The 288,358-nt window shown below is 45.0% G+C and overlaps 4 protein-coding genes and 3 pseudogenes across 6 annotated transcripts; 3 read left to right on the top strand and 4 right to left on the bottom strand.

The window, feature by feature from the left end:
• Positions 1-2,050: 2,050 nt before the first annotated feature.
• On the top strand, positions 2,051-27,782 carry RADX (RPA1 related single stranded DNA binding protein, X-linked). Of its 2 annotated transcripts, XM_066640100.1 has the most exons (15): positions 2,051-3,330; positions 4,709-4,851; positions 5,385-5,577; positions 7,636-7,744; positions 8,199-8,290; positions 8,372-8,494; positions 9,791-9,895; positions 11,733-11,900; positions 13,422-13,582; positions 16,599-16,777; positions 18,420-18,485; positions 20,278-20,357; positions 22,323-22,622; positions 25,073-25,252; positions 26,311-27,782. In XM_066640100.1, the coding sequence occupies exons 1-15, from the start codon at positions 2,478-2,480 to the stop codon at positions 26,454-26,456; spliced, it is 2,898 nt and encodes a 965-aa protein (XP_066496197.1). In that variant the 5' UTR covers positions 2,051-2,477; the 3' UTR covers positions 26,457-27,782. The 2 variants fall into 2 exon arrangements, with proteins under 2 accessions (XP_066496197.1, XP_066496198.1); XM_066640101.1 differs by lacking the exon at positions 8,372-8,494.
• Positions 27,783-57,045: 29,263 nt separating this feature from the next.
• Positions 57,046-86,907, top strand: RNF128 (ring finger protein 128). Its single transcript, XM_066640047.1, has 7 exons — positions 57,046-57,514; positions 74,663-74,910; positions 80,809-80,880; positions 81,469-81,551; positions 83,341-83,437; positions 84,092-84,260; positions 85,480-86,907. The coding sequence occupies exons 1-7, from the start codon at positions 57,091-57,093 to the stop codon at positions 85,596-85,598; spliced, it is 1,212 nt and encodes a 403-aa protein (XP_066496144.1). The 5' UTR covers positions 57,046-57,090; the 3' UTR covers positions 85,599-86,907.
• LOC136663399 (5S ribosomal RNA) lies at positions 74,415-74,531 on the bottom strand (annotated as a pseudogene).
• A 5,101-nt stretch (positions 86,908-92,008) lies between the features above and the next one.
• Positions 92,009-92,128, bottom strand: LOC136663544 (5S ribosomal RNA; annotated as a pseudogene).
• A 1,195-nt stretch (positions 92,129-93,323) lies between these two features.
• Positions 93,324-144,724, top strand: TBC1D8B (TBC1 domain family member 8B). The gene is made up of 21 exons (XM_066640131.1): positions 93,324-93,507; positions 111,193-111,303; positions 114,895-115,013; positions 116,339-116,564; positions 119,240-119,480; positions 123,568-123,775; positions 125,429-125,596; positions 126,484-126,636; positions 127,364-127,514; positions 128,415-128,629; positions 130,141-130,258; positions 130,760-131,045; positions 131,646-131,775; positions 132,729-132,827; positions 133,111-133,179; positions 135,237-135,477; positions 137,917-137,982; positions 138,524-138,607; positions 139,622-139,678; positions 140,037-140,134; positions 140,710-144,724. The coding sequence occupies exons 1-21, from the start codon at positions 93,381-93,383 to the stop codon at positions 141,124-141,126; spliced, it is 3,384 nt and encodes a 1,127-aa protein (XP_066496228.1). The 5' UTR covers positions 93,324-93,380; the 3' UTR covers positions 141,127-144,724.
• On the bottom strand, positions 144,449-241,170 carry PASD1 (PAS domain containing repressor 1). Of its 2 annotated transcripts, XM_066640133.1 has the most exons (21): positions 241,065-241,170; positions 203,724-203,819; positions 198,180-198,236; positions 197,272-197,426; positions 194,457-194,548; positions 191,110-191,199; positions 188,002-188,122; positions 187,320-187,433; positions 183,564-183,682; positions 181,413-181,495; positions 172,743-172,849; positions 168,958-169,105; positions 168,167-168,248; positions 163,009-163,132; positions 161,879-161,988; positions 160,566-160,652; positions 157,782-157,940; positions 155,097-155,318; positions 154,399-154,610; positions 152,592-152,781; positions 144,449-151,619 (listed from the first exon to the last, which is right to left on the bottom strand). In XM_066640133.1, exons 3-21 carry the CDS (start codon positions 198,209-198,211, stop codon positions 151,440-151,442), a joined length of 2,427 nt encoding a protein of 808 aa, XP_066496230.1. In that variant the 5' UTR covers positions 198,212-198,236; positions 203,724-203,819; positions 241,065-241,170; the 3' UTR covers positions 144,449-151,439. The 2 variants fall into 2 exon arrangements, with proteins under 2 accessions (XP_066496230.1, XP_066496231.1); XM_066640134.1 differs by lacking the exons at positions 194,457-194,548; positions 197,272-197,426; positions 198,180-198,236; positions 203,724-203,819; positions 241,065-241,170 and having other exon boundaries at positions 188,002-188,118; positions 191,110-191,159.
• On the bottom strand, positions 186,148-186,267 carry LOC136663376 (5S ribosomal RNA; annotated as a pseudogene).
• Positions 241,171-288,358: the final 47,188 nt, after the last annotated feature.

Genomic DNA, 288,358 nt, shown 5'->3' with positions numbered 1-288,358 from the left:
ATAAAATTGCTCTGCAGTAAAATTGCTTCTCCGAGAAATATCGCAAGAATCAGTTTACAAGCTCAGATGCTGTACTTATACAACTGTATTTAAGTGAAACATGAACAAACCTACAATCTGTATCAAAGCACTCTTCTCTATGGATCCTGTAAACTAAGCCATAAATCAAGTTGCCACATAACCAAAGTGATAGATATCCTGGAGATATCCTCCCACCTTGGCCAAAGTGCTATTCCTGGTGCAAGCTACTTAGCAAAGCAACCACGTGTGCTTTGAGGTGAGCGCCTCAAAGAGGCTGGGTGAACAAAATCACTGAGAACACAATGGGAATAGAAGTAGTGAGGACAGCCGTGTGTTATGCAATGCAGGTGATGGTATCTTGCCTTGTGCTTGTGCTTGTGTTTGTGCTAATGCTTGTGCTAATAAGCGTGTGTGTGTGTCTAGCTGTGTGTGTGTAGCTGTGTGTCTCATAGAGCCAGGGTGATGTAGTGGTTTGGGAGGTGGATGATCCAGGTTCAAATCCCCCCTCAGCCACGAAGCTTCCTGGGTGACCTTGGTTCAGTCACTTTCTCTCAGCCTCGCCTACCTCACAGGCTTGTTGTGCAAACAAAGGGAGGGGAGCAACTGTGTCTACCACCCTGAGCTCTTTGGAGGAAGGGCAGTATAAAATTTGAAAAATATACACACACATCTATGTATCTGTGTGTATTATGTATATGTGTATATATATTTGTGTGTATTGTGTGTGTGTATCTATATATCTGTATGAATTACATATGTGTATTATATAGAGAAGTCCCTCCTGCCATTGTCAAAAGTCTTCCCCATAGGACCCCCATCACAGTCTGAGCCACCCTAAAGCTCTGCAGACTCTTCCCCTTTCTCCAGTCCTCCAAGCCTCAGAGCAGAAGAGTGGGGGATGCGCTCTAGGCTAGAGCGTCCCCCTGACTCTCTTGCCTCTTCCGGTAGGGAGGTCGCTTCAGCTGTGGTAACGGCCAGCGGCTTAGAGCCCCCGTCAGACCGAAGAGAGGACGCTGCGCCGCCCGTCCGACAGAGACCCGCCCCCTCCCCGCTTCGGAGTCCCCCTCAGAAGAGAAAACCCGCCTAAAGTGAAGCCCCGCCTCCACCGCGCGCCCATTGGCCAGCACCGCGGAGTTTTCGCCTTGTCCGGCACGTCAATCAATTGCGCCTGGCCCCGCCCCTTTTCTTCTGATTGGACGGTTCGAAACGGCGCGTCCGTTCCTTTCCTCGTCCTGCCCACTGTTAATGGCGGTGGCTGCTGTCGCCGTGGTGGGCAGCGGAAGCGCGACGTCCGCTCGCTGAGGGGTGGGGGGCGCCTCCTGGTCTCCCTTCCCGCCTTTCCCCGACCCTCATAGCGTCCTTCAGGACTTAGTCTTCGGGGGGCAGGAGTAAGGCAAGGCATTGTGGGAAACAGGGAGAGTGGGGGAGGGGCAGCTGTGGGGTGAGACCACCCAGGGTGGGGGAGGGGCAGGAGTGAGGGCCTAGCAGTGCATTGTGGGAAACAGGGAGAGTGGGGGAGGGGCAGCTGTGGGGTGAGACTACCCAGGGTGGGGGAGGGGCAGGAGTGAGGGCCTAGCAGTGCATTGTGGGAAACAGGGAGAGTGGGGGAGGGGCAGCTGTGGGGTGAGACCACCCAGGGTGGGGGAGGGGCAGTAATAAGGGCCCACCAGTGCATTGTGGGAAACAAGATTGGTAGGGGGAGGGGTAACTATGGAGGTTGAGACCACCCAGGTCTCAACCTCCGCAGGGGGGAAGGGCAGGAGTGAAGACCACAGCAGTGCAAGGCATTGTGGGAAACAATGCTAGTGGGAGAGGGGCAGCTGTGGGGTTGAGACCACCCAGGGTGGGGCAGGGGCAGCAGTGAGGGTGACAGCAGTGCAAGGCATTGTGAGAAACAGAGGAAGTGGGGGTGGGGTGTCTGTTGAGGGTGAGACCACCCAGGGAGGGGGAGGGGCAGGAATAAAGACCACAGCAGTGCATTGTGGGAAACAAGGGCAGTGGGGGTGAGGGGTATCTGTGGTGGGTGAGACTACCCACAGAGGGGCAGGAATAAGGGCCACAGTAGTGCAAGGCACTGTGGGAAACAAGGGAAGTGGGGCAGCTGTCAAGGGTGAGACCACCCATGGTGGGGGGGCATGAGTTAGGGCAAGGCATTGTGGGAAACAAGGATAGTGGGAGAGGGGCAGGTTTGGGAGTGAATCCACCCAGGATCGGGGAGGGGCAGGAGTGAAGGCCTAGCAGTGCATTGTGGGAAACAAGGGAAGTGGGGCGGCAACTGTGGAGGGTGAGACCACCCAGGCTGGGGGAGGGGCAGTAATAAGGGCCTAGTAGTGCATTGTGGGAAATAAGGCTAGTGAGGTGAGGTTAGCTGTGGAGGTTGAGGTCACCCATGCTGGGGGAGGGGCAGGAATAAGGGCCACAGCAGTGCAAGGCAATTGTGAGAAATAAGGGGGGTTATGGGAGACTGCCTAGGGGAGGATAGTGGTTCTACCAAGGACATGGGTGAGGGGGCTGCCATTGAGGTGGAGGGGCTGGGCAGGCCTGCAGGCAGGGTTACAGCATTGCTCAGTCAGCCAGTAAGTGCTGGGGAGGCTGAAAGGTCCAGAGGGGATGCAGGAAACAGGGACACTGAAGGGGAAGCAGGCACAGCAGGGGATAGTAGCAGCAAAGGTGTTGAGGGTGCAATGGGGTTCGTGGAGAACAGGAACAGCAGGGGTGCAGAAGCAGAAACAATGGGCGTTGTCAGTGATGCCGGTGGTGCTCCAACTCAGAACTCCTGGATCCAGAGGACGTTCGACCAAGTTCTCAAAGCTTCCCAATTGAGAGTCTCCCTTACAGATGCCCAGCCAGTCACTGTATTGCGGGTGGAGAGATACATGGAGGACAGTGCAGTGCTCAAGTCGCCTGCCAACAGCAGCAGTCATGCACCTTCTGCTCCTTTTCCTTTGTACTGCTATGATGTGACAATTACGGATGGCATATACCAGGAGAAGTGCCTCCTGGCCCATGAACTGAATCCCCTGGTGCACAAAAACGCTCTGTACTGTGGCTTGAGGGTGAAAATAACCCAGTGTTCATATATGTATCATGAGAAGAAACTGCGTTATGGCTTTCTGTGTATTGAACAGCTTGAAATAGTGGGCACATCAGATGTAGGTGATGATCCCCAAGAACAAAAGGAATACAGTCAAAAGCCCACCACACCCCTGAAAGGTGACAAGAAACATTACCTTCCTTTGTGGAATACTGAAGATCCCTATGGGGATGTTTGGGTAGAAAAGAAGTTGTCACAGGATGTTTGTGTCGATGGTAAGTTTTTGTACCACAAGGTAGAAACACGTGGAATAGTGGGTCATGGGCACTACGTGGGTCGTGAGCCAATTTTAGGTGGGTCCCCATTCATTTCAGTATTTTATTTTTAATAGACTGGATGCTACCCTGGTATGTGACTCTATTTGGGGAAATGTTACAGACCTGTACTTTTAACAAGCTACTAAGTATATGCTTTAAACAATGATAGTCAATTGGACTTACTCCTGGGTAAGGGTGGGTAGGATTGCAGCCTAGGACTGTTAAACATTTTCCTGCTTGATGATGTTACTTCTGGTCATGACATCACTTCTGGTGGATCCTGACAGATTCTCATTCTAAAAAGTGGATCTTGGTGCTAAAAGTTTGAGAACCACTGACGTGAAGGATGGTTGGCTGGGAACAGTTGTAGAGAAGTAAGCCATTTTAGGATCCACCACTGCTGTTGGTTGGATCAGGTGGCTCTTGGATTTCAGGATGAAGGTTGTTCATGTGTAATGCCAAATCATAAATGAGCACTGAGGAGCTTAGGAAGAGGAACTTTAGTCAAATATTGGTTTGCAAGATCATCATTTGCTTGTTCAGCAAACTATGGTCAGAAGGAGGGACTTGCTGCACATGAAGGGGAGGAAGGAGTGTGTGATCCTGAGGCTCCTCTGTTTATTCACATAAGCCTATAATACCTCATTGTCTGTTACTGTATATGTTGATATTATGTTGTCCTATATAAGGCCACGAACTTGAGAGGCAGTTTTTTTCTTTGGGGCGTTAGACCAGTGTTTCTCAATGTTTGTCCCCCACTGTACCATTTTGCACAGTCCACATATTGGAAATACCACCAGAAGTAACTGGTGATGATGTCATCACCAGTAACTTCGGGGTTTGGAGGCTAGATGTGACATGACAAACACCAGTAAGAGACTCAGGGTAGGTGGGTGGTTTTTTGAGTGCTCAAAAAGCATGCTTTGGAGCTCTGTGCACCAAGGCAAGTCTCCTACAGTTGTTTATCACATCATGTTGCTTGTCTCCTGCTGAGTGGCAGGTGTCCAGGGGTCTCAAGCATTCCACCAGACATTTCCTCAAGTACCGCTGGTGCTACCCATACCGCTGGTTGAAAAGCACTGCCTTAGGCACTTATAATGGATAATGAAAAAACATTTTTCTGAACTGAGCAGCTTCTGCATGTGTGCTTTGAGCTGGCATCAGAGCAATCAAATTGGCCATACGGATAGCTTACCTGGCTGGGCTGAGGTTGAGATCAGTCGTTTTTACTCCTAATCCTTCCAATGGCCGCATGTATTTTTTAGTGGTAGTAAACGGAGGTTATGAAATCAAACCTGCACAATATACGCTTTTTGTTTCTCGTTTCTTTTCCTAGAGTCCAAACTAACTTCTCTCTTTAATGTGGAGATGACCTGGAGGGCCAAAATAAACTTCCAACCCTTGCTTGTTAGAATCATGCATAAAGCAAGGTTACGTTATTATGGAAAACCGGACAAAAAAGTGGATATGCCATATCAGGTAGGAGATCTGCAGCTCTGACACAGTTCTAGAATTCGGAGCTTAACACATACTGTTGCATGTCTAATGCTGTAGGATGTGGGTGTTGCTGATGCGCCTTAATGCTTCATAAAATGTGGCAAGCATTTCTTTGACAGCCATAGCAACAAATCAGTATATAAATTTTTTGTTTCTGCAGTTCTATCCTACACCATCCTCATACTACTTTATAAAACCCTCTGTGTATTGTGCCCTCCCTCTCTTCACCCTGTCATTCTTAACTTGTACCCCAATCCTATACACATTGATTAGAAGACAAATCCTGTTTATTTCAATGAAACTTCAGAGTTTAGAATTGAGGCCTTATTTATAAGCCTTCTGAGTAAGGGAAGTATCATTTTTGTATGGCATCTTGCAAAGGTTGCACGCTAATGGGTAGAGATAGAAAAGTATGCAGTTGGAAAAGGCATTTAAAAGAGCGGTTCAATCATAAATACTTTCTCTCTTCTAGAGTGTTGTTCACAAGCTCAGGACATGTTCTTGATTCCTTTTAGGCCTATTTCGAAGTGGCTGATCATTCTGGCATGACGTCAATGGTTTTGTGGAATTCCTTGTGCCCTGAATGGTATAACCGTATGAAGGTTGGAACAGTGCTGCTGCTTGAGCAGTATACTATCAAACCAAGTTTCCTTTGTAAAACACAACCAACTCCTAGAGATTTGCACTTGAAAAGATTCTCATTAATAGGTTAAGTATTTCAGGTGGAAATTGGGGTTCAGTAACTGTGCAGAAGCAGAAAATATGCTTGTTTAGAAGTAGACAGTGTGACATATCTGTCTCAGTTTGGGTTGTCTGTATTAAGAAACACTGGTCAAAATACGAACTATGAACCATCTGGGCAGTGCAGAAGCAAGAGTTTTTCAGCGCTCTAGTTATCCTAGAGTAGAGAGAGAGGTCTTCACACCTTGCATGCTAGAGTCAAGGCAGATTCAAAACAGCTCCTTGTTTGGCCTAAGCTTGCTGCCCCTTTCATCAATAGCAGTACCAGATGTTTCAGTAGTAGTGACTGCTCCCATAGCTACACCTTTTGCCTTAAATAGGCAGACATCTTTGCTCTGCTTTCCTTAGGAAGCTTAGGATTACATGGTATCCTTAGCTCATCACCTTTTGCTGTAAACAGCACAATTAACTTTTATTTGTTTTTTTAATCGCCTCTTAGCATCTTATATATATATATATGTTGTGTGTGTGTGTGTGTGTAGGCAAGAAAGTGAAATATATAAAATGCATGTGTGCAAGAAAGTGAAATATTTTGTCAGACTAGGAAAGACGAAAACAGTTGATGATTCTAAGCCACTTTGACAGTAATTCTAATTATCTCTGTGAAGTAGCAGATTCAGATTTGTCTGTTATGAGGCTTTTTTTTTTTTACAAACAAACATATTGTCAGTCTACTGATGAAACCAAGGTTCTGTTTTCTACAAGTGCTAATGGGGTTCAAGAAATAATGGAGAGATTAAAACAGGGGGGAAGGGCCAGTTGAAATGAATAAGAATAGGTACAAATTAAATAGTGAGCATTTCTGATGAAAAGGCCGGGGGGGGGGCGTCACTCCTCCAGCATAAATAGAATGCTCATGTAGTTTTTAATATCAATAATCAGCTCAAATGCGTATTTTTTTAATTCAGTAAATAATTTTCTTTTACTGATCACTTTTAAAGTTCCTTGTGCTAGAACAATGCATAAACTGTTTTAAGTTCCCAGTGAAAGGGAGGAGTATATAATAAGGAACTCTCTTTGCATAACTGGATGGGTACTGATTTGCTTGTTTCCAGAGTAATTCTGTTAGTGAGAAGTTATGTCTGTTGGCACATTGTCTTTCAGAATATGGAAGTACAGTACAGTCTGTGCATAGCTCTTCATGTGTCTCATTCTGGGAAGATCCTTTTAGTAGGTGAAATATCATTAGTGGTAGTGACATTGACTTTTCAAGATACCCATCATAACTTTTTTCAACTCCGTGTAGCCTAATATTTAATTTTCCCTCTTATCCAGATGAAACATTGGTGAATTTATGGAAGTTTTGCAGTGTACTGGAAAGTTGTTTACAGGTGTGATCCATTATACTTGTGTAGGGAAGAAAAAATATTTTCAGAATCTTTTGAAGGTCTATTGCAGATAATTCACATCTAGCATTTTTGTGTCTTCTATGTGACAAAGCTCTTCAATTTGCAGGAGGGAAATTTTTGCCTGTGACAGAACTGCATTCTTCCCTTTAATTTAGTCTCTTGTAAGAAGTTGGCAGCCAGGATGATTGTTGCAATATGAAGGGAAACATCTAGAGACATAAAGGTTATGGGTGTCTCTCTCATGGAACAATACTTGTAAAAACGCCATCAAAAAATGAGGTGTATGTTCAGCCTGCCTAAGTGAACAGCCTTGAGTCTATGTAAAAGGTGGTTTATAAATACTGTAAGGAATAAATTGGTTTGAAATTTGTGAGCTTAGAGGGGCATTACTGAGTGACACAGACATCAGATTAGACTGAAGAGAAAGGACCAGGACAGGCAGATTACTTAGGAAAGCTCTTCTGGTAAGGAAATGCCATGTTTTCATTTGTGTGGTTTATGACTCTCTCTGTGCAAACAAAGTTGAGTTAAAGCAACTACGTATAATAAACGGGACACATTTGTTTCACATATAACTTCAGTCCTGCTTTCACTTTATTACTAATGTAGTAAACACCTCATCAGATCTAACCATAATTGTTAAAAATGCATTCTTATGTCAATAATTCTTTTCTAGAAATCACTTTGAACGCTCGAGACCCTCCAGCTAAAATTAACATTATTCCAGAGAATAAAGTTAAAGCAGAATGGAAATTGCCTGAAGTTAAATATCAGTTTATAACAAGGTTAGATTTTTTCTGTTCTTTTGTTTACAGAACTTTCTTAGCTTAGACAAAATTGAAACAACAATATAAGAAAGGTAAGGGGGAGACAGAAAGATGTGACAGGTAAAGGAGAAGAATAAAAAAGAGCAAATGAACCTGTAGGAAAAAACTGCCATTCAGCAGACATAAGTACATTTGTCCTTGTGGATGCATCACTAAGCCTTCATAAGGTAAGTGTGATTCTTGAAGTTAAGTGAAAAGTTTTCTTCTGTACTGTGTAATAGAAGATTTGCTTTGAATATTCAAATATGTCTTCCTGTACATCTCTCTCTTTTCAGTCTGTTTGTTTGTTAGATTTGTAATCTGCCTTTCTCCCCAAAGGGCACCCAAGGTGGCTAACACTTAAAATACATGCAAATATATAACTATAAAAATACAATAAAACAATAAAATAGATAAATCTGATCTGTTACAGGTCAGAAGTAGAAAGCTTATCAAACGGTGATTCCTGTGATGTTTTTGGACTTGTACGTTATGTAGGAAGGATCGAGCGCACAAGAAAAAAAGGTTATTTGAATTATTATAATACTTATAAACTAGTTCAAAACTATTTGGTTAAAAACAAATCAAAATTTCTGTTGTCTGCAGATCATAATGAAGATTTTTGGATCCATCGTTGGGTGCATGTTGTTGATGGAACCTCAGAGCAGCCTATCATACTGGAATTATTTGCAACTTCTCAGCCAGATATATTTGAACAAATTCACCCAAGTACTGATTTTAAAAATGTTTTAATTTTTTTAAATCTATAATAGGTCTTTTAAAAAAATCCTATCTTACATTTAAAGTACCATAGTATTGATGGATATCATTGTAGCTCCTTCTGCTGTCCCTTATAGAAAAGAGTAAATAGGTAATTGAAAGAAACCTGGGATTGTATATGCATGTACAAATGCAGTGAAATAAACATTTTTGTACCATCATTATGGTTTACACAGGTTCATGCCTTGTTTTTCTCCCTCTGTCCAGTAGGAAATAGTGTCCTGTGTGACACACGTTCAGTGTTTACAGGCTTGTTGCTTAGACCTTTGATGACGGGTTCATTGGTTTAGAGCAGTGATTTTCAATCTTTTTCATCTCATGGCACACTGACAAGGCACTAAAATGGTCAAGGCACACCACCAGGTTTTTGACAATTGACAAGGCACACCACGCTGCCAGTGGGTGCTCACATCTCCCATTGGCCCTATTAATAAATGACCTTCCCCCAAATTCCTGTGGCACACCTGTGGACCACTCGCAGCACACCAGTGTGCCATGGCACAGTGGTTGAAAATGGCTGGCTTCGAGTATAATTCAGGAAGTTATTTAAGGTGTGCAGCAGGGATTTGGAACACTCAAAGGACTTCGGACCTTTTTTAAACTTCAGCAGCATGTCAAATGCCTCTCAGAGTGAGTAGGCCTAAGAACAGTTTTGCAGGTCAGATGAAAGTGTCCATTTCATTCAACGTTGTGTTTCCCGCAGTTGTAAATCATGGAAATCCATGAACTGGACATGTAGGCAGTAGCCCTCCTGTACTGTTGCAACCAGAAACCAGTACAATGTAGTGAAATACTGCCTAGTTCTCACAACTCACAAATGAAGTGGTAATGTCTGGTACTACTTCAGACTGCAAGTAAGGACTTGAACAAATGCTTTAGCACTCCTCTCTCAAAAGATTTTTACGTATAGAAACCTCTGGTGTCAGGGAGAAGAATTGGGCTAGGCCAGTAAGTTGCATTACTTTTTGCAAAATTGTTTGAACACTGAAGAACTCTGGGAAGAAAGTTTTAGTTAAATGAAAATGGACTAGGAGGATTATAGAAGATTGCAAATTATAATGGGACAGTGTTCTTGCTCTTCCACTAATAGCTTTGTTTTCACTCAGTGCTTTTTAAATTGTTTCATTGGAGTTGAGGAATTGTGCCTAAAGTTTTATTTATGAACTCACATAAATAACCTGTAAAGTAAGTGAATGTAGTAAAGTCACATTTCAAAAAACGATGCTATCCTTTCTCCATCTCTAGTGACATACTTGGCATGTACGCAAATGAGGGTGATACAAGATAGTGAGAGTGACCCCCGTACAATTTATCTGACCACATCTAATGAAAGTCAAATATTTATTACAGGTAAATAACTTTTAAAACCTATCTTCCTAACTAATCCCTGCAAATCATAATAGCCACCTTTCCCTGCCGTTGAACTTTTGCGCGTCTCCTTTCACTCCTCTGCAATAGTCTTTGGTACTGAAACTGCCACCATCTGTCTCAATAAGTCTTAACTCTTCGTTGTTAGTCCCTTTTCTTAATGTGGAAATCCTTAACTACGTTAGCCATGTGTGTGTGTTGACTTTGCAGAATGGACCGATTAGTTTGGCAGATGTCAGTTTGTTTAAGTTTGTCAGTGAGCTATATGAGCTTGAGATCAGAATAGTCACAAACAGTGTTCCTGCTAAGGAATCTGCACTGCTGTACGAACACCTTTGCTTGGTATGTGGAAGCTCCTTGGCATTTGCGCTTACACTGCAGTGACATCAGATGTAATCGCCAGAGTTCCAGGAACACTGAGATGCATGGTGGTCACAAGTGGCTTTATTACTTCCATCGTATTAAGTACTGCCCTGAGTCCCAAGACTGTGATGGCTTTAAATACTAAAACTTTGTTGGCCTGTATTCAGCACTGATATCACATGAACAGTGTCTAGCTAGGCATTGTCTTAACACACACAGCTTGAAATAGCTGGCTCATGCCATGCCCGTCGTTCCTGCATGAAAGCACAACAACATACGTCCAGTGCAAAAGGGCTGATGCAGCTGGCAGTAACTTGGGTGTCCATAACAGAACTCTGTAATTTGCAAAACCAATGTATAGGCAGTGCATTGCCAGTTGTTTATATTCAGATGTATATTTCAATTCTGAATTTCTTTACACTGGGCTTGGGGGGAGGAGCAGGGGTCGGAATGTGCTTGATATGGTTAACCCCTTGATGTATTATTGGAGCCCTGGGATTCTCTGTTCTCCATTGGTATGAAATATACTTGAATAGTTTGAGAGTCTTGCACCCATGACAGCTTAGTGCACCACTTAAAATCATGGTTAGTGCTACGTTAAAGAGCTCAGTGAGCCACAGTGTCTCATGCTTCCTTCTCCCACACACATGATAGGAGCAAAAGCTTTTGATTTTGCTTGTATGCAAAGCTCAGTTATGTGGGAAAATGTGACATGTGCTAACTCTAGTTTGTTTAAAAAAAATACTTTGGATATAACCATCAAAAGCTTTTGTGATTGTCCTCTTGCTTTTGTCAACCTGAAAGATTGGTGGAGAAGAATTATGAGAGACTGCCTCTCTGAGGCCCATTCATGTAGGGCTGAACTATGTTTTGTTGTTGCATCAGAACAAAGCCACTGAGGCTATAGTCCTATCCACACGTTCCTGGGAGTAAGCCCATTGACTATAATGGGATTTACTTCTGAGTAGACACGCATAGGATTGGGCTCTGAGATTACAGTTCTGTGCCCGCTTCCCTGAGAGTCCCATTGCATTCAGTGGGACTTGCTTCCAGGTAAGTTATAGAATTGCATTGTAAGTTTGTAGTCTCTAGGGATCAGGCCAGGGTCAGTGAGGGGTTCTGTGAGGATTATTAAACCTCTGGGGAAGTAGTACATTACTACAGCTTGGCCTCGTGTGCCTGCATTGAGCTTCTCAGGAGTGTTAGAAATTGCTGCAATTCTTCCTTCTCTTTGCCTTGTCTCCTGAAGCCAAAACAATAGCATTCCCAATATCACTTACAAATGCCATGGTATTCTTCACAGAAGTCCCTGATAATGAGAACATATTTAACATTTTTGAATGGTTTTCAGCATAGTACCGCAGGGCATTGTGGCACAATCGTTTGTGAAAGTTACTGGTTTAATCTTTTAATTTTTTTATTATACTTCCTACAGCCTTCTTTTTTTTTTTAATAGGGTGGCACAAAGGCCAGCCGTATACAAAAGATTCCAAAGTGAAAAGCTTTATCCAATGGATTAAAACTCAGTCGGAAGCTTTGCATATGGAAAAAACTTCCATTGGTGGATATTATCCTTTTCCACCAGTTCCAGATACTTTTTTAAAGTATTGTAAAAGCGTTAAAGGTACTGTATTCCATTGTATAGTGTTGGATATGCTTGCCAGTTTTTCTGATAACCTTGTAAGCGAACAAAACATTTTAACATAGATCTGTGCAATCCAGCTCTTTATCTGAAGATAATGTATTCAAAGCCAAGATCCTGCGCAGCTGGGCTTCTAATTCCCCATGCACCCCAATAGCATCCTGGTGGCCCTTTTAAGAAGAGACTTGAAGCATACTAGGAAGAAGGATTGCAAGAAGTCCTCTATAGTGTTCCCTTAAATCCCTGTTCACACCTCTGAGGCATTTGGCACCCTTATTCCTCCCTCCAAGTCACACTTATTCCAAAATAGAAAGATGGAGATCTGTGCTATCCCCAAAGCTAAATCCAAACACAGGAGGGTGCTGCTTTGAAATTCATTCCACCTGGATTCATTCTCAGGGATCATCTAGAAATGGATGTGGCTGTATAGGGCTAGGAGTTATAGTGATGAGGCTACATATTCTTCATTGAGTCAACCAGACAGGTTAAAGATCCAGTTATGGCAAAGTTAATTAAAACAAGGGTAGCATGCAAAAAGGGTTAGAAGGGAAGTTATAAGCATATGCAATGGAGAGCCTTGGCACCGTTACTAAATGGCCTTTGTTATTTTGGTTTGCTGGTATTGCCATTCTGTCTCATTGGTCAAATGTGCCCAGCACCTTTACCTGCTTCTGGGCTGTGGGCAGGCATGTTCAGTCTGAATTCTAGCCACCTCCAATAGGAGGGACACTCAGAACTGGTGTCTTTAGGAATAAAATATCTTAATCCCTTAACAATAAACCAGTGATTTTCAATCTTTTTTAATCTTAGGGCACACTGACAAGGTGCTTAAATTATCACACCATCAGTTTTTTGACCATTGACAAGGCACACCATGCTGTTAGTGGGGGGCTCACATCCCCCAATGACCCTACTAATAAATGACCCTCCCCCAAACTCCCGTGGCACACCAGTGTTCCACAGCACAGTGGCTGAAAATGGCTGCAGTAGATCACGTTTTGGCAAAATCATATAGCACTCATTAGGTCATTATGGGACTGAGAAGAGGGAGATCTGGACATTTTCACCATTACATCCAGAGAGAGTCTTTGAACTGAGGGGTCTGATTTCTGACTCTAGTTTAAACTAATAGTAAGCAGTGTCATTTAGCTAAAGATCACAATTCCACTAAAAGTGCAAGCAGTAATCTGTATCCTAACAATGTAAAGGATGCAATTTTCACAGCAGCCTAAGGACAATCACAGTTAGCCCGAAAGTATATTATTGAAGTAAATGAGCATCAGCAATTAATGTATTATGGAAACAGCTATAATCTCCCTTTTGTTGATGTTCATGTGAACTATCCTGATAGCCTGCTTTTCTTAGATGTTTTGCAAATGAACCTTTAAAACAAGTAGCTTAGCATTACTTTCTTTTCCATCTGACTCCTATGAATCTCAAATTCATACATTTTTGGTGGTATTGTTTCTTTAAAACTAAGTTTCAGGGGATTGCTCTTTGCAGTTGAATCAGTTTTGACAACCATCAGTGAAATGAAGAAGGAGATTGAAAGCCTGCACTACAGGGAGCACAAACGCATTGCTATTCAGGGGATAATTAGTGCTATAAGATATGTCAGCTGTAGCATTACATCTCAAGATGCCTCAGGAGTGGAACCAATGCAGGTATGGTGCTTGAGAATTAATAGTATAGTACTTATGATACTGTGATCATAATTACAATTGAAATCTTCTGCATTTGAATTCAGAGAACCCACAGACATTGTTTCTTGATTAGCTCCCCCCTTATTTTGAGAACAAGTAGAGTTTGAAAGTCGTAGTTTAGGTTTTCAAAGTTTTAATGACTTGGTGTATTTTTTTTAAAGAGTGGCTGGCCTGATACGTTTAGAATCTTCAACTCTAAGTGAATAAAGCAATGGAAATAAACTGGGTTTGGAGAAACTGGAATTGTGAATTATGTAACTGATTTTTGTTTGTTTGCTTGTTTTATGTATTGTGAATACATGCAACTTGTGAATTATGTAACTGATTTTTGTTTTGTTTGCTTGTAAGATGCCACAGAATTTAAATTCTAGTTGAGTGTGAATTTCCTGTAAACTGAAGGCCTTGTGTGCATGTGTTATGTTGTGTGTTATGTTGAAGCTTCATGACTGGAAGTGCCAATGTAGTTTTCTTCTAAAATTACTTCAGGAAAAGGGGGTCCAGTCTTTCTCCCACTAAAATAGGAGTGCCCAAACTCCAGCCCTGGGGCCACTTGCGACCCTTGAAGACTCCCAGTCTGGCCCTCAGGGAGTCCCCAGTCTCCAGTGAACCTCTGACCCTCTAGAGACTTGCTGGAGCCCATGCTAGCCTGATGCAACTGCTCTCAGCGTGACGGCGAGCTGTGGGATGAGGGCTCCCTCCACTGCTTGCTGTTTCACATCTATGAAGCGGCAGCAAAGGAAAGGCTGGGCTTGCTTTACGCAAGACCTTTTATAGACCTTGAGCTATTGCAAGGCCATTCATATAAGTTCCTTCTCTAATATATTCATTTATGTAAATTTATTCAAATTTAAATATAAATTAATTGTTTTTTTCCCATTCCCCAACACAGAGAGATGATGTGGCCCTCCTGTCATAAGAACATAAGAACATAAGAACAGCCCCACTGGATCAGGCCATAGGCCCATCTAGTCCAGCTTCCTGTATCTCACAGCGGCCCACCAAATGCCCCAGGGAGCACACCAGATAACAAGAGACCTCATCCTGGTGCTCTCCCCTACATCTGGCATTCTGACTTAACCCATTCCTAAAATCAGGAGGTTGCGCATACACATCATGGCTTGTACCCCATAATGGATTTTTCCTCCAGAAACTCGTCCAATCCCCTTTTAAAGGCGTCTAGGCTAGACGCCAGCACCACATCCTGTGGCAAGGAGTTCCACAGACCGACCACGCGCTGAGTAAAGAAATATTTTCTTTTGTCTGTCCTAACCCGCCCAACACTCCATTTTAGTGGATGTCCCCTGGTTCTGGTATTATGTGAGAGTGTAAAGAGCATCTCCCTATCCACTCTGTCCATCCCCTGCATAATTTTGTATGTCTCAATCATGTCCCCCCTCAAGCGTCTCTTTTCTAGGCTGAAGAGGCCCAAACGCCGTAGCCTTTCCTCATAAGGAAGGTGCCCCAGCCCCGTAATCATCTTAGTTGCTCTCTTTTGCACCTTTTCCATTTCCACTATGTCTTTTTTGAGATGCGGCGACCAGAACTGGACACAATACTCCAGGTGTGGCCTTACCATAGATTTGTACAACGGCATTATAATACTAACCGTTTTGTTCTCAATACCCTTCCTAATGATCCCAAGCATAGAATTGGCCTTCTTCACTGCTGCCGCACATTGGGTCGACACTTTCATCGACCTGTCCACCACCACCCCAAGATCTCTCTCCTGATCTGTCACAGACAGCTCAGAACCCATCAGCCTATATCTAAAGTTTTGATTTTTTGCCCCAATGTGCATGACTTTACACTTACCGACATTGAAGCGCATCTGCCATTTTGCTGCCCATTCTGCCAGTCTGGAGAGATCCTTCTGGAGCTCCTCACAATCACTTCTGGTCTTTACCACTCGGAAAAGTTTGGTGTCATCTGCAAACTTAGCCACTTCACTGCTCAACCCTGTCTCCAGGTCATTTATGAAGAGGTTGAAAAGCACCGGTCCCAGGACAGATCCTTGGGGCACACCGCTTTTCACCTCTCTCCATTGTGAAAATTGCCCATTGACACCCACTCTCTGCTTCCTGGCCTCCAACCAGTTCTCAATCCATGAGAGGACCTGTCCTCTAATTCCCTGACTGTGGAGTTTTTTCAGTAGCCTTTGGTGAGGGACCGTGTCAAACGCCTTCTGAAAGTCCAGATATATAATGTCCATGGGTTCTCCCGCATCCACATGCCTGTTGACCTTTTCAAAGAATTCTATAAGGTTTGTGAGGCAAGACTTACCCTTACAGAAGCCATGCTGACTCTCCCTCAGCAAGGCCTGTTCGTCTATGTGTTTTGTGTCAAAAATGATATGGCCCTGCTCTAGAACAGGGTGTCCAAACATTTTGGCAGGAGGGCCACATCATCTCTCTGACACTGTGTCAGGGGCTGGGGGGAAAAAACAATTAATTTACATTTAAAATTTGAATAAATTTACATAAATGAATTTATTAGAGATGGAACTTATATGAATGTATGACGGTCTTGCAGTAACTCAAGGCCTACAAAAGGCCTTGCACAAAGCAAGGCCAACCTTTCCTTCTCTGCCACTGCTGCATCACAGATGTGAAACAGCAAGTAGTGGAGGGAGCCCTCATTCCACAGCTCAGGTGAGATGTCGAACAGTTGTCCTCATGCTGAGAGCAGTTGCATCGGGCCAGCATGGGCTCCAGCAAGTCTCTGGAGGGCCAGAGGCTCATTAGAGACTGGAAGCTCCCCGAGGGCCTGATTGAGAGCCCCTGAGGGCTGCAAGTGGCCCCTGGGCCAGGGTTTGGGCACCCCTGTTCTAGAGCAATGTGTAGTTTGGTCCTGACCCTTCTGGTTGTAGTATTTGGAGTTAAAGTTAGATTGTATTTTTTTTTTAATCACTTTGAATAATAGGTAACGGGAATATTAATTTGTTTTAGATGAAATATATCTCGCTGTTCAATTCCTACAGATCAGCAGAAAGCCACCATTCGAGAGTTCTGCATCGGAGAGTGATCCTGATAACAAAGGACGAAGCAAGTGTCAACGAACTGGAGACTCAAGTTCTATGATAAGTCCTCCATCGGGGCAGCAGGAGCAGCACACAGTAACCAGAAAGCTTCAAGCAAAACGAAAGATTGAGACTGTGGAGTAAGCTATTTCTACAAAATGGAATAGATTCCAATTAATTCTTCCATCCTGTTGGCATTGTGTCAATTTTAGGTTACAATCCTGCATCTGTTGAGTTCTGTCAAAAGAAGATTAAGCACATGGAGCATGAGAATTACACAGTTTTCAGATGAGTTGCTTCAATGCTTGAATTACACAGTAGCAAGAAGCCTTAGGCTGTCTTTTTTTGCATTGGCAATAGAAATCTGGGCAAGCCAGTTAGATAAGAATCACTTGGATATTGCTAAACGCATCCTGGTTAAAATGGAGTACTCAGATTGGGTAGGGTTAGATTCTTAGCATCAAGGCTACAGTCCCAGGGTGGCAGATAAGACAGATAATTAAGTATTAATTATTGCACATTGTGAGTTCATGTAGGCATTTAGTTCTTCCTAACAATGAATACATGTTGAGAAAGTAAAATGCAAGAATGCTGCACCACAATTTTTTGGTGCAAGAGTTTTGCTAAACTGCTTTTGGAATATTCTGGGGATGTATGTGAATATGCACAAAAATCCTCATATGCTTTTTCTAAGAGTATTACTTTGAAAACTCATAGAATTATTGAGGAGGAACAGATGGAACTTTGTATATCCAGCCTCTGTAATAAAGTACAGTGAAACTTTATTCAGCCAGGTCCACTAAAGAACAATTGTACTTAAGCTATTTCAGGTTTTTAACATAGATAGAATGGGTAACCTGGTTACATCTTTTCCATATCTGTTTGATGCCTACAAGGTAATATTCTGTTCTAGACAAATGTGGTCAGGTTGCCCAGGCTGTTGCGTCTATATCTAAGGTTGTTTCTCTGAGTTTTAAAAGGCTCCTGCTGAATTGCATGACTTCTAAGATCTGGGGGTGAGGGAGGGTAGAACTTCCAGTTCCTAAGCCAAGTGAATGAAGTGTCTTTGTGCCAGTTGTGGGAGCCTAGCACTTGATCCTGTGCTCTTCCATCACTGTTCTAGAGAGCACTAGATTGGACTGACAATTGGCTGCAAGTACTATGGGACTTTGGTTAATATGAAGTAGCTTGTAGGAAGTGCCTTGTGCTGAACTGGACCATTAGTCCATCTCTAGGTCAGTATTGTCAACACAGATTGGCAGTGGCTCTCCAAGGTATCAGCCAGGAATTTCGATCTGCCCTACCTGGACATGCCAAGGATTGAACCTCAGACCTTCTGCCACCGCATAGCGCAACACATTAGCATTTTGATGCAGGCACCCTTAGTTATAAGGGAGGGCACCAGGATGAGGCCTCTTGTTATCTGGTGTGCTCCCTGGGGCATTTGGTGGGCCGCTGTGACATACAGGAAGCTGGACTAGATGGGCCCTTGGCCTGATCCAGTGGGGCTGTTCTTATGTTCTTAACTACAATTCCCAGGAAGCCTTGCAGGTCTCTTGTTATCTGGTGTGCTCCCCGGGGCATTTGGTGGGCCGCTGTGAGATACAGGAAGCTGGACTAGATGGGCCTATGACCTGATCCAGTGGGGCTGTTCTTATGTTCATTCAAGAAACAATAGTCCAAAGTTTCTTCTGAATAAAGAAATCAAGTGTTCATTAGAAAATAAACGCTACCTATTAGATAAAATAACTTACTACTACTTATTTTACTACTTATTTTAAGGATAAGAAATCCTTCGGTGCCGTCTGAACATTCATATTTCACAAGATCTGCAGGCAAGAAAATAATGTAAGTATCAAGTTCTGTGTTCTCGGTGACTTCTCAGTTTCATTGGATGGTATTTTAAATTGTAACTTTCAAAGCTCATCTTCTAAATGCAACCTGAAGAAAAGATGGGGCAGGGGGGTGGGAATGTGATGGATTTTTTTTCTGCTTCCAAATGGCTTCAGTCTTTCAGTTCCAACTCTTTACAACTAAAGGCTGCTTTTGCCATTCAATCCTAAACCAATTTATTTGAAATCAGAGGTCTTTCACACATAAATTCTGTTTGCTATGTGAACACTGGTATTAAAGTGCTCTTTCCCACACCAGACATGTACATTGTAAACAGCAAAAATGCCCTTAAACACCTGTGTGCCTGTGCATAGGAATGATGACCTGTTCAGACTCCTTGATGCATATATGTAGATATTTAAGAGCACATGTGTTTCAGGTCCTATGACACATTAACTTAATATTCTTTAAACAAAATAAATTGGGTGAGACGAGAGCAAGAAAAAGAGATGGTGTGAAGCTTCTGTGAAAACACACTCTATGGGGTGATTGCACCCGTAATGTGTTTGAAGATATTCAGAGCCTTTCTGCTTCGAACATTACAATTTGTATTTAAACTGGCAGTGGATTAGATAATACGAAAAGTAATTCATCTTAATATGATCTGTCATTTTATGTAACGTTTACCCAGCTGTTCCATGGAGATAAAAACTGTTTAGCCAAAATAATTGGTTCCATTGCTGAATTTTAGAGTCATTTTAACATATGCAGCGTCAAATATAAAAGTAGCAAAAATAGGCATGTTAGACTACAGTTCATATCATGAAGCCAGAAGTACCGATAGAGTAGACTTGCCAGATGGCAGGGTTTGACCTAAGCAGTTCAGGTTTCTTCCCTTCTCTTCCTTCTGTTGAAGAACTTCAAGCAAGAAGTTACTTCTCAGGGTTGGAATTAACTGCATTGCAAAACCTAGCATAAAGTAGGTTATTCCATCATCCTTAGGTTTATATGCAGTGTATATTTTATAGTCTCTACAAATGGGAAACAAACAATCCCTTATCAGTTAATGTTCAGCAGTATTGTAAACTCTCTCTGTGTGTTTGTTACTGATAAACATTTCCAGAAGAAAATTGACATATTAAAAATAAACTATATAAATTGTAACACCTTAGATTGTCTTTCTGTTTAACCAGATGAATATGGTTGTTGTAAGCAAAAAAGATGAGGCTTGATGGATAGAAATTAACTGTAAAACATTTAATTCTTAATTAAATGTCTTTTATTAGTGCATGTCATGTTGCTGTCTGAAACTTTGAGACAGAATATGAAACAGATACAAACTTTTAACATGTTTATTTGTATATTAGGTAATTGATATACAGATTTATTCCATGCTGATTCTGCTGACCATTGTCTTAGATTTTATTTTTAAGTAGTCTAGTAACATTGTTTTCTTGAGCTGTATTCTCTATAATCCTTTGTGACTGTTGGGAAATGGTCATTCTCGTTGGAAAGAAAGATTATTAACAGTAGTAGTAATTATACTGCCTCAGAAAACCTCCAGACATGACCGGAAGACACTTCCAGTTGTGTCCAGAGGTCCTCTGATTCCCTGCCCCCACACCCCCGTGGATTTGATTATGCGTGGATATTGGTATCTGCAGGGGGTCTGGGAACGGATCTCCCGCAGATACCAAAGGCCAGTTGTGCATAATTTGAGATTTCTGTAAATGAGAATTTGTGACTTTTGATGACGTGACCAGAGAACCGTGACTCTGAGTGACAAAAGCATGTTTGTTTTTTGTAGGTTGCAGAAACATTTGCCAGAAAATTCCCCAGCAAGAAAGGAAAGTCAAGAAATGACAGAAGCAACAGAGCCCTGTAGAAGTACGTATCTTATTCTTGAAACTTGTCAGCCTGTCAGTGTTCTAAATTAGGATAGATAGCAGAGATCTTAGGACCAATGTGAAAAGAAAAGCAACGATCATAACTCCTAATATTTCATTTTTGTATTTGTTGTTTACATTGTAAAAAATTAAGGTCAATGGTTTTGTATGTGTTGGTTAGTAGTAGCAGTAATAAGTTATACATTACCTAGTGCTACTAATCCTTACCTGATTGTAATTGCATAAACTCCCCTTCCTTTCTGAGATGGACACACAGCCTCCACTCTTAGCTATGAGGAGCAAGGAGACTTCAGTCAATTGCGTGCGTGTGTGTAGGAAGTGATCTAATATGTGTTGGCCAGGCTCCCGCCTGGTCAATACCTTTTTATCATATGGCACCCTAGGATATTTCCCAGCCAAGACAGCTGACATAGAGCACAAAGAGATTTTTGCAAAAGCCATTTGCTGGTGCAGGGAAGAGAGGCTGCTTTCCAAAGCAGAAACTTTATTCTCAGAACCTAGGATATTCTCTGGGATGTCCTGTAGTAGAGGAATATTTTGTTTCGTACACTGTGACCAACCACTCTTACAAGTTTTGTCCACTTTGTCATACTGAAAATCAGATTTTCCCACTCTAGCTTTGGTCAGCGAACGATGCTCTCATGCAAAGCAAGTAACCTATGCTTTAAAGACAGTTGTGTCATTAAAACATACTGCGGTAACGAATTTCACTTGATTTATTGTGTACCTGCTAACAAGTAAATGTCACTGGGTGGCTCTGAATTCCAGCGTTTTGAGAACACACAATCTATACCGCACTGGTGAACCATCTGGCAGATATTGATTGTGCTATTGCAGTGTTGAGGAATGTTAGCGAACAATCTAATTGCTGAAGACGTCACACTGTTGTCAATATTCTTTTTTTATTTACAGCTTGCTACGTCAGTTTGACTAAATTGTTTGACTGAATTGAATTGTTTGACTGAATTGAATTGTTTGACTGAATTGAATTGTTTGACTGAATTGAATTGATTTATATCAAGGCAATTTTAGATCAAGTTTCCCATTGGTACTTCATATATTTTCTAAATGATGATGCATGCTAATTCCTTAATCTAACCAGTACAGCATGTTAATTTATAACTAAATAGATCATTTATGCAATCGAGGAGGCTGTGCTTATGCCCAGTGTGGCAACTTTTTCCCCCATTTCTGCTGTATTGCATATCTTGCCCCAGTCCTTCTCTCCACCTCTGAGAAATACAAAATAGCCAAGCATCCTTTACCTTTTGGTTATGTATCCCACGTGTCTTTGTTGTTTAGAAACAACTATGAACCCAAAACTTTCCAAAAGAAAGAGGTAGTAGTTTGTGTGTGGATTTTGTTATCATATGGTGGAAAGGGAATGTTTGTGTTTGCTTATAGAAAATATTCATTATTTATGAACTGGGCAAACTCCAGAGCTCAGGTAGAGAGGATAAAATGGGGAGTATACAAAATCTCCTAGTGGCACAGCCTGGAGTTGAGGACTAGAATGGCTCTCCAGCCCCCATTATAACAATATGGTAGATGAGCTATTATGCTGTATTATAATGCTTGACTTCAAAAACATTTTTCCATGTTTCTTTGCATAACAAACATCTTTAACCTAATGTTTTGATGGAGGGCTATTCTCTTTTAAGAGTCTGTAAGTGTAGGTTCAGCATGGTTGTATTAAGATTTAATTTTAACCAAGGTATTTTAAGTAAGAGAAACATGGTATTTATTAAATTTAGAACTCTAAACTAGTTTTTAAATCTTTATACAGTAATTGATTTTTAAAAATGATTATTTTAAAAATTCACCAACTGAAAATGTTGATAGATTTTTGTTTTTTCAAGTGTGGGTTTTTTCTGGTTTATTAGAAAATCAGAGTTTTTATTGAAGTAAACGGAGATTAACTAAGCCTTTAATATCTTCATATTAGCAGGCAACAAAGAAATGGCTGATGTGCCTGAAAGAGTTCAAGCAGAGAGGATGTGCCATAATTCCTGGGAAAGTGCTCTCTGGACAGCAGTAAAAGACAACTTAACACAACACTTGCGCTACAGCAGCATTTTCCCAAAAAGCTTTCCTTGTAAATTTGATTATATGCACAAAGAATTCCTTATGCAACAATGCAATCTTCAGGCAGCCAAATGCAAACCCAAAGAATGCACAGCAAGTGAAAAAACAAGTAACTTTGAAAATGCCTCTCCTGTTGAATACTACGAGGTCTCTATTCTTGGTAGGTAACCACGGGCACCACTTCCCCAAAACAAAGTTCAGCACCCCACTGGGAAGCGTTAACTGTGTCGAAACCTGAGTGTTACAAACAAATGAGTGTTGTTGCACAGTGCTCAGAGATGGTGAATGAGATACTCATGCTTGCTACTCCACAGTTATGATGAGTTATTTTTAGAGTAACTCTTGAGAGTTTGACTAGGATCCAAATTCCAAGAAGAACTTGATGTTTTTTAAGCAGTAGCCAACCTGTGTTATGTGGCAAATCACTCTTGAAACAGAGAGGAGTTAAAAAAGCAATCAGTGACCCTGAAACAAGTGGTCTCATATTAAAAGAAAAAGAGGGTAGGATCCTGTTTGGCGTGTACACCTTCTTAGACTTGCCTAAAGCACCTCTTTGAAATCTCAGCCTTAGAACTTCTGTCCAAAGTTTGTAGGGTTTACTGCTTGACTACATGATTAATGTCCTCAATATTTACAAGAAAATCGGCTTACTCTGCCCCGCTCTGCAGTTTACTGAGTTAATTTTAGATTTCAGATCCAGAATTGTAAAATAAAAAAAATCCTGCAGATCTGGTCAGAGAGAAAAATAAGTTTTAACAAGAAGAACAACTGCAAAATGTTACACACAGGAAAGATGACCCAAGTGTATATGTGGCTAGACAGCAGCACTTTTAAGAGAGATAGGTGGGCTATAATAGGGTATCAAACTGACAGTAAGCTAATAATGTGGATGTTTTGCCTCCCCCCCCCCCCAAAAAGCCAATCCTCTATTGGTCTATATTAGTAAGAGCATAGGTGCCAAGGCTTTAGAGAAATATTATCATAGTCAGCATTGGTAATACATAATCTGAAGAACTGTTTTTAGTGCTAGAAGGACATCCTTGATTATTTAATTGTTCAGGTGGGCTTTGTATCTGCAAGGAATCAATTCTCAGACCCTCCTGTTGGCATCCTTTATAGTCTCGGAAGACTATGGTATCGCGCTCTGAATGGTGGCTCTGGAACAGTGTCCTCTCCAGTATGCGAAGCCTGGGTAAAGTAGGTATGGAGGATAGGCTGTTACCCATGCAGCAAATCCCCCCTCTCCACGTCACTGAAATGGTCCAATGGAAAGGCAGAAGCCAATACGGTTGGTTCCAGCGGCGTCGCAGGAGTTGCCAGAACGTGACTGTGTTCAGCCATGAACTGCCTCAGGGACTCCGGCTCCTGATTTTGCCTCGAGGTTGACTCCTGAAGCCTTTTCCTTAACTGGATGTAGCCACAAGGCAGAGGAGGTTTGGGATCAGAGTTTTCCTTCTCTCAGATGAGCTGCCTTCCCAGGCTGACGAGCCCCATCTACCCGGTGGCTGTTTAGTCGCCTCTTACGACAAGTACAGCCAAACTGAGGGCCTATTCTTATCCCCAGCCCCCAGGGGACACAGACCCTCCACAGATACCAAAAGCCATGGATAATGAAATCCACTGTTTTGACCCCTTCAAACCCTCTGAAGGTGACGGGAGCTGAGCTCTGGTAACTTCCAAAAGGCTTTCCGAAACCCAGAAACCATGCGCATCTGCCTGCAGTCTCTGCGGGCTTCAGCGTGGCCAAGAAGGCCAGAAAAGCACTGCTTCTGGTTTCCAGACAGAAACCTGATGTGACATTTTTATGCCTTATAAGGTAGCCTGAGGCCTGAGGAAGCCCCTTCTGGGTCGGGATCTGTGTTGAGCGAAATCTGCAGTTGTAAAATCCATGGTTAAGCAGAATCAAAACCTGTGATTCTGTGGAACTTTTCTGGCCAGATGCAAGGGAGAGCATCAGGTTAACTCTTGTTAACTGGTGTGCTCCCTGGGGCATTTGGTGGGCCGCTGTGAGATACAGGAAGCTGGACTAGATGGACCTGTGGCCTGATCCAGTGGAGCGTTTCTTATGTTTCAAGGAACAAGAGGATAGGAAGTTGTCAGAGCAGCCTTTGTTATGGAGTGTCTCGTCTTGAAAGTGGGTGTCTTGAGAATATGGGCCATTGCAACCATTCAGACTGAGATTCTGGCATTAGCATTTTATAAGAAATGTTAGCCCTGCTAACTGGGCAAAGAGCCAAGTGGTGGTGCTCATGTGTTTCGTAGGGAGAAAGCCACTATTCCTATTCACTTGAGTTCTGTGCATTTTCTAGTGGCTGTTTGTTGGTGTATCTTCTGCATCATTTTAAGATTGTGATCCCTTTTGGGACAGAGAACCATTTATTTGCATTTTCTCTGTAATGTGTTTTATGAACTTCTTTTTTGCTGAAAAGAGGTGTATAACTATTCTTAATACTAATGAGTTTGAATGATCAGACTACCGAAGAGGGAGCATCTGGATTGGATGAGCATATATTGTAAAAGCCTTGTCTTAAAAGTAGTGCCAGAGCAAAAGAAGTCGAAGAAAGCTACATAACAACTGGTAATAACAAAGGATGCCTCTTTCTTGCACAGGTATAAATCATGACATTGCTATAGATGTTGCCTTCCTCCCTATATGTTGTGCTGGAGATTCCCATTTATTTCCACAAAAAGGCACATTAAACAATGCAGAGTCACCCTGCACAAGTGGTACCTCCTTTCAGCAGGAAACCATGAACAAAGATGGACTTTCTGAGATATTTTCACTTTCAGGTAAGAACATCTAGAGATTATGATGGTGGTGACCATGGCTAGCATCTCGTGTTCCAGCATAAGCAGGTGGAGTTGGAAGCAGAGATTTACCATTCCACCACCCTTTCTATAGGATTCTTTTATAAAATAATCTTTAATGTTATTGACTGGACATTTTAGAAAAAACAACCTGGTTGGGGGATTTGCTACCCAGGACTGCTTTTTTAGCTTTGTTTCAGTATTGGGCAATGAGCTACTTTGTATTAATTCACTGAAGATTTATATCAGTTCATCTCTTATCTAGATTAGGCTAAAATCCTAACCGCACTTTCCTGAACAAAATAGTCCCATTGAACAAAATAGGCTTACTTCTGAGTAGACCTGGTTAGGATTGCACCCTTAATTATCTTGTTAACAAACCGATTCTGTCTGAGGAACACCCCAGTCCAGGAGTTTGTTTGAAAAAGCCCATGTGCATATTTTCCCTGCAAGCCTTTGTTTGAGTGGTTGTGACTAAATAATGAAGTGGTTTTGGATATTTGCCCCAATAGTTGATGGAAAATTATTGCTTTTCACCTTAATAGTGGCAACAATTTTAATTCTGTCAATAATTTCTTCATCTTAGATTTTACGTCCAGGAACTAGAAGCCTACAAATCTGTCAGGGGTCATTAGGTGACGTACCATGCCCCAGACTGACAGAAGTGAAAGGGGGAAGGAACTATAGCTTAGTGAAGGAGTATCTGCTTAACGCAGAGTTTCTTGACTTCCACATTTCAAGCAAGAGTGCAATTTTTTATTTTTTCACCAACACAAAGGAAACACCATCTGGATGAGGTTATGGGGACCTATAGCCATTATTGTCCAGACTGTTAGCTGGGCTTTCTGTGAAAAGATGCTTGTGGAAATCATGCTGGCGAAAGGAGGATAGAAAGATTCTCTCCCATCCACATTCTAGATTATATTCATTCTGGGATATAGCCCACCATTTAACACCTTAATGTTTTTCACTGAGTCAAGTAGGTCCTTGAAAATGTATGTTTTTAACTTCTAATACAGTGATTTGTCTTTGCACCCCAGATGAAGTTTTAAAGGCAGCTGATGACCTGGAGAAACAACATGTCATCTGCATCCTGGATGTCTGTTGTTTGGGTGAAGATAATGTTGAAGTCTTTCTTAACAAGGTGTATAAAACAACAGAAGCAGATGTAACAGACCAAACATAGTTTAATAGTGACAGTAGACCTCATGTTATTAAAGTGAAGCAAGGAATAAACTTCAAGAGAGCCTCTGTCTCCTGCCGTTGTTTCAACAGAGAAACCTTGGAAAGGAAAGCTCCCAGACCTTCGAACCTGAAAGGGCAGATTATCTACAGAGGTTATATGTGACACGTTGCATTCTAACCTCAGTTTTGGAGTGCTACAAGAAATGATTTGGTGACTTTCATTTAACAAAAGGCTGCCAGCAAACAGACAGCAGTGAATATGTTGACCAGCCAAATCCTGTTTGTTTTGTCGCCTTTGTGCAAACTCTGTGCATATGCAGAGGGGAAAACTGGGGTTTTAGCTGCTGGTATCTGATTGCTAGGCATCTGCACGCAGTGATGTTCTTTGACTTTGTCATCACAATTGTGAACATCTTTTGGAAAAGAAAACAACTTCTATCCTCCTGGGTGTAAGACAAAGCTAGGACCTGTCAGAGCTCAGTTAATCATGGAAGTAAGCAGATCAAAATGAAAGGAGAAGATGGGAGTTAAGGAACATGTGGACCTTCAACATGTCTCATTGTCCCTACAGGCTGCATCTTGAAATAGCAAAAGAGCTGCCAAAATAGATTGCCTCGTTAATGCTAGGCACTAGCAGTTCAAGTGGGGTCAATATGGTGGGAAGGAATCAAGGGGAAGATCCTGCTTTTCCTGGTAGGTGACAGCCTTTACTTCCTTACGGATGTCTTCAGCACTCTTTGAGAAGCCAAGCTTTGAGAACCCTTACATTTCCCATTCTGAATCATGATTATGCTGTCAGCAGAACTTAATCAGGCACCTGCCCCTGCCCCCAAGATGCTGAACTTTGAGCAAATCATCACTCTTAAGTTTCAGATGAGAAGTAGTAACTGCATTTCTTGTAGTTGGTTCATAGTTAGTTTAGCATAGGCACGGGCAATTCTCCACCCACTCCCAATTTCTGTCTAGATTCTTGGAACTTCCCTGTGGCCTTACTTGTTAAGTGTCAGCAAGAACTGACATTTGAAGGAACATGAGGCACACCTCAACACTTGGCGTGGGTCAAAGTGGTAGGAGTGGTGTGACCTGCAAAGGGCCCCCATACAACTGCCATGCTGTATTGCAGCTAGTTCGTGTATGCAGCTAGTTTAGTTCTATTTGGGAACGGAGTGGTCAATCACACACTTTCTAAGTTATAGTCTAGCTTTGCTATTGTAATAACTTACTGAAGTATTGATTCAGTCTTTACAAAAGAGCAAAACTGTCCACATAATGTGATTTCTTTGTGTTTTTTTAATTTCCTGTACTATAAGTTTTAATAAAAATGCAACAGTGACTTGGTGTTGTTCCAATGAAAAAGGGTTCAGGGTTTGTGGTTTTTGTGCATTCGGTGCAGCTGCTCAGTTATAATAATCTCATCTGTTAAAGTGGAAAAATTAGACCACCGCTTCTCAAACTGTGGGCTGTGACCCACCAAGTTGGTCATTACCCGATGCTGAAGTGGGTTGCAAGTTGGGCTCACCCACCCACCCTTGCCTCTGTCTGGCTCCAAATTGGAGCCAAACAGACACAACCAGAGGCCACTTCCGGGTTGCAACCCACCTCCAGCAGCCATTCTGATTTCATGCTGGGCCTGGGATGGCCTCTAGATGCCTCATGGGCCTCAAAACACCTCCTGAAGTGACTTTTTTCAGTTTTGGTTTTACAAACACAACTTCTGGTTGCATCTGGAACCATTTCTGAGGCCTCTGGAGGCTGTCCCGGGCTTGCTGCGACATCAGGGCAGCTGCTGGGTCATGAAGCCAATCCTGGAGGATGAGGTGGATCATGGCCCTGGTAAGTTTGAGAACCACTGAATTAAACCATATATGAACTGTGCTGACTATCTAATGCAGCAAGGGCTTTCCTCTTGTTCATGGTGAAGGCGGCATAACCACCAGTAGTAGGGGGCCATAAGACTGAAGTACTTCTGCTTCCTGAAATCTATGCTGCCAGCAGCAGGAAGGAAAAGGTCTCCTTTCACTTGCCCCCTAGTGGCAATGCCTAACTTCATGGAGGCCTTGCAGGAGGTTTTACCTTTCTATACAGGATCAATTCTCAGTTGCATCGTCCTTACCTTACCTTCATGGGCTAGGTTACATCTACACGGAAGCTTATGCAGACACAATCCAGCCCTTGAGGGTGAAGAGAAGATGGTCCAACTTTGTTGGGCAGCTTGGGAAATTCACAGCTTGGAGTTAGTGGAAACAATGTGTCTGCATGCACAGAGACTCCTTGCCTTCATTTTTTCTTGGGCTCACAATCATGTCCTCTGCAAAACAAAACAGTATGCCACCGGAAGGGCAATGTTTTTTAATGGACAGGCAATGGGGAATGAACATATTTACAGCTACATAGTTCTGTATGAAGTCTTGCTCAAGATTTGGCCAGGAAGAAGGGGTGTGTTAAATCTTGCTGTTCCATGTCTCTGAGGCCTGCTCTTCCGGACATTGATCACTTATCACTATGCATCATATGTGGCGACTGGTGTCCCAGTCTCTGAAGGTGGCATCCTTATGGTGCTGCACAAGTTCCATATTGTAGGGAAACAGTAGTGAGTCCTTTGATATTGGTGGCTGTTGGTATCAGCAAAGGTGTAAGGGACAACAGACTGAGAAAGAAGTGGAGGCTCATTAGATTGACTGGAGAGGCTTTGTAGGTCTGATGTCTTGCTGGCTTCTTGTCTAGGATCAAGGTGAAACCAAGAGTCTAGCCCTTCCTTGATCGCCACCTTCATGTATTTTAAGTTTTAACTTATTGTTTTAAATGTGGTTTTATGTTATAAGCTGCTTTGGGTGCCTCGCTGGGATAAAAGTAAGATATAACTATAGTAAGTAAATAATTGGGAAAGGCATGTTATGAATGTATGTTGCCTTTAAACTGACACGATTTCATGTATTTTTGCTCTGGCATGTTGAAATCAACAGTAAGCTAAGTTCAGCTAAGTCCTAAGGCCTTGAAGTCCAGTAAGCTAAGCTGCCTTGTTAGAATGTATCTACTCACTGAAGAAATGTCTTGATGGCTCCACATCAGACCCCTTTGACATCCGAAGCGGAGTGAAACAGGGCTGTGTTCTTGCGCAGACCTTGTTTGGGATTTTCTTCACTGTCCTGCTGAAGCAGGCCTTTGGAACTGCAACAGAAGGCATCTATCTCTGGACCAGATCAGACGGAAAGCTCTTCAACCTCTCCAGACTGACAGCAAAGTCCAGTTGAAATGTCTGTGTGACTTCCTCTTTGCCGACGATGCAGCTGTCACCGCCCACTCTGCCAAAGATCTCCAGCAGCTCATGATTCGTTTTAGCAAGGCCTGCCAAGTTTGGACTGACAATCAGCCTGAAGAAAACACAGGTCATGGTTCAGGATGTGGACTCACCTCCCTGCATTACAATCTCTGTGCATGAACCGGAGGTTGTCCATGACTTTGTGTACCTTGGCTCAACAATCTCCGACACTCTTTCTCTCGATACTGAGCTAAACAAACACATCAGTAAAGCAGCTACCATGTTTTCCAGACTCACAAAGAGAGTCTGGTCCAACAAGAAGCTGACGGAACATACCAAGATCCAGGTCTGCAGAGCTTGCGTCCTGAGTACACTTCTGTACTGCAGCGAGTCATGGCTCACAACAGGAGAGGAAACTGAACGCTTTCCACATGCGCTGCCTCCAATGCATCCTCGACATCACCTGGCAGGACAAAGTTCCAAACAACACAGTCCTGGAACGTGCTGGAATCCCTAGCATGTATGCACTGCTGAAACAGACGCCTGCGCTGGCTCAGTCATGTCGTGAGAATGGATGATGGCCGGATCCCAAAGGATCTCCTCTATGGAGAACTCGTGCAGGGAAAGCGCCCTACAGGTAGACCACAGCTGCGATACAAGGACATCTGCAAGAAGGATCTGAAGGCCTTAGGAGTGGACCTCAACAGGTGGGAAACCCTGGCCTCTGAGCAGCCCGCTTGGAGGCAGGCTGTGCAGCATGGCCTTTCCCAATTTGAAGAGACACTTGGCCAACAGTCTGAGGCTAAGAGGCAAAGAAGGAAGGCCCATAGCCAGGGAGACAGACCAGGGACAGATTGCACTTGCTCCCAGTGTGGAAGGGATTGTCACTCCCAAATCGACCTTTTCAGCCACACTAGACGCTGTTCCAGAACCACCATTCAGAGCGCGATACCATAGTCTTTTTGAGACTGAAGGTTGCCAACTACTGAAGAAAGGTCATGATAGTGTGAGATGGACTCATTTTCACATAAAATCCAATTATATATCCAGTTTTTTCCATCAGAATTGGAAGATCAACTTGCCTGAGGTCAAACATAGAAGAACCTGGGACCTGTGCACCACCTGTCTCCTCTGAGAAAGCATTAAGCTGATGATGATGAGCATGTGAATTTGGTGATTTTAAAAATAATTTAACTAACCTGCCTCTTTCCATCTAACATCCCTAAAGAAAGTTCTTGTGCTTTTTAATCTCATTTCTTGCATGCATTTCCCTCCTGTTAAAATGTTTATGCCTGGAAGGCATATTCGGTTCATGTAAAATCTACTGCTGGTTTTAACTAAACAGGCGTGTCCAGGTACGAGGAATTCAGTTCTGGTCTTCTGTTTATCTTGCAACAGGACTTTGAAGTCCTTTTGCGTAGATTCCTGTTCACTCCCACCAATTCTGAGCAATGTGGGAGGACACCAGCCACAGGAACAAACACTTGAGCACGGAAGCCAGTTTGGAGAGCTGTCCAGAAAGAAGTGTTTGGCAGGAGTTCCTGAGCAAGCTCTTAGACTAGTGGCTGGCAGGAAGAGACTGAAGGTAGGTTCGGTAAAGCTAGTTCTTTCAGCTTTGCGTCTGGGCCCTTATTCAGATCATGCTTGGATTTGGGGCCAATGGAAGTGGGATGTCCTGGGTAGTCAAACAGATGCCATGTGACCAGTTTCACTGCTCCTGAAGCCCAATGTATTGTAAGGGAGGCCCCAAGTGCTGAAAAAGTGTTTTCATTATTAAAGTTCCAGTAGTGTCAATGCCCAAAGCGCTTTGAGCAAGTTCCTTCTCAAGACAGAATATTTATGGTTTTTTAAAGAAACTATCAAGATGTCATTGAGGTCAAATGATCCCTAACAATGTTTCTTAGTCTCATAGAGTAAACTTACTCTACACAGACTGGAAAGAGTTGTTAGGAGTATTTGACTTCTGTGACAGACAGATATGTTTCCTAGTTTTTTATTGAGCTATTTATCTTCAGCCCCTTAGGAAGAACTTGCTTAATTTTATTGAAGCCTTGCTTTAAAAAAAAATAAATAAAAGTTCAGTTTTGGGGGTTTCCCTCACTTTGGATGGGAGGTCTGCAGAAGTGCTGTATCTCCCCCCTCCCATGTTAAAATGCTAAATATTCATGTGGATGCAACTTCCTCATGTGGTGAGCTGCAAGAATTGCCATCTGAGGCTCAAGAGTAAAGGCTCTTAGGTGCTAGACTGGCCTTGCATACACAAACTGGCAACTAGATCCCACTAAAGATGAAAGTTCTATAAACTGCTTCCTGTTTGGCTTTGTCTGGACAACCAGGTGGTCTTGACTCTGACTCTTGGCTAGGTTTCTGATCCTCAAACTTGCCTCTTAGTCCCGATTCCTGCTTTGACACTGGGCTTCATTCCTGCCTTCTGACTTGATTCCATGTACCTGCTTTTTGACTTGCCTTCTTGTCCTGACTTCTGACTCTCACACAGTTGCTGCCCATGGCCCAGGCCTGATGATGACAGAGGGAGGGGAGGAACTAGGCCAGGGTGCACAAATGCAATTACATGTATTCATTTCACCTGTGGAAGACCTTAAAGCAATAAGCAAAAGTTTTCGTGGAAGAATTGGGCTTTGAAAGAGATTTGTAGGAAGGAAAGATATTGCACTGCATGTTAATATAACAGACTCTTGATGTTTGATACAGGCTGACTGGTAAAAAGGAGCAGATGTGTAGTTCTTCGTTTGGAAGGGACAAAAGTTTACTTTCCTGCCTTAATCTAAAGCCTTAATTCCTTAATTCCCTTTCCTTAGTCCTTATATCACAGTGAAGCTGGATAGTTTTAAACAGAATGTTTTAGGGCCCAATCCTATTCAACTTTCCAGCACAGGTGCAGCCTCAATGCAGCCTTGCTGGAAAGTTGAGTGTTTCCAGGGGACAAATGTTTTTTTGTCATTGTCAAAGGGGACATACCTTTTGGAGGCTTCTGTGACTGCCCCGCCACCATAGGATGCAGCACACACTCCATTGGCACGGCTGCACCAGCAGTGGGAAATTGGATAGGATTGGGCCCTTAATCTGCCTCTTTCTAATTGGTTGTTGTTTTTCTTTGGTTGGGACTGCTTGGTTTGAAGGTGGCTCCTGATTTTCTAAAGCAGTGGTTCTCACACATTTAGCACTGGGACACACTTTTTAGAATATTAAATACAAGTAAAGAAGGCCAATTCTATGCTTGGGATCATTAGAAAAGGTATTGAGAACAAAACGGCTAGTATTATAATGCCGTTGTACAAATCAATGGTAAGGCCACACCTGGAGTATTGTGTCCAGTTCTGGTCGCCGCATCTCAAAAAAGACATAGTGGAAATGGAAAAGGTGCAAAAGAGAGCGACTAAGATGATTACGGGGCTGGGGCACCTTCCTTATGAGGAAAGGCTACGGCGTTTGGGCCTCTTCAGCCTAGAAAAGAGGTGCCTGAGGGGGGACATGATTGAAACATACAAAATTATGCATGGGAAGGATAAAGTAGATAAGAGAGATTCTATTTACACTCTCACATAACACCAGAACCAGGGGACATCCACTAAAATTGAGTGTTGGGAGGGTTAGGACAGACAAAAGAAAATATTTCTTTACTCAGCGCGTGGTCGGTCTGTGGAACTCCTTGCCACAGGATGTGGTGCTGGCGTCTAGCCTAGACGCCTTTAAAAGGGGATTGGACGAGTTTCTGGAGGAAAAATCCATTACGGGGTACAAGCCATGATGTGTATGCACAACCTCCTGATTTTAGAAATGGGCTATGTCAGAAGGCCAGATGCAAGGGAGGGCACCAGGATGAGGTCTCTTGTTATCTGGTGTGCTCCCTGGGGCATTTGGTGGGCAGCTGTGAGATACAGGAAGCTGGACTAGATTGGGCCTATGGCCTGATCCAGTGGGGCTGTTCTTATGTTCAGCTGACAAGGGAGGGCACCATGATGCAGGTATCTTGTTATCTCCCTGGGGCATTTGGTGGGCCACTGTGAGATACAGGAAGCTGGACTAGATTGGGCCTATGGCCTGATCCAGTGGGGCTGTTCTACTGTTCTTACGCTGTTTGGAAGCAAAACACCAAGGTAGTGGTCCAAAAGTGCTAAAGCGTGAAGATTACATTTGTGTGCACTTTCCTTACGGCTTCAGCATCAGGCAGGCTTATTCCCTCTAGGTACATAAACTGAAATGGAGCTGATGCAACAGGATCTAATTATGCTGGGGAGGAGTGGTGTTGCTTACCTGCCTGGGATTGTAATTTCAGACTTCTTGGAGAAGCTACAGACTGATGGCGGCAATTGAGCGTACCTGTAAAGGCTTCAAATGTTGTGCTTAAATGACCAAGCGATGAAGGGGGGAAATAAATACAGCTTTGTCTGCCTCCTGATCCTCGCCGGCCTGTTGAGATCTGTGGTCTCTGTTCCAGTCAAAGCCAATGTGACTTTGTTTTATTCTAACACCTTGAACAACAGCACTGAGAGTGCCAAGTGCGAATGTGGCCTGTATGGACAGCAGTCTCCTGCAGCCGATGCGCGGGGCCTGGTAGTCCCCCCTAACAACACCAAACTCCAAGCCTGCAATTGGAACACGCAATTTGCTGCTGCTTCACTTCCATGGATCGCACTGATTGAAAGAGGCAATTGCACTTTTACGGAGAAGATCAATCGCGCAGCTGAGCAAGGTGCGGAAGCCGTTGTCGTCTTCAACTACCAATGGCGTGGCAATCACACAATCCCCATGTTGCATCCCGGTGAGTTTGTTATGATAGGCTGTGAAAAAATGGCAAGCATTTTGTTTAGGAAATTTATTATCTCTGCATCTGCAACAGTGTCTTGTCAACAAGCGACTCCCAAGTTAATGTGGGGGGAAAAATGCTCAGCGGGCAAATCAAAAGCAAAGTCATGACTTGAGGTTTTGACAGCTTCATCCCAAGCTAAATTTCATTGGTGGTTCCTCAATAGAAGACCCTAGTGCTGTGTGCCCTTCTGTTGTTCACCTTGCTCCCTCGGCTGAACCTGAGAGTGAACTTGCAGACTTATTGCCATGTTTAATCATTTATAGAGCACTTCTGCTACGCAGAGCCTTCGATTTGAGACATCCTTCCTCAAGAAAGTCCCTTTGAACTTAATGGAACTCTCTTCCAAGGAAACATTTATTTTAGGGGTGGTCAAACTTGCTTAATGTAATAGCCACATACAATAAACTTCAAATGTTTGAGACCTGCGATATTTAAGAAGCATTTACATTCTTAAATTGCCATGAACATTAAAGCTCAGGTTTTAATCCAGTGGACTCTCAGTTTATACCTGGTCAATAATAATATAAAATAAATAAATAAATTGTAAATAATTACGAAGCTTTAAAAACTTACTTTTTGTGTTAATTGTGGTGCAAACCTATTTCCATGAGCTGCACATTATATGTCAAAGAGCCACATGTAGCTCATGAGCTGCAGTTTGGCCACCCCTGCTATATTTACTTGGCACCAGGATGGAAATATTATGCGTTTCTAGCCTGTTGCTCCTTGCAACAGCACTGTGAGATATGGAGAGTTATGACTGAGAGATGACATATTGTCCAAGGCCTCCAGCACAGTTCCATTCCCCACCCCCACTGCAGCTCTGAAGGAAGGTAAATATCCTGGGGCAAGGTCCCAGCTGTGACCAAAGTGTGTCGATGGATTCATGTGGGGAGAGGCAGTTCTTCCAATATCCTGGTCGTGGGCCTGGTGCGTGTTTAGGTTATTGTTTACTTTGGCCACAGGTAGCGGCCCATGTTCATTTGGATCCTGCAAAGGACTGATTGTTTTTGATATAACAAAATTTTAAAAATAGAATGCCAAGATCGGGATTATCCTGTAATCATGAGTGCTAAAGAGTGTGTAGGTGAGAGAGAGAGAGAGAGAGAGAGAGAGAGAGAGAGAGAGAGTAAACCTATCTTCTGCTACACAGTTGCACAATGTCAGAACAGAGACCGGTTGGTCCAAATGTTGATTGAGACTCCAATTGCCAGTAAATTCAACACAATTTCAGCTAGAATTGGCAAGGTGTTAAGGACATAATGATTTGCTGTGTCAAAGTCCATCTTCTCCAGTTTTCTGGTACTCAAAGTGGCTGGTGTATAGATGCTCAGAATCTGGTTGTGAAGGTGATAATCCTTCGTGCTTGCCCCTAGCATCTTTGCAACATTCTGCAAAGAGGTTCTCTTTACCCATTGTGAAGAATTAGGGCCCGATCCTATCCAACTGTCCAGCACTGGTGCAGCCACAACGCAACCCCGAGATAAGGCAACAAATGTTGCTATACCTTGAGGAGGCCTTTGTGACTGCCTCCCCACCAGTGCACGCCCCATTGGCATGGTTGCGCCAGCACTGGGAAATTGGATAGGATTGGGCCCTCAGTCACCACTGAGAAGCCTGTTACCTGCAAATTTTGATTGTCTTTTTCCAAGCCATCTGTACGATGGCCATCACCCAGGATGGGCACAAGCGTGTGTTCGTGTGTGGCTATGGTTGCTTTGGGCTAATTAAAATCTTGCCATCCTCCCTGCCATAACACCCGAGATTTTGGGTCTTGTTTTATATGTTGAATAACCATATCAGTTCAACTTCTAAATGATCAAGAGCTGATCAGGATACTCGGTTTTCATGTTTAATGTCTGTCGCTTTTTTTTTTAAAACTTGCCCTGCTTTACAGCTTTGTCTGTCTGTGCTGTGGGCAGCTAATGGAGATTAGGTGGTTGTATATCTCACTCCAGTTGTATATCCTGGTACACAAGGGAAACTGCCCAGCAGATAAATGGCTAAGCTGCCTGAATGCACTGGATCAAAAAATATAGGCAGTGCCCTTCTTTCAGGACAGGTGTTCTTGGTATTTTGGCACACTGGGTATTTGCCTTGCTTGCATCTGTGGGTGGTCTGATTAGTTTTACAAAATGCATGCACTTTTAGAGGGTGAAGGAGATTCTTAATGTCTTCCCCTTGTACTGTTTTTCTGCTAAAAGTCAGCTTTCATACACACAACTGGTTTGCCTCTGCAAGGGAAAGCAGCTAGTCTAGAACAGTGGTTCTCAAACTTTTAGCACTGGGACCCACTTTTTAGAACGAGAATCTGTCCCACTAGAAGTGATGTCATGACCAGAAGTGACATCATCAAGCAGGAAAATTTTTAACAATCCTAGGCTGCAATCTTACCCAGGAGTAAGTCCCATTTACTATCATTGTTAAAAGCATATACAGAACAGCCTGTTAAAAGTACAGATCTGTAATATTCCCCCAAATGCAGTTACATCCCATGGTAGCATCAAGTCTGATACATTAGAAATAAAATATTGAAATGAATGGGGAACCACCTAGTGGGTCCCGACACACAGTTTGAGAAACACTGGTCTAGAAAAATGAAACAAGGGGAAAGAGGGACTATAAACGTACACACTTTTACGCATGCTAGTCTTCTGTTTGAGAATGCAGTGTCATGTGCAGTTTGGCCCCAAATTAACTATCTGAATTGTAACTGCTCTTCTGTGTTTTTAAATTAAGGTGGTCTTACTTAATGGTCCTAAATGACTCTGACAAATAGATGCATTTCTCAAGACTGTAGTTGCTGTTAGGCTTTTTGTAGGTTTGCAGAACGTTAGCCAATCGCTCAGTATGCACAAATCACATGTCTAGGTCTCTGAACAGTGCTTGTTATGATATTTTCTGAACTGGTTTTGCACCTTTTCCCCTTACTGGTCTGTTTGAAGAGCATGTATCATATACTTGCAGAAGCAGGCAGGCTGGAAATGAGGACAGGAGTATCTGAGACCTGCTAGGCTTTTACAAAGAGCTTCTGTGTGGAACAGTCGCTCATCTTGATTTCTATTCTAGAACAATGGTGCCCTCAAGTGTCCACACTTGATAGGTATGCAATCAAACCTAAATGAATAAACCTCGCATATGTCCACAGTGCTCAAATTATGCATGGGGTGTGTTCATGTGCACATGTACCAATTAGCTACTATTTTCAGAAATTTATAGGGGGCATAATTTGGATAAAATTTGGAGGAGTCAGGGTTGAGGCTTATGCATTTCCTTAAAGGCCTCCTATCTTCCCTCCCATAATTTGACTATGCATGTCCATAGCTGACTTCACAGCTAAGTCCCCTATTGAAAGCACATTTGATCATTAAACTCCTATAAGCGCTGTCCAGTGAAGGCAGTGTGGGAAAAGGTCCGAAAAAACAGGTTAATCTTTTTACTTGGGGCTTGTAGCATAGTGGTGGTAAGTAGAGCATTTGTATTACCTGCCAAAGTCAGGCAACTTCAGGTAGAGGACTGGGGAAGACCCCTCCCTGAAACCCCAGAGTTCTGCTGCCAATCAGTATAGACCAGTGTTTCTCAAACTGGGTCGGGACCCACTAGCTGGGTCGCTAGCCAGTTTCAGGTGGGTCACCATACATTTCAATATATTACTTTTAATATATTAGACTTGATGCTACCATGGTATGTGACTGCATTTGGGGAAATGTTACAGACCTGTAGTTTTAACAAGCTACTATGTATATTCTTTTAACAATGATAGTCAATGGAACTTACTCCTGCGTAAGTGTGGGTACGATTGCAGCCTAGGATTGTTAAAAATTTTCCTGCATGATGATGTCACTTCCAGTCATGACATCACTTCCAGTGAGTCCTGACAGATTCTCATTCTAAAAACTGGGTCCTGGTGCTAAATGTGTGAGAACCACTGGTATAGACTATAATCACCTGGATAGACCAAAGGTCTAACTCGGTAGACAGCAGCTCTGTTCATATCTCCTCCCTTTGCCCTGTCCCCTTGCATCTTGGCTTCTCCTCTTAATTTCCTAGACACAGTTACCTCTTTCCATCACACCCAACCAGATCACTCACATCATCATGCGCGGCTTGTTAAAATCCCAGAGGGTGAATTTTTCTGCCCATAGATTACCTGCTTGAACATCCCATCTCTCAGCCATTGTCTCTTGGGCATTCTACCATAGCCTTATACCAGTGGTTCTCAACCTTTAGGAGCTCAGGGACCACTAAGGCAAAATTCTGAGATGGTGGGGACCACATGCAACCCCCCCCACCCTCGCACACAAAAAAATACAATTAAATTTGTAATGCATTAGAAGATTATTTAATAATTAATGTGGTGGTTGTGCTTGCATTTGCTTCACTAGCTGTGAAAGTCTTGGGTTTACATGGAACACATAATAATTCCCCTCCAACGCAGAGGTTTTCACACCCACCCAATTCAATCCAGTCTCTTTTCCCGCACACCAGACCACATTACGCACAGCCCTTGCCTCTTTTAAGTGTGGAAAAGCACCTCAAAAAGGGAGAGGGTAAGCCAAAGGGGATTATAGACAAGTCATGCAGGGTAGTTAAATGAGCCAACAGAAAGCACACACATCCCTGCACAGTTCCTTTTGTTACACAGCCCTGGCCCTGCTCCCCCCACTTGTGAGTCCAGAGTCCTTAGGAAAGTGTTCAACACAATTTAGGCAGGCTGGTCCTGAAGGAGAAGCACCAGCTCAGAGAGACATCTCAGAATGGCTGCTGCATGTCTCAGGAAGAAAAGTCCTTTTGGTGTGCACTGCAAGGTCTTTGGGGGGGGGGAAGGCTCTCTTCACTTCCTGTTCTAATTGCTGTCATCCTCTAGCTGTGGACTACTTTGGCTGGAGCTAAGAGAGTGTGAGCAAGCCTATAGGTAGGCTGCAGACACAAAACAACAGCTGCCTACTCTGCCTTTAGTCTTTGACACTCCTTGCCCCAGGATGTGATGATGGTGTCTAGACTAGATGCCTTTAAAAGGGGATTGGAGAAATTTCTGGAGAAGTCTATCACAGCCACTGTGTGACTAACAGCCCCATTCTAGGCATGTCTACTCAGAAGTAAGTCCCATTATAGTCAATGGGGCTTACTCCAAGGTAAGCATGCATAGGACTGCAATCTGAGGAGATAGGGGAACTGGCCAAGTGTGGGGTGGGGGAGGGCTCCCCATGGACAAAGCTGCTGCTGCTCTCTGAGGAGGAAGAGTCAGGGGTTGTACCTGCTGTACTTGGCTACGGTGGTGCCTGATCTGCAACTTCTGGGATTGCTTCTCCCCAGGTGGGCAGAGGTGCTGCCTGTTTCCCTCTCCAAAAGGGGTCCCAAAACCTGGTTGCCTGGATCCCTTGCTCCACCCCTGGGAGTTAGAAGAGCACATCCAGAGGGCCCAGTCCTGCCAACTGGGAAGGAGGTACCAGGGTTGGGGGTTGAGCATACTGTTTCTCCCTTCTCCTGCTGCCACACTGCCTCCAACTCCCTTCCTCTGTGTTCCCTGGCCAGCTGGAGTCTGCACTCCCAGGGAAATCACATCCAGAGAAACCCACTCCCAGGGGAAACCCCTCCCCAGCCAGCCAGCCAGTGATGCCTTTGGGAGCCTGTTCTTTCTCCTCCTCCTCCTTATTACTCCCATTCCTCCCCTCCTCAGGCCTCCCCCACCTCCTCCTCCTCCAGAGGCGGCAGCCCCATCCCCCCCACCGAAGAGACTTCCCAGGCTGGCTGCAGTCCTGATTTGACTCCTGAAAAACCAGGCTGCGAGGGCTCACCTCAAGGCACAGGGTCAAGGAATAGAGGCAGTGGCGGAAGGGCACCTCTCCTCTGCATGCAGCTGAGCCAGGAGGCTGCACAAACGTGCACACCTTACAAGCTGCCTGGGCTTCACTTTTTCGCTTGTCTGGGCACTCACAGACAAGGAGGGAAGGAGGTGGAGGGAGGAGGCAGGAGGTGGAGAAAGGCTATGCTCTGATTGGCTCTGAGCTGCTCTGATTGGCTGCTGGTGCTGCAGAGGCTTTTTTTCTTCCTGGAAGGGCATTTTATTTTCACCAGAGAGGTCGCGGACCACCTGGGAGGGCACTGCGGACCACCAGTGGTCTGCGGACCGCAGGTTGGGAACCCTAGCCTTATACCATGGTAATGACACAGAGGTGGAACTGACAGCCGTAGGATGTTTCGTTGCTGAAGATTCTGAGTTAGTAAAATTGTTTCTTAACTACACCGGGGGTGCTAGAGGCTTGTAAGAATGCTATTTTTCCAGGCTTGTTCCTAATCCATTCTATTACTTGAGAACAACACCATAACCACTGCCTGATGAACTTTTGTTCAACTGAGAAAGCAAAACAAATCCTCCTTACCCAAATTCTGGGTGGATCTGTCACTTGAAGCCTTTTGAACCATGATTTCCCTAACATTTGTTCTAGAATGCAGTAGAATTAACATAAATTCAGACTATGAGTGTTAGATATGAACATTCCTTTCCTTAAAAACTGAGTCACTGTGACTGATTCTGACAGAGTCCTTAAAGGTTTGTGTACTTCGGCATAAACATTTGCAAGAAATGGCATAATTTGTCAGATCCTACTTTGTCCCTCATTATGCATCTGACAAAGGAAGCTCTTGTGGTTTAACTAGGAGAGTTTGTGTTCCAGGTTTCTCATGGAGCTCTCATAGTTGGAGGGCAGAAGCTTTTCACAGGCCACAATGAGTCAAAAAGTGGACCCCTTCTTCCTCCTCTGGCCTGGCATGATGGAGTCACAAAGAAGCCTTTGGGGAGGGGACATCGCTCAAAGAAAGAACGTGTGTTTTCACATGCAGAAAGTACCAGGTTCAACCCCTGGCATCTCTAGGTAGTGCTGGAACGGATCCTTGCCTGAAATCCTAGAGAGCTGCTTTCAGTCAGTGAGCTTGATGTTGTGAGCTATATTGAGGTTGATGTTCTTGTGATCTGACTTGGTATCAGACAGCTATGTAGATTTCTATATTTCCTTCCTCAGCAATATAAACCCGAAGCGTCTCATTTGCTCATATAACGGGGTGAGCACTATACGGAGCTAAACTGGACGTGGGGGGCGGGGATGTAGAAGTGCTCCGTGCCTTTCAAAGTTGCCGTTCTAGTGCCCAGGCAAGGGGAGGCTGAGGTGGAGTGTAGACATGTGCATTGGCAGTTTTCTAGGGTTTTAGACAGGGATGTAGAGATACCATTGGGGATTGAAACTCGGATTGGACATGCAAAGTAGGTACTCTACCACTACGGCAGTGATTCCCAAAGTGTGCTTTGACATGTCCCGGCAGCAAGACTGTGATGCAGTCCTACAAACTGTGGTGGGAAGTTCAGCTTGATGGGCAGAGCTCCTTGTGCACGATTTTTGCTTGCTTGAAAAAGCCCTTCTGCCTGCCCTGAGCCTTTTACCGTGATATGTAGGGTCACATCTGGTCTCCCAACCCAGAAGTAAGTAGGTTGCATTGTCAGGTCATTGCCCTGAAGCACTGTTGGATCAGTACCACTTCCTTCAGGGTGCTGAGGCATTGTGGCAGAGGTAAGCTTGGGAAGCACTGCACTATGACTTCATTCCAGCACAGCAAACTGTTGTGCTTCCAGTATAGCAGATGCACACATGGAAACCCGTGTCTGCTTGCAGAACTTTCTGGATCAGGTTGCCATTTCTCCTGAGGTTTATACCTAGAGACACAGCAGAGCTTGATAGCTCAGGGATGGTGTGTCATTAGTAGAGGAGTGGAGCTTAGTAGGGAGGAGTGTGGAGTTGAATGACAACAGGCAAGATAAAGCTGGTGGAGCCTGTTGCAGGAAAGGCAGAGTTGAAATCAAAAACTTAACACACACAGTACCATTCGTGCATCATTAAGAACCTAAGAAGAGCCCCGCTGGATCAGGCCAAGGCCCATCTAGTCCAGCTTCCTGTATCTCACAGTGGCCCACCAAATGCTTCAGGGAACACACTAGGAAACAGACACAACCTGCGTCCTGGTGCTCTCCCCTGCATCTGGCAATCAGAGGCAGTCTACTTCTACGTTGCACATACTTACCATGGCTTGTAACCTGTGATGAACTTTTCCTCCAGAAATTTGTCCAATCCCCTCTTAAAGGCATCTAGGCAAGATGCCATCACTACGTCCTGCAGCAAGGAGTTCCACAGATTAATTACATGCGGGATAAAAAAATTTTTCTTTTGTCTGTCCTAACTTTCCCAACACGTAACTTTAGTGGATGTCCCCTGGTTCTGATGTTATGTGAGAGGGAAAAGAGCATCTCACTGTCCACTCCATCCATCCCCTGCATAATTATGTATGTCTCAATCATGTCCCTCCTCAGGCGCCTCTTTTATAGACTGAGAAGCCCCAAACCCTGTAGCCCCCACCCATTGTGGGAGGTGCCATAAGAGAGGTGCCCCAGTCCATTGTTAATGTTTTTTGGGTGCCCCAGTCCAAATGTTAATTTTTACTGTACAACATTCTCTATGCGTCCCTCATCTCATTCTTTAGAATGATGATAAAGCACAGAGGTAGGTTAGGACAAAAATAGCTTGCTCTTTTTTGTTTTGGGACCCTAGCCTTGAGATTTTCCCACCTTCTCTAGAGAACCTAAGAAGGGAGGTTAAGCCCTGAAACTTTAGCTGAAACCTGGTAACCTTAGCAGAACATTTGTCCTCTTTCATATGCAACAGCCTGAGACATTCCAAGTAAAAACAGTCTGTGTGTTCTCAGTTCAGTGCATATGTAAGGTACTGCGGAGAGCTGGAACTGAATATTTGATGTCTCTTCGTCCTTTCTGTGTTATCGCAACCTCTTCTGTGATCTGCCCGTATAACTTTCTTGCTGCAGTGCAGACACTGAATGTTCAGGCAGCCTACCTCAGGTTTTATCTCTTACTTTGAAGACTGATGACAAACTTTGCCCTGGTGTCCTGCAACTTCTATTTCCTACATCTTCTCCTGTTTCTATTTTATCCTCCCTTAAAAAATATGTTCTAGATTATCAGTTATATCTATGGCAGTTGTTTCCTGAAGTACATATGCTGACCTCACCTTCCTCAGCAATCTCCACTGATTACATGGTCTCTCACCATAATAAGTACTAGCATCTTGTAATCTGTTTTTTCAAAGTGCAGTTTAACTTTGGTCCCATTTGAAAATAAAAACTGAACTATATGGTTGAGTCCATACACAGTCACGCCATGTAAAGCCAGCAGACTTTCATTTTCCTTGAGTCCTGGTATTGGAAAATGTGTCATCTGGGAAGCAGAATCCCTAACAGTGAAATTTTTTTAAAATCGGAATTGGAGTTAAGGAGCCAAGGGCGGGGGAGGGAGTCCCCCATCCGATCGATTGATGCGTATTTATTATGGTTTTCGCCAAGCAGAAGTTTTTTCCCCCCTTCCAGTACCTCCCTTGTTAGGTGTCCTGTTCCGTGGTTTCTCTGTAGGACACAACACACTGCCTTGAGCAATAGAATGATGGACCTCAGCTCCAACTACAGAAAGGCACATAACCTACATCACTATGTTCACTGCTTTTCTCGCCATGGCAAGTGTTCCATTACTGGTAAATGCAATGAGCCCTACCCCCTCTCTCCAGCTTGGAGCTGGAGAAAGGGTTTTATCCCTGCAGTTGCATTCCACTTCAGAGTCACTCAGAAATGTATTGCAACTATGGGGATACAGTTGTGGGGATACAAACAACACAGTCCTGGAACGAGCTGGAATCCCTAGCATGTATGCACTGCTGAAACAGAGATGCCTGCGTTGTCTCGGTCATGTCGTGAGAATGGATGATGGCCGGATCCCAAAGGATCTCCTCTATGGAGAACTCGTGCAAGGAAAGCGCCCTACAGGTAGACCACAGCTGCAATACAAGGACATCTGCAAGAGGGATCTGAAGGCCTTAGGAGTGGACCTCAACAGGTGGGAAACCCTGGCCTCTGAGCGGCCCGCTTGGAGGCAGGCTGTGCAGCATGGCCTTTCCCAGTTTGAAGAGACACTTGGCCAACAGTCTGAGGCAAAGAGGCAAAGAAGGAAGGCCCATAGCCAGGGAGACAGACCAGGGACAGACTGCACTTGCTCCCAGTGTGGAAGGGATTGTCACTCCCGAATGGGCCTTTTCAGCCACACTAGACGCTGTTCCGGAACCACCATTCAGAGCGCGATACCATAGTCTTTCGAGACTGAAGGCTGCCAACACAGAATAGTGTGGGGATAATCCCAACCCCGGATCCACGTTGGAGCTGGGACGTTTTTCACACTGTGTTTCAGAAATTCGTTCAATGCTTCAGACTATGAAAATGATCCCCAAGCTTGTCCTTGAGCTGTATTTTGGAGGCACAGAGCACAGAAACCTCTTCCCATTGGTTCCCAGCAACCACAAATATTTGATTGACTTTTAAAGCCAAAGTGCGTGGACACCTGCTATACCTATAACTAAATAAACAGCCTTCCATCTAAAGATAACTAGAGTTCCAAGGGTTCAAATGAGCCCCTGAGCTCTTTCTTTCCTTCACATCCACCCACATCCTTCATATGCACTTCACTTTCTTTCTCTCACTCAAGTGAGATTTATGCAAAACGCTCCTTAATTTTTTCCCCTGGCTCCCCACCCCATCTGAACACCCACAGTGAAGTTAGGCACCAAGGCCCTCTCCACTGACTGGACGTAGACCAAAGCCCTTGCACAAAAGAATTCTGTTCCGTCTAGTACTATCGACTCTAATAAAATAAATTTCATGTTCGGATGAAAAAGCAATCTGCTTCCCCAGAAATGCTTTATAGCTGGCAATTTACGGTTTGTTTTTCAAGCTCTCTTATCAGATTGTACTCAGCTTGGTTGGCACCGCTCTCAGATATGATTAAGTGCTTTTTTCTGTCTTTGCAAAGGATGCGTTAAGCCACAAGTCCCAGAATATTTTAGGATTTACATTCACCAGCAGCATCTCTGCTCTCAAGGCCTTCCAATTGGCAATGCTATGCGGGATGGCAAGAAATGTCCCCTTTTGGCTCAGTATAATTTCTCCAAGAGATTGGTGTGTTACTGGTCTCCTACTCGAACTTTGCCTTTTCTTTCCCAATACTTTTCTTTCTTTTCCCTGACTTTCCCGCAAAGCAGAATCCAACATGGTTTCTGACAGGTAACAATCAAGAATCCCACCTGTCCTTAGTCCTCTGACCAGTGATAGTGCCCAGAGTGTCCCTCCCTTTCCTTTTGAAGTCTAGACAACAGGTAGTTGGAGCTGTTTCTCTCTGGCAAGGAGGAGGGACGCAACCTGTGGCTATGTCAGTGTGTAAGCTAGTCCTTTCATTATGACGATCTTCTTGGGTAGGAGGGTTTGTAACATACCAGTGGCCCTTGGCCCCCTGGCTCATGCCAGAATGATTTCCTTCTACTTCTGTAGTCCCTGGGCAACAAATAACACTTTGGAAAGATTTCTGGCTGAAAAGGTCTGTAGGTAGGGTGTGGGACTTCAGCAAGCCCTCCTCATTTATTTTGATCCCTGCCAGCTCTTTCTCTTGCTATTGTCTCCAATATCCACCATCAACAACTCTGGCCTCAATCCCCTCTCCCTTGATAAAAGGGGGGAAAGCACAGAATTGCACATCCAAAATGATGCATGCAAATGTCAGAAATTGATGAATTTATTTCGTTCATTTGACCCCAGAACCTGGGGAATTTTTTGTGGGCAATTGCATTCATATCACATGTCTGCATGGAGATATTGCATGGTACAGATAGCTCAATATTGACATGTACGGACATGTTCTGCCTGTTTATAGATTTTCAGTTGCTTGGTGCTTCTGAGCTGGCCATTCTACTGTGTCATCTCCTTGATCATATGGAAGTTCAGATCTCCGGTCTTGTGTAATCAACTCCCCAAAGAGGGAAGAAAAGGGAGGGAAATAGGTTTTTCTGATTCAGTCCCTGCAAATGGAAACTTAGCCAGACGTGAGTAAAGACCCTGGTGAATCAGCATATCCAACTCTGTGAAATCCTAAGACCTCTGTGTCCTACAGGAGCCAAACATGTCTGGGCACATCCTCTCCTCCTTGCAGCAGATTTTGTATATTCATTTCACACCTCTGCAGAAATTCTTGTACAGTAATAGTTATTATTAAATATTACTAACTTGCATGCAGTGCTACCAATTTTACGTGGCACTTCTGCTTATAAACAGTAAGGATGGATCTCTGTCCCAAGGAGCTTACAGTGTAAAGGTTGCCAGTAGGGAAAAAGAGAAGGAGCAGAAACATAAAGAGCATCAAAGATGAATGCAAAGGCAGTCCAAGGTCCTCAGTCCACCTACTTAGCTCCACTGATTTGATGATTTATCAATGGAGTTTTAAGCCATTGCGGGGGTTCCTTTGTGAATGAAAGATGACATTGAAATGTTTCAGAAAAAAGGAAAACAGACAGTGGGGTTTACTTCTGAATAAACGTGTGTAGGCTTCATTGCAGACAAGGTTAATGGGTGTGGGGTTAAGCAAAGATTGTGTGAGCCAGAAATTTGCCAGTTCAAATCTCACCTCCTCTGCTTTCAATTCCCAGTCCCAGGATGGCTTTAGAAGTTGAGAAGCATAAATTCTTAAGACCCAAATGGAGATTCGTATCTGGTCCGTACAAAACCAAGTTCTAGATACCACGCATTGCACCAGTTTGATCTCTCCCATTGCCACGTGAGCAGGTGGTCATATGATACGTCTTGTTCCTCACTTCTAAGGCTTAAAGCTGGACTGGAAACAAACACACAACACAGAGAGAGAGAGAGAGAGAGAGAGAGCATGGCATTTTGTTTTGCAATCCTTCCGCCATACTAACAATGACAGCTCGCTAATACATAATATTCTGTTCCTGCCTTAAAAAGTCATCTGTATCTCTTTTGTGCAACATGGTCTATTCTACAAGGTTGTTCAAAGGATTACTGACATGTGGAGTGTTGTGAGTATTCAAGAGCACTGTTTAAATCTAAGTTATTTATTCTGAGTCTACAGATCCATTCCTTGCCTGCTCCCCCCCTTTTTTTGAAATAGGTGTGTTCTGCACCACTTTTGTACAAAGGAGAAGAAGCAATATGTGTTAATGAGAACCTTTACCCTGATGGCAGATTGAAGGAGGGGAGGGAGGAGTTTCTTCAGTTTAGAACATAGTGGCTCCACCTGAGCCTTCAAGAGGCTTCAGATACGGCTCTACCTGCCTTTCTTGTCTCTCTGTGCTCCCAAAATCTGAGAGGAAGGACTGGAACTCATTGGCAGAGCATTTGCGTTGCATGTGTAAGATCCCATGTTCAGTCTCTGGTATCTCCAGGTAGAGCTGTGAATGTTCACCTAGCAATTCCTGAAGAGTGACTGTGTAGATAACACTGATCCAATGGTTTGATCCAGTGTAACAGTGTAATCAGTGATCAGAAGTAAGCCCCATTTAGTATAATGGATCTCACTCCCAGGTAAGTGTAAACATCTTTTTCCTTGGAAACTTGCTTAAAAGATAACTGCCTGAGCTCATACCTTTCAGAGGAAAAAGTGTTTGCATTTTCCAAGTCTTTCAGGTCAATATACAGTTAGGATTACCTCCTAGATAGTAACTGACACTCCCCCAACCCACCAAGGAAAATTACACAAACCAAATTCTTTGTTGAACCTACTGAAATAGCAAACAAATCTAGCAACAAATTCTTTCATAGCATGTTTACTTTGGGGTATTGTCTCCCCATTTGTTCAGCTGGTTACAGGAAAAATAGATTCTTGTTTCCATTGTGAAACATGCCGCTGTTGTTTTTCCAGCATTTGTGCCATAAGAACCAGTACAGCCCTGCTGGATCAGGCCAAAGTTCCATCCTGTTTTCCATACTGGCCCACTAAGTTGCCTCTGAGAAGTAAAAAAAAAAAAAAAAAGAGAGACATTGTGTCTTTCACCATTTCTCTCCTGCAACTGGTGTTCAGAGACAAACTGCTGCTGAATTCAGAAATAATGCATAGCCATCTTGACTAGTAACCACTAAAAGACCTGTCCTCCACACATTTCTCTAACCCAGTGGTTCTCAGTAGTTTTAACACTGGGACCCACTTTTTAGAATGCGAATCTGTCAGGACCCACCGGAAGTGATGTCATGACTGGAAGCAGGATGTCAAGCAGGAAGATTTTTAAAAATCCTAGGCTGCAATCTTACTCACACTTACCCAGTAGTTAGTCCCATTTACTATTATTGTTAAAAGTATATGCATAGTCGCCTGTTAAAAGTATAGATCTGCAACATTTCCCCAAATGTAGTCACATACCACAGTAGCATCAAGTCTTATATATTAAAAATAAAATATTGAAATGAATGGGAACCCACCTGAAATTGGCTCGTGACCCACCTAGTGGGTCCCAACCCACAGTTTGAGATACACTGGTCTAACCCTCTTCTGAAGTCATCTAAACCTAGTGCCCATCGCCACATGTGCTGTGTGAAGGATACCTGTCTTTGGTCTGTCCTGAATTTTCCATTAATCATTTTCATTGTATAATTCCTGGTTATAGAGGTTCAGAGAGAGAGAGAGTGTGTGTAGAATAACTTATCTTAATTCACTAGCTCCATATCATGCATCATTTTATGTCTTCATGTCTCTCCTTAAATTGCCCTTTTTCTAAGCTCAAAGTCTCCAAATGTTGTAGCCTCACTTCCTAAGGAAGGTGTTCCAGTCCTCTGATCATTTTGGCTGCTCTCTTATCAACCTTTTCCAGCACTATAATACCCTCCTAGAGGTGTGGCAACCAGAACTGTACACGTTTTCCAAATTTGGCTGCAACATAGGAGCCTTGTAATATTAGCAATCTTCTTTTCAATCTTTGGTTTATTGGTTTATATTGTGTGTTGGTTTTATTTTTCCTTGTCATGCTTTTGGAGGGTGTAGGAGGGAGATCTTGTGTAACATCCTCATATTCATATCCATGCACTGATGATATGATGAATTTGTATATTCATTTTTGACAACAAAAAGAGTCAAAGCAAAATATCTGTCCCCTAACTCTGCATGTTCAATGGAAGTTGAGAAGGAGGGTCTATGTGCATACATCTATATTTGCATAGGCACTTCCATATGATTGGTAATAATAATAATACTACAGGTATTTCTATACCGCCTTTCTTGGTCCTCAGATTTCTCCTCAGACTTTATTCAAGGTGGTTTACATAGGCAGGCTAATTAAATCCCCGCAGGGGTTTTTACAATTTGAATGAAGGTTCTGTCTTTCAAGAAACCACAACATTCAGATGTTTCTTTCCGATCTGGCCGCACATTCTGGCCTCCATCCTCCCACGCTCAGAGCAGATGGAATAGCTCAGCTCAGCTTGCCAGCTGCTTCAAGGTCACACGGTGCCGGTGGCCTCAAACTGGCGACCTGCGGATGTTATCTTCAGGCAAACGGAGGCTCAACCCTCTAGACCAGACCTCCTGCCCAGAACAATTGGGTGTCCCAACTGCATGTATGGAGCCCACATGGGTACAGTCATGGTCCCCCTTCAGTTGAATACTTGGTGGTTGGGATCAGTGGACATGATCCCCTTTCCTCCATATATTTACTCACTGCATGGTTAAGGAAGGAAAAGAAATATACAGTCATCTGCTGTGTGTGAGCTTCCCAGAGGCTGGTGGGCCACTGTGGGAAACAGAATACTAGATTTAGATGACCCTTTGACCTGATCCAGCAGGGGTCCCTGATGCTCTAACCCACACTTTGCTTTCCCCCACACTTCCTCTTTTGCTCCATCTCCCTCTTCCTTTTCCAAGGGGTCTTACTGTCATATTGGTATTTATTCCTACCATCTACCTAACAAAACAGATGTTTTAAGAAGCACCATACCTTTCTTCCTAGTGGGTATATCCAAACCTGCTTTTAACCTCAGAAGTAAGTTATGCCATGAACACTGGCTCTTATAGAAATGAGAGAGGTCCAGCATGGCTCAGTGACTATTGCGTTGAGTTTGACCAAGCAAGGACCACATTCAGATTTCCATCCAGCTCACACAATGGTTGGAGAGTCCCTAGTCAAGTCAATGGACTTAACTTGCTTCACAAAGTTGAGGCAAGAAGAAACTAGGGATGAGCATAATAAACAACACATGGTGGTGTTGGCATCCTTCAGTCTCGGAAGACTATGGTATCGCGCTCTGAATAGTGGTCCTGGAACAGTGTCTTCTCCAGAGCGCGAAGCCTGGGTAAAGTAAATATGGAGGATAGACTTACCCATGCAGCAAATCCCTCCTCTCCATGTCACTGGAATGGTCCAATGGAAAGGCAGAAGCCAATACGGTTGGTTCCAGCGGTGTCGCAGGAGTTGCCAGAACGTGGCTGTGTTCAGCCATGAACTGCCTCAGGGGTTCCGGCTCTGGATTTTGCCTCGAGGTTGACTCCTGAAGCCTTTTCCATAACTAGATGTAGCCACAAGGCAGAGGAGGTTTGGGATCAGAGTTTTCCTTCTCTAAGATGAGCTGCCTTCCTAGGCTAACGAGTCCCATCTACCCAGTGGCTGTTTAGTCACCTCTTACGACAAGTACAGCCAAACTGAGGGCCTAAATAATGTACTCAGCATTTATTTATTTATTGTTTTAGCCTGCTTTTAATCAAGATTATCAAAGTAGCTTACAAATACAGTGGGGGAGAAAATAAAACCAAACTCTGAACAACAATATTAATGTTGATAGCAGCAGCATAAAACAATTGAAATTTAAAACAGCAGAATTTTTAAAAAGGCTTTTTGAATATTAACTTATTTTTTAAGTATTCAGCATCGTCTGAATGTGGAAAGAGAAGGAGCCTGTCTGATCTCTCTCTGGGGCAGTAGTTCCATAATTGTATTGCCATGAAAAAAAAAGTCTTGTTCCTGACACCTACTAACTGAACATCTGCTGACTTCTGCAGCTCATCTTAAGGCTTGGACAGGGTTTGCATTTGTGAAGGTGGTCCTCAAGTTAAACTGTCCCAGGCTGCTTAACAAATGACAAGGATAAATAGTTCATAACTAGTGCATGACGGATAGTTCCCACCTGCTTGCTTCACCAAATGCCCAGCTCCCTCTCTTATGCGTGACCTACTTAGTAAATGTATTTACATAAGTTGCTGGACACTTGAGGAAGTAAGCAGGTAGCTCTTCCATGACATCCTAAACTCAACCTGAACCTCTGTATAAGAAAGCAGGTCATGTCAATCACTTTTCCTTCTTTGCATTCCTTTAGAAGAAAGAAGCTTGATTTCCATTCATCAACCAGTCATGAGGGCAGCCTCATTATCAGTGCAGTAATTTAAATACAATACAAGGAGGAAGATCCATTGAAATACAATACATGGAGGAAGATCTGTTCAGGACTGTGCAGGATTTGAACTAGTCTAGGAGGTTGTGGTGTGGGTAGTGCATTATCTGCCAGCATATATAACTTCACTTTGAACTAAATGTTATCTGTTCCCTGCCTATTTTTCCAGTGTTGTGAATGGAGGTCATCTTCAACCTCATAAAACAATCAGAGCAAACTTTTCCAACCCCTTTTTCTTTTGAGAAGTCAGTAAGAATTTGGCCATTGTGGCCTCAATGTTGGAGGAAATTAAAAGTAGTTTCCTCTTTGGGGGGGAAGCAGTAGTAGCTTAAGCAGCGGACCCCCCTTTTGGGTATCACCCCAGGGAACCTCCCTCACTTGGCTGACTGCTATTCAATGAAAAAAGACAAAGGCAATTGCTTGTTAAAGTTGCAAAAAGAAGTTGTTTACTTACAGTTCCATTGGAGGCAGGCTGTGCAGCATGGCCTTTCCCAGTTTGAAGAGACACTTGGCCAACAGACTGAGGCAAAGAGGCAAAGAAGGAAGGCCCATAGCCAGGGAGACAGACCAGGGACAGACTGCACTTACTCCAGTGTGGAAGGGATTGTCACTCCCGAATTGGCCTTTTCCGCCACACTAGACGCTGTGCCAGAACCACCATTCAGAGCGCGATACCATAGTCTTTTGAGACTGAAGGTTGCCAACTAATGAACATTTACAGCATCTGATTAGGATCAGAGGTTTGGCTAACTTAGAGATAGCAAGGCCCTAGAGCTGCCTCGCCCTGTATGGACATATGCTCAAGGTGGCGTAGGCGGCAGAGCCCTGCTGCGTGCCATCTTAACAGGACAGTGGTCAGAAAGCAAGATAGAGAGTGCTCAGAGGAGAAGGGAAGGAAAAAGGGTTAGGGCCACACCCCACAAGGATCACAGAGAGAACAGGCACTAAGAAAGAGTAGACACTGGGCCATAGCTTGACCCCTTCTGGACAGCACCCTGCCCCCTCTGGACAGCAGATGGAGTTGTACCAACTCCAACACTCAATGAGTTAAATGTTTGCAATATATCTGAGTATAACTATAAAGACTGTAGTATGTATCAGTGCTGGCCAGCAGAGGTACAGGCTCTGCTACTTTTGTACTTGGGTATCAGCATTGCTGTCAAAGCTAGGCCATTGGTGAGGCTCATGAGCAGTCCAATCTTGAGCTGCCCGGTGCGTAGGGCTGCCACAGTGCCAAAATGGCTGCCACGGTATCCAGCGTGCAACCAGGCAGCCGCCGGCAGCTCCTCTGGGGAAGGGGACTTTTGTCCTGTTCCCCCTGGTAAGGGAAGCAGCCCCACAACGGGGCTACACAGGGCTCTGGAGCTGCCACAGAATTGGAGTGTCCCGTGTTGGACAGCTTAGTCCCACACAGGCCTCAGGATCGAGTGGAGCAGAGTTCCACCGGTCCCGCCTCCTTCCTTCCTGCCACGTCTCCTCCCTGCCCTCCCTCCACTCTGGAACACTTTCTCCCTGCCTCCCTCACCACTCACCTCTCCACCACCAGGTGGTCCAGGCGATTGCTGGCCGGTGGAACATGGGTCCAGCGCTGGGCCTGTGGTAAGGGCTGGCAAACGCACCTTATGGCATGTGTGTGACAGTGCATGTTGGCGGTGAGCTGGTGCAAAGGGCTCTGGATTGGGCCCTGAGTCATTCGTGTCAGGCAGCCAATTGGTGGGAGCGCCCAGCTTTTGTCTTGTATTTGCCTCCAGCCCTCCACCCTACTGCCTGGGTTCAAAAAGGGAGGGAGAACATCTCACTGTAGCCCACCACTCTCCTCTCCTCCACACTTCCTTTTCCAATCCAGCTAGTGGTTGGAAGGCAGGAAGCAAGTGAATGGACAGAAGTGGACAACCCCGCCAATCTGCTACTGAAGTCTGGCACAACAGCAGGTAATCACCATCACCGTTTGGTGTGCTCTCTCAAGTACCAGGATGTCTTGTTATGGATGCCTTGGTATGGTTTTAACGTTGCTATGTATTAAACGTATACATCTTCTACCACTTGGTAGTTGTCTGCTGGACTTAATCTGCAGTAACAGCTCTACCTCAGATTTCCAGACATATCTGGATTTGCCAATCACAGTTGCCTCCATCTCACCCAAAAAAACTTGTTGCACTTTCATTCCATTGAAATTAGGAGAACTAAAGTGAGCAGTGACTTAACTCCTGATTTCAAAAGCTTGAGAGGGGATATTCCAGCCTAGCTAACCTTGTGGTTTGAGAGGGCAATCTTGCCCAAATTTTTGCGAAGATTTTATTTATGTAGCATCATCTGTGTGCTTGACACTTTATGAAGAACGAAAGGAGAGATCCTTGCCCCAGTGACCTCACAGTAGACATGAGGAAGACAACAAGAAGGGGAGGGAAACAGAGGCAGGGGTTAAATTGTGGGAAAATGTGGCATTATTTCCTGTTTTCCGGGTGCCAGTGCAGGTGTAGTGCTGTAGATATTATCTGAAATTTCCAAAGCATTTCATGAAGAGTGCGTGCTATCAAATTGCTGTGTAACAATCACTGCAGTAATAACCCCTGTAATAACAGTGATTTTATTATTACAGTGAATCACTGTAATAATAAAATTGGGTTGGGCCGAGATGGTGATTTGTTCATAGCCACTTAGTGAGCGCAATGTATGGGCAGGGATTTGAGTCTCACCTGGCCACTCGGTCACACTGGTTCTCACACTTTAGTTAAGGGTTAAGCATACAAGCACACGACGTCCCAGGGATGGGTAGACACTAAGCAACACTGTGTCATTATGTACAGGCCCCGGCTGGCCTAGATATGTGGCAGAATCAGGGCTTGCCCGTCCCTGAGGTTGGACTGCAATGGTCACTTGGCCAGCAGACTAGGAAGAAATGCCTGCCTTTGCTGCTCCTTCTCCCAATTCGTACCCTGCTGTATGTCTGAATTGAGAGACCAGCATGAGGAGGAGATTTGGGAGTGGCAGCTGGTGCACCAGCAGGTGGCAGTATTTGGCACACCATCTCATGCCCCTGGAGATCTCTCCCCCCACCCCCGCAGAAGAGGCCTGGGGGCACAGCCTCTGAGAGGAATTTTATAAGGGGGTACAAAATTTCTTTTGGGCCCCTTTGAAAGGGGGAGGGGTATGAAACGGAGTGGGGGAGGGTGGTGATGGGCAAGCAGAATGGTGGCTGGGAGGGGCACAATAGGATGGGGGAAGGGTGAAGATAGCAGGAAAAGTCTTTGGAGCCCAGGTCTACTGATCCACGTGGCACTGGCAGCTGGATACAGTAATATGGAAAACCAAATACACTCTAAATCTCTCTAAAATCTTTTAAATATAGAAAATCATGCAGAAAATTAGCATATTTGAGCTCCCACTAGAATGGAAAGCATCCTGGGGACACCAAAACTTGCTTCTGCAGCAGCTGTAGCCCCTCAGCCATGTCCCTGAGCGCCTCAGCACTCCTTTGCGGTAAGCAGATCCACAAGCCAAAGAGCGACTGTAGCAGTCCAGCTTCCTCCCAGATTTGACACTGTTAAGGAGTGTCACGTGTGGTCCAGCATATGGCTTGCCTGTACCTGCAGCCCCAAGCTCCTCATAGTGTCCCCGGCATGCCGTGTGGGCAACAAGTCTGAGTAGATAGGAAAATGTCAGATCCCAGGAACTTTCTGGGCCCCTCCTTTGGCTCCTGGGCCCTCTTTCTGACCCTGGGCCCGGGTACAAACTGCCCCCCTCTCCTGGGCCCTGCCTGAGGGGACGGAATGGGCTGTTTGAGTTCAGGCTGCAGGTGGGAGGTCACATTCAGCGATGCTTTCCTAAGTCAAAAACAGACAGACAAAACCCTGCAGGGAGAAAGTCAGCAGCACAGCCTGATTTCCAGGGAGGTGCAGGCAGGAGTGCTGCTTCGGAGCAAAAGCCTGCAGGGAGAAAGTCAGCAGCACAGCCTGATTTCCAGGGAGGCGCAGGCAGGAGTGCTGCTTCGGAGCAAAAGCCTGCAGGGAGAAAGTCAGCAGCACAGTGGGCTCTTTCTTCCTCACGTGCTGCGGGGCAACGCCTGAAGCGCCTCCCGCGGGCTCTCCTGAACTGCTGCATGTGGCCAGAGGACGTTCTGTCTCTGCACATGCAGAGCAGGCTGAGTTAGGCGGCGCTTGGCTTACTCCAGTAGTGCTTGATGTACTTACTCTTGAGGAAACCAGCCCAGGCCTGGGCTGCAGCCTCTGCAGGTTTACTTAAAGAGTAAGTCTCATAAAAAGCAGTGGAGGAAAGCGGGTCAGGCTGTTAAGGCGGCAGCAGCCCGAACCTGCTCAGAACTGAGGCTGCAGTCCTGTCACACTTACCTGGGAGCAAGCCATGGACTGTGATGGGACTTCCTTCTGAGTAGGCACGCGTAGACTCGGGCTGAGTTCGAAGGGGGTCGCTCCCACCACTCTGCCCGTGCGGGTTTGCAAGGGAGGGGGAGGAGGTGCCAGCTCGCACGTGGCCGGGAGAAAGTGGAGGCGTGGCCTGAGCGACGCGTGGGCGTGGCTGCCACACAGGGCCTAGAGCAGGGAGTGGGCGTGGCTGACAGGGTCTGGGACAGGTGGGGCGTGGCCCGGGCGGTGCGTGGGCGGGGCTGCCACAGGGTCCGGGCCAGGGTGGGCGTGGCTTCCACCCAGGGTCTGAGCAGGGAGTGAGCGTGGCTGACAGGGTCTGGGCCAGGGTGGGCGTGGCTGCCACTCAGGGTCTGGAGCAGGGAGTGGGCGTGGCTGACAGGGTCTGGGACAGGTGGGGCGTGGCCCGGGCGGTGCGTGGGCGGGGCTGCCACAGGGTCCGGGCCGGGGTGGGCGTGGCTTCCACCCAGGGTCTGAGCAGGGAGCGAGCGTGGCTGACAGGGTCTGGGCCAGGGTGGGCGTGGCTGCCACTCAGGGTCTGGAGCAGGGAGTGGGCGTGGCCGAGAGGGTCTGGGTAGGTGGGCGTGGCCCGGGCTTTGCGTGGGCGGGGCTGCCACAGGGTCCGGGCCGGGTGGGCGTGGCTGCCACACTGGGTCTGGAGCAGGGAGTGGGCGTGGCCGACGGGGGCCTGGGGCAGGTGGGGCGTGGCCCGGGCGGCGCGTGGCGTGGGCGGGGCTGCCACGCGTGCGGTCCGGGGCGGGGCGGGGCCCGGGCGGCGCGGGCGCGGGGGCGGGGCCGCTGAAAAGGAGCGGGCGGCGGCAGCGGGCTTACAGCGCGACTCCTCGGCGCGATGCGGGTGGCGGCGGTAACGCTGGCGTGGCTGTGGGCGGCGCTGCTGGGCCCGGGCGGCTGCGGCGCGCAGACGGTGTGGACGGCGTGGCTGGAGGTCTCGGGGCGCGACCCGGCGACGAACGAGACGTTCTGGAGCGCGGGCGAGGGCGGCGTGTTCGGGCAGGACTCGCCGGTGCGGCGCTGCTCGGGGCCGGTGGCGGCGGCGGGGCCGGGCCGCGAGGGCCTCAACGCCTGCGGGCCCGCCACCAACTTCAGCGGCGCGCCGCCGCCCCCCGCGCGCTGGCTGGCCCTCGTGCAGCGCGGCGGCGGCTGCACCTTCGCCGACAAGATCCGCCTCGCCGCCGCGCGCGGGGCCACCGCCGTCGTCATCTTCAACCACGCCGGCGGCTCCGGCACCGACGTCCAGCCCATGACGCACCCCGGTGAGCGGCCGCGGGCCCCGGCACTGCCTGGGTCGCGTTCGTCTGTGGGACTCGCCGCCTCGGGATGAGGGGCGGGAGGGGGCTGGGGAGCGCTGCCTCACCCGGGCTGTGTGTGGAACGCCTTGCCACGGGAGGGAGGGAGGGGAACACTGACCCTCAGCCTGGTAGTAGGCCATGTCAGCCTGTGGAACTCCGTGCCACAGCATGTGGGGGTGGCACCTGGACCCAGTTTGCACCCACAACACTCACCCTGGCCCATGTTAGGCTGTGGAACTTGCCACAGGGTAGGGTGAATGGGGGAAGACGAGTCTGTGGAGTGCTGCCTCTCAGCTAGGCCATGTCAGCCTGTGGAACTCCCTGCCACAGGAGAGGGTGAGTGGGGGAAGAGGGGACTTTGGAGTGCTGCCTCTCAGCTGGGCCATGTTAGCCTGTGGAACTCCCTGCCACAGGAGAGGGTGAGTGGGGCAGGGGGCTGTGAAGCATTGACCCTCACCCTGGCACTGGGCTGTGTTAGTCTGCAGAACTCATTGCCATGGGATGCAGGGATGGCGCCTGGACCCGCTTTGCACCCTCGTCCTGGTGCTGGGCCACAGGATGTGGGCATGGCACCTGGACCCATGCTCTCTGTTACTGGGCCTTGTTAGTCTGCAGAACGCCCTGCCACAGGATGTAGGGATGGCTCCTTAAGGCTTGATCCCTTCCAAAGGGGGATGGACAGCTTGATGGAGGGAAAGTTCATCGTGGGTAACAAACCATATAAAGTCACACAGGGGATGGCTTGAGGGATGTTATTTCCCCCCTCGAACAACACCAGAACCAGGAGGCATGCTCTGAAATTGAGTGGCAGGAGAGAATGCAGACAAAAGAAGGTATCTCTTTACCCTGGGTGTAGTTGGTTTGTGGAACCCCTTGCCAAAGGATATGGTATCTCGCCTAGATGCTTTTCATAGGGGATTGGGCAGGCCTAACCTATAGTTGCCATTTAGCCAACATGTTACTGTCCTAAGCAAAGTTTAAGTCTCTTGAGGGTGTAAATCCTATACTCTTTACACACTCTTGAGGGTGTAAATCTTGAGGGTGTAAATCCTATAGAGCAGTGGTTCCCACACATTTAGCACCGGGACCCACTTTTTAGAATAAGAATCTGTCAGGACCCACCAGACAGATCATCAAGCAGGAACATTTTTAACAATCCTAGGCTGCAATGCTACCCACACTTACTCAGGAGTAAGTCCCATTGACTGTCATTGTTAAAAAAATATACATAGTTGCTTGATAAAAGAACAGGTCTGTAATATTTCCCCAAATGCAGTCACATTTTATGGTAGCATCAAGTCTAATATATTAAACTATTGAAATGAATGGGAACCCACCTGAAATTGGCTCACGACCCACCTAGTGGGTCCTAACCCACAGTTTGAGAAACACTGCTGTAGGGTCCTGCACACATGTTGCTGTGCAGTCCATGATGTCAGTGTTGTAAACAAAATGTGGCAATCCTGTTAAGTTCATGTGTGATTCATGCAGCACCAAGGCAGGCGGATTTATTTTCTCACACATACCTGCTTTATGTGGAGGGAGTGGTCTATAGGATCACAGAGACTTGGGCAAGACCCTGCAATCACCTGTGTATCCGTAAAGTAAGGTAACTCTTTGTTCTCTACATTAATTGAGTTGGAATAATTGTCAGTTCCTGCTTGACTACATTACAAAAGTGAATTATAATATTTAGCACCTATGCAAATACACCTTAAAAGTTCAGAGCTTTCCACAGTGTACCCATTTCATCCAGGGACCACATCAAAGGGGTTATCTTACACCTTTACCTTCCTTGAAAAAAATATTTTGAAGTGGTTTTTAATCATTACAGGTGTGTGTAAAGATTTTTTTTAAAGCATGCATTTCCAGTTATGCAGATGCTGTTTTCAATGGGAAGTGGTGGAAATATGAGATTTTGGGCCACAGTTGCAGACCCACTTTGTGGTTCTCTCTGACCAATGCTGTTGCCTTGAATTTTTTTAAGTAACCCACAGGACAGAGCAGTCTTATGTGTTTCTATGCTGTTGCTTGCTACAATGCAAGCATGAAAAGTAGAGAAATTTCCACTTAGGAAAAAAATTCAGGAATATAAGGAGTTAAGGTATGTTAGTAACCTTGCATAGTATTGTGTTCCTTTGAGAGAATATAGCAGAGCACTTGGGCTTTCTTTCCTCTGTAATGTGTCCCTGGTGGCTAAGGAACAATAATGTTTTCATCACTTAAAGATGCTGTTGTCCTTTGGGCATCATTAATCATGCGCTATGTATTTCTTTATTTTAAAAACCTGTGTTTCTTCTTGTGACCTCATGTGCATGGATTGTTGGTGTTCTTCAGTTTAAGCATGACCATAGGATGCATGCATTGCTCAGCCACACAACTGGAGTTCTTGTATCTCCTGCAGAGTTCTAATTATATTACTCTTTAGCAGGGGTGGGCAAGTGCTTTCAACTTTAGGGATCCTGGACCTTTAGCAATTGTATAGGAGAGGGAATTTTAACAGGTGCTAAAGGGAATTTGCTGTACCTGCTGAAATTCTGTCTCCTACACAATTTTTAAAGGTCCAGGAGCCCTAAATTTGAAAGTTTGCTCACACCTTTTTAGGGATGTATGAAAAACACGAAGGCTTTGGAGCTTCTGCAGGTCTGTCTGAACTGACTTTTCTGCATTCTTTCCTGACATTGTTTGCTGCTCCTCACTGACTAAATCATGTGCATCTCTGCGCATTGTACCACAACAAGTGCCTTGGCTAAGCTTGCCCATGGCAATGTGGGAAGAGTTTACCTTAGGACAAGAAATCCATTTTCTGACTGTGTGTTGATGAACCGTGCAGTGCTTGGAAGCTCATTAGGCGTTTACCAATGAAAAGATCAGTGAAGCAGATGAGTGACTTTGAAAGACAGCTTGCCCACAACTGGTGCTCTTAAATTAGTGCAGGGCAGTGATGAGGCTCAAAAAGCCTGGACAGTGTCCTGTGACTGGTGGTTACAGCCTTGAATTCATGATTGTGCACAGTTTCCAATAATCCTCTGTTATGTGCACAGGTTCCACGGAGAAAACATGCCAGGTCTCTTTGGGAGATGGTGGGGTGTATAACTTTGCAAAACCTTGCACCACCTGTGCTGACTAGTTTGCACTGTATTGCAAGCTACAGTCCTTGAAGAACTTCTTACTACTTCTCTCCCCGCTGAGAACTGGCACACCCTGGAATTATTTATCCATGCTTGTCTTGTTTTTGTGTGTGTTTTGTAACTTCTGTCCTATCTATCTTATCAAATTTTAGATAACATATAATAAAAATAAATTGATAATTAACTTCAAATAGCAAATGCAGTTTCTAAAAACAGCTGAGCAGTCTATGGATTACATGGTCAAGTACCTGTTCCGTCTACCAAGGGGGGTTTTGAGGGATTTGATTGTTTAAGGGTCCAATCCTATCCAATTTTCCAGTGCCAGTGAAGCTGTGCCAGTGGGGTATGCACTGCTTCTTGTGTTAGGGAGACAGAGGCCTCCTCAAGGTATGGGAACATTTGTTCCCATACCTTGAGGCTGCATTGCTGTAATGGTGCTGGAAAGTTGGATAGGATTGGGCCCCAAGTTGGGAAATAAAGCAGAGGGGTTCTGCCCTGCCTCCCCTGTTCATTGCATCTCTTCAACTGAAGAGGCCTTCATAGACTCCTTCTCCTAATATTAAGGGGGCTGAGTTTGTGTGCTAAACCCTGGCTCTCTAGAATAGATGAAAATGGCTGTACCCACACTAGGATCCTGAAAAAACCTCTGGATTCTTGACTGTAGCAGGGGTGTTCAAACTTTTTGGCAGAAGGGCCAAATCATCTCTCTGACACTGTGCAGGGAAAAAATTTACATTTAAAATTTGATAAATTTACGTAAATGAATATATTAGAGATGGAATTTACATGGATGAATGAAGGTCTTTCCAATAGCTCAAGGCCTTGCGCAAATCAAGGCTGGCCTTTCTTTTGCTGCTGCTGCTGCTGCTTCACAGATGTGAAATAGCAAGCAGTGGAGCGAGCCCCTGGCCCATAGCCCTTGCAAGAGGTCGAACAGTCACCCTCATGCTGAGAGCAGTTGCGTCGGGCCAGCACGGGCTCCATTAAGTCTCTGGAGGGCCAAAGACTCATTGGAGACTGGGGGCTCCCTGAGGGCCAGATTGGGAGTCCCCAAGGGCTGCAAATGGCCCCTGGGCTGGTGTTTGGGCACCCCTGGACTAGAGCAAGGACATCCTTTGACTTGAAGCAAAATATCAGGAAAGGGCTCATCTCTTAGCCAGGCAGTTTGCATATGCAGGGATAAATCTTGAAAAACTCTCTCCCCTCTTTAATTGACAGTTAATCATCCCAGGTCCTTCTCAGTTGGACCTAAGTTTTAGCAACCCTAGATATAATTTGTTTGAGTGTTCCAAACTGCGTAAGTTCTTGGGTGTGCTTTTGACCTGTTGGTCTTTGGCATCATAAGCTAAGATGCAATAATATTCTGTATACCTTTGGGGGAAATGGCAGTTCTGAGGACAGAAAGAAAAGAATGAGGAAGCTTTTAATGTATTTGCTGTTGGCCTTTTCTAGCTGTAATTTCCCATCTGCAGTTGATTAATGGGATATTGATGGTATTGTCCTTCTGGCGCTGAAGCCTCTGGTTTGTGGAACCGTTGTAGTGTCACAAAATGTACAGTTGCTCAGGGAACTTAGCCGTGTGTGCAGTCACACACAGCTTGTGTGTGAAGGGAGATCTGTGGCTTTGGATGGCCTGCATCATACAGAGGCAGACTTAGAATTTGGAAGCAGTCCTGGAATATGTGGTGGTTTTGTTTTATAAGCTGCTTTGGATTTTAACAAAAGTGGGGTTTGTATTAAGTAAAGGAGGTGTAGAGCTCCTTTAGCAAGGCAAGGATGCTAAGAGAAGAGATAGGTCTTTTAAACATACGCCATTTTGCTGTAGCTTTAAATTTAGCATTGTTTTCATTGAGGCTCTGGTTTTACTTAGAATTGGTTATATTGCAGGGTTGCTGTTGTGGGATCTGTGTGTGTAAGTTACAGTATCTTGATTATGGCTATAATAGGTTAGGAAGGCAGCCTATAAATATTTTAAATAAGGATTCAGAGTAAGAGTGAACTGAGATAGGTACCTGAAGAAAGGATAAGTGGAAAATGAGGTGCAAGGGTAGCTAGGAATCAGGGCAAGGATAGGTGGAAAAATGAGGTGCAAGGGCAGAGGAAGCTGGGAATTGGGGCAAGCAAAGGTTAACCGGGGATGACTCTTAAGGAACCTCAGGCTCTTAAAGTCAAAAAGGGAGGCAGGCAGGGAGGAGTACCAAGAAAGCAGGTCAGGAAATAAGGTATCTAAAGGAAGTGGGACACAGTAAGCAGCAGCCTGAAGAACAGGGACTTGTAGAAACAGTGGTTACATAGATGTGGAATTAAAGAAAGGGCTGGTACCAGGACTCTACACATTCATGTATGCTAGTCTGTCACTGAGCACCCATGCCTTGAGTTCTTTGTGTAAATTGCAGAAAGCACTGTCTTGGGTACAAGGAGAGAGAAATGCACTGCTCTGACTTACTAAAGCGCTGCATGAAATCAAGGTAGACTGAGAGCCCAATCCTATGCATGTCTACTCAGAAGTGAATCCCATTCTAATCAGTGAGATTTGCTCCCAGGTAAATATGGATAGGATTGCAGCCCTAACCTCTTGCAATGCGCGCAGAGAATCCGAGTGAGGAAAGGACTGATGACAAGAACAGCAGTGATTGGCAAAGCCAGGTTTTCTGAACCCCAAACCAAAGTTGTACAATATGAGCAGAAAGGAAGTGGGCCAAGAAGTGAGGTTTGAAGGGCTGAGGACTGAACCAGGGAGCCAAAGAAGAAGAAATAGGATTGCTGAGTTCCTTCAGGGAGTTCTGAAGGGAGTTCTGTTGAGATTGTGGTAGTTTGTGTAGTGCCATTTGAAAAAACGACTTCACTGTGCTGTGTACTTATGCAAAAAGTAAATAGCAAAGGCATGTTTAAATTTGTGCTTTGGGGCTTTCGTAATTGGGCAATAGAAGTGCCAAATGGTAGCTGTCCCAGGAACTGTACTAGTGTGACTGACTGATCTGCTTGAGTGTTAAAGTGAGAGAAAGAGTTTTCAAAAGGCAACTCTGGACATAACAGCCCTGAGGCCCTTGGTGTTCATTGGAGACCCAAGTTCTAGGTAGAGATACCAAGTGCAAGGTATTGTCGTTGTGAAGACTGTTGGGAAGGGGGAGGTAGGCAGAAAGGCAGGTGCATTCATGTGTAAAGGGAGCAATAACTTATCTTGCAGAACTGACTCAGTGCTAAGGTTTCCATACTGTAGCGTAAATAAAGTGCATTGCAGTAACTTGTACCTTTTCAGGTTATTTTTAAAGCATTTCCTCACTTACATTTAAGGCTCTCAAGGTGGCTAACAAATGTTGAAAAACAGTATGGTCAGTAGGAAAATAGCAGAGCACTACCATTAAAATAACAGCAGCACCCTGACCCCAAAAGTGTCAAGCTACAACATTAAGGGGAAAAGCTAAGATCTAATGATTTCTATATGGGGGGGGGGTTGAGTTGGAGGTGGCCAGCTGTCTTGCCCTGCTGCTGGGTTCTCACTGGCTGAGCATACCCTAAGGACATTTGCGTATGGGGCTGGAACTTGTTTGTCTGCTAAATGTAGAAGATAATGCCCTATGTCAACAGAAACCTGGCAATCCAGTCTCCTTAAGGTGACAGCTGCACTTGAGGACGTGCTGGAAAGGCATTGTATTGCCAATTGGTGGTGTTGCCAAAGCAGAAAGTACAGAACATAGAATTGCGTAGGACACCATTTCAACTGCTGTAACAGTTACTAAGGTTGCAGTCCTGTACCCAGCTGGGAGTAAGCCTCATTGAACATAGTGAGACTTGCTGCTGAGTAGACACGCATAGGATGGTTCTGTAACACTGTATATACTTCTTTTTAACAACAACAAAAAAAAAACCCCCACAAAGTGGTTGGCATTGTAAAATAAATGCTTCCTTGTCCCAAAAGAGTTCACAAAGAAGTAGAAACACCTTCAAACAACTGCTGGGACAAATGGGGTCAGTTGCTTTCCCAGTGCAAAATATGAGGAGCTCCACTTTAAGAATTGCTTCTTTGTCCTTGTTTGTTAGCAAGGTTGTTGCAAGCAGAGTGTGTAAAGCTTTGCTATTGGAATAAATTGTGCTTAAGTATTAGATTGCGGCTGCAGATCTTAATTTTTATCCAAGTTTTGGATTCTGTTTTAACTTTACATTTTCAGTGCTAGAGAACGACATGAGAGCATTGTGCAGAATAGGCAGGTAAGCTTGAAATCAGGCAGGAAACAAAGGAGCATTTCTTTTCAAATAAGGGCATTAAGCAGCTAATGTGTTTTGTGGCTCTTTAAAGATTAATGTGTTTATAAACCATGATCCAGGCATTGATTTAAAAACCTAGTAGCATGTAAACATGCAGTAGAATAATGATATTTTCCTCTCTCCCCCCCCCCACCATCTCTGACACAACAGCAGATAAAAACAACCAGTTAGGCTCCTCTAAAAGCTTCTCCCCCCCAAATCCAGGTCTAAGTAGCTAATCCACTGGCTCCCAGTATTAAATTAAGAAAACAGAGCTGTGCACAGGTAGTTAGGATATATAAGCAAGGTCATAATGGAATTCAAAGAAGAGGCGGGACTCTTCCCCCATCTTGAGACTATAGAGGTGTTCTTGTTGGTTTTTCCCCCCACACATGTTGGGACACGTCCCAAAATCAGTGATCCTGTTAACAGCCTTTCAACATTTTGTTGTACATAAAGTAGTTTTAAAACATCAGTCAAGAAACCATCTTAATGTATGATAAGCATGTGAGAGGGCTTTTGGTGAAATGGTATGCCGCAAAGAATTTGAACACTTAAAATACTGCATCTCTTCAGCCTTAATGTTCTCCTCCTAGTGTTAAAAGCTCAGTCAGTTTCATCTTCTCCTCCCACCCCTATTCTGGTGTATAGTTTTCCCAACAGTCATCTCAGACATTCTCTGAGAGGACTGAGTATGGTACTCATACCACATCAGGAAATTTTGGGTGGTTTTTTCCTTCTATGAGCTTGTTTGCTTCTGCAAGTGAATCCCAAAGTATAGAAACCACCTGCTTGTATCTGGTTCACCTTGTTACCTTATGAATGGAGGCACTCGACCTGAGTTTAGCATTGTTATATAGAATTGATTGCATGTTAAATATTGTAATCAACATGTGAAATATAGTTATACAGCACCTCTTCCATCCTAGTTGATCATAATTTACTATTTTCACTGTCCCTCACATCCCCAAATTATGTACTTGCAGTTGTCTCACTGTATTAGGCTTTGTAGAAGGCAAAAGCAGCATGACATTATTATTATTATACAGTATTCTGTACTGCTTTTCTTACTGTGTAAGATCTCTCCCAAGTTCTGGGACAGGGCTTTCTCTTGGCATGCTTGGCAGCGTCTCTGGCTAGCGGACTTGGGGAGGTGTGGCACTGAATACTCTTTTGCACAGGGTGCTCCTCATTTAAACTCAAATGAAATCTGACGAATATGTCTACCTGTGCTTCCAAATAAGAGCATTTTCTGATAACCGGACAGGTGCACTTACGTCAAAAGCTAAGTGATTACTGAATCTCATTTTTACATAGTCTCATGGAAGTAGTATACCTTGCCCAACCTGGTACTTAAATAATGATGTTAAATGTCTCTTGATGCATTATGCTTTTTTAATAGGTGCAAATGGCGGGTCTGAACGATTATTACCTTGATAAGTGCATAGTCTTATCAACTGGTAAATGGTACTGTGAGACGATACCGTTCTATGGCAGGTTTCAAAGTACAGAGCTATAGCTGATAATTGCCCTAGTGCATAATCTATATTGACCTTCAGAATTGAGGTGGATTAGAACAGTGCAGCAGAACAAAGTGCATATGTAGCTTTTTATATATTTCAAACATGGCTTGAAAAGATTTAAGATAGTACCAAGTTGTTGGGTGGTTTTTCCATTAAGCTTCCCTGTGCATTTCAAAGGTCTCCAAATGCAGATTCCTAGGGGACATGGGGCCATTTTGATAGAACTGAGGGGAGATGATTTTCACCCCAGAATTCAGATTGTTGCCAAAGAGAACCAGCTGATTGATGTACACATCATGATTAGGTAGGATAATGCACCAGCCTGCTTTGCTGGTATGTGGCTGAAGGGTGGTATGTGTTGGTGAAGGCAAGGTGTGTGGGCTCACATGGTAGGCATGTGGATTCACTCTTTCAGCAAGCTCTCTGTGCCTGTAATAGCCAAAAGGAGGGGGCAATGGGTTGTTGAAAGCCTTGGCATCTTCCTCCCCGTCTCATTCGGCCTGCTTAGGATGCCCTCCTAAGATGTAGTGCTTCACTTGGGTCTTATTCTCACTGATATTTCACCTTTGTTTCAAATGTACCACTTAAGAGTGCGAAGGTGTGGGGGGGATTGACAACAATCAATCATCTTTCACACTAAAATATCCCTCGCTGTAGAAGACTAGCATAGAAGAACGTACTAGGCTAGAACCCTTATCCCTAACATTTAGGCATCTACTTGGAAGAACCAGTCAATCATTTGATTCCCCCCCCCCCCGCACACACACCTACTGTCTAAAGTGGTATAGCCCACACACACATTTGCCACATCAATGAGACCTGGGGCTTTATTTTCTCTCAGTTCTTCAAATACTGTAATGGTGACTGAAAAAATGATGCAGTCTAACTTGCCTTGAACGTGTTACTGCAATGTACTTTGAGGAGGACATGCATTTTTTCTTTTCTTGTGGTAGATGATGTTACCCAGACAATAAGATTGGTTTTGAGTGATCCATGTTTAATGCTTACTGAGAAACTGTTGAGTGGCTGGATTACTGGGACTCTTTTTAAAGCCCTGTCAGCTTTTTAATAAGCTAGTTTCAGTGGTGTCTAGAGAGGTACTGAATGTTGTAGGAATAGTTATTTAAAGTTGATTTTATTGGTAATGTAAAAGATGGGATTTGGGGGAGAAGGGGGGATACTTAGTAGCAGTACCCTTATATTTATAAGACAACTCTAGACTTCTGCAGATTCAGAGAGGATGTCTTGAGGGGGAAACCAGTGGGATAGCCAAGAGGCAGTGGTGTAACAAATCAGGTTTCATTGACTGTAGACTAGCAAGTTGCGCACACAGTCACCTCTTGAGTGTCCATAGTGCAGTGATATCTATAGTAGACAGCAGTGGTAGTTAAATTACGCAGGAGACATATTTAAGTGAGAAAGTTAAGGCAATGGAATGAGATTCATGTTCATGTGGAAATTTGTCAGATGTACACCTTGTGCATAGAACACGTCGTCCATAGCGGTGTCACGCCCAGTTCTAAATAAATATGCACACAGTTTGAATGTTGCATGCCAAACATTACTCTTGACAGGATACTGCTACCTCATTCACACAAGCTCTTGATGAAGCATGGCTGACCAGACAAGCATACTGTCTTTAAAATGGTGCTCAGTTTCTACTGCTGTACTGGCTGGGTGTGTTTTGTAAGGTTAGCTATGTTTTTGGTGGACTTCACCCCTGCAATTTATTGCAGTGTGAGCAGGTGATGCAGTTGTGTCATTGATAAGGCAACAAGAGGGCAAAGGTGCAAAAGGGGGAAAGTGCCACAAGAACTTTGTGCTACTTAGTAATGAATCTCAAGTCTATGAATATGGGGGTATGAAGATGAGTCAAGGAATCTGTCTGAGGGTTTCTTATATGAAGACTTCATTTTGTGACTTTCAGATAACAATTAGGACTGAACCAATAATTCAACTGCAGATTTGTGTTGGGAATCTGGCTCTCTATTGAACCACTGCAAAGTGGAAAGGTTGTTTAATAGGCATCTCCTGTCCTACAATCCCCCCCCTCACCTTTTTGCCCCAACTAGTGGTTCCTGGTGTGGTTACTGTGCAGTAAAGTGGCTAGGGGAGGAGTCTGCAGGGAGAAAGTGGAGGTAGAAGGGTTAATTCTCTCCATTATCATCAGATACAGATCAGCAAAGCAACAAATTTCATGCTTTCTACTGCTGCTTTGCAGCTGTTCAGTGGAGACCCAAGTTTCCAGACCTTTGGCTGCTGCCTGAATGAGTCATTCAGTCTTTCCGTGTAGCAGAACTTCTTGCTAGACAAGTGAGATTTGCTGACCGCTGTGGTGCCTGGTCTTGTCATGGTGTTTCCTCTGAATATACAGAAACTGTGAACTAAAATGGAACAACAGGAATGTGGTTTGGGTTTCTGTCATATGTGCCCACACCACCCCCATTTTATTTAATCACTTCAAATGTGTAGTATGATACTTTCACTCATAGCAAAGACTTGAATATGTCTCTCCTTCAGACATCCTACTGAAACTTCTTCAATCCAAATTTACTATTCCAGCAATTCATTTTTAAGGGGACTGTGACTGTGTTCAACTACGTAGTATAACTGTGTTGCAATATTCTGTATTCTAAGCAGTATTGACCAGAAACTGTTCTCCGTTTCTGCGTAGTGCAGAAGTGAAATTTTCCTTTGATAAATCCAGTCGCACCAGCATAAATTAGTGCATATTTGAAAATTAATATAGGACAACCTGGATGTCCTCTTGAAACTTGATATACGTATATACTTGTACTTTATTTACACAAGGAATTTGTTAGGAATGGTGGGTGAAATGTCATACTCTTTTTATGTTTGAAATAGTCAATTGAGTGAAACTGTTCAGACTGGTTCTGGTGACAGCTATGTATTGTGGGTCCAGTGTATAAGGCCAAAAACCAAATATTAGCAGTTATGTTAAATTAAATTGATAGAATTGGGTCACGAAGCATTTGTGTAAAATACTGATTCTTTTTCACCTGGTATATATGATCAGTTGGCCATGTATCAAAAATCTCCATTCCTTGCGGAGAACCAAACTGAGTAAACATCTGCTTGTGAACCCTGGGCTGGTCCTACATGAAGACCAAGGACCACAAATAGAAACTGAACCTCTGGGCTTGTTGTCTTGCAGTCACCTTACAGCAGCTTATTGTTTGGAGAGAGTAACTTAATTCCAGAAATTGAGAACCTTACCATGAAGTCTTTGCTGATGTGTTATACATGGAGTGCAAGAAATGAACAGTAGTAGGACTTGAATATCATCTGAGTGAAATGCTTCTAGTTCAATCTTTGGGGAATACTGAAGGTGAAAAACAAAAGTTTAATCTTTTGTAAGAAATTGAACAGAGATGGCAGTGCAGACAGTTCTGCTTACTGAAGAGGCTTGATTTGGGAGAGAAAAGTTTGCAGCTAGAAGTATAGTTCCCCTAAGGGGAAACCTGTCTGACAGAGATGAACCTGTCTTCTCACAAAGGGGGTAGTGATTGACTACTCCTTTGTGAAACTGGTAGTAAAGCTGGAGAAACCTAATGGAGGACAATAGCACCTTGTCTGAAGGTTGGGTCAGCTTTCTGATTGTCAGCTGTGCTAGTGGGCAAGCACTGCAGTGTTAAAGGGTTAGAACAGGGGTGCCCAAACCCTGGCCCTGGGGCCACATGCGGCCCTCAAGGCCTCTCAATGTGGCCCTCAGGGAGCCCCCAGTCTCCAATGAGCCTCTGGCCCTCCAGAGATTTGTTGGAGCCTGCACTGGCCTGACGCAACTGCTCTCAGCATGAGGGCAACTGTTTGACCTCTCGTGTGATCTGTGGGAGGAGGGCTTCCTTCACTGCTTGCTGTTTCACCTCTGTGATGCAGTAGTGGCAGCAAAGGAAAGGCCAGCCTTGCTTTGTGCAAGACCTTTTATAGGCCTTGAGCTATTGCAAGACCATTCATTCATTCACATAAATTCATCTATAATATATTCATTTATGTAAACTTATGTAAATTTATTCAAATTTGAAATGTAAATTAATTCTTTTTTTTCCCCGGCCCCTGACACAGTGTCAGAGAGATGTGGCCCTCCTGCCAAAAACTTTGGACACCCCTGGGTTAGAACCAAAGTTTTTGCAGTGGACACTTATGCTTTTTGAGAGAGATGGTGGAGAAGAGCCGTTCCATGAATATAAATCAAACATGCGTTCATGCTGGAGGGTCAGTATTCCCTGGTTCATGATATGAACAAGTGTGGTTGCTAGTATGGATTCTAGTATAGTAATTGGCAGTTTTGAAGGTTTGGAAGCCACCCAGCTTTAACCTGGGTGCATTTAGGTGATTCACTGCCTGTCCTTGGGGCCATCTCTGCAGGCATTGAGCCGTCACCTTGATTTGATCCTAGGAATGTTTGGTAATTGCCCAGAGTCAGCTGAGTCCTTTCTGCATGCTTGTGAGGAAATGCTTTTATATAGCACAGGCTATTTGGCCTACATTGTCTAGATAAGTTGACTGGCTCTGTTGGGAAGTTGAAGTTTGTTCTGTGCATGGCACTAGCTAGAGCAGTGATTTTAAACTTTTTTCATCTCATGGCACGTTGGCAAGGTAATAAAATGGTCAAGGTACACCATCAGTTTTTTGACCATTGACACGACACACCAGCTACGAGTAGGGAGCTCACATCCCCCAGTGGCCCTACTAATAAATGACCCTCTCCCAAATTCCCATGGCGCACCAGTGGTGGCCAACCACCCCAGAAGGACACCACAGTAGATTTGTTGTGCTGTTAACATTTGTTATGTAACTTCCCATCTAAAGTCTTCCAGTCTGGAAATTCTCAACTTCCTCCTATAGTTCAACTTAACTCATTTACCAGTCTGTGAAAGAATAAAATAAAGGATGTAAACTTGATCTCAGCAGTCACATTGTGACCCTGAAAGGGCAAAGAATAAGGTTCCGTTACTGAACATAAGAACAGCCCGCTTGATCAGGCCATAGGCCCATCTAGTCCAGCTTCCTGTATCTCACAGTAGCTCACCAATGCCACAAGGAGCACACCAGATAACAAGAGACCTGCATCCTGGTGCCCTCCCTTTTATCTGGAAAGACATCCACTGAAATGTGGAAGTTGAGTCTGGAACTGAAAGAAACTTAGCACTGAGACAGCAAGACTGAAGGATTGAGTTTTGAATGGTGGTCCACAGCTGTAGTCTCCAGGTTGCTAGCAGCAGCCAACCTTTTAAGACATGTAATACTGTGATCTGTTAGGCTGGAGCAGGGTTTCTCAAACTTTGAGGGAGCTTTACTCCCTCAGTAAGTTCTTGTGTGGGAGGGGCTGGGGCAGCAACTCGATCCCCAGGGTTGCGTCATGAGGGGGGGTGCTTGTGCCTTACTTTGCATGATGCTGGGCTGCAGCGGGTTGCAGGAGGTGCAGTCAGCCCTTCACAGTGCTCCCCGATGCTTGGAACCTGCAAAAGAAGTGGGCGCAAAGCACCTCCTGCAAAACGGAAGTGCTTTGTGCCCTCTTCTTTTGCAGGTTCCAAGCGTCAGGGAGCGCTGTGCAGGGCTGCCTGCACCTCCTGCAGCCTGGGCTCAGCATCATACAAAGTAAGGCACAAGCACTCCCCCTCGCCCCCCTTCGCGACGCAATTGCATTGCTGCCTCCCTCCCCTTCCCTTAAAGCAGGGGCGTCCAAACTTTTTGGCAGGAGGGCCACATCATCTCTCTGACACTGTTTTGGGGGCCAGGGGAAAAAAGAATTAATTTACATTTCAAATTTAAATACATTTACATAAATGAATATATTAGAGATGGAACTTATATGAATGAATGAAGGTCTTGCAATAGCTCAAGGCCTATAAAAGGCCTTGCACAAAGCAAGGCCAGCCTTTCTTTTGCTGCCACTGCTGCATCACAGATGTGAAACAGCAAGCAGCGAAGGAAGCCCTCATCCCACAGCTCACGTGAGAGGTTGAACAGTTGGTCATCACGCTGAGAGCAGTTGCATCAGGCCAGCACAGGCTCCAGCAAGTCTCCGGAGGGCCAGAGGCTCATTGGAGACTGGGGGCTCCCTAAGGGCCGAATTGGGAGTCCTTGAGGGCCGCAAGTGGCCCCAGGGCCGGGGTTTGGGCACCCCTGCCTTAAAGGGACGGGGGAAGTGTTACACGAACTGGCGGGTTGTGACTCACCAGTTTGAGAACCACTGGGCTGGAGAGAGACTGCTTTTTCAGAGAACTGGGATAAGTGAAGATGGTGTTGCTTGAGTGAGAGAGAGACGTGCTAGTCATTTGTGGCAAGTGGGTGTTGCATGTATTTGTGTGTGTTTTCTGTTCTGCATACTGCTGACAGTAAGGAGGTGATAGTTTAAACATTGATTATAAGAACTTCCATTTTATTATGACAGTATGGACTAGTTTCTTGTAGTGCTGGCCTTGCCATTCTCTGCTCATTGGGTTCAGGGAAGCATTACCTTGGCTCCTTTTGTGGAGCTCCTATTTAAATGCTGAATGAGATGCTTAGTCTCTCTAATAAAAAGCTAAACCGGCCAAAGTTTTGGGTTTTCTAAATCACAGGCGATTAACTTGGTAGATAAGATTGAATACCAAAGGCTGTTGAGATAAGTTTTTGGTGATTTACTGTGTTCAGTACCATTCGCATAGGTGCCCCTTATGTAGGGTGAGAAGTCAGGTCCCTACATGAATGTTCATGATAGGCAGATGTTATAAGAGGAAGTACAGTGGGGTTTGAATCTGGACTTACCCTAATCTGCTGCTGGGGGGTGGGTGGGGAATGCAGAAGTAATTGTCTCATTAGTTAATTTTTTTGTGATGAGTTTACCAGAGATGATGGGATGAGTAAACAGGTGTTCCAGTTTTGTGTTTCTCCGTTTCTGCCTAATGCAGACAGTAAGGATTATCATTAATCATTTCCCCTTGTTAGCATTGGCTTCTGTTAAGCTGTCTTTCTCTCCAGTTTCCACAATAGTGACCCATTCTGGTTTTGTGACCCGTTTAATAGTGACCCATTTAACTTGGTTTTGGCAGCCAGTGGTGCATTATGGTCATTCCTGCCCTACTGCAATTACTCAGCAATATGAAGTTTTTGTAATGTCATCTGGTTCTTGGGTTGTGTCTCTTGGAATCTGGCATCACTTGTGTAGCGCTAAGTGACCTTTTCTGTTTGAATGGAATTTCCAAATCAAGCAGTGTTTAGTACTGAACAGGAGATGCTCTAATAATAACATTCCAAGGGAATTCAGTAGCCACTTCAGCCTTGGTTTTATGCCCTCTGATTATGGGAGGCTATAATTTAAAATGCAGTGCTCAGTCTTCTAAACCTTTCAAATCAAACCATTGATCCATCTGGCACTCTTTGTCAGCTTTGATTAGTTGTAGCTCTCGGACATCTGCAGCAGAGGCCACTGATTGGTTTGAGTTGGTCTTTAGAACCAGGTCACAATCTAGTTTACTTAGCTGTAAAGTAACCTGCCTTGTAGAGCAAAGGCAGAAATGATTTGCTTAGAAAAATTAGAATTTCATTTTGACAGTTTTCTTGGCCCGTATATGGTATAAATGTGTGTTTTAGCAGAGCAGTTAACAAGACACATCTGCTATAGTTGCTATAGTCCTTATTATTATAATTTGGGATTTTTCATTTATATATCATAGTTCAATTGTAATTATTTAACAGAATTGTGTTCTGCCTTTGAACTATTTGGGTCCTGACAGCTTACAGACATGCTTGAACAAAGGTGGTGTGTATGTTTTCAGACTCAGTGGTGATAGTTTTCCACTGTGGAGCAAATAGGGCCATGCTAAAGGGCCAACAGCACCCATCAGTATACCATTATTGTTGCCTTGGTGGCATCAGCAGGGCAAAGAGCAAATCCTTCCCATCAGCATCTCTCTTCTCCCCATTGGTTGGCAACCTTCAGTCTCGGAAGACTATGGGATAAGCCTACAGCACCTGGTATTCCCAGGCGGTCTCCCATCCAGGTACTAACCAGGCCTGACCCTGCTTAGCTTCCGAGATCAGACGAGATCGGGCATGTGCAGGGTAACAGCTGAGGAGCAGAATAACCATTGCTTTCTTATACTTTAGAAATGGGTAAAGGTGAATAGTGTGTACAACACTAAATTGACTCTCGCAAATTATCATCTCCTTTGGTATGGAACTCTTACACTCTGATTCTTATTTTACAGGTACTGGAGATACAGTTGCCATAATGATCAGCTACTTTAAAGGCCAAGAAATCCTTCGCAGGATTAGAGATGGCTTCCAAGTGACCATGATTATCGAAGTGGGGAAGAAACATGGAACGTGGATGAATAACTATTCAATCTTCTTTGTTTCTGTGTCCTTTTTCATTGTCACGGCAGCAACTGTAGGTTACTTCATATTTTATTCTGCTCGAAGGCTAAGAATAGCAAGGGCTCAGAACAGGAGACAGGTGAGATTTTTTTAACGCATGTTTGTTTACTGTCTGTACTAAGAAACCTAAATGGATATTAGCGACCTGCTTCTTTGTTTGCTGATAGGCAAATTGACTGTATGCATATGTTGCAAAATAACCCACTCCTGAAACCTTTTCTTATGGGTAAAACACAGCTGGTAGATACCCTCGCCTTAGTTTTGCACTCTGGCTGGCCTGGCCATCACCTGGAAGGTGGGGTGAATGGGAAGAGTGGTGAAAACTAGTGGTTAGAGCAGCATTTTCACAGCACACTCATCTTTATGGTCTTCACCTCCTGTGATTTCACTTCCAGCTTCCAGTAGAGTCTCCCAGGTTCTGCAGCTCTGATTTTAGGGCAGTTGTAGTAATGAATTGTCTGTCCCTCTTAGAGGAAACAGAACCCAGAAGAGTTTTTTCAGTGATTTTTCAAGTGGTGTGCCAAACTCCTGCACGTTGAAAATCACTGGGTTAGAGTATTGGACATGTGTTCAGGTTGCTCTTTGGGTGACTAGTTTCTATTTCAGACTAGTTTCCTGCAGGGAAAGAATAGGATAAAAAGCAACAATATTTCTCGTAGTCGAAATAAATGTCTGCCAACGGCAGTGGCTGGCGGCCTTTGAGCTGAGGGCCTTGATTTGGTACAGGCCTTAATGCTATTCATCTAGCCCTTGTCTCTGGCTGTTTAGAACAGTGAATATCTGTAGCGTATCTACCATGTGCCTGGCAGCTGATGTATTGCATAACATCTGAGACAACAGCATTCACAGTGTGTAAGCATCATAAAACTGAGTTGACTATTCTGTAGCTTGCAAAATGCAAGGTTTCCTTCTGAACGTCCTTGACTCCTGCAGCCTGAAAACTAGTTAACTCAGTTATATGATGTTTACATTCTGTGAATGCTGTTGTCTTGGATTTTGAAAATGCAGGCAGGGAGTTGTTAATTAGTAAAGTCTCTCTGGAGCTATTTTTCACCCATGCTTAGCTCAGTAAGCTGTTTGGATGCAATACACAAGCTGCCTCTGGGTTTCTCACTCTGTATTGTTTCTGATAAATTAAGGGCCCAATCCTATCCAACTTTCCAGTGCCAATGCAGCCCTAAGCTAAGGGAACAAGATTCCCTTACCTTGAGGAGGCCTCCCTGACTGCAGGATGCAGCATATGCCCGGAAGGCTGCATCATTGCTTGAATGTTGGGTAGGCTTGGACCCTAAATAACTTCAGTACTTGACCAGACTCTCCTTATATGGAAAAGAGAATCCTTTTAGTTTGTCTGATTGGCTGTGCCCCTCACAGATGAAATCTAACAATGAGGAACACTTGGCCTTTAAGCAGCCCTGTTAGTCTGTGGCAACTAAGAATTGCTTCCAGGCAGTTAGGCTGGGACCTTCTGAAAAAATTATAATCTCTGGCCTTCAGTGTGCCTCAGATGCAGATATGCTAGTAACACTGCTTTGCAAGACAAAGAACTACTTGAAGTTATTCTGGCTATAAGGTGTCTTATTTAATACCCTAAAGGACATAGGAAAGAAAGACACAAGGAATATTGATGAGAATTAGAAGAGATTTGTATAGTTGTTGGGAGTCAGCCTGATTGAAAAAGTGATGCAGCTGATGCAAAGTGACAGAACTGGCTTCTGGAGTCTTTGGTCTTTAGGCCTTATGAAGAAGTATAGCCAAGGGAGGGCATCAGGAGGCAGGTCTCTTGTTGTCTTGTGTGTTCTCCTCTATGAGATACAGGAAGCTGGACTAGATGGATCTATGACCTGATTCAACAAGGCTGTTCTTACGTTCAAGTTTGATCCCATTTGGCCATGGTTTGATACATCTCTGTGGCTCCGTTTTTGAGAAATCTAAATATCTATATTAGATTATATTGAAAATTTTGCATTACTCAGTCTGTCTTGTCAGCCTAACATAAAGAAAAGCCTTTTCTACTTATTTTGCATTTTTTTTAAATTTCCTGCCTTGTCAGCATTGCTTTTTCCATTGTAGTAATTAAGTTCCTCTGTCATTCACGCAAAGAGGAGTTCTAGCATTGTAAGTAGAAACCACAAGGGGACTAGGATACTTGCTGGCCTAACTTAATTAAAGCTGCTTGCTGGACTTCCAGATTTTGGAGTAGTGGGGGAAGGCATACCTTGTTATAAATGTTTGAACAGATCAGTTATTTTCTAGCTGCAAAAAAAATTTTTTACAACAGCTTTTTTTCTCCCCTCTAAGGTCAATTACAATCTAATTCAGCCAAGCTCGTTTTCAGCTGTGTAGATTCTGAGCACCTAGGTGTCCTTCAGTGGGCTACGAATGGATGCCTAGATTTCACTGGTGTATTTTTGCCAGGGATTGCTTCTGCAGTCTTCTAAGCAAGAGAGTAGGAGCAGCTGTTCTTGTGCACGCACTTAACAGATGATTAGAGTTTCCTAGCTGAAAATTTTTTTTCATTTTAAATGAGGTTGACTCATGTTTTTTTGAGAGATCAGTACATCCCCTGCTACAGGCATTGAACCAGTTCAGGTCCCTCCCAGTTCATAATTACAGCCTTTCCCTTGCTTTTTCCCATCTAAGCCAAATTATATTTATGATGTAAAATGATCTTGTTTGTGCAAAATGTATTCATAGTTGCTCATCAATATTTATAGCCTCTTAAAAGGATGTTATTCTTCAGGCCTCTGTGGCTAATTAATCCCAAGTAAATGAGTCTGTTTCCATGATTCCACCTGCCACTAGAGGACTGTTCCTGAATCATGGAGGAACCTCTTGTATAGCCAAACATGACACTAGCCATCATTTTAACCAGCAAGAACGTGGATGGCTTTTTGGTTTTGTCCTTGTTATTGGCTTTCAGTTCTAGGATGGAAAACAAAATGCTCGTGTGCTGGGCATCTTTCATGCTTCTTTTTGCAGCTTGCAAAAAGTTGCAAAACTGGTGAGACTGCAGCAGCAAGAAATGCTTGCATAATTCTTGTGGTTCAGTATTGGGGATTTTCCTGCGTGAACATCACATGATATCTTTTTTTCTCTCCTCTCTGACCCTGATAAAGATGTACCATTTTGCTAGCATTCTAATAAGACAATCTTGCAATTGTGGCAACTCCTGGCTGGTGTTGCACTATCCCTCAGGCTGTTTCAGGGAGATGACTTCTTTTCAAGAGTTGATAAGAGTGGAGCAATTGTGACCTGCGTTGTATATATTCTTGCCCTCTGCTATCTCTGGTCGTGACAGGTTTTGCAGGGTTCTTGTATTATTCTATAAGCCCTACAAGACTTGTTTTTAACCAAAGATGATGGTGGGGCAAGAAAATGGAGTGTGAACAGCAGTGGCTTGACCTCTCTGCTTTCAGTACTCAAACACTCCTAGTACCAATTCGTTTTACTGACTATGCTGTACATAGAACATAACATAAGAACAGCCCCACTGGATCAGGCCATAGGCCCATCTAGTCCAGCTTCCTGTATCTCACAGCGGCCCACCAAATGCCCCAAGGAGCACACCAGATAACAAGAGACCTCATCCTGGTGCCCTCCCTTGCATCTGGCATTCTGACATAACCCATTTCTAAAATCAGGAACCATGCCTTAAATTCCATTCACTGGCTTCCTGCCTGCTCTTTGATTTTGTACAAGTTCCGTGACTTCAAAGCACTTCACAGCCTCACTCCTCTCTCCCTCTTGGCCCTCACATACCAGTGAGTCTTCCTCATGACCGTGGCTCTTTCAGAACCCCTACTCTGAAGGTTTCTCACTCCCGCAGATGATTGTCTGACCTCCCTTGCTCCCCCCAATGTTGAAACTCACTCCACAAACATCTTGTGGGATCCTTCCTTGCTCGCTTCCTTCAAATTCCTTCATAAAACTCATTGTTTCTGCAACACATTTTACATTGTGCCTTAATTCCTGTTCCCTGATGTAATGGAGTTTAAGTGTATGTAACTGAAATATGCTGGTTCTGTTTACATCGTCTCCCATATCTTCTCTGTATATCTTCGTTGTGTCAGTATCTAGACTGTAAACTCCTCAGGGCAGGGACCCATCTCTTCACTCTCTAAAACCTTATGCACACAGATGGCACTGTATAAATATCTCTATAGCTGTAATAGCTATAATATTACTCCCTTTTAGGGCCATTTGAAAGATTTTTATTGTCATGATTACAGCTGAAGGATAGTTGTGCATTTTTTTTCCATTGAAGTGAATGGAACAGGTGGTGAACTGATGCTGCCTCTTATTTAGCCTTATATTTACAAAACTGAACTGTAAACTTTCACAAATATGGTACTGGCTGGAAAAAAAAATCTTGTGGTTCATGGAAGAATCCTCTGGACAATGATATTAGTGGTGTTTCAGTTAACTTATACTAGCGTACTTGGTCTTCAGTTTGTAGGTTGGGTTCTGGTTGTGGTACAGCAAATTTGAATGTGATGGGTGTGCCTTCCAGTCAAAGGATGGCTAGTCTGCGTGTTCATAGTACACATTCCTGGCAGTTAATCAGAAATGCTGCTTTAGGCTGATTGGAGTTGCCAGTTCTTGGTTCACTGGGTCAGCAATGGAAGTTAATTAGCTCATCTTCTCTTTGCCTGTCTGGGCTGGCCAAGAAGGAAGACAGCATACATCCAACATCCCCCTTGACAGTGACGGTTGCCTTGTAATGTTTTTCCTGTGTGGCCTGTAGCTTTCTAGATTAGGAAAAAAGCACACATGCCTTCCCATCTCACTGGAAATGGGCTCAGACAGGTTCTGGGTAGTGGGTGACTTGGTTTAATTGGTGATACAGGTTTGGTTCATAACACACAGTGGAAATAAGCAAGACTTACCCTGGTGACTGGCAAGGAAGGTTTTCTCCTTGGGATGACTTGCATCCATGTGTTGCCTGCATTGGATCAATGCAAGAACATGCTGGAGAGTCTGAAGCAAGTAGATATGGCTTAGTCATTGGAGAATTTTCTGTATCTTAATGAGGTCTCTTCTGAAAACATTTCTACCTTTGGGAGCTTTCACTGCAATAGCCTTTAGTTTATAGTGGTTAACGGGTATCAAAACTGCAGAGTCATTTAGCATCTCTTTTCAATTTCACTTCTTTGCATGTAGATCTTGGCTCACATTTATTTTCTGGTTAATGCTGCTAGCAGCTGCCCTTCTTTGTCTTAAACAAAAACCCACTCCATGCAAGAAATGGTATGCTGCAGTGTTTCTCAAACTGTGGGTCGGGACCCACTAGGTGGGTCGTGAGCCAATTTCAGATGGGTCCCCATTCGCAGGATGTGGTGATGGCATCTGGCCTGGATGCCTTTAAAAAGGGATTGGACAGGTTTCTGGAGGAAAAATCCATTATGGGTTACAAGCCATGATGTGTATGTGCAACCTCCTGATTTTAGAAATGGGCTATGTCAGAATGCCAGATGCAAGGGAGGGAACCAGGATGAGGTCTCTTGTTATCTGGTGTGCTCCCTGGGGCATTTGGTGGGTCGCTGTGAGATACAGGAAGCTGGACTAGATGGGCCTATGGCCTGATCCCGTGGGGCTGTGCTTATGTTCTTATTTCAATATTTTATTTTTAATATATTAGACTTGATGCTCCCATGGTATGTGACTGCATTTGGGAAATGTTACAGACATGTACTTTTAACACGCTACTATGTATATTCTTTTAACAATGATAGTCAATGGATCTTTCTCCTGGGTAAGTCTGGGTAGGATTGCAACCTAGGATTGTTAAAAATTGTCCTGCTTGATGATGTCACTTCTGGTCATGACGTCACTTCTGGTGGGTTCTGACAGATTCTCATTCTAAAAAGTGGGTTCCCGGTGCTAAAAGTGTGAGAACCACTGGCATACTGGGTAGCATTGGTTGCTTTGTATGGCAGAACAAAATCCACACTGACCTAGTGCTTGTCTGTTACAGAGAAAACTGAAAGCAGATGCCAAGAAAGCTATTCAGCGGCTTCAGCTGCGCACACTGAAACCTGGAGACAAGGTACAGTGAGCAGGAACGTCTCTCTATCTTAAGACATATTTGCTTAATCCCATAACATTCATTTTGCTGCATTAGGAAATAAACCTCGCAGGTGAACGCCTCTGTTCACAGTGTAGCAGAATAACATGGCACAGGGCAATGTCAAGCTTGTAAGCTTCTCTTATCTGCAGCAAGGTGGTGACTTAAATCAGGGGTCCCCAGACTCTCAGTTACCAGGAACCACATCAGTCGGGGTCTTATTATGGGCTGGAATGTTTACAATATTAGTATGAATCCAAGAAGAACACAAAACCGAAACCGTAGCTTTTCCTAGTACTGCAGATTATGTTGGCAGAAGTTTCAGGCTTGCTATCCTATCCACTCAGCACTCAGTGTTAATCTTCTCCTGTCTCCAGGTGGCTATCCTAGTATGCTAGTCTCGTATCTACAGAACAATATCCTAGGATTGTGCAAAGCTAGCCCTCCACTTCTCCCTTTATTTACTATCAGCTGACTTTGCCTTTGCAGTTGCTGGATACTATTTAGTAGGTAATCTGACTTTATGGCAAACAAAATCTTTGACAAAGATAATCTTTTTTTTTTTTTAAGGAAACTGGTTCTGATGGAGAGAATTGCGCAGTGTGCATTGAAGTATACAAACCAAATGATGTTGTGCGAATTTTAACATGCAAGTAAGTGGTGATTTCAGTTATTCTCATGAAGAAAAGGTTCTGGCCACCTTTTCCCTCTCTCCTCTGTTTTTAGATGTTTGTGCTCTCAAGTTGTAAAGATGAAATACATGGCTCTGCAGAAATTTTAAGGCTTGTTTGGGTTAGACAAGATTGAACTTTTTCCATTTAAAATTTGTTTCATAGGCTTTCATAGGTATGCATCTCTCTGTTTGCACGTTGTCCATGCAGAAGACTCATTTGGGCTACTTTATTTCTGCAGCAAGTGAATTCTTGGCAGTAGTCTAGGTTAGAACTACAAAATTGCCGTAATGGCTAATTAGCTGAGTAATTTCCAAACTGTAGTGGGCCTTGAGAGAACTTACAGCATACTCCAATTTACAAAGCTTAAAAGGACGGGCGGGGGGGGGGGAAGCTTCTGAGAGTCCCACATCCAAATCATCTACTTTCTGCTGCCTAGCAGCATGATTTACTATTATAGACTTGCTTCTATAGAAAGCGACTTGCAGTGCAATCCTGAATGCTAGCTCCACCAACACAGCAGCCACTAACATCATAAAGCACGTTTGCAACGACTTGTGAGCCAGTAGTGCCTGCAGGAAGGCCTGTGTGAGCCCACTGGCCCTGAATCTAAGCCCCTGGCTGCTGGCAGAGATGAGTAAAGTGCGTTGCACCATAAAAACCTGGAGTAAATTATAGCAAAGCTGAAGTACAGAACAGCAGAAACACATAGGAGAACTGACTTTACAAAAGTAGAATGAAATAAGACCAGTTCTACCTGCTTCTGGAATACCATAAGAGATGGAACCACAGACAACACGTGGGAAAGAATTTCACAGCTCTAGGGTGGTGACAGAAAAAGGATGAGGTTAGGAACAGAGTAAGGAAGTGGAAAGTGGTCCTAGACAATTTCACAATGGTGTTTTGGCCTATTTAATCTTTGCTGGATCTAGGTCTGGAGTAAGGAATGCTTGGAAGCAGGAAGAGTCATTTGGCCGTTCCCAAGTGATGAGCTCACACCCATATACTCACCATATATGTGTATGCAGTTACTTAATGATTTACTCCCCTATGCAAATATTAGCCTATGCACGTTTACTTTCCCCAACATTGTCCCTTCCCCCACCTATACCCAAAGTTTCACAGTTTTGTCCTGCATCTCGTTCAGCAACTCCTGACTGCATTCTTCCCCACCCCACTCAAATTCCACTAAGCATGTGTGTGTTCTCCTTTGTTATAAGACACTTTTGCATCACTCAAAAGGGTGTGGGAGAAGGAGAGACAGGCAGGCAGACTTCAAAGCTTAGGCTACTTATTTGAGATCCTGTTTGCTTACCTACTTATCTGAGAGCCAAGCAATGTTTACTTTTATTTGTACAGGTATGCCCCAGTATCCACGGTGGTTCTGTTCAATAACTCCCCCGGTTATCCGAAACGGGGATACTGGTCAACCCCCCCCCCCCCGAGGCGAAGGGAGCTCTGCTCCCCCTTAGGGCTTCCCCAGGCCTCCTAATGCCTTATAAGTCATTAAAAAGTCACTTCTGGTTTTACGAAAAAAACAGAAGTGATTTTTTCTTTGAGAGGCTCAGCCTGAGCCTGGATGTCTGCATCCTCTGTTGAGCTCAGAGGACCCTCTGGAGGAGGCACACACGGGGGTGGGGGGCATACATCAACTGGATCTGCAGATAAGTGAATCTGATACGGGATCCGCAAATATGGAGGCACCTCTGTAGTAAGTGAAGAGTTTTGTGGTAGCCTGTTAACTCATATTTCAAATGACATTTCTTTCCAGTCACCTCTTCCACAAGAACTGTATTGACCCCTGGCTGCTGGAACATAGGACGTGTCCCATGTGTAAATGTGACATACTGAAGGCTTTGGGAATTGAGGTAAATCTGTCATCTCTGAGATATAACCTACTTAAGTTTTAAGAAAGCTCTCTGACACCTGTCAGTTCTAGGACTAAAATAGGAAACTGAGAGCCCAATCCTATGCATATGTACACAAAAGTAAGTCCCATTAGAGTCAATGGAGCTTACTCCCAGGAAAGTGTGGATAGGATTGGGCCGTAAGGCTGCAACCCTTTACGTGCTTACCTGGGAGCAGGTACCATAGAATTCAGTGGGACTTGCTTTTGAATAGATAACACCTCGAGTTGCACTGTAAGTTGACCTTGGAGTGGGGTAATGACTTTCTGGCCAAGGTGAAGCGAGCAATTCTGTTCCCAATTACTAGGCAAATATGTACCCCTTGCTGTGGTTCTGCCCCTTCTGTTTGCAAGTGAATGTCAAACATACAGTGAGTTTTGGCTTCTGGCCCACTTGCATAAAGTGTTTGCAGCAGTCCCGCACATTGCACTGTTTTGATGGGAGTTATTTCCAAGAAAGTGTGCATGAGATTGCAGCCTTCTTTTATAAACAGTGCCTAAGAAAGCCAGAAGAAATTGTGTGTGATGCAGATGGTGAAGAGGGTAGGTTGCTGTTTTGCAAATTTAGTGTGTTTTTCCCCAGTATGCTATGCTCACTTCAGATTTGTTGATGCAGGTGGATATAGAAGACAGAGCCGAGTCTTTCCCAGCCACTGTGACCAATGAAGCCTCAAACATCTCTTCCGTTAACGAAGAAGATAACCATAGTGAGACAGCATCATCTGGCTATGCTTCTGTCCAGGGAACAGATGAGCCTCCTCTTGAGGAGCCGGCCCCTTCAGAGAGTGAGTCTTCCACTTAGCTTGCAAATTCCACTTGTGCTCTTTGGCTGCTGTGAAGGGCTAGTTTGTTTTCTTGGCAATGGACTGTGGTCTCTTGAACTTGCAGGTGTGGGCATAAACAATTCAGGCTTTTGCTGCCACCTGCTGGGTGTTCCCATTAGTAAAAGTGTGTATGGTGTCTCAATTCTCCGCTCATTATGGAGTGCCCCTGCAATTATGCCCTTCTTGTGTGTTGAGCTTTCTGTCTTAGCAGAAGGCTGTGACACCTTTACATGTAGTGATCTGCTCTGTGCAAATGTTGGAACTGAAGAAGAGCAGCTATAAATGCTAAGTGTTCAAAAAGCTTCACAGAGCTTCTCCTTAATCCATTTTTGCCCAGCCCACAGGTGTACACATTTGATCCCTGTTGCATATATGCGGTGTTGGGCAGAAATGACTAAGGGCCCAATGCTAATCAACTTTCCAGCACTGACTTAGCTGCAGTGCAGACCCAAGGTAAGGTAACAAACATACCCTTGAGGAGGCCTCCTTGACTGCCTCCCCACTGCAGGATGCAGTGCACACCACACTGGCACAGCTATGTCAGTGCTGGAAAATTGATTAGGATTGCACCCTTAATCCCTCTTCACAGGGCTAATTTATCATACCTTGCAGCTGAGAAAGTGCAATACCTTAGAGACATGGGGTGAGATTTGAACTTGGGGCTAACAGCACATTTTCTCTCAGGAGGTAAATGGAACCAGAAGTGCTTGTAGGTCAACAGAGGAAACCTGACAGCCTGCCAAAGCAGAGCTCAAATAGAAGGTATCAGAAGAGAGCCAAAATGTGGCCAGCACAGCTTTCACCTTCCTGGTCAGACTGGCTTATTTAGGCTTTCTAAAGTCTGGAATTAGAGCAAGTGCAGATGGTAGTTGTCAAAGATACATCAGATGAGGTGGATCAATGTGCCACCTGATTGTAACATAAACATCTGGATGGCGCTAGAGAACCTCAAGTTGCCTGATAGTAATGATATGAGTTTTTGAGATGGCAAGCAGCAAGTTCTGCATGGCTTCCTACATATAGGATGCCTTATAAACCATCAGAAACATGTAATAAGACAAAATTATGTGCATTAGATCTGAGATGTGACCGGAATGAATTTGATGACCACAGAGCCCTTGATACTTTTGTATTCATCTTAAAATTTCTGTTCTTTTCCTCCTCCCTCTCATTTTAAAAGATGACAATCTTCGCCTCGTGAACAACCCATCCCAGCTTCCAGCTGTAGCTGTACTTCCACATCTTGACAATCCAGGTTTCGAAGCAGATGAAGTACAAGTGCGCGAAGCAAAATCCTAAACGGATCGTAACTTCACTGCAAGCCACTTGATTCTACCAGCATCAAACAACAAGATCTATAAGACTAATGTAGCAGAAATATTACCATGATATTCAGAGAAAATACACAATTTAAGATGGCAATTACATAGAGTGTCCTCCCCATTAACTTTATCTCCTTGTGGAATCTAGTTTTACTACTCTTCAGATGCAGATCTTTTGCCAGGACCAAAGAAGAGATCCTTGGCACTGAGCCGTCTGCGCATAACCCACCCTTTCCTGCAGTAGAATGTCATTTGTTCGATATACAACTGAAGTTTGTATGTCTTTATTTTTAAGTCTCCTGGTTTTAAATTGATTTTCTTAATTTAGTTTGCTTTTTTGAGGTTTGGTTTCCATAACCACTAGGGTGTATCTTCTTTCACTACTGGTCTGGGCTAGTATTTATATAGCCAATGTTGTGGCCTTATCTTCAGCGTAGCACCTGTTGCTGAACTGAATTGCTAGGACCAAACCACCACCTAAGCATACCCATAAAACCTGTTGGGGATTCTCTACACCTGCTTCACTTGACTGGAGAAAATTAAAAGCTTGTAGAACAAAATGCACGTTCCAAAAACAACCTGGGTTTAAGTAAAAGGCTAAAAGCCTTTAATTTTGCACATTCTGTGGAATAAAAATAGCTGCATAAATTTTCCACTTTGTCCAGGGAACTGGACTGCTTTGAAGTTTTTAAGTGGTGCAAATGCTGTCACATGACCCAGGCATCTGTTTGGTTTTAGATATTGCTGCTTTTGCTTCATCAGAGGCTGAAGATCTTTTTGTCAACTCAAAGGGAATTTTTTTTTTTGCTGCTACTCTGAAGAAACTGTTGAACTACGATTCTCAAAGAATGCTATTGATTCTCGGAGTTGGTAATGTTAGAAGGGGGCTTCAATGGCCATTAATGAATGAATTTGGTCTCTTTTTTTCTAATGTGTAAAATGGGGGGTTGGGGCATAAGATGGAAACACAGGGTGCCTTGCCATGAAGCCTGGAACTTCATCCACCAAAGTGAACTGCTATATCCGAATAATGCACTTTATTTTATTTTGCGTCTTCTGTGGTTCCGTTTCTAATAGCAAGTGCTAGCCTGAGTGTGGCGTGAAGATCAGCGACCATGTGTTTTTAACTTTTCCACTGGAATCTAAACAGGAGAAAAAAATGGTACATTCCCCCCTCCCTTGTTTTTGCATTGTATGTGATAAAGTTGTAAATATTTGATTTCTATGAAAGAAGAATTCAGTTAAATACAAAATGTAAATAAAGATATTCTAATGCCTCTTTAGGATGTTCACTTATTTTTGATAATAAAAAACAGTTGTGTATAAACTGGCTTGTGTTGACAGTCTAGCAATGTTGTCACCTGTGCAAGTGTTGTCTACTGGTGCCTTCAGGAATAAGGGAAGGATAATTGCTGTACCTGCAAATGACAAAACTGCCATGATTGTAGGCGCAATGCCTATATCTATTTTAAAGGAGCTTGATCAGAGTGGATGGAGATTTAGTGTGGGAATTCTTTAACCCTTTCAGCACTTGCAGTGTGCAACATTGGTGTGTCTAGCATTTGGCAGGCCTGTTGGGAAGACAGGTGGTTGCATGTCCAAAAACTTGTAAGAAAATCTGAACTCAGTGATTTTCAGTGATGTATTAGGTGTAGAGCAATGTTTCTCACACATTTAGTACTGGGACCCACTTTTTATAATGAGTCTGTCTGTCAAGGACCCACTGGAAAGGATGTCATGACCAGAAGTGATATTATCAAGCATGAAAATTTTTAACAATCATACCCACACTTACCCAGAAGTAAGTCCCATTGACTATCATTGTTAAAAGAATATACATAGTCTGCAACATTTTGCCGAATGCAGTCACATACCATGGTAGCATCAAGTCTTATAAAATATTGAAATGAATGGGGACCCACCTAAAACTGGCTCACCCAGTTTCAGAAACACTGGTGTACAGCATCAGTCACCTACAAGGGCTGATGATCAAATAAATAGCCTGATATTGTATTGGCAACCTTCAGTCTCGAAAGACTATGGTATCGCGCTCTGAAAGGTGGTTCTGGCACAGCGTCTAGTGTGGCTGAAAAGGCCAATCCGGGAGTGACAATCCCTTCCACACCCGGAGCAAGTGCAGTCTGTCCCTGGTCTGTCTCCCTGGCTATGGGCCTTCCTTCTTTGCCTCTTAGCCTCAGACTGTTGGCTAAGTGTCTCTTCAAACTGGGAAAGGCCAGGCTGCACAGCCTGCCTCCAAGCGGGCCGCTCAGAGGCCAGGGTTTCCCACTTGTTGAGGTCCATCCCTAAGGCCTTCAGATCCCTCTTGCAGATGTCCTTGTATCGCAGCTGTGGTCTACCTGTAGGGTGCTTTCCTTGCACGAGTTCTCCATAGAGGAGATCCTTTGGGATCCGGCCATCATCCATTCTCACGACATGACCAAGCCAACGCAGGCGTCTCTGTTTCAGCAGTGAATACATGCTAGGGATTCCAGCACGTTCCAGGACTGTGTTGTTTGGAACTTTGTCCTGCCAGGTGATGCCGAGGATGCGTCGGAGGCAGCGCATGTGGAAAGCGCTCAGTTTCCTCTCCTGTTGTGGGCGAAGAGTCCATGACTCGCTGCAGTACAGAAGTGTACTCAGGACGCAAGCTCTGTAGACCTGGATCTTGGTATGTTCCGTCAGCTTCTTGTTGGACCAGACTCTCTTTGTCTGATAGCCTGATAATGGTCATCTTAACCAATAGCATCATAGGGATGTGATCTACTTCAATGGTTGATGTATAAAAGGTGCAAGTACAGTAAGCAAAAAAAAAAAATTAACATTTTAGAAACTGCCACCTCTGAGTTGCCCCTCTATGGTGTCCAGGATCGATTGTGGGGATCACCTTCATGAAATTGCCTTTACGGTGTTAGGTTCAGGCAGACACATTCTTGATGGCTCTCCTTATCATGGGATTCTTTTTCCCATAGATACTCCACAAGTTCAAGTCTGAGCACCTTTGGAAGCGTGAAGGTATACCTCTTGGGTCTGGTTTTCCAGAGCTCCAGGATAAGTCTGCAGAAGCTTAGGGGACTTGTAATTTATCATGAAACTTGATGGACACTTGCAGCAACATCTGTGCTGGTGTGGATTTTTTGCTTGTGACTCACTATGCATCTTCTGGCTTGGTTGGGCTATCAATCTAATACAAAACCTGCATCGATGGTCAACTCTTCAGCCAAAGTTGCACTTTCTGTAAATCATGTTTTAAAAACCATGTGTCTGGGAACTGATCAACTTGATCTTTATAGCAATTACTGCTCCTGGTGTGATCCTTTAGATGCTCCAAACTGGTTGCAGGAAAAGCTATCCAGGTGCAGTGCTTTCCATTCTGCACTACATCCTCCTTGCCTGATCATCCCAGAGCAATAGTTCCCAACATTTTTTTGCTCACATACCCCATGGCAGCCCAATTCCATAAATTGTACCCCTCATATTAGCTCAAGGTATTCTAATACCAGACCCACAAGGCATTCTAATGCAGACCTGTCTTTTTCTGCCATTATTCAATCCTTTTGCAAGTACCCAGGGGTACACGTACCCCAGCTTGTGAACCACTGCCCTAGAACATTGCGCCAGACAGCCACTGCCCTGGGAAACTGGGACAGGTATCTGGGGCAACAGGCAGATGTGGCTACCCAGCATGAGGCACTGGGACAATTGAGCAATCGGTAGCTGCGGTGTAGAACAAAGTGCCACACCCAGGTGGCTTTTCCTGCACGCCAGATCTGGTCCACTGGTTTGGAAGTCCCCTGCTTTAGAAGACCAGGAAGCATCAGGCATAAAATAACGACTCTGTTTCTCAAATCATGGGTTGGGACCCACTAAGTGGGTCGCGAGCCAATTTCAGGTGGGACCCCATTCATTTCAATATTTTATTTTTAATATATTAGGACTTGATGCTACCGTGGTATATAAGTGCATTTGGGGAAAGTTACAGACCTGTACTTTTAATAGACTACATGCTTTTAAAAATGATAGTCAATAGGACTTATTCCTGGGTAAGTGTGGGTAGGATTGCAGCCTAGAATTGTTAAACATTTTCCTGCTTAATGACGTCACTTCCGGTGGGTCCCAACCTATTCTCATTCTAAAAAGTGGGTCCTGGTGCTAAAAGGTTGAGAACCACTGACCTAACTTATACGTCGGTGTGTCTGCACCTCCTTTCAGATACTCATATTTAACATAAAATCTTCAATTTGCTGAAGCAGTTATGTTCCTTGTGAGCAAAAATATAATCCAGGCTACACAATGCAATAGTGTAATCTAACCACATGCAGGCAATGAGTTTAGTTCTTGCAGTCTTTTTTTCCTATCCCAAAGCATTCTTGCACTGAGGTGTTGACCTGAGTTCAATCACCACAATTTCCTTGTGGCAGAATCCAATCTCAACTGCCCCCCTTTTTCTTCAATCTGATTTGTGCACAATTTAAATATTTGGGAGGGTGGCAGAAGCACAGCACAGTGCAATCTCATGGTTATGACAGGAAGGAAGCAAACCAACCAGTGAGAGACCTCCTTTGTTGTGGGTTCCTGCTTTTGGCAGGCAGTTTTGCTTGCAAAAGGAGGTGCATATGTGGCTGACTTGTCAGCTTGCCAGGAACAGTAAGACAATGGCTGCAGTTTGAGTGCAAACTGCAGCATAGACAAAAGACTGATGAATGAGACATCATATGGGCTTGGATAAGAGTTTCCTGGTGGATTGTGCCTGCACTATATATGTAGGTGCTACACCTGTTAAACAGGTATTTTTAATCCCCATATATCTAACAGGGGATTAAAAATACCTGTTTAACAGGTGTAATAAGCAAATATATATATCTATTTGCTTATTTTCAATTGTTTGTAGTATTGTGTGTTAAACAAGAAAACGCTTGTTGATAGAAAGGGGAAAATGGTGGAAGTTTTGTTCTACTTCCTTGATAGAACTGATTTAGATTTCTCTTATCCCCTTTGAGAATGATTTGGCTGAGGGATATCGATTAGCCCAAAGGTAAATTGTGAGTATTTAAGTGGTTAAGCAGAGATTTGAATGCCCGCCTCCCCAGTTTTGACTCCAGCTGTTAATCCTGCAATTTGATGTAGAGCAATGATGGTGAACCTTTTGGGCTTGGTATGTCATAAATTTGGAAAATTCCTAACAATCCTCCCCTGCACAAAAGAGAAACAATTATTTACATACTCATTTGTCTTTAAAAAAATAATACAATTGTGGGTGGTGCTATGTATATATAAAGAAATGTCAAGTAGTTACAAAAATGAAATATGAATAAAACGAACTCAGTTGTGAACACTGGTGTATCACCCAAAACATTGTGGTCTGTTACCTTTGACCCTTGTGTCATAAGTTCACCATCACTGTTCTAGAGGCTTAATTGTCTTATGTAGCTGATTTAAATTTGCTAAATTTACGTTCTAGCTCTAGAATAAATTCTAGATTTTAAATAAAAAGCCACAATTTGGTAATTCTGCATGTTTCAGACACCCCACCACAATTTTACGTAACCTTCCACATTTTCCAAATTTCCAGCAGGCTAGGATATTAACAAACAGTACATGAACACACAGTGTTGCAAAATCTGCAACTATGGTTTCAAATACACACAAAATACTACGAATATAGTGCTTGCTGTAGGGCTGAACACATTACAGTGGGGCTAACTTTCTACTGTCCTTGAAACAAACAGTAGGCTTTTTATACGGTCTTTTAAAAATTCAGAGGTAAGAACATGAGAAGACCCCCACTGGCTCAGGCCAAAGGCCCATCTAGTCCGGCTTCCTGTATCACACAGTGGCCCAGCAGATGCTTCCGGGAGCATACAAGACCACAAGAGACCTGCATCCTGGTGCTCTCCATTGCATCTGGCATTCAGTGACAGCCTACTTCCAAAATCAGGAGGTTGCACATCCCCATCAAGGTTTGCAACCTGTGCTAGACTTTTTCCTCCACTCCTCTTTTCAAGGCATCTGGACCAGACAGCACCCCCACATACTGTGGCAAGGAGTTCCACAGACTAATTACACACTGGGTGAAGAAATATCTTCTTTTGCCTGTTATAGGTAGAGTGCAGCTGTAGCTGGAGTTTTGATCTAGCCCTGCCAGCCACACCACAGCTCCGTGTGACCTGGCAGTGCAAACTCAAGGCAGGCAGCTCTCTTTGCTTCAATGAGGTTTACTGCCAGGGAGCTGTGCAGGAGGAGGAGGCAGGAGAGGAGGGCAACAATGGTTGGCAACCTTCAGTCTCGAAAGACTATGGTATAAGCCTACAGCACCCGGTATTCCCAGGCGGTCTCCCATCCAAGTACTAACCAGGCCTGACCCTGCTTAGCTTCCCAGATCATGGTATAAGCCTACAGCACCCGGTATTCCCAGGCGGTCTCCCATCCAAGTACTAACCAGGCCTGACCCTGCTTAGCTTCTGAGATCAGACGAGATCAGGCATGTGCAGGGTAACAGTTGCTGTGTTTCTTCTGCCAAGGGGATGCCTGGGCCTTTAAGAAACAATTTGGCAAAAGCACCATCTTCTGCAGTTGGCACCAGTAAAACCTCTGCAAGGGCAGGGGTGGATCCAGTGTTGGGGGGGGGGGCCCATGAGCCCTCCAGAGCCCAGGTCAACCAGGCGGGTAGACCTAAGCTCCTGAGTGAACTTTAGCCTCAATGGCCAAGGTTTGGTAGGCAGGTAGACCTGGGCTCCCAACCAGACTAGGAGCCCAGATCTCCAGCCAGGTAGACTTGATTTCCAGGTTGAACTGGCCTCCATAGCTGGTTTGCTGGGTGGGTAGGTCTGGGCTCCCTCTCAGACTTGGAGCCCAGGTCTACCTGCTGGGTAGACCTGGGCTCCCAATCTGCCTCTACCAAGTGGGTACACCTGGCCTCTGGCTGTGCTTGGACTGTTTCCCGTCCCAGTAGGTGCCCTTCCCCTCTGGCGTCAGTTTGGAGGGCTGAAGCCATAAGAAGAGCCCCACTGGATCAGGCCAAAGGCGCATGGAGCCCAGCTTCCTGTATCTCAGTAGCTCACCAAGTGCTTCAGGGAGCACACAAGACGCAGCCTGCGTCCCGGTGCCCTCCCCTGCACCTGGCATTCTGAGGTCACCCACCTCCAAAATCAGGAGGTTGCGCACGCCCAACCCACCATGACTTGCAAGCCGCGATGGACCCCTCCTCCAGAAATTCGTCTAAAAGGCACCCAGGTGCGATGCCATCACCCCTTCCTGTGGCAAGGAGTTCCGCAGACTCATTGGATATAGATCCAATAGCTGGGTAAATAAATCTTTTCTTTTGCCTGTCCCAACTCAATGGTGGCCCCCCCTGGATCCACCTCTGTGCCAAGGAGTGCCCAGCACAGCTGGCGCCCTGGTGCTTGGAGAGGCGCAGCAGGCCAGAGCAAGCGGGAGGCCAGCGCCGAGCAGCGCGCCCTGCGCCCCTTCCGAGCCGGCCCGGGAAGCCCCCCAGCCGCGCCCTCCCCGAGCAGAGCAGAGCAGAGCAGAGCAGCAGCGGCAGCCCGGGAGCGAGTGCGCAGTGCGCAGCAGGCCGGTGGCGCGCCGCGGAGGCGCAGGAACTACAAGTCCCGCTAGGCTGGGCTGGGAGGCGGCCCGCTGGCCGGCCCGCGCACGCCCCACCCCGCCTGGCGGAGCGCTGGCAGGCTGCTTGCGTACGTGGGAGCCCGGCGGAGCAGGGCCGGGCATGGCGCGCTGAGCCGCCGCCGCCGCCGCCGCGGAGATGTGGCTGAATCCCGAGGAGGTGCTGCTCAAGAGCGCGCTGAAGCTGTGGGTGCCGGAGCGCGCCAGCCGCTACTTCGTGCTGCAGAGGAGGCGCGGCTATGGCGAGGGAGGCGGCGGGCTGGCAGGTAAGGCGGCCCCCCCCCGCCCTCCCCCGAAGGCGCCTGCGGGGCGGGGGGAGCGCGGCTGGCCTGCTCTGGTGGCACCAAGTATCCCAGCCTCTGCTCTCCTCCTCCTCCTCCTCCTCCTCCTGGGTGGTTGTTTCCTACCCCCAGGCGTTCAGAGGTAGACTGCCTCTGAGCATGGAGGCTCCTTCTGATTACCAAGGCTAATGAGAACACAGAGCCCTGCTGGGTCTAATTAAGGGTTGGAACAAATATATGTTCCTTGGCCCAGCCTCTGCTCTCCTCCTGGGTGCTTTGTTTCCTACCCCCAGGCGTTCAGAGGTAGACTGCCTCTGAGCATGGAGGCTCCTTCTGATTACCAAGGCTGATGAGAACACAGAGCCCTGCTGGGTCTAATTAAGGGTTGGAACAAATATATGTTCCTTGGCCCAGCCTCTGCTCTCCTCCTGGGTGCTTTGTTTCCTACCCCCAGGCGTTCAGAGGTAGACTGCCTCTGAGCATGGAGGCTCTGACCAACTATCAAGGCTAATGGGAACCCAGCTGTGCCAAATTAAGGGTTAGAACACAAAATATATGCATATTTCTTTACCCAGTGTGTTATTAGTCTGTGGAACTCCTTGCCACAGGGTGAGGTGATGGTGTCTGGCCTAAATGCCTTTAAGCCATTTCTGCCTAGTTTTGCATATCCCCAACAAGGATCAAATGTGGACACCTGTAGGCTGGGCAGAACTGGATTAAAAGGGATTTGGATGGTTTTCTAGAAGAAAAGTCCAGGTTACAAGTCATTACGGGTATGTGCAACCACCTGTTCTTAGAAGCTGGCTTTCTCAGAAGGCCAGGTGCAAGGGAGTGGTACCAGGATGTGCCCTTTAACCTTTGTTAAAGATGTAACCTTTTAGCACCAGGACCCACTTTTTAGAATGGCAATATGTTGGGACCCACTGGAAGTCATGCCATTAACCTGGAAGTGATGTCATGGCCAGAAGTGACCTCCTCAAACAGGAAAATTTTTAACACCCCCATATGACAAAATAAAATTTAATTATTTAAGTAAACTAAAAGTTCACAATAAGTATAAGTTAAAGAATCTTCCTAACCCTCCCAAGCAGTGACTGATCTGTTTTTAAAAATTCCCCAAGCATCCCAAAGGCTGCAATCTTATCCACACTTACCCAAGAGTAAGCCCTGTTCTCTATCATTGTTAAAAGCCTAGATCAGGGGTGGGGTAGTTGAAAACTTTCAACTTTAGGGATCCTGGACTTTTAACAATTATGTAGGAGCAAGAATTTCAGCAGGTGTAACTTGTCATCTATGAGATGGCAAGCTGCACCTGCTAAAATTCCCTCTCCTATACAATTGTTAAAAGTCCAGGATGCCTAAAGTTGAAAGTTTCCCCACCCCTGACATAGATAGTAGCCTGTTAAAAGTGCTGATCTGCAATATTTCCCTAAATGCAGTTCACATACCATGGCTGCATCAACTCTTAATATATTAAACATTGAAATGAATGGGAACCCACCTGAAATTGGCTTGCTACTGACCTAGTGGATCCCACCCACAGTTTGAGAAACACTGATGTATCCAGTCCAGTGACTTGTTTCCAAAGAGGAGGGTAGCCAGATGTTTCTAGATACACTAATCCTCCCCTGTTTATCTCCTAGCCTCAGGTACTCCATTCCTGAACATGGTGGCTCTATTCCTTACAGTCCTAGCTAGTAAAGTGCTACAGGGGTATAAAATCTAGCTTCTCCCCTCCCATTGGAGGGAGACACAGCCATATGATTCCAGGAAGCTGTGTCTGCTTTAGGAGCTGTGGGGCCCGTTTTTTTGCAGTGCCCCAGGTTTACAGGCAAGTTCTGTAGAATCTTAGTTATAAATAAAATTTAATATGAACTTTTTGTACCTCTATGGTAGAATGGAATACAATCAAAATGCAAGCTTTAAAAGTGCATGTGAGTTAATGGCCCAATGGATCTAAGCACATTTAAATATAAAATTGTACACATGTAAGCCTACGAATAAACAAAGCATGATCTTGCATATACTTCTGGTGCAATGTGGTGTTGTGTGTATTTGACAAGTCTAGAGTAGAGTATCTCGGGGCCCAATCCTATCCAATTTTCCAGTGCTGGTGCTGCTGTGCCAATGGGGTATGCACTGCTTCCTGTGTTGGGGAGGCAGTCACAGAGGCCTCCTCAAGGTATGGGAACATTTGTTCCCTTATCTTGGGGCTGCATTGTGACTACACCGATGCTGGAAAGTTGGATAGGATTGGGCCCTCAGTGCGGGGCTCCCTTAGGCATGGGGCCTTACTGGGAGCAATTGGTCCAGTTGGCTTGAAGCCGGCCCTGCCAGTAAGCACCCAAGCAGGCCAGCTTTCCTTTGCTGTTGTGTGTCCCCAACATCTGGTATTTGGAAGGTATGCTGTTTTGACCATAGAGATTCTATTTGTAATGGTCATGCTAGTGAGAGCATAAGGCCCGTTGGATGAGACCAACTATGCAAGTACTTGCTGAGAAGCAAGTCTAGTTATGTTTGACAGGAATTCCTCCAGGTATTTGTGATCATAGCCTAGAGGCCTGTCTAGTCCAGCATCTCTTCCTTCCTTTTTTATTTTATTATTATTATTATAATGAAGAAAAAGAGAAAAAAACACACATAATAAAATAAAAACAAACAAGTTAAGAAAACCTCTAATAGCGTAGCATGAGTGAAGTCGGATATTCTAATTACTTACAATTTTATATCTTCTTAATAATCCAAATTTCCCCCCTTATATTTATCAAATCTCCAACAGCTCTTTTCACATTATTATTCTGAAATAATATTCTCTATCTCTTACAATCAAATCTTCAAATCCACAGCTCATTAACTCATGGTTCTCTCTTTCATGCAGGAAGTCAGTAGTTGGTTTCCAGTTCTTCATAAAATTTTCTGTTGATTTCTCTTTAAGCAGAGGCTAATCCAGCGTCTTTTCCCTTGGGAGTGGGAGCAGTTGAATGGTTGGGGAAACCCCCAGGTAGAACATTAAGGCAACAGCTCTCCAGCAGCTGGTCTGCAATGAAATCTGACCCTGGAGGTTCTGCCTTAATTCTTCACTGGAAGCTGAACATCCATTCCTAACTACTGTGTTTTTTAAAAACCTGATTCCTGACCCTCAGAAATCTTCGTAGGGCACAATCCTAACCAAGTTTCCAGCACCAAGGTAAGGGGAATGCAACTCCAAGGAAAAGGAACAAACATTGCCATACCTTGAGGAGTGTTCCACGTTTGCCTGCCAACTGCAGTATGCAGCACATGCCCCGTTGGTATAGCTATACCAGCATTGGAAAGTTGGTTAGGGTTGCGCCCTTACTGTATATTTCAGCATCTTCTTTCCAGCATCGGCTCTCATCTGTTGTATGTCCTCAGCAACTGGTGCTTAGAGGTATACTGTGTCTGACTGTGGAGGTTCCATTTAGCAACCGTTTGTAGATCAAATTTTACTCATTAATATTTACTCATCGTCCTTTTTGTCTGTTGTCTAAGCTGATGGCTTGGCAGACTTGGCCTTTGTGAACTTTTCTAACCCTTTTAAAAATGCCTTGTAGTTTAGCAGTACCAACAGCCAATCATGGGGCAGTGAATCCCACAAGTGAATTGTGTGTTGAATGAAAGAGTGCGGCTTTGTCTCTGTTCTGAGCCTAGCACCTCCTGTGGCCTTTAGCAGCAGCTTGATTTGTAGAAACGGCGAGATGAAGACTTTTTATGGTGCAGAGGTAAGAACAGCTTGACCCTGTTGTTGTCTTTGGATCCAGCTGCTGTTAAATGTACAGGAGCAGAGACCAACAAAACAGTTGGCAAACCTATGTGCACGAGAAGTCTGTCAATCACTGAGTTTGCTGTGGGACACCATTATTTTGTGAATGCTTTGCTAGTCCTTGTGGAGACTGACAACAGGACCTGAATGTGGTAGTCTTCCTGTGTTGGTGGTGAACACCTGTTGACACCTTTGCAGAATGCACAGGGGAAACTTTTTTTGGGAGCAGACTAAGGGCCCAATCCTGTCCAACTTTCCTGCACTGATGCAGTTATGCCAATGGGGTGTGCACTGCATCCTGAGGTGGGAGAACAGTCATGGAGGCCTCCTCACGGTAAGGGAACAAATGTTCCCTTACCTCAAGTCTGCATTGTGGCTGCATAGGCACAGGACAGTTGGATAGAACTGGACCCTAAGTTGCATCTCTACTAAACTTATAGCATATTAAATTTTACTGTTTCCCAGAAGAGTTCAAAGCAACTTCTGATCAATATTTTTTATTTATTGGCTGTGCAGCATGGCCTTTCCCAGTTTGAAGAGACACTTGGCCAACAGTCTGAGGCAAAGAAGGAAGGCCCATAGCCAGGGAGACAGACCAGGGACAGACTGCACTTGCTCCCAGTGTGGAAGGGATTGTCACTCCCGAATTGGCCTTTTCAGCCACACTAGATGCTGTGCCAGAACCACCTTTCAGAGCGCGATACCAGAGTCTTTCGAGACTGAAGGTTGCCAATACAATACAATACCCCAAGATTGCTTAAATATTAATAGCAAGCAATAGCAATAGCAATCAAGATTGCTTGATGTTAATATAGCACCATCATCGGGCTTGACAAAGCCCAAGAGGACGGATCTCTGCCCCAAAGAGCTTCAGTTCAGTCTAAAATTCAAACAGAGGAAAGGAGGAGAAATGGAGACAGGGATAAATAGAGAAATAATATGAATTTTATTGCACTTGGTTAGACTTGGTTATAGTTGGGTGTGGAAACTAACAGGGATAAAACATCTAGTCCAGCATTCTGTTTTTGTCACTGATGAAGAGCAAGGTCACTCTGGAACCTTCCGACCTTCTCGTTTTCCAACCCTGTGGTATTCAGAGATATAGTTGGCAGCCTTCAGTCTCGGAAGACTCTGGTATTGCGCTCTGAAAGGAGGTTCTGAAACAGCATCTAGTGTGGCTGAAAAGGCCGATTCGGGAGTGACAATCCCTTCCACACCGGGAGCAAGTGCAGTCTGTCCCTGGTCTGTCTCCCTGGCTATGGGCCTTCCTTCTTTGCCTCTTAGCCTCAGACTGTTGGCCAAGTGTCTCTTCAAACTGGGAGAGGCCATGCTGCACAGCCTGCCTCCAAGCAGGCATCCCAAGGTTTCCCATCTGTTGAGGTCCAGTCCTAAGGCCTTCAGATCCCTCTTGCAGATATCCTTGTAGTGCAGCTGTGGTCTACCCATAGGGCGCTTTCCTTGCACAAGTTCTCCATAGAGAAGATCCTTTGGGATCCGGCCATCGTCCATTCTCACAACATGACCAAGCTAACGCAGGCTGTTTCAGCAGTGTATGCATGCTAGCGATTCCAGCTTGTTCCAGGACTGTGTTGTTTGGAACTTTGTCCTGCCAGGTGATATGAAAGATGTGTCGGAGGCAGCGCAAGTGGAAGCATTCAGCTTCCTCTGCTGTTGTGTGCGAAGATTCCATGACTCACTGCAGTACAGCAGTATACTCAAGACACAAGCTCTGTGGACCTGCATCTTGGTATGTTCTGTCAGCTTTTTGTTGGACTATACTCTGTGAGTCTAGAAAACGTGGTAGCTGCTTTACCAATGTGTTTGTTTAGCTCTGTATCAAGAGAAGGTGTCTGAGATTGCTGAGCCAAGGTACACAAAGTCATGGACAACCTCCAGCTCATGTGCAGAGATTGTAATGCAGGAAGGTGAGTCCACATCCTGACCCATGACCTGTGTGTTCTTCTGGCTGATTGTCAGTCCATAGTCTTGGCAGGCCTTGCTAAAACGATCCATGAGCTGCTGGAGATCTTTGGCAGAGTGAGCGGTGACAGCTGCATCTTTGGCAAAGAGGAAGTCATGCAGACATTTTAGCTGGACTTTGCATTCACTCTGGAGAGGTTGAAGAGCTTTCCATCTGATCTGGTCTGGAGATAGATGCCTTCTGTTGCAGTTCCAAAGGCCTACTTCAGCAGGACAGCGAAGAAAATCCCAAACAAGGTTGGCGCAAAAACACAGCCCTGCTTCATTCCGCTTCAGATGTCAAAGGGGTCTGATGTGGAGCCATCAAAACTACAGTGCCCTTCATGTTTTTGTGGAAAGACCTGTTGATGCTGAGGAGCCTGGGTGGACATCCGATCTTGGGGAGAATCTTGAAGAGGCCGTCCCTGCTGACCAGATCGAAAATCTTCATGAGATCTATGAAGGCTATAAAGAGTGGCTGTCGTTGTTCTCTGCATTTCTCCTGCAGCTGTCTAAGGGAGAATACCATATCAGTGGTGGACCTGTTGGCTCGGAATCTGCACTGCGATTCTGGATAGATGCTCTCTGCAAGTACCTGGAGCCTTTTTAGTGCAACTCGGTCAAACAGCTTTCCTACAACACTAAGGAGAGAGATGCCGCGGTAGTTATTGCAGTCACCCTTGTCGCCTTTGTTCTTGTACAGCGTGATGATGTTTGCATCCCTCATGTCCTGTGGTACTCCACCTTCTCTCCAGCAGAGACAGAAGATTTCATGCAGCTCAGTGACGATGATCTCTTTGCAGCACTTTAGGACTTCAGCAGCGGTGCTGTCTTTCCCAGGTGCCTTGCCAGAGGCGAGGGAGTCCAGGGCCTCCAGGGAGTCCAGAATGTGAAGTTCTGCTAGGGTTGGTTCAGTATACTGGTTGGCACTCAGTATTGTTCAGTGCTTCCTCGGTTACTGCATTTTCTTGGGAATACACCTCAGAGTAGTGCTGCACCCAGCATTCCATCTGCTGCGCCCGATCCTGGATGGCCTTCGCCTGCTGCAGACTTCAGAGGGGCAATTTTCTTCTGTGTTGGACCTAGGGCCTGCTTGATACCGTAATACATCCCCTTGATGTTGCCTGTGTCAGCTGCTGTCTGTATCTGGGAACAAAGCTGGAGCCAGTAGTCGTTAGCACAGGGGTGCTCACACTTTTTTGGCTCGAGAGCTACTTTGAAACCCAGCAAGGCCCGGAGATCTACCAGAGTTTTTTTTTTTACAATGTTCGCGCCATCATAACATATAACATTTATGTGTACAATGTATGTTGGTGTACCTTGAGCCCCACTGAGTATAAGAGGACTTACTCCTGAGTAGACATGCCTAGGATTAGGCTGTGAGGCTGCAATCCTAGTCACACTTACCTGGGAGTAAGCCCCATTGAGTACAATGGGCCTTACTCCCGGCGTTTCCTCCCAGAGGCACCTGAAGGGGGGGAGTTGTCGGCACTCCGCGATCTACTCATTTTGCCTCGCGATCCACCTATTGAGCACCCCTGCATTAGCACATCTCCTGGCAGTCTGCTGGACCTTGCTGCGAGCAGCTTGGAGGACCTACAGGTTGCATGCACTGGGGCAGGCCTTGTCTGCTGCTTGAGCTCAGAGATATAATGCCTTTAATAGAGGTTTAATTTAGCTATCAAGGCTTGGAACCATTGATGGACCTAATCTCAGTGAATTTGACTGATGAATTTTGTGTTTTGTTGGAGAGCCATCAGAGTAGATGGCTGTCAGTCACCATGTCTTTTGGCAGTGAATTCCATCGGTTAATTATGCATTGTGAGAAGGAAATGTACAGGCACCCCCTTATCTGCAGGGATTCTGTTCCGGCCCCCCTATATAAATAGTGGCCCCCACATACCTACCTAGTAATGGGTTTACTGTTTACTCAGTTTGGCTGTACTTGTTGTAAGAGGCGACTGAACAGCCACCGGGTAGATGGGACTCGTTAGCCTGGGAAGGCAGCTCATCTGAGAGAAGGAAAACTCTGATCCCAAACCTCCACTGCCTTGTGGCTACATCCAGTTCTGGAAAAGGCTTCAGGAGTCAACCTCGAGGCAAAATCCGGAGCCGGAGTCCCTGAGGCAGTTCATGGCTGAACACAGTCACGTTCTGGCAACTCCTGCGACGCCGCTGGAACCAACCGTATTGGCCTCTGCCTTTCCATTGGACCATTTCAGCGACGTGGAGAGGGGGGATTTGCTGCATGGGTAACAGCCTGTCCTCCATACCTACTTTACCCAGGCTTCGCACACTGGAGAGGACACTCTGTTCCAAAACCACCATTCAGAGCGTGACACCATAGTCTTCCGAGACTGAAGGATGCCAACAACTGTAGTAGTGCTCATGTGGCAGGTGCTTCTTTTTTAACATTCTGCTTAACTAAAGAATTTAACATGAAGGCAACCAGCCTGCATACTGTTAGTTAACAGGAAGCAGGAACTGTCCTACTTCTTTTTTTAATTAATTTCCAAAAACAAATATAAACAAACACACAACACATAACACGAAAAAAAAATAACACACTTCACTACATACATAAAAAGGGTGCAGGAAATCATACATCATTATTATATATCACTATAATTAATAATCATTACTTGTCTCCTAATTTCCTCTTCTAAATTTACCCCTTAATATCATTTTTCATTCGTCATTCGTCTGTCCTATCAAATATAATGTATATGGACTGCAATACTTTTTTTGTATTGGCAACCTTCAGTCTCGAAAGACTATGGTATCACGCTCTGAAAGGTGGTTCTGGCACAGCGTCTAGTGTGGCTGAAAAGGCCAATCTGGGAGTGAAATATCAAATATCAAATATAATGTGTGTGTGTATATATATATATATATATATATATATATATATATATATATATATATATATATATAATACAATCATCTAAATGCTGTGTCATATATTTCTAAAACTTCATTTTCAACCAAGCATAAAAGGGTTTCCATTGCTCCATTTGTGTCGGTTTTTGTTGTTGGTCCAAAATTTCTGACAGTCTGCCCATTTCTGCCACGTTCATTATTTTCTCTGTTAATTCATCTTTCATTGGTATTCTAAAGTCCTTCCAATATCTAGCTTATAAGATCCTTGCCACAGTTAAAATCATAATAACTAGGTTCACATCATTTTCTTTATCTATAACATCTAAAGTAATATTGAGCAAAAATAATTCAGGTTTCAGGGGAATAGTAAATACAACAATCTCTCGTACTAGATTTCTTACCATCCTCCAATAAATTTGTGTTTTTTCACATATGCGCCCACCAAATATGATAAAACGTTCCTTCTGTACATTTACATTTCCAACAACTATTTGATATATTCGGTTTCATTTTTACTAATCTTGTTGGTGCCATGTACCATCTATAAAACATTTAATATAAATTTTCTTTGAAATTTGTTGCTCTAGTAAGTTTGATATTATGCTTCCAGATCTGTTCCCATTGATATATTCTGATACTATAGCCTATGTTTTGCACCCATTATATCATACATGTCCTACTTCTTGTTAGTTGTCCTCTAGAGTGCAGACTGGCTTATTATAGTAAAACAAAGGTACTATAATGGGCATGCAGACGGTTTCCTGGATCAGCGGATAAGTGAAACCGGATAAGTGACACCGGATACAGGGGGGGGATGTCTGTACTTCATTTGTCAGTCTACTTGGCTGCCTACCTACTGCTAATCATCTTTGACAGGTTTTGGGATGCAGCAGCTTTTCTGTTGTGGGAGGGTCAGAGGGGCAGAGAAGTTACCCATGTGGAAATTCCCTCTTCTCTGTGACTGTTGTTCTGTTTTGAAGTTTCAAGCCCCGACAATTTCCAGTCCATGGGTTTTGGATACTGGGGAAGACCTAGAGCAGTGGTTTCCAAAACTGCAAGTCGATGTATTGAGCCCTGTGGAGACTTAAAAAGAGCAGCTCGTGCAGACAACCATGCCTTATTCCACTTTGAAGGGCAAACCAAGGGGAACGCATTGCTACCATTCTCAGTCCCAGTCCGAGAATGCAGGTCTCAACAAACTCTCAAGAAGGAAGTCCTCCCCTTCCCCCCCCCCAGCTGGAAAGGAAGCTGTATTCCTATGGAAAGCAAAACTAAGTAGCATGGTGTATGTTTACTCATGATTAGACAGGTGTGCTCCAGGTCTCAGGAAAACCCAAGACCCAATGGTCTTGAATGGTCCCAATCCAATGAATGTGGAGATCCAGAAGGTGGTCCCTCCTACCATAGAAAAAGGATGAAAACAGAGGCTTGAGCAGCTGGTAGACTAAAACTTTTTTTTTTTAGTCTTGTAAATCTAGGTGGGTCCTTGTGCAAAAAGTTTGGAAACCACAGTCCTAGAGTGTTGCTAACAATCCTGGGGTAGAAAGGCTGATGGTCTGATGAAGCAACTTGATAGAGTTTCACGTATATTATTTTGGTAATCCTTCCTTTCAACACTAAGGCCAGTATTATTATCTCTGAATTCGCTTAGGAAAGAACAGAGGAAGCTGAGTTCTACCAAGTCAGAGTACTGATCCGCCTAGCTCACTATTTTCTACATTGAATACCAGCAGCTCTCCAGGGTTTCAGAGGAGGGGTCTTTTACAGCCCTACTTGGAAGATACTACCAGATGTTTTACCTGGAATCTTCAATGTGCAAAGCAGGGTCTCTTTTCCAGTGAGAGGCAGGAGGTGTTTGCTTCTTGTGTCGCTGATGCAATCCCCAGGAGGGAATTGAATTGGGCCCCGAGTGTGTACTCATCTCCCTTGAGTGCTGCTTTTCTTCCAGGCAGCTGAGAGTGTTGTCCCATTTTCTTCTTTGCAACAGCCATGTGCAGCAAGTTTTGCCATCCTTGCAGAGAAGTACATAGATGTTACTCCTTCTGTCCACCCATATCATATGCCTTTGAGAGCTATTAGGTACCGACTGATAGCTGTCATTGTCAAACCCTGCTCTGCCTGGAAGTAATTCTTCCCCACTGCAAGGGGCTATTTGCATAGCTGGATAAGACTAAGGGCCCAGTCCTATCCAGTTTTCCAGTACAGGTGCAGCAGTGCCAATGGGGCTTGCGCTGCATCCTATGTTTGGGGGGCAGTCACAGAGGCCTTCTCAAGGTATGGGAACATTTGTTCCCTTACCCTGGGGCTGCATTACAGCTGCACCAGTGCTGGAAAGTTGGATAGGATTAGGCCCTAAGTGATTAATAATTTCCTTAAAAGCCATTCATTGAATGAGTAATTAGCCTAGGTAACATTAAAGATTACAAACCAGAATGGATTTGGTTTATTGGAGCCAATTTGTCTCATTCTATATGTAAGCCCAGGATTGCTCTTCAGTTTTGGAGAATATATAGCTATAATCTGTTACTCCCAGCTTTGTAAAATGTTAATGAACTTGTTTGTTGGTTGGAGGCCAGGGTCTCGAAGCCCGCAGTTCTTTTGATGTTGGCTGGTGCCAGAGAGGATCTAGTAACATAATTTAGCTGAAAGTAGCTAGCTTTGAGTCACCGAGCTGTTGCCTTCATGACTAATACTGCGGCTTTGCACAGACGGCTGTTTTTTGAATGGTGTAAACCAGGGAAAAATAAATCTGTGTACAAATGCTTCCTGCCTTAATTTGTGGCCTCTGAACAATGTACGATGTTTGCTGCTGGTCCCCTTTAGAATAACGGAACACTTTATTTCCCATACAGATTTCTTTTGATTTGCACATTGTTTGGGAGAGTATAAATATTGCAGAAAAAGCCACTTGGGAATGCCTGCTTTTTCAAGCATCCTTTGCCCCAGTTTAGGTAAAGCCATCTTGACTGGGTGCCTTCGGATTGAGCAGGAAAGGAAACAGAGAAGAGAGTGGGTGACCTTCAGCCCCTTCTAATGGGAGGCCTGCAACGGTATCCTCCAAAAACAGAAAGTATGCGTTTTGCATCGAAATGATTGTTTTACCCATGTGCAAAAATAGTAGATTGAGGGCCCAATCCTATCCAATTTTCCAGTGTTTATGCAGTTGTGCCAGTGAGGTGTGTGCTGTATCCTGTGGTGGAGGTGCAGTCACTGAGGCCTTCTCAAGGTATGGAGACGTGTTCCTTTACCATGGGGCTGCATCGTGGTTACACCAAAGCTCAAAAGTTGGATAGGATTGGGCCCTGAATTTGCAGAATTCAGCTAACAGCCCAATCCTATCCACACTTTCCTGGGAGTAAGCCCCATTGACTCTAATGGGGCTTGCTTCTGAGTAGGCATGCATAGGATTGGGTTGTCTGGCAGCATTCCTCAAACTGTGGGTCAAGACCTACTAGGTGGGTTGCAAGCCAATTTCAGGTGGGTCGCGTAGCACCTTGCTCAGCCACCACTGAAAATAGCTAAAAATGCAGGGTACGGAGCTGCTGGGTAGGGAGGCTTCCCAGTGGGAGAGAGGCCTGGTGCTTTGCCCTGAATAGGTGGGAAGATGGGATGATGGAAAGGGGGGAGGGTTGTATGGTTTGAGAAGGATCCAAGTCTTTATCCTGCTTCGACTTCCAAGCTATGCAAAATAACAGCACAAACTTGCTGCGTAATTGGACCTTTGACTGATTGCGGCTTAGGTTTGAAGTCAAAACTGATGATGTAACTTCTGGGTTAATGATATCACTTCTGGTGGGTCCCGACAGCTTGTCATTCTAAAAAGTGGGTCCTGGTGCTAAAAAAAACTTCAGAACTACTGAGCAAAGGTTTCTTTAATCAGGCAGCAGACCTACTTCCATTGGTTAACTGTCCTGCTTTAAGTCTTTTTCCATGCTGAGCCTTTGAGTTTTGTGCTCCTTTTTGCACCTTTACAGAACTAAAGAGAGGCGTATGATTAATTGGTGTCCTACATCTTAAACTTCAAGAATCTCCTTCAGGCAACCTACAGAGATTTTTTAAGTACATTGAAAGACTTTCTTTTCTCCTCTCTCATTACTGATGTTCCATAATTCCTTGTGTTGCTAAAGCACTTATTAGAGAATGGACCAGTTGTCGTTTTTTAAAAAAAGATGCAGGTTTATTTGTGTGACTGCCTTTAAACATGATGAAATGTTCTCACCCTTTGCAGCCAGTGTGTTCGGCATGAAAGCTGGTGTGGTGTCATGCAATTGGAGTGTGGCATGGACAGTGGAGACCAGGCTTAAAATCCCCACTTAGCTGTGAATCTCACTGGGTGATCTGGTCACTTTTCTTTCTCATCCAGTGGTTCCCAAACTGGTGGGTCATGACCCACCAGCCAGGGAGCACTTAGCCCTTAAGGGGCAGGGTGGGGCAGGGGGATGGCAGTTCTGTGATCCTCAGGATCACACTGCTGCCAAGGACAGAAGGGGGTTTACTTACTTACAGCCAGCATTGGCCTTGAGGGGTTGTAGAGAGTCCCACGGATGCCTCCGCATGAACATAAGAACATAAGAACAGCCCCACTGGATCAGGCCATAGGCCCATCTAGTCCAGCTTCCTGTATCTCACAGCGGCCCACCAAATGCCCCAGGGAGCACACCAGATAACGAGACCTCATCCTGGTGCCCTCCCTTGCATCTGGCATTCTGACATAGCCCATTTCTAAAATCAGGAGGTTGCGCATACACATCATGGCTTGTATCCCGTAATGAATTTTTCCTCCCGAAACTTGTCCAATCCCCTTTTAAAGGCGTCCAGGCCAGACGCCATCACCACATCCTGTGGCAAGGAGTTCCACAGACCAACCACACGCTGAGTAAAGAAATATTTTTTTCTTGTCTGTTCTAACTCTCCCAACTCTCCCAATGGCTCCCTGAGCGTCCAATTAACCAAAAAGAGTGATTCATAACGACTTCTAGTTTTCAGTTTTGAAACCAGAAGTGGTTTCCAGTCTCTATTTTTAGTTAATCAGAGGCTTGGGGAGCCCTGCAGAGGCATCCGTGGGGCTTCCTGCACCTCACTTAGGCCGGTACTGGCTATAAATAAGTAAATCCCCGCCCTTCTGTCCCCGATAGCAGTGTGATGCTGAGGATTGTGTTGCTTCCGTAGCCTCTCCCCTGCAAAGACATAAGTGGTTCCTATCTCCTCCATAGGGAATCACTGCTCTAATCTAATCCAACACATCAAGTTGCTTTGAGGATAAAATAAGGCAGTTTTCTTCAACCTTTTTCATGCTACAACCCCAATAAATAAATTATGAGACTGGGGACCCATCGTCTGTCCCTCCCCCTTCCGGGACCCAGTCTACCACCCACCACCCCCGGCGTCTATTACTGCCCAACCCCTGCCCACCCATTTTCCCCTACCTCTTGTGACTTTACAACAACCCTGTGAGGTAGCAACCTGAGCAGGGCCGGCCTTAGGAACTGCTGAGCAAGACGGCAAAAAGAGTCTGTGCAGGATTATGTCAAGATTTCAGTTTTGCTAAGGCAGCACCATTATTGGATTGGATCCAGTAATGCATAGGCTCTCTTGACAGGCTTTGAATGGTTGCCGCAACCCCCTAAATTGGGAGTCCCTACTGCTTACTGAAATAAGGAGTGGAGGACCTTGTATGCCAGCTTTAGCTTCTGGCAGAAATGACAAGGTAGACGTGTAACCAAAAATAAATGAATGTTCTGGCATTTCAGACCCACTGTGTACAGGAGTCTTTGTAAAGCTATGCTGGATTCCACCTGCTTGGGAACTTTGTAAAAGATGTGCTGGATTCCAGCTGCGTAGCAAGGGAGGCTAGCAGTGGGACTGGCAGTTTTCCTTCATTCCCTGCTGTGGACTTGTCTCAATCAGAAGAGGTTTAGTGGAGTTGGTGGGCCTTTGTCTTGTCCAGCAGGGCCTTGCTTATGTTTGACTAGTGTCTCTGTGCTGTGAATGATCACGGCAGGGGAAAAAAATACAAGGCATTTGGAGAGATGCCTCTGCAAAGATGAGAGCCAGCTGCAAAATGCGCTGGGTGAGATGAATAATTCAGCAAGGAGAGCTTTCTCCCAGCAAATATAGATGTAATCCTTAATGTAGCAGTTATGGACTCTTGGGACGGAAGGGAAGATTGGATTACAAGTGCAGGAGAAGCAATTGTGCTGGGGGTTTTTGGACTCGGCATGTATGAAATTAAATCTGCTACTTCTGCACAATATATTGATCCTTCCTTGTGTGTGTGTTTCTTTCCTTGTCAAATGTTTGCATATTTGGTTTGTCAGCCTAATGGCTACTCTAAAGTGCGCACAATTGATCTAGCTCCAAACCTGTTTCTTTGCAACTGTCTCTTCTAAAGAAGCTCTTAAGTGAGCATGATGATCTTACAGTAGATGGAGCAGAACCAGCAATGGTATGGAATAAACAGAGAGAAGTTCTTCTCCCTCTCTCAGGCTGCTAGGTTAGAATACAGTGGAACTGAGCATATATTGTCCCATAAACAATGTAATTAGCTTGTGGAATGCACACCATGGGATTTGACAATTGCTTTAAAAAGAGACTAGACCAAGGTTTCTCAAACTGTGGGCTGGGACCCACTTGGTGCGTCCCACAGAGCCTCCAATGAAAACACGGGTGATAGGAATGATCAGATAACTAATTGCCGCAAGCTCTGAGGCTATTCAATAACACAGGCCTACAAATTTGAAGGTCCGAAAAGTTTTTCCCAAACTTTATGGTGATTTGATATGAATTTGGGGTGCTGATTCCAAAAATGGCATCCGTTCTGCCCTATCATGTCTAGTTTTGGTGGTATAGTATAGCCTCATTAGTGAATGGTTCAAGCAGCTTCCTCATGAGGAAGCCATGGTGTAGGCTTCCTCATGAGGAAGCTGCTTGAACCATTCACTAATGAGGCTATACTATACCACCAAAACTAGACGTGATAGGGCAGAACGGATGCCATTTTTGGAATCAGCACCCCAAATATACCCAGGTATTGGTGTAATCTTTAAGGAAGCAAAATGTGTGTTGGCCTGTGGTATCAAATAGCTGCTAACCGCCCTACAAAGAACTGAGCTCCTGCAGTTTGCAAGCTTGTGTAAAAATAGAGAGATAAATGTTTAAGTGTCTTTTTTTCTGGTGTTTTTTTTTCCCAAGTGCATCAATGACAGTTAGTGGGGACAGGTAAAGGCTGGGTAACATAACTGAGCCTATCAAGCTTGGTGGCTATTCATTAGGGCTGCTTCATTATGGGAAATGGATTGAGGGGCCAATCCTACCCAATTTTCCAGTGCCTGTGCAGCTGTGCCAATGAGGCATGCACAGCATTCTGTGGTGGGGGTTAGACACCTACAGGGCTACATTGTAGCCTACAGGGCTACATTGCGGCTGCACCAGAGCTGGAAAGTTGGATACTTTCCAGCACCTGTGCAGCTGCAATGTAACCCCTAGGTAAGGGAACAAACATTCCCATGCCTTAAGGAGGCCTCTGTGACTACCTCCCCATCACAGGATGGAGTGCATGCCCCATTGGCACAGCTGCACTGGCACTGGAAAATTGGATAGGATTGGGCCCTGAGTTATTTGCAAATACAGGAGGACCTGTATCTGTGGATCCCGTATCTATGGATTCACTTATACGCAGATCGGGTCTGTGGGGCCCGACTGCATGTGCTCCACCATAAGGTGAATTTTTCCATGGAAAGCTCATGACCTACATTTTTAGCCCAGTTCATCATACATTCTTTAACCTGTCCATCTTCCATTTCAAATTTCAACCACTTATAAATCTTAGAAATTATCTGATCTTCTGATTTTAATTGTTTTTCCAAAATTGACACCTCTTCTTCAAATCCATATAACTTTTTATCGGTTTTAAATCTTTCTGATACTTATACAAATAAAAATCATTGACAGTTAAAATCTTCTTCTATTATTTCTTCCCTAGACTTCAATTTACATTGCCCCTGTGTAAAACTCAATAGATTTCTGTATAGTAACCATTTATGTCCCTGTGCTACGGTCAAACCAAAATGTGCTTCTTGTAGTGAAGTCGATAGTGGAATTTTACTATAAAACCTGTTCTTATTTTGGTTCCATATACTCCACAATGCATGTCTAATATAATGATTCTTAAATTCAATGTTTACTTTTGCATATTCATGCCAACTAAATCTTAAATCAGCAGTTTTTTATTTTGCAATAATAACCTTTCTTTTTTAAAGTAAAACTAGGTGGGTCCCAATAGTGTCATTTTAAGAAGGGGGTCCTGGTGCTCAAAAGTTTGGGGCATTTGGTGGGCCGGTGTGAGATACAGGAAGCTGGACTAGATGGGCCTATGGCCTGATCCAGTGGGGCTGTTCTTATGTTCTTAACCACTAGACTAGACAAATTCATGTAGATCTATCAAAAGCTGCAATAAGTAAAGGGAACCCCTGTTTTCCAATCAATGTACCTCTGAGTACCAGCTGCTGGAGAGAAGCAACAGAAAGCCATTCACAGCCAACTTCCTGAAGGCATCTAGCTGATGGCTAGATGGCTAGACGCCTGGCCCAATTGCAGCTGAGTTCTGTGTGCCTTGAACATTCCTAGGCTCTAGAATATAAAGTTTGGGTGCTTGGAGGTTGTATGCAATAAGAAACCAGACTGACTGATTCAGCTGCAAGTAACTTAAATTATATTTTGTCAGCACTGTGATGAAATCTGATGCTTTTTCCTGCTTTTTCTTGGGACTTTCTCTTATGTAACACGCCCTGAAGCTGCAGAGCTGTCTTTAGAACTTGGGGGTTTTAATGCAGCATGGGTGGCCCCAAGTTCTCCTTAACATTGCCTTTGTTTTTCGCTTTCTTTCCTTACAATCGCTGCCCTCTCCAGCCCCGCACTGTGCAGCTGTAGTAAACCTTCCTTTGGAGTGTATCATCCTTTTTGTGTTGTACACAACCTGGTCTCCAACAAGCATTGTCGAAACCACCTTTCTTGTTTTTTTTTTTTCTGAAACTGTGTCCTAAATCCTGCAGGACTGCTGGTGGGGACACTGGATGCTGTCCTGGATTCCACGTCAAAAGTGGCCCCTTTCCGTATCCTGCACCAGACACCTGATTCCCAAGTCTACTGGTCCATTGCATGTGGTGAGTGTAAGCCCAAACCTGGAAGGTTTCAGAGTGCAGCAAAGCTAAGTTTTGGAGTCTTCATAAGTGTGTGAAAGAGGCCTGCATAGAGAAAGCTGAGGAATGCCAGAGCCATTAGACCAAAGGGGGTCTATGTGTTTTCCCCTTTTGCAACTCTTTGGTTTTCTAAAATTTAAACTGTGCTTAGAATTGAAAATTAGTGGTAGGGTTTACCAGTCTACCTCCCACATCCCTTGGTGTATCCTCCTCCTTCATTTCTTTACTCCTCAGTATTTCATATATACCCAGTACATATATACACATAATATACACATTTCGTATATACACAGTACCCAGTGTATCATTAATCTGCAGAACTCCTTGCCATAGGATGTGGTGATGGCATCTGGCCTAGATGCCTTTAAAAGGGGATTAGACAGATTTATGGCGGAAACGTTCACAGGTTACAAGCCGTGATGGGTATGTGCAATTTCCTGGTTTTAGCGATAGACTATCTCTAATTGCCAGGTGCAAGGGAGTACAGGATAGAGGTATCCTGTTGCCTTGTTTGCCTTGTGCCTGATGCATTTGGTGGACCACTGTGAGATACAGGAAGCCGGACTAGATAGGCGCTTGGCCTGATCCTGCGGAGCTGCTCTTAAGCATACAAATACAGTTCTGTGAAGCATTTATGTGAACCTAGGAAGCTGCCTTAGTAGAACTGCAGGGCTGTAACTGTGTTTCCAACACTCAGTGGTGGTGGCTTCTAGTAAGACAGGGGTCTTTCCTAGCTCTTCCTGGAAATACCAGGGACTCTGGGCATGCAAATCAGGTGATGTACCCCTGAACTCTTCCCCATTTACTGGCCCTTCCAGCTTAAAATCAGTGACCACTTTTTCTCATCTGGCAACTCCATTTGGCAAGGATGAAAACATTTGCATTTCTATTGCTTGTGTTCAGAAGCCTGACCAGGATGTTCCTCGTTTACCTGCACTCATAAGGAAGCTGTTTGCCAAGGGATGGGCCTCTCCAACCTTGTCAAGAACTAGTTTCCTAAAAGGCTTGCTTAAGATCTGGTGTGCTCCCTGAGGCTATCTGGTGTGCTCCCTGGGGCATTTGGTGGGCCGCTGTGAGATACTGGAAGCTGGACTAGATGGGCCTATGGCCTGATCCAGTGGGGCTGTTCTTATGTTCTTCTACAATTCCCAGGAGGCCTTGCAGGTCTCTTGTTATCTGGTGTGCTCCCTGGGGCATTTGGTGGGCCACTGTGAGATACAGGAAGCTGGACTAGATGGGCCTGTGGCCTGATCCAGTGGGGTTGTTCTTATGTTCTTAAGATCTCCTACTGCCGATCAGCTAGCTGGTGAAGGGATTACCTAAACAACAATCAGATTTGTTGTTTTGTCTCTTCACTCCTGCAGGAAAATTAAAGGGTTATGAGCAGTGTGTTTTTTGCAAGCTGTGTGTGTATTAAAAAAAAATAAAAATTACTCTGTGTTATTGGTGCGTTAATATGGTATCTCTCCATCTGCCTTAAATCTTTTTAGATCCCTAATCCCACTGCAGCAACTCTTGAAGTGGTGGGTAATCTTCACAATTCCAAACCTATTTCTGCAGCCACAAGGACTATGTTTTAAAATTAAAAAATGCAAGGGGATGTTTCTCAAATTGTTATATTGCCCATTGTGTAAGAATCTGAATCCAGGTGACTCTTGAAAGCACTGCTGCAGATTTTAGTAGGGCCACCAGGAATTTCCAGCATTATAGTATGTTGGAAAGTGAATCTCCAAGAACAACCTCGGGTCAGAGTTGGCAGCCTTAATCCTCATGTGGGGTACTTGTGTGGAATTGCAACATGCCCACTGCAGTCATAAACAGAGGCCAGTTGTAGCAAACTTCCTTTATACTACTTGCCTTTTAGTTATTGCTATAACCCCCCACCCCATCCTTTCCAGTTTGTGAGTGCTTTTAAGCGGGATCCTTACAACATAAAGTAGAATTCCAAGTAATGTCTTTGTTTATAGGCTGGAGTGGCCAAATCCCATGAGCCCCTTGTGGCTTTTTGTGATGCAATGTGCAGCTCTCTGAAATTTATTTATTTATTTTATTTTTATTTTTTCCCCACATTTTTATACCACCCTTCCTCCAAAGAGCTCAAGGCGGTGTACACAACTGCTACCCTCCTTCTTGTCCTCACAACAACCCTGTGAGGTAGGTGAGGCTGAGTGAAAGTGACTGGCCCAAGGTCACCCAGGAAGCTTTGTGGCTAAGGGGGAATTTGAACCTGGATCGTCCAGGTCTAAGTCTACACCCAAACCACTTCACCACCCTGGCTCTCAGCCTGAAATATGTTGGCTGAGCTCTTTTTTGCATCACAATTAATATGAAAGGTAAATAAAACATTTGCAAGCTTTATGATTGGTAGTGGACTCTCCCTCACTAGAGATATTCAAGCAGAGGCTCAACAAGCACCTGTTGGAGATGCTCTAAGAGGATTTCCTGCCTAAAGCAAGGCGTTGGACTAGATGACCCTTCCAACTCTATGATTCTATGATTATTTACTGAATACAAACTGAGAGTCCACTGGATTAAAACTTGAGTTTAATGTTCATTGTGTAAATATATTTGAGAATTTAAATGTTTCTTAAATATTGCGGCTCTCAAAAATCTGAGGTATATCATATATGGCTCTGACATTAAGGGCGCAATTCTAACCCACTTTCCAGCATTGGCATAGCTGTGCCAGTGGGGTGTGTGCTGCATCCTGCAGTCATGGAGGCCTCCTCAAGGTAAGGTAATGTATGTTCCTTGGGGTTGCATTGCCCTTATGTCAGTGCTGGAAAGTTGCTTAGGATTGCGGCCGAAGTGAGTTTGGCCACCCCTGTATAAGCCACATCCCAGACATGATATTTCGATTAATTCAGCCCAAATCAGGTTGTGTCCGTGCTGCGTTGTCATGTTATGACGTCATTGTGGGAGCAGCTAAGGCGTTGATCCTTTTGGTGTCACCCAAGTATCGTAAGAAGCAACATGGGAGGGGAACATGCTGAGACTTCTCCCCCCACCAGCAGTATTCCTGTCTCCAGAAGGGCCATGCTGGTTGAAATGTGATCTCTTTCCACCTGGCTCAGGGCTTTCCACCTTATCCTGGCAGCATAAATGGGACCAGACTGTAGTGTCATTTCTTTGAACCAGTGGTCACCAAACTCTGGCGTGCCAGAATAATCATTCCAGACCTGACTGTGGCGAAGCTTTGCCGTTCTGCACTACAGCCAAGCTTCCTTCATGCCGGATTGTTGCAAAGCTTCGTGCCAGGGAATCCCAGAAATTGGGGCGCAGAACCTTCTGGGGTGATATGCAGTGGAAGCAGCTCCCCAACATGAGGGTCTGCAGTGATCTGGTGCGAAGAAAGATGTCTGCAGGGCAGAACAGTAAGGCTTTGCTATGCCGTGCCTGGAATGTTTATTTCAGCAGGATAATGGCGGCTGCCTTTGCAACATAAGAGTGTGGGTTAGCTTCTTCCCTCCCCCATCTTAAAGGCAGGACTCGTTCATGCATGTTTTAATTTTGGCGAAGTACATTTTTAGTGCTTGGGACTCTTCCCATCATCAGGTGCCAGCCGAGAAGAAATAAATGAGCACTGGGATTGGCTGGAGCAAAACGTCATGAAGACCCTGCCTGTGTTTGATTCCAGTGAGGACATCACAAGTTTTGTGCACGGAAAGATCAGGGTATGTATCATGGGAGGTTTAAAAAGAAATGTGTGGAACTGTGTTTGCGTGTGTTGTGCTTGTAGGCTCTGTGCATTTGTAGGGGTGCATGTGTGTAAGTGTAGTAAATCTATCTAGCAAAATTACGTAGGGTTTTTAATACCACAGTTCCTCCAAGGAGCTTAGGGTAGTACACATGGCTCACTATATAGCTCAAAAAGAGCAGCTAGTATTCCAAGGAACAGTGTTGCACAGTGGTTAGAACCTCAGAATTGGGCCAGCTTCAAATCTCCACTTAGCTGTGAAGTTAACTTGAAGAGTCTTCAGGTCAGTCATTCTCACCCTGTATGTACGTGGCCTGCTTTGCAAGGTTGCTGGGTATTTACGGCTTAGGGTCAGGGCACTCCAAGGTCTTCTGTATGAGATGACCAGTCACCCGAGGTTCTCTAAGGGGCCCTTCTGTGGGTGGCACTGGTCTCGTAAGCCTTGACTGGCAGCAACAAGAGACTGGCAGCCTTCTCTTTAGCCACCTCAAGTTTGGGGTCACTCCTTCTCTATTAGCCTTCCAGCAGGGCTTAAGATCTTTTTTGTTCTGACTTGCTTTTGCTCTCTTAGGCTGCAGTCTTAACCACACTTTCCTGAGAGTAAGCCCCATTGAACAAAATAGAACTTACTTCTGAGTAGACCTGGTTAGGATTGTGCCCTTAATCTGTTGTTTTTTTGCTCTTTCTTTTACATTATTTTTGAGTTGTTTTATATTGACAGTATTTATTGTTGTATTTCAGTGTTTTAAATCTTGATTACTTGTGAGCTGCCTGCCTTTATTTTTAAAGAGAAAGGTGGGATACAGGTGCAGCCTCAGTCATTCTCCAGCATCTTCAGATTTAACACGCCCTGGTTGCCAGTGGGTCACCATTTGAATGCTCTTAAAAAGGAAAAAAAAAAAACACACCATGAAAATTGCACTTCTTACCTTTTGAGTTGGTTTCCAAGCCTCTCTTAGCTGAAAATAGCACTAATGACTCACTTTTGGGTCATACAGAGGTTCCTGGCTCCTCCAAGGATCGCTCTACAATACCTTTATTAAAGGGCATTTAAATGGTGATCCCAGTATTTGTGGATTTGTTATCAAGGTTGGACTATATAAATATTTTGAAATAAATAAATACAGTGGAAGCAGAGAGAACTTTGTATACTGTTCTGAGCTCCAGGAAGAGTGGGATCAAAATATAAAAATATAAAATATAAAAATATAAAATATAAAAAGCAAAATCAGCATTTTGGAGGTCTTTCTTGACCCAGCTGGGTGACAGTGGACTGCCTGATTTTTATCCCCTTTCTCGTAGGGCTTGATTGCTGAGGAAAGTAAAGGTTCTTTAATAAAGGAAGAGGATCCGGAGAAGTTCCGGGAGGCACACCTGAAATTCGAGAAGTGCTTTGGACTAGCCGAGCAGGAGAAGCTCGTGACCTACTACTCGTGCAGCTATTGGAGAGGCCGTGTACCCTGCCAGGGGTGGCTGTACTTGAGCACCAATTTCCTCAGTTTTTACTCATTCCTGCTGGGAGCTGAAAGTTAGTGGAACCTGGTCATTGCTCACAATTCTTCTCGTCTATCCTTTGTATTTTTAAAATGTCAGAAATAACAAATGCAACTTTGTTTTTTTTTTAAAAAAAAAAGTTTGCACACATCTTCACCCCAAACTAATTCATGTCTGCTTTAACTAATATTCTTTTCATAATAACATAACGATTTGCCCTTGCAATGATTGATTTCTGATTGATTTCTGAAATACAACAGAAATCCATATATCTGTGGAGCACCTGTTCCCCCCCCTCCCGCTGTGCCTAATTGGTGCTCTGGTGGTGTTCTAAACCAGGGATCTCCAAACCCCTGCCTAGGGGCCAGATGCGACCCACAGAGAACCTCTATCTGGCCCGTGGCCAGCCTTTGATCCCCTGAGAGCCTCTGATCCAGTTGACCATACACAATCAGAGTTGTGCTTGTGGGGTGAAGGAATGGGGTTCCATTTAAGTGTATGCTTTATTTCTTGGGCATTGTTGGTGCTTGGAGAATTCCTGGACATTTGAGCCCATTCATTCATTCATTCATTTATTTATTCATTCATTCATGTAAGGTCCATCTCTAATGTATTTATTTAAATTTTATGTTTAATTTTTTTTTTCGACCTCTGACACTGTGCCAGATATTTGATGCAGCCTTTCAACTGAAAAGCTTAGAAACCCCTGTTGTAAACAATAGATATGCATTGCTTCAGCATAATCCATTGTTCCTCCAAGACAGGGGTGTCCAAACTTTTTGGCAGGAGGGCCACGTCATCTCTCTGACATTGTGTCAGGGGCCGGGAAAAGAAAGAATTAATTTATATTTCAAATGTGAATAAATTTACATAAATGAATATATTAGAGATGGAACTTGAATGAATGAATGAAGGTCTTGCAATAGCTCAATATAAAAGGCCTTCCACATTTGAGGAATATAAAAGGCGTATAAAAGGCGTTCCACAAAGCAAGGCCAGCCTTTCCTTTGCTGGTGTTGCTGCATCACAGACATGAAACAGCAAGCAGTGGAGGGAGCCCTCGTCTCACAGCTCATGCAAAAGGTTGAACAGTTGGCTGTCATACTGAGAGCAGTTGTGTCAGGCCAGTGCAGGCTCCAGCAAGTCTCTGGAGGGCCAGAGGCTCATTGGATACTGGGGGCTCCCCGTGGGCTGGATTGGGAGTCCTTGAGGGCCGCAAGTGGCCCCAGGGCTGGGGTTTGGGCACCCCTGCTCCAAGAAGTGATCATGGTTCCCATTACCCTTTGAAACTACTAAAGGCTTTATGTGAAACCCCCTCCCTGCCCAAAGCAGTTCCGTTCCCTGTTTTAGCTAAACTTAAGCTAAAAATCAAAAATCAAAACTTTAGATATAGGCTGATGGGTTCTGAGCCGTCTGTGACAGATCAGGAGAGAGATCTTGGGGTGGTGGTGGACAGGTCAATGAAAGTGTCAACCCAATGTGCGGCAGCAGTGAAGAAGGCCAATTCTATGCTTGGGATCATTAGGAAGGGTATTGAGACCAAAACGGCTAATATTATAATGCCGTTGTACAAATCTATGGTAAGGCCACACCTGGAGTATTGTGTCCAGTTCTGGTCGCCGCATCTCAAAAAAGACATAGTGGAAATGGAAAAGGTGCAAAAGAGAGCGACTAAGATGATTACGGGGCTGGGGCACCTTCCCTATGAGGAAAGGCTACAGAGTTTCGGTCTCTTCAGCCTAGAAAAGAGGTGCCTGAGGGGAGACATGATTGAGACATACAAAATTATGCAGGGGATGGACAGAGTGGATAGAGAGATGCTCTTTACACTCTCACATAACACCAGAACCAGGGGACATCCACTAAAATTGAGTGTTGGGCGGGTTAGGACAGACAAAAGAAAATATTTCTTTACTCAGCGTGTGGTCAGTCTGTGGAACTCCTTGCCGCAGGATGTGGTGCTGGCGTCTAGCCTAGACGCCTTTAAAAGGGGATTGGACAAGTTTCTGGAGGAAAAATCCATTACAGGGTACAAGCCATGATGTGTATGCGCAACCTCCTGATTTTAGAAATGGGCTATGTCAGAATGCCAGATGCAAGGGAGGGCACCAGGATGAGGTCTCTTGTTATCTGGTGTGCTCCCTGGGGCATTTGGTGGGCCGCTGTGAGATACAGGAAGCTGGACTAGATGGGCCTATGGCCTGATCCAGTGGGGCTGTTCTTATGTTCTTATGTAAGTATGTCTAATTAAAACAATTGCATATTTTCTCTCCCTTCTTCCTCTCTTGTCTCCTTCTTGACAATATTTAGATTACTACAGCTGTGACCAGAGACTTGACCCCTCATTCCTTGTGATGACACTGCAGGTGTCCCCCCATATCTGTGGAGGACCCATTCCAAACCCCCTCATGCCTATTACCTTCCATTTTTTTCATTAGCAAGCAAACATGCTTCTTGCTTTTTGCAGCGGTTAGAACTGGAATGTGATAATCTAGCAGGCAACCTGCATGCTAGAGGGACACAGTAATCAGGAAGCAGGAAGAAATGGCAGTAATTGAAAAGGGATACTGGACCTCTGTATATGGGGGGGCACACACCTGTATATTTAATAATGGTAGCTTCATTTGTGACTCCTTTTGATGTGTGCTTGGCAAGGCTAGGTTGTCAATGGAAAGGTGTGACGAAATCCTCTTTTGCTCCCATCTGCAGTCAAGCTTGTCATAGCCTGGGATGAGATCTCAAAACTTGAAAAGACGTCCAATGTGATCCTGACCGAAAGCATCCATGTCTGCTCCCGTGGGGAAGATCACTACTTTTCCATGTTTCTGCACATCAGCGAAACATTCCTTCTCATGGAGCAGCTGGCGCTCTACGCTTTTCGGAGACTCTTTGACAAGGAGACGTTCGAAAACGACCCCGTTCTCCACGACTCCTTGCAGATCACCAAGAGGTGATTTTTTTTAAAAAACAATGATAATGACTTTAAAAAATGATTTTTAAAAAATTAATAATGATGATAACTTTGATTCTATGAACTGTTTGTGCATTCTTAGTGGAATCTCAGATTTTCATCCCTTGGGGTGGGGGTGGAGCAGGATAGTGACTAAAAATAGTGGTGTTGGAAGCATAAAACGGTGAGCACCTTTGTGTGGGTTTCTGTGAACATTCTGTGACCCCATCCTCCACGACTCCTTGCAGATCACCAAGAGGTGACTTAAAAAATTAATAATAATAACTAACTCAAATAGCCAGTGAATGTCTGCATATATAATATGCATTTGCTTGGCTAAGGTTATCTATTTTTTTGCAGGATGAAACTGCAATGGATTGGGTTTATGGGAAAAAGAAAAGACATTCTGTTCACACTTGTAAAGATTTAAGTGGGTGTTCAAACAGCAAAAGGCTGTGTTGGAGCTGGTTCCTAGTTTTAAAGTTGCAACACCAGCCAATTGAACGGTCAAGAATTCTATGAAGCTAAGAATGCCCTTGTGTAGGTGGTGACCTATATTTTGCATTGCATAAGCGTGTCGCCTAATGGGAAAATCAGATGCGAGAGTTCCTTGTTTCCTAAGCTGGCAGGAGCCTGGGTATTTTATCATCGCTCTCCCTCCTTGTCCCCTGCATTGGGGAGAGTCCCACTGAGGAAGTACAGCAGTTGTTGCATACATATGAGAAATGCTTGTCTGCTTTTCCTGGCAGTAAGACGAAAGACCTGCAATGCCCAGACCCAGAAATGTCATGTGGCTTCTAGATAGCAGAAAGGAGAACACAGAGGCACATGGCCAGCGTATGAGCATAGACCAGTGGTTCCTAAACTTTTTTGACTGGTGACTCCCTTGATCTACTGGGCCATTGGCTGTGGCTTCTCTTTGGGGCCACAGTCCTATACATTGTATAGGATGGTGGGTTTATTGCAAGAATTCCAGTACTCCCCTGGCTGGTTTCCGCAGCTCCCTGGAAAGCCGTGGCTAACAGTTTGTGAACCACTGGTGTAGACATATTGAGGCTCTTATTCTGAACAAATGGCGGCCTGAAGAGGGCAACCCATCAAGACACCCATTGCACATGGCAAGGGTTGACCAAACTTCCTTAACATAAGAGCCTTATACAAAAAAATTTCAGAGGCTCGAGAGCCACAATATTTAAGAAGCATTTAAATTCTTAAATATATTTACTCACCATGAACTTAGGTTTTAATCCAGCAGACTCTCAGTTTATGCCTTGTAAATAATCATAAAACTTGAAAAATTTTATTTACCTTTTATATTATATTTATCACATATATTATATTGTGATGCAAAAAGGAGCTCGGTCAACATATTTCTGAGAGCCACAGGTTATGTTTTAAAGAGCCGCATGTGACTCGTGAACTGCAGTTTGGCCACCTGGACGTATATGGCTTTGAGCATCTTTGATGTTCCCTATTTAGAAAAGGTATCCTCTCCGCTCTGCATTAATACTTAAAACTCCATGTCACTAGACAGCCGGGTTAGCATAGTAATTATCATGTAGTAATTAGCATGTCAGGTTTGGACTGAATTCAAAACCTCCTTTTACTATATAAAGATTCCTGTGTAACCTTGGGCCAGTCACTCTCATATGGTTGTAAGAGGATGTCTTAGGGTGCAATCCTAACCAACCTTCCAGAACCGAGATAAGGATAATACAACTCTGAGGTAAGGGAACAAACGTTGCTTTACCTAAAGGAGGCCTTTGTGACTGTTCCCCAACTGCAGGATGCAGCACATGCCCCGTTGGTACAAGCTATGACAGTGCTGGAAAGTTGGTTAGGATTGTGCCCTTATACTGTCAGACTTTGCTTGGTATTATTTACTCTAGCAAATTTCTCATGGCACTTTTTTTCCCCTTATGATATGCTGTCTCTGATATATCTCTGTGGTCTTTGCCTCTTGTGATGTCACTTTGAGGAGACTCTTGTGGGTACATGACTGTGTTTTTAGGGCAACTGTCTGTAGCACCGAATTGTCTGTCCCTTTACCTCCACCAGCTCATCTAATGGAGGAAGAGGGATGGATAATTCATTACTACAGACAGATACTCTTAAAACAGAACCCAGAAGAATTTTTCAGCAATTTTTCTTATCTCTGTGCTCCAAACAGAGGCACACCAATTGAAATTTTCTGATCTACACTGACCTTTCACAACACTTGCTAACTGACCATTTTTTTAGAGGAGCTATCATGTGGAGGCTCTGTCACATTTTGAGGGCACAATAGCTATTATGACAGCTGTTATATCATAAGGGTAAACTGGAAGCTTATTCAGTTTCAGAGGACCCTGAAAAAAGGTCTTTTGCCTGAAAAAGTGGTTTTGTAAGCTTATAGCGTTATTTGAATCTTGCCAAAATAACTGTTTGTCAGTTTCTTGGTTTATTGAAATGAATGAGCTGTGATCTCTAGTCAAGTGCTTGTCTTCCCACCGAGATGAGCGTGGGGGTCAGTGCAACAACAAGCCACAGCCTCTGGTGTGTGTCTCCCCACCCCCACCCCACATACGGTATCTGCCTATGCAAACACTGAAAACATGGGAACCTTCTGTTTAAATGCTTGTGGAGGCCAGGAATTTCTGGCGTGTCCTGACCACGCACTCGTTTCCATGGGGAGACAAATGTCTGCAAACGTCTGTCCCTGTGATCTTATACATAACAAATTCATTAATCTTGTTGGCAACCTTCAGTCTCGAAAGACTATGGTATCACGCTCTGAGAGATGGTTCTGGAACAGCGTCTAGTGTGGTTGAAAAGGCCGATTCGGGAGTGACAATCCCTTCCACACCGGGAGCAAGTGCAGTCTGTCCCTGGTCTGTCTCCCTGGCTATGGGCCTTCCTTCTTTGCCTCTTAGCCTCAGACTGTTGGCCAAGTGTCTCTTCAAACTGGGAAAGGCCATGCTGCACAGCCTGCCTCCAAGCGGGCCGCTCAGAGGCCAGGGTTTCCCACTTGTTGAGGTCCACTCCTAAGGCCTTCAGATCCCTCTTGCAGATGTCCTTGTACCGCAGCTGTGGTCTACCTGTAGGGCGCTTTCCTTGCACGAGTTCTGCATAGAGGAGATCCTTTGGGATCCGCCCATCATCCATTCTCACGACATGACCAAGCCAACGCAGGCGTCTCTGTTTCAGCAGTGCATACATGCTAGGGATTCCAGCACGTTCCAGGACTGTGTTGTTTGGAACTTTGTCCTTTATTCATTAATGATGACAAATAAACTTGGGTTGGCTGGATCCGTTTTAAAACCTTTGTGTGTCTGTGTGTCAAGCACAGTTATAAAGAAACACATATTCACGCACTGTATATATTGAAATTGTATTTGTCACTGACCTGTTTTTGTGTTTCTCCATTTTTGTATGATTACATTTTTTTTAAAGTAGTGAAAAGGAATTGTGATCATTGCCTTGAATTCTTCAGAGGGAAGAGCATGATAAAAGTGTGATTTTTAAAAAAATTGAAATTAACTTTGTCTCCTCTTTTTGTTCTGAGTTCTTGCGTTTATTCTGTTAAACTCTTGAATTGCAGTTATTTGTACTGTCCCTAAAGCCAGTGGTTTTCAAACTGTTCCCACAGAACCATCAAGTGCCTCAGCAGATTTACAGGGGTGTCACAGTATGTCCCTGGTGGCCTCTTCTTCCTGGCTGTCCTGAGCACTGCGATCTTGGATTGCGTGAGATTGTGTGTTATTCAAGATGGTAGCACCCACCTTTCTGGCTCTCCTGGATGCCACAATTTTGAATTGCATGAGATCATGCGGTCCATGATGAAAAGCTGGGAAGAAGAGACTGCCATGAAAGAAGAGCGCCATGACCACAGTATACTTGGCAACCACTGCCTAAGGCTGTCATATAATGACCAAGAACAACTGTTTAGTCTGACTGTGAATATATGACCAATATATTACCAATATTATTAACAGTATTTATATACTGCTTTATATACTGAATATATACTTTATATATTTGTATACCGAATATTCGCACTTCTAGCCAAGGATTCCTGAATTTAATTCTCTTTTTTGGTTTGCCCCAGAGACCTTGAAAACCGAGCCCATAGTGAGCAGTTTACTGCCTTCTTTAGGCTGCCCGGAGCAGAAACCCTGAGGGAAGTTCACGAATGTCTCCTATGGGTGCCTTTTAGTCACTACAACACCCTGGGGAAAATGTGCATTTCTGAGAATTACATCTGCTTTGCTAGCCAGGACGGCTGCCTCTGCTGTATTATAATCCCTATGAGAGAGGTAAGATTGACCAAAGTTGGCAAGGATCTTACATTGTCTCTTCCTTGTAGAAATAAAGAAGCTGCAGTAACATTTGAATACAGTCACGTGTCTCTTCACGAAGGGGATACATTCTGAGAAAAGTATTAGGTGATTTAGGGAGCAGTCCTAACCAACTTTCCAGCACTGAGGTAAGGGCAACACAGCTCCGAGATAAGGGAACAAACATTCCCTTTCCTTGAGGAGGCCTCCATGACTCCCCTCCAACTGCAGGATGAAGCACATGCCCCACTGGCGCAGCTATGCCAGTGCTGGAAGGTTGGTTTGGATTTGAGCCTTAGTCATTATTCGAGCATCATAGAATGCATTTATGCAAACCTAGGTGATATAACCCACAGGTTCTCAACCTGTGGTACACCAGGTGGTGTTGAGTAGTACACGAGGTACCAGCCGACCACGACGGGCGCTTCAGACCAGTTCAGAGCCCAATCCTATCCAACTTTCCAGCACCAGTGCAGCCACAATGCAGCCCCAGGGTAAGGGAACAAATGTTACCATACGTTGAGGAGACCTCTGTGCCTGCCTTCCCACCACAGGATGCAGTGTATGCCCCACTGGCATGGTTGCATCGGCAGTATAAAATTGGATAGGATTGGGCCCTCTGCCTGGTGGGCAGAGCTCCAGCACATGGTTTTCCTGCACTTGAAAAAGCCCTCCCACCCGTCCTGAGCCTCTTACTGCCATTGAAAATTCTCATTGCAGTTTCCAAACTGAGAAGTAACTAATGGTGATGTCATCACCAGTTACTTCTGGTAGTACTTCTGCAGAGAGTGCTGGAGCAAGTAGTACACTGGGGAAGCAACATTGAGAAATACTGGTATGGCCTACTAAATATGAGATCTGAGTCTTGTACCAGCATAACTCTGCATACTGTTTTACAGTAAACCATTTTTTATAAGTAGAAAGTGTACAGTGAAGTGTAACTGAAGGCACAATCCTAACCCCTTATGTCAGTGCTTTCCAGCACAGGCATAGTGGTGCCAATGGGACATGCGCTGCATCCTGCAGTTGGGTGTCACTCACAGAGGCCTCCTCAAAGTAAGGGAATGTTTGTTTCCTTACCTTAGAGCTGCAGTGCTGGAAAGCACTGACATAAGGGGTTAGGATTGCTCCCATAGTCGTTTAGTATTATTATCAAGTGTACATAATTTACGTGCTATGCATTTGTAGACTAGCAGTGCAATAGGTTTGTTTACACCAGCATCTCCACAAACGTGTGAATAAAGCATTGTGCTACAACATTACATCAGCTATGCCATCGTTGGGTGATAGGAATTTTTAAGCTCCATCATCAAGTAATCTCATGGGACCAGTGTCATACATATGGACCGTCACTGACTGAAACATTATTATGTGATGTCTGACTGTATGCATACAGATCAACAGTCATTCAAGCAAGGGTGTGTGTGTGTGTGTGTGTGTGTGTGTGTTTAAAATAATGTACACACAGGAGTAAACAAAGGCAGTGAATGAAGGATTTGTCTCCTGGCCTCAACTACGCGTGACTCATAACTGCCCTCAAAATTAATTGGGTTTTTAGTACTTAGCCATTTGACCTAATTCAGGAGGTAACAAAGAGGGTGACTGGAGCCTTTGTGTGTCGGCTGTCTGCAGGTTGTAGCCATTGAGGTGTCCGACCCCACCAGTAAATCCATCAGCATCGCTACCAGGGGAAAACGAGCTTTCCGCTTCTCAGAAGTGAGGGATTTTGAACACCTGGTGTCGAAGCTCAGGAGCCAGTGCAATGCCACGGCAAGCCCTCAGCCTGTTGTCAGCGCAGAGGTAAAGAAGGCAAAAGCTCAGCAAATCTTCAAAACACCTGTGTTCCATGTGACTTTTAGCTGACTTTAATTTCATGCTGGTTTTCACTGGTACTATTCGATTCTGTTATATTGATTTATTGTTACCTTTCCCTATTGTTACCTATTAGCTGTCCTGATAGTTCCTTTGGGGATGGAAGGTGTGGAATAGAAATATTTTACATAAACAATAAATAGACAATACAGGGAGAGCTGATATGGCATAACCCAATATTTACTTATTCAGGTTTGTCTTGAAAATGTATTTACTTATTAAAAAGATTTATATCCATCTTTTCCTAATGCTTGCAGCAGTGTAAATCCAAAAAGTGTGATCCGTTTTCCAACCCTCCTCAATACAGTTACAGAAAAGGCAAGAATGGGGAAGGCAGGGAGCTTATTTTCTATTGTAAGTCAAGGAGCCTGTCCCAGATGCCTTTTAAAAAGAGATTGGACAGATTGATGGGGGGGGGGTGTCTATCACAAGTGGCAAGTCATGATGACTGTATGCAGCTTCTGGATTTTAGAGGTAGGCTATCTCTGATTGCCAGGTGCACAGAAGTACAGGATACATGTATCCTGTGTGCTCCCTGAGGCATTTGGTGGACCACTGTGACTAAATGGGTCCTTGGCCTGATCCAGCATGGCTCTTCTTACGTCTTTAGCTTGCATATTTTGGGAAAAAGCACCCCTTATCTCCCTATACTAAACTTGTATATAACTTCAGTTATTCTAAATGTCATTGAATTTATGGAAGCAGAGTTTTAAAAGGGTCATTTTGGTCTCCCTTTGCCCTGTTGACCAACCTGGTGGATGCGGCCTTATTTATCTGTGGTTGCGTCCTGCTCCTGCTGTTGATCCATCTTTCAGGTTGCTGCTGTCAGCCCAGACCCTGAATCTACCTTGAGCGATTACGAGGGACAGCCCATGGCCAGCCACAAGGGCAGCAGCAAGACCGTTAGCACAGAAGCCCTCATGACGGTCTTTCATCCTCAGGATTTGGAGAACCTAGATGCCAAAATGGTAAGCAGAAAAAGCAGCTCCCTTTAGTGGAAATGGATGGCATATAATAATAATAATAATACAGGTATTTCTATACCACCTTTCTTGGTCCTCAGATTTCTCCTTAGACTTTATTCAAGGTGGTTTACATAGGCAGGCAATTTAAATCCCCGTAGGGATTTTTACAATTGAAAGAAGGTTCTGTCTTTCAAGAGCCACAATATTCAGATGTTTCTTTCTGATCTGGTTTCACATTCTGGCCTCCATCCTCCTACGCTCAGAGCAGATGGGATAACTCAGCTCAGCTTGTCAGCTGCTTCAAGGTCGCACGGTGCCGGTGGCCTCGAACAGGCGACCTTGTGGATGTTATCTTCAGGCAAATGGAGGCTCTACCCTCTAGACCAGACCTCCTGCCCATCTGGGAAGTTCTAAAACGGTGTCAAGCATAAGGTCCATGGACCTGATATGGACTCCAAAAGCTCTTTATCCAGCCTACATGACGATTGGGCTCTCCCTGTGCTGTCTTTTCAGCAGCGCTGCTTCTGCCAAAGCTCTGGGAGGGAGAGACGGAGGGAGCCCCTAATTGCTCTACTAATAAATGACCTTATGCTTGACACCACTGTTTTAGAACTTCCCAGACGGGCAGGAGGTCTGGTCTAGACTCATACTCCGCCTTTCAGTTTGATTTGCCATTCACATCTGGTGCACAAACATACTTAAGGGCTTCTGAACATCTTTGTTTTGATAGTTAAAAGAAAAAATGAAAGAGCAGTCCTGGAATATCCTGTTCATCGAATGCGGCCGAGGTGTAAGTATGTTTCGGACCAGAAAGACACGGGATCTGATTGTCCGAGGAATCCCAGAGGTGTTGAGAGGAGAGCTCTGGCTGCTGTTTTCAGGTAACTAATGGTCTTGCTGCAAACACAGGCACATTTTTAAAAAACAAAAACTTTTCTAGGCTGTTCTCTGTTACCTTCTTCTGTAATGATTGATTGAGCTGATGACATACTGTAAAATGTCCACAGACATTCAGGCTAGGATTGGAAAGTCCATGACAAGAATTCCATGAACCTTGGAAAGCTTCAGATTTGGATTTCCTTGAATGGCAGTCACTGCGTCCCATGCTTAATGTATTTTGAACTGGAGAACACTTTTGAATTGGAGAACAGTAAAATGGGGGGGGCAGTCGCTTCAACACAGGTTGAAACCCCACGAAACCCACTCCTTAAATGGCTCTCTGCATGTCAGCTCCCGCAAAGGAGAGCTTTGTGGTCCACTCCTCTGAGGTGATCCCTCCATTCCCTGTCACCCCCTTCCCTAAAGGGCTTTTTTGGCTTGGGAGACGGAGGAATCGTCAAGGACAGGAGACTCAGCTTTAGGTTCAGCTTGAATGAGGACCCAACTTGGCATGGAGTCCAATGTTTTGAGTCCAATGTTTCACATATCCGGCTGCCCCTTGCCCAGGTCCTGTCTCATCAGTGGACTTCTGTTCAGAGGGAAAAATCTTGGCTACTCTGCTGGACTAGTGCCCGTGTATTTTGAATTCTGGTCTTCAGATGTTAAGTAGGGAAGGGTTATGACTGGTCCGTGTGTTGTGTTCATCACACAGAGATGGCTTGCAGTGTTTCAAGTAGTCACAAGTGGGAATCCATATCTTGGGCCCAAGTGGCAGGAGCTTAACTCTCAGCCCTGATCCCAGCATGCTTCACTGAATACAGTTCATGTGGGCTATGCGAGGAAACCGTGCAAACGTCCTCTCACTTGTGTCCTCTAACAGTGTGCACTAAACACGTTGGCAGGCGCTGTTAATGACATGGCGACCAACCCTGGCTATTACACGGAGCTGGTTGAGAAGTCCCTGGGGACATGCACGTTGGCAACGGACGAAATCGAACGGGACTTACGCCGCTCTCTGCCCGAACACCCGGCTTTCCAGAGCGATACTGGCATTTCTGCCTTGCGGAGGGTTCTGACTGCTTATGCCCACCGGAACCCCAAGATTGGATATTGTCAGGTGGGAGAAATGTGTGTCCTCTGGTGTTGCTTTTAGAACATGTGGATTGTGATAGAAGCCCTAGTTGTATCTAAGCAGGCCCCCTGTCATAGTTATGATGTTGGGAACAGTGTAAGAATGCAAGAAGAACCTGCTGGTTCATGCCACGGTCCTACTTTGTTCAGCATCCTGTTCCCCATAGTGACCCATCAGCTGCTTCTGGGAAGCCTGCAAGCAGTAAAGGCACACCTTTTGGTCCCCTGCAACTGATATTCAAAAGCAGTCTATCACTGAACCTGGAGAGTAGCATCCGGCCACCATGTCCACTTGCCACTGATGGACCTGACCTCCATGAATTTATCTAATCTCTTTTAAAAGTAATCTAAGAGGTCATCACATGTGCATAAGATTATGCACTGTGCGAAAGTGTATCTCTGTTTTATCTGTCTGAAATCTCATGACAGTTTTGTTGGGTGACTTGTGGTTCTAGCATTGTGAAAAAGAGAAAAAAAATTTCTCTCTTTCCATTTTCTCCACAACATGCATAATTTTCTGATAGTGGTTGGGCATCTCTTGTCCAAAATTACTGGGGCCAGAAGTGTTTTGGATTATGGATATTCCTGTATTTTGGAATACTCGCATATATATAACGAGAGATCTTGGGGATGGGGCCCAAGTCTAAACACAAAATTCATTTATGTTTCGTGTATAGCCTGGAGAGAATTTTATACAAGATTTTTAATAATTTGGTGCATGGAACAAAGTTTCTTTAAGCAAAAAAGTAAAAAAAAAAAGTCATTTTAGTGCTCAAAAAAGTTCTGCATTTTGAAATGTTCTATATTTCGGAGCTCTGAATAAGGGGTGCTCAACCTGTATTATTTATAATTCTTAGAGCCCAATCTTGTCTACTTGGAAATAAGTCATATTATAGTCAGTGGTGCTTACTCCCAGGAAAGTGTGGATAGGATTGCAGCCTTAGAGTTCTTTGTTTCTGTAACTCTTAAGGGCTGTTCACACATGATTCAACATTGGTTGATTTCTGCACCTGGTGAAATTCTCTCATGTTTGATTAGTCCACCCTGGGTAGTATTCTCATATCTGTTGGCATGCAATGCTTTTCAGTGTACCCATTCAGCTGATTGTGCATGCATGTGTAAGCCAGGCCAAAAGTACCCTTCAGTCTCCTGTTGAAATGTTTGCCTCTTTTACTAATACAGGTCCAACCTTGTTATACACGGATTTTTTTATACACAGATTTGACTCAACTCGAATGGCCCCTGCAAATGAGAAGGAATGTGTTGGTCCCTGGAGAAGGGGAAAAATGCACCTCTTTAAAATACTGCTGTAGAGATTTTTATCTCAACAGGATGAGAAGGGCCTGTTTCCTTTAATTTAAAGGGCCCTTCTCATCCTGTTGAGATAAAAATCTCTACAGGGGCCATTCATGTTGAGTTCCCACTGGGTTCTGGGAATGAACCCTCACGAATAATGAGACTCAACCTGTATTGACTACTGTGCTTGTTTGTTGATAGGCAATGAATATTTTGACATCTGTGCTGTTACTCTACGCCAAAGAAGAGGAAGCGTTTTGGCTCTTGGTTGCGGTGTGCGAGAGGATGTTACCCGATTATTTCAATCGCCGGATTATTGGTACTGTTTAACCTTAATTTTGGGTAATAATGACTTGGATGGGTGAAACACAGAGGCTGAATTCTTTGTGTGTCAGAAACCATTGGAAAGATTAACTTTCTGTGGGACAAAGGAATTTCAGGTGGTGGGCCACTGATTGCATACCTAAGGAGTTTACACATTCTCTGGCTAAGAATTCTGTTTACATGCTCTGCATGCCCAATTAATTTTTATTGTCCCCATTATTTTCAAGCAAGAGGTTTTGCTAAAGTCAGGCATATGTAGTAATACCTCTGATAATGTACTTTTCTTTAGTGGTGTTTTGTTTCAGCGCTCTTTGCCCCAATCAATCAGTTGATTGACAGCTGTTGTAACCAATGAGGCCAGCACAATCTTGCCCATCAGTTTCCTCCAGTGATGTACCTGATAGCTCTGTGAATCAAAGGAGTTAATAATAAGTGTTGCTGGTTAATGTAATGTGGTCCTGTGAATGCCCCCATCCTCCTTCCTTTTCTTCCCTAGGTGCTTTGGTAGACCAAGCAGTGTTTGAGGAGCTCATCAGGGACTACCTGCCCCAGCTGACGGAGCACATGACCGACATGACTTTCTTTTCGTCTGTCTCCCTTTCCTGGTTCCTCACCTTATTCATCAGCGTCCTGCCGATTGAGAGCGCTGTCAACGTGGTGGACTGTTTTTTCTATGACGGGATAAAGGCGATCTTGCAGCTGGGCCTAGCGGTTCTGGACTACAACATGGACAAGCTGCTGACCTGTAAAGATGACGCAGAGGCTGTGACGGTTCTCAGCAGGTATGAGAGGCTGAGGCAATGGTTCTCAAACGTCTTACCTTCGCAACCCACTTTGTCGTCACAGTAGGTCCTGGAATTACTGTGATGAGGAAGCGCTGAGGCAATATGGGGCGTGAACCAGAACCTGCTTCTGGATCGTTGCAGCCCAAGACTCCCATCGTTGGCCACAGTGCACCGTGTCATGCCCCAGAATGCTTTGCGGGCAGCTTCTGCAAGGCATTCTGGTGTATGACGCAGTGTGAGATCGCCAGTGATGTGGGTCGTGGGCTGGTGTGACATAAGAAGAGCCCCGCTGGATTAGGCCAGCACCCATCCGGTCTAGCTTCCTATATCCCACAGTGGCCCACCAGGGAGTATACAAGACCATAAGATACTTGCATCGCATTGCCGCTCCCCTGCGTCTGGCATTCTATTCACTCTTGCATCCCCTGCCAAAGGAAGTGACCTGGAAGCAGCTTCCAGTCACATCTAATGTATGACTTCTGGTTATAATTGAAATGTGTCAAAAGAGTGGACCATCAAAAAGCGAAGCATTGAAAATGTGTGCTTATAAACACATTTTCACAGACCTCTTCCCCCTCCTTTCTCTTTTAAATCAAGGTTTTTTGACAGCGTCACCAACAAGGACAGCCCATTACCTCCAGCAGTCCAGCAGGCTTCTAGTGGGAACGAGAGCAAGAGCCAGCACCCCAAAGTGGACATTACCGACCTGATTCGAGAATCAAAAGAGGTCTGCTCTCCTCCCTGGTGGTTGGGAACACTTTTTTTATTTTGCACAAGCAATGCCTGTGTTCTGAAATAACACGAACACTTTTTAAAATAAGGAGGCAGTTTAGTGCTCTGTGGAGGGTTGGGTGGACTAATGGTGGTTGGTGGTTGGCAACCTTCAGTCTCGAAAGACTATGGTAGAAGCCTACATCACCCAGTATTCCCAGGCGGTCTCCCATCCAAGTACTAACCAGGCCCGACCCTGCTTAGCTTCCGAGATCATGGTATAAGCCTACTGCACCCAGTATTCCCAGGCGGTCTCCCATCCAAGTACTAACCAGGCCTGACCCTGCTTAGCTTCCAAGATCAGACAAGATCGGGAGATAGTGTTCAGTATAGGGAGATGGCTGGCAACCTTCAGTCTCGAAAGACTATGGTAGAAGCCTACAGCACCCGGTATTCCCAGGCAGTCTCCCATCCAAGTACTAACCAGGCCTGACCCTGCTTAGCTTCCAAGATCATACAAGATCGTGCATGTGCAGGGTAACAGTTGCTAACTGTTCCAAAATGAGCTCTAAACATTCCTGTTTTGTCTGGTGTTTGAGTGATGCTGTGTCCTCTGTTGTCTAGGTCTCTGCTATGGTCTAAATAGTCCCCCCCCCCCATTTCTCTTTAATGACTTTATTACTTATTGTTGTTCATGTTATACATTTTAATATGGTATTTGAAAACCACCTTGGGCATTTGCTTTGGCATGGGAAAGGCAGGATATAGATCTTTTAAATAAGGAAAATGGAAGCTAGAGTTGGGTAGATCAGAGGTAGTTGTATCTGCCTGCCCACTCCCCCACCCTGGTGCACTTTGCTGAGGGAGCTGGGCTGTGAACCTTGCTGTGCTGTTCAGGGACCCAGTGGATACCGTCTGGGCAGCTCTGTCACTGAAATGGCCTGAAGGCTTCCTGTTTTCTCTGCTTAGAAATATGGTGAAATCCGTTTTGAGGAGGTTGAGAGAATGCGTCGTCGTAACAGGCTGCACGTCATCCAGACTCTGGAAGTCACTACAAAGCAAAATGTGGTAAGTGATATGTAAGAGAGCTTGCAGAGTTTGGGACAATTGAGAATGGGGACTGCTGGAACTCATCTTGTTAGCAATGGAAGTGAAGGCAGGAAGGATAAGCCCATGATGCTTTGTGGCAGCTGTGGGTTCCAGGTTTTGTGTTTGGTCCTCTTTAAACCTGATGCAAGTAACCTCGTTCTTCAGTGCCAGTTAGAATCTGAGAATCCTGTAGCAAAAAAACAACTGCAAATGAGAAGATGTGTTAGTAACTTGATTGCTCTACTTCTCACATCCGTTCTAGCTGCGTGTCATCTCTCAGGATGTGAAGATCAGTCCTAGTGACCTGGAAGAGCTTTATGAATTATTCAAGGTAACACATTGCTTGCAGAACTGGTGTGGCATAGTGGCTGGGAGGTTGAGCTGCAAGCCAGGCCTTCCCCTGTTTCAATCTTGCCTTTGATCCAGGCTTACTAAGGGCGCAATCCTAACCGGTGCATAGGCTGGCATAAGTCCCCCGGGAGGGTTGCAAACATGCCGTAAAGCATGTTTGTGCCTACGTGGGAGGAAGCCGCATCGGTGCATGTAGATGCGCCGACATGCAGAGGCCGGCAGAAGCCTCTGCGGCGGCTTCCTCACCACCGCTTGTGTCAGTTCACCCGCGCTGACACAAGCGGCAACAGTAGGTGTGGGGGTGCAGGGAGGAGGCAGGTGGGGGGAGGGTGGGATGGGCGGCCCCAGGGGCGGGGAGCCGGGGGCAGGGCTGGGACCCGGCAGTTATGCCAGATCCCAACCCCCGTCCCTGCGGAGAATGGAGTGGCTTCAAGCTGCTCCGCTCTCCTCGGACTTGCGCCACCTCCAGAGGTGGCGCAGGTCTGAGGAGACCCACTGGTGCAAGCAGCCCTTACCCAGGGGTAAGGGAAAGAGCTTCCTCTTGCCCCTGGCTGAGCCGCTGCAGCCAACAAACCTGTGTTGGTTGCAGCATAAGCCTCCTGGCTTGCCTGCTCCAGCGCAGGTTTGGATTGTGCTCTTGATGACCTTGGGCAAGTCACTCAGCTTTGATCTTCACCGTTTGCAATAGGGGCATAGTAATACTTATTAGTTTACAGTGTTGTCAAGACAACATCAAGATAATACACACGAAGGAATTTGCATCCTCTGAAAGTGCTATGCAAATTGCCAAGCATAATCATTTTTAATGCCCTAAATTTTGGAAAAGGCCTTTTCCCCCAGTGAATCGTTCCACTGTGTTAATCCAAGGAAATTTGATTTGGTCTTGCAGCTCTGGCTAGCTCCTCTGGGAGTTCAGTACTGCCTGGTACTGCTTTTCTAAAGTTTGGACAATCTTTCTTTCAAGCCTGCCCATGTAGTCTCTTAAGTCAAGAAAAGCACATGGCTAAGCTTCCCCACTAGAATGCAAAGCAAGCAAGCACACAACTGGCTTGAAATACGGAAGGGAAGCACGTGGTACTGTGACACCTCGACAGCATGCTTGGGAGGGATTGCTTGTTTCAAAGCCTTGCACATCAAAGCCTCCTTGCATGTCAAAAGCTTGCTTCTCAGGGAGAAGGTTTCTAGCTTGACCTAATCTAGAAGTATCTTCACCGCCACCAATTTGTACTGTTTGCTTTCATTGCTATCTCTGTAGCAATAATTCTTGCACGAATGCTGCTGTTGAACCTTTAACACGCATCAGCTAGAATCATCTTTCAAAGTGGATGCTTTCCAGACTTCTCTAAATCTTTCTAGTTGTCTTACATGTGTCAGTGCAGAAAGGTGTTCATAAACATCCTTCCCAAGTCTTGACCTACCATTAATACTGTTCAGATCCATGCAAATTAATGATATTAAAAAACTTTAAAACGGGGCTTCCCGAAGCATGGACCACAAGCCCATGTGCAGTGGGTCACAAGCTGGGCCCTCCTGTGTGCCCCTGGGACTGTTAGGCTCCAAATTAGAGCCATTTCAGAAGGGGAGGATCTTAATTACTTGCCAGGGAGCCTCCAGAGGCTGGTTTTCAGGGGTGACTTCCAGTTTGACCAAAAGTAGCTTTTGGAGGCTTCTGTGAGCCATTCTGAGGATTGCAGAGCCAATTAGGGTGGGTCACTGGCCTGGCGCAACTCCGAAGAGGGCTATAGAGGCTCCCTGGTTAGCAGTTACGGCCAGAAGCATCACGACCTACCACAGAGGATGAGGTGGGTCGTGGCAGTGGAAAGTTTGGGAACCCTGCTGCTTTAAAGGTTATAATGTTGACTGTGATGTGTTGTATTGAGAGAAGCTCCCAAGCAGGCCTTTGATTCTGAATAGCTTGTGCTTGTTGTGATTGACTGTGTTGAACAACAACACAGAAAGCAAAAACCTTTTGCCACTCCCAGAGTTGCTCCCCCTCTCGTCTTCCGTTGTCTAACTCTTCCCCACTTCTTCCTGCAGAGGGAACATTTTCTTTCATGTTACTGGACCATGAACAGCCCAGCCCTGAAGCACCATGACCCCAGCCTCCCCTACCTGGACCAGTATCGCATCGACTGCCAGCAGTTCCGGGTTCTCTACCACCTCCTGAGTCCCTGGGCACGGTGCGCCAACAGGGACTCTCTTGCACTGTGGACGTTCCGGTTGTTGGATGAGAATCTAGATGGGCTTATAAACTTCAAAGAATTTGCCTCCACTCTTGGTACGATATTTAATGCATGCTGACGGAGAGAATCATGTGCATGTTGGTTTTGGAGATGGTCTGGCAAATAATCCACTCAGCTCCTCTTAATTTGGGGTGACCGACAAGGCAATGGCAAGGTAGCCAAAGAACGACAGAGTTTCTTTGATGTTCTGACCAGTGGGCTATTCTCAGAAGGTGTCCAGAACAGAGGTGGCCAAAGTGAAGCTGTCAGAGGAGGGAATGAAAAATGACAACAGCTTGGTCTGTGTTTACAGCTGAATGAGGTGGTAATTAGGTGGCCTAGAAGCTTTTGGATAGATTGTCCAGCACCACATGACCTGCCCTGGCCAACAGTTGTGCAGAGACTACCGTTTTAGTCCCACTGTAGCTCCTTTCATTGGCTAGAGCAGCAATCTCCAATCCGCAGGCCAGATACAGTGTCAGGATAAAGCTGTCCCCACACAGCACTTTCCACGCCGCAGCCTCTTATCTTGCCAGCCAGTCTACTCAGTAACTCAGGCTGGGCAACTGCGTCTGCCAGAAATCGGGGCTTAGAGCCTGATGGGACGACGAGCAGCAGAAGCTTTCCTGGCGTGGTTTTCTGAGCAGATTGGTTGGAAAGGTAAGAGGCTGCGGCATGAACCAGGAAGTGCTGTGCAGGGATGGCTTTTTCTGAACTCAGTGGTCCATGGTTTGGAGACCACTGGGCTAGAGCTTGGTGATGGTGTGCAAACTAAACCCTCGTGATCACAGGTTCCAGACTCGCTGCAGTTCTTGCCACTGTTCAATACTGCAGGGTTAATCTAGACCAGCCATTTTCAACCACTGTGCCATGGCACACTGGTGTGCTGCGAATGGTCTCCAGGTGTGCCAAAGGAATTTGGGAGAGCGTCATTTATCAAAAGTACCATTGGGGGATGTGAGCCCCCATTGACAGCACGGTGTGCCTTGCCAATTGTCAAAAAGCTGATGGTGTGCCTTGACCAATTTAGTGCCTTGCCAGTGTGCCACGAGATGAAAAAGGTTGAAAATCATTGGTCTAGACCAGCAGTTGGACCAGCAGTTCCCAAATAAATAATAACTTTTTCAAATAAAATTCTCACAATGTCCAATCAAATACCCCAGGGAGCACACAAGACAACAAGAGACCCACATCCCAGTGCTATCCCTTGCATCTGGCATTCTGAGGTAACCCACTTCTAAAATCAGGAGGTTGTACATACACATCATGGCTTGTAACCCATGATGGACTTTCCTCCAGAAATGTGTCCAATCCCCTTTTAAAGGCATATAGGTCACATGCCATCACCACATCCTGTGGCAGGGAGTTCCACAGACCAACCACATGCTGAGTAAAGAAATATTTTCTTTTGTCTCTCCTAACGCTCCCAACACTCAATTTTAGTAGATGTCCTCTGGTTTTGGTGTTATGTGAGAGGAAAAAGAGCATCTCTCTATCCACTCTATCCATCCTCTGCATAATTTTGTATGTCTCAATCATGCCCCCCCATGCCTTTTTTCTAGGCTGAAGAGCCCCAAATGCTGTAGCCTTTCCTCATAAGGGAGGAGCCCCAGGCCAATAATTATTTGTAGCTGCAATCCTAACCACACTTTCCTGAGAGTAAGCCCCATTGAACAAGATAGGACTTACTTCTGAGTAGACCTGGTTAGAATTGTGACCTTAGTCGCTCTTTTTTGCACTTTTTCCATTTCCACAATATCCTTTTTTGAGATGTGGCGACCAGGACACAATATTCCAGGTGTGGCCTTACCATATGCCAGCGGTGCCCAAACCCTCGAGGCCTCTCACTGTGGCCCTCGGGGAGACCCCAGTCTCCAGTGAGCCTCTGGCCCTCCAGAGGTTTGTTGGAGCCCACACTGGCCCGACGCATCTGCTCCCAGCGTGAGGGCGACTACTTGACCTCTCGCGTGAGCTGTGGATTGAGGGCTCCCTCCACTGCTTGTTGTTTCATGTCTGTGATACAGTAACAGCAGCAAAGGAAAGGCCAGCCTTGCTTTATGCAAGGCCTTTTATAGGTCTTGAGCTATTGCAAGACCTTCATTCAATCATACAAGTTCATCTTTAATATATTCATTTACGTAAATTTATACATAGTGTCAGAGAGATGATGTGGCCCTCCTGCCAAAAAACTTTGGGGAACCCCTGCTATATGCTATAGGAACGTAATTATTGTTTACATGTATCAATTAGTCTACGGTTAAATTAGTTTCATTATAAGTTGTTTTGCTTAAAGTTGCCGTTTCCAAGACCTATCTACAATTTTAAGTGAAGACTTGCTGTATAGGTAAATACGAGAGTTAAGTGTAATAGCTGCCACCACCCAGTTAGAATCTGGCTATGCAGAGCTGACTTTGTGGCTTCTTGTGCATCAACTTAAAAAAAACCTCTTGAATCATCTTCCTCTATTTTCTTCATTCCCCTTCCCCTTTTGTTAGATGTCATGTATTATGGAAGCTTCACCCATAAGCTGAAACTTCTCTTCAAGATGCACATACCTCCCGGTGAGTCTGTCCGGGTGTCATCTTCCCTTCTGCCTCTATGTAGCCTGTTTTCCTGGGAGGTGTGGGACTGTGAAAGGTATAACTGGCTTCTTGAGGCTCTTCTGTATTCTAATGAGCAATTGTGTTTCTGGGTTGTGAGCCATCTGTCTGCAGCTGGTAGTGGGAAGTCTTTGGCCACGGGAGACGTATGGCTCAAGAGATGTACCTTGCCGTAAGCAATGTGTTGAATTTATTGCTTGGAGAACGGTGCAATGGAGAGGCATGTAGATCTACTGATCTGGGAGTAACTTGTGGTAGATCAGGCAGGGCTTCTGACTTGTAATGGCTTTAACAACAACATGTTAAATTAGAAGTAGCAAAAGTTGCCAACTATCCTATGGGGCCTGCCACCCCTCCAGTGTATCCTAAGTTCCCCCCGCTGCACCCCCCCCAAAATTGGGCCCTAATTACATGTGGAGCATGCTTCCAAATGTATAAAGTAGCATTTAATTCCTAGAGAGATTCTTAGCTATCCTAAATAAAAGTGTTGGTTGGTTTGCAGCTTTCACTGAAGTGGAATCCCTCAGCCCTTCCAAAGGTGCTCGACTATCAAAGGAAGAATTGATGCACTTCAGTCAATTAAGTGGTAAGTCTCCTCCAGACTGTCAAGGATCATTATACATAAGCTGGAGGGAGAGTGAACAGCAAAGAGTTAACTACTCCTCCTGTCCAGAAGCAAGGCCAAGAAGCCTATTGGGGTGGGGAGTGGGGGGGTGTCAGGATTGGATGCCTCCTATTCAAGCCCAAGTGCCTCCACAGTGCAGTTGGCAAGGACAGAGGGGGCAAGAACAAAAGGCACAATCCTAACTAGGTCTACTCAGAAGTAAGTCCTGTTTTCTTCAGTGGGGCTTACTCTCAGGAAAGTGTGCTTATGATTGCAGCCACAGTTGTTTAGGGGAATGAGCGTGGTCTACACCTGAGATGGTTGACACAGATGCTTGTCCCCTCACATTTTAGAATGCTTTGTTAGCAAAACAAGCCAATATAATTGCAAAAGTCCTGGTGAATAAATGTAGCAGAATGAGATGGTCAACTGTTAACACTTCAGATGAGGGCTTCCTTTTTTCTTTTTGGTGCCCCCTTCATAGTAAAAACTCTCTGCAACTAGAGAGGTAGCAGCACAACTGAAGTTTAACTGTAAAATGCAACAAATTGCACCTAGCACTTTAGACTTGGAACGCTTTGAAGGGGTTAGCCAACCTTTTGAGGAAACATGCTAACATTAAATAGGTTTTATCCTTATTTAGCACTGTGAGCAATTAGGGCACAATCCTAACCAGGTCTACTCAGAAGTAAGTCCTATTTTCTTCAATGGGGCTTACTCTAAGGAATGTATGGTTAGGACTGCAGCCTTAAGCAGTAATGGTGGAAATGTCCCACAAGCAGAGCAGCTTGTCATTGGGAACCCCCTTGGCTTTTATTGCCTGTTGTAATTTTAAGGCATCCTGGCTGGAAAGGATGAGTGCCCCCTGTATGTGAGTTTCCTGAGAAAGAAGTTGTTAGAAATGCTGGTTGCAATGATTTTGTTTCAGTAATTGCAATTACTGGTTGCAATTACTGGTTTCAGTAATTTTTGTTGTTTCTCTTTATTTGATCCTAGTTTCTTCTCCTGAAGACAGTGAGGATACAGATGCTTTGAAAAGCAGCCCTGAAAAAGGTAACTGATCTGGCTTGATGAGAGAACAGAAGGGAAGGTTCAAACAAACTATTCTCCTGTGTGCTTGGAGGAGGTGGGGCAAAACATTATGCTTGTGTACCTCCTTATTGTGGCAAGAGGCTCCAGCTCCAAGGGTCTCATCCAATCCTGAGATGTCCTACTACTGAACACTCTACAAGGCTTTAACCTCAATGGCATGGGCTCATCTTTACTCTTACTTTTTGTAGTATTGAGATTTGTATCATGGGGATATTTATGGGTAGAGTAGGTAAACTCCATTGTTAACCAGGTGGGTAAGATTTCTCAGGAGAGGGTCTGTTCCACTCAGAAATGTAATGGCTTATTACCTTCCAAACAGGGAAAGGAAAAGTTGATATCCAGGCCTATTTGAAGCAGTGGCAAGATGAACTGCTGAAAAAAGAAGAAAACATTAAGGACTTGCCCCGAATGAACCAGGTAAAATCCTCCTCCGCCCCTCCCCCCTGGCCCACTGGATAGACCTTGTTTTTGTCATTTGGAAGTTTTGGAGAGAAGAAAGTGACTGCAATTAGGAGAGCATCTTGCAGTCTTGATAAACTGACACAAAAGAGACAGTGGGAGAAGAAAAGGGAAGAATGGGAAAGGAGAAAGGATGTATAGTTGTTTTAGGACCCAATCCTTCCAGCACTGATGCAGCTGTGCCAACAGGGTGTTTGCTGCATCCTGTGGTGGGGGAACAGTCATGGAGGCCTCTTCAAGGTAAAGGAATATTTGTTCCCTTACCTCAGGCCTTCACTGTGGTTGCACTGGCCCTGGAAAGTTGGATAGGATTGGGCCCTTAATTGGCCATCTTAAAGCTTCGTTACAGAAGGGTATAAAGACCAATGTATTGTGCAATTGGCTTCATGGAAATTTTAATCATAAAGGCCATTAGATGTGCTCCCCTAATTTTGTTTCAAGATTTTGCAAACCATGTGTGTTGCAAAATTTGGAAGTGCCTTATGAATGTCCATTTGCTTTCTCCCTTCCTTCCCTTCCCCCTGCCCCACCAGTCCCAATTCATCCAGTTTTCAAAGACTCTGTATAACCTGTTCCACGGTGACCCAGAAGAGGAGCTTCTCTACCGCGCCATTGCCACCGTAACCAGCCTTCTGCTGAAGATGGAGGAGCTTGGCCGCAAACTTCACAGCCCCACTTCGCCGGCCAAAAGCACGACCCCTCCTGCAACTAATTTCAGCGCAGATCGTGGCGACAAACCCACAGAGGCTCAGGCAACTCCACAGACTGGCAGTGTGGGACCCCAGAACCTGGACAAAGGTGCCAATGAGTGGTCATTTGCTTTTGAGCAGATTCTGGCGTCTTTACTAAATGAACCCGCTTTGGTGAGATTTTTTGAAAAGCCAGTAGATGTGAAAGCCAAACTAGAACATGCTAAAGCTTCTCAGTTAAAGGTGGGATCCTGTGTATAGCACATAGTCAAGGTCTTTCTCCCTCCCTCGTTGCTCTGTGTAGAGGTGCTCGGAACAGAGGGCCATGCTTGAGATCGGTGTATGGAGTTTGTCAGGAGTTAAAAGGGTGTGGATTTAGTGCAATTGCCCTGTGTGCTTGGAGTGTTCTGGGTTTGGTTTTGTTCTCACAGTTAAATGAGTACTGCTTGAAGCACAACTGCACCTAATCTTTGCATTTTATTGATGCGTTTCGGTACACTCTGGGATTTAAACCTCACCAGCCGATGTGCACCAATTTGGAGGAAAACGCTGAGGTTGGCTGATAGAGGGTACCATTGTAGAATGTTCCGGGTTCTTGCTTCCTTGTGCCACTCTTCTTTTGCTCACTGAACGATCGCTTTTCCTTAAATATGGGATTGGTGGCATCTTGTTCTGTTTTAAGGTTGCTTGAATTTCCAAAGAATCATTTCTGAGACTTTTGAATGTAGGTTTGCTTACTGCTTTGGGGATGGTGTTGAAGATGGTCAGCTTAGCATGACTGCTAAAGAAAACGTTACTGTTTTTTGGGACTAAATGTTGTTTCTGATGTGTATATATTTTGTAACAGTGACTAGTAGAGAAGGTTTGGTAATGTCCTGAGAACAGGCTTGAAACACTGATTTCCTTTCTCTACATCAATTAGTATCCCTTCTCACCCTGGAAACGTCTCTGCTGCAATGTCCTAAAGGGCTTGGTGTTTGCGATTTGGCTTCTCTCTTATCCCAGGATGTTTTTTTTTGCTTAGCTGCTGTGCTTTCTTAGTCTAGTTGGTCCAATTCACATACTACCTTTGTAACATAGGAGCACCTTGCTGTAGCTTCCTTCCTTCCAAACCCCTTTGGCAATGTAGAGATAAAGGAATGTCACATGCAGGGGTTGTTTCTCATGGAAAGTCACCATGGGCAAGACTGGTGATGGTCAAGCTGTGAACCGGCTCCCCAATACATATATCTGTAACTGAACTGGACCAGCGAAAGATGCCGCTCTCCTTGGTCCAGTGTATGACGTGGACATTAGGCAAACAGCTTTCTTTTTGAGTTTGAAACAAACCTTGCATGATGTTACATAATATGGGCATTCACAGGGCCAGCCTAGACCTCCCAGTGCCTGAGGCAGCATGCCAAATGCTGTCCCTCCCTTACTTGGGGATGTGCCTCTCCTGTTCTTCCTGCAATCCTGGGAGCAGGTGAAGGTATAGCAGTTGAAGGCAGGTGCGCAGTCAGCTGCCTGAGGCAACCCTTCTCAATTGGCCTCATGGACAGGCCCGTCCTGTGTTTTGCTAATGCCAACCAAATGCTACATTAGGATGATTGTAAACTAAATTGTACATCATTATGTGAAACTGTTTCTTACTGCTTGAAAAGTTCTTCACAGGTTTTCCTGGTGAGAGCTAATTTATTTTCTAGGACTTGTAGCATTTTGTAAATGACTTTCTGGCTCCTAAATTTCTGGATTCCTAACTCTCCCCTTGTGTGACATTGCTGATGAAGCATCATTGCACTTAGAAATGCTGAAATGGATTGTCTTTGCTTGCCTTTTGTTTTTCAAAATAGTGTTTGGTATTCCTGAGCGGTTTCTCCAAATAAGTTGATTTGTTCTAGTTTATAAGGTCATTCCAGCTTAACGGTGAAGGAAAAGATAACGAACAGGAAAAAGAGAAGTTCAGATTTAACATGACACTAGTCTATAGGGCATACAGCTAGGTAAGTTTATTGGGTGCTCTGAAACGTACCAAATCCCACCCTTACTTTGTCATTGAAATGACTCAGGTGTATAAATCCTAACATATTTGGGAGACAGAATGCTCTGGACCCTCTGTGCATGTCAATTACACAACTTATATACCAATTATACAAGCACTCTATTCCGAGGTCTTAGAGAGACAATCTTATATGCAAAATTAGCTAAATATTTATATAGTGTATTTCTGATTATATTTCAGAATTGAATTATCACCAAGAGTCACTTTTATTTTTCTTATTTGATGAGGGAAGATTTTGTGTCACTTCGGAGCAGTTAATTTATTCTTATTTTTTTAAACACTGGAAATGTGCATGTTTCATTGCACAGGATTCAGCAAAATAACCACTGTTGAGACATATAAAACTAATGCACACTAGTCATTTGATATTTGCTCACAAGCCAAGGAAAGGTGAACTTTCCATGTATGGGAACAAAAAGTCTGACTGTTGTTCGCACATTGGCAAGAAAGGAAAAGAAAAATGGACTGAGATTCACCTATCACTTGCCAGTTTTTGACCAGTAATCCTGCACAACAGTTACTCTTACCCTGAGGACTAGGTTCCTTGGCGAATTTCAAAACTGGAGTGTCCAGAGGTATTTCATGTTATAAAGGATGCCTGGGATAACTGCTCTCAGTTCATGCAAACAAGCAGGTACGGGCAAGGATGCATTGCTTTTTAAAAAGCAACAAGATTCCACTGAGCCACCTTTTACAGAGTGATGCTGACATTTTAGGTGTCAGTGTTTGTGTATTAATGCAGTTCAGAGACCCAGAGGAGTATAATCTGCACGGATTATGATGCAGCTTCTCTGTCTTTTTCCCTGTTTTGAAGGCTAAAGGGGGACCAAAATTTGGCTCATCATAATTTGGCTCACTGCACCACCCCTAGCAAGTGTGAAAGCCCCACACTGCTTTCCAGCCATGGAAGCTGGAGAATGGGAATGGGGATTGTCCCCACAGAACAGGGCAACTGTAGGGAGAGACGCTGCCCCATTTCCAGTGCTGACGTCCTGAAGAGAGGCTTGGAAGCGCATCGCCAGAATGCCAAGCCCCAGCCGTCCTCTCCGACATGGAGCTGCCACTTTCCGAAGCCCTCCCAGCACCTCAGGAACACATCTGCCAAGCCAAACCCTGACCCTGCCTCTCTTTGCTTTCAGGGTAAGGCTGGAGCCTTGTCAGAGTTCATTTTTTAGGCCCAGGTCAAACCATGCCGCAGAATGAGGTGGTTGGACCGACTGTGCTGTTTCCAGCCACAGTGTGGGGATGGAACTTTTGAATATTTCATTATATTTAAAAAAAAAAAAAAAACTTCCTGCAAATAGAAAGCCAGCACACCAGGCTCCCTGATGTGCTAGCTTTCTACCTGCAGGATGCTTACTTTTTTATGAGGGAAAATATTAAAAAAACAACACCAAAACTGTGTGATATTCTGTACCCAAAATTCTGAAATGGTATAATCCATTGTACCACATTTGTCAGCAAGCCAGATGACACTGACTCCCAGGAGAAGGGGTGTTTGTGTGCATGCAACCGAGTATTAAGAACCAGCAGACATCCCAGTAAGAGTTCTTAAAAGTACAGTTTTTATTTTTCTTCCAAAATACTATGTACAAATCTGTTGAAGCATATGGAGACACGCCGGTTCTTGTCCAACAGAGCTTCACAAGTGCTGCGACTTGTTCCAGATAAGAATTTCAACATATATATTTCTGTTCCCCATAAGACACTTCGTCACCCCTCCCTGCCCATTTTACAAAATACTCTTTATGAATAAGAACATTTATAAATTTATCTATATTTGACATCATATAAAATAAACTAAATATTCAGTTACAAGCGTTTGTTGCTTTTTTTCTCCCCTTTCTTTTTTTCCTTTTGTTTTTTACATAGTTAAATATGTCACAATATGTACACAACTTAGGTTAGGCTGTATTTGTCCAGAACCAACCTGGCTAGATCCACCAGCCTTTTAGCTTATAATCTATGTACAAAATGCATTTAAAAAGTGCAAGACTTTATAAAAGGTGCCTGTGTCTTCTGAAGTCTGGGTTGAGAAAAGCAAAAACCTCTGATGTGTAGACCATGTTCCACAGTTGTTCATGCTTTGTAAAGAACATCTAGCAACAAAAAGGGAGCTGTGGCTGTTCTAATACCCGTCACCAACAGAATCCCCCTCTTGGATTGTCATGGCCCATTCCAAACTCCTCCCAAAAGCCAAACACAGAGCATATCTAAAGGAGTAAACAATTCAACCTGAATAGGATTACTCATTCAAAGTTTCTTCAGGGTGGGGAAGCCCCTGCTACCTGCACTAAGAGGTACCTTTTGAAATGATGGTTTTCTTTTATGTATTGAAGGGAGAGATAAACTAGTGGCCAAACTTGCTTAACATTAAGAGCCACTTAGGATAAACTTCAAGTGTTTGAGAGCTGCAATATTTAAGAAGCATTTAAATGCTTAAATATATTTACTCACCACAAACAAACTTCTGTGTTTTAAGCCAACAGTTCTCAGTTTATGCAGGGAAATAATAAAGCTTGAAAATTCCTTATTCAACCTTTTGTATTAATTGTGATGCAAAAAGGAGCTCAGCCAACATTATATGTATGTCAAAAACCACCTGGGGCTCAATGGCCATGGTTTGGCCACAGTTTGGCCAACTAGATCAGCTCTTCTGTCCCAGCAGAGGGTCTTTCCAGGGACTGTTTGCTGGTGTCTCTTGTGCATCTTGCAAAAACTGAGCCCTTTTGGGACACAGAACTATTTAATCTGTATGTAAAAACAAAAATTTATTCGTGTGTAAAACCATTTAATGAACTCCTTTTGTTGGAAAAGTGGCATATAAATGGGTTTTTAAAAAATAATATAAATTAAGGGGTTTCAAGGGGTTGGTATGAAGGCAAAGTCCCTCAGTCTCAATTCAGTGCTAAACCCCAGACATTTGCCTGATTGAAATATTGCAGAAAACCTGAGGGAGGGGACCAGATTTTGGTCCCCATCTTGATTGCTTGGGGGAGGGAGCAAGGGTGGAGGAGTAATTGACTTTAACTTCACTGAGATGGAACAGTTTTGACAAAATGTTTCCCCCTTCCTTTCAATGTATAGAAGGGGCTTTAATACCAGTGTGTGCAATATATGTGAGAATTCATGAAGGAAGCAGTCCCTTTCAAATAAAGTGCATGGTTTTAGAAAGGCCAATAAATAGACATAATTTCTTTTTTAAGGGGGGGGGGGTCTGTTTATTACTATCCACTTCCACCCTAGAGTCATTTTGGAGTCATTTCCTTCCTGCTCCTCTTCCTCAGGCACATGTGACTGCCATCGTAAGGGCCTGGCTTCCATAGCCTCATCTGGCACAAATGTAAGTAGTGTTGGGGGGGCAGGGGGGGCAGGATCATAGTGTATGTAGTTAGTAGAGTTGGAAAAATAAAGTGTCTCGACCATACACTAGGTTTAAATTTAAAGGCAAATGCTATTTGCAGGGTGGCTGCCATGCTTCAGAAAATGACTGACTTTATCTCGCACTATGTAGAAATGTGTCTGCCCAACAGGGTAACCCAGTAGTTTTATCCCTAGCACAGTGATTTCCTATTTTTTTTCACTTGCGTAGCCCTTGGCAATCCATTTCCATAAAGTGTACCTCTCCTATGTTTGAGCAAAATGTTTGTAATGAACACAGTTGCTGTTGTATCAAATTTATGTTTTCAACTACTGATCCACAGCTGATAATACACAAATTGGTGAACAGAGACTAGCTGTTGCAAGGACTTTCGGAACCAGCTAGCCCTTCAAGGTATTATAATACAGACCTGATTTTTACCACCATTATTTGTTTTTCAAGTACCACAGAGGTACATGTACTCCAGGTTGGGAACCACTGCCCTAGAAGATACAACCAGCAAAGAGTCTTGTAGCACCTTGAAGTCTGCAGTCTACAGAAACATATCCTGAAATAAACTGGATAGACTAAGATGCTACAAGAGTCTCTCTGTTGCTTTTTCTGCAGGAGACAAACATGGCCACCTCTCTGGAATTTGAAAGGGGCTGTTTCTGAAATCTAGGTTTGCTGCCCAGCTATGGCTTGTGTGTTATGTGATCTGTTTCACAGCATGAAAAGTAGCACCTGGGTTAAAATTTTCTGCATGCAACCAGCATCCTGTTAAAATGAAAGCAGAGCTTCGCCATCTTATTTTGCTAAGTCTGAATTTGCACCATTTATAATGTATGAGAATTTTCTTTTTGTCTTTCCAGTGCTGAATGGGAGAGAGAATTGGGGCAGGAGGAGGGCAAAGAAGCTTTCAGGATGAAGGCTCCTGCAGCGAGGCTGAGTAAAGAGGTGCTGTTTTGTTCTCTCTCTCTTTCTCTTTCATTTAAACATGAAGCTTTGACTTGCTGCAGAAATGTGTCAGGATTGGTACCACGGTGCTCAGTAGTGTCTTAAGGTGCTTGAAACAGGGAAAGAGAGATGTGTGTTCCTAAATGAGAGAATGTCCACATGGCTCTTGCTTGCCACAGTTCCCTGCTTTTGTGCTGAGATGGAACAAGATATGTATTGTGTCTAAGGATATACCCTTTTCTGATTTGCTGAAGTTTCTGGTTTTCTGAAAGTCTTGATTGCTGTTGATACAGTGCGTACACCTACAATTTAACGGATTCCACAGAGGATCAAGGGGATCCCCATGTGGAGAAGAAGGGCAACCAAGTGGCCAGAGCAAGTAAACTTGGCAGCTGTGCTTCAACAAAAGACTGAAGCCACATCCTAGGTCATCTATCTGAAAATGTGTCCCCCATGTAGTTTTTGTTTAAAGCAAGGATTCCCAAAGTGTGTGTCGCAACACCTTAGGGTGTTGCAGCACTCAAAGGGGATGTCATGGGATGTCCCCGGTGATTCCTCCTACCTTTGTCCCAGGTGCCTCCATCATGGATCGCATGAAACCTCGTGAGATTTGGGTGCCACCATCATGGATTTTGTGAGATCCAAGATAATGCACCTGGCTGAGCTGCGAAGAAGAGGATGTGGGGGCATTGTGACCCAGGTGATTGGGGGAGCCACTAGTTTAAAGTATTTCAATAGCACTTAATGGGGGGGGGGGAGACCTAGCATCATACTAAGGGCAGCTACTTGCATGAGAAAACCAACCTTTTCCAGCCTCATTAGGGGAAAAAATTTACCCTCCTGGCCTAAATTGCCATTTATTGTGTTTCCTGCATGACACTCTTTTTTGTTGGCCACTCAACCAAGACTGCATCAAAGCTTTGATCTGAACAGATGCTGGCCAGGCAGTCTCATCCTTCCTGCCAACCACCATAGGCACTTTTTCTCATATCCTTTATCCCTTTTGCTCTCCTGCCATGCAAACTCTCAAAAGCCCCTACAAATAGAGAGGCAACTGCACAAAGCACACATTCAACCCCCACACTTACTTACAAACATCTTTGTGTTTTTGCTCTTTGTTTAAGAAAAGTGCTTCCAAAGGCAAAAAATGGCAGGAAAAATGATGTTGTGAAACTGCACAGTACCACAAAACACACACCAAGAAAACTCCTTAAACACCCACAAAAGGGAGGGAATGACAGTGTGAAAACATCAGCTCTTGGATACCTGCCTGACTTCATTCCTTAATAGACAATATTTTCCATACTGCTAAATTATCCCCTTTCCGCATACCCTGAATTTATAAACAGGAACTGGATCAAACATAAAATCAGCAAAGTTAATCTAGCACATTCTCCTGGACTTTCTCCCTTTAAAACCACCACTGCCTTCCACTCTTAAGTGCCCAGGGCTGGCTTGATGGGTTATTCAACTCAATTCAATCCCAGCCTCGGCAAATGAGACCAGCAGGAAAGGCTTCTTGTGGATGGGTGAAGCCCTTTTGTAACAGTGAATGTTGTTCAGTTATGCCTGCCCTCAAGCACAGCAAGCTGAGCTGTACAGCAAGTGACCTCTCACAACTTTTGGCCTTTCTGTTTTGCTGGGCGACTCTTGGGTAGTAGCAACGTTTTTGTAATAAGAAGGTGCATCAAATATTCCTGTATATCTGTCCCAAACAGAACTATTCTACGTTCTTCAAAAACACTACCTTTTCTAAGCTGGAGTTCCAGTCTCTGCTGTGCTGAGCGCTGTCAAATGCGTACTTGGGGGGGGGGTCTGCTCCAGCTCTCTTACATCCCTTTTCATCTTGTTGAAGAAGGGATGGAGCACAGCAGAAGGGCATCCTTCTGGCTCTGAATGCAGTAGCTGAAAGCACGGAGTCTGTGTTTAAAGGAACCTTTCAGATTCATGTGAAGACTCTGTCTTCCCTACCACTGCCTCCTTAGTCTTGATGCTGCCGGTGAATGGGGGGTGGCTCTGCTTTTAATGCAAGGGTTGAGGGCTTATAGTTACCTTGCACCTGAAAGCAACACAGGTACAAGCTACTCAAATGCTCAGGCAGGGCTTACATGAACCTCTTTAAGGATTTGAGGAATGACTGGGAAGGCTATTCTTCCTCTCTAGGTCTAGATGTACAACTTTCAGTTGTAGCAAGGAAGGATATGCATGTGCCCTCTTCTTAAGTTCCTGGGGAGATTTAGTTGCACACATGAACACATTCTCTTACGCACAAATGCATAGACATGCAAATCCATCAGTAGTTAAGAAAACACAATACGGGTAAGAAAGGGGGAAAAACACAGTGACTGATCACTACTGCCTGAGAAGTTTCTGCACACAAAATGACTACACTCCAATGACTGTAGCTTTGCTTTGCATGAGACTTTTGGCCCTGAATTTTTACCAATGGCCCTACTCTGTTGGGCTGGGAACCAACAAGCTTAGAGTCAAACTGCAAACAGAGACATCTTGAACAATCTTTTCCTTAACAACCAGCAATTAATGAATGAAAGATTTTTTTTCTTTTTCTGTAAACCAGACCCCTAAATGCAATCTCTTTTCCAAGAAGTATTTGTGAAAGTTGCCTTCAGAGCCTGGGATCTGAAAATGTGCAAGCCCAGCACAGTTTAGACTTTTAAAAACAAAATGCCTCTCATAATATAGTTATTCATTTTCCTTTGGAAACACGCAGAAACAGTAGGGAACGCTTTGGTATACACACCCACTGAAGGAGTAAAATTCTTTTTTTTAACGTTCATAAATATAAATACAGTTAAAGTGACAATTTTTACAAAAATACAATTTATTGCTAACGCTACTGACTTGTAACAAGGGAGGTGTCCTTACTAAATAGAAATCTCCACTTAGCAAAATCCTAAGTAGCAAAACCACAAAGTTTGCATTTTATCTTTGGGTGTCAAGATACCTCTCTCCAGAAAGGTTCAGAAGAGAGGGAGGGAAGAGAGTGTGTGTGTGTGTGTGTTTGTGTGTTTCCTGCACCTTGTGAAAAAACTATTTGGCTAAAGGGGTAGTAGAAAGAGATGAGAGTCATATATGCACTTTTATCACCAAAACAGAAACCTTTGTACACGTTTTGCAAACCTGACTAAAAGTCGCTGGTGCAAAGATTGAGCAAATCAGGCAAGAGTGGTATCTTGGATGGTAGCAGCATTTCCCTGTTACCCAAAAACACACTGAGGTAGGGGGAACACTGTTGGGGTGGGGAATATGTTAAGTAACCCACAGGTGAACTGCTATACAAAAATGAAATATACAGAACTATGGACACACACACACACACACACACACATACAATAGAAAAAATGTAACCACTAAGCCTGTTGATGGTGATAGTTCCTGTGTTCGGAGTGCTTCACAGTGAATTTCAGCAAAGATTTTTTTTTTTAAAAAGGGGAGGGAAGAATCAGCTGCCTCCTTGCACTCCTGTGTGGTCTCTGTTGCAAATGCATCCACACGGAACCCTGACTCGTTAAAAATCATCACCTGTAAGCCAGAAACCTATCTACCATATTGTTTTATAAATATATATGTATAAAATATATATTTATATTATATATATATATATATATATATATATATGGGTTTGCAGCACATTAAAGTGGTCAGGTTAAATACTGTGTTCACCTGCCACTGGGTTTTTCCCCCCACTTGGGTAAATCAAGTCTTTTTTTTCGTTTTTTAAACTTAAAGAGAGCGTGGAACCGTCTCCACCAATGAATCTGGCCCGGCAGGTGGGAGTCTTTGTGCCCTGTCCTGCCTCCGCCTCCACTGGCTTTCATCAACAACTCTTTGCCTTCTCCATTGGCTTTCATCAACAACTCTTTGCCTCCTTAGATGCCAGGTGGAAGGGATATTTCAGCAGCCAACACTGTTAAGCAGTTAGTGATGCCAGACTTCTTCTGGGATCCTGTGGTTCTGCTGGAGCCTGAGAAACTCCGCCTGTCTGTCTCTGCTCCTGCCAGGGCTTTCTCGGCTGTGCCTTATTTTCCCTTGGTGCAAGCCTTACCCTTTCTCCAGGCACATGAGGAGGACTTCTCCTCTCCTCTCCTTGATGCGTGCCCTCCACATCCTTTCACCTCTGCGCAGTAGAGTCACAACCGCCTGAGGTTGCTGCCGCTGCTGCCACCGCCATCACAATCTCGCCAGTCCGAGGCCTCATGGCAGCTGCATCTCTGGCAGGTCCTGCAATCCGCAAGGCTGGCCCTGCAGGTGGTGGTTCTGGGGCTGCGGGTGGTGAAAATAGCCCATGGCGGCCACATTCTGCTGCGGTAGGTGAGATGGCTGGAATATTCGCTGATTCTGCCCTGCTGGGACTGACTCAGGAGCACCTTGCATCTGCAGGAGGACAGACCATTTCAGAGCCGAGTGCAAGAGGCCCTCCCACCCAGCCATCCCATCCCTGGGATGGGCCTATCAGCCAAAGAGACCACCTCTTCCACAGAAAGGAACTTTTTTCTGGGTCAGGTGGTGAGGTAAGATTGCGGCTCAGGGACAGAGTGTGCTTTGCTTGCAGAAAGTCCTAGTTTCAGGCCCTGATGACTGTCGAGAAAGACTCCTAGAGTGCCACTGCCAGTCAGTATAGACACACTGTGAATGAGATGGGGCTGGGGAAAATCCAGGCAGGGCTTGGAAGAGACAACTGCCTGAAATCCAGCAGGGCTGTAGACAATACTTAGCTAGTATTGCTTAACTAGCTGACTTGGTACAGTACAATTCTAGTAGCCAGGCATCCAAGAGTCTGGCACTCCCAACAAGCCAGCATCTAAACTGTCTGGGAATGCTCCAGGCTTTGGAACAGACTCCCAGCCTTGCCAAGATAGGCTGGCAGAAGTCACTCAGGGACAATCCAAGCACCTTGGCAGTAGTGAAAGTACTGCAGCAACCTGTTTGTCATCAGAGTGGCCTGGCACTGCCTGATAGATATGAACTTAGGAAGTTGCCTTGTATGTTGTAGAATTCAGATAATGCGGCACTACCACCTAGGTCCTTAAAGGTGCCAATTTATCCAAATTCTACCATATAAGGCAGCTTCCTATGTTCGTATGATCTGAATCATATCTGATCAAGATCCATGTATTCCTGCAGTCTGTTTCTGAAAGCTGGTAAGCCTACACATCATGGTTTTCCACTATTTGTTTTGATCCAGAACCTGGTTTTTGTTTGCATACTGCCTAGTCTGGGAGGTTACATCTGGTTGAATGTCAGTGATATATTCATCTTCCTCGCAATTGCATGAATGCAATCCATTTTGTGAAGACATCGTGGACCTGGGCCCCACACGCGCGCGCGCACACACACACACACTACCTGAAGGTAGAGGTGATGTGGTTGAACCTGCTGTGGCTGCCACTGGTGAAGAGTACCAGGGGTGTGGCTCTGCTGTGCAGTGACGTTGACATGCGGAATCATCACTGAGGGAGCAGGGGGGCAAATGGTGGTGCAGGTGATGGGCTGCATCTGTACTGCAGGAGACAGGCCTTGCTGTTCTTGAGCAAATCTGTAGAGAGAGACATGGTGTGCCTTGATTTTTAAAATATTTTAAGTGGAATATAATTATCAAAAAGAAAAAAAAGATACAGGTCATGCCTCAGTATCCGTTGCCTCCATGGCCCTAAGAACACCCTCTGGATGCAGTTGGAGCAGAGGTCCAGTCGCACTTGGAGTTTTCTCATGCCCTAAACTGCAGACTTGATTAGCCACAGATTTGTGTATTTCAGTAATAATTTTAGTGTTATAAAGACTACATCATACCACAGGTTAGCATTCCAGCTAACAATTTTCTTCCATAAACTGAGCAAGGGTGCTTGCAAAGTTCTTTTTTAAAAGAGTGTTCCAAAAACTTTTCACAACCCACCAAAAACTGGCGTGCAACACACTGGTGGGTCCCAACCCGCAGTTTGGGAAACACTGTGTGAATTTTCCTGGGCCTGCAAAAACAAATGAATAAAAACAGTGGGGATTGACAGCAATGGCTAGCGGGCTGTATTTGACTTGGCAGGTACAGGCTCCACCAGGCCAGTCTTGGAAAAATGCCACCTGTCTTTTGTTGTGCTAATTGACCTTAATTAAACCCCTGCAAGGAAAGTGTGAGCAATGCATCCCAAAGGTTAGGGGGAGGGCTTTTTTTTTTTTTTTTTTTTTTGCTGTCGGCCAGTGTTGTGCTGAGTGGACTGACTATTCCCAGTACTGCTGGACATCAAGGACTGCACAGACTGATCCAGCAACATCCTGTTGGAAAATTTACAATGCACCACATAGCAGTGACAACACATTTTCAGAACCCTTTGCTGGCCTTGCTGCAGGCAAGTGACTTGAGGTAGTTACAGAGACTGAGGGCCCGATTCTATCCAACTTTCCAGTGCCAATGCAGACCTAAGGAAAGGGAACAAATCTTCCCTTACTTGGAGGAGGCCTCCATGACTGCCCCCCTACCACAGGATGAAGTGTATGTCCTGTGGGTACGGCTGCACCAGCGCTGGAAACTTGGATGGGATTTGGCCCTGAGTAGCTTGGCTGAGATGCACGTTAGTAGACTAAATGACAGCTTGGGAAACAGGAAGTACTGACTCCCCCATGAACCTGCCTGGGTCTGAAGATCTGAGATTCTTCTGCAGGCGCCTTCAGAGGCAACAACACTTCAGTGTTGATGCCCCATTTATTCAAGGGGGAGGCAGGCTGCCTGCTCCACCTCTGTGAATTTGCTTTTCGTTTTTATACTGTTAGCCACCTTGAGTGCCTCCCTTGGAAGAGGCGAAAACACGGCACAGGCATTTTTAAAGCATTTTAAGTTCACGATTTAACTGGACACTAAAGGGTCACTAACTGTGCAGTCTAAGCACTTCTACTCACAAGTGAGCCCTGCTGAGTTCAGGGGGATTTATTTCCTGGGAAGTCAATGCTCTCTAGCACCAGCCCTGTACTGATGGCACCCTGATTTTCACAGATAAGCTGGATTTCCTCTGCACTGCTCCATCCAGCTCTAGATGTTAAGTTCACCCCTACTGCAGGGCTCTTTGTGGTTGTGGGTCTCTGGCCTGTGGCCAGGGAGGACACCTTTCAGTGCCACTTCCGCACTGCTAACATGCACTTGTGCTTCTCAAGGGGGATGCCTTACCTAAGATTCCGATCTTGGCTGTAGTCTGCCTGCTGTTGTCTTTCACCAAGCTCCACGGGCATCGGAGTAGAGGGCACAGTGATGGGGTGCGTCTGAGAGAAGACCATGGGGTTGTTGTAGAGGGGCATGGGAATGCTCATTTGCACGGGCAAGCAGGCCGGCTGGACCTGGTTCCCTCTCATGACGTGCTTTTGCTGCTGCTGCTGCTGCACCTGATATGGAAATGCATATTATTATCATCATCAGTATTTCTGTAACCACTTTTCAACGAAAGGTTCACAAAGTGGTTTATAGAGAAAATCAAAGAACTAATGCCTCATACATACAGCAATCCCTTGCACTTTCATCTGGTTAGCGACCAGAACATGGGCAAAAACTAAAAAAATGGATGAATGCCAAAGCAGAGCTTATTGAGCTTGCACATTTATTTTGGCTGTCAAAAAACGTAACTAACTAGTTAGCGCAACTGCGTGCAAAACCTAAATACCCAGAAATAAACAGAAATAAAAGCAAAATAAACACAAGAATGTCAACACACACCACGGAAGGTTGGATAAAACTAGCCGAAAGAGGAAAGAAAGCACGTGGGTGAAATTTGAAATACGGTTCTAATAGAGAATGGCTGAAAGAGCAAAGTGACTTAAGTGAAGGTATTGCTGTAGAATGCGTTTGGGTTTACAAAACACCACAATCACAACCTGAGATGACGTGACACAAGGGTCCCTGAGGAATTGCTGCGGCGAGGACAAGTGCGTGCCACAGTACTGCTTCGACCCCATAAGGCCTTGTTGTTGAGATTTTTTGGGTGCTGGAGGTCTGTTCCCTGTTGCTGTTGTTGCCTGCTGTTGTGAAGGCCGCCTTGGGCTCTGGTGCTGCACGCTGTTGAAGACCATAGGCAAGGGCTGTTGTTGCATCAACATCTACCAGAGAGAGGTGGGGAAAGACAACACCAGGTGATGTTATAGGCTGCAGAACACAAAGACTTTGGGTAGGAAATATTCCAGCGTTCTTGGAAGACAGTGTTTCTTGACAGCTCATGACGTCATGAGTGTTGTGTTAGGGCTGCATTAGGGATGGGGCTATGGCTGCAGCTCAGTGGCTTTGTCTGCAGAAGGTCCCAGGTTCAATACCTGGCATCTCCAGGTAGGGCTGGGAAAGATTCCTGTCTGAAACCTTAAGAGTCGCAGGGAACATTGGGCAAATTGGAACAATGGTCTGGCTATAACAGCAGCTCCCTAACTTCTTTTATTGAGGGTATATGAATTCCAGTCTCCACTCACCAACATGGGCTTGTTTGCAAGGAATAAAACTAGGGAGGAAGCCCCCTGGAGAAAAAAAATGCAATTACAAATGTAATTAAATAAAAACATAAGAAATAAAAGTTGACGCAGGACAAAAAGACGTCTGCAGATATCAATCCAAAACACTCCTGTGGATTTAGTTTGTAGCAGGAACAGAAGCTGTGAATGTCCTCAGCAACTGTGTGGCTTTCACACAATCATAATAAGCCACCTAGAAACTCTAGGGCAGGGGTGCTCACACTTTTTTGGCTCGAGAGCTACTTTGAAACCCAGCAAGGCCCGGAGATCTACCAGAGTTTTTTTTACAATCTTCGCGCCATCATAACATATAACATTTATGTGTACAATGTATGTTGGTGTACCTTGAGCCCCACTGAGTATAACAGGACCTACTCCTGAGTAGACATGCCTAGGATTAGGCTGTGAGGCTGCAATCCTAGCCACACTTACCTGGGAGTAAGCCCCATTGAGTACAATGGGCCTTACTCCCGGCGTTTCCTCCCAGAGGCACCTGAAAGGGGGGGGGGGGGTCGGCACTCCGCGATCTACTCATTTTGCCTCGTGATCTACTGGTAGATCACTATCCACCTATTGAGCACCCCTGCTCTAGGGTTTTGGAGAATAACACTGTGTAACACAAAAATTGTTTATGTAGAATTTCTAATGTTTCTTACACACTTCAGAGGTGTTGATTCCATTGGTAATCTTACTTTTTCTTTTTTTACCTTTTTGTATCAGCAAAACTTTTTTAGTAATCTTGATTTCTGTGTTTTCTTTTAATCTATTTTATTGCCTAATAGACCAATACTCAAACTGTGGGTCCTGACCTGGTGGTTCCAGCAGAGCCTCCAATGAAAACATGAGTGATGGAAAGATCAGATAACTAATTGCCTTGAGCCCCAAGGCAATTCAAAAATCTGAGAGCTGCTCACTCCCTGCTAAGAGCTGGGCTCCTGCAGTTGACAAGCTTGTGTAAATATAGGGAGATAAATGTTTATCCTCTTTTTTCTGATGAGCTGTTTTTCCAAGTCGGTCAATTACAGGTAATAGGGGCAGGTGAAGGCTGGGTCACATAATTAAGCCCCTCATGCCTTGAGGCTATTTATCAGGGCTGCCTCATTACAAGAAACAGATCAAGTAAATAAATACATAAAATATTACTTGTAAACAAATAAAAATATTTCTTTCTAGATCACCTTTTTTTAATAAAAAAAAGTCTTGTAAAGCTGGGTGTGTCCCAATAGAGTGTTATTTTTAAAAGTTAATCCCCGTGCTAAAATGTTTGAGAACCACTGACCTATTACGTTGTAATATACATCTCATTATATTATACAGCGGCATAGCATAAATTGTGGCTAAACTGTTGATGCTATGCCAAAAATAGCGGCATTTTTGAAATCCTTGCACCAAAAATAAAGCAACATCAGAATAATCAGATACACACAAAATTGTTGAAATTTTGTGCAACAGAATTTTTCTTTGCCTGACCTGGAGTTCCCAGGGATTAAACTGGCAACTTTCTTACACAAAGCGTGTTCTCACCACCGAACCACAGAGCCGGTGCAGCCTCAATAAAAACCTCTTAATTAAGTGGGACAGTGGCCAGAACAGCCACTAGAGGTCACTCAGGTGCTGAATGCAGTGTCTGTCCTCAGAAATGTTGTATTTATACCAAGCACAAAAGATGAAGAAACTGCAATGGCTGCATCTCCACTGGACTGCTTTTAAAATACAAACACCCGCAGTTATTTGGATTGGTCTCAATCTCCTTTCCTCAGTTAGCCTCAGTTAGCCTCCAAGTGGGCTTGGAAAATATTTGTGGACTAGCAGCCTCTCTGAATTTAGCTGCAAGTCTGCAACCCCATCCAACTTTGGGGCACAAGTGCAGCGGCAATGCAGCCTCGAGGTAAGGGGACAAATGCTCCCATACCTTGAATAAGCCTCTCTGATTGCCTCCCCACAACACGCTGCAGAGCATGCCCCACTGGCACAGCTGCACTGGCACTGGAAAACTGGACAGGACTGGACCCTGAGTGAATAAATGTGACATGGGATGTGGTTGGATTTTGAGTAGTGAGATACCTGCAGATTGGAATCTTGTACCAGCTGCAGCTGCTCCTTGATCACGTGTAGTTCCTCTTGCTGCGTCTTGATATCAGCTTGCAAGATCCGCGTCCTCTCTTCCAGCTGTTCCTTCAGCTGATGCATCATCCCAATCTGGGCTGGGAAGTGATACACTGGCTGCAAGCGGAGGTGAGAAAGGAATGAGATCAATCTGTTTACGTTGCAAGACCCCAAAATCCCTCCATAACCTGTCCCCAAATAGCCTGCAGCTCAGTTCTAGACAGCTTTACACCTGGGTAAGTGTGCCTAGTAATACAGCCCCTACTTACTCTCTGTGGTTGTTGGAGCTTTATAGCTTGACATCTAGCTTCAGATACATTTCCTATATCTGAAATATAAGCCTATGGAGGAGTTGCTATCTACAACCTGTTGTATCGCACTGTACTTGAATTAAAAACCAGAGATGTTTTATCAGCATGCCAGTAGATGTGAAAAGAGACCATTCAGCCTTTCACCTTTTAGCCTGCTGAAATCTGCCCAAAAAGACATTTCAAGCCATTTTTGTACCATTTTAATGCCTCAAATCCTTAATGCTCTTATCCAGCAAAAACAACACTTGGCTTAAGCCAATGTTGCTCCAATGCTCCAATGACCATAGGCTATTGTGCACCACAGCTAATTTGCCAGTTTATCTAGCAGGGATGCACCAGTGTAATCCATCACTCTCCTAACTCCCTGAAGGTTGTTGAATAGTCTTTCTCATTTATAAAATACGTCTTAGACGTGAAGGCCTAACTAGACATTCACTGACACAGCCCAATCCTATCCACACTCTCCTGGAAGTAAGCACCATTTACTGTAATGGAACTTACTTCTGAGTAGACATGCATAGGATTGGGCTGTAAATTAGTATAGTTCCCCCCCCTCCGTAGTGTTTTACATAGTATTTAATACAACTTCTTGCTTTAAGCAGGAGGTGGGACTAGAAGGCCTTAAAGGATCCTTCAAACTGATTTAATCACACCCCTGTTGCAGCTGGAGAAAAAGCCATATATCAGTTGGGGAGAGCAGCTGCTGCTTTGCATGGAAAGCCCCGAGCTCAATCCCTGGAAGCTGGGAAAGATCCCTGAAGGAAACCCCAAAGAGCTGTGAGCAGTATAGGGCAGGGGTGCCCAAACCCCGGCCCGGGGGCCACTTGCAGCCCTCGGGGGCTTTCAATCAGGCCCTTGGGGAGCCCCCAGTCTCCAATGAACCTCTGGCCCTCCAAAGACTTGCTGGAGCCTGTGCTGGCCTCTCAGCAAGAGAACGACTGTTCGACCTCTCACTTGAGCTGTGGGACAAGGGCTCCCTTGCTTTGCGAAAGGCCTTTTATAGGCCTTGAGCTACTGCAAGACCTTCATTCATTCACACAAGTTCCATCTCTAATATATTCATTTATGTAAATTTATTCAAATTTGAAATTGTAAATTCTTTTTTTTCCTGGCCCCTGACACAGTGTCAGAGAGATGATGTGGCCCTCCTGTCAAAATGTTTGGACACCCCTGGACTATAGGGGATAGTTAGATGAAACTGCCTGACTCAGCTAAAGGGAACTGCATGTTTTACATGCAATCAATTACACAAAAATGGTCTAAGATAAATTTTTAATGTTTCTTTTACAATTCACAGGCACTGATTCAAATAGTAATCAGCTTTTTGGTACCATCTTAACTTTTTTAGCTATCTTAACTTTTGTGTTCTCTATCCTATTGCCTAATGCAGCAGTCTCCAAAGTGGAGACCGCTGCGCGCCGGCAAAGGCTTCTCTGGCATGGATGGCACTTACCGTTCTACTGGGGAGTCTCAACAAAATGCCTCCGTGCACACCCATTCCTTGCCAGCTTTCTGCCTGCCCATCAAGGAATGGGGGTGCACAGAGGCACTTTTTAGAGGCTCTCCACTGAACATTAAGTGCAGTTCATGGGGGGGGGGGGTTTGGAAGGGCACCGGATTCAGCCTGTGGGCCAGAGTCTATAGAGACCTGACTTATAATATACATTGTCTAATACAGGGGTGTCCAAACGTTTTGGCAGGAGGGCCACACCATCTCTCTGACACTGTGTCAGGGGCCAGAAAAAAGAATTAATTTACATTTCAAATTTGAATAAATTTACATAAATGAATATATTAGAGATGGAACTTATATGAATGAATGGCAGTCTCGCAACAGCTCAAGGCTTATTAAAGGCCTTGCACAAAGCAAGGCCAGCCTTTCCTTTCCTTTGCTGCCACTGCTGCATCACAGACGTGAAACAGCAAGCAGTGGAGGGAGCCCTCGTCCCACAGCTCATGCGAGAGGTCGAACAGTTGGCCGTCATGCCGAGAGCAGTTGCATCAGGCCAGCATGGGCTGCAGCAAGTCTCCGGTGGGCCAGAGGTTCATTGGAGACTGGGGGCTCCCTGCAGGCCGAAGTGGGAGTCCTCGAGGGCCAGGTGGCCCCAGGTTTGGGCACCCCTGGTCTAATACAAATGCATGACATAAATTGTGGCTAAACCATTGACCCTCTGCCAAAAATAGCTGCGTTTTTAAAATCCTCCCACCAAAGTTAAGAAACACCAACATATTCAGATAAAAGTGAAATTGTTTAAATTTTGTTACATGGTGTCATCTGAGGTGTAGCGGGGAGCAGTAAACAAGATATTGTGGGGGGGGGGGCTGGAGCTGTTTCTCCTGCAATGTGCACGCAGTTAGGCCTTTGGCCATCTTCGTATCTGCCTGCCATGCAAGCATGCACAGAACCAACCATGTGCTGCAGGTGACATACCATAACGGCTTGCTGGGCGGGAACTGTGGTCTGCGCCATGTGATGCTGCGTGAGATGTTCGGTGGGTGTTTGTGGGGTTACGATACCCTGTGAAAGAAAACGGTGGATTGTAAAAATGCGCAGGGAAAGGATGGGGAAGTGGGATCCATACAGGTGGTCCCGGGTTCCACTCCAGGCAGGAAGGCAAGAAAAGACCCGTCTGAAAACACTGTGCTAGTCCAGACAATACTAAGTTAGGTGGGCCAATGGGTTCAGTGGTGATCCATTTCATAGGTTTAGTATGAATAGAATACTCTATACCAGCCATTTTCAACCACTGTGTCGTGGCACACTGGTGTGCCACAAATGGTCCCCAGGTGTGCCGCAGGAGTTTGGTGGAGGGTCATTTATTAATAGGACCATTGGGGATATGAGCCCACCACCAACGGAAAGGTGTGCCTTGTCAATTGTCCAAAAACTAATGGTGTGCCTTGACAAGTTTAGTACCTTGTCGGTGTGCCATGAGACGAAAAAGGTTGAAAATCACTGCTCTATACAAAGGAGCATGTCCTTTGTAGCAAACTGAAGCAGTAGACGTGTGTCTGGACTGAACTTCTTTAAACTGCAGGTTGGGGCTAACATGACTTGATAGTCTTCAATATTTAAACTAACAAAACTCTGCATGTAAAAAACTAGCATATTAGGGAAATGTCTGTAGCCCCGTCTTCTCTCCGACATGCTAGTTTTCTCTGGAGGGAACAACTTTGGATGGGACGGGGCATTCGGTCACGAGGCCTAACCTGCAGAGACAATTTTCTTCTTATATAATTGTTGCTGTAATTAAGAATATTTATATACCGCTTTTCAACAAAAGTAGCTCACAAAGTGGTTTTACATAGTAAAATGAATAGATTCGGCTACTTCCACATGAGTCTGTCTGTCTGTATGAGGCTCTTGCATGTCAGCTGACCACCTGGCTGAGGTAGTTCTATTCAACTTTCCAGCACTAGTGTAGCCCTAATGCAGGCCCAAGGTAAGGGAACAAATGTTCCCATACCTTGAGGAGGCCTCTGTGACCGCCCCACCACCACAGGATGCAGTGCATGCCCCATTGGCACAGCTACACCGGCACTGGAAAATTGGATAGGATTGGGCCCTGAGTCACAGGATGCTCCTACAGAACAACTGGCCATTGTATCTAACAGAGTCACCAGATAACCCAGCAAACTTCAAGAGTGCGGAAGCATCTGTGGTTTTTCTTCAAATGGAGAAGGGACATGAATTCTGTTCCTGCTTCCTTTGGAAACAGACCTGGAAAGGACCAAGTTACTCACCTGTGTGCTGCTGCTGGAAGCCAGCCTTAGAGGTGCCTTGTCTGACTGTCCCATTGGCAGCGATTGCCTGGTAGGAGTGCTGGCATCTGTGTGTCGTATGGATGAAGTGGCTGCAACAGAGAGGTGCCATTCAGGGCAGTGTTAGCCACAAGAGAACCAGCATCTAGAAACCATCATCTACCCTATCCAGAGCATCTTTGTATCTTGAGGAATGGAAACACTCCTTTCAGAGGAGGTGAAAAAACATCTTCTGCAAATCTTTCAACCTGCTTTGAGCAGGACACAAGAAACAAAGGAGTCACTTGGGGGGAAAAGATCATCAGCCACAGCAACAGAGAGGGATGCTCTGTGCCATGAAGAAAACATTCTTGAGCAGCTGAAGAATGGCCAGAGAAGGGTTGGGACCAGCCTAAGGCCCTTGGTTCACCCCCTGCAGATTCTATTGCCTACCTCTGTCCTCGTAGAGTTCAGAAGTATAAGATGGCAGAAGTGGGTCGTGGAATCTAATAAGGGTGGATCAAAGGGCCTTGGCTAACTCTGATGATACTGTGACTGTTCTCTAGCTCAGCATTTCTCAACCAGTTGTACTCATGTCACCGGCAGTACTTGAGGTGGCGTCCAGTGGTACTCGTGGGGAGCATTTGGTACTCGTTGGATTCCCAGACCTGTCGCATGGCAGTGAGACCAGCAATGCAGCACAGCAGGCAGCAGAGGAGGCTCACCTCTGTAGGCAGAGCTCCAGCTTTTCGCATGTTCAAAAAAGCCCTCTGATTTGCCTTGAGCCTCTTGCCAGTGTTTGTCATGTTGCATCTGGCCTCTCAGTCTGGAAGCAACTGGTGATGACATCATCACTGGTTACTTCCAGTGGCACTTCCAATAAGTGGACCATGCAAAGTGGTGCAGCAGGGGACAAATGTTGAGAAATGCTGCTTAGCTGTATTGGCATGTGTCGATGTCACTGCAGTTACCTACTCAACACAATACAGTCCCCAACATATGGACTGGCATAGTGCAGCCCGTCCAGCCTTGTGTGCTCCTGCAGACACAACAGAGCACTTGCCTTGATTCCAGCTTGTGGGCAAACTTTTGGAATGGGACCAGGATGAAAGCTGGGGGCTTGGAGTACTTACAAGCAGAGTCGGAGAGCGCAGTGTGTGACGATCGGCGGGAACTGGGAGATGATACAGACACCCTTTCCCGACTGGCCTCTTGGTTGGTCACACATTGCCGGATATCGATGTAGCTATTCTGACTCTGGAAAACAGCGTGTGACATTGCTAAGGGCAAGAAACCAACACAAACTTCAAAACAAAACACAAGAACACTGCTGGTGACCCACTGCAACCTTTCAGCTGCAAAAGGGCAGGTGACTCTGCACCCAAAAACCAAGGAGCCAATCCATTAGGGAAAAAGAAAACCAAAGGCTATTGTCTGCTCTTGTTTTTTTTTTATAAAGACCAACAACCAAAACAATAAAAAGTTGTAAGGAGCAAGTTCGTGGGTATGGCATCACTTTTAATCATGTTGGATGTTAAAGTAAAGAAAAAAGGGAAAGTAGAGGGGGGGAAAAGGCTCGAAACTCAGTGCTTTTTAAAAGATACAATCCTGTGGCTTTCTGCCCTTTTGCTCCAATACCTCCATTACCCATCACTGCTGTTCTATGTGTATAAATAGAAACCTGCCTTTTATAATTAGTTCTCTTCTGGCCAATTTCTCCCTACATGGCACAGTTCGTCGGCTTTCAAAAGTAAATGCAGAACAAATGACCAAATGAACGAATGATCAGATGGAGCAGACTTATGTGAAAGAAGGACAGCTTATAAAGAGGGAAAGGAGGCGGCTGTACTGGGGATATCATTTGCCAGGTTCATTAGCCTCTTAACTAGCGACTGTATCAGATGCAGCAGTAAAATGGGGTTAGAATGCAGGAGTAAATGTAATTTAGCCACCGTTCATTAAGACAGGTTTAGATTCAAGAATCAACAACTAGCACCCACAGAACCAAATAATATAGCCATATTTCATACAGTAAGTGCTGTCTTGCTTGCAGTATCTTGTAGGGAATGCAGTACCTCCCAAGGGCAAAATACTGTTATGTGTGATATTTCTACAAGGGAAAAAATTACGGTTCTGCAGGGTGAATTCTTTGACTCAGCTGCGTGCACTGATGTGCTACTAGTATCCATGGAGATACATCCTTATGGGTCTGTCTGATCATATGTATAAGGGATACTTTTGGGGCCAGTTCACACTTGGAATCGCAGCAATTTCATGCCTGGAGTTTGTGAACTAACTGTCCTCAAAAAACCTTTGTCTGGGGTAATAGGAGAATTCTACCTATGGCGTTTGAGACTGGCCAAGAGCAAGCCAAGTTGCAAGGGCGGGTTCAAGAGAAAACCTGCTAGAATGATGGTTCCCTTCAGGCAGCCCAGTTGCATGTGGAAAGGGAAAACGCATACTTAGAATCTACATCAATGATTTTCAACCTTTTTCATCTCACAGCACACTGACAAGGTGCTAAAATTGTCAAGGCACACCACCTGTTTTTTGACAACAGACAAGGAACACTTCTTGTTTTTTGACAACAGACAAGGAATCCTTCAGTCTCGGAAGACTATGGTGTCATGCTCTGAATGGTGGTCCTGGAACAGAATGTCCTCTCCAATGCGCGAAGCCTGGGTAAAGTAGGTATGGAGGATAGGCTGTTACCCATGCAGCAAATCCCCCCTCTCCACGTCGCTGAAATGGTCCAATGGAAAGGCAGAGGCCAATATGGTTGGTTCCAGCGGCGTCGCAGGAGTTGCCAGAACGTGACTGTGTTCAGCCATGAACTGCCTCAGGGACTCCGGCTCCGGATTTTGCCTCCAGGTTGACTCCTGAAGCCTTTTCCATAACTGGATGCAGCCACAAGGCAGTGGAGGTTTGGGATCAGAGTTTTCCTTCTTTCAGATGAGCTGCCTTCCCAGGCTAATGAGTTCCATCTACCCGGTGGCTGTTTAGTCGCCTCTTATGACAAGTACAGCCAAACTGAGGGCCTATTCTTATCTCCCAGCCCCCAGGGAAAGGCACACTATGCTGCCAGTAGAGGGGGATCACATCCCACCATGACCCTACCAATAAATGACCCTCCCCCAAATTCTCACAGCTCAACTGTGGACCATTACAAGCACACCAATGTGCCACGGCACACCAGTGGAAAATCTTTGAGCTACACTGTTGGTTACAAATAAACAGAATTATACAATTTTAGAACTAATTTTGCAAATCCTAACAGCCACATTTCCCAAAAATCCTTTTAGATGCCTGTAAAGATTAAAAACCCCAGTTGAAGCATGGTATAGAAGCTCAAAATTACTTTAGCATCTCATTACTCAACACTGGCAAAGGTTTGTTTGTTTTTTTATGTTAACTGAGTTGACCCTATTAATTGGGCAAGCATGATGATGCCATATTGATCATTTTAAAAAGGCAATGGAAAGTGTTGTTAGGGTCACAGTCCTGCCCTCTCTTTGCATAGCATTGTACCCAGCCTTGATCTAGAAACACAGCTGTGATCTAGAGAAAACAGATCAATAAATCATTCCTTCACTTCCAACCTTTGTCTGGCTAGGACCGGTGAGTCAGCATAAAAGCTTCACTGATGTAGCGGTTTGAATTGCTGCCAATTGCAATTCTGGCCTCCAGTTATTTTGCTGCACATATGGGGTAGTGCGGAGGTGCATATTCTATGCTATCCACAGCTCATTGCTTTGCATGCAGAAGATCCATGGTGTCTGATGTTAAAGGATATCAGGAAGAAAGACTTGGAAAAATACTCCCCCATCCCCTTCAAGACCCTGGGGGGCTGCTGAAAAGTTCACATACTGCAAACAGTCTACCAAGGGGCTCAAAGTATAAACTCCCCCGCTTGAATGTTTGCAAGCAGAATAAAGATGAAGATGTAAAAGTTCTCATCATTCAAATCTTTGCAAGTGGTTGGTGCTGGCAAAGATTTGACTTTATGCAGGCATATTTGAACCTTTGCAAGCTATCAGATTGACGTTTCACAAAGGACTGAGCTTCTGTGGATATTTGCTTGAGAATGGCACAAAAGCTCGACTTGAGTTAAGGTCCAACATGGGGCTGCTCGGACAATCACATTAAGCATTGTTGTATTTTATCCCATGAGTAGAAAAAAAAGGAGAATAAAGGGGAACAAGGACTTGAGTAGGTTATGGCGATGGCTTCATTTGCCACATGATAACACAGGAGGTACTTCTACACACAGGAGGGCAGGAGGTCTGGTCTAGAGGGTAGAGCCTCCATTTGCCTGAAGATAACATCCACAGGTCACCAGTTCGAGGCCACCGGCACCGTGCAACCTTGTTTGAGGCCACCGGCACCGTGCGACCTTGAAGCAGCTGACAAGCTGAGCCGAGTTATTCCATCTGCTCTGAGCGTGGGAGGATGGAGGCCAGAATGTGAAACCAGATCAGAAAGAAACATCTGAATGTTGTGGTTCTTGAAAGATAGAACCTTCTTTCCATTGTAAAAATCCCTACGGGGATTTAAATAACCTGCCTATGTAAACCGCCTTGAATAAAGTCTTGAATAAAGACCAAGAAAGGTGGTATATAAATACCTGTATTATTATTATTATTATTCACACAGTGCATAATTAACCTGTGGAATTCATTAGATGGCTTTAAAAGGAAATTAGACAAATTCGTGCAGGAGAACAGGTCTATCAATGGCCACTAGACATGATGGCTATATGCTACCTCCAGGTTCAGCAACAGTCTGCCCTGAATATCAGCCGCAGGTGAGTAATGGTGGGACAGAATGTTCTTAAGTTCACAAGACATCCCATGATCAGAAAGTGCATTGCGTGTGGGACTCTAGGAACATCTTATAATATGCAGATATTTTGTGGAGATTGTGGTTTTGCTGGGAGGTACAGACCAGCCCACACAGGAATATGAGCATCACCCGATTTCTTAATGCCAACATTTATGAACTGTTTACATTGGGGGGGGGCCAACATTTATGAACTGTTTACATTGGGGGGGGGGAAAGCATTATGTTTAAGATAACGGATTGTGCGCAAAGAAAGTCGATTAAGTACCACTGAAATCAATGGGAGAAGTTAGCCATGACTAACTTCAGTCCCATTACATAAGAAGAGCCCTGCTGGATCAGGTCAAATGTCCACCCAGTCCAGCATCCTGTTTCTCACTGTAACCCTCCAGATGTCTCTGGGGAGCCCACAAGCAGGAAAGAAAGGCATGCTTCTCTTCCTCCAACACTCCCCTGCAACAGTATTCAAAATGACATTCCCATTGATTTCAGTGGGACTCAGTCTTGACTCACTTATTTTGGATGCAACCCACTGTCAGGTTACACCAAGACACTGTCTGTAGGGTTTTGTCTATGGTGGCTCACTCACAAGGTAAGTCACTACCTGAAGGTACAGTCATGCCCTGGTGAAACTCTGAGAAAGGAGTCACATGAGCGTGCTTGCAGAGAAGATGCAAATGTGATGCCAGAATATTACGCTTGCCCCACTTTTTAAAATTTTTTTTAAAGGAAGAAGCTATGCAGACTGGTATTAGTTCTCAAAAAATGTAGCAATACACCATGAAAGATGCATATAGGTGCACCAAATCACAGGACTGACAATATAATTTTCAGGCATTAGAAAATGTGTGCATGGCCCAGTAGCTGCCATAGCATAGCCAGGATCTGGTGTTAGGAGAAAGCCATCTGGGCGTGGCGCTACCCGTCCCACGCCACAGCCTCCTATCTTTCTAGCTGTCAGAAACTTGCACTGGGTAGCCATTTCTGCCCGGAAATTGGGGTGCAGAGCCTGCTGGAGCAATAGGCAGCGGAAACACGGCATGGGTTTCTGACAAGGTTGGTTGGAAAGATAGAAGGCTGTGGTGAGACGGAAAGCACCGCACCACAGCCTAACACAGCAGTCTGTGGTTTGGGGACCGCTGGCATAGCCCTATCTTGTGGGAAAGAAAAAAGTATGTGTACCCCCAACAATGAAAATAGGTGAAGCCTAAAGATAGATGCAACAACCGATTCTGTGTTATAGAAATGAAACTTACAAAGGCCAACAGAATAACAAAAACTCCTACTGCATTTCTGAACAGCCTGAAAATTAAAATCCCTGGAGGTTTAAAATAGTACAAAGAAAAACCCACTGGTTGGCCATCCTGGGCATTGTTCCTCCAAACATCAGTTTGTCATAACTACAATACTTTACATTCTGCACAACCCCCAGATGCTTTCAGCATACAATACCTTCAAGGACGAAGAAGCTAGTTCAATGGACGACTCCTCAAGGCCAAGATCTCTCCTTCTTTCAGCTCGAACCTCAGCGTAACTAATGTTTTTTTTAAAACAGCGTTAGACAGCGTTAAAACAGCGAACAGACAGCGTGAATAGCAGAGCAGGGAAGAAGGTGGCACAATAAATGCATGGGTTGCTTTTCATTCGCAGTGCAGAATCCGTTCACTCTGCCAAAGCTGCACTGTGTCAAAAAAGCATTTTACCAGCCAATCAAGCTACAGCAGTGTGTTCCCAAATTGTGGGTCCGGACAGATTTTTGGTGGGTCGTGAAAAATTTTTGAAACATTAAAAAAAACTTTGCAAGCACCTTTGCTTGCTCCTTTGAAGCTGGGATGTTAGGACCATGCATTGAACCAAGCTCACCTAGCTCAGTACTGACAACACTATAACTGGCAGTGGCTCTCTAAGAATGCGCTGGAGAATTTTAAAGGGGGGAAAATCATTAAAATGTCACTAATTGCTTTGCTGCCTGGTTTCATTTTCTCAACTATCTCTGAAGTTGCTAGGAAGACAAAATAGAGTGTTGTCATATTAGCAGTCAACACAGCTTCTAGGCTTTTGGTTCGGCTGCCAAAACAAATGACTAATGAAAACACAGTGACATTTCTCTCCCCCCCCCCATTCTCAACCATAATTATTTGATATAATTGAGCACCCAAGTGAGCCAATACACATAGCCAAATATTTGAGCAGACAGCGTCACGGTTGATAGCACAGATAAATAACGGGAGACTTTTTCTTACCTAACTACTGTGTGGGTACACACAATGAACTCAGGCTTGGAGTTCCACTGATGATAAGTGATATAATAATGTGTTTGTAACCAGATCCATTGCTGGCCTTTCGTCAAGAACCGATAGTAGCAAGACTTTCCTTTCCCAAACTGCATTACTGTATGAAAAAATAAAAATAAATCATCATGTCATTAACCACAAACACACACAGAAGTTGTGTAATTTTAAGAGCTGGTATAGCTTTGTGGCACACAGATTGAAATGATTATCAGGCTTCCCCAATTCAAATCTTGCCTCAGTCACAAACTCACTAGGTGATCTTAGACAAGTCACTCCCTCTCAGCCTCAGTCTTCCCATCTGTAACATGGGGATAATAATACTGCATGGGATTGTGGAATGGATTATGTCAAAATACGAAATGTGAAGTACTCTGCACACTCAAACACTGCTATACAAATACTAAGTATTGTCAATCTTTATTCAGAAAAAACTTTGATACTCTGGTCTGGTACGTGCACAAAATGTATGCGTCATCCCCACAAATGCCAAAATAACACCCGTGATTCAGGCCAAGATCCAGAGCTAGTTAAGGCATGCCTAAATGACTTGAATGTTCCAAGGTGTGAAGTTTTTAAGCAGAAAATACAAAACAACAAAAGGAAAAACACATATTACTATGACATATAACTACACGGTGCCTTTAAATCTTTTTTCAAGTTGGGTTTTGTCGCCTGCTGTACATCGTAATTGTCTTTTTTCTTTTCAAATATCACAAAATCTACCTGTACTACCTGCCATGTCATACCAGGGTTTACATAAGAACATAAAAACAACCCCACTGGATCAGGCCATAGGCCCATCTAGTCCAGCTTCCTGTATCTCACAGCGGCCCACCAAATGCTTCAGGGAACACACCAGATAACAAGAGACCTGCAAGGCCTCCTGGGAATTGTAGTTTAAGAACATAAGAACAGCCCCACTGGATCAGGCCAGAGGCCCATCTAGTCCAGCTTCCTGGATCTCACAGCGGCCCACCAAATGCCCCAGGGAGCACACCAGATAACAAGAGACCTGCAAGGCCTCCTGGGAATTGTAGTTTAAGAACATAAGAACAGCCCCACTGGATCAGGCCAGAGGCCCATCTAGTCCAGCTTCCTGGATCTCACAGCGGCCCACCAAATGCCCCAGGGAGCACACCAGATAACAAGAGACCTCATCCTGGTGCCCTCCCTTGCATCTGGCATTCTGACATAACCCATTTCTAAAATCAGGAGGTTGCGCATACACATCGTGGCTTGTACCCCATAATGGATTTTTCCTCCAGAAACTTGTCCAATCCCCTTGATTGGTTTGCTTTTGCCCCTTGAGTTTCCAACGCAGTGTATTGTGCAGAGTGAGGAAACTGGAGGGTGCCAGGCTGCAGTAGCTTAACTGGGCGGGGGGTGGTGGTGGTGACATTAAGTACTACATATACCGCAACACACTGTGTAAGCAGGCCCCTCCCATTTGCTGTCAGAGCCATTCCAGGAAGTGATGGTAAAGTACAGGCACTTACGTAGTGTGTCGTGGTGCCTGCGGTATTTACCATTTTGCCCCCCTCTGCCAAGCTGCAGAGGTTCACTCTGTCGCTCTAAGACTAACAGTTTTAGAAGCCTGCTTGCACCTATTTTCAAGCACAACTGGCTCAACAGCAGGAGCACAACCACCAATGGAAATCTGATCTGAAACAAACACTGATGGAGGATAGCTGATAATTTGAAATATTTGCAGCTTTTGCACTTTAACCTTTCAACTGCTCTTGCTCTGTACCTGCCTGAAAACCCCAACACAGAATTAGGGTTGCAACTGGTGATTTTGTGCACAACAGGTGCGCACACCTTTGTGAGTCACCTAGCCAAAATTAGTATGCAACTCCCAGGGACTCAGTAAGCTTCCTGATTTTGCTGCCTGCCAGGGAAAGGGGCAAGCCAGGAGATCGGCAAGTCCTTGGCAGCTCACTGTGCACAGAGGTGTGCAGTGGGTGGTGAGCTGGCAGGTCACAAACTGTCCAGCTCTGCTAGGAAAGCACTGATTGAAGGGCACATGCAGTTTCTTTCTTTGCCCACCTTTACCCAGGGAGAAGGTGTACAGATGGCAGAACCAGGCATGGAATGGGCAAGAGGAGCCAGAATTCTGCCCCCCCCCCCCCACTTAATCAAGGGATATAAAGTTACACTGCAAATCTCTCTGAGTTGCAAGCTGACAACCCTACGCAGCAGAGCTCGACAGACTGAGTACAGGAATTAGGACATGCAGGAATTACATGCAGGAATTAAATAACACTGACACAGCAGTACCACCAAAACAGGCTGAAAGTTGAGCTGTTAAAATGAAACAATTTAGGAAAGCTCCCCAAATCACACCATCAAATACAAACTTTCTGTGCCATCCTATCATGCCTAACGGGGAGTTAAACTCACTCACTGAACTCAATGGGATTTACATGAGATTACACTTATGTTTTGTTACATTTGCTCCAAAATTAGGATTGTCATGGTTTTTTTTAATGCTCCTGAACCATTAAGGGCGCAATCCTAAATCCTTATGTCAGTGCTTTCCAGTGCTTTTCATTGATGTAAGGGCAATGCAGCTCCGAGGAAAGGGAACAAACATTCCCTTACTTTGAGGAGGCCTCCATGAGTGACACCCAACTGCAGGATGCAGCACATGTCCCATTGGTACTGCTATGCCAGTGCTGGAAAGCACTGACATAAGGGATTAGGATTGTGCCCTAACATAACTTGACCAGCAGATACAAAGCAGTCATTTTACTAGCATGGAAATAGATGGTGGGGAAGCAAGTTCCACATGCTGACATTATGTGCATTGGGAAATGCATTAAAAACACAAGAACCAGACCTATAAAAACAAGTTGGCAACCCAACTGAAGTATTCGTGGGTGGCCTGGTCGCTCTTTAGGTGGAGAGACAGAGAGGGTATAGGTCCCAGGGAAGCTAAAAGAGAAACAAACAACAAAACTTGGCAGGAGGGCTAAGTATGCCTCTTAATCTGGTTAAAGAGAACATTCGGCACAGTCTGTAATAGGTCATGCAATCCGGACACTGGCAAGCTAAGACCAAGCTCTGTGTCAGAGATCAGTTTGGTTCTTGTTACTTCAGTCCAGCTGCAAAAGGCATCAACAGGGTTTGATTGCTTGTTCGTATTACTTAAGCCCCCCCCCCACACACACACACAACAAAGGGATATGCTCCTTAGTCTAGTCTATCACTAGGTATTATTATTATTATTAACAGTATTTATATACCGCTTTTCAGCTAAAAGTTCACAAAGTGGTTTACAGAGAAAAATCAAATAACTAAATGGCTCCCTGTCCCAAAAGGGCTCACAATCTAAAAAATGTAGTAATGTAGCACTATGACTATGGGATGTTCATAACAATGTTTTAGTCTCTACCTTCGCCTTCTTGTCCATAGAGGGATGGAACATAATCAGCTGAGTTAGGACAATCTGTGATCATTGGGGTGACACACTCCCAAATGTCTTATTATCCAATCAGATAATAAACTCTTGCTGCAGCGTGGTGATCACTTGTGACATCACCAGATCCTCCACCAACCAGCTCTATTTGCAAGTTTCGACAGCGGTGACAGCTAATTTACTTTCCTTTCAGCCAGCATGGATTTCTTCCCCCCCCCCCCCGCCCAATTATTTTTTCAGGAAGGAACGAGCAACACAGCCAAAATACACATATTTTTGACAATTCCATGCAAGCAGCAGGCAAGGTCTCACTTACGCTGTTCATGGCACCTTGCAAGGAGCTCCAGGTCATCCGCGTGGTAATAGTCGTAACCTGATGTCCCAAGTACCTCGAAAGGTAAGTAACCTATAATCGGTGGGGCTCTGGAAGCAGAAGCAGGGGGACAGCAATGAGGATAGAGCCAGATAGCATGAAACAGAAACGTGAAAAAATGTGCTGCAATATTTGGAACAGCTGCAAAACTCTGACAGCTCTTTAGTGTGTGGAAACAAAACCACTTCTTTTTTTTCACAACATGCACTGTTATGAAATTATTTTATTCGGTTTTGCAAAAAGTGCTTGGAAAACTAACTTACCTGACTAAAGTTTTGAACTACAAGATTCTTGCTTAAGGATTAAACTGCACACACTAGGTTAGTGGTTCTCAAACATTTTAGCATCAGGACCCACTTTTTAGACTGACAATCTCTCAGGACCCACACAGGAAATGGTCATTAACCTGGAAGTGATGTCATGGCTGGAAGTGATGTCATCAATTTAGACTTCAAACCTAAGCCACAATCAGCCAAAGGTCCCATTACACAGTACACTTGTGCTGTAATTTTGCATAGCTCAGAATTCAAACATTCCAGCTTGGGAGCCAAAGCAGAAACCAGACTTCTCCAACCTCACAGCCCTCCCCATGTTCCAGCATCCCATCTTCCCACAGGCCTTCTTACCCAGCAGCTCTGTACCCTGTATTTTCAGCTCTGTATTCTCAATGCGGGCTGAGCTAGGCGCTATGCGACCCATGAGAAATTGGCTTGCGACCCACAGTTTGAGAAACGTTGCACTAAGTTAAGCCTGTCATTATTAAAGCTATATTACTATTAGAGTTCCCGCTGGGGGCTGGGAGATAAGAATAGGCCCTCAGTTTGGCTGTACTTGTCGTAAGAGGCGACTAAACAGCCACTGGGTAGATGGGACTCGTTAGCCTGGGAAGGCAGCTCATCTGAGAGAAGGAAAACTGTGATCCCAAACCTCCACTGCCTTGTGGCTACATCCAGTTATGGAAAAGGCTTCAGGAGTCAACCTGGAGGCGAAATCCAGAGCCAGAGTCCCTGAGGCAGCTCATGGCTGAACACAGTCATGTTCTGGCAACTCCTGCGACGCCGCTGGAACCAACTGTAATGGCTTCTGCCTTTCCATTGGACCATTCCAGCGACGTGGAGAGGGGGGATTTGCTGCATGGGTAACAGTCCATATCTACCTTAACGAGGCTTTGCGCACTGGAGAGAACACTCCATTCCAGAACACTATTCGGAGTCAGACTAGTACCATAGTCTTCTGAGACTAAAGGATGCCAACTGGCTATTGCTTTTCATCAGTAGCTTAATACCCAAGTTGATTTGAGGGAAAAGATGAACTTAATGATCATTGCTATGTCTACATTAGCGGCGAGCTGTTTATACCAGTAAAGATGGCAGTGAGATTGCTGTGGCCTGAAGTAGTGGACTTAGGGGAAGGAGAAAGGTGGCTGGAGACCCCCCCTCTTTAAAACATCACCCCAAGCAGGACACTTCATGGAACTTTAAGCAGTATGTATAAGGAGCAGCAAGAAACCAGACTTCTTCACCTCTTGCAGGCATTAAGAATGCCGACACTGTCTATTCTAACCACCCATATTGGCTTCTGCCTTTCCATTGGACCATTTCAGCAACGTGGAGAGGGGGGATTTGCTGCATGGGAAACAGTCTATCCTCCATATCTACTTTAGCCAGGCTTCACGCACTGGAGAGGACACTGTTCCAGAACCACCATTCAGAGCGCGATACCATAGTCTTCCAAGACTGAAGGATGCCAACAACTGTTACAGCTATATTACTGTGCTTATAGTGGTCAGAATGCCAGGTGATGAAGAGCTGAATTCTAATCTCCCACTTAGCCATTTGCCAAATACCAGCCTAATCTATGTTAACCGAGTCATTGCAAGGAGCATGCCAGGCAGTGTTCTTTGTTGGCAAACCTGACCCCTGCACCCTGGCACCGGAGCCTTGCATGAAAGGCATGGTTGCTGTTGCCAAGCAATTATTCTCAAAGAGTGGCTGAACCACATCGGGGACAAACGTATACAATTCCAATTGCATAATTGTTTTAATTACATGTAAGACCTCGACAACAAACATTAGTAGTAAGCAGAAGAAGACATGCTTCCTTGTAAGACATAATTTGGCAGCAGGGTTCCCAGTGTATTCAAATGAACCCTGTTTCTCCAGTTCTTTTCTCTGGATTACAAAGGTTGATCTCAGACCATTTGTGAGCCGCTTCTGAGCGCTACCTCTTTATCCCTGGGCTCTGCCCCTCCCCATGAGATTTTTCCCCATTTTCAACAGTTTGGCATTCTTCTGACATCACCCCTTTCCACCTCCAGAAATCTCAGGTTTGGGGCTGCATCCAACCTCACAGCCCTATTGTAGACACTGCAACTACCGTTCCTGCTTTTTAGCACAATCCTAGGCATGATTTCTCAGAAATAATACCCACTGTGTTCCATATTATTATTATTATTATTATTAACAGCATTTATATACCACTTTTCAACAAAAGTTCACAAAGCGGTTTACAGAGATAACTAATGGCTCCCTGTCCCAAAAGGGCTCACAATCTAAAAAATGCAAAATACCAGCAGGCGGCCACTAGAAAAGACACTGCTGGGGTGAGGGGGCCAGTTACTCTCCCCATGCTAAATAAAAGAGGAGCACCCACTTGAAAAAGTGCCTCTTACCCAATTAGCATGGGAAGCTCCATCTAGTCCCACATCCTGTTTCTACCCTGTGTTCCATAGGGTTTACTCCCAAGTAAGCGTGCAAAGGATTGCAGCCAAGGGCATCTGGAATCCCAAAACACACTTACAAGGGAATACGCCCCACTGAACAGAACAAGGTTTATTTCAGAGCACATATGCTGAGTACTGCACTGCTCATCAGGCAAATAACTTTGCTTTCAGACAGCAGCAAATTCAGGGGGAAAAATGCCTTTATTTTCATGTAGAGAAGACTGTCTGACAACCTGCATGAACAGAGGAAATAGAAAATGTTCTTAAAATCACAGCACTCTTAAGAACAAGCTGGAGGCATTATTGCATAATGAAAGAACGCTTGTTTTTCTGCCAACTTTCTGCCAGTGTCTCTTGACATGCTTTTTGCAGGAGCAAAAAGGGGCTATGAAGTGGCCTACAAGCAGGTTACAGATATCAGCCAGAATCTTAAACAACAACAGCAACAACAGATCAGATTTGGCTCAGCAGAAAAAGGCAAAGTAATAGCAGCATACAGAAATGAGCTGAGTATTGGGACAAGGGGAATGTTCCAAAAATAAGTACAGTATGTTGTTTTCAATGAGAAAAGAGAAACCCCAACAATATGGCAGTAGGGGGGTGTTTCTGTGGTATCATGAAGATCTCACACAGCTACATTTGTCAAAGATTCAGGATCGCCTGCAGTTTCCTGTTGAGCATATACTAGATCAGGGGTGCCCAAACCCTGGCCCGGGGGCCACTTGCGGCCCTCAAGGCCTCTCTATGTGGCCCTCAGGGAACCCCTAGCCTCCAATGAGCCTCTGGCCCTCCAGAGATTTGTTGGAGCCCACACTGGCCCGACGCAACTGCTCTCAGCATGAGAGCAACTGTTTGGCCTCTCGAGTGAGCTGTGGGATGAGGGCTCCTTCCATTGCTTGTTGTTTCACGTCTGTGATACAGTAGCAGCAGGAAAGGAAAGGCCAGCCTTGCTTTGTGCAAGGCCTTTTATAGGCCTTGAACTACTGCAAGACCTTCATTCATTCATATAAGTTCATCTTTAATATATTCATTTATGTAAATTTATTCAAATTTGAAATGTAAATTAATTCGGCCCCCGACACGGTGCCAGAGAGATAATGTGGCCCTCCTGCCAAAAACTTTGGACACCCCTGTACTAGATGGAACAATTGGGGTTTGTGGCTGTGTGAAACAGCCCTCAAGTATTGAGGATAGCTCATCAAGGGATATTAGCCATATAATGGCTAATAATGGTGCCTCCAGGTTCAGAGGCAACACAACACTGAATTGTAGCATTGCTGCAGGGGCAACTCTTGCCTTCATTGCCCTACATACGGACTTCCTAAATGCACCTGATTGGTAGAAACAGGATGTGGGACTAGATGATGCTTCAGCCTGAACCAGCAGGGCTTTTCTTATGGTCTGAAGCCAACAGGATCACCAGGGCAGATGTATCCAAAAACCTGAGATTTCTGAGCAAGCCCTGGTGATGTGACAAGGCTGCCATCCATGAAAAAGATGGGGGAGGGGGGAATCTGGCACAGGGCAAACCTAGTGGTAACAGCCTAATAAAGAGGAAGAGTTGGGTGGCAGCTCAAAAATATTCTCACCTTTGCCACCTGTCCATCTAAGGAAAAAGCTGGAGAAACAGAGTCATTCTGGAAAACCTGGCAATTTTATAAGTAAGCAATGCAATTCTCCAGGACTACACTATGGGTGCTTAAACAGGAGTATTTTTGGTCAGGTATCAGCATCCTAAATTAGAGCATCAGTTACTCACAAGTCACATGTTTGGGAGAATACCAGTTGCTGTGCCCAACATAAATGTACTTTAAAAAAAACAACCCATACTTCCCAAAAGTCAACCTGTCTTTTGCCAGCACAGTAAATAACAGGATCATCTTTGCTAACACATGTCTGAAGAATGTTGTAGAGAGATTTGCAGAAACACAGGCTCAGTTTCAGAATTGTCTGTACTGTTGACAGAGAACGCATTTCTTTTAACAACAACAACAACAAAAAAACCCCACTCCACAACCCAACGTTTCCAAGTTGTGACTTGATAATGAGTTGGTGAAAGATTTATACGGTCTGAAGAGAAACCAGAGTGTATGAGTTGGCACACTAGCTGTCCAAGCTGAAAAGCATCCCTCTGTCTCAGCAAATATTCATTGCTCAGGATTTGTGTAGCTTCCTGTGCTGCTTGGGAATGGATATTCCTGTAAGGGTTCCAGGTTTGAAAATGGGTGACTCAGCCCTGTTTGGAATGCCTCAATTTAACTGCAAGGAATAACTAGGACAAAAATGTCAAAATCTTCTTGTACTACCAAAACAAAGGCACAGAACAGAAACAGACCTACTTAGGCAGGTCAAGATCCTAGGAAAGAGAAAGACCCATTTTCAGTTCAGACAAGTAAGTTAATGATTATTTACAAGTCCCTGAAAGTGTTTCTTCCATATATGTTTTAGGCAGTCGCTGTTTCTAGTCTGCATCTCCTGAGGTGGCTCACAGTATTACTCTAGAAAGGACCTTAAATCCCTCTGCTAGCATATCTGATATCAACGTGTTCAGTGGCTTCAGAATTCTGCCTCATTTAGAGTACATTCCTATGCATGTTTACTGAGAAGTAAGCCCCACTGAGTTCAATGTGACTTACTCCCCTGCCAGTGTATATAGGATTGCAGCTTCAGTTAATTTAGATTAGTGGGTGCCAAATCCCGGCCTGTGGGCCAGATCTGGCGCCTGTCACGATCATGAACAAAGCTTCCCATTTCACCAGGGAGCTGGCCTGTTGCTTCTGTATTCTGTCACCCGAGAAAGCTTTGCACCTGGATTTCCGGACAGATGCAGCTGGCTGGTGCAAAGTTTGGGGGCAATCATAGGTTTGCAGAGGTTCCCCGGCAGAGTGGTAAGCTCTGTTCGCACCGGGGAAGGATTTTCCGGCACGCAGTGGTCTGCAGTTTGGAGACTGCTGATTTAGACCAGTGGTAACTCCAGACACATATGTGTACTCCATGTGTTACATGGCAAGTGCTTTTGCCATGGCTCTTGCAACAGACATGTGAAAAGGGATTTTTGAGTTTTTAAAAACAAGTATTTATGTTATTTTCCAAATCTGCCATTGTTTTGGTTCTTGGGAGTAGTGATAAGACAAGCTGCCTTAGCTGCCTTCTAGCCTGCCTCAGCAAGCATTCAATTTATTCAGACTTTCTCAGAGAATTTCCTGGGGGGAAAAAAACCTAAGTTTTATCCAAACTTTTTCAAAGAAAATTTTGAAAACAAACGTATGTGAGGTTGGAGGGAATAACTTCCACTGAGTTAAATCTGAACCTCCAACTCCATCCCAACCACAAGAAGCCCTAGGAAATTTAGTTTTCCCAAAGGGTGTCATATCTGTAGAGGTTATTGGGAAAATTACGTTTCCCAGGTCTACTTGCACCTGCAAGTGGGGGGGGGGGACATTTCTCCCTTCTGCCCTCCTGTTCACCACTGCAACAGCAACAACCAGGTGAGAGGGTGGAAATAAAATGGAGGGAGGACTTGGAGGTTGTGCACAGTTTAGAGAAAGAGGGTTTGGGTGACTGAGGACACAATCCTAACCAAATCTACCCAGTCCTATTTTGTTCAATGGGGCTTACTCTCAGGAAAGTGTGGCTAGGATTGCAGCCTGAATGAATGAAGGGGTAGGAGCTGAATTATTCTGCTTCAGAAACTCAGTGTGTGTGTACATCTGGTATTTTGACGTAATTTTACTGGATGCAATTGCTGATGCCATTTATTATTGATTATTCAAGGTATATCAGTTGTAATGTAAGTTGTAATACCAGTTGTAATGTAATGTAAGTTGTAATATACCTTGATGTGTTTTGTTTTTTTTAAACAGTTGCATCTGCCAGTTGTTTATTAAACACTGATTCTGGTGCGTGGGCTGATAGAGGATATTTTATGTTCCTGTAAAAGTTATACTATGCCCCCTTTGATTTTTTTTTTTTGTTGGATATACGGCATTATAATTGGCAGGCACAGAAACATTAGACAGGCCTGCAATTGTGGGGTATGACAGCCCAGTACCCACTTTTGAACATAAGTGGTTGTTACTATGGATTTAAAAAGGCATTACCATGTCCAGAGAGCATGAATAATCAACAAGTGCTATAGAGAATGCATCCAACTGCAAGAGGCTGGGAACGCGAGTGGTTTCACACCGGTGCCTCCAGATAGGATTTCCTGTGACATTTTCTTGTTTAAAATAGTAACACGATTTTCCACAATACATTTTTTTTCCAGGACACCATGTACAATTCCATGCCTTATCTCTGCAAGTCTGCCCCTTTCTATGTACTTATGTAAGACTGCCTGCAACAGATCTATTGCTTTGTTTTACATTAATTGCTTTTTTTGTTTTGTTTTGATGTTTTTCACTCTTGGCTGGAAGCAGAAGCCAATCGACCCAGGCTGCATGTGTGAAGAGATCTAGACTTTTAAAGAACTAACCCAGCTAATTTGTATTAGCTGACTCAAAGCTCAGCGTGTCAATGGTTTCCATGCAGCCTGGGACTCTTCTTGAATACCAGCTTATTTCTCTCTGTCACAATCCTCATTCTTCAAGTCACAATTGAGATGCACCATTTAATATCTGACATATGTTACGAAAAGCAAAAATGGCATCTTATGTCTCCTGCACATGATCAAAGAGATCAAAGCCTTTAAGATGCAGAGCAGACAGTGGAGTAGCTATAGGGGGTGCGGAGGCTGCAACTGCATCAGGCTGTAGATGCACTAGGGCTTGCGGGAGTTCATTGCATCACCTCCTCCCATACAAGACCAAACAGAATAAATTACAAGATCATACACACACCCTAAATGCAGTGGCATCACTAGGGTTGGTGTAACCCCCCCCCCAATTCACGTTATTTTAATATGTAACAGTTCAGTTTATCCCACAAATCAATAACCGACAAAAACCAGTGGCCAACTTGATGGCACTCACACAACTGAATAGGAGTTATAGTATTAGCTCTGCTACATGGAAATGAGAGCTGACTCATATTCATTGGTTCTCTGCTGTGTCATAACAACACCGCATTGGCTCTCGGAACAATCAGTTTCATTGGTAAGTTTTGAGTTAAGAAAACCCACTTCTTGTTACATAAGGCAGTTGTGATTTCCTTTTCTGGTTTTTTGGCTATAACTTTTGATAGAATGCAGATATTTCAGATCGGTTTGTTCCATTGCATTCTGCATTACTTTACATATCAAATGATATATAACATAGTGGTATTATTTGAAAATACCAATATTTTCACAATTTTGACCAGTAGTGGTGTCACACACACCACTCAGTGTTTCACCTAGTGCGATCCACACCCCTCGCACCTCCCCAGAAATGCAAATGCACTGATCTAGATGAAGATTTGCCAGGTCAGGCATGGGAATTTCAGTGCTCTAGCTTTCTTAGGGCCCAATCCTATCCAACTTTCCAGCACCAGTATAGCCGCAATACAGCCTTGAGGTAAGGGATCAAATGTTTCCATACCTTGAGGCAACCTCTGTGACTGTCCCACAACCACAGGATGCAGTGCAAGCCTCATTGGCAGGGCTGCACTGGCTCTGGAAAATTGGATAGGATTGGGCCCTTGTTGCTTGGCAACCTTCAGTCTTGAAAGACTATGGTATAAGCCCACAGCACCTGGTATTCCCGGGCGGTCTCCCATCCAAGTTCTTCCCAGGCCTGACCCTGCTTAGCTTCCAAGATCAGACAAGATCAAGCATGTGCAAGGTAACAGTTGCTGCTCCAACCCTGACAGGGATTTAAATCTAACTTGTCTCCAGCCAACTCCCTTGACTCTACATTTCCCCTGCTTCAAGCTTTTTCAAAAAATGTGTTCCTTTTAAGATATAGTCTTCTCACCTGTGGTCTAAGAACAAGAATTTCCACTCCAAGCTGTGCCTTGATGTAAATTCTTCACATGGTTCTTCCACATTGCACAGTTCCTGAATAAACAGATGGCAAAGGGTTTTTTTTTTTTTCCTTCTTTCTTTCAAATAAATGCAACTCTTAAAAAACAAATAGTCTTTCTGACAAGCACATGGGACCATATGGTGAATGTGAGGCTTGCTGGGGATGGAGGCCTGTGAAAATCTGATGTAACCGCTCCTAACCACATTTCTTTAAGGTATGTTTTACTACCCTGTGGCAACCTGGGCTCAATGCTGCTGCAAATTTGCAATGCAATTACTTCCAGTGAGTATTTTGAGGCTGGAAGGCTGCAAGATCACACACAGGTGGCACAAATATTCTACCTAAAAGAGCAATGCCTACATTTCGGATACAGTGCCTTTAATGCACAGGGCATTCTGATGCATGACCAAGAATGCAGTCAGTGGGGAGTGTGGTGGGGGAGGGGAGCAGATCTCCAGCACATCTCCTACAGCAGAAACAGTTATGTCATCTGCAGGAGAAGTCAGACGCTGTCTGTGAATCATTTTTCAAATGACCTGAGCTAACAGCATCAGGCTCAGCAGGAAGCAAACTGAGAAATTTGCCTAGGGGCATACGTTAGCATCTAGAGTGAGGTGGCCAGTCTTTCAACTTTAGGGCTCCTTGACCTTTAACAATTGCGTAGAAGAGAAAATCTCAGCAGGTGTAGCTTGACATCTCACAGATGACAAGCTGCTCCTGCTGAAATTTCCTCCTCTACACAATTGTAAAAGGTCCAAGAGCCTAAAGTTGAAAGGTTGGCCACCCCTTATCTAGACCATCATGAGAGACAGCATGCAGCTCATGTTACACTAAGGGCGCAATCCAAATTGTGCCCTGGGCTGATGCAAGTCAACCACTTTTGCACCACTCCAGGGGAAGAAAGGCCAGCATATAAATGCATGCTGCCTTCCCACGCCAACGCGGGTTCCAGGGATGGTGAGTTTGCATCGGCCGAATTTGACTGGCACAGGGGTCTGAGAGGATGTGGGGGGGGAGGCGGGAGGGAGGCATTTTGGGCGGGGGAAAGGAGGGCAGCGGGCATTCCTGGGGGTGGGCGGGTGGGGAGTGGCAGGCGGAGCCAGGATCCAGCAGTTATGCCAGATCCTGACCCAGTTCCTGGGCAGCCCAGCACCGTCTTGGGCTGCTCAGATTTGCACCACCTCCCGAGGTGGCACAGATCACAGTAGCCCCACTGGGACTGCAGTGGCCCTCCCTGGGGTAAGAGAAAAACGTTTCCCCTTGCCCCTGGCTGAGCCTCTGGCCGCCTGAAACTTGCACTGGATACAGCGCAGGCCCGCCAGCCTGCCCGTTCCAGTGAAAGTTAGGATTAGGCATATGCAAATTTGGGCATACATCTTAGAGAATAGAGAATCTTAGAGAACAGGCTCTGAGGACATGGCTAGAATAGAATAGAATAGAATAGAATAGAGAATCTTAGAGAATAGGCTCTGAGGACATGGCTATGGGAGGGTGTCATGACAAGCTCCAGCACTTCAACATTCTACCACTACACTGCTGCGTGTAACCTGATAAAACAGGTTATGATACAGTTAAAGGGAATTCCTGCCCTATTCTGCAGATCTGTACAAAAATTGTGTGGCTCTAGAGGGAGATATGGTAGAAACAAGTATGGTCTCCTAACGGAACTGGATAGACTTGGCTTGTCGCTTGGTGGGAACTGAAAGGGATGTGCTGTTTTCCTGATCTGAATCTGCCTCCCAGAGCAGTCATCTGCCCCATGGAACAAAACATACAAGGACCCATTCAGGAGAGGGGCTGAAGCTCAGCAAGAGAACATATTCTTGGCCTGTAAAAAGCTCCAGGTTTAATCCCAGGCATTTTCAACTAGATTTAGGAAAAACCCCTGAGCCGGAAACAAGGCAGTCCATGAAGACAAGACTGAACTAGGTAGACCAGCGGTCCGGCTTTGGAGAGGACAAGCTTTTTTTGTTGTTTTTTCCTGAACGTGAGGATCATTTGAAGCCCCACTAGCAACTCTTGTTCTCCTGGCCCTTTCTCACCCACTGCCAAGCCTGTCGAAAGTGAATGCCATACTTCACTGACCAGAGAGATGCGCACCTTTAAGAACTGTGGAGTAATGAGACGGACCGTTGCTACTAAGCAGATCTGCTCCTCATTGGCCGACCGGAACACTCGCGCGATGGCGGATTCAAAACCATTATAAGAAGATGTAGGCACTAGAAATAGACATTCAGAAAAAAATGAGGTGTTTTTTTTCCCCCTTTTTTAAACATAAGAGTGTTTCAAACTTTACCATCTGTTGTGGGTCATCACCCCTGAAAGTTTCTGGGAGTCAAAGTTGCAGACCCAGTGCAAATAAAACAACAAGCCCTAAGCATTTCAGTGTGATAACATTTCTTTTACGGGAGAGGTTACTTCAAAAGTGTTGGGGTAGCTTTGTTATAGTGGGAGAGGCTGTCAACTGAGTTGCAAACAGGTCATGAAAAGTCAGGAAAGGGGGGGTACGAAAGGAACATATGTTGGCATCCTTCAGTCTTGGAAGACCATGGTGTCACGCTCTGAATGGTGGCTCTGGAACAGAGTGTCCTCTCCAGTGCGCGAAGCCTGGGTAAAGCAGGTATGGAGGATAGGCTGTTACCCATGCAGCAAATCCCCCCTCTCCACGTCGCTGAAGTGGTCCAATGGAAAGGCAGAGGCCAATACGGTTGGTTCCAGCGGCGTCGCAGGAGTTGCCAGAACGTGACTGTGTTCAGCCATGAACTGCCTCAGGGACTCCGGCTCCGGATTTTGCCTCGAAGTTGACTCCTGAAGCCTTTTCCATAACTGGATGTAGCCACAAGGCAGTGGAGGTTTGGGATCAGAGTTTTCCTTCTCTCAGATGAGCTGCCTTCCCAGGCGGATGAGTCCCATTACCCGGTGGCTGTTCAGTCGCCTCTTACGACAAGTACAGCCAAACTGAGGGCCTATTCTTATCCACAGCCCCCAGGGGGGAAAGGAACATAAACTCTCCCCAAATACTATTAAAATTGCCAGGTGGAGAGCAGAACAGAAGGAAAGTGGGAGACAGAAGAGATCTGTGATGCAGTTTCTTCACAATGAGCACTTGGCTTGGCTTTATTCCATGCCACAGACTTCAATATATTTGGTGTTAGAACAATCACTACATAAAAAGTATGAACACCACCCCCCCCCCCACTCTAGAAATTCCAGGTCAACATAATAATAATTATCCACACCAGAAAATTCAGAGGCTCAAGGGCTTTGGAGGCAATGAGTCTAAGGGCGCAATCCTAACCAACTCCCCAGCACTGAGGTAAGGGCAAAGCAGCTCCAAGGTAAGGGAACAAACATTCCCTTACCTTCAAGAGGCCTCCATGACTGCCACCCTACTGCAGGATGCAGCACAAGCCCCAGTGGCACAGCTGTGCCAGTGCAGGAAAGTGGGTTAGGATTTTGGCCTGATGCAGTTCTGGGTAACTCCAAAGTTTGCGTATTTTTACATCAACAGTTTTTTTCCAACAAAATTTGACACATCCGTTGATTTGTATTCTTTTGCTCACCTAATTTTGTGACAAGTTTTTTTGTGTTTTTTTTAAGTTTTCTAAACTCCAGAAAGTTCAATGAGCAGATTCAGACATCCACATTCTCACATCAGGATTGCAGACATCAGGTCAGAGACATGCAGTGCGAACCTCTCTGTGTCCCTGTTTCATATTTCTCTCAGCATCCTTCAGTCGGAGGAATCTCCCCTTTCATGATAACTAGACCGGTGGTTCTCAAATTTTTTAAAACCGGGGCCCACTTTTTAGAATGACAATCAGTTAGGATCCACCGGAAGTGATGTCATGGCTGAAAGCTTCAAACCTCAGCCGCGATCAGCCAAAGCTCGTATTACACAGTGCACTGGTGCTGTTATTCTGCATAACTCAGAATCTATTCCAGCTTGGAAGTCAAAGCAGAACACAGACTTGGATTCTTCTCCTCCACAGCCCTCTCCTCCTCCAGTGTCCCATCTTCCGACCTACTTAGGGCAAAGTACCAGGCCTCTCTCCCACCTGGAGCCTGCTGTTCCCCATAGCTCTGCACCCTGTATTTTCAGCTCTGTATTTTCAACAGTGGTTGGCTCACAACTCACCTAGTGAGAAACATGAACTAGATTACCATGTGATAACTCTGTGTTTAAAGAACCATGGTCCTAGGAATCTATCCTTTCTGAATTCAATTTTAAGGAACAGACAGTCTCAGATGGGTTGTTCACCTCTCACCTTTGGTTCCATATTCGCAGTGTGGGGCAATTGCCTTAAGAATTCTCCCTCAACCATTATAAATATGAGGTCATCCATGTATTGCCAGAACCAAGACACTCACAGGCTCTACATGGAGCCTACAAAACCTACTTCAGCTCCCAGAAAAAAGTCATGTACCATGATCAAATGTATTACTTTTCAGTTTCAGAAACACAAGACACTGCCATACTAAGTTGGCCATTGGCACATAAAGCTCAATATTGACAACGATGATGGCAGCAGCTCTTCAGGGTTTCAGACAGGGCTTCTTCCCAGCCTTACTGGAAGATCCTGCCAGGGATTGAACCTAGGATCTTCTTCATGCAAAGCCACTGAGCCACTGCATGTAGGCACTGGTTGGTTGGCAACCTTCAGTCTCGAAAGACTATGGTATAAGCCTACAGCACCTGGTATTCCTAGGTGGTCTCCCATCCAAGTACTAACCAGGCCTGACCCTGCTTAGCTTCCGAGATCAGACGAGATCAAGCATGTGCAGGGTAACAGTTGCTGCATTGGGACACAGCCTTTCCCCTGCTAAAAAACAAACTACCATGTATGATAGCCAATGGGTTTGTTTTGGCACTGCGTTAATGATCCACAGATATATCGGGCCTTGGTATCTGTGGGGGATCCGCTCCAGGACCCAACTGCCCCCTGTAGATAATGAAATCTCAGGGAGGGGGGCACACTGGCAAACTGGAAGTGACTTTTAGAAACATCCAAGAGACCTTCTGACACACAGGGAGGTTGTGCGCAATCTAGTTGTGTCCAGGAGGTTCTCTGAGGTCCTCGAGTCACAGGTATCAAGATATACCTTCTTGAGCATCAAGCTATTCAAATCCACTTATCATGCTCTTATGGTCTATCATGGACTTATCAATCCACTTATTGATGCTCAAATATCAATGATAAGTCTATCATGATAAGTCTATCATGGACTTATCAATCCACTTATTGATGCTCTATCAATCAATCAATCAATCAATCACTTATTGATGCTCTATCAATCAATCAATCTACTTATTGAAGTCTATCATGGACTTATCAATCCACTTATTGATGCTCAAATATCTTGAGCATCAAGATAGTCAAATCCACTTATAAGGAGGGCCCACTGAATAATAATGGGAATGGATGCACACACAGTGTTTCTTGATGATTGCTATTACCACTGATGACCTTATATGGACTTTTCAGGCAATCACCCAAGAGTGGAACCATGGAAGCAAAGTCTAGTTCCCGTTGGCTGTTTCTGCTATGGCAGCCCCAAAGCCTCATTTTTATGAAATACTGTTTTAAATTAAATCTAGATCTTCAGTGGATCACAATCTGTGGGTTTTTTTTTTAAGATTTGCAAAGATGCAACAAGAAAGGAGATGCAAATGACTTCTACATCCTTGTTTCCTGCTTCTATGGCAACACAGGAAAGACAGACTTGCAGATCAATTCTATGGGGGATCCACGCACCCTAGATGGCTGCCAGAGTTCATGGACCATCCTCTTCCACCACAGCTTTCTACCACGCAAAGTGCCTTTAGACAATGAATAAAAATAAACAGCAGCTCACCATGAGTAAAATATTTGAAATCCACTACAAATTTCACATATTCGTATGTAGTGGGTTCATTCGGATCCAAGTTTCCTCGGGCCAAATGACAACAAAATTCTATTTGTTTTTCAGCTGAAAAAGAGGGGGAGGAGAGAATGTTTTAGAAATTCCAGCATTAAGTACCACTTTGGTTAGTTTTCTTGGGATGGGATTATTTTTAAAAAAATTCACAAGTTATTATTTACTGATTTATATACCACCATCAATATTTATTATTTATTTAATGCATTTATATTTCAACTTCCCCACCACCACCATATGCTTGGTGATTTTAGTATGCAAAGACAAGTTCCCTGCCCTGAGGGGCTTGCAGTTCAGCTCTTGACCAAAGTAAAGAGAAGAAGGTGGAAGCAGGAGCAAACAGGGAAGTTACGGTGGTGGGAAAGGACTAAAGCTGCACTCCTATGCGCACATATCCACTGAGCACAGTGGGACATTTCTTAGTAAACATGCATAGGATTGCAGTGCAAGCCATGATGTCAAAAGCTACATGGAAAAGGTGGGTTTGGAAATGGGATTGGAAGGAAACAAGAGAGGACACATCCCACAAGGGTATTGGAAGGATGTTCCAAGCATAAGGGACATTCCCCCACCCCTCACTGCTTGCCAACACCTTCTCCTTCCCCTAAGTGATACTCACTGTTTAGGAAATCTGCTGCCACAGAGTTTGTCATCAGTATGTGCGGAGAAAGCAGCTTGTACACGTCGCTCTGTTCACGCTCAGGCAGGAAGTTTAATATATTTTGGTCCACCAAATCTGACTGATGCAAAATAACACTTTGTCATGTTCGACAGTAGGGGTGTCAAAACCATTACAGACACACAGAATAGCTTGTTCACACCCATGTGCATGCAACAACTGGTCCCCTCACTGCTCGACTGTTCCATGGTTAGAACACATCTGACCAATAGATGGGAAAACTTCGTCTTTTGCAAAGGACGGAGACTGAGGGCCAAACTACGTATGTGGTTCAGTGAGTCATCAGTCCTGATTCCGTGACAGGGCAGGAAAGGTGAGTCCTCATGTAGTATTTGACCTAACCAAATGTTATGGCAAGCGGAATGCAGGGGCGGTCTCTCACCTTCCTACCCTCAGAGAGAAGGAGAAAGAGGAGTTAGCAGGGGATGGGAGAAAGTGTGCAAGCCTCTTGGCCAAGAGCAGCAGTCTTCAAACCACAGGACTGCTGTGTCATGAAAAAAGACTTCCCCATGCAGCGAGGTGCTTACTACTCCACACCACAGCATCTTATCTTCTCAGCCAATTACTTTAGATAGCCCCACCAGGAAAGCCACTTTTGCTGTCTGTCACCCCAGCAGGCTCTGCTCCCTGATTTCTGGAAGGAAGCATCTAACTGGCATGACTTTCTGCAGTGATCGGCTGGAAAGATAAGGCACTGCAGCACAGAACAGTAACCACCATGCAGCATGGGGAAGCCTTTTTTGTGACATAAGAACTGACCCACGGGCCATCGCTTGGAACCTGCTGGCCAAGAGATTTGCATGGTTGCTCATTCCACTCTCCCCATAGGCCACTGGAGGGGGTGGCAGCTCCAGCATGATTCTCCCAGACTTGCACAGAAGCAGCTTCTCCTGCCCTCCCAATTCGGGAACATCTCGTAAACTGGGGTGGTCACACTGTGGTCAGCAAGCCACATGTGGCTCTTTGGCATATAATGTGCAGCTTTTGGAAATACGCCGTCTGAGCTCCTTTTTGCACCACAGTTAATATTAAAGGTAAATTAAAAAAAAAATGTTCAAGCTTTTATAATGATTTACAGGTTATAAACTGAGAATCCACAGGATTAAAACAAAAGTTTAATGTTCATTGTGAGTAAACTTATTTAATAGTATCTTAAATATTCTGGCTCATAAGTATCTCTCTTGTGGTTCTCAAACATCTGAAGTATATCATTATGTGGCTTTTACGTTAAGCAAGTTCGGCCACCCCTGCTATAGAGGTCCTGCGAAGATGTAGGGGCCTGAAGGGGTGTAAGATGACCAGCAACAGCATCAGCCTTTCGGCCAACTTGGTCAGCTAGTTCTGCCACTGGTCAGCTAGTTCAGGGAAATGGCCAGAAGGGCGTGGAGGCCAGTTGTCTCCGACCTGATGGACCTAAATTTTCTTTACTCAATGTCAGTGACAAGGGGTACAGATCCAGATTGGGACTGCAGTATAGGGGAATTTAACCTTTTGTCCTCCCCACCACCACCATCCAGATTGGGGGGGGGCTTTCCCCCATGGCTATTTTTACCCATTTCGTCCTAAGAATGAACTGAGGAGGGATCTCACTGGTGCAAGACCGTGGGCTGTTTGGCCACTGTAGTACCCCAGCATATAAAAGCAGAGCCCTTAAAAAGCACTCTTGCAAACCGACAGTTGCATGGAGCTACAAAAGACAGTCAAACCATCTGTACTCCTTCGGCAAAAGAGCACATTCCAAATCACAATTAGAGAAATTCGACCATACGCTTTGGGTGAGAGAAACAAAACACAGACGCCTACAGAGAGGTGGCATTAAGCCCTGCTATGATGACAGAGATCTTACATGTTCACACTAGCCAGTGGATACCTTGCTATGTTGGCAACCTTCAGTCTCGAAAGACTATGGTATCGCGCTCTGAAAGGTGGTTCTGGAACAGCGTCTAGTGTGGCTGAAAAGGCCAATTCGGGAGTGACAATCCCTTCCACACTGGGAGCAAGTGCAGTCTGTCCCTGGTCTGTCTCCCTGGCTATGGGCCTTCCTTCTTTGCCTCTTTGCCTCAGACTGTTGGCCAAGTGTCTCTTCAAACTGGGAAAGGCCATGCTGCACAGCCTGCCTCCAAGCGGGCCGCTCAGAGGCCAGGGTTTCCCACTTGTTGAGGTCCAATCCTAAGGCCTTCAGATCCCTCTTGCAGATGTCCTTGTATCGCAGCTGTGGTCTACCTGTAGGGCGCTTTCCTTGCACGAGTTCTCCATAGAGGAGATCCTTTGGGATCCGGCCATCATCCATTCTCACGACATGACCGAGCCAACGCAGGCGTCTCTGTTTCAGCAGTGCATACATGCTAGGAATTCCAGCACATTCCAGGACTGTGTTGTTTGAAACTTTGTCCTGCCAGGTGATGCCGAGAATGCGTCGGAACCTTATATCCAGCGATTTTCAATGTTTTTCTTCTCATGACAAACTGACCTCTAGGGTCTTCTCTACGGTCTTCGTCTCTTGTGATGTCACTTCTGTCTTCCAGGAGACTCTTTGGGGTTCTGTGACTGTTTCTAGGGCAATTGCCCATAGTAACAAATTGTCACTCTTTCTCCACTGGCAGAACCAGTGGCGGAAGAGGGTTAGACAATTTGTTACTAGAAACAGTTGACCTAGAAACAGAGTCACAGAACCCAGGAGAGTTTTTCAGTGGTTTTCAACCACTGTGCTCCAAATTCCTGCGGCACACCTGAGGACCTTTTGTGACACACCAACTGAAAATTGCTGCCTTACACATTCATCAGGTATGGCCCATCCAAGCCTTTCATCCAAGGCCTATCAGGGGGTGCATCTGGCCAGGCTGACCCCAATACACTGGTTCCTTGATTTACAGACATGGCTTGCATCAATCTACCCCTTTCAGCCTAATCTACCCTCAAAATAAAATGGAGGGAGGCATGGATATCACCCTGAGAGCCTTGGATGAAAGGCAGAATAAAAAAAAAACATACAGTCACTCATATGGATTAAAACAAGATGTTCAGAAAAATTATGTTGTTAGAACTTACCGGTAAATGCCCAAGAAGAGAAGAGACAGTATCAGATACATAAATAATAATCCCATCAGTGGTAAGTGCAATCAGAAATCCATCTAATGCCTGTCAAAAAAAGAACGTATGAAATATCACTTTTTAAATGAACATTGGACAAATCAATGGTATTTTCAATGGTTTGGTATAGACTGGTTTTTATGTAAGATAATGGGAAGCAAGAAATTATGGTTAAACTGCCATACATAAACCCCTACAGACAGTTTGTTTCTCTGTTTCATTTCCTTTCGGCAAATGTACACAATAGTTACTGTACAATGTTATTTATCAAAAGCACCTTTGGAAAATTACACACATACACGCACACACCGCAATTTGGATAATTAGATGTTTGAATAAACATAAACCAAAGAGAACATTATGTACTGTTATGTTTGCACAGGCTTCTAAGTTCAGTTGGTGTGTGGCAGACTTTTCCCATCTTGCTTGGGCATATTAGCCTGTTAGGAGACGCAACAAATATACGTTCAGGTTACTTATAGAGAATGACAAAGGTTCACCTGCAACACAAAATCTTGAAACAAAGCCAAAAAGCAAACAAAAAGCAATAGAGTGGGCATTAATTGTATTTTAGCAATTTATTCCTCAGCTATTTGAGCATTCAACTTGCTGACCCTCTCAAATGGCTTTGGCCCCATCAGCTTCTTTCAATTTTCTGGGATTAAAAAAACCCTCCCACCCAAACTCCCAGCAGGGGCATCTGACACAGCACAGCAGGGCAACCTTGTCATGAATATGTACCTTTTAGGCCTAGTAGCATGTAAAGCCTGAACCAAGCAACAGAGAAGTGGCTTGCAGTTCCTAGCTGCAAGGAATTTACAACTCAATGGGAGGTGCTAATGTAGCACCTACGCAGACAGAAAGGCACCCATGGACCTCCAGTGGGGAGGGGAGAGCTGAGAGGGCTAGCATCCAGCCCCACTTCCGGAAGATTCTGTCCCCAAGCGCTCTGATTGGACAGTTTAAATGAGTACAGTGTCACCTCAGACCTGTTAGCATGAGAAGTATAAGAACAAAGCCCAAGGGGTGTGTCTGGGTCTTTGTCTCTAGGTGGAAAAGGTTGTGGGTGCAACATCCTGCAGGGAGCCAGGGTCAGGGCCATGTGGCCTCCTAACTTGGAGGAAAGATCTACAAAAGAAAGCTGACCCAGGTGAGAGTTAGGGGGTAATAGAGATAGCCAGTTAGCTTTGTTATTTTAATGCTGATATGTTTCCTAGAAGTTTTATGCCTCTAGCATTTGCTGCCTTTTGTAATTTATGTAACCCTATGTATTTAATAAAGTAAAAATCCTTTTACTAAGTTGTTGCATTGTCTGTTGGGGACAAAGGTTCAGAATCCTGCCTAGCCGTTCAGCAAGCTACCAAATACTCATTGAGGACTAGTAACTTGAGGACTGAGGCTTTAATTAAAGAAGTGCTCAGTGCCTGCAAGGGATAGAATTAAGCCTAGAGGGTCTCAGTGTCCCTGGACTAAGACACTGGCACATACAGGGTGGTAGCAGTACTGCCGAACAGGGGTCCTTGAGGGCTCTAGGGTTCAAGAACCAAGAACTCTGAGCACCCCAAAACCCTGGGAGTTTATGACAAACCTCCACAAAAGTTTTTGGTTTCTTGTATTCAATCCAAGTTGACGAATTTTCTTCTTTCCTTCCTAGTCCATGGCTCAAGCAGCAGTTAACAGTACAGCAAGAGCTTGCAATTTTTGTCAGGCGCAATGTGAATAGTGACACCTTCTCAAGGTGACAACTGTGCTGTTCTTCAACATTGTTATCTGGTCAGGCAGGGAGCCAAGAGGAGTAGCTGGGAAGCAGGCATCCAGCATTCCTTCCCTAGTCCACAAATTTTTCTGCCCACTCACTGACTTTGCCTGTGATCCAAGTACAGAGACAATGACGAGAGCACTAATAAAAAGTGCCAGGAAGAATCTCCAAACCAAGAAGTTTTCACTACTATTTTTTTTAATGTGAAATAATCACCTGCAATCTTCTGCCTGTCTACTCAGAAGTAAGCCCTACTGAGTTCCATGTAAGTATGTGCGTACAGGACTGTAGCCCAAGTCTGTTCAGAGCCTGCCTCTGCTCAGGCAGGAGCCTGTTTTGATTAAGCTGCAAGGGACTGACTTGTTCAGCAAGAGGCCTTTGGAGATGGGGATAAACAGACTTTCCCAAAGGTGAGTCATCGCTTCTATATGAGAAGGAAATAAACAGGACACCGCATACCCTTAAACCCTGGTGGTGAAAACAGAAGCAGAGAATTGTCTGCAAAGGATGAGAGATCTTGCTTTAACATGCAATCCTATTTCTGGTTTGCAAAATAAACTGAAAGACACACACACACACCTCTAAAAATGTGCAGGGTTTTTCTTTCCCATTAAAGTCCTGTCCTAGGATGTTCTGAATGGGATGATTCAGACAGCTCTCATTATCCACTAGGGTTAGATTTCTGGAAAGCCTAGTGGACAGCGAATTTGCAGCCAACGAACCATTTATCCTATTGAATCAATGGGGTTAGGTACAAGAGGTATCCTAGGGAAGGTAGGGGTACCTTCCCTGCCGTCAGAAGAATCCAGCAGAGACCCTCTAGGAAGCCAGCAGACTGCAGCAGGAAGTGCCAGAAGGTCTCTGAATGTTACAGAGACCTTCCAGAGGCTGCAGGACCTTCAGAACGGCACAGCAACCAGTGCAGACCCCATTAAAATTACCAGTGGAAGCTTCCATTGGCCATTTCAAAGGGGTCTATGCTTGTCACAGGCATCATTCTGAAGGTCCTGCAGGGTCCTTGCAGATAAGTCAATTCGCATATAAAGAGGACTGACTGAGAGAAGGTAAGTGAATGCAGAAGGATGTCTAATTTAGGGACATCAAGTACAGAATTCATGAGCTTCCAATCCCCAGGCACACAGTGCAGGAAGCTGGGAATCAAAGATCACGCAAAACTACAGCAGAAAATAGGGCTGTACAGAATTTATATGCACTGCTACAACAAGGAAATTCAGCCAGGCTTTGGGATTGAGAAGGGAAGGTGAGTCAATCTCCAAATCTTATTTCTCTGTCTTCAGCCAACTGGCATGTAGCTACCTAATGCTCTGACATGGATTCATGCCCATTTTCACAGAGCGGCTGAACTATGAAATTTAGGCCAGGCTGTCACGGATTTGCAGTGCTGTTGGCAAAAGACTGTCTGGGTCAAACAGGACGGAGCCTTCCTAACACCTTCTAGAAGGAAGTGGGTTGAAGAGTCTAGTGGCGAATGGCACGAGGCATTTTTGCCTGTCACTCCACCCTTTACCTCACACTCCTATCTTACCTCTAACATCAACTGGGTGAACTCCTCATTGCTAAGGAATGAAGGCTTCCAGTCTTGTCTAATCTCACAGGCTTCTGTCTGTGCTGTGATTTCTGAAAGAGAAAAGAGAAAGAGAAATACAGCAGATATAAGTGTGAGAATCAAACTGAGATATACTGCTGTTCTAGGGCAGTGGTTCCCAAACCTTTTAGCGCCAGGTCCCACTTTTTAAAATGACACTCTTTTGGGAGCCACCAAGTTTTACATACCAGAAAAAACTGTTTCACTTTACCATCTACTCAGGCCTCTGTTTCTCCTTTTTACTATAGTGGGGGGCTGCCTTCTGGAGTGTTTGCTGAGCTCCGCGTTCATCAGATCAAGTCCATTCTGGTGTTGTTGCATTCCCCTGGCCCTAAAGGCTGCTGCAACCTGATTTATGAATGCAAGGAGTGTATATATGGAGCTATAATGGTGATTGCACAGCAGTACTCTCCCCCCCAAGTAGAAACTTGTTTAATCTTTGATACATAGCCTGCTGCCTGACTTATAGATGCTATAATGGTGATGGGGCATCAGTGCTCCCCCCCCCCGTAGCAGCTTGTTTAACCCTTGATGCACATAGCCTAATCTGCCTTGTCAGTTTCACGACCCACCAAAATCTCTGTTCTAGGAGATAGCTGCTGTGTTTCGCCTACAGATACAGAACATATATCTAGAAAGTGCCTGGAGGCAATCCACTAGAGCAGGGGTTCTTTGTGTGGGTTATGCCTCTCAACGGAGGTCAGAAGCAGCTTGGAAGGGGGTCTGAAAAACAGTGTTCAAGCCCTGAAATCTCCAGGTTGGGCGGGGGACAACCCCTGTCTGAAATGTCAGAAAGCCACTGCCAGAAAGTCCATCAATACTGAGCTAGATGGGCCAATGAACTGTCTTATTCTCAAAGTGGGCACAACTAGCTGAAATATAGGAAAGCCATGTGAATTTATGTTCAGTCAGCCCCCTGTATCAGCGGGGGATACGTTCTTGCGGCTACCACGGATACCCAAAACTGCAGATAGCCATGGACTATCTGTCCATGTACTTACTGTTGCTCCACATAAGCCCTCCAAACAGCTTCGCCTTTGCGCCACAGATACTCGAAACTACGGAAGCCGAGCACATACATTTAGGGGGGACTATTATTTGGGGGGGGGTTCAAATAACAAAGTTTTGTGAACCCCTGCTTTAGAGGTCATCTTCATTCTAACAATTTTGCTGATGCCCCAATCTAAATTTAGCAGCATATAAATAAAATATTAAAATGTTAGGACAGAAAATATTTCTTTACCCAGTGTGTGATTGGTCTGTGGAACTCCTTGCCACAGGAGTAGGGATGGCATCTTGCCTGGATGCCTTTAAGAGGGGACTGGACAAATTTCTGGAGGAAAAGTTCATTATGGGTTACAAGTCATGGTAGGTATGTGCAAGCTCCTGATTTTAGAAGTAGGCTACCTCAGATTGCCAGATGCAGGGCACCAGGATGCAGGTTGTGTCTTGTTGTCTTGTGTGCTCCCTGAAGCATTTGGTGACCGCTGTGAGATACAGGAAGCTAGACTAGATGGGCCTTTCGCCTGATTCAGCGGGACTCTTCTTATATTCTTATAATTCAGTGGGTAAGACTGTTGATGGGGGAGTGTATTTGAATGCTCATCAACATGCACTTCTCTTGAAAGCCATGGAGCACAGACAGATTTCTGCGCATTTGACTGAGGTCCACGGTTCCCAACCCAGCCAGCAATTTGGGCAGGCAGTTATGCTTAAGGGCACTGAAGTTTGCCAAGCTGTTTATGTGCATGAGATCACTGGTGATGAAGCAAACACCCTCTTCCCTGATGCCCATGTATTTTGGGAAGGGGTCAGCACCTTGCATACAGAAGATCCCAGAATGAATCCCTGACATTTCTAAATGAAAGAAATCTCCCATTCGAGCACCTGGAGAGTTGCCAGCTTGCAAACAGAACCAAGCATTGGTCAGACAGCTTCCTGTAACTTTTTAAAAACATTTTTGAAAGTTTGATAATGCAGGAGCACTTACCTGCTCTACCACACGTACCTCTTCTAAAAGTTTTGCTTTTTTAAAACAAAAAAAATCAAAAAGAACAAGGTGATTCTTCCCCTTCCACTAATGCCTTGCCATTTCAAGTACCTTTTCTTGTTTAAGAAAAGACATTTTCTTTGTACAAAGTGTGCTCTCTCTCTCTCTCTCTCTCTCTCTCTCTCTACCCCCTCCAGAACTAGAACACACAACTCCTGCTTGGGTGTCTTTTTTTTTAGGCTCCCTCACCTCATAAAAAGTGGTTGTGGAACCCCTGTGGAACCCCTTGCCACTAGATGTGGCGATGGTATCTAGCCTAGGTGCCTTTAAAAAGGGATTGGACAGATTTATAGAGGGAAAATCCATCACAGGATACAAACCATGATGGGTAAATGCAATTTACTGGTCCAAGAAGTAGGCTATACCTGAATTCCAGATGCAAGGGACTGGTAGCACACTTAAAAGGGGCAAAATGAGATGGGGCCTCCATAAGACGCTTCCTTATCCAGAGATAGACCATTAGTCCATCTGACACAGTACTGGTTAACAGTTCTCCAATGTTTCAGAAAGGATGTTTTCCCAGCTCTACCTGCATCCAAAGTACATTATTCCATTGAATTCTATAGGCTACTACAGTCCATCCTCAGTTCTGCCCTGTTCTAGTTTTGTTTTCACCCTGTGTTTTTAGGATGGATTTAAAGGCAGTCACAGCACAGTATGTGCTCGAGCAGTCAGATATGGCCCTGCCCCAATCTTCTCCCCTACCTTTCTGTTTCTGTAAGAAGTCGATGGTCCTTTGCAGTATTGTGGACTTGTCCATCTTGAGGGGGTGGCCATGGCCTTGCAGCATGGTGCATAGCTCCTTAATGAGGACATTGAACTGGTCTCTTCTTTTCTTCTCTGACTTGTTACGCGATGCCCTAGCCCATCGAAACACAAAATGCGTTAAAGGCAACAAAAGAATAATAGCTAAAAACTATCCAAGTGGTTTAGAAACAGCCACAAGAGATCAACAGAACCTCCATGTTCAGGGACAGTCTGCCTCTGAATGCCAGATGCTGGGTACAGTCAGCAGGACAGAACGATTACTGCCTTCATGCCCTGATTGTGAGTTTCATAGCGCCACTAGGTTGGCCTCTGCTGGAAGCAGGGTGATAGATGATCACTCTGGATCTGAACCAGCAGGATTCTTCTTAGGTACAGAGACAAAGATCTTTTGAATCCAGAGATCAACACCGGCAATTCCAGAGAAAGATGATACACCTCCCCAGTCATTCATTCCCAGTCGTACAGGTTGCACCCAGCAATCATTTGGGCTAACAATTACTGATAGTTTCATCCTCAGTCACCCTTGGTAAGCACAATGAACATTAATCCTGCATGCTATGCAACCTGTTGTGCTACAGAAATGCAGCATCGTAACACGTTAGAGTTAAAAGGAACCCTGAGAGTCACCTACTCCAATCCCCCACTCATTGTAGGTCAACTGCTACAGCATCCCTGACAGCCTGAAAACCTCCAGTGAGGAAGAGCAAATGGCTCTTACATCCTTCTTTCTTTCATGTCAGTGGCCATTGTCCTCGGAAGCAGTAGTTACCACTGTCACCTTTTCCCACGCATGGGGAAGACTGCCCACAGGCCCCACTTTGGGTGCTGTGGAGCTCCATCCATACCTCTTTGCCCTGTCCTTCTCATCTTCGTCCATCAGCTCGTTTACGCAATACAGAGTTCTGGAATGCAAGTAAAGACAATGGTTATTTCCCTCTGCCTCCGGAAACACTGCAAGCAGTTGAGAAACCTGGCAGCAATGCTGTGCCTAAGTGTTAATGTATTAAGACTGCCAGCCTGCCCCACCCAGGCTCAAGATGGAGTAAAAAAAAAAAAAAGAATCGATAATAACATTAAGAACAGATTTTCTTTAGTCTAATTCATTCTTCAACTTCAGTGCCGTACATTGATATTGATGAGTGAGTTGACCAAGATAGCCACTGAGTGAGAAATCCTTCTAAGCCAGTATCAAGAGCAGAGGGAAGTGCCTCTGTCTGTCAACAGCCTCATACAAGGAAGGTTACCTAGGAGGAGGAAGGACATCCCTCCTTCAGGTTTTCTCTTTGATGGAGGGTGTGGTAGGGTGAGTCAATGCAATGTCACACAGGCAGGCAAGCCTGGTAAGCACCACCGCTGCCATGCTTTGTACTCCGTGGTAAAAGACAAGAGGCAGGGGAAGATTTCTCTTGGATGAAAAGCCATAGGCCAGGGAACTGCATGGTTTGGTAGCCAGGCCAGATCAAACACTCCGAAAAGCTCTAGGCACATTTCATGAAGAATAATACCAAACTCTTACATGTTGGCAACCTTCAGTCTCGAAAGACTCTGGTATCGCACTCTGAAAGGTGGTTCTGGAACAGCGTCTAGTGTGGCTGAAAAGGCCAATTCGGGAGTGACAATCCCTTCCACACCGGGAGCAAGTGCAGTCTGTCCCTGGTCTGTCTCCCTGGCTATGGGCCTTCCTTCTTTGCCTCTTAGCCTCAGACTGTTGGCCAAGTGTCTCTTCAAACTGGGAAAGGCCATGCTGCACAGCCTGCCTCCAAGCGGGCTGCTCAGAGGCCAGGGTTTCCCACTTGTTGAGGTCCACTCCTAAACTCTTATGCTGGCAATTCAACCCTATAAAATGAGTCTATTCATTACTATTTAATTCAAGAAAAACGTTATTGAGAATATTTATATAACGCTTTCCAACTAAAAGTAGTTAAGCAAAGCTGTTTACGTAGTGAAATAGGTCAGTAATTGGTTCCCTGCCCCCAAAGGGCTCACACTCTAAAAGAAAGATGGCAGGAGAGACACCAGCAACAACCACTGGAAAAGATGGAACACAAATTAAAAAAAATGTTTTTAAGGTTGTTGCTTCCCCCCCCAAAGCAAAATACATCATGATTAAAAGCAACCTGGGGGGACGGGACGGGACATGAACCATAATATTGAAAACCATTTGCGCTGAACCGGTTACTGCTTTTGTGTTTAGGGTAGCCATCTTCAACCACATGTGGCACACTGGTGTGCCGTGAATGGTCTGCAGGTGTGCCACGGGAGTTTGGGGGAGAATCATTTATTAGTAGGGCCATCGGGGGAAGTGAATCCCCAACCAACAGTATGGTGTGCCTTGTCAATTGTCAAAAAACTGATGGTGTGCCTTGACAATTTTAATACCTTGTCAGTGTGCTATGAGATGAAAAAGGTTGAAAATCACTGGTTTAGGGGTTCAGTTCTGGTTCACTGGAGAGGGGAGGGAACTCTTCGAACTGGTTTTTAGATTGGATTCAAGGTCAATTCTATTCTCTGCTATTAACCTCCTTCTACCCAAGATTTCAAATGCTGCGAGGACGGCAAACCATCTTAGGGGCAGAAAGTGAACAGGCTAGTAAATATGGATTATATAAAACGTAGTATATTGCTTTGAGCTTGGGAAAAGTGGTATATAAATCTTTTAAATAAATCAATAGAAAGCTAGAATGTTAGATGAAGGAAGATTTACCTTTTTGTATATCCTAAGGAAAAATCTTGCACATAACCTTTGTACATTTACATAGAAAAGAAAGGCAATGAGAATGGAACATGGATTTCCTTGTTCTGAATGTAAAGGAACTCTTTAGTACAACTAGGGGAAAAATGATTTCTTAATTGGTGATTTGCATTGATTCATTAGTCCAGTTTGATTATGAGAAATCACGTGCTGGATTTACCAGATGGGCTGGGGCAGACACAATCCAGTTCCACTCCCTTTTTATTTCACCAACAGCTGCACTTCTAAGGGAGATGCTTCCCTTGAAAAAATTCCACCAAGGCTAATCATGAACTTTCCCACTGGAGTATGCCCCTGCCATGGACTGTAATAATCCAATCAGAATCCCGGGAGCTCACAGGCATTTTCACTGATGAGTCCACAGAACCACACCTGGTGCCCCCGGAGCATTTTTGGGTGCGTGCAACCAAACATTTTCTGCTGCATGGCAACCATAACCTCAGATGATTTAACCCATTTCTGCCAAGCCCACAGGTGCACACATTTGATCCCTGATGCATATAAGCAACTTTGGGCAGAAATGGCTTAACAGCTATGTACGTAGCACAAAGTGGAACTACATCAAACCAAAAGGGATTCACAAGAATGTGTACCATGGTAGTTAAAGACGTGAGCATTATATGTCTTTAACCACCAAGGTAACATTCTTGTGAATCCTGGTCAATCAGAGATCCTAAATGCATGTAGGGTTAACAAACACATAGAGAGAGAAAGAGAGAGGGGTATATCTGCAAAGTAGTCCCAAAGACTTTCTGCTTCCTACTCGGTTTCAAACTGCCTCTAGTTCCAGAGAACTAGCCCAGTTTTACATTATACGTGACAAACACAATTGTCACATATAAAAGTTAAAGGTAGCTGATGTTTGTCCATTAGAGGAAAAAAAAACCCCAAAGCAGGATGCTGCCTTTACTGTTTTTAGAAGGGGAGCTGTGCTAGTCTCACCCAGCAAAAGCAATAAAGACACCTTATGGCACTTTAAAGGCTAACAAATTTATAGTAACCAAATCTTTGTGATCCACAGTCCACTAGCTAGGACAAACTAAAGCAGTGGTTGTTAACCTTTTTTTGGTCACAGATCCCTTTGAGAATCTGATAAAAGCTGTGGACCCCTGTCCAGAAAAATGCACATAAATTCATACGCACAAAATATTTTTGCAGCTGGTTTTGAAACCCCTGAAGCCTGTCCATGGACCCCCCAGGTTAAGACCACCTGAACATGCTGGAAAAATCCTCAAAATCTGCACTTATATGCATCTTGAAAAAGAGTGTAGCTTTTTAAATAATTTTTATGCAAATTTGATTAGATTAGCTTCTGGGAGGTACAAGATGGATTTCACCATGCATCTAGGGCAAGGGTGCCCAAACCCCGGCCCGAGGGGCACTTGCAGCCCTCAGGGACTCACAATCTGGCCCGTGGGGAGCCCCCAGTCTCCAATGAGCATGTGGCTCTCTGGAGACTTGCTGGAGCCCATGCTGGCCTGACACAACTGCTCTCAGTGTAAAGATGACTGTTTGACCTCTTGCATGAGCTGTGGGACAAGTGGTCCCTCCACTGCTTGCTGTTTCACATCTGTGATGCAGATGTGAAGTTTGTGATGTGAAGATGTGATGCAGATGTGATTGAAGAATGAAGTTGCAGATCTCTTGACTAAGGTATGCAACTTGTCCCTCAAAACAGAAGATTGGAGGATAGCAAATGTCACGCCTATCTTTAAAAAGGGAAAGAGGGGGGACCCGGGAAACTATAGGCCGGTCAGCCTAACATCCATACCGGGTAAGATGGTGGAATGCCTCATCAAAAATAGGATCTCAAAACACATAGACGAACAGGCCTTGCTGAGGGAGAGTCAGCATGGCTTCTGTAAGGGTAAGTCTTGCCTCACCAACCTTATAGAATTCTTTGAAAAGGTCAACAGGCATGTGGATGCGGGAGAACCCGTGGACATTATATAGCTGGACTTTCAGAAGGCGTTTGACACAGTCCCTCACCAAAGGCTACTGAAAAAACTACACAGTCAGGGAATTAGAGGACAGGTCCTCTCATGGATTGAGAACTGGTTGGAGGCCAGGAAGCAGAGAGTGGGTGTCAATGGGCAATTTTCACAATGGAGAGAGGTGAAAAGCGGTGTGCCCCAAGGATCGTCCTGGGACCGGTGCTTTTCAACCTCTTCATAAATGACCTGGAGACAGGGTTGAGCAGTGAAGTGGCTAAGTTTGCAGACGACACCAAACTTTTCCGAGTGGTGAAGACCAGAAGTGATTGTGAGGAGCTCCAGAAGGATCTCTCCAGACTGGCAGAATGGGCAGCAAAATGGCAGATGCGCTTCAATGTCAGTAAGTGTAAAGTCATGCATATTGGGGCAAAAAATCAAAACTTTAGATATAGGCTGATGGGTTCTGAGCTGTCTGTGACAGATCAGGAGAGAGATCTTGGGGTGGTGGTGGACAGGTCGATGAAAGTATCGACCCAACGTGTGGCAACAGTGAAGAAGGCCAATTCTATGCTTGGGATCATTAGGAAGGGTATTGAGAACAAAACGGCTAGTATTATAATGCCATTGTACAAATCAATGGTAAGGCCACACCTGGAGTATTGTGTCCAGTTCTGGTCGCCGCATCTCAAAAAAGACATAGTGGAAAGGGAAAAGGTGCAAAAGAGAGCGACTAAGATGATTACGGGGCTGGGGCACCTTCCTTATGAGGAAAGGCTACGGCGTTTGGGCCTCTTCAGCCTAGAAAAGAGACGCCTGAGGGGGGACATGATTGAGACATACAAAATTATGCAGGGGATGGACAGAGTGGATAGGGAGATGCTCTTTACACTCTCACATAATACCAGAACCAGGGGACATCCACTAAAATTGAGTGTTGGGCGGGTTAGGACAGACAAAAGAAAATATTTCTTTACTCAGCGTGTGGTCTGTCTGTGGAACTCCTTGCCACAGGATGTGGTGCTGGCGTCTAGCCTAGATGCTTTTAAAAGGGGATTGGACAAGTTTCTGGAGGAAAAATCCATGATGGGGTACAAGCCATGATGTGTATGCGCAACCTCCTGATTTTAGAAATGGGTTATGTCAGAATGCCAGATGCAAGGGAGGGCACCAGGATGAGGTCTCTTGTTATCTGGTGTGCTCCTTGGGGCATTTGGTGGGCCGCTGTGAGATACAGGAAGCTGGACTAGATGGGCCTATGGCCTGATCCAGTGGGGCTGTTCTTATGTTCTTATGAAGGAAAGGTTAACCTTGCTTTGTGCAAGGACATTTATAGGCCTTGAGCTATTGCAAGACCTTCATTCATTCATACAAGTTCCATCTCTAATATATTTGTTTATGTAAATTTATTCAAATTTGAAATGTAAATTAATTTGGCCCCTGGCACAGTGTCAGAGAGATGATATGGCCCTCCTGCCAAAAAGTTTGGACACCCCTGGGGTGACTGGAAGCAGACAAGGCTCAGTGCTGAAAAGTTTGTGAGCAAACACAATCCTTAAACCTTCCTTTCTCCTGCATAGAGGAGGCCAAAGCCTTAGCATTCATATCTAATGATGAATGTGCTTATCAAGATGAAGGGAGGAGCATCAGATGAGGGAGACCAGATGTGTGAGTCACAAAGCCCAAATAATCAGATTAGAAATTACCTGTTCTATCCCTTAGATTCATTAGTCCAGGCTCTCAGGGTATTGCAAATATGTCTTATTAACACCATGAAAACAGAGATGGGGAAGAACGGGATCCTAGAAAGAAACGAAAGTCAAATTTTAGATGCTGCACACCACTTGGGAGATAAATGCTGAAAGGTGGTATAAACATTCAACTGATTAATAAAAATAAAATTAACAGCATTTTTGTTGTTGTTGCTACTTTTACATTATTTCTGTTTGTTTGCCATTGCACATGATGCTAGTGAATTCTCAAAACCTCTACCTTGCATCAATGACTTTAATTCCCCAGGCCCTTTTTGGTCCTGAATCATTTCATTGTCCATCTACAGTCTACCCCAGGGGTGCTCACACTTTTTTGGCTCGAGAGCTACTTTGAAACCCAGCAAGGCCCGGAGATCTACCAGGGGGGAAGGAAGCGTCTGACAGACACTCCCTTTAATGTATGGAGCCCCTGCTGGAGTCTAGTCAGTTTCATCAGTTTTGTTGCTGCATGCCTGAAGAGCAGCTAAAGTGTCCGTTTCAGTGTCAGTTTAGTGTCAGCTAAATATGTCAGTTTTGTCTAGTCACTAGACGAAACTGACATATTAACAGTTTGGAGAGACAGGGCTCCGCGATCTACTCATTTTGCCTCGCGATCTACCGGTAGTTCGCGATCCACCTATTGAGCACCCCTGGTCTACCCCCTTTCCCTGATGCAGCAGCTTCAGCAATGTAGTTGCTTAGACAATCTCGCTGAACCTTCTGCTCATATACAAAACACCCACACACAAGTGTAACAGTGATACAAATGAACTGCAAAGGTTTTCTCTCATTTCCAAGGGGGGGGGGGAGGGAGGGAATAGACGGACCACCAAACACACATGGGTATATCTAGTGTCTGAAGAATAATTTCATGTAGTGTGAGATAGAAGAAAGTTCCCTGTTCAAGCAGTGCTGGTGCCAGGTTGTTGGAACCCTGCACTAAGTGCCCTATGGCAGATGGTGTCCCTCATGCCCCCCTAGCTTAACGGTGGCGGGTGATGAGTGAAAGACAATAGCTCCTCCCATCTTCTCCAGCAGCTTCTCCCTCTTCCCCCACTGGCCAGCGGAAGTACCCCCTACAGCAATGGTTCCCAAACTTACTGGGCTCACAGCACCCCACAGCCTCTTCTCTCTGGCTCAGCCAGGCACTACCATCTTGAATCACATGAAATCCTGAGTAATCCAAGATGGCAACATCCAGGAGAGCTGGTAGAAGGGCCCAATGGGAACATCTCACAGAACCCCTGTGAGTGCACCATAACACCCCAGGGCCCCACAATGGTCCATAACAATACAGGGGTTCCTAGGGTTGCTCCCACCTGTAGATGTGGTGCCCAACACAACTGTAGTGCAAGCCTCTTGCACTGTGGCTGTCAGCACTATGGGTGGTTATTCAGACGAGGTGGGACTTCTGATGGGCAGAGATTCTCAATAAGCACCTGACTGGGCCAACTGTGTGCTCAAACGCCAACTGAGCCGCAAGTTTCCTGAAAGTGTTTAGGCATGCCATTATTTTAACTAATTTATTAAGCAATTCTCATCCCACATTTGTGCCTCTGAAGGCTTACCAAAAAAAGCAGTAACATAATTAATAAAATAAATCTATATTAATCAATAATTATAAAACAGTAAAACAATCAAAGCAGTAATAAAAACTAAAAGAAACAACTGATGGCTGAAACCCATAACTAACTGAGAGCAATAAATGAAAAAGGGCATCAACTAAAGGCCCAATCCTGTCCAACCTTATGTGACACCAACGCAGCCACAATGCAGCCCTGAGACAAGCGAACAAACATTCCCTTATGTCGAGGGGGTCTCTGTGACTGTCCCTCCCCAACACAGGACGCAGTGTGCATCCTGGTGGAATGGCCGCATCTGCGTTGAAAGTTGGACAGGATTGGGACCTCAATGGAAATGCCTGTCTAAAAAAATCATTTAAACCATGTTATATTTATTATAATTGCTTTTAGATTGTTAGCTATTTTGTGCAGTTCTGTTAAAAAAAAAAACTGGAAAGGCAAGATATATTTTTTAAAAAATAAATAAAATAATAGAGTGTTTCCCCTAAATGGACTTCAGATGGAGGAGGAACATGAAACAAGGCTTCCAGTGTCGAAAGGAATGAGTGGGAAGATTCATGTGGCGAGAGACGGTTCCCCAAATGTTTTCTCAGCCTTTGTATGCAGTAAGGAGATAATAATGTTGTCCTGGGTGAGTGTGAACGTTTATGCAGAAAAATACTTCAATTTCAGAAGCATCTGGGATCTACTGTTGATTTTTTTACAAACCGCAAGAAAAATTGGAGGAACATCACTGCTGATGAGAATTCAAGTAAGGAATCTCTGACCCAGTTTACTCATTATTCAGAAAATGAAGAACTGAAGATGCTCCCATTTTGGACATGGGAAAAGAATATGGGAGTAGTTCACACCAGTGAAAAGCATTTGGCAGGCAAAGGAAAAGAACATGGAGTGCCATGACAGGGCAGAGCAGGTGGTGGGTGGGAAAACGGGGAGGGGGGCACACTGAAGATTGGCAGGCTTGGCAAAAACAACCCTTCCAAATCCACCGTAGCCCTGGCAACTGTTCAAAGATCTCAGCCTCAAAACAAAAATCGATGGTAAGGCCACACCTGGAGTATTGCGTCCAGTTCTGGTTGCCACATCTCAAAAAAGACCTAGTGGAGATGGAAAAGGTGCAAAAGAGAGCAACCAAAATGATTATTGGGCTGGAGCACCTTCCCTATGAGGAAAGGCTACGGCGTTTGGGCCTCTTCAGCCTAGAAAAGAGACGCCTGAGTGGGGACATGATTGAGACATACAAAATTAAGCAGGGGATGGACAGAGTGGATAGAGAGATGCTCTTTACACTCTCACATAACACCAGAACCAGGGGGCATCCACTAAAATTGAGTGTTGGGAGGGTTAGCACAGACAAAAGAAAATATTTCTTTATTCAGCGTGTGGTTGGTCTGTGGAACTCCTTGCCACAGGATGTGGTGACGGCATCTGGCCTAGATGCCTTTAAAAGGGGATTGGACAAGTTTCTGGAGGAAAAATCCATTACGGGTTACAAGCCATGATGTGTATGCGCAACCTCCTGATTTTAGAAATGGGCTATGTCAGATGCAAAGGAGGACACCAGGATGCAGGTCTCTTGTTATCTGGTGTGCTCCCTGGGGCATTTGGTGGGCTGCTGTGAGATACAGGAAGCTGGACTAGATGGGCCTATGGCCTGATCCAGTGGGGCTGTTCTTATGTTCTTAACTACAATTCCCAGGAAGCCTTGCAGGTCTCTTGTTCTCTGTTGTGCTCCCTGGGGCATTTGGTGGGCTGCTGTGAGATACAGGAAGCTGGACTAGATGGGCCTATGGCCTGATCCAGTGGGGCTGTTCTTATTTTCTTAAAATGGCAATGATAGTACTTATCAACCCACACCTGGGTCCCAAACCAGCTATACAAGAACTCCAGTGCAGACAGTACTGAGCTAGATAGATCAATGAAGGAAATATCTTAAGAACCTAAGAAGTGCCCTGCAGGATCAGGCCAAAGGCCCATCTAGTCCAACTTCCTGTATCTCACGGTGGCCCACCGGATGCCTCTGGGGCCACACAAGGCAACAAGATACCTGTATCCTGGTGCCACTTCCTTGCATCTGGCATCCAGAGACACACTATCTCTAAAACCAGAGCCCCTGATCTATAGAATCCAAGTATGCTGCCCTACTATGGGTAACAGAAAGGAACAGCTTGTATTTTACATCAGAGTACACAGTGATTTATTTTTTTTTTTAAAAGACTACAAGTTTAACCTTTCCAGCAAAGTGTTACTGAATCAATTATGCCGTGTTTTTATCATTGACACTGCAACAGCAGGCAGGGCTTCTGTAATCCTTATGGCTGGTTTAGCACCAAAAAAGCAATAATTAAGGGTGCTATATGTACAGCATTAAAATCTGCCTCCTGCTGTTGCCAGAGACTGCAAACCCAAACTGACATTTAGCTAAACCAGGTGAATTTACACACACACACACACACACACACACACACACACACACTTTTGGAACCCAGCCAAAGCCAGCATCTCTTCACATCCAAAAGCAGCCGAGAGACAGCATTCTGTTCGGTTCCACCTCTGCAGCGACTGATAGGTAGACAGCAATTCCCCCCTGTTCCAGTAACACATTTATTTATATTAATAAGGCAGCAATACATGTTCTGCTAACCTAGTTACACCCAAAGGCAGAGTAAAGCCTTTTCAGAGCTGTGTGCAGTGGCTGTACTTCAGTGCCCTACTTCCTTCCTCGGGGAAGGCAGTTCAGAAGAAGAAAATTAAAAGAAAAGCCTGGCTGGATTACACCGAGGCTCACAAAGCCCAGCATTCTGTCTCCAAAAACGACAATCCAGGCTCCTCTGGAGACCCACAAGTTAACACATAAAGGTTATGCCTCCACTTTGCTCCTTGTTTGTCTCCAGAGGTGCTGTGTCTAAAGCTGCCTTGCACTGAGGTCAGATCATTTAGCTCAGTATTGTCTAGAAATGTTGACGGGCAGCGGGGTAGCAGGCTTTGAGAGAAGCATTTTTCCCAATCCCAGGGCCGGCCTTAGGAGCTATGGGGCCCAATTGAAAACATGTTTTTGCAGGGCCCCAGGTTCACAGCCAAGGTGTGTAGAATCTTAAAGATATAATAACATTTATGATAGACTTTATAACTGTGTGGAAGAATGAAAAGCAGTCAGAATGTATGCTTAAAAAATGCATGCGAGTTAATGAACCAAATGGATCTAGGCACATTATAATATAGAACTGCATACAAGACTGGAGTAGATCATCCTAGTGAGGGGAGCCATTAGATGCAGGGCCCAACTAGCTTAAAGTCGGCCCTCCCAAGTCCTTCCTGGAGATGCCAGGGATTGAAACTGGGACCTTCTGCATGCAAACCAGGGGCTCTATTGCTGAGCTACAGCATCTCCATCTGAAGGCACCACCTTAAATCATGCTTGAACAGCAACTGAGGAGACTTAACCTCTATGACTGTTTCTAATTTCTTTAAGAACATAAGAACAGCCCCACTGGATCAGGCCATAGGCCCATCTAGTCCAGCTTCCTGTATCTCACAGCGGCCCACCAAATGCCCCAGGGAGCACAACAGATAGAGACCTCATCCTGGTGCCCTCCCTTGCATCTGGCCTTCTGACATAGCCCATTTCTAAAATCAGGAGGTTGCGCATACGCATCATGGCTTGTACCCTGTAATGGATTTTTCCTCCAGAAACTTGTCCAATCCCCTTTTAAAGGTGTCCAGGCCAGATGCCGTCACCACATCCTGTGGCAAGGAGTTCCACAGACCAACCACACGCTGAGTAAAGCAATATTTTCTTTTGTCTGTTCTAACTCTCCTAGTGTCTTTTGAAATCAACATGTCGCACTAAATTCCATACATTAAATGAATGCTCTCTGGGGAAGGGACAGACGGTGGTGAGCTGAGCCTCCATCTCATTAGATCATTAGGAAAGTAAAGAGACAGGTTTGCAAGAAGGAGTGTTGGACGACATGGTGATTTGCCTGCCTGATGTGAAAGTTGTGGATATCATGTGCTATCTAGATAGACTAACAGAGAGTATAAGGGAGAAGTCAGTGGTTGTGATGCACATTGGCACACAGTGCAAAATAGTTGCATGGCCAAATCCCTACCTTGCAACTATCCCAGCAGTTCTTGAACATTTTAGCCCCAGGACCCACTTTTTACAATCACAATCTGTCAGAGCCCACTGGACAATATGTCATGGCCAAAAGTGACATCATTAAGCAAGAAAATTTTTAACATCCCCACACAACAAAATCAAATTAAGTAAATTAAAAATTTACAATTAGTATAAGCTTAAAAATTTATTTAAAATAAAGAAGAACCTTCCTAACCCTTTCAAGCAGTTGCCAATCTGCTTTTTAAAAAATCCCCAAACATTCCAAAGACTGCAATCCTATCCACACTGCCCCGGGAGTAAACTCCATGGACTATCATTGTTAAAAGCATATACATAGTAGCTGGTAAAAGTTCAGATCTGTAACATTCCCCCAAATGCCACATGTCCAAATGTCACATGTCATGGTGGCATTGTCTAACATATTAGAAATAAGACACACTGAAATGAACGGGGACCCACCTGAAATTGGCTCACGACCAACTAAGTGGTCTTGAACTATCCCATCCAAGCCAAAACACCACTAACCTTTGAAAAGTGGGAGAGGAGACACAGTGATAAAAGGACAATAATGAGAAATGGAAAGCTCTTTTCCCATGAGGGAGCATGCCGTTTGTGGTTTTCTCTTCCTCCCAAATTGAATCCCAGTTTTAGGACTTAAATCTCCCGTTGCTGATCCCTGCTACACAGGATATATATCGGGGTAGGCAACTATAGCCTGCGGGCCTGATCTGACCTGCCACCTGAAATTATCCAGCCCATAGACCCCAAAAAGATATATCCACATGGCGGTCCTAAAAAAGAATTCAAGCTTGGAATTCTATCTGTAAGGTTTATAGTGTAAGGAGGGTATAAGTAATCAGGAGGTTCGCAAATGCTTATCAAACATGCATGTGTACTTGCTATCGACAGACCCAAAGTCTGGCCCCTAGGCAGAAGAAGGTTACTAACTCCTGATATTTGTTTTTCTTCACTCCAAACCAGTGGTTCCCAAACTCTTTAGACTGGTGGCTCCATTGACCAAGGCTCCCCCTTAGGGCTACAATCCTATACATTGTATAGGGTGGCAGGTGTCTCTGCAAGGATTCCACAGCTCCCCAGGGAGCTCAGTTTGGGAACCGCTACTCTAAGCACAAAATAAAATCTCCCTTCTTGAAAACTTAGCAGATAAACCAGCTCTGAGTCACAGTCTACTCAATAAAATCAACACAGACGCTCATGTCATAAAGTGTAGCCATTTCAGCAGGTAGCAAGGTGGAGGTGCCATCTCCCAATGCCCACACCTTCCACTCTGCGGGATGAAATTTGAGTTATTGCCTCACCAGCCCTTTCATCTATTTCTTCTCCCACTCAGCATATCTCAATTAGCGTGTCTATCAACATGGCTGCAGAGCGGGCTAGAGAGAACTAAGAGGCCACTGAAAGTACAGCGCTCCACCCACCCTTGCTGTCTCACGAGGAATGAAAGGTGTAGGCACAGTCAGTCTATAGGGGAGAGCCTATGGACGGTAAAAAATGCTGGGGAAAAGGATCAAAGCAAAATATGTGTGAAAGAATGAACAAACCTAGTTGGGCTTTCCAAACCAAAACAAAGGCGAGCCTGGAGCAATTGCACAGGATAGTTAAAAAGACGATCAGGTTCTGAAATTGAAGTTACCCTCCAGAGATAGTTGGACGCAAGGCCCTCTAGCACCTGAGGCAGTATGTCAATTGCTTCTCCCCCCCATATCTAGCGATCTGCCAGCCTCTCCTCCTCCCACTGCCTGGATATGAAAAGGAAGTGGCGACAGAGCAAAAAAGGAAGCATGGAGTAGAAGAGAATAGCAGACTTGAGCGTGTCACCCTTCTCACCTCCACACTTCAGCCCCCTCTTTCTTCCCCAATCCAACTGGAGGTGCAGCAGCAGACAAGAGTGGGTGAATGGAGAACAACCCCTGCCAACCTGTTGCCCAAGGCATTTGCCTCAGTTGACCCAATGGAAGGGCCTGACCTAGTGGCCCACATTATAATAGCACAACAGGAGACTTTAAGAGATAACAAGAGTATCAATCAGCCACACTAGACGCTGTTCCAGAACCACCATTCAGAGCGCGATACCATAGTCTTCCGAGATTGAAGGTTGCCAACACACAAACAAAACACTAGCAAAGGCTGTTTGAGGCAGAGAGTGATAGCTAAGAACCTTACAGCAATAGTAGCATCAAAGCATAGGTTGTCTGACCAAGAAAATACAATTAGAGAGACACTGGGCTTCCTGTCAGCATTCTCTTAGTCTCCCTCCTCCAGCGTTCCAGAAGATTGCTTTTTGCATTCCTCCTCTAGTGTTCCACAGAAGGCTGTAAATGAAGAGATGAGTGCTTGGGGCCACAGTAAGTATAGGTCCAGATAAATAGTGGGCACATGGGGGGGGGAGAGAATCTCAGATAATCTGTGGATACAGGATCAGTGGATATGGGGAGAGCCTATACAGCCTATAGTACAGCCTATAGTACAGCAGTGGTCTTCAACCTTTTTTTTGCCGCCAATAAAGTGTGAGACTGGGGACCCACCATCAATCCCAGCCCCCTCCCAGGACCCTATCCACCCACTCACTGACCCCATCACTACCTACTCTCCACCCCTGTTATGCCCTCCCTGTACTGTTCACTGTAACCAAATATTCTCATTAGAGAAACAGAAAAAGTTACCCTAAAGCCTGGCACTAGTGAAAGCTATTAGCACAATTGCTAAGAACCTGAACAGGACTGGGACACAATCACCTGCCTCCCCCTTTACCTGGCTCTACTAGTCCAGTGGTCTTCAACCTATTTTGTTCCCATAAGCTGTCCTGACCCCACAACTGAGGCTTCATGACACCAAGGTTGAAGAACACTGCTGTAGGAAATGGGAAACGGGGGCAGTCCTTCCAAATTCCCCTCTATGTACCATGGCAGTTACTGCTAGTAAACTCTTGGATCAACAATGCTGAACTAATTATTAATGAACAATATTTCTGGGATTTCCATCATAGCAGAAATATTTGTATAAGTAATTCTACCCATTTGTTCTGGTACACTTCCGGCAATTTTTTTTTAATTACCGAACAAGACAAAACTATTAATTGACCTAGAAAGAGTGGTGGTGGTTGTTCCCTCTTAGTAAGATGAAGTGATTCAGGTGCTTTCACACAGTGATAAAACTGAATTGGTTCACTGAAGTTCAAAGTAGGCTCTACCGCCTACACCTGTGTGTACGTCTCCTTGACCTCATAATCCCTTCCCTGTAAAGTAAACAATATCAAATTCATTGAGCTATCTGAAGATAGCAGAATATTGGTAGCGCTGTTAGCATGCGTACTGTTAAAGATTTATTTACTGAGCCGTGGCGCAGGTGAGAGAAAGTAAGGTGAGGTAGGGAGGGGTGAGATAGGCAAAGCTATGGAGTTCTCAGGCAGTAACCAGCGGTGTTTGAGATGTCACAGGTACTAGCCAACTGGCACCCTGACCAAAAAAAAAAATAAAAATACAAACTTCTAATATAAATGACAAAGAAAATACAGACATCTGCAGCTAAGGGAGAAAGGGGTTGGTGCCAGAAGATGGACGCCATGAAGGAAAAGAGAGTCAAAATGAAAATCATTAAAATGATGGTCCAAAAAGCTTCTGAAGAAGCAACCTTTCTTGAGCTCTAAGATGCCTCCCTCAAGCATTGCAATGAATAGGTTTGTGCATTGCATATCCTTCCTATGCGGCTATTCCACACAAGATATGCTATAGCACACAGCCATAAACAAACAGGTTTCCGGTGCTAATTCATTGGGTGGTTATGATCTGTTCCCTCCCCATCCTATATAAAGAATTCTTCACAGCTTTACTGAAGAGCTAGAAGTACTTGGAAAATGAATTTTTCCAGTGTGGTCTTTGATGTTCCCATCAGTGGGAGATGAGAAGTAACATTTGCTTTAATCCCCCTTTGTGGTTTTGAACTGGGGTTGTTTCAGACCACAGGCCCCTTCAACACAGTACAGTATTTACAATGAAAGGCAGGAACTATCTAAGGTTTCAGAAAAGGGTCTTCTCTACCTGGAGATGCCAGGAATTGAACTGGGCATATCCTGCATGCAAAGCAGGTGCGCTAGCAATGAGCTATGGGTGTCACATACATGCCAAGTCTTTCTTTCTGCAGGCTACTTTGCAGATTACATATAGAACTGGAGGAACACTGTGATGTCAGAAAGTTTGTGCCTCATAGCTGAACTCAGCTGTAAATTGAGACCTACTAGTAGCTTAAAGGTCTGTTTTAAGAATTACTGAAGCCTGATCTGTATGTGCAAGCAATGCAGGGTGATAAAAATGCTTCCTTGCAAACAGAAAACTAGCAACACAGGTAAAGAGGCTGGATTGGAACCTTTTTTCCCTGAGGTGCTAGTGTTCTATTTGCAGAGTGCTTGTTTAATGCTCTGTGACGGTTCACAAATCAAAATCCTCCATTCAATAATAGCTGGTAAAGCAGTGTGCTAAGTAAAACTGCCAGCTGCAGCCACTGTGTGGCAATCAAGAAGACAGGCAATTTCCATTTCTTTTGACAAAGGGAGGAGGCAAGGCATATTTGTTGTTGGCAACCTTCAGTCTCGAAAGACTATGGTATCACACTCTGAATGGTGGTTCTGGAACAGCGTCTAGTGTGGCTGAAAAGGCCGATTCAGGAGTTACAATCCCTTCCACACCGGGAGCAAGTGCAGTCTGTCCCTGGTCTGTCTCCCTGGCTATGGGCCTTCCTTCTTTGCCTCTTAGCCTCAGACTGTTGGCCAAGTGTCTCTTCAAACTGGGAAAGGCCATGCTGCACAGCCTGCCTCCAAGCGGGCTGATCAGAGGCCAGGGTTTCCCACCTGTTGAGGCCCACTCCTAAGGCCTTCAGATCCCTCTTGCACATGTCCTTGTATTGCAGCTGTGGTCTACCTGTAGGGCGCTTTCCTTGCACGAGTTCTCCATAGAGGAGTTATATTACTGAATGGCCACTGACTGGATAGGTGCCTCACTAGGAAAATAGGGTGCTGATGTCAGCCTACCCAAGTCAGCAATTGTTTGCTTTCACAATGCTGGCTGGCTGCAGATCCCCACTTAAAAAAAATATTTTGTTTATTAAAATTTTTGAATTCAAAGCCAGATAAGACCACAATAAAAAGGCAGAGCAAAGAAAGAAAAACAGGAAATAAATGAGCACAAGAGGGTTCATTTGTGCTTATTACAGCCATTTGTAACATACGCAGTCAACGCAAGACAACATACAAAGCAACAAAATGCAGGGGTCCTGATTAGATGCTACACAGTGGCATCACTACAGAGTGCTGACTGCAGCAGGAGATGCATTGGGGGGGCAATTTTGCACTACTGGCCAAAGTTGTGAAATATTGGTATTTTCAAATAATATGTAGTATCATGTTATATATCATTCAATGTGGAATTTAATGCAGAATGCAATGAACCAACCCACATTAAAATATCTGTATTCTATGAAAAGTTATGGTCAAATAACCAGAAAAGGAGAACACAACTGCCTTATGTAACAAAAAGTAGATTTTCTTAACTCAAAACCAACCAATGAGTCTGATTGTTCTGAGGGTCAATGAGGGGTTATTATGACACAGCAGGGAACCAATAAGGTGTTAGTCTGAGGGCGCAATCCTAACTCACTTTCCAGTACTGACATAAGGGCAATGCAGCTCTGAGGTAAGGGAACAAACATTCCCTTACTTTGAAGAGGCCTCTATGAGTGTCACCCAACTGCAGGATTCAACACACATCCCATTGGCACAGCTATGCCAGTGCTGGAAAGTTGGATAGGTTTGGGCCTGAGTCAGCTCTCACTTCCATGTCTCAGAACTCATACTAGGACTCTTAGGGCTCAATCTCACCCAACTGTCCAATGCCAGTGCAGCCACAATGCAGCCCCAAGGAAAGGGAACAAACACTTCCTTACCTTGGGGAGGCCTCCATGACTGCCCCCCTACTGCAGGATGCAGTACATGCATTGTTGGCATGGCTGCACCAGTGCTGGAAACCTGGATAGGATTTGACCCCAATTCAGTTGTCTGAGTGCCATCAAGTTGGCCACTGGTTTTTTGTTGCTTACCGATTTGCTGGGTGACCTGTACTGTTATGAATTAAAACAAAGTGAATGGAGGTTACACCAACCTTAGTGGTCCCACTGCATTTAGGCTGTGTATATGATATTGTAATTTATTCTGTATGGTCTGGTACAGGAGGAGGTCCATCATGTGGCTGATGCAATGAGCTCTCACAAATCTTAGTGGCGCCTCTGATACTACAGATTGTTCGTTGGGGGATTCAAGGAACTTCAAAACAGTGGACCAAATATTCTAGAGAAGACATCATACATTTCTTTCGAGGCTGAGCTTTTCCAGATTGGTGGTGTCAGTCTTGACAGGATGGCTAGCTAGTTCCCAGAATTTGGTTAGCCACATCTGATACGTATAATCGCTTCCAGCAACTATAGCCCACACAATCTTTGCTGCAAGTAACAAATTTAGCCAGAGATTCTTGCGCGTATTTACAATGAGGTCATCTTCTACAGTGTGCAAAAAAGTGCAAAAAAGATCTTTGGGAAGGACGCATCCCAAAATTTTAGAATCAGTCTTATAAGGGCCGTCATATATAACTTGGTGGTTTAGTTATTTGCACTTATGATGCTTGATTTTGTTACACTCCAAGGTTGAGACTATAAATATTGTCAATTTTGTTAAGCTCTTTGGTTAAGACAATAAGGGCACAATCCTAACCCCTTATGTCAGTGCTTTCCAGGACTGACATAAGGCCAATGCAGCTCTGTGGTAAGGGAACAAACATTCCCTTACTTTGAGGAGGACTCTGTGAGTGACACCCAACCACAGGATGCAGCAAATGTCCCATTGGTACCACTATGCCAGTGCTGGAAAGCACTGACATAAGGGGTTAGGATTGCCCCTTTAATAGTATTGTCGATTTTGAACAGAATTGTGAAAAGAAAATGAAACCAGACCCACTACTACAAGTAATTTCTAACATCTGAATAACTTAATAATCAGTTCCTTGTTTGGTTATCTTAACTCCACTTGTGTGTTTCACTGGTGGAGTATCTAGAACTGATTACTAGGAAGTCATTTACTGATTGCAAGTCTTAAATAATATAAGGAAACCCAATCAATGACTATAAGGATCAATTGAGTGCATGCATTCAGCTGAACCCTAAACATAGATAAAAAGACACAGAAGGAACTGTAGTGAACCCAAGTTTCCCTTTACGAAGAAGCTGCAACCAAAACAGTAAAGACTTGTCTGATCTTTCCTATACATCAGCTTGCTTGTTTAAAAAACAATATCAAGAAGACTCAAAGAGGAGATAGATGACCTCATTCTCCACTTTCAAGCTTAGTTCAAATGAAAGGATAGCCTGCAGCACTGTGTTTTGTGTCCCAGATATACAAACAACTGCACAAGTCTGAAAGAATTTTAAACGGGATTCTTCCAAGCTCACAATTCTTTATTAACCTCATTTGGCCCAGTGATCCTGAAATGATCCGGTTCACATCTGTTCCACAGCTGAGCTCTCATTCATGCCCCATTGACCTCACTGATGCCATGAATATAAACTTAAAGCTGATAATGAAGTGGTGGGAAAGGGAGTGGAGTGGGGGGAAGAGGAGGAGGAGGAGGAAGGGTTGGAAGTAGAAAACCCAACAGCCCCTACATGCTTCCTTATGTAGGTGTCCTATTCTTGACTTGTGCATCCATTCCATAATGCTTGTGAAATTAAGCAGTAAAGAAACAGAGCAGAATATCCTTGTTCACTACCTTAAGGGTGAGCAATGAAAAGGAAACCAACCAACTCCTAACAAAATTGTAGGGACAGAGGAAACCCAGGATATACCCACAATACAAATTTATGGCTGCGTTTGTTTTTTCAGCTAGCGGTGCTAGTAGGAGAGGTGTATGCAAATCCCCTCCCAGGACACTCTGGTCGCATATGTTGTTCAACCTGAAGCACGCTCATCACACTCGCAACCTTTTCCGTCAAGCTCGAAGCTATTACACATGGAGGGCTCCGTGCATTTGAGTTCTGCTGGTAGAAGCATGGTGAACTCCATGCATTATGGTAGAAACATGGTGGCCTCCGTGCATATAAGTTCTAATAACTCATCTACTACTCAACCCCATTTTGCCATTGGTTAATGAATTGAAATAGAAGCTACTGGCATGCTAGTGATGTCACTGCTAGCTAAAAATTATATGCAGCCTATATCGGTTTAACTGCTGTAGCTTCCTCCAAAGATTCCTAGAAATTGTAGTTTGAGGAGGGCATTAAGAATTCTCTGTTAAAGAGATGCCTATATGGAATTATATTTCAACTACAGAAGGAATGGCTGTGAAAAAATAATTGCAATAATTGCAATAGGCATGCTTCAAACACACAAACACCTGCCTCCTTCACATACACACATAATAGATTCAAGCTATATTACCCCACATTGCCAGCCAGCCAACACTAGCCACAGCTGCAGCTTCAAATTCTGCAAGAAAAGTGGATGCAGAAGTCTAGATCTTTTCTTCTCAAACTGTGGGTCAGGACCCACTTGGTGGGTTGTAACCCAATTTCTGGTGGGTTCCACAGAGCCTCCAATGAAAACATGGGTGACGAAAAGATCAGATAACTAATTGCCTCAAGCCCTGAGGCTATTCAAAAACCAGATAGCTGCTAACTACCCTGCAAACAGCTGAGTGCCTGCAGTTTGCCTGCTTGTGCAAATATAAGGAGATTGGCGTTTGCGTGTCTTTTTTCTTTTTATCTGGTGTGTCAATGACAGGTAGTGGGGACAGGTGAAGGCTGGGACACATAACTAAGCCCCTCAAGCCTTGAGACTATTCATTAGTGCCGCCTCATTTGAATCAAAGTTATTTTTGCAAACAAACAAGCAAATGTTACTTGTAAATAAATGAATAAAATATTATAACATTAATATTATAATATTTCTTTCTAGATCACCTTTATTTAAAGTTTTGTAAAGCTAGGTGGGTTCCGTTAGAGTGTCATTTTAAAAAGTGGGTCCCAGTACTAAAACATTTTCAGAACCAATGGCCTAGGTTGAAGAGCAGCCATGGAGCAATACAAAGGAGATGCTGGCCAACCTACTAGCAGGTTTTGCCTGCTTCCTTTCCCTGCTGGGAAGGCTGGTGCCAAGGAGTGCAAGAAATCTCAGGCAGGCTTGCATACCAAGGCAGGGTAGGGCTGCAGAAAGACTCCTGGCTTGAGCTGGTCCTTTGGAGAGGAAATCCCTCTGCAGCCCCATCGAGGATTCAAATTCCGTAGCTGTCGTCTCTTCTGGTCTGGCATATATTGGAGCACATTCACTGGATTCTGCTCAGTGCTATTTTTATTCAGCCCTGACTAATCCGATCAAGCCATTTCGTAGCTGATTATTTAAATCTCAAATAAGTTTGTTTTTAATGTCCAGACATTCTGGGCCCACTTCTTCCACGTCTAATGATTGGAAAGCACGCTGCTCAGAACCATTTCTGCAACCCAACACATCTCCCAGTCAAACTACTCGGTAGCACGGTTCACACATTCATATTTTCATCTACCATGGGAAGACTTTGCATGTGCAAAACCGCCATCTCACATTGTACCCGACAGACTGAGCTCTCTCATAGTGCCCAAACTACGTATATCCCTTCAAAGACAAAGATTTTCCATGATGGTTGTTCAAACATTCCAACTGTTTGAAGTTGAATGTTTGAACTGGGTGTGACCGGGTGATGAGACATGCCGCTTATGTCAACCAGCCTTCTAAGGGATGATTCACACATTACATTTTTTTAAAAGATGCTTTGAATATGCCCTTGGAACTCATTAGCCATGCAGGGGCTGGATAGAGTACATAGAAAAATGCTCTTTTCCCTTTCACATAACACCAGAACCAGGGGACTTCCACTAAAATTGAGTGTTGGGAGAGTTAGGACAGACAAAAGAAAATATTTCTTTACCCAGCGTGTAATTAGTCTGTGGAACTAACAGCATGTAATTAGTCCTGTGGAAACCACAGGAAGTAGTGATGGCATCTTGCCTAGATGCCTTTAAGAGGGGAACAGACAAATTTCTGGAGGAAAAGTTCATCACAGGTTACAAGTCATGGTAGGTATGTGAAAGGTAGAGGTAGGCTGCCTCTGATTGCCAGATGCAGGGGAGGGCACCAGGACGCAGGTTGTGTCTGTTGTCTAGTGTGTTCCCTGAAGCATTTGGTGGGCCGCTGTGAGATACAGGAAGCTGGACTAGATGGGCCTTTGGCCTGATCCAGCGGGGCTCTTCCTAAGTTCTTATGAACATGTAAAGTGCAAACAACACATGAAGACAAACTTCTATGTATTATGTACTTATTAGGGAGTATTAGTTGTGGTTCTCTGTCGAGGTTCCATGTAAAAGCAAACCCAGGTTGGCCACAGCCCTCTTGTGTCTGAGGCACCATGCCAAAGACGGCCCTGCCCTTACCCAGCAGATACATCACTCTCTGGTCCTTGCACTTGGAGCCACTCTAGTGTTCTCCTCCACACTTCTTTGTTCACTCCACCTTCCCTTCCCTTCCCAATTCAAGGAGCAGGAAGGGCAGCAGGGAGAGTGGATGGATGGAAATGGGTGCCCCTGCCAATCCACTCCCTAAGGTGATCGGCTTCACACATGGGCTGGCCCTTTTTGCCACTATGCAATGTGTGGAAAGGTGTCAAGATTTCTAAGAAGAATTGTGTTTCAGCTATCCTGCAGAGCAGCTTCTACACTTAAGAGCAGTGGTTCTCAAACTGTGGGTCTGTCTGTGGTCCACCAGTCATGACCCAATTTTTGGTGGGTCACATAACGGACAGGGTAGATTAGGCTATGTGCATCAAGAACTAAACAGCCTGCTACTTGGGGAGAGAAGCACAGCCGGCCAATCACTATTATAGCCACAGAGGCCTGAGCAGCTGGTCAAGGAAAAATTTTGGGGGTTGGTTCCAATGCTAAAAAGTCTGGGAACCACTGTAGAGCACCTTGTGATAAGGCTACCTAAACAGAACTGCTCTGATCACGTAATATCCACGTGTTCACTCAACACATGGAAAAGGGGAGTGAGATTCTGTCCATTTAGCTCTGCCTTACTGTCAATGCAAACAGAAGGTCTGAATTAAGCCTACTAAACACATACAACGTAGACAGGGTCTGTTCAGACACCCTGTTGTGATCGTAAGGAGACAAGTGCATAGAGACCATCTGCATGTACAATTTGTACATTAAGATGTTCCTTTGCACCTTTTTAATACATGGAAGTCAGGAAGAGGACATCAAGGACAATCCTATTCCCCCCTCCCATCTTCCATGTATTCATTGAACATGTGGGGGAGAAGCCTATCTTTCTCTCCTGCTTATAAGCCTCTCAAAGGGAGCTGGTGACCTACTGTGGGGAAAAAGGATGATGTGCTAGATGGGTCTTTTGTCTGATCCAGCAGGGCTCTTCTTATGTGCTTTTCTCAAACCGTGTAGCCATAAATCTACATTCAGAAGCATTGTTATCGTATTTGAACTTTGTCTTGAGTTAACCTTTTGGAACGTAAGGCTTCCTCATGACCACTCATTAGGACTAATCACTGCAGTAAATACATAAAGACCTCAGGCTTTTATGTGCTTTATTTCAATTATACACATCTTTATTCCTACAGCACTTTTACATGGCTGGGTGGTTACTCAGACCAGTAAAACTAGCAAAATATATGACTCAGCATAAGGAAGAGCATCAACAGAGCTGTGGTTTGGTCTTCCGGAAGAGCCAGAATTTAGAGCAGCCATTTTCAAACTGTGTGCCATGGCACACTGGTGTGTTGCGAATGGACCACAGGTGGGCCATGGGATTTGGGGGGAGGGTCATTTATCATTAGGGCCATTGGGAGATGTGAGCCCCGCCCGGTCAGGCAGTGCAGTGTGCCTTGTCAATAGTTTAAAAAAAGGATGGTGTGCCTTGACCATTTTAGCAACTTATCAGTGTGCTGTGAGATTAAAAAAAAGTTGAAAATGGCTGGTTTAGCAAAAGAGAGTTCGAGCAAAGCCTCAGGTGCGGGGCAAAACAGCTCCCCTCTGAGGCCACAAGTAGCAGTACTGTGGTTTCAATTACATAAGAACATAAGAGCCCCGCTGGATCAGGCCAAAGGCCCATCTAGCTCTGCTTCCTGCATCTCACAGTGGCCCACCAAATGCTTCAGGGAACACACAAGACCACAGACACAATCTGTGCCCCAGTGCCCTCCCCTGCATCTGGCAATCAGAGGCAGCCTGCCTCTAAAACCAAGAGCTTGCACATACCTACTATGACTTGTAACCCATGATGAACTTTTCCTCCAGAAATTTGTCCAATCCCCTCTTGTGTAGCTTTCACTTGCACAAAGCAAAACAGCACTGTTTTTTCCCCATTAAGTGAAAACATTCGTGCACTTCAGCCAGACTAGTGAAAAATTCTCTTGGTAAGGAAGCTGCTTTACAGTTGAGTCAGCTGCCCACTGGTGCACTTAGCCCAGGGTTGTCATTTAGAAGGGATCTTTCACCTCCCCACAAGTCAAGATTCTTTCAACTAGAGATGTCCCAGACTGAACCTGGGAGTTTCTGCAGACAACCCTGTGGCCTTGCCATTGAGTCCCTCTCTTGGGTAATGAATACATTGACTAGAGAAATGGTCCAGAAAGAGTTCATTTGTGTGCAAATACCACCGCATAACACTGTCAAGTTCAATGAGATAGTGGACCATCATATGTAGAGCCAGGAGCCAGCAGCAGTGCTTAAAAATGTCTGTGACCTTTAACTAAAGAATCCCAGTTTCTACTAGATTTCATAGTGTCAGAGAAGGGAAAGAAACCTAGAGCCTGCTCCTCCTCCTCCGTCACTCTTATTTTAGAATTAGTATAAAAATTCACAAATTGTATGTGTTTGTTTAAGGCCTTTAGCAAACAAAAGCAGTCTGAAGTTCAGAGTAGCGCTCTTCAGAAGGTAGTTACACTTAGGGCCCAATCCAGTGCGGCGCACACTAGCCCAGCACTGGCGCGCACTGTCAAACACGCCACAAGGCATGCCTGCGACAGTCTGCATTGGTCCATGCTGGAGCCCTGGCACTGCTTCCCAGCCCCATGGGATGCAGGAGGAGTCATTCTGACACCGCTGCAGACCTGGACACTGGGAAGCATTGGATTGGGCAGTTAAGCATTTAGATACTGCTTTAACAAATAAACTTAGGGGATATACATTGCTCTCTAAAAATATATATAATCTCTGCAACCTAGCTAGAAGAGGGGGAAGAAAAACACAGAACGCCCAGAGAATGAATTGTTTTTATTAACTATCAAAATGAGTTATCAATTCAGTGCAGGTTCCCTCAGAATTATTCCAAAATACAAGGGTCCAATTCCTTATTCCGAGGTATTCCAAGGTCCTCCTGGCATCCATGAATCTGAACCACTGTGGATGTCTCCCCATGCCTCAGAATGCCTCCAGGAAGCAACTAGAAGCGACTTCCAGTTGTGTCCACGAGGCATTCTGAGGTGTTGGGAAGCCAATGGAGTGGACTGCAAGCCTAGCATGACCTTTGGAGGGCCGGGCATGACCTCAAAATAAAGGTTTGAGCACCACAACCCTGCCCCCCTGCTCCCTTTATCTGGGATTCCAGCAGTTTTTGTTATCTATGGGGGGTCCTGGAACCAATCCGCCATGGACAGCAAGGGCCCACTGTACGAGCACATAAGATTGCATCCCTAATTCAGTATCTCCTGCACTTGACATTTTTCCCTTACACTAATGCCCAAACATTACAAATACTGAGATGTACAAAGACCAGCTCACTTCACTCTCAACACAATTAAACAGGATTTGTAGAGCACAGCGCAGATTGTGGCCACTCATGTGGTCGCTGGGGTTCTAAAAAGGGGTTCCTGGTGCTGAAAGTTTGAGAACCACTAATTTAAAGTGTATCATGCATTGCTGTTATGGACATAGAACACCATAAGCCATTACTTATTTGATTTTTCTCTGTAAACCGCTTTGTGAACTTTTTTTATATATATATATATATATATATATATATATATATATATATATATATATATATATACTGTTGTTGTTATTATTATTATATAATATTATTATTAATATTATTATTATTAACAGTATTTATATACCGCTTTTCAACTAAAAGTTCACAAAGCGGTTTACAGAGAAAAATCAAATAACTAAATGGCTCCCGGCCCCAAAAGGGCTCACAATCTAAAAATATGCAAATGAATACCAGCAGACAGCCACTAGAACAGACAGTGCTGGGGTGAGGTGGGCCAGTTACTCTCCCTGGTGGGTGAGGTGGGCCAGTTACTCTCTCTTATATATTATATAAATAATATATAAATTATTTATATAATAATAATAATAATAATAGGACAAAGTTCCAAACAACACAGTCCTGGAACGTGCTGAAATCCCTAGCATGTACGCACTACTGAAACAGAGACGCCTGCGTTGGCTCGGTCATGTCATGAGAATGGATGATGGCCGGATCCCAAAGGATCTCCTCTATGGAGAACTCGTGCAAGGAAAGCACCCTACAGGTAGACCACAGCTGCGGTACAAGGACATCTGCAAGAGGGATCTGAAGGCCTTAGGAGTGGACCTCAACAAGTGGGAAACCCTGGCCTCTGAGCGGCCCGCTTGGAGGCAGGCTGTGCAGCATGGCCTCTCCCAGTTTGAAGAGACACTTGGCCAGCAGTCTGAGGCTAAGAGGCAAAGAAGGAAGGCCCATAGCCAGGGAGACAGACCAGGGACAGACTGCACTTGCTCCCAGTGTGGAATGGATTGTCACTCCCGAATTGGCCTTTTCAGCCACACTAGACGCTGTTCCAGAACCACCATTCAGAGCGCGATACCAGAGTCTTTCGAGGCTGAAGGTTGCCAACAAGAGAGAAGAAGAAGAAGAATATGTCCATATGGTTGAACATATGGACCATATGTTCAACTCAGTTGGGCTGCTGCTTCAGCAGCTATACTAGCTGCTGGTTCATTTCCAGGCTCAATTCAAAGTGCTAGTTTTGACTTTTAAAGCCCTTTACGGCTTTGGACCAAGATATTTGAGGGACCGCCTCCTTCCATATAATCCTACCTGTACTCTCACGTCATCAGAGGGGGCCCTTCTCACTGAGGCCACCACCAGCAGAGGTGAGAGAGATGGTGGCTAGAAGGGGAGGGCCTTCTCAGTGGTGGATCCTTGTTTGTGAAATTCCCTCTTTGTGGAATTAAGAATCCATTTTTGGAGCTCCATTTTTAGAGACCTTTTAGTGGGACCTTAAAACCTTTTTATTTAGGAAGGCTTTACACTGACATTATGGGCTAGCATTTTTAAAGAGATGCAATTTTAACAGGATAGTTTGATCCCGGGGTCTGTTCTATTTTAGTGTTTAATCATTTCTATGTTTAACAATTGAAATATTGTTTGATTTAAATTAATTTAATTTAATATGTATCAGTTTTCATTCTGCAAGTCGCGTTCTCTTGAGTGTGGGGGAAAGGCAGGATACAAATTCTTCAACTAAATAAACAAATAATGAATTTTCATTTAGAAAATTGCTCATTTAGTTATTTGACAACCTTTTCAAGATGATATGGATGAAAAGAACTATAGTTCTATATCCATAACACCAATGCATCATACACTTTAAACTAGTGGTTATCAAACTTTTAGCACCGGGACGTACATTTTAGAATGAGAATCTGTCAGGATCCACCCGAAGTGATGTCATGACCAGAAGTGACATCATCAAGCAGGAAAATTCTTAATGATCCTAGGCTAGAATCCTACCCACACTTACCCAGGAGTAAGTCCCATTTACTGTAATTGTTAAAAGCATACAGACAGTATATGTAGCAAATACGTCGTTAAAAACATATACAACATTGTTAAAAACCTGTTACATTGTTAAAAACCATTGTTACAGCCCAGTCACATACCATGGTAACATCAAGCCTAATTTATTAAAAACAAAATACTGAAATGAATGGGACCCACTTGAAATGGGCTCGCGACCCACCTAGTGGGTCCCGACCCACAGTTTGAGAAACACTGCTTTAAACAACTAAGTATGACGTTGGAAACAACAAAGAATTTCTCTGTGCTGCTCAGGGGAGTGGCAGAGAGACGCAAGTATCTTGTGGTCTTGCATGCTCCCTGGTGACCTGCTGGACTCATACAGGAAGCTGAACTAGATGGAAGATGAACTAGAAGACTAAAAGATAGTCTTACATTCTTATGCTCTGCCTGCAGTCGTAAGCTTCGACCACCTCTGACAATCACCGATAGATGCTATCTATTGCCAAGTGCTAGAGTGGCACCTCTTCCACTCTCCAAAGTTCAAGAGCCAGCCAACATTGGAGAAGAGGTGGACCCTCATCACTGCTACCCCTCCCGTGTCAGTGGTAAACCCCAGAAGTTGCCAATTTAAAATCCCTGTCCCAATAACACAAGCACATCGCCTGGATATTCTTCCTTGGACAACTAAATTCAGCCTTACACCTTTACTGATGGATGTTGGGTAAGTGCCTTATCAAGTGTCTTACCAATGAGATTGGAAAACAGTCATAAAACAGTAATTTATTTACACTGCAATGCTTTACCTGTACAATATTAACAGTACTTGGCAATAAAAGAGACTGAAATAAGAAACATACGGCGGAATCAGGAATTGGTCAAAAATCCATGTTTTAAACATTTGTTTAGCTCAGGGGTGCCCAAACCCCAGCCCGGGGGCCACTTGCGGCCCTCAAGGCCTCTCAATGCGGCCCTCAGGGAGCCCCCAGTCTCCAGTGAGCCTCTGGCCCTCCAGAGATTTGTTGAAGCCCACACTGGCCCAACGCAACTTCTCTCAGTGTGAGGGTGACTGTTTGACCACTCGTGTGAGCTGTGGGATGAGAGCTCCCTCCACTGCTTGCTCTTTCACATCTGTGATGCAGCAGCGGCAGCTAAGGAAAGGTCAGCCTTGCTTTTTGCAAGGCCTCTTATAGGCATTGAGCTATTGCAAGACCTTGATTCATTCATACAAGTTCATCTTTAATATATTCATTTATGTAAACTTATGTAAATTTATTCAAATTTTAAATGTAAATTAATTCTTTATTTCCCCGGCCCCCGACACAGTGTCAGAGAGATTATGTGGCCCTCCTGCCAAAAACTTTGGACACCCCTGGACTTTAGCTAATGCTTTTAATTATATATATTGGCAACCTTCAGTCTTGAAAGACTATGGTATCGCGCTCTGAAAGGTGGTTCTGGCACAGCGTCTAGTGTGGCTGAAAAGGCCAATCCGGGAGTGAGTGCTTTTAATTACAGAAGATAAAACTGGATGTTAGCTCTCCAGACAGAATTGTGCAATCATGCTGGGCAGAGACCTCCCACTTTTTTCACCGACATCTCACAAGGATCTGCAAGACAAAAGGGCCTTCTTAACAACAACCCTGGCATGCAGAAAGTAGACAACAATAATATATAAAGAAACACTTTCAATGGCCGCATTAAAACTCTTGAACACTTTGCAAAAAGGCACTACTAAGTTACTGCCCAGCATTAGTTTTGACTGATGCCAAAGTCTGGTGAGGTTCATGGTTGCCTGGCCAACCCATCCATAGCAGCTTTTCCAATCCATCCATAGCAGACTGCCACTGAGTTCCATGGACACAACCACCACCTCTGAGTTGCCAATGGTGAGACCAGATGACCCCTGCACTTGTCTGTTGAACCTCAATTCAGTGGCATCACAAGGGTTTTCATCACCCTGTGAGGGAGGTCCTGCACTCCGAGCAGGAGTGAGGTGATGCACCATTGCCTTGACCTTGCTGGTTTTTTGACTATAGAATTGAGTTATTTCAATGCAGTTTGATTCATTGCATTCTGTATGAAATGACGGACGGACGGACGGACAATGTTGGCATCCTTCAGTCTCGGAAGAATATGGTATCGCACTCTGAATAGTGGTTCTGGAACAGTGTCCTCTCCAGTGCACGAAGCCTGGGTAAGGTAGATCTGGAGGATAGACTGTTACCCATGCAGCAAATCCCCCCTCTCCACAGCGCTGAAATGGTCCAATGGAAAGGCAGAGGCCAATACGGTTGGTTCCAGCGGCGTCGCAGGAGTTGCCAGAACGTGACTGTGTCCAGCCATGAACTGCCTCAGGGACTCTGGCTCCGGATTTTGCCTCGAGGTTGACCGACCGACCGAACAAGATTTAAAAATTTTTGGCCACTAGTGGTGACACACACACACACACACACACACCCCTGCCCCGCACATCACCTGGTGCGGCCCACACTCCCTCATCCCTCAGTGATGCCATTGCCTTGACTACTGATTGAAGCACCACACGGGTGTCGGGTAAAGGAACACGTTGATTAAAACATGAGTGCCCTGTTATATTTCTTATTGTAATCTCTCTTATTGCCACGTGCTGCTGCTATACGAGTAGGGAATTACTGCACAAATAACCAGCTGCATGGGTGCAAAGACAGATATTTATTTTAAAACATCTATACCTTGCGTTTTCTTCCACTACTACCCTCTAAGTGGCGTACAACAACAACAAAAACCAGTCCAAACACAACAAATGAACAGCGGCAGCAGAACACTTTAACCAAAGCAAACAAAAGGGGTAGGGAAATGCCTGCTGAAAAAGTGAAGTCTTTGGCTAAAATTTCAGCAGGAAGGATTACATTTTTACTACGTTAGGTAACGGAAAGTGGTAGAAAGTCTGGGGCCGACCACCAATCAGGCCCTCACATCAGATCTAGGCAAGTCTTCTTGACCTGTGATGGCATGCCAATACTGCCCCTCCTTACCTAGTGATGTGCCACCCTCCCACTCTCCAATGCAGTGCTCTCCTAACATAAGAACATAAGAACAGCCCCCCTGGATCAGGCCATAGGCCCATCTAGTCCAGCTTCCTGTATCTCACAGCGGCCCACCAAATGCCCCAGGGAGCACACCAGATAACAAGAGACCTGCAAGGCTTCCTGGGAATTGTAGTTTAAGAACATAAGAACAGCCCCACTGGATCAGGCCATAGGCCCATCTAGTCCAGCTTCCTGTATCTCACAGCGGCCCACCAAATGCCCCAGGGAGCACACCAGATAACAAGAGACCTCATCCTGGTGCCCTCCCTTGCATCTGATCTCATCTGGTGCCCTCCTGTCCTTCCTTTTCTTCTGTGTCCCCCTCTTCCTTTTCCCAGGGAGTGGGAATAGTGGGAATAACAGTGGAGTTGGAACCCAGGGAGTAGGAACAGTGGGGGTAAGTAGGAGGACAGAAATGGGTACCCCCGCAATCCAAGATGAGCCTGAGGCGACCACTTCAGCTGACGTCCCAAAACTAAGTTTTAGCTTTTATTCTTGCAAGCATCAAGCTGTTGCACCCATCGCAAAATCTTGTGGTGGAGTGGTTTAAAAATCTAAATAAAAGAGGAACAAGAAACAATCATCTAAGACAGGGGTGTCCAAACGTTTTGGCAAGAGGGCAGCATTTTCTCTCTGACACTGTGCTGGGAGCCGGGAGAAAAAGAACTGATTTACATTTAAAATTTGAATAAATTTACATAAATGAATATATTAGAGATTGAACTTATATGAATGAATGAATGATTTGTGACACCTTAAGGCCTATAAAAGACCTTGCGCGAAGCAAGACCGGCCTTTCCTTTGCTGCCACTTCACAGACGTGAAACAGCAAGCAGTGGAGGGAACCCTCGGCCCACAGTTCATGCGAGAGTTCAAACAGTTGGCCTGTCCACTGAGAGTAATTGCGTCGGGCCAGCGTGGGCTCCAACAAGTCTCCAGAGGCTCATTGGAGACTGGGGGCTCCCTGTGGGCTGGACTGGAGGTCCCTGAGGGCTGCAAATGGCCCCTGGGGCGGGGTTTGAGTACCCCTGATCTAAGAGGGAGACTTGTTCAAAAGTGTGTGGTGTGGCAAGTGGGAAACATATCAGAGTGTCACATGTAATTTGCATCTTCTTTTGTGGAGTTATTTACATATTAATTCCATTGTATTAATATGCCTAATGCTCTGCACTAAACTGTATTCCAACACATGTACGACAGGCGAACTTAAACCTCGCCTGATATTATTTGTGCAGTTCTTAGTTCTAGCACATGCCTCACCATTCTTAAGCTGGTATCACACACCACGTGACTGCAAATTAAGTCAGGGCCCATTCATACAAGAGATCATTCCTCTCCATATCAAATTATCACAGCTCTGAAAATATGCTTTGGGAATTCGGCAGGCAAAAGAACAGCATGCCTCCACACAGGGGACCTGATATTTTAAAGCCACAGTTGACTTCCTAGTAGTGCAACTGGAAATGCTATTTCCAAGCCCGCCCCATTCAGCCAACAGATTCGTTCACAGGGAATCCCAATGAGGAATCCCATGAGGTTTCATAGGAAACCTCACAGGGCAGAGAGATATGCCCGGTGCACAGCTTTGCTTTGCCTACGTGCCAAAACTTCTCAAGTTGCAGGTACTTTCTTCGCAACAAAAAACCTTAGCTCATAAATACAGCTACTGTTACACAGGTTTACCTGAGTAGAATTTCAGAAGCAAAGGGGAATTACAGCACATATAATAAAAGAGGATCCCCTGGGGGCTGGGGATAAGAATAGGCCCTCAGTCGTTAGAGGTGACTAAACAGCCACCGGGTAGATGGGACTCCTTAGCCTGGGAAGGCAGCTCATCTGAGAGAAGGAAAACTCTGATCCTAAACCTCCACTGCCTTGTGGCTACATCCAGTTATGGAAAAGGCTTCAGGAGTCAACCTCGAGGCAAAATCCGGAGCCGGAGTCCCTGAGGCAGTTCATGGCTGAACACAGTCACGTTCTGGCAACTCCTGCAACGCCGCTGGAATCAACCGTATTGGCCTCTGCCTTTCCATTGGACCATTTCAGCGACGTGGAGAGGGGGGATTTGCTGCATGGGAAACAGTCTGTCCTCCATACCTACTTTACCCAGTCTTCGCGCACTGGAGAGGACACTCTGTTCCAGAACCATCATTCAGAGCGCGACACCATAGTCTTCCAAGACTGAAGGATGCCAACAACAACAAACAATAAAAGAGGCCTGCTAAGTTGAACTGTGGACAATCAGAATGCCCTGGACACTGTAACATATACTTTCATACATGACTGTCTGGAGATATTAGCTGTAAAACTATATGCCTAATAAAGGTTTGTTGTATGTTGTTGTATGCCCTGGACACTGTATGGCGCAATCATATCCTGAAACAGGATGACTCTTGGACAACAAGGTACATCCCATAAAAGCAACAGATGGCTGGAAAACGTATTGCAGAGGGAACCGCATGACTATTAACTGGTGGGAAATCTCTTCTCTTCTGGATTTCCGAAGGCACGTGGGTTGGCCTAGAAGCCCCTGGAATCACCAACTCTTTCTAATACATTTAAAGCGTTGTAAATTCCAGTCGCACATTAGAAACCTAAACAAGATTGACAGGTTTGACTGTACACTGCCTAAACACAGGGTGTGACTCTGGGCTTTTCTAATTACTGTCATAGATGCGTGTTTAGGAAGCCAGGCCTGCACTGGCACACTTGCCCCCTGTGAGGGATAAACTCCCTTTTCTGCCTCCCCACTTATTTCCCTCAAGGAAAGCCTGAGCATAAGGACCGGCAGGAAAGAGGCTTTCCAAAATCATCGCCACTGCGGGAAGAGCACCTGGCCAGGCAGACAGGTTGTTTTGTGGATTGCCTGTCTTCATTATCTGGGAGCTCCTAGATCCTAGACAGCCTGCCTGCTGGAATGGTCATATGCCAGATGACTAGGCATCCAAGACCGCCTACCCAGGTCAGAGGGCACACAAGGATGCTCAGGTACTCACAAATTATCCAACAGGAAACACCAGTGACATTATCAACCCTGGATTTCTAGGTCAAGGCCAAGTACGCTTGGGTGTGCTCTGCCTTAACTCCCATCACACACTGGTGTAGGACCAAGTTTTCACTTCCTAGAGATTAGAGGTGTGATGGAGTCTTCAAGCTAACCTTGGAGTAATCACTATATATTGACTGGTGGAATTATTTTGCAGCACTTGGGGCACAACCAGCTCCTAAGCCATTTACCAAACCTGCTTACTGTATTCTTTACTCCTTGCTTCTATCCAGTTTCCAGTATTTTAAATAAACTCTTTTTACATTTTCACCCTTTGTCTGTGGCTGTTTGTACTCAAACACAGCTTTGGTCTAATACTCCTAGACCCTGGAGCATGTGCTACAATTACAGTGTTAGAGGTGTGTGGAGGTCTGCTCCATAACAGAGAGGGAGGCTCTCTCTGTTTGCCTGGTTCCATCCTCATTTGCAAAACACAGCCCCACAAGGAGAGAGTAGGTGGGTGGGAGGTAGACCAAGGAGACCCCTCTGGGGATATGGGATCTCAGCCAAAGCAACTCCTGCAAAGTTCAGTACTTTTCAAACTGTGGGTCATGACCCACTTAGTCAGTCACGGCCTGGTGCCGAGGTGGGTCACAAGTGGGCCCACCAGCTTATCCTTGCCTCCCTTTGGCTCCAAACTGGAGCCAAATGTATGCAACTGGAGGCCACTTTTGGGTTGTGACCCACCTCCAGAAGCCAGAGGTGTTTCTGAGGCCTCTGGAGGCCATTCTGTGTCCAGCACAATGTGGGAGCAGTATCCGGAGGTGTGTCACAACACCAAGACTGGAGGACAAGATGGGCCATGGCGCCAGTAAGTTTGAGAGCAGTTGTTCTAGTGGGATATGATTCATGAAAGACACCTAGTCCATGCTATTGCTCATACTGTGCAGACCTGAACCTCAAAATAAAATCTCAGTGGCAGCAACTGCTGTGAACCACCTGGATTCTCACTTCTGGGTTCCCAGAAGTGACACCCCACCGACCCACCTACTGAAGATCTCTGGGCTAGAGGACTCTGAATTACAAGGCCCAGCCAGCTTTCCCATTGCTGAATGAAGCTTGTTCAACATAAAAACATGTTGCATAAAGTCAGAAGTGACATTGGGGTTACTCTAGAATTTGGCAAGATGCCCACTGACTACATTAGCAAAATACTGTAATGACGGAGTGTGAAGGAAAGCAAACATCTTGGTCTCCAAACTAGCTCAGTTCCCTGCAAAGGGACCAATCCGCAGGACATCGATTCAGTGCTGCCTCAATGCAACTCACTGAAGGGTTAGTGTCTGTTGCATCTACTGAGACAGACGCTTACTAAAAACACACAAGGGAAAATGATGCCCCTGGTTTCATGAGCAACAGAAGCAAAATAAATTAAGATCGTCAGATATAATTCAACTTACTGGAGGCAGGTAATTGAGGCTTCCTCTTTTATTACCTTCCGAGTGTGCACTGCCATTCCTGTATTTCAAATTCTGTGGAGAGTTTATCGGGTGTCAAAATCTGTGCTCCAGGCTAACAACTGCATGCTGTTTTAGTTTTTTTCTGGCAGAAAGGGGTGGTGTATGTTCTATATTCACAATTCCTAAAAAACAGCAGACTTTCCTTGCCAGGGAGAACATTGTTAATTACCCATTCATACCCAAGAGCCCTACGCACTCCTTGGGCCTTGTCCTTTGTACATTTCTTTTTGGGACATTGTGATCTGTGCTAGAGGAGGAGTAAGTAACTGTACATTGCATGAAGAGTGGTGTGTGTGTGTGTGTGTGTGTGTGTGTGTGTGTGTTAACTGTTTTATGTTAACTATGTTAAGAAATGTTAACTGTGATTTTGCAGAGGTGGCTGGCTAAATTCTACCCAATTTCTACCTAGAGTAAGAAATCTCACGCACAGACTTCGTGCTTCTTGTTTTGCGTAAGAGAAGAATTCAAACCCTCTTCCCCATCTCCTGCACTGACATTTTCCGATCCTCCTAGCAAGTCTTTGTCTATTACAGATAAAGGAAGGCAACTGTCCACCTTCCATTTGTGTTTGGTGTGTGTGTGTTGTGTATTATTATTAACTTTTATTATTAACAGTATTTATATACTGCTTTTCAACATAAAAGTTCACAAAGCGGTTTACGAGAAAAATCAAATAACTAACGTATGATCCAAAAACAAAATAAAACCCAAATGGAAGGTGGCACACCCACACAATGCTGGATCTGCAGTTGGAATCTGCAGATTTCAGGGGGCCCCAAGCCTCCGAACCCAACCAGAGCTGCGCTTCTCAGGGCTGGAAATCATGGTTTTTAGCCTCAGAAGGCCTCCAGACCCAACCATAGCACAGTTTTGGTCAGATTCAGATGGCTACAGGCTGCCATCCCACAGGTTCAGAAACCACAGGACCTTCAAAGCAGCTCACGCTGCATTAAAAACATAAAATATAATCAAAACATTGACTCAAAAAGTACACAACTGATCAAAAATAACGAAGTGAGCTTTAAAAGCCTGCAGGCAACAAGAAGTAATAAAATAATAAATAATGAAAAAGGAAAACCATATGAACTAAAGATGGGGAAGTGCAATCAAATCCTTGTGTAAACAAAACAAGTATTCATCACTCCAGAGGAATTTCAGGAAGACTCCTGGTTACTGGTCCAGAATGTTGTCAATATCATTGCTAGGAAATGGTCTTTTGAAAGCTAGGAAGGTCTCTGTTTTTTTGACTGAGAACCTCCAATCTGGAGAAGGAGACTTTTTATAAGCATTGATACCATGAAACAAGAGCAGGAAGATGGGGAAAATGTATGCATCCCTACATGATAGAGGCTTCCACTGTGTTTGATCCCATTAAAAATATAAATATACATATATATAGATAATAAAATAATATATATTAAGTACATATAAAGTACTTATAAAGTACACATACTTATACTTATAAGTATACTTATAAAGTACATATATAGCATATAATATATAAATGAGTAAGGGTGCAATCCTAATCAACTTTCCAGCACAGAGGTAAGGGCAATGCAGCTCTAAGATGTGGGAACACTGAGGAGGACTTTGGGACTGCAGGATGCAGCACATCAGCACATGCCCCACTGGCACAGCTGTGTCAGTGTGGGAAAGTTGGTTAGGATTTGGGCCTAAGCCAGCAATCCTGTGCACACTTACCTGGGAGTAAGCCCCAGTGACTAGAATGAGACTTACTTCTGAGCAGACATGCATAGGAATGGATTATTGGTCTTCACCACTAACCCTCTGGGATGGTTAAATTATATAAACTTTCTCAAATGTGATGGTGCTTTGTGCCATACTCAATGGGCTACCTTGCTAGCACAGCCAAACATAATATCTTGCACTTTTGACTGGTTAGGGACCAGAGCAGGGATGCCAGTCAAAAATGGATGACTGTCAAAGTAGAGCCTCATTTAGCTTGAACATTTATTTTGGCTGAAAAAAAACATAAATAACGACATGCAAATGTCTGTGAAACCTAAATAAAAGAAAAAATAATGTTGACGAATGTTGTGGAGGGTTGGATGAAATCAGACAAAAGAGGAAAGCATATGGATGAAATTTGAAATGTGGTCATAACTGAAAACAGTGGAAAGAGCAAAGTAATGAAAGTCAAATGGATGATAGTCAAGGTGTTGCTGTATTGTTCAGGTGACTAGAAAGGAGTGGGTGGCTTGCCCCACAGTTGGGGCTCCACTTTGCACCCCCTTCCCTAAAACATGTCTCTTTCGGGGCTGCTGCACAAAGACAACTTGCCCAATGGGGTCACACTGCCGTCACCATTTCCAAGCCAGACAAAGCCCCGTGGTCAGCTTGGCAGTAAAGGTAAGTACTAGGGCAGGAGGTCTGGTCTAGAGGGTAGAGCCTCCATTTGCCTGAAGATAACATCCACAAGGTCGCCAGTTCGAGGCCACCGGCACCATGCGAGCTTGAAGCAGCTGACAAGCTGAGCCGAGTTATTCCATCTGCTCTGAGTGTGGGAGGATGGAGGCCAGGATGGAGGCCAGGATGGAGGCCAGTTCAGAATGAAACATCTGAATTGTTGTGGCTCTTGGAAGATAGAACCTTCTTTCAATTGTAAAAATCCCTACAGGGATTTAAATTAGCCTGCCTATGTAAACCACCTTGAATAAAGTCTTGAATAAAGACCAAGAAAGGTGGTATATAAATACCTGTATAATTATTATTATTATTATTACTACTGGCCACACTGCAAAGTTCCTCTAGGGGTAAAAGTGCCACAAATTGCAAAGCACCAGTATAAGATACTGGTATAAAATCCAAAGGGAGCCCTGGGTGGTGGAATATAACTGCAGAGATGGAAGAAATAAAAAGTTATCTAGCCTGATGTCCTGACCCTCAAGCAGAATCCTGAATGTCAAGACTTCAACAGAAGAACCCATGAGTCACTGAAATCAGTGAGACACCTTTGGTTACATTTAAACAAACTTTCATTTCCTTTCTTAAGCGCCAGCAAAAACTGAAAGCACCACATAACTGCAAGCAAGACAACTTTGGTATCAACTAGTAACTTCCTCCTTGTTAAGGTTGCATGCCAGGCAACGGACAAAACTGAAACTGATGAGCCAAGGTTTCACACCATGGAAATGCAAAACGCATTTTAAAAGCACAGCAAGTTTGGAACCGTTTCTGAAGTCTCAGTGTGGCCGGTCACCTAAAGTAAACAAATTATTTGGGTCCTCTTTGAAGGAACTAATTTCAGGAATTCTGAAGAAACTGAGATTCCACACACAATCCACAGCTTTATGCTGGTCGGTGACCGTAATAAAACTAAATTAACTAACTAAGCCACAGCTTGCATTGCACAGCGTTGTGCAGTCACTCCATTAATTTCAATCTCTGAAAAGTGCTACAAGCACACCGTACTACCCAGTGAAAATACACAACTAGTAGTGTACAGGAGGACTCATAGTTCAATGATAGAGAAGTTGCTTTGCACATACAGTGAACCCATGCAGCTTGATTACCAGCAGAATGGCCACACAGAGACCAGACTAGACAGGTAAGCTCAGGACAGGCTCCCACCTCCCAGGTGACCAACAGCTCCCAAAGAGACCTCCAGTGCCATGGAGAGGCCAGCCAAATGGGGAACCTCATGCAAGAGGTGGCAAGGTTCGGATTTCTTTAAAAACAAGTCACTTTTGTTTTGGGCATGTGCAATTGTCATAAACGCATTCAGGTTTAACAACACTTCCCATTAGTACATTAAATCAAGGGTTCCCTGTAGTACTAAGAAGAAGAGATTTATAAACTACTTTTCAACAACAAAAAATGTTCACAAGTGGTTTATACAGGCAAAATAAACAGGAAGTCCCAGGTTCAAGCCTCATCCTCATTAGATTTCAGATGCGCACAGGATGATTCAAAGCCATTCTCCTTATACATTACTGTAAACACACGCAGAGAAGTTTTCAAACCAACCAAGATAAAGTTTGCTGGGACCCAAATCCAGACCAACTTACTGGCACTGGTATAGCTGTGCCAAGGGGACATGTGTTGCATCCTGCAGTTGGGGAGCACTCATGGACACCTCCTCAAAGTAAGGGAATGTTTGTTCCCTTACCTAGGAGCTACATTGCCCTTATGTCAGTACTGGAAAGTGGGTTAGGATTGTGCCCTAAGTCTTGCATAGTACAAATATAGTACCCATTGCTTATCACCACTCAGAGGGTGACTTCCTGGGGTTGCCACCTTATATTCAATTATTATGTGTACACTATGCATTTTTTCCCCCACGAGAAACCAGCTTACGACAAATATAAATTAAAACAATCAACACAAATTATGCAACAGGAAAGACAAATCAAACAGAATCAAAACACTTTAACCAAAGCATAGAGAATCAAAACAGAGGCAACTTAATCAAGAAGACCCTGCTGAAAGAGCCAAGATGTTAGTCTCTGGGGACAAACCAGCAAGGGGCAAGCCAGGTGCACATCCAGTGGTACCTTTGTTCTCATATAGAAACTTGTTAGCTGCAAATGACAGAAGACAGAAAAGAAAATGTGCAAATCTGGATCATATTTTCAAGAAATGGGACAGTCCATTATGCAGGATGCCCTTTCAGCAGCGTCACTTCTGCCACTTTGCAGCTCAGTAGTGGAAAGGTGCTCTGTAAAGTGATGTCTCAGCAGAAGTGGCGCTGCTGAAAAGGCGGCTCATATGATAATTGGGCACCCCAAGCGCCACAGCAGCTTTTCTCACTCCTCTTGACCTGCCTCTTTCCCCTTACTGTTCCTCACCATCTGAGACCTCCTTCTGCCTCTCTCTCCCGGGGTCTCAGCAGAAACAGTGCTGCTGAAAGGGTGGTGCTGGGATAGCCCAAATCATCACCAGGAGGGGGGTATATAAAGATCTTGCAAGGGCCACATCCAGCTCGCAAGCCTTAAATTTGGTGCCCCTGCTTTAGAGCATCTGTCAGTCAGTGTCACCAAAGCTCAGATGCACATACAAAGAGTCCAGCTTGATATTTAAGTGATTTCCTTTGCTCCACCAACCTACAGCTCTTTCTTTCCAGCTCCAACTTAAACAACTGTCCACTAAAACTGCACTTCAGTATCAGGATAAATTCCTGTAACAGACATTAAGTGAGACTGATCTTCACTACTTAGAGGCTGCCACCTGTGACCAATGGCCCACTTCCTGAGCAGTGTCCATCACTGTGACCACATTACACCAGTACACATGCTAACTATAGAATTTCTAATTCCACAAAGATATCACAGTAAGCCTGTGAAAAGTAGCAGATTGAAAGCTTAAATATCATAGCAAGCCTAAGTAGCTAATAGCTCAAAGAAGGTGGGGACGGGGAGAAGATATCATCTGCATCCACTTCTCATGAACAAGTTGTAAGTGACCATGTGTAGCACAATGACAAACTGCAGAAAGCATTTCGGAACTTTCTTCCTACTTCCCTTCTTCTGTCTTCAAATTCCTTGACTTCCACCTGGCCATTGCTCTGACTGCCATTGACTGGCATCTTCCAATGTCACAGAAGGCCTAAGCAGCAACCAGGACCAAGTTGATGTGAATTCACTTTGTGTGGACTGTAGAAGTCTACCATCAACAACTCCTAATTTGAACTCTAGCATCCATTTTACAATAAGCTGTAAAATTGGACCAAAAAACTTGCTCATTCCTTCTTGATTCCTCTGTTTCCTGCACTGTTGAAATTTAGATAGCAAGCTCCTTCAGACAGAGACCTACATCTTTTGTGATTACAATGCATCAGTTAATAATTATTGACTATGAACCATGGGCTTTGGATTGACATTTTATTGGTACCCAGCAATAGAGCTGTTTCACAATAGAAACAAACAGAATCTTTTCTTGCTTATGTACGTATGCAATAGATAGAATGTGTTCACTTTACAGAGCTTTTTCACATGTGGGTATTGCACCCATCCTGATATTTGATTTTTAAAAACTGTTTACTACTCCAAAACTAGGGCTGCACATTTACAGCCCAATCTGATACATGTTTAATCAGAAATCCTACTGTGTTTAAAGGGGATTAATCAAAGTTAAGTGTACACAGCACTGCAGCCACAGTAGATTTGATGAATCAATTAAACATCTTTTAATGGACTAAAAACATGTCCTAGGTTGGGAAGCTAACTGAAAAAACTAACTATTTTAATTCCAAGATCTTACAAAATTATGCACAGAGGGGACTTTTTCTCCCCCCCCCCACTAAGATGCTGCCTGCCACAACAGATTATTGTACCCTCTAAAAATAAATTCAACCAGGTTTCAGTGGTACTGATTTATTCACATGCAGACTTATGAAGATTTACTCATTAACTGATCAATTAACATTTATACAACTGATCAAGTCGAATCTGCATTCTGTCTGCGTTTACTTGTGAAGAGATTTACTGAACTAAGTAAGGCTTACTTTTGAGTAAACACGCTTAGGTCAGGACTGCAAGATGCAACAGCCTCTCCAAACTCTCAGGTATTGGTGGGAACAAACCTAGTAAAATTAGGGCAAGCAGCCACAGGTGAATGCGTGACGTGTTCGGCTGCGTGTGTTTTTCCCAGAACAACTCCTGACATTTCATAGTCTGAGCAAATGGAACATCTTGTCTCATTAATTAGATCAGCACAGCTTTCACTGGGCAAGGCAGAAAAATAAGATCCACTTTGCAATAAATAACTCTCCTCTCCAAGGATACACCTACTGCACCTTTTCAGGAATGGCTTCAAACACGACCTGCTCCGCAATCTCCAAAATCCAAGTCCCAAAGAAATCCAAAGGGATGCCCTGGTTTAAAGAAGTCGTTCTCAGCTGACTTGTTATTGAGCAGCTCCGCTGAAGCCAGGGCACCGTTCCAGAGCATGTTTTGAAGATCACTGCCCAACAAATAATCATGGCACCTTCCCTTCCCCTGCCGCAGCTCCTCCTCCCTCCTTCAGGCTGCTTCCTAAAACTACTTATGATGGATCAACCTTGGAGACTTGCAAAACTGGAAACCTGGTCGATCTGCCCTGACAGTCCAAAGGATGGAATTTTACCAAGGCCAAGTGCTCTATAGGACGGTGATGACAAGGTCTGAGTCACCTGGGCAGAGCGTTTCTTACACAGGCTAGCAGAAGAACTATCAATTCACCATTTCACGGGCCAATATCCAGCTACAGGGTTCTTTTCTACGTCCCACTCTGGTTAACTGAGTCTTCCCAAGCACAGTCGCCTGCCAACCCTGGGTGTTGAAACTCACTTTGAAATTCCAAGAGCCTCCCTAATTCCCTGTTTGTAAACAGTTTGCAAAATCAGGCTGGGAGGAGTAACTTTTTAACCTAGTTTCCAACTTCTATATATAGGAAGATGATTTCTCCTCTCCCCCCTTTCCTGTTGGAATATCCTGATACAACTGGAATTCAGATCTATCTAATGGTCCCTGATTATTAAAGCAAACAGGAACATGGACCAAGATTTGCTCTTCCACGATTTCTTCCCCACAGCTCCACTATGGACATTTCACAACTATGCACAATATTTAAGACTTGGGTGTGCCAATTTCCCCTTGAAATCTACCCAAACGTAGGTGGCCTCGGATGCCCTTGTCTTGAAGACGCCCCTTGTGTTTCTAGGGTTCTGATTTGATTCAAAGTCACAATATATCCAGCAAGAGCCTTGCAATCTGTTCTGGTCTACTGAAGATCTCCTGGATGTCCACAGCTCACGTTTTTCTTCTGATTTTTTTTTCTTTTTTTTTTCCAGATAACAAAATGACTTTTGGGCACAACCTGAGGCTGAAACACCTCCCTGGAAGCTGGCAAAGCCTTTGCTGCTAAGCGGCACTGGGTGACAAGGAAGTGACTGGTGCACAGGCAGACCCCCAAATCAAACACGTCCACATCCATTCCCTTGGCTTTGCAGGAAATCTCGCCGAAGGGAGAAGAGCGGCCGCAGGTGAACCCAAGAGCAATGCCCCGCGTGGCTGTAATCGCAGCCGGAGAGATTCGCAGGACCCCCCTTCCAACCCAGGGGTCCCCCCCACACCCCCCAAACTTTGGGCGCCGGCACGCTGGGCAGAGGTCCGCAGGGCAGGTCTGACTCACCGGCTGCCCGCCTAAGGGGCTGCTGCGCGGCCGCCCTCCGGAGAGCTCCGCCGGGTGCCGGGCTGGCGCAGGAGGGACCGGCTCATCCTGAGAGGCGCGGGGCGGCCCTGGGAGGCTGGCATGTGCTGCGCGCCCGCTGCCCGGACTGCTTGTGTAACTCCGCGCACTCGCTCGCGGGCGGGCGGGCGGGGTGAGCCGAGCCCAGCCCAGCCGTCCTCCTTGGCAGCGCTGCCCGGGCGGGCGGGCGGGAGCGCGCGCGCTGCTGGGTCAGTGGGGCCCGGGAGCGCGCCAGGCGGCGGCGCGCGCGGGGGGGAGCGCGCCTTGGAGAGGCGCCCCGGGGCCGCCGCGGGCCCCGCCGGGCAGGGAGGGCGCGCAGCCGGCGCGGAAAGTAGGTCAGCGCGGAGCCGAGCGCGGCGCTCGCAGGGCTGCTGCCGCCGCTGCCGCCGCCCCGGACAGGAGGGAGAGGCGCCGGCAGGGCTCGCACCCGGCGCTCCGGCACGGAACTGGCTCCCGAGTAGACCGGCACGGGGTGGGCTCCAAAGCAGCTGTCCCGCCTCTGCTTACTCGGAAGTAAAGCCGCCCTCCTAACCGGACTGACCTGGGAGCGAGCCCCGCTGACTAGAGTGCGTATTTACTTCCGAGTAGACGCAGAGGCTGCAAATCCTAGCCCCACTTGCCCGCGAGTAAGCCCCATTGACTAGAATGGGACTTCGGGGTAGATCGGAAGAGGAGTGGGCTCAAAATCCTCGCCCCGCTTTCCTAGGAGTAAGCCCCATTGATTATAATGGGACTTACTTCCGAGTAGACAGGCATAGTGGGCTCAGAGGCTGCAAATCCTAGCCCCACTTTCGCGGGAGTAAGCCCCATTGACTAGAATGGGACTTCGGAGAAGATCGGAATAGGAGTGGGCTCAAAATCCTCGCCCCGCTTTCCTAGGAGTAAGCCCCACTGATTATAATGAGACTTACTTCCGAGTAGACAGGCATAGAAGCGGGCTCTAAATCGGCAATCCTGCCTATACTTACTCAGAAGTAAGGCTGCTATCCTAACGCCATTCACCTGGGAGTAAGCCCCACTAACTCTCATGGGGGGTACTTCTGGCATGGACTTCAAGAGCCCACTCCCATGCCTGTCTACTCAGAAGTAAGTCCCATTACAGTCAGTGGGGCTCCCCCAGGTAAGTGTGGATAGAATGGCAGCCTTACTTCTGACTAAGCATAGGCAGGATTGCTGCATTAGAGCCCAATCCTATGCATGTCTACTTAGAAGTAAGTCCCATTATAGTCAACAGGGCTTACACCCAGGTAAGTGTGGACAGGCTGGCAGCCTGAGTCACACCAGTCTTGTCCCCCACGTCCCACTAGAACTTCCAGGGCTTTCATGACTGACAAGCTTGTATCTCAGGCAAAACAGAGTTCATGAGCAAACAAAATTCCTGCTTTTCCACTCTTTAGCTTCAGAACATCTCAGAACCTCCTTAGCAATGCAACTGCTTCACTGTCCTCCTTCCACCACAATGAAGGGTCTCCCAAGCCTCCCAAAACAACTCTGCCCTTTCTCCCTTGCTGCCCCTTACAGCCCTCCTCCCAGAGCACCTGAAGGATGTCTCCTCTTCTGCTACATCTTTCAAAACCCACCTCTTCCAGGGAGCCTTGGGCATTTAACCCTTTCAAAGTCCCTAGTGTCTTTAAGCCTTCTGCAACTGCCCTTAACACACATACATGAAATAAAACACCACCTTGTCCATATTTGGCAAGAAGACCAACAAGATGGCAGACCGGTTTGAAGCCCACTCTGAGGAGTTGACACCAGTCATTGAGGAAAAGAGGAGAGCTCTAGCAGCACACAAAGCCTGTCCCAGTGAGCACAACCTGCAGGTCCTCTGAGCTGCTCGCAGCTAAGTCCAGCAGACTGCCAGGAGATGTGCTAACGACTACTGGCTCCAGCTCTGTTCCCAGGTACAGATAGCAGCTGACACGGGCAACACCAAGGGGATGTATGACGGTATCAAGCTGGCCCTAGGTCCAACACAGAGGAAAACTGCCCCTCTGAAGTCTGCCACTGGTGAGGTCAACCAGGACCGGGTGCAGCAGATGGAACGCTGGGTGCAGCACTATTCTGAGGTGTATTCCCAAGAAAATGCAGTAACCGAGGAAGTGCTGAACAACATCGAGTGCTTGCCTGTGTTGGAGAAGCTTGACAGTGAACCAACCCTAGCAGAACTTCACGTGGCCCTGGACTCCCTCGCCTCTGGCAAGGCACCTGGGAAAGACAGCATTCCTGCTGGTCCTAAAAGTGCTGCAAACAGATCATCGCCACTGAGCTGCATGAAATCCTCAGCCTCTGCTGGAGAGAAGGTGGAGTACCACAGGACATGAGGGATGCAAACATCCTCACGCTGTACAAGAACAAAGGCGACAGGGGTGACTGCAACAACTACCACGGCACCTCTCTCCTTAGCGTTGTAGGAAAGCTGTTTGCCCAAGTTGCACTAAAAAGGCTCCAGGTACTTGCAGAGAGCGCCTATCTAGAATCGCAGTGCGGATTCGGAGCCAACAGGTCCACCACCGATATGGTATTCTCCCTTAGACAGCTGCAAGAGAAATGCAGAGAACAATGACAGCCACACTTTATACCCTTTATAGATCTCACAAAGGCTTTCGACCTGGTCAGCAGGGACGGCCTCTTCAAGATTCTCCCCAAGATTGGATGTCCACCCAGGCTCCTCAGCATCATCAGGTCTTTCCACGAAGACATGAAGGGCACTGTAGTTTTGATGGCTCAACATCAGACCCCTTTGACATTCGAAGCAGAGTGAAGCAGGGCTGTGTTCTTGCGCCAACCTTGTTTGGGATTTTCTTCGCTGTCCTGCTGAAGCAGGCCTTTGGAACTGCAACAGAAGGCATCTATCTCCGGACCAGATTAGACGGAAAGCTCTTCAACCTCTCCAGTGAGAGCAAAGTCCAGCTGAAATGTCTGCTTGACTTCCTCTTTGCCAAAAATGCAGCTGTCACCATCCACTCTGCCAAAGATCTCCAGCAGCTCATGAACTGTTTTAGCAAGGCCTGCCAAGACTGACAATCAGCCTGAAGAAAACACAGGTCACGGTTCAGGATGTGGACTCAACTCCCTGCATTACAATCTCTGCGCACGAACTGGAGGTTGTCCATGACTTTGTGTACCTTGGTTCAACGATCTCCGACACTCTTTCTCTCGATACCAAGCTAAACAGACGCATCGGCAAAGCAGCTACCACATTTTCCAGACTCGCAAAGAGAGTCTGGTCCAACAAGAAGCTGACATAACATACCAAGATCCAGGTCTACAGAGCTTGCATCTTGAGTACACTCCTGCATTGCAGCGAGTCATGGACTCTCTGCACACAACAGGAGAAGAAGCTGAATGCTTTCACATGCACTGCCTCTGACACATCTTTGGTATCACCTGGCAGGACAAAGTTCCAAACAACACAGTCCTGGAACAAGCTGGAATCCCCAGCATGTATACACTGCTGAAACAGAGACGCCTGCGTTGGCTTGGTCATGTCGTGAGAATGGGTGATGGTTGGATCCCAAAGGATCTCCTCTATGGAGAACTTGTGCAGGGAAAGCGCTCTATGGGTAGAACACAGCTGCGCTACAAGGATATCTGCAAGAGGGATCTGAAAGCCTTAGGAATGAACCTCAACAGATGGGAAACCCTGGCCTCTGAGCGGCCCGCTTGGAGGCAGGCTGTGCAGCATGGCCTTTCCGAGTTCGAAGAGACACTTGGCCAACAGTCCGAGGCAAAGAAGGAAGGCCCATAGCCAGGGAGACGGACCAGGAACAGACTACACTTGCTCCCAGTGTGGAAGGGATTGTCACTCCTGAATTGGCCTTTTCAGCCACACTAGATGCTGCGCCAGAACCACCATTCAGAGTGCGATACCAGAGTCTTCCGAGACTGAAAGTTGCCAACAGTATCTTTCTCTGTTTACCCTACCAGTGCTCCCTTCCCCATTGTCTCCCTTTCTAGATTGAGAAAACTCTTGGGATGGAGACTTACTCTCTTTCCTGCTGTAAATTTACATATAAATGGCACTAAATTTTACATCTATCTGTGTGTGCACACCTCCTGCAGAAAAAAAACAGCAGCCGCTGGTGGCACTTTCTGGACTGCAGCCTGCAAAATCTAAGCTGCATTAATTCGTCTTTAAAGTGCCACAAGACTCTTTTGTGTTGTTTTTCTTTACACGGTAAACATAATTGGTCTTAGCACAATGAATATAATTACTACTCTAACTGAGAAGCTGGCTGGCCTGTGCCCTAGATGTTTTATTTCTTGCTGGAAAAATATAATTCTCACTCATCAAAGCATTACATTACCAAAGCAGCAGTAAACTAATAATTCATACTAGAGCTGCCAAAATGATAATTAAATAATGACCTAATCACTTGGTTTGGAGGAGTCTGGCTTCACACACCTGTATGTTGAAGGGAAGACAGCCGTAACATTTTCGTGGTGGGTTTTTTCATGTCTAGTATGAACCTGGCTTCACAACTTGGCATTCACGTGTATATATACCATTTTCTGGTTCAGCCATCGGCTTTGTCCCTCCCTCCCTCCCTGGTTCAGATGGGCTTTAAACATCCCAAAAAGGCATACAAGGCCTAAACAAGGCTCCAAGATGTGGTGCAAGCTTCCTCTTACCTGCATTGCAGAAGGGCTGTAAAAGCTTTCTTGTTCCATCTGGGATTTTTCCCTAGAGTGACTTTTCTGGCTAACTGATGTGTTTTTTTAGTTTTGTATTACAGGTTGGGCAACCCTTATCTGGAATTCCAAAATACACAACTTTTTGAAAAATTCTGCCTAAAGAAATAAAATCAAACTTTGTGTTTCATGCACAAAATTATTTAAAATATTGCATAAAGTTACCTTCAACGTATATAAGGGGTATATGAAACAAATGACTTTTGTGTTTAGACTTGGCCCCATCCCCAAGATCTCTCATTATGTACAGGGGGTCCCCGTATCCCATATCTGACGATCACTGGGATATCCCAGGTGTTCGCCAATTGGCACCCTCCATAGCTGGTTTTTCCCCTCAATCTGAACCTCTCCGAAGACTTGCAGAAGTCGTAATTTAGACTACGACAGAGTTATGTTTGTAGTGAACAAAGTGAAGGTGCTCTGAATTCAAACCCGTCCTCCAGCTCTTAAAACATTGTGTCTGTCTTCACTCTCAACATTACACCTGCCCACATAGCGCGTGTGTGTGTGGTGTGTGTGTGTGTGTTCGTTCCACTTATAATTCAGCTGTGCTGCACCTATCAGGACAGATATGTTACTTTGCAAAGAAGGAAAATAATGGTCCTTGCCGATGACAGAGTCGTTCAACTGGAAACTGACTGTACTCTTGGTTCATTAAAAACCTTATCCCAGCCTCTCCGTTCTCCTTCAGAGTCAAAGAACTGCGATTTGAAGAGAGCTTTATATAGGCTGTCATTGAAAAAATCTCAGATGAGCACAGAAGGATTCCAGCGTAGAAAAGGAAACAGTGTCCTTTATGGTTGATGGCATTTGGGCACCCTTTGGCCCAAGCTGAACCTGCGCATCAGTTCACAGAGTCACTTCCCTCAGCAAGACGTTCAGCCCAGATTGCACCCTTGAAACAGGCTCTTCTAGGTGATTAGTCATCCTGAGCTGTGAGTCACTAACTTAACATTTTCCCCTTCCTTCTTCACAAGGCCCTTATTTATTCTTCTTTTCTCCTGTCATAATTCTCTTTTTCCCCCTCCCTCCAGCAAAAATCTCCTTCCCTGTGTCTTTTTGCTCTGCAACAATCATGCATAACATTAGCCTTCGTTGCTTAAAGAATGTTTTTGTAACAAACAGTTGAGACAGACACATAGGTGAAAATAAAAAGACAGGTGGTAGCTTGATACAGCTCAGCTAGGAAGACATCAGAAGGCAAATCCAGCCCTCTAAAATGCACTACCTAAAACCAAAGAAAGTCTGCTTTTTCCTTCGGAGATATTGTTTAGTCAGATGCACATTTAAGTCGCAATTTTAAAACACACTGAGTTGTAGCCACACAGCACCACTGATTTCAATGAGACAAGTTAAGCATGACCTACCTAAAAGAAGCATCTGCAGAACGCATGGTCTACCAGCGCTGTTAAGCACTTTGTGGCACAAGCTACTGGCTCACTGGTGGGAAGACCAGAACCTAAAACATGCACCAGGGAGGCCTGCAGGAGCAGGTAAGCCCATGCAGGGGTTGGAGGGAGGCAGGGAGGAATAGAACTGGGCAAGTGGAGGCGGAACAGGTGAGGGGGTAGATGGAACGGGCGGTGATGAGGATGGGAAGGAGAGGGGATCAGGCCCAGGAAGGGGCAGGTTTGGCAGTGGTGCACACCAAATCCCAAATCCCTTCCCGGGCCTTATCCCTCTGCACAGATCAACCCAGATTTGTGCCAGCGATATCGCTGGTACTGGTCCAACGTGACCCATTGAAGCTGCTGGGGCTAAACCTGGGGCAAAGGAACAAAAGGCCACTTTCCCCAAGGAGACCTCTAGCAACCAAAACTTCCTAGCAGGATGCAGCAGAAGCCACACCTGCACCACTGCATAACCATGCAGGGATTTAGGTAGAACTGGCCTGTGGCTTTCCCCCGTTAATGTCAATGAGACTTTCACGATTAACTTTTTAAATATATACAACTTGCACATGAGAGGTAGCAGCAAGATCCTATACAAATTTATAAATCCTAGTGTTCCATGGGACTTACTCTTGGGTAAGGATAGGTTGTAGTGGATTTTAGCTTAAGTCCACTGAACTCAGCCAGGCTTACAGCACAATCTTATGCATCTCTACTTAGACGCAACTCCCATTTTGTTTCGGGGTGCTTACCCCCAGGAAAGTGTTTATAGGATTGCAGCATTAACCATTAATTGTGGTCAGAGGGGTGCATTTGGCAACCTGCTTCCTCCCCATAAACTCTTGTTCTGCATTAAATTGTAATGATTTATTGACACCACCAATGCTAAACACAGTCCAAGAGGGTGGGGGCACCTTGGAGACCCTGTCTCCCAGGTGCAGGGAAGGAGTCCTAGATTTCTGGGATGGGGGTTCCCCAAAAGTGGATGCAGTAGCATAGGGCTAGTTGGACAAGGTAACATACACTCCCCAGAATCAACCAGAGCAGGCAAGTTAAAGATCAAACTAAGAGGAACTGCTTCTTGCAGCAGGGCAACTAAGAAGATAGGAAGAAGCTACAACACACTTCAAAGCCTGTGCAAGCAAGGGCTTGGATCCAATTCGGTTATGATGCTGCCTTATCAATACTGAGTTCCTGATCTAACCCTGCACAGCCTCTTCTTGCTCTCTTGCCCTGCAGTTCCTAAGGCCATCCCTGATCAGGCTGCTACTTCACAGGCTTATTGTGAAGACACAACAGTCGGGGAAACAGTCAAGGGTGGGTGGGGGGTCCCCGTCTCATACTTTATCTTGGGGGGCTGTGGCACAAGAAAGGTTGAAGACCGTACTGGCTTAGGTAATGGAGAGCCTCAGTACAGTTCTTACAACACAATGGCAGTTTAGCAAATGGTGTATTGGCAACCTTCAGTCTCGAAAGACTCTGGTATCGCGCTCTGAAAGGTGGTTCTGGCACAGCGTCTAGTGTGGCTGAAAAGGCCAATTCGGGAGTGACAATCCCTTCCACACCGGGAGCAAGTGCAGTCTGTCCCTGGTCTGTCTCCCTGGCTATGGGCCTTCCTTCTTTGCCTCTTAGCCTCAGGCTGTTGGCAAAGTGTCTCTTCAAACTGGGAAAGGCCATGCTGCACAGCCTGCCTCCAAGCGGGCTGCTCAGAGGCCGGGTTTCCCACTTGTTGAGGTCCATCCCTAAGGCCTTCAGATCCCTCTTGCAGATGTCCAGGTGTGGAAAATAAACAGAAAATGTGGTGCAGTCTCCTATATTTAGTCCCTGACCTTATTGACCCCTGAGGATAGTTCCTGCCTGCCCTGGCCCCTCTCCCTCCAGAAGCTGGGCTGGATTTGGATAATGCACCAGCAACTCAGTCAGAGTCAAGTGCATCCTTCCTCCTCATCTTGCATTAATGCTTGCAGTGAGTCAGCTCCAATTTCAAGTGCCACATTTATTCACCGGGGGCTTCCGCAGAAAAGTTTTATGCAGGATGACAGATCCATCTGGTGATGTGTGCAATTGCAGGCAATTTCTCCTCCCCAACAGCATCCTTTAGGGGAAGCTGAGATCTGAAGGGATGCTGTCAACCTACTGCTTTCATGGAGACAGAGGGTATACCCAAGCTACAGGCCCTTCATGCAGCACGCCACACAAAGTACTTTTCAGATCCAACATGGAAAAATTATGACATGCTTTTCATCCCACTTTTATTCTCTGGTTGAACACGCAGCACCACCCCAACTGGCTAATGACACAACATAATTTCCGGAAAAACAAGAAACCTATGCAGGTAGGGTCTGGTGTGTAGGCAGTTCTCTTTTCTACCTATGGCCGTCTTCCATGCAGCTCAGGTGATACAGATGTCAAGCCCTTGACCGAACTCCAGAAATGGTCCAGTTTGGGCAAGGAACAAAAGGGGAGACACAGAAAACATAGTCAAGAACAGGCCAGGGTTATAATCAGACAGCGGGACAGAAGCAGCAGGTTTGGTCAAAGCAGGGCTGGTGGATGGATAGCAGGGGCAGCCCATCTTTAAGGTGGACTGAACTGCCTGCTTTGGAGCTGCAGGCTAATCTGCACCCACCTGTTGCCCACTTCAGATGCCCCGCCCCATCCTCTTGCTTGCTTTCTTTATAGGGCAAGCAAGAAGAGGAAGACAGAAGGCATCTACCCCTCCAGTTCTGCTACTGAGGAGCTGGAAGCAGAGGTAGGCATGGCCACTGTGATCTTGTTCTCCTCAGCACCTTCACTGGTTGGGCTGGGCAGGGCAGGGAAAGACCTTGGAAGCAGAACTCCCAAGATCCTCCCCATCAGGCCAATTTCAAAGATGTGCTGGGCGGTGGCAGAGGTGGAGGTGGCAGTGTATACAGGCTTGTGCATGCCAGAAAAACCAAAAGGGGAGGCTGGTTCTGAGTGCCACTTTGGCTCAGGGTGACGCCTGCCAGAGGAGGAGAAGCAAGTAAAATCTGGGTAGTTATTCACCAGAGCAAGTTGCTCAGATTTCTGGGCTGAAGGCAAAAGGTTTAGAGGGCCCTAGGCAACCTCATTGGATTAAGGATGCAACATTTTCCCATTGAAGAAAAAAAAATCTTTTACAAGGAACAGAAATTATGGAGTGACCTTCTCAATGCACACTCCTAAAGGAGGGGAGTGTTTGGAGTCACAAATCAATTCTACAAGTGAATATTGACATTAACACATTTAACACAGTTATTTAATGTGATAAAAAGAGGCTTTAATACCTGCTAGGAATATCATGGGATACATTTGTCTTTTCTTTTTCTTTTTGTCTTTTTTTTGCTCCTTTGGTATTGCAAACTTTTGAGGGCAGTCTGATGATCTTTCAGGAAGACATGATACAAGGTTGTTCAGTTTTAATATTTAAAATGCTTTATGGTATTTGAGAAAATTCATCTGAAAAGTAATGACTTTAGTTATATTAATATTAATATTTAGTAATATTTTAGTTGCTCTGAAGGAGGAGCTTATCAGCTCAAAATCCATCAGGCATTTGTGATCCTATTGGAGCAATTTACAATAAAAAAACATTCAGTATTTTAAGATCTCCCCTCTTTTTTACCTCCTTGGTTAGCTGAACACCCTTTCCTCCCTATCTTAGATTGGCCAAGAACAGGGTGCAAGAGAGAGCCCCATGGCCTTCCCTACTTGATAGCCAGAGGGAGGCATCATGTGGGAGCTATGGAAACTGGGAGTGGAGGGCACCAAGCACCTGACAGATCACAAAATACATATGACCAGTGAGCTATATTCAGCGTGATGGGTCACCAGTAAGCCTGCACTAATTTTGGTTGGCAACCTTCAGTCTCGAAAGACTATGGTATAAGCCTACAACACCCAGTATTCCCAGGCGGTCTCCCATCCAAGTACTAACCAGGCCTGACCCTGCTTAGCTTCCGAGATCATGGTATAAGCCTACAGCACCCGGTATTCCCAGGCGGTCTCCCATCCAAGTACTAACCAGGCTTGACTCTGCTTAGCTTCTGAGATTAGACGAGATCGGGCATGTGCAGGGTAACAGTTGCTGCGCACTAATATTATGTGGTGCTGAAATATGCAGAAGCCTAGGAAAGGGCATAGTTCAGTGGAAAAGCACACATTTTGCAAGCAGAAAGTCCCAATTTCCATTCCTGGCATCTCAGTTCAAAGCATCAGGTGGAAAATTCCCAAGACCCTGGACAACCACCAACCGTCATGGCAGACCTGACTGACAGCATGATCCAAACCTGACAGTATACTAGCACAGCAGTCTCTGTGCTGGCCGAGGGTCATTGCAAATGTGCTGTAGAGCAAATAGAGAGAGTACCCAGAGAGTAAGCAGCACTGATCAGGAAGCCTGTGCTGCAAACATCTAGAAGACTGCTTTCCATCGGAGGTGAGTGAAGCGCCAGGTGGTGGAGGGAGGGTGGAATGGAGGTGGAAAGGGGGCAGGATCAGCAGAGCAGGCTTTCATCATATTCTATCTCACTGGGTCTGAGAGCCCTACAAGGGGCTGCTTGGATTGTGCCAGTGAATCAGCTGGCACAGATCCAAGTCAGAGGCGTAGCGAGGTCATTTGACACTTGGGGTCCATAAACCTTTGTCACTCCATATGACATTATTATATTAACATTTTTATACCATTCTTCCTCTAAGCAGCTCAGGGTGGTGTACATGGTTCCTCCCCTTATTTTGTCCTCACAACAACCCTGTGAGGTAGGTGAGACAGAGAAAGTAATAGTCATGACATGAAATGAATAATAAGAACAATGGCCAGAAAATAAATGCAGTGAATATTTCCCCACAAGCAATGGATGAAATTCTGCATCAAATGGTATATGATGGTATTATTCCTAAAAGCCACAATTTCCAGAGTTTTGGTCACTAGGGTGTCATCCGCCCCCCCCCCAGGGTGTCTCATTGCCCTGTTTTGGGTTAAGGCAGTGGTTCTCAAACTTTTAACACTGGCACCCACTTTTAAAATGATAATCTGTCCAGGACCCACTGGAAGTGATGTCATGGCTGTAAGTGACATCATCAAGCAAAATAAAATAATTATAAATAATTAAGTTAAAGAAAAACAGATAATTAAATAAGGGAAGCCAGTCCTGTTTCACCAAGTGAATTTTCTCTGCAGCCTGCCTGGAACCATCCCCTTCACCCCCACAAAAAATCAGTGAGATTTTCAGTCCTCCCCAGTGACCACCTTACCAATTCAAGCCTCTGTTTCATTCTTGGGGGAGGGGGTGCTGCCTTCTGGAGCATTTGTTCAGCTCCACTTTCATCAGATTTGGACCATGCAGCCAGCCTTGCATTCCCCTTTGCCTAACTTGACCAGCAGCCAAGGCACATTTGCTTACTTGCGAGTAAACACGACCATGTGGCTTACTTTGGCTTTCCATAGAGCTCAATTCATTTGTCGGCTTGGAGGGAGGGACCTCCTTCGTGGGAGTTTTTGGGGGGCTGCTTTCATTTAATAGGAACCATTCTGGTGTCTAGATTCCTCTCAGCCTGCCCTTCCCGACACAGTAAGGCAAGTTTGCCTACTCGCAAGTAAACACGTGATATGGTTCAGTTTCACTTTCCATAGGGCTCCATGCATCTTGTGGTTTCTGGTTTTTTGACCATAACATTTGTGGGAAAGGAGATTTTTGCCCCGGTTTTTTGTATTGCATTCCACTGGAAATTCCACATCCAACGGTATATGGCATGATGGGGTTACTCCTAACCTTTGCGATGTTAGTGATGTTGGGTCATTTGTCGTGTCACCCCCCCCCAAGCTGGTACCTGGGGCGGACCGCCACCCCGCCCCTCGCTAGCTACGCCACTGATCCAAGTAGCCCAAATGGGCAGGCTGGAGCATTATTCATGGAGTAAGGCACAAATATCCCAAGGAGACCTCCAGCCTGCTCCCAAAAGACTCTGTCAATGTCTGGTTAGAATTCGACTGCCCACTGAACTGGACCATCTAACTTCATATAAGCCAGTTTCGTACATTCATATAGTATCAAACAGATAGTTCAGCCTACATTAAAAAAGGCATTATAGCAAAAATAAGATGCTAAGTGCCTTTGACTCATGGAAGATGCCTGGATACATCTCAGTACAGTCACTGAAAATAATGATTCCTAATGCAAAGTTCAAGTGCATGCACCCATTCAAAGTAATCCATAGTCAAGTCACTGGAATTTACAGAGAAGTGCTCTGCTGGGTGAACTACGGGGTAGGTGGTTGAAATCAATTGCATCATTGCTGTTGAAGCAAAACACTACTGGAGCCTTGACATTATGCCCCCAAAAGGCTTTAATTTTCACTACTATAATGCATGCTCTCTCGCACTCTCTCTCTCACTCTCTCTTTCCCCCTTCTAGACAGGCAAGTTGTCCTACCTTTTGTAAGACTTCCTTCTGCATGACATTAATCTGATAACTCTCATCAAATGCCTGCATCTTTTCTTTTCTTTTATTTACAGATTTATCATTCATAAGTTTAGACTGCAATCTTACATGCTTTCCTCTAAGCCCCACTGGTCACAAGGGGACGTACTCCTGAGCAAACATGCACAGGACTGTTCTTCTTGTTGGCATCCTTCAGTCTCAGAAGACTATGGTGTCATGCTCTGAATGGTGGTTCTGGAACAGAGTGTCCTCTCCAGTGCGCGAAGCCTGGGTAAAGTAGGTATGGAGGATAGGCTGTTACCCATGCAGCAAATCCCCCCTCTCCATGTCGCTGAAATGGTCCAATGGAAAGGCAGAAGCCAATATGGTTGGTTCCAGCGGCGTCGCAGGAGTTGCCAGAATGTGACTGTGTTCAGCCATGAACTGCCTCAGGGACTCCGGCTCTGGATTTTGCCTCCGGGTTGACTCCTGAAGCCTTTTCCATAACCGGATGTAGCTGCAAGGCAGTGGAGGTTTGGGGTCAGAGTTCTCCTTCTCTCAGATGAGCTGCCTTCCCAGGCTGACGAGTCCCATCTACCCGGTGGCTGTTCAGTCGCCTCTTAGGACATGTACAGCCAAACTGAGGGCCTATTCTTATCCCCAGCCCCCAGGGGATATCCACTGTACTCTTAGTGGATTAATGTATATTTTTATAACATCACGCAGGTGCACTTTAGCCAATGGTATTTGCAATACAGTAGTGCCACAGTATCCATGGGGGATCTGTTCCTGGATCCCTGCAAATACCAATATCCCATGGATACTGGGGTCCGCATTAAACTGTTTTTTTGAGCCATTTCTGCTCAATGTTGCATATATGCAACAGGGACCAAAACTATACCAGGCAAAAATGGGTTAAAAGTATTCCTTACATTAGCGCTGCAAACCACACCAGATGAAGGGCAATCACTAGTGCTCCCAGCAACCACTTCCAGGTTACACTAAGCCCCGCAACCCCTTCCCTTGCCTCTTGCATTCCTCAGAATGAACCGTGGAAGTATTTTCCAAATGCTTCCATGATGCATTCAGAGGCATGCCAGGGCCAAAGGAAGAGCAGGCCCTCAGTGCAACCTGGTAGTGGCTTTCAGGAACGCCAGAGACTTCCCTGCAACTGATGCAGTTTGCAGTGCTATGGTAAGAAACACTTTAAAAAAAAACTTTTTAACACATTTTTAAAGGGAATGCTTTAAAAAAAAAATCTGGGGTGGCCTGGAAGTGGCTTCCAAGAGCACCAGAGACGGCCCCCGCCATCCAGGGATTGTCAAATACGTGGATGCCAAGATCGCAAATGGCAAGGGACCACTGTAGAATTTTTATTGGTTCTTGCTGGCATTTCACAAGTGTGGGGATACTCTAATCATTTTGTGTAGCATTTTTTCCCCCTGTTTTAGCAACTTGCATCCCACTTTTTCAGTTTGTTGCAAGAAGCTTTCCAAATTCCGCCCCCCCCCCCCCCATGGACACAGAATGAATTCGCTAGTTAAAGAGGCCGGGGACAGTGCTGATGTTTGCTTAGAAAACACAGTTTGACAGCTACTTTTTATATCGTCATCTGGATCCTCCACAACAACTCAACAACCATTGTGAAATCAAAAGTGCAAAGCTACCTTTGTCTTAAAAGCCACCTACACAGCACTGAGCACACAGCAATTATTTCTGACAAATATATTTTTGAAAAGCAAGCCATTATTGGAGACTTTTAGCATATCCAGTGAAGTTCCTTTGTTAAACACCTTGGAAATATTTAAATGTGCCCTTTGTGTCTGGGGGAAAATAAAGGAGAACTCTGGGATTTTACAATCACTCGAAAGCACTGAAGAGCACACCATTCTCGTGATCACAGGAGGTGCTAAAAGTATGAATGAAGTAGAACTCTCTTCCCATAACCAGATTGCTCTTTCCTGCTAATGTTAACAAGGCTCTGCTTTCTCCAGGAGTTAGTAGTTGCACCAAGCTCCTCGCACAATTAGTGCACTTTGCACCGCACAAGCAACAATTTCTTATATTGTTATGAATATTCCTTTTGTTTCAAACCCAGCAGGGAATTTCTGAGAAAGTTTTGTATGCATATCTCCGCCTAAACAGGAATTTCAGGATCAACAATTTTGGCCACAGCTAATTAAGGCAGGGCTGGGGTTGGAATAAGAGCCTATTTAATCTGCATGGTTATAATTACAGGCTCCTACAACCTCCTTAGATTCACCAAACAAACAAAAAAAGTCCCATGATAAATAGACTCAGGGTTTATTTAACTTAAAGATTAAAAAAAAAAGCAGACTTTAGAAGGTTACTTATATTTTGCCACATGTATTTTACTATAGCAGCCATATCCTCACCATATTCTAAGTCCGGGTTTTGATGTATACATCTAAGAACATAAGAAGAGCCCCGCTGGATCAGGCCAAAGGCCCATCTAGTCCACCTTCCTGTATCTCACAGCAGCCCACCAAATGCCCCAGGGAGCACACCAGAGAACAAGAGACCTGCAAGTCTTCCTGGGAATTGTAGTTAAGAACATAAGAACACCCCCACTGGATCAGACCATAGGCCCATCTAGTCCACCTTCCTGTATCTCACAGCAGCCCACCAAATGCCCCAGGGAGCACACCAGAGAACAAGAGACCTGCAAGGCTTCCTGGGAATTGTAGTTAAGAACATAAGAACAGCCCCACTGGATCAGGCATAGGCCCATCTAGTCCACCTTCCTGTATCTCACAGCAGCCCACCAAATGCCCCAGGGAGCACACCAGAGAACAAGAGACCTGCAAGGCTTCCTGGGAATTGTAGTTAAGAACATAAGAACAGCCCCATTGGATCAGGCCATAGGCCCATCTAGTCCACCTTCCTGTATCTCACAGTGGTCCACCAAATGCCCCAGGGAGCACACAAGACAACATACACATTCTGTGTCCTGAAATGACCTTAATCCTCCTGCATGCCACCATTTCAGAAACTTACTCCACCTTCTGCCACAAATGGAACACTTTTCATATGGCACAGTGAGTGTGCAGGAACCCTCTGGCAAAAGGTTAAACCCTCATGCCCTGCTCAAAGCATTTCCCTGCCTGGTATCCTCCAGGCTGTTCTAGTGATATACCAGCTCATCATTTTCACAAGTGACTTGTGAAATCATTTGACATTATTTTCACAAGTGACTTGGGGCTTGCATTTCCTCTGCTAGTAAAGTGAATTTAAAAAAAAAAAAAATTGACTAGACCAGAGTTTCTCAAACTGTGGGGTGCTGTCATGAACCCATGTGCTGGGCTGTGATGCAGTGCTCCTTGCAATGCCTCCTTAGGAGCTCCCAGAGGCTACTTCCAGGTCATGCCAGGTCTTCGACCCACTCCATTGGCCTCAGAATGCCCTGCAGAAGCAATTGGAAGCTACACCCTTGTAATGGAAATGCACAAGATCCCTTGAGGAGATAGGATGTGGTGTCAGTAATGGCACCTTTAAGGGTAGGGCCTGGGCATTCAGCAGGGAGTGTGCTGCACAGCTGCAGCCTGTAGAGGCAATGAGGTCTTTAGGGATACAAGGAGCACCTGAGGGAGGAAGGGTTTGTGGGTTGTAGGAGCAGGAGACTGGATTGAGGAACTAATGGCTGATGGACTAACTGACTAAAGAACAGATGGGTGAATGGACTAGAGCAGGGGTGCTCAATAGGTGGATCGCGATCTACTGGTAGATCACGAGGCAAAATGAGTAGATTGCGGAGCCCTGTCTCTCCAAACTGTTAATATGTCAGTTTCGTCTAGTGACTAGACGAAACTGACATATTTAGCTGACACTAAACTGACACGGAAAGGACACTTTAGCTGCTCTTCAGGCATGCAGCAACAAAACTGATGAAACTGACTAGACTCCAGCAGGGGCTCCATACATTAAAGGGAGTGTCTGTCAGACGCTTCCTTCCCCCCTGGTAGATCTCCGGGCCTTGCTGGGTTTCAAAGTAGCTCTCGAGCCAAAAAAGTGTGAGCACCCCTGGACTAGAGACTGCTGGAGATACTGAGATTGGTGTGTGGCTGCCTTGCCCAAGACCTGCCTTGCCCAAGGTGCTGCTGTAGTGGTGGGAGGAGCTGCTGGCAGGAGAGGGGAGGAAGAAGTACTTCTGCAGGTTGAACAGGTGAGCTACTCTGGTGGTGGGGTCCAGCAATGCTGCAAGGCAGAACTACAGCCCTTGTTGGGGAAAGAAGGGGAGCTAATTAGCTTAGTGGGCATATTTCTCTAGGCAAAGTTTGGACTGGGGATCTGGCAAGACAGCCCACAAACCACAAGTCACTTCTGGTCACTTCCTCGGGGCATTCTGGAGCCTGCGGAGACCAATGGAGCTGGGTGCAGGCTCAGCACAACCTGGAAGCGACCTCCAGAGGCTGCCAAGAAGAAACTGAGGTGCTACAGGGAACATTGCGTCATGACTCACTGCAGAGGACAAGGATGGTTACAGAACCAAAAGTTTGCGAACCACTGGACTGTGGGTTGGATTCTAAGATGGAACTCTGCCACTTCTTACACAGGATTAAAAACATCTACAAGATAACAATTTGGTTCTTAACAAAGGATGCAAATGGCGGTGCCATTTTAGAATGCTCCCTCAGGTAAAGACAGTGGGTTACATCCAAATCAGAGCTTGGTGCTATTGTTGTAAACTCCCTACCTGACCAGGAGGGGTTTTCTGCTAGTGCAAGAGATTCTTGCATAAGCAAAAGGACCCCCTTCCATAACTGAAACACTCCTTTAGATCATGGAGGGAGCCTCCAATGATGGAATTGTCCTCTCCTAAAGATCTGGATGCAACCCACTCTCTACCACTTAAAATCTAGCACAACAGGGACAGGTGTTCTACTCAGCACAAATTCCACTGAATAACAAAATTTGAACAATTTCATGTTTCTCTGAATATTTCAATGTTTCTTTATTAATTTTGGTGCAAGGATTTCAAAAACACTGCTCTTTTTTGGCACAGCATCAATAGTTTAGCCATGATTTATTCTAGGCAGTTGTTTTAGAAAATGAGTACAGGTGGAGCCTATTTATCTGCGTTAGTTCCGTTCCATGACTTGGCACGATTAACAAAAAACGTGTTGTGCTAAATTCCATAGAGTTACGCAAATAGGCTGCAGCCTGGCACTTCTGGATGGAAGGAAACTAAGGCAGCTGTTATCAATCCCCTCCATACTCAGCCCTGCCTGTTGCCAGCTGCCCGGCTTCTTTCACAGTTGGGATGCTGATCTTTTAAGAGCACTATGTGTTTCTACTCAGAAGTAAACCCCATTGTAGTCAATGGGGCTTACTCCCAGGAAAGTGCGGAGAGGATTGTAGGCTAAATCTCATGCTTTGCTTGGTGGGAAGGCTTGCTTGTGTCTGTGATTGCCTGCACCATGGGGGGGGGGGAATTCAGCAAACACTCCTGTCAGGGGCTTGCTGCCTGGCCAGCCCCACCTTACCTTAGCGGAGGACAGGCGGGGAAGATCCATAGGAGGCGGAGGGCAGACCCCACCAGTCACCCCTGTGGGCTGCCAGGGCTGGCGGGGAGCCATGGGTGGGAGGAGGAGCAGCCCCCAGAGAGGCACTCCTCCCTGTAGTGCTGGGGGACAGACGGGGAGAGCCCCGGCTGGCAGTGGGCACAAACCCCCGCAGACAACCAGGCACTGCGGGAAGCTAGGGGCAGGGGAAGAGCAACCCCCTGGGAGGCACCTGGCCCCCCACCCACAGCAACGCAGCTCTGGCAATGGCCAGGCCTCGCTTCACCCGCGGCTGCCTGGGAGGCAGGGAAGGGAGCCCTGCAGCTGGATCTGGTGGGGAAGGACAAGCGGGGAAGCACACCGGCCCACAAGTGGTGCCCCCAGGGAGGACGCCTCCCCCTGTGGATGCCGCTGGGTCTTCTCACCCCATGGGATGGGCTCAGCCAGGAGCAGGTGCAAGAGGCTGGGGTGCAGAGCCGCTCAGCTGGTGAGCAAGCCCCCCCCTCCGCAGACTCGGACAGCAGGGTGGGGTTGGCTCCAGGACCACTTGCATGGGCTGACTGGGTGAGAGGGGTGGAGCCGGGAACACCATAAAGGCCGGAGAGGTCAATGATGAGAAGGAAGCCGGGCAAGACTAACAGCCAGGAGGAAGGCTGCATGCCCATGAGAACCAGGTTAACTTAGAAGCCAAAGAGGGGGACCCAGGTGTATCTAACCCCCCCTTTTGAACCTGAGGCTACTCAGCCTCACCCCAGAGACCTGCCACAGGGTGAGTCCGAACCCCTTTTTGGCTGGAGGACCCTCAACCCCCTCCCTGGGATCTGACAACTCCTTGGGTTTTTTAAAGCAATCCCCTGTTGCTACCACACCTGCCCCTGTGTGTGTGAGTGTGAGTGAGAGAGAGAGAGTGAGCTCCACCTTGCTGCACATGTTCTGGCTACAGAGGTTTTCCGCCCATCCTTCCCCTCTCCAGCCTCTTTGCTAGCTCAGGAGCTACAGGAATGTTACTGTTCCTTGCAAGGGGAACCTCTTCCAGGGCTACTTCCCTGACTGGGTGAGGCAGAGCCTTTTTGCAGTGTATTGGGCTGCCTGGAAATGGATCGAGACGCCAGCGCAGGGCAAAGGTGTGTGTGACTTTCAGTACCCCCACCCCCATTTGTTGAGACAAATCCAAAGATAAGAAATCCATGGATAAATAGGCTGCAGCTGTAGTGCAATGCAGTAGGCAATTTGAGATAACTGAAAAGTTTTGATGATTAAAAAAACTAAGATTACTGTTGGAATCAGCACTTCTGAATTGTATAAGAAACATTAAAAATTCAACATAAACAATGTTCTACACTGTCCCTCATCAACCTCAATGTTACAGTGTCCCTCTTTAACCTTAGCAAAAGCTGGCCTCCCCAAAAAAGAGAACATATGCAGAAGTGGGGTGAGGGGGCAGAATCAAAAGGTAATAGAAGAAGAATTGTAACAGATGAGCAGTGACGTGGTAATATCTTTGGGTCTGTCTGTCGATTCATTACTCATACCAGAAATGTAAATAAAGGTTCTGCATGTCTTAAAACAGGCTCTGCCATGCATTTGTCACTGATTTCTTTTGGACATTGCATTTTTTTAATAAATGAAATTATACACGAGCAAACCAAGTAAAAAGAAGAAATCTAAAAAGAAGTTAATAGAAGATTTTGCAGCAAAACTTCAAGATAGGATGTATCTTCAGCAAATCAAAGTATATTGGTAGGTGAACATGAGATACCAACCTATGCTTTCAGGAGAATGCACTTAAAAAAGAAAAAAAAGAACAGCCGCACAGGACTGAGAGAAGTTGGCTCTTTCCCCTTGGGACACTTTCCAACTGGAACCCCCACCCCTGAAATGGTGATTTGCTCCCAAAGCAGCAACTGGAGAAGCATAAAGAGAAACCAAAAAGAATATACTTCAGCATTTGGGTTCCGCCCCCCCCCCCCCACACACACACCATGCCATTACTCAGTGCTGCAGTTGCTATGGGGAATATGAACACTTGCCATGACAACTGCGTTATCTTGTTCAGGATGTATTCCGACAACTACATCCCCATTGATGAAGATTGCAATGCCTCTCCCCAGTTACGTTCACCGTCTGCCAACCATTCTTATGCTTTACAATCAAACAAGAGCAAGGGACACACAACTGGTTTTTGTCCAGAGTTGAAGCTGGTTTGGAAGAGGTTATCTCTGTCTGGGATGCTAAAACTCATCTCACAATTGCCTGATCCAACAGGTTTCACAAGTTTTTGTAGCTGCAAAACCTGCTTAAGAAGACATTAAGGGGCACAAAAAAAATTACAGTACTTTATCAGAGTACTGTATCTACAACTCTATTAAAAATTATTGAATGTGGCAAACATAACTGCATGGCTACCTGTTTTTCCAATGGCACAAATAAGGTGGTTAGACTTGGTTGACCTATCTCAATGCACAATACTGCAGAGCCAGGAAAAACAACCAAAGCGATCTGGGGGCTGGAGCCAGGAAAGGCTAAAGCAGGTTTGGGGGAAGAAAAACAAAACAGGCTTTAAGGCATTTAACTGGCCATTCCTAAAAGCATAAGGGTCCCATTGGGTGCGGCCAAAGGCCCACCTAGTCAAGCACCCTGTTCCCCACAGTGCCCATTCTGGAGAAGCTCAGAAGTGGAAAATGTCAGCATGGTAGCCCTCTCCAGCTCTTGTTTCCCAGCAACTGATAAAAACATAAGAGCCTTGCTGGATCAGGCCAAAGGCCCATCTAGTCCAGCTTCCTGTGTGTCACAGTGGCCCTCCAGATGCCTCAGGGAGCACACAAGGCAACAAGAGACCTGCATCTTGTCACCATCCTTTGCACCTGGGCTTCAGAGGCAGCCTACTTCTAAAACCAGGAGGTTGTACATACCCATCAGTTTGTAACCTGTGAAGGACTTCTCTTCTAGAAATCCAATAGCTAAGGACAGACTGCCTCTGAACATGGAGACGACAGCACACAGTCACCCTGTCTAGTATATACGTGTCCTCCTTAACAAATGCAGCTGTGAAAGGAAACCATTCTTCTGGCTAGGGTGACAATTTGTAAGAAGGGGAGACCTTACCCCCACCATCCATGCAGGTTTTCACACCAAGTGTTCCCTGCGTTACCAGTGCTGTGCACCCACCTAACTGCCCAAAATCCAACTAGGTCACAAATGATGCAAAGGCAGGAAAAAAGGTGTCAAATAAATGAATAAAGGTCACCACCCTCCAGAGGCCCATCCCTTCTGCGGTGAGGCGCATAGCACCTGGAGTGGGCTTTTTTTGGCTATGGTATCTTGTTTGTCGAATACCCTCTCCAGAGTCTCACCCAATACCTGCTCTGAGGACATTCCGGCACCAGGCGATAACTCTTCTGTTTTCCCAGGCCTTTCCAACCACTCTGAACTGTTAAATATTTGCAGTGCTTTTAATCTGCTGTCCTAAGCAAGCACAACTGAAGTCAGCAAGGCAGGATTTGTGTTGGTCTGAGCATTTTGTTATTTTGGTTTTTCAATTTCCTGAGCACACTTATGCATTAAAGGGTGGAATTCCAATCCATTTAAACCAGATTTCTAAGAGATCTGATGGCCATGCCTCAATACAACAACCTCTGACCAATCAAAAGGGTGTGCTCAGGAAGCGAACTTCAATCACATTTGATCGGGCAGCAGAAACAAAATGGTGATTTTTTCCCCCCCAAAGGAGAGCTACAAGCCAACTCCCCCTCAGCCCCAAGTTTTTGTTTACCTTAAGCAATGCAGCTACGAGCTTCTTCTAATTCAGACAGAGAAGCTGAGTCATAATATAACCCACTGAAAAGCCCATTCATCACTGGATACAGGGATAAATTCTGGGGAAGAAAAGAGGGATCCACTATGATTAACCACAGCTTCTACCATGTTCAGAGTGCCATTTTAGTTTGATATACAGCCATATTCAGAGATGTTGTGATGAGGAAAGCTAAGGGTGGCTTAACCAAGGATTTCAACTAGACATGGAAAATGGATATTATCTGAACCTCCAGGTGCAGGGGCACTCTATCTCGGAATACAATCACAATCGACCTTTATTAGGCATAGAGTCTCGGAATACCAAGTTTGGAGTGTGTCGTGCAAAGAACGGGATCCTGCACTAGGTAGTCTAATCCAGTAGAGATCTTATGTTCTTGAAGGCAAACTATGAGAAGGGCAATAGAAGAAAGCAGCAAAAGAAAAGCAAAAAACCATCGTGGCCCTAAATGCACGTAGTAAAGTAAGTATCATTCAAGTTATTCAATTTTTTAATTACACAGGCCTACAAAATTGAGGGTCAGAAAAGTTTTTCAAAAAACTTTGTGGTGGTTTGATATGAATTTGGGTTACTTATTCCAAAAATGGCATCCATTTTGCCCTATCACATCTAGTTTTGGAGATATACGAGTATAGCGTATATCATATAGCGTATAGTATATACGTAGTATAGCCTCATTAGTGAATGGTTCAAGCAGTTTCCTCATGAGAAAGCCATGGTGTAGGCTTCCTCATGAGGAAGCTGCTTGAACCATTCACTAAAGAGGCTATACCGTGTCTCCAAAACTAGACACAACAGGGCAAACGGATGCCATTTTTGGAATCAGCACCCCAAATACACCCAGGAATTGGTGTAACGTTTAAGGAAGCAAAATGTGTGTTGGCCTGTGTTATTATAGCGCGCTATATCTCAATCATCCCAGCTTCCTTTGTGCTTATTAGCCCAAGCAGTAGAAGACAGCTTCATTAGTCACTGAGGAATTGGCTAGAATACTGTCTCCGCAAGGGCAGGCTTGTAATTTAAGAAACACAGGGTTCCCAACCCCATGTGTGGGTATTTGCAGGGGCTAGAAGGGTGGTTGCGCATATGAGAGGGCGTGCACATGCACTAACTTGTCCTTCCACACCTGCCAGATCATCCTCGCTCTTGACCCTATCCCAGGTTGTTTTCAAAGGTAAACCTCTCCTCTCCCCCAAGCTACAGGTACAGGCTGATGTAAAGTATGTGCTGGGCCAGGCTATGTATTTAGCCAACTGAGATGGTTGCCTCATGCAGCAGATTTGTATGGGGGTGTGTGTGTGCCCTTCTGGTGCAGGAAGACTGCGCATAAGGGGATGTGTGTGCTGTTTGGTGCAAGAGCCAGGAGATTCTGGGCCTCTACATGCATGCATAAACAGCCATTTGCAATTTTGGGAGAGGCAGAATAGAGACATGGGACATGAAGCATGTGACAGAGGGACTCTTGGTAAAGCAAGAGACATTATCACTTTGGAGCAAATTTAATTAACCCATTTCTGCCCAGCCCACAGGTGTACACATTTGATCCCTGTTGCGTATATGCAACGTTGAGCAGAAATAGCTTAACACAAACCAAGAAACCATGCATAACCAAATCTGCAGAAACGGGGGCACCTATATATGACCATAATATGGGAACCATACTGGTTGAGTTGCCCTAGGCCCACACCCTGTCTGCACTTTCTAGGGGAGGCTCTGTTAGAAACACCCTGTGGGGTGCTGGTCATCATATCCCTAGCAGTCTGATGTGTAGACTGCATGTGCATTATTCATTTACAAATTTATATCCTACTCTTATCTCCCTGAAGGGCATTCAACCTACAGCACCCGGTATTCCCAGGTGGTCTGCCATCCAAGTACTAACCAGGCCTGACCCTGCTTAGCTTCCAAGATCAGGCATGTGCAGGGTAACAGCTGCTATCAGTGGGTGTAGGAACAGCTTATGACGATGCAAACATTATAAAAATACAAATTTTAGAATTACTTAAAAAGAGTATAGAACCTAAAAATCTCATTAAAAGCCAGCAGCAAAGAGTAAGAAGAATGTAGCCCATAAAAGGAATCAGCATAAAACCTTAAATAGCCCTATTAAAAGCCCAAAACCCAGAAGGCAAGTGCAAAAGGAAATGTATATACACTTTCCTCCCAGGGAAACCAAACCAGAGCAGTGCTACTCTCGCAGTTTGGGCAAGCGGGGAGCACACAAAAATAGAGAGGAAAAAAAATCTCTGTTAACCCCATGGATTTTCTTCTGCTCCTTCAAAAAGATAAGAACAGCTTTTCACTAAGAAACCTGCCCTTATTCAACTAAAAACAACCCAAGTCTGTGGAATGTTATTCTAGGCCTAGATATGAAAACCATTATAAAACACAGATTAATATTACCAGGGTTAATGAACATGTTACAAAGATTGCAAAACATGTTCTTCAATGTATGGCAAACAACACTGTTTTCCTCATAATGCTTAGCCTAAAGGTGAACTAGATCCTTCCATCACCTAGCACTAATTGTATTTTTTGTTGTCCTCACATCTGTTTTCCTAATTTAGCAAGAAATAATTACTTTTTTCCTTTGGCTGTAATTTACACGCATGTATTCACAGTAACTAAATGTAGATATTTCAGTATCATTGGGGCTTTTGCTTACATTGTTATTATTTATATATTGGATGTTAACACAGAGAATCCAGTCTGTTTAACCCATGATTTTTTTCTCCGAAGTGGAAACTACAATCACGGCATTAGTGAACAGAAAAATCCAATTATACTATTAAAATAAATCCCACAGTTGTTGCAAACGTAGAAAAATAACACAGGTCTACACGCATTTGTTGTTGTAAAAGATAATTTATTCTTAATCCAGTTGGATTGCTGAATCCAAAAATGGCATAGGTTTTGCCCAATTGGCTCTAGTTGTAGGAGAAAGGCATAGCCACCTTGTATGCCAATTCAAGTAGCTTACTCGTGAGGAAGCTTGACACTATGGCTTTCCTCATGAGGAAGCTGCTTGAAACTGCATATAAGGTGGCTGTGCCATACCCCCTAGGGCCAATCTGCAAACAGATGATATTTTTGGATTCAGCACCCTAAAAATATCCTAAATTTGTTCAAACATCCTTGGCAACTGGAAAAAAAAGTTTGTTTATTATTTTTTTTATAGACCTGTATAATTCAAGCCTGTTTGTAATTGCAATTTTTTTCCTGATGGAATGCAATCAAATGCACACCAAAGTAGGTAACAGGACCAGTTTGCCCAAAAAGAACAACTCTGCAGTTCCAAATCTGGTGTAAAAGACTTAAGGCTAACTTTCACATGGAAATCAAAAGTGCTTCAGTGCCATACAGACCCCTCAGATGATGTCCTCCAGCCAGATCTCCTGTCTTTCCTAAAAGCTCTTCCAGGTCCTGCATAATCAGCCCATAACTGTTCACACGGAAGAGTCCAACTGCTAACACAACATTGCCTAATCACCTAACCATAGTTGTGTTGCAGGACTCCATCTGTTTGGGGGCTCTCTCCTTCCATCTCATATGTGCATTCTTGTGCTCCTTTCAGTTTTGTAGCTACCACAGACACCCGCCTATAAGTCGACCCCACAGATAAGTCAAGGGCAGGTTTTGAGCCAACAATCATGGAATTTTCTATGACCCTCAGATAAGTCAGGGGTTAAACTTAGGGGGGTATCTGACTATAGTTTTGTCTGATTTTACTCGAGGCCAGATCCTCAAAAATAACCCACCACTAATTGTTACCTAAGAACTGTAGTCTCTAATTTATTAAAAACATAGTAAAAGATCATAAGATACATTTTTATTCTTTCTGAATTCTGGTCTTCATCACCTTTTTGTAAGCACTATCAGAGTAAGTGCACTGTAAACAACATACCAGTAAAACAGTGGTTCCCAACCTGGTATTCATGTACTCCCAGGGACACTCAACAGGACCTTTAGGGGTACTTGAAAAAGTATGGCATAATGGCAGAAAAAGGCAGGTCATGCTCCAGAATGCCTTGCAAGACAGGAATGCCTTGCAAGGACCAGCAATGCAGGAAGGGAGGTAGCTAGTTTTTGGTCATCAATTCATGTATGAACCAGTGACTGATTACTTTCCATATTATGTTTCAGCTTTTTTACTGTGCTGGTTTTCAATCACCCAGAATTTCTTAGCACACTTCTGGTGCAAAACAGTGCAAAGGCAGAGTCTTCTGTTCTTCAAACAGATAAAAAGAGAAAACACTGTGATGAATACATGAAGTCTGGGCTTTCATATAGAGGAGAGGAGGGCTTGTATTATTAATTACAAACATTTTGCTAATATGAAGGGTACAATTTATGGAAATGGGCTGCCAAGAGATATGCAAGTGAAAAAGGATGGGAACCACTGCAGGAGAACCATGAATCAAATCCACCTTTAAGGTTTCTGGTGTGTTAAGCCAGAAGCTCTACGTACAACATACAACCCATAACTGGGAGTGTGCAATTCAATTCACAGCAGAGAGATGCAGCTGCATATATTTGCAACCCTTTTTACTCAGAAGTAGACCCACTGCTTTCCATGGGTGTTATTCTTAAGTAGGGGTGCATTGAATTGTAGCCTGCTTCAGATGGAAAGGAGGATTCCCATCCTGGTGTTTCAAAAAACAGACCTGCTTTGCAAGCATTTGCCAAGCAGAACCAGGCTGCAGCAGAAGGAAGGAGAATAAAAGGTTAACAAATTGCTTCTAAGGAGCTGCCTGCTGCTTGAGAAACTTGGCACCTGTCTGCTGCTTGAGAAAAGAAACTTTTCAGAGTTGAAAGGCTTTGCCCTCTGATTGACCCGGAGATAAGGCGAGGTGATAATTTGAGCTTGATTACTTGGCAAAAATTTCACATATATACGGTAATTATGTCTACGATGACATCTGCACCAGTATTCTATTAACCAGGGCTAGCCCAAACTACAGTTATCAAACTTGATCCTAGCCATGGTTTCGAACTGTGGTTTGGAGCAACAATGTCAGTGAAGACATAACACTAATCTCAGCAAGCTCCAAAACTGAAAGGGAGGGAAGAACCCTATGCAAGAGGAGGGGGGAGAGACCACGAGACATTCCCAGTCTCCTAGCCATGTTTAGTGATCACACATTGTAATACACAGGAGAAAAGGTTCCTTAAGCACACATGGTACAACGTATAATTCTTTACATTCTGTCACAAGCAGACAGCTTGCCACTTGACCACAAATTAAGTTCGACTGCAGTGTTTAACAAACTGTGGGTCGGGACCCACAAGGTGGGTCACAAGTCAATTTCAGGTGGGTCCCCATTCATTTCAATATTTTATTTTTAATATACTAGACTTGATGCTACCATGGTATGTGACTGCATTTGGGGAAATGTTACAGAACTATACTTTTAACAAGCTACTATGTACATTCTTTTAACAACGATAGTAAATGGGACTGACTCCTGGGTAAGTGTGGGTAGGATTGCAGCCTAGGATTGTTAAAATTTTCCTGCTTGATGATCTCACCTCCGGTCATGACATCACTTCCGGTGGGTCCTGACAGATTCTTATTCTAAAAAGGTGGGTCCCGGTACTGAATGTGTGAGAACCACTGAGTTAGAGAATTGACTTTCTAGCATTTCAAGATAGGTAGAAAAAAAGGAAATGGACAGGCTTCAACCATTACCAGATGATATCTGATTAATCATCTTAAGAAGTTCACAACAATTCACAGAGAAGGTGCTTGACCATTCAAAACCATCCCAGAAGCTGTGGCCACAATCCAGCTCAGAGCTAGAAGCATTCTTAAGCCCACTGATTTCAGTGTGACACACTGTCAGACGATGGCCGTGATGCTTCCAAAAGCCTCACTCTTAAGTCTAGATCACACTTGTGCATTTTTTTCTCCCATCAACTTTGTCCTCCTGATGGTAAAAAAGACACACAACGTTTTGCATGTCAGCAAGTCCAGTCAGATAATAAAATTGTCGTCTTGGAAGCTTTTGATGCCCAAATGCAAATAGTGGAACACGTTTTACGGTGCCAAGCACTCCTGTAAACTCACATAAGGCCGTGGGATAGGAATTATTCTGTTTTATTTTGTTTGAGGATAAACTTATGATTTCTAGTCTACCCTCGCAACCGCACATAAATAAAAAACACAAAGGAATAGCCTGCTTTCTGACTATCTTGCATTGCTCTTTCCTGTATCACCTTGGGGCAGCAGTTTCCAAACTTACTAGGGTCACGACACTCTTCTTTCACGGCAGCCTCTTCTTCCCCTGGGCGCCTCTCTCTTAGACCGCATAAGATCAATCCAAGATGGTGACACCCGCAAGAGCCAGAAGAAGCAACCACCAGGGACATCCCACAACACCTCTGTGAGTCTGCTGTAGGACCCTCAAGCAGTGTGGCACACCCTTTGAGAACCGCTGCCCTGGGGTATGAGCAGGCACAGCATTGCCCAGTGTGCTTTCAGTTTCTCCAGATCCAGCTGAGCTTCTAGCACCTTTAAAAGCTGCATTGATGGGGGAATATTATACCAGAATCAGCTTAAATATCAAAATATTGCAGTGAAACTGTTTCTGGTTCCATCCAGAGCACCTACTGGACCGCAACCCATATTATCTTCGGGGGCCCCAGAAACGGATCCACCACAGATACCGAGGTCTGACCCCTGGAGGAGTTTGTTTCTAAGTCAGTAATACAGGATTACAGCCTAAGTCTTACCGAACACAGTGGGCTTACTTCTGAGTAAAATAAGTAACATTGTTTTTTCAAACACCTCTAATAATGGCACTTGGGTTTTGCAGCTTTAGCCAATTAGAACGCGTGAAGAAAGGTCTTTGTTAAATGAGGTTATGTTTTACAACAGTAACGGGGGAGGGGGGGAATAAATTTGCGTTTCAAATAGACTCTCATCTCAACATTCTTTACAAACAAATGAGCTCACACATCCATAAAAGAGGCAGCTGTTTTATGAACTTCCCTTTAAAGGAGCTGAAATAGTGCCCTAGAAAAGTACAGGAAACAGAAACTACATAAAATGAGAATGACAGCATTAATCTTTTTTTTTTTTGCCACAGGTACGCATATTGGGAAGCCAAACCACACGGTGGCTTCTTGATGTGTGTCTCCTGGGCAGAAGAATAAACATGTCCAGCTATTTACATGTCCTATTCAGCTAGGAAAATGCTTTTCTTTTCTTTCCTAAAACATGGAGATTAAATCTTCATGTAAGGGAAAAGGAGACCTCCAAAAGAGACCCTTGGCATGATATTGTGTAACGTCTGGCCCAGATTTGTGAAATGGTTCACAGAAGTTGAATCTGACCTGGAATCAATGATTCATGCCGGGGGGGGGGGGAAACAATTGTTGGCTCTCAAATATATTCTTTTATCTGTGCAAATGAATGGATGCAATAAAATCTGAACAGGCCCATCGTAACAGACATAGCTTGCCTAAACCCGGATCAGGAATAGATTTTTACTAAACAGAGATGAGTATAAAAGGGAAACAGTACTCTGGATCAGAATTGTCTGTAAGTGTATCCTGAAATTAAAAGCCACCTATGCAACAACCACTGCTCCACTTTTGCTGAGTTCTAACTGTCAAAACTCCAGGGTGCTCTAGTAATGAGTTACAAGGGAGAGTGAGCAGGAAGTACTCTTTAATTAAGCTGTTTGGAGGAAAAAAAGAAGAAGCAGCTAACATCCCACTGGGATCGTTGAGAGTCTAGAAAAGCTCCTGATTCACAGTTATGCCTTTCATGGCACCGACAACGAGATGCCAATGTGCCTTGTCAGGCTAATTAAGGAGGAGCATATGCCCCAGGTCGGTCAATCCAATTGGTGAGGTGTTTATCACACCTGCAAATTTGGCAAAGGTGCTTACTTTATTAAACACACACACACACGAGAGAGAGAGAGAGAGAGAGAGAGCATGCACAGAAAAACCCATTCATCTCTACTTTCCATTTTTGGCAAATTGATGCAGAACAGGGATGGGCTGGTCACTCTGAGGCTACTAAAGCTCAAGGTTGGCCAAACCATGGCTCACAAGGAGCAAAGAATACCAGGAGCAAAGAATATTGGGTTAGAATGACCAAGGTCACATCAGCATACAGTAACTTAAGTACGGTCTGTTTACTGAGGGGTTGTGTGTCTACTATAGTGTATGCCATTTTACGGGCATACACTGCAGTGAATACACTCTTCTGCGCTCTCTTCCTTTAGATGTGCTAGGCTGACTTTTATGGAATTACACAAGCAACAATTCTCCATCTCTTTCATCAACCTCTGTTCCTTGTTTTCTGATTATAAGGCCCACTTTCAATCAAGTCACTGTGTATGTGCGCAAGGCAGCACTTCTCAAACTGTGGTCTGTGACAGGGCCCATTAGAGGTGGGCAAAGGGGGTAATTTGTATCTTAACAAAGGGTCAAAGAGGGGGCCTGGAAATTTCCCAGGATCTTGCATTTTCCTACCTCAACCTGACTCACCACCTACATGCGATGCTGGGAGCACTAATAAGTGTGTGTGGTTGCAGTTACTGCCACAAACAATATGCGCCAGGCCAAGGAATGCATATGTGACACTCCTTAACACAGTGTCATATCTGAGAGGAAACTGGCCTGCTACAGTAGCTCTTTGGCTTGTGGCTCTGCTTACCAGGAAGGAGTGTACAGGAGCTCAGGGACACAGCTGTGGGACTATGGCTGCTACAGAAAGTCAGTTTTGGGAAACACAGGACACTTTCCATTCCATTCACAGCCTAAATGCGATGATGCTAATTTTCTGCATGGTTTTCTACATTTAGAAGATTTTAGAGAGACTTAGGAATATGTTTAGTTTTCCATATTACTGCAGCATAGCTGTAAAAGTCAGTAGACCTGGGCTCCAAAGACTTAACATAAGAACATAAGAACAGCCCCACTGGATCAGGCCATAGGCCCATCTAGTCCAGCTTCCTGTATCTCACAGCGGCCCACCAAATGCCCCAGGGAGCACACCAGATAACAAGAGACCTCATCCTGGTGCACTCCCTTGCATCTGGCATTCTGACATAGCCCATTTCTAAAATCAGGAGGTTGCGCATACACATCATGGCTTGTACCCCGTAATGGATTTTTCCTCCAGAAACTTGTCCAATCCCCTTTTAAAGGTATCCAGGACAGTCACCATCACCACATCCTGTGGCAAAGAGTTCCACAGACCAACCTTTTCCAGTTCTCCACCATCCCCCTGCTCTGATCCATTCCTCCTCTGCAAAAGGGTCCAAAAGAAACACTGTAACCCCTGATAAAATTCCTCTCAGAGGTTCTGGTCTAGAGACTAGTGCTGGGTCCATGGCATAACTCCTGCGTGGCTTCCAGCTTCTTGGAGCCATGAAGTCTCCCAAGGCTTGCCATGGGATTGGACGAGCGCCAGACCTCGGAAAAGGCTACAAGACAGCAGAAAAGTCCAGGTAAGAGCTGATATGACAAGGCCTATTTACTTGTTTTTTTGCCGGCCCTTGTCACATCGGGGGGAATGTGGTCCACCACAGGAGATACTTTAGGAAGCACTGGTGCATGTAAGGGAAGAAGGCACACCTGTCACATTTCCTATGTTGGAGCATCAATGGGATTTGGAGTCCTCATAAGAAAAGGCCTAAGTGTAAAGCACAGACCTCAGAAAGGAATAAACCAAAGAGTCTGTCTTTTTTAATGCAACTTGAGAAAATCAGTATCAATGGATGCCACAAGCACCAGTCCTTCCAAGCATCTTTTTCTTCCACCTACCTGCATGACAAATGTGTGACTGTTGCATGAGCATTTAAAACCACTGACTTGAGCAGTGACCTGCAATCTTCAAGAAGCTCATACAGCCTTCTCAGCTTTAGTTGTAATGTAATTAAAAAGCACACAGCATAACTCATCATGGAACAGCCGGGAGATTACTATCTTGGTAACAAAACAGAGCAGCCTTCAATGGATTCCAAAGCATAGTGCCGGTTCTGGGATTTTAAAGGCTGCTCAAGACACACAACCTTGGTGTACTTTCCTTAACATGAGACATACAAACTGAGAATTCTCCCATGTTGTAACTGTCCTTCCTGAATGATCTGTGCAGTGCAAGTGTGGCTGTACTGTTACGGTGGTGGGGACCTCTCCTAGCAATGAGGTACCAGGTAATATTCAACCTTACCACCAACTGGAGCCAGTCCTGCCAGTATGCAATTAAAGCATCTTAACCAATTAATTATTTTAAATGCATTTTAGCTAATTAATTGATTGAATGTGCAAAAACAATAGTTCTGAAGCAAAACGCACTCTTCGTTTTTAGATTATAACCTGTGCTGCGGCCTGCATGCCCGTAGAAGAGACATTCCCTCCTGAGTAAGAGAGAAGGGGGAAGCCTCTTCTGAGACACCATTTTTAGAAGCATTTGCATTTTTAAAATATATCATATACACATACATTTTTAAAAAAATCTGCTTACCGATTAATCTGGGCACTTTGTTGGTGAATCAAAAGGGGTTTAAATCAATTTATCTAAGCAATTAATGTTTCAGCCCTACACTGAAGCATTTGGTCAGGGAAATCTTGCTCCTATCCAGCTCGTGTGAACAGAAAATGTAGTGTGTTGTAGCATACAGGGCTGCCTCACATCAAGTCACCTAGGCTTTGTTCACCTAGGCTGGCACTAGCTGGCAGTGAATCTTCAAAGTTTCAGACAGGACTATAAAAGACTCCGAACTGGGGATATTAAGGATTCAGTCTGGGACCTCCTATTGCAAAGCAGATTTGCTACCATTGAGCGACAGTCCCTTCTTGCAACCATGCCAAATCTTAGTCACCTTACAGGCAAGACCACCCTGTACATGTACACTCAGAAGTAAGTTCCCTTGAGTTAAATGGGACCGACTCTCAGCTAATTCCAATCCGTTTCAACTCATGGCACCTTGACAAGACACTAAAATTGTCATAGCACACCATCAGTTTTTTTGACAATTGACACCATGCTTGCTGGCTGGGGGTTCATGTCCCCCAATGGCCCTTTTAATATATGACCTTCCCTCAAATTCCCATGGCACACCTGCAGAACATTTGTGGTACACTAATGTACCATGGCAGAGTGGTTGAAAATCACTGGTGTATAGGATTGCAGCCTTATTTTTGGAGTTTAAGGAAAAGCCCAAAGATGGACTCAACTCAAATCTGGCATCTTCAAGTAGCGAAGCCCCTCATCCCCACCAACAACACGTCAATGAGACGTAGCGTATGGAATTACGTTATGGAGCAAATACATGGTTATCATGATGATGTCCAAGGTGCACAGAACGATCCAAATTATATAGTATTGCTGTACCATAGTCTACTGTACTGATATTAGTCCACCACAGTAGACTAATAATTAGTGTCCTATAGTAGACTATTATAATACTAGTCGAATATAGTCTACTATATTAATATTAAAGTTTTCTTAAATACTATACTATAGAAAACTAACTTCATTAATCAAGGTTTAATCAATGAAATTACATTATGAATGATGAAAGACCTTTTACACTGATTTAAGGGGGGGGAGACACACACTCTAAGTACACCCTGAGAGAGAGAGAAAGAACACCACTTTCAATTTACAGAAGTTTTAAAACAGTTCAAAGATAACAGCACATTTTGCCACAAAGAAATGGTCCACTGACAATACCAGGCACTGGAAAACTGCCGCTGTAATCTATTTGCAGTGATTTGGGATAGCTTTCAGTTGTTTTATATAACTGTGTTAAATCCCTCCAGCAAAACACTCACTTCCTACGCTGCAGGGGGCCAGAGCTTAAGTGATGGACGGTTATTTAGCAAGCTCGGAAGGAGTTTTAAAAAAAGGTACAGGCACTTGCCACAAAAGAAAAACATTAAATGGTTTTAAAGTAGCCAGCACTTCTACATTTTTGAACTACACATTCACATCAGGAAGTGTAGGAGGCTGCGGCTGCAATCTTAGGTACGTTTACTTGGGTGTAACATTTAACAATCTTACAGCCCAATCCTTACAGAGACGCCTGCGTTGGCTCGGTCATGTCGTGAGAATGGATGATGGCCGGATCCCAAAGGATCTCCTCTATGGAGAACTCGTGCAAGGAAAGCACCCTACAGGTAGACCACAGCTGCGATACAAGGACATCTGCAAGAGGGATCTGAAGGCCTTAGGAGTGGACCTCAACAGGTGGGAAACCCTGGCCTCTGAGTGGCCTGCTTGGAGGCAGGCTGTGCAGCATGGCCTTTCCCAGTCTGAAGAGACACTTGGCCAACAGTCTGAGGCTAAGAGGCAAAGAAGGAAGGCCCATAGCCAGGGAGACAGACCAGGGACAGACTACACTTGCTCCCAGTGTGGAAGGGATTGTCACTCCTGAATTGGCCTTTTCAGCCACACTAGACGATGTTCCAAAACCACCTTTCAGAGCGCGATACCATAGTCTCTCGAGACTGAAGGTTGCCAACAACCTGGTACACGGGGGTGCGGTAGCGTTGAAAATGGCTGCCACTGCATCCTGTGCTCACCAGCAGCCACCGCTGCCTCCTCAGGAAAAGGGGACTTTTGTCCCCTTCCCCAGATAAACCGAGTAGCCCCGCAAAGGGGTTACTCACTTCTACGGCGAACCAAGGGTTGGCGTAGAAGTAAGAACCTCTGTGTCAGGCAGCCAGCCCAACACAGAGGTTCTGATCTGGTGGAAATTTGCTCCACCGGTCCCACCTCCCACTCACCCTGCTTCCTCCCCCTGGCACACCTCCTCCCTGCAGTGCCTCTGCCTCAGAACAACTCCTCCCCACACACCCCCACCTACCTCTCTGATGCTTGGCAGTCTGCGCAACCACCATGCAGCAGAGTTACAGTGCTCTACTGGTGCTAGCCCAGCGCCAGCCAGTGCTGGGTTTACACCGGTGGAGCACTGGTGCTAGGGCCTGCAAATGCCTTACGGCACATTTGTGACAGTGTGTGCCAATAGTGGGCTGGCACACAGGCTTAGGATTGGGCCCACAGTCAATTAATCATAAGCATTTTAGTTAATTATTGAATGAATTCATTGTTGAAATCTGCACACAGCTGTCTGTGGAAAATGCCGCTGTTTAAAAGAAAAAAGAATAAAGCAAGTTTTCTTTGATTTTCCATTTCTTTTTCCCCTTGGTATATCACGTCTCCTTAGACTGTAAGCCATTACTAGAAAATGCAAATGAGTGTTTTGGAAGAAAGGCATTTCATAAATGTAGTATATCAAACAAATACTCTTTTGTCAGAACACTAACCGCACATTTACAGTGATCAAGATGACAAAACTCACAGCAGCATTTTACAGACACAATATCTTCCTCTGTTAAGCTGGGAGCATCTAACACACTTCCTTCCCCACATATCTAAGATCAGGGGGCTGGACGCCCACATTACATCTGAGCACAAGTAGTTCCTCTCATTTGTAGTCCTTTAACTTGCTGTACACACTCCTTGCCATTTACTTTCTAGACCAGGGATGCCCAAACCCCGGCCCTGGGGCCACTTGTGGCCCTCGAGGCCTCTCAATGCGGCTCTCAGGGAGCCCCCAGTCTCCAATGAGCCTCTGGCCCTCCGGAGATCGGTGGGAGCCCACACTGGCCCGACGCAACTGCTCTCAGCTTGAGGGATATTGTTTGACCTCTCACATGAGCTGTGGAATGACGGCTTTCTCCACTGCTTGTTGTTTCACGTCTGTGATGCAGTAGCGGCAGCAAAGGAAAGGCCAGCCTTGCTTTGTGTAAGGCCTTTTATAGGCCTTGAGCTATTGCAAGACTATTCATTCATTCATATAAGTTCATCTTTAATATATTCATTTGTGTAAATTTATTCAAATTTTAAAAGTAAATTAATTCTTTTTTCCCCCCCGGCCTCCAACACAGTGTCTGAGAGATGATGTGGCCCTCCTGCCAAAAACTTTGGACACCCCTGTTCTAGACCTAAAGACGGGTTAAGAATTTGTATGGTGTATTGTAGGGAAGAAGACAGTGGTCTTCTAGGCCACTGAAAGAAAGAAAGAAAGAAAGAAAGAAAGAAAGAAAGAAAGAAAGAAAGAAAGAAAGAAAGAAAGAAAGAAAGAAAGAAAGAAAGAAAGAAAGAAAGAAAGAAAGAAAGAAAGAAAGAAAGAAAGAAAGAAAGAAACCCACAGTCAATCGCACCCACCCCTCCTGGAACCCTATCTGTCCATCCTGCTCCTGTCGCCCCCCCCGGGCCCCACCCCCATAAAGCCCTCCCAGCACTGTTCACTATAACCAAATATTCTTATTAGACAGCAGAAAAAGTTACAATGAAGCCGGGCACTAATGAAAGCTACTTTAGCGCAATTGGTAAGAACCTGAGCAGGACTGAGACACAATCTCCTGGTACCTGAAGGGGTACACCATATGGCTCCCCCTTTACCTGGTGGTGTTTTAGTCCAGAGGTCTTAAATCCTTTTCATTCCTGTAAGATGCCACGACCCCACAACTGAGGCTTCACGACCCCACTGGCGTCCCGACCCCAAGGCTGAAGAACACTGCTCTAGGCATTGAGGTCCCAAAAGACATACTTTTGACACCCTTTGCTGTAAGAGATGTGGACATCCTAAGCACTTGACCTCTCGGGGGTCAAAGCAGGCACAAAATGGAAGCTCTTGTTCAAAATAGCAGTGGGGGGGGTATTTAGATAAGGCTGTAAATTTAGATAAGGCTGTGGAGGAAAGAGGCATTGACCCTTTGCTCCCAAGCAATTTGGTGGCTTAACCACCCCATTTCCAATGCAGTTGGTTGTCTAGAAAACTTAAAGGTACAATTTCTGCTCCTAAGTTCTACCCCCTGTAGCTAATAACTGCATCAAACCAGGTGACTTAACCCCTGCTAACTGGTTAAGAGGCACTTTTTCAAGTGGGTGCTCCTCTTTTATTTAGCAGGGGGAGAGCAACTGGCCCATCTCACCCCAGCAGTGTCTTTTCTAGTAGCTATCTGCTGGTGTTGCATCTTTTTAGATTGTGAGCCCTTTTGGGACAGGGAGCCATTAGATATTTGATTTTCTCTGTAAACCGCTTTGTGAACTTTTTGTTGAAAAGCAGTATATAAATACTGTTGTTGTTGTTGACTGGCCCAGGATTATGGTGCGGGGGTAGATTCCTCACCATGCCACGGCCCCAATCTAAATTGGGAGGCCTTCTGGCTATGCTTTGCCAAAGAAAAAGGATCTAGTTTGGCCCTCAGTTCCAGTTTAAAAAAAAAAAGAAGGCAATAGAACTCAACAGAGAGACCTGACTGCAAAAAAAACGGGGCTGTGCCATCTGGCTGGCAGGAGTATCTAGGGTACCTTTCTGCACAGTCAAGAGCATTTTCCCCTCCCCCCTTTTTGTTTCTTTAGTTTTGAAGCATAAACACACATCATTCACGATTGAAAGTACATCATGTTCCTTCCCATTGAAAGCTTGCTCTTGCCTGGAGCAGGGCAACTGAGCTGCACAAAATGAAAATGTAACAGTCAGAATAAGAAGCTTTGAAGCTATTTTGAGTATGAGAGAGGGCCAGGTTGCCAAAGGGCTGCAGAATTAAAGGGAAGCACCCTGGGCCAGAGGACTACAGGCTCCTGTGGAGTTGCCTTCCACTAACTCCTGGGAATAACATCTTAAACAGCAGGAAGACTGGACTTGCTCAGCAGCCAGGTGATTACGGCTGAGAGTTCTGCGGATTAGGGATACTGTCAGTTGTCCAAAATGTGGAAATGACATTTGCAAGGCTACTATGGCCTCCGTGGAGGGCAGAGAAGGAGCACAGAACACTACAAGGTTATTTGGGAAGGGTCATCTAGGAGAAGGATTGAACCACACAATCCACCTAGCTTCTCCTGCTGCTGCAGCAGCTAGAGAAAAAAAAGGGGGGGGCCGGAATAATCAAATCCAGTGAAATTAACACCCATTTATTACGCTGCCATTTTCACACGTTACTGATTTTTGTTAGCTGCTTGGGGAAGGCAGGCTTCCCTAACAAGAGAAGGCAGGACACCAATAATAAAATGATCTACCTCTCTATTTGCATGGTAGGTAGGAAGACATTTACAGTTCTGTAATAAATCTATCCCAGTCACTTATTGCAACCAGTAATCAGTGGGGCCTGGGGAGTATACAGGGAGATTGAAGAGAAACACCAAGTAGTCATTTCCCCCCCCCCACCTACATGGAAAGCATACACGCAATACTAGACAGTACTTAATATTTGTTTGTATTTTCCAAGAGTGCAAAACACTTTGCATGTATGCACACCTCGCAACAACCCTTTGAGGGGGTAAGTATTATTATCCTCAAATTAGAGATGCAGAAGACTAAAGCTTGACAAAGGCTCATGGCAGAGCAGCGATCTGAACCAGGGTAGTGCCGATTCCCAGTTTACAGCATAGCCATACAAGTGCCTATTCAGAATTAAGTCCTATTGATCAGGGCAGTGGAATCAATACACAAAGCCGAGGACTCTGACCCCACCCAAAATTGCTTCCCACTCCGATTCCACAGTCCTGCTATTAAGTTCAATGGCACTTACTCCCATTGAACTTTTATATAGTTCACTGGAAAAGTTTATACAGGATTAATGAAGTTTATATAGGAAAGGTTTATATAGGATTGCAGCCTTAGACACTATACCAGGAGTGGGCCACATTAGGCTCTTTGACATATCATATGCGGCTCATAGAAATATGTTGGCTGAGCTCCTTTTTACATCACAATTAATACAGAAGATAAATAAAACATTTTCAAGCTTTACAATTATTTAGCAGGTATAAATTGAGAATCCTCTGGATTAAAACACAAGTTTAATGTTCATGGTCAATAAATACATTCAAGAATTTAAATGCTTTTTAAATGCTGTGGCTTTCAAACATCTGGAGTGTATCATATGTGGCTCTTAGGTTAAGCAAGTTTGGCCACCCCTGTCCTATACTATTCTAGCCCTAGACTGGAGGGAATGCATCTTTCAAACCATTGAATACATATTTATGCAGATGTCATTGATTGATCAAATTTGATCAATCAATTAAGATTTCTTTAACTGTGTGACAATTCTAGTTATTGGATTTTGAGCATTTAGGACCTCACTGGTCCCCCCCCCCCCCAAAGGCAAGGGGAACTTGTTCCAGTGGGAGACATTAGAGATTGATTTCATTTGTTCTTAGAGGATCATGTTTTAAATCCAAGTAAATAAGAAACAAGAAAAGAGACAGAGTAATCAAGGGTTCTTTTCCTCGTCTTTGCTCTCATCTTGAAATAGCCAATCATGAAACCACTACCATAGTCAGGATGCAATGAAGGTGGTATGTAGGAACAATTCACAGCCTAGAAAACACACAGGCACAAACGCAAAATGCTGAATTGTGCGCTATTCAAGAAAATGTAAAAGGGAAGGGCAGGATACCAAACATTTTAAATTCGTGAGACGAAATAAGCCTGCAAAGAGAGCTTATTCTGGTTGGTTGTTGTGGGGGAGGGGGAGAAGGGGGAGAGAGACAGGAAGAGAAAAAAAAGTTCCTGGGACTCTGGTACCCTTTGCAAGATAGAGCTGTATTCCACAAACTTGTCTTAATTTAGAGTCAGACCATATTAAAAGAGATCTAAGGGGAAAAAAGAAACCATGGACACTCCCCCTTTGAAAAATATAAACACTGGCAGTGATTTTGATCTATCCTTACCAAGTAAAAAGCAATCATTAAGAAACTAGAACAAATTGTTGTGCCTCATTATCAGCCTAGCTTCCAAATTACTTTTGCCTTTTCATCTGTTTGCAAGGAAGCCAGCAGAGTTCTGGGCTCATTTGCCACCCGATGAAAGAGAAAGGGCAGGCTCCATCAGATATGCCTCTGCTTTTTCACTCTGCAGTGCCCACATTCGGTTGTTTTAGACCCATTTCAGCCCGGCAGGTCACAGCAGTGCAAACACTAGTGAGGGAGAGAGGAAGAGGGAAGGGAAAAGACTCCCTGGCAAACAGTCAGAACTTACTGTTCCTGACCCAGTAACCTACTTTTCAGAGCACCACGTAACTGCAAAACCAACTCCAGCCCTCAGACACACAGAGAGATCACCTCTTACTTAACTCCTATTAAGCAGAGCAAGGCCAGCTGGAATTTGGGGCTGGGGAAGAAGCGAGATGGCATGCGGTCATCAGTGCTGACTTCATCCAGACCACAAAAACCATTTGACTAGACAGGAACATGAAAAGGAGGAGATTTCCAGCTTGAAGTCATAAGAACCACTGTCTGGCTATGTAGAATCCAACCCTCAAGGGTATACAGACTTATTGGAAAAAGGTGGCTAGGAGAGGAAAGAAAATGATTTTTCTTTATTTCTCTTAAGATCAGCACTCACTACTCCAATTGTTGTTGTTTTTGGTCAACAGGCTGGAGTCTAAAACTGGAAATAGCATTTAAATTATGGAGGAAGGGGGAAAGGAGAGAGGCTATTCATCAACAAGCCCTATGTCCTGAGCATTTTGGTCCAATCATGTCCCTGGTAGTCTTGTAAAAAGCATAGCTGGGGACCCAGCACAAATGAGAAGAGTCTCTTCCACCCCCTTGTAACTCAAGTATTGGGAAGGAGAAGAAACAGAAGTATTTGTGATGTTTTGTTTGTTTTGTTATGTCTTATTTTGTTTTTGGATTTGTTTTATTTGTGATGTCTAGGAGAGACACTAGCCTCTCTGGGGATCTAATCCACCAAAGATGAATAGTTTGGATTTTGTTTCCAGTTCTGATCACTGAGAATTCCTGGAAATGTTAATGAAATGAGTAAGACAGCCGGGGTCCCAAATGGCCTTGAGAGAATGTCCCAACTTTTCTACAGTTCCTCCCACCATCTCCTAAAGACATTGAACGCCCTATTTCAACAACACCATTTCTGTGCCAAATACACAGTGTGATTCACACATGGTGCTGAAAGCACTTTGGAACCAGCTGTGTGAAATACTAAGTGGTCCCTTTTTGCCCAGAACTTCCAGCCCAGGGCACCTGTATGTACTGCTCTCTCTCTCTCTCTCTCTCTCTCTCTCTCTCACACACACACACACACACACACACACACACAAAATATCATTTTGAAAAGTCATCTCTTCAGCAATGCCTTGGGTTCAACTCTTTAATCCTTGCTCCCAAATGAAACTGAAGTGCAATTCCATTTGCTTACATTCATCCTTTGCCATCTACTTTGCACTTTGAAAGCCATACTGTGGGCCCTACTTATCTGCAGCACCCGCAGATTCCACCATCTGTGGATACCTCCCCGTGCTTCAGAGGGCCTCCAGGACATGGCTGGAAGTGACTTCTGGTTCATGTCCATGACTTCTAGTTGTGCCCAGAAGGTGACCTGAGGCACAGGGAGGCCCATGGAGTTGACTTCAGGTCCGGTGCAACATCTGGAGGGCACAGTGCAACCTCCAGGTAAGTAATTATGGTCCTGCAACTCTGCCACACTAGGACTCTAGCAACCATGGAATTTGTTATCCATAAGGGTTTCCAGAACAAAACCCCTGCGGATATCGAGGACCCACTGTACATGGTGGAAAGAGAGAGAAGGGGCGCAGTGGTAAGAGCCATGGCCTAGAACAGGGGTGCCCAAACTCCGGCCCAGGGGCCACTTGCAGCCCTTGGGGACTCCCAATCCGGCCCGCAGTAAGCCCCCAGTCTCCAATGAGCCTCTGGCCCTCTGGAGACTTGCAGGAGCCCACACCGGCCCCACACTACTACTCTCAGCATGAGGACAACTGTTTGACCTCTTGCGTGAACTGGGCCCCCTCCACTGCTTGCTGTTTTACATCTGTGATGCAGCAGCGGCAGTGAAGGAAAGGCCAGCCTTGCTTTGTGCAAGGCCTTTTATAGCCCTTGTGCTATTGCAAGACCTTCTTTCATTCATATAAGTTCCATCACACACATATTAATTTATGTAAATTTATTCAAATTTAAAATGTAAATTAATTCCTTTTTCCCAGCCCCCGACACAGTGTCAGAGAGCTGGTGTGGCCCTCCTACCAAAAAGTTTGGATACCCCTGGCCTAGAATCAACTGCATCTACAAGTTACTGTGCTGCAGAGAGACTGGGGCTGCAATCCTATCCACACTTTCCTGAAAGCCCCATTCAACAAAGCCCCAATGAACAAAATAGGATTTACTTCTAAGTAGACCCGGTTAGGATTGTGCCCCAGAAGCCTAACTTAGGGGGAAACAAAAACAAAAAAGACATTTCTTGCAAATTTGATGTAAGCCATTCCGAGACCTACTACTAGGTCCAGATCCATTTTCTCCCCATGCCTACTTTAAAGGAAATGTCACAAGTGCCCAGCATCAATCTTTCACATCACATCTGCTGAGGCCTTTATTCATGGAAAGAATTGCTTTGAGAAAGTTACCCCCACAGTGGATGCATTTCCTCCCCTTCTCCACTCCACTCCTTGCTTAGGAAAAACAAGTATTTCCAAACACCAAATGGCAAGAAAAGGACAAATAAGGCTGAATGGAACCATGTTTGCAGGCCGTAATTTTAAATAATTGTCAATGACTCATTCCATGAGATGAAGGCACTTTCCCCCCCTCACTGGCTAAAGCATATGGCTGCATGGTGGTTTTTTAGTGGCTTGGATCTTGGCATGGCCACGGTGGCCATAGAAGCACACGGAGCTAAATATAGCGGAGAGGTTTCCAAGCACTGCAACTAACACTATTTTCCTTTTTCTAGAGCACACTTATTTCTTGTACCGCCACGGACTGCTGAGCTGTGTATTTCCATTTTCCATTCACTCATATCCAGACCTGATGAAGTAACGGGTTTCAGTTCATAGACCAACCCAAACCATCACGTATTGAATCGTCTGAGGATTAAAAAGAAAACCTGCCTTGAGTCAAGCTGCAACACCAACTTCCAGCTCAACCAGCTGTGACCAAGAGAGCACAGAACTCGTCAGATGATCTTCAAAATGGGACATGTGAACATCGATGGTGGAAGGGAAGGCCACTAGGCTTGGAAGAAACATGTTTGAGGCCAGCCACTCCCCTTGCCAAAGCCACCTTTTGATCAAATGGTGCAACAGACAGAGAACATCTTCAATGCACCTTCCATTCAACTCTGGAATATCTTCTTACTGCACTTGGAGCCCCTCTCATGACTTTGATGCATGATTTATCCCTGCCAGATAGTTGCATGCTGAAAATCTGTATGTATTCATGCCATTTTTGTGTTTCTTGTTGTGAGCCACCTTGGGTGCCTCTCAGGGAGAAAGGCAGGATATATAGTATTCTCCCATATCCACAGGTCCCATATCTATGGTATTAGTTATCCGGGATTCATAAATCCTCCCATTATGCTCCGTTGATCCCCAATTATTACACAGTCATCCCTGAAGTTTATCAAAGGGTAAAGTTTATCAAAGGGTAAAGCAAAGAATGCTAGACATTGAGGCACAAAACCTCTTTGAACTTGCTTCTAGAATCTGCTCCCCTCTTAATTTCTCTATCCCGCTAAAGTATGGGCAAATGGCTCCTTATGTTGTGCAATCTCTTTGGCAAGATTCAATGTGTTTCCTTCCAAGGTTACAGAAGGCAGATATAGGCAAATACCATGTAAAGAACGCCTCTGCCCTTGTAATTTGGGAAATGTTGAATCAATCATACACATTCTTTTTTATTCTCCTCGGCACACTAGATCCAGCCACACTTACATGACTCCACTTCTCGGCAAAATGAATAGGCTTTCGGATGAGGCAAAACTGAAGTGTCTCCTAAATGACTGCTCACCAGATGTGCTAGAGGGAATTTCTAAATTTTTACTTTTGGTGATTTCCAAGCCTTCTTAATGTAATTTGTTAAAAATGTTGATATTTTATGTTGAACTGTAAATGTTTTATTAGTAATTTAGTATCTTAACTCCGTTTTTGATAAATAATATAATAATAATATACAGTATTTATATACCGCCTTTCTTGGTCTTTATTCAAGACTTTATTCAAGGCGGTTTACATAGGCAGGCTTATTAAATCCACGCAGGGATTTTTACAAATTGAAAGAAGGTTCTTTCTTTCAAGAACCACTACATTCAAGGTGTTACACTCCGATCTGGTTTAACATGCTGGCCTCCATCCTCCCACGCTCTGAGCAGATGGAACAGCTCAGCTGCAGCTTGCCAGCTGCTTCAAGGTCGCACGGTGCCGGTGGCCTCGAACTGGCGACCTTGTGGATGTTAATCTTCAGGCAATGGAGGCTCTACCCTCTAGACCAGACCTCCTGCTCCTGAGATAAACGGGATTTAGGACTCCTGAGATAAACGGGATTAGGACTAATTATGTCTGCTTTTATGATTTCTCTGTCTATGCCTAATAAAGGTTTATTCATTCATTCATTCATTCATTCATTCACAGTCATCAGTTCCATTATTATTCAGTATGTACACAGAAAAAATATACTGTATACATTATCCAAGGCTACTACCTAAAGCATGCTTACTCGAAGGTGAATGCTTCCAAGCTGACCGTGCCATGTAGAATAGCTTCCAGCTTCTTATCAAACCCCAAAATGCCTTGTGGTGACACTGTAAGTGGGTTCGCTACTATCCATGGTTTCGAGGATCCAGGGTGGCAGTGGGAACACATCGCGTGGGAAACGACAGCAAGTCAGTAACTAAACAAACAGTAAATTGGCTTCCTCTAACCTTAGAGAAACTTATCCAGCGCACGGTCTGGGCACTTAGTGGATCAGCCCAAGGCAAGAGGAATTGCTCCCCTTTACCCAGGGGACAGCCACTGCAGCAGCAATGGGGCTACTTGAATCTGCGCCATCTCTGGAGGTAGTGCAAATCTGAGCAGCCCGGAGCTGGCCCAAGCTGCCTGGGAATGGGGTTGGGATCCAGCATAACTGCCCTGCCTCCCACTCCCTGCCTCCCTGCCGCCCCCACCCTCCCCATACCCCTGCACCGCCAACTCACCTTCCCCAGGGCCTGCGAGTCCCTTGCGCCGACCTAACTGCCTCCGGTGTGGCACAAAAGTGCTTTATGACACTTTCATGACACTCTTGGACCAGCGCAAGGGACTTTATTTCAATGTAATGTTAGGATTAAGCCCTTAATGTCTTAATTTTAAGAATAACTAGAATGCCCTGCAAGCTAGGATCTCAGGTAGTCACCTGCAAAGCTGAATCAGGCCATTGGTCCATCTAGCGCAGTATTATCGACAGCGACAGGTAGATGCTTTACACAGGACTTCAAATAAATTCTTTTCCATCTCTGTTTAGAGACTGAACCTGGGGCATTCTACATGCAAAGCATGTGGACCATCTCTTGGGGGGGAAACAGCCTCTGAATCCACGAACCTTTCTCCTCCTCCAGTCCGAATGAAGAACTAAAGTAGCCCACAGGAAGCATTAAAACACCTGAATGACCTTTATTTCAAGCAGTGCAGAGAACTGGGGGCAGAATGGGGTAGGAAAAAGATGCCAGACCAGTAAGTAGGCATGATCTGCATAAACATGTTCTTTGTGTAATGTCAAGACAAGATAGCTAACAATTAGGTCGTTAATTCCTGCAGCAACAAACAAGTGCCAAGAGAACCTTTACCAGGGTGAGTCAACAAGATTTAAGCAGTGTGCCATGTTGATGGCAAGAAACAAAAATACAGACAAGTTTTTTTTTAAAGCAGAAATGATTTCTGTTTCTAAGAACTGGTTACACATTTCCGTCAAGAGATCTAGAATCAAAGAGGACTGGAAGTCTATCGCATTGACTGTTGCGTACAAATGATGATTCAATTCATAATAAAGAAAAGAGTAATGGCTAGGTGGAAGCCCTGTGTTCATAAACAATATACCACTAAATACCAGTTGCTGGGGATATACAGCCTTCATTAAGTCCTGCTAATTGACTTGCCAGAGGCATCTGGTTGGCCCCTGAGGAAGTAGGATTCTGAACTTGATACGTAGATCCCTGGTATGATCCTGCAGGGATCTTTCTATGTTCTCATTTCCAAAAGAGTAGCTGTGTTAGTTTGTTGCAACAAATATACCAAGAGCCTTGCAGCATCTTAAAGACTAGGAAACTTACTGTAACCGTAAGCCTTTGAACAGCTCATGTAGTCCTGTTTCCCTGTAGAGTGGGCAACCAGATGAGAAGCCCAGGAGTGGGGCCAAGGCTGGCTTATGCCCTCCCGGCATTGAAGATGGTGTGCCACATGTCATTCCCTCCCTCCCACAGGTGATATTCCAGTCTCTGGACCAGTCCAGAACAGAAGTGTGGAGGAGAGGAGAGTTGTGGGCCAGAGTGCAGAAAGAGTAGAAGCAATGGAGGTAAATGGGCAGACAGAAGAGGATGTCCCCTGTCACCCGTCTGGGCCTCTTCAGCCTAGAAAAGAGACGCCTGAGGGGCGACATGATTGAGACATACAAAATTATGCAGGGGAAGGATAAAGTGGATAGAGAGATGCTCTTTACACTCTCACATAACACCAGAACCAGGGGACATCCACTAAAATTGAGTGTTGGGAGGGTTAGGGCAGACAAAAGAAAATATTTCTTTACTCAGCGTGTGGTCGGTCTGTGGAACTCCTTGCCGCAGGATGTGCTGATGGCATCTGGCCTGGATGCCTTTAAAAGGGGATTGGACACGTTTCTGGAGGAAAAATCCATTATGGGGTACAAGCCATGATGTGTATGCGCAACCTGATTTTAGAAATGGGCTATGTCAGATGCAAGGGAGGGCACCAGGATGAGGTCTCTTGTTATCAGGTGTGCTCCCTGGGGCATTTGGTGGGCCACTGTGAGATACAGGAAGCTGGACTAGATGGGCCTTTGGCCTGATCCAGTGGGGCTGTTCTTATGTTCTTAACTACAATTCCCAGGAGGCCTTGCAGGTCTTCTTGTTGGCTGGTGTGCTCCCTGGGGCATTTGGTGGGCCGCTGTGAGATACAGGAAGCTGGACTAGATGGGCCTATGGCCTGATCCAGTGGGGCTGTTCTTATGTTCTTAACTACAATTCCCAGGAGGCCTTGCAGGTCTTATTGTTGGCTGGTGTGCTCCCTGTGGCATTTGGTGGGCCACTGTGAGATACAGGAAGCTGGACTAGATGGGCCTTTGGCCTGATCCAGTGGGGCTGTTCTTATGTTCTTAACCTGCAGGGCTGGCCGGCAGACTGTTTCAGTTCATGGGCTGACCCCGAGTGGTGTTGCCGTTGGTGCAACTCCATCTGTTGTCCAGAGGGGGCAGAATGCTGTCGAAAAAGGGGTCAAACTATGGTACAGTGACCCCAAGCTACTCTGCTTCCCCCCAAAGAGGAAACTATTTTTATTTCCTCCAACAAGTGGGACATGCTGTTCCTCCGAGTGGCGTCACTAGGGTTTGCATCACCCAGTGCAGGAGGCC

This window comes from Tiliqua scincoides, chromosome 12 (genome assembly GCF_035046505.1).
Source record: "Tiliqua scincoides isolate rTilSci1 chromosome 12, rTilSci1.hap2, whole genome shotgun sequence".
Taxonomy (NCBI): Eukaryota; Metazoa; Chordata; class Lepidosauria; order Squamata; family Scincidae; genus Tiliqua; species Tiliqua scincoides.
The sequence above is the reverse complement of the archived record's forward strand: the minus strand, read 5'-3'. Positions and strand labels throughout refer to the sequence as shown.

Coding starts and splice junctions, on each gene's coding strand:
- PASD1 (XM_066640133.1), bottom strand. CDS start 198,211: ATGGACGAAGATGAGAAGGACAGGGCAAAGAG. Junction 181,496..183,563: donor TTACTCCACAGTTCTTAAAG/GTGCGCATCTCT, acceptor CTGTTTATTCAG/GAACTGTGCAATGTGGAAGA. Junction 168,249..168,957: donor TGTACCCACACAGTAGTTAG/GTAAGAAAAAGT, acceptor AAAAAACATTAG/TTACGCTGAGGTTCGAGCTG.
- RNF128 (XM_066640047.1), top strand. CDS start 57,091: ATGCGGGTGGCGGCGGTAACGCTGGCGTGGCTGTGGGCGGCGCTGCTG. Junction 57,515..74,662: donor CCAGCCCATGACGCACCCCG/GTGAGCGGCCGC, acceptor CTTATTTTACAG/GTACTGGAGATACAGTTGCC. Junction 84,261..85,479: donor GGAGCCGGCCCCTTCAGAGA/GTGAGTCTTCCA, acceptor TCATTTTAAAAG/ATGACAATCTTCGCCTCGTG.
- RADX (XM_066640100.1), top strand. CDS start 2,478: ATGGGAGACTGCCTAGGGGAGGATAGTGGTTCTACCAAGGACATGGGT. Junction 3,331..4,708: donor ACAGGATGTTTGTGTCGATG/GTAAGTTTTTGT, acceptor TTCTTTTCCTAG/AGTCCAAACTAACTTCTCTC. Junction 20,358..22,322: donor AGCAACAGAGCCCTGTAGAA/GTACGTATCTTA, acceptor TCTTCATATTAG/CAGGCAACAAAGAAATGGCT.
- TBC1D8B (XM_066640131.1), top strand. CDS start 93,381: ATGTGGCTGAATCCCGAGGAGGTGCTGCTCAAGAGCGCGCTGAAGCTG. Junction 111,304..114,894: donor CTACTGGTCCATTGCATGTG/GTGAGTGTAAGC, acceptor TCCCATCATCAG/GTGCCAGCCGAGAAGAAATA. Junction 140,135..140,709: donor ACTTGCCCCGAATGAACCAG/GTAAAATCCTCC, acceptor CTGCCCCACCAG/TCCCAATTCATCCAGTTTTC.